Here is a 243,737-nt window from a genome sequence, read left to right on the forward strand (position 1 = left end):
AAAGATTGCTGCTCTAGCCAGTCATCCTCTCCTATCTGTAATTTAGATAATATTCAACAACTGCACAAACAAAGCCATGCGACTGCTAGAGGTTTTTATTTGCTGAGAGAATCATTAGCAAGTGTCTGTCTTTCCAAGGCCTCTCTTACCTGTAAAGCTGCTTTAGGATTGTGAGATGGGTGCATTTGTGGATATTCCTTAACAAAATGCCTCCCACACCCACCACTTGGGTGGTCCAGGGCACTAAACAGCCCCCAGGCTAGCAGTGCCTTAATTATCAGTTTCTGAAGGGCAAAGCAGATAGGAGAGGCTTTGATAAAGCCCATTCTCTTTTCCTCTAACCTTTGCAGGAGGGCATGCAGAATGATGGTAGGATTGTGTTTGGAGCATTGCTAAAAAACCAGGCTGGTTTTGTCAAGGTTTCATTCCATGACTGCTCCCTATTGCTTTGCTAATTCCCTTTTCAATTCCAAAGGCAGGAAAAGGAGTTTCCCCATCAGTGTTTCAGAAAAGAGCTGGGGTTACAGGCATTAATGAAAGCCATGACCAACATTGAACTGCTTTGTTTGTGTGGCATCAGATAGTTAATATGAAATAGAACTCTATTTTCTTTAAAACCCACATTATTTCATATGTGTATATGATACAATTTAAATTCCAGTTTATAAGTAACATACAAAACCCTTCTTAAACTAGAAACAAACCATAAAACATTGTCCAAGAGACTAAAGTTCTCCTGGAGTTCTTTATCCACACAGTTCTTATAGCTCAGGATGTCCCCTGGATTTTCACCCAACTGGGTGTTTCTTTTTCTTTCACTCAACAAATGTCAAGTATTAAAGCCACCAGAGCCATGACTTAGTTCACATTTCATTGCCTGCACTGGAACAAAGGTTTCTGTGTAGTCTGTGATCAAAGCAAGCTGCAAGTTCTGTCCAATAATTACAGTCACAATGTTCAGGAGGATTTTCCAAGCTGTATTAAAAACTATTTATGATAGCACAGTTAGAAAGCTGCAGCAAAATAAAACCCTAGGAAAATGAATGATTTCTAGGAAACTTCATCAAGAGGCAGTCCAAACATATTTGTGCAACAGGCAAGGACTGCCTTACTTCCTTTTTGTATATGAATGATTCCATCCTTTTTAATGCATGAATAGGCAATTAAAGTTCTAAACTAATTCTGCACAGACAAAAAAAAAAAAAAAAAAGCATGTAGCTGAAACAAGGCTCTCCTCCTATTTAACATATCCATCCCAATTAGTTGTAGAACAGGACTTTCACTCTGTTAATTATATATGCAATAACAATTCAGGTTATGGACAGGAAAGAGCATATAATAATGCACAGGAAACTCAAATGGGTGCTTTCCAATCTTCTCTCTAAAAAGTTACAGATTTCTAAATATCATAGATCTTGACTGTGAAAATTACACACTTTCATCATGAAACATGACTGGGGTTTTTATTCACTTTAGTCACCTGATGTGTCTTGGTATGGAAATCTTACATTTCTTGCCAAAGTTTGCATAACACAAGTACTGCTCCCAAATAACAGCACAGTTCTTCTTTTTAACTCAGATACTTGATACCATCAGGTGAGAAAAGAAATCCTCAGATATTCTACCAAAGTGCTGCTCTTTGATTCTGCACAGCACCAGAGCACAAAACCAGATATTGGAATTAGCATCCACAGCTGTTTCAGTGGAACATTTTTTTCAAAGACAGGAATCTAACTTGTGGAGCTGCTGTCATCCCAGCTTCTGCTGTACCATTGCACACCCCTACAAAGCAGAATTAAAATTTGAGGTTCATTTCCCATGATTGGGCCTGAAGTTAGCTCTAATTTGAAATAACCACACCTCACACAGCAACAAAGCTGAAGGGGAAGCTGCTAAAGGTTAACCTTTCCTCTGGTACTTCTACCCCAGCTTTGCTTGGCTGGAGTTGTCCTTGGGCTGAATTGGACAGAACAATGAGACTATTAAGCAGTTTGGCTTTGTTTTGCACTGTGGAAATCCTAATTCCCTCCTGGGAGAGGATCTCTGTAAGAGGAGAAGCTGCTATTAGCATCAGTAAGAGAAAGAAGCCGCCTCTCCAGGGCTAAGGAGCCTTGTTTCACACTGCTCAGCTCTGGCAGCTCCTCACCAGTGATGCTGGAGAAGCTGGAGTCTTTAAGTTTGCTTGGGTTAAAATGAGTGAATTTGTCTTCATCTGTGTGCACACAAAGTATTTTACCTACTAAATATTTAACCAAAATCAGTCATACTTTCCATGTTCTCTTCCCCCCAACTTTCCTGTCCTGTATTTAAACTACCAAAAACTGTCATGAAGTACATTTTAACTGAAACGCGATTCAAAAAGGCTACAATATGAAATCCCTCATGCCTGATGTGAACTCAAAGGACATTCCTTGCAGTGTGTCTAACAAATGTTTTTGAAAAGAGCTAAGTTGGGCTTAGTGGCCAGATGCAACCAAGGTCTGAGCAATACACCCAGCATTGCTCCATCTGGCATTCAAACCCCAAGCTGTTCCCAGCCCAGCTGTGACTTCAGGCTGAGTACCAACCCACTGCCTGCCAGGGACTAGCAAAAAATATTCCTCTCCAAAATGTCTGGCCTCAATGGTTTCTTTCCTGATTTTTTTTTCCCCACTTTGTAACATCAAACTTTTTCTACTAAGGGATGCTGGACAACAGCCTGGCTGGAATAACGCAATTTAAAGGGTCATATCTTTCTGTAGAGGAGAAGGAGGATTCCTGCACTTTTGCATAAGCACATGGAGCCCCCATGGAAACAGAGATGCTGTGAAGAAGGAGAGCCCTGACAGACAAAGCACATTCAAGCCACAGCAACAGGTCATCAATATCACCCCCTGATGAGGGAACTTTTCATCCATCCCCAGGTACAGTAACATCTCTGGGGCTTGTCTTGCATCGTCTTGTTTAGGGTCCCCTCCTTTGGACAAATGCTGGCTCCCAACCCAATACTCCTTCTGTGTTAAATGTGGGTGTCATACAGATGATGCCAGGATTTTTCCTCCTGGGAAGTTTTCTGGCTCTGGCTCATGAGCTGCTCTGCATGTGGGTCAGAGCAGAGGTGTGGCTGTGCCCGGGGCAGGTCTGCAGAGCCAAAGGAGCACAAGGGCTTTGCTGAGCTCATCTCCATCAAGCCCAGACCCTGTCAGGTGCACAGCCCTGCCTTACACAGCACCTGCTCCCAGAACAAGCCCAGTTATCACTGCAGAGCCATCCAGCTTCAGAGGCTGTGGAGAGGAAACTGAGGGAGGGCATCAGCACCATCCACACCTCACATGTGTCCTCAGTCCACAGATCAAGGTAAAACATTCTGGCTGGCCACACCAGAATCCCACATGTGGAATCCCAGCTCCCCACTTGGTACTGCCCACATCTGAACCTGCAGCTTTGCCACTTATCTCAGCCCACATCTGCCTATGAAACAGGCTCTCCCTCATTCTCCTGGCACGGGTGCTGCTTCCAGGTCAGTGTCTAAAATCACCTCTCCTCGTGGCAGGAAGATTCCTAATGGTGTTCTATGGAATGCACACCTGTGGCTGCTGTGATGAAAACCGGGTTGCTATGGTGCTGATCCTCCCAATTATTTTTGTACCCTTGGCAGGCCTCACCATCCACCTGCAACTGGCACAGCTACATCAAAATCTAATGGAGTAAAGATAAAGCCTCAAGTGGCAAATATAAATTACTAACAAGTTTTTCAATGCCAGCGTGTGCCAGCCAGACATATTAAAGAAAAAGCTCAGGTTGCTTCTGCTCCTTCCTCCCCTCTGCCATTTAAGGATTTCCTCCACCAGAGGCAATCATGGATATGATTTCACCTCACCATGTCCAAGGGCAGCTATTTTTTTTCAATTTACTTCTGAAAGCCAATCCATCTTAGAGCTGCATGATGGATAGAAAATCTGTTTATCCAGTGCACACAGATGGCACAGCGGAGTAAAAACCTGAGTCAAGGATGCTGGTCAGAATTCACCTTGCTAAATATATGTTCATGCTGGAGGCCCTCACACTCAGGCTCAAGTCCATCAGGCACTCCAGCTGTTCTGGCATCCTGACCTCCTAAATATGACTAGGGGCTTTAAACATTAAAAAGTGCCCCAGGTGTTTTCTTGTCCATGCAGAAACTGCAGGGTACTGCAAGCTTGAGTTCTCCATACCTGTCACAGCCCAGGGTTACAGTAATGTGAGCACCTCTGCATCCATACCTGCAAATACACGGCCTGCATGGATAAAAACAGCTGTCACAGGAGCCACAGGCTGGGAGAAAGTCTGACATTGCTGCTGTCACTGTGCTTGTGCTGCAAGGGACTTGGTCCTGGCTCCTCAGACAACTCCAGATGTGTCCCCCAGCACGGTCCTCGGCACAGCCCTTCCTCGAACCCTGACAAAAAAAATGCCTCAGAGGGCCCACTGAAATGCAAATGTAGCTGGTTCAAAAAGAAAATGAAATTTTGAGGGTTTGCACAGGAAACAGCCTGGGGGCAGAGAAAGGGCTGAATGCCTTTCATTGAAATGCAGAGAGGAAATTTTCTTTCTCAGGAAGAGCAAAAACCCCCCTCGGGGTGATAATTTTGTGAAGGTAGTAGGAGAGTAACTGGTAGCAAAACCTATTCTAGACTGGTCCTGAGAAACCGTGCGAGTTAAATCATCTCCAGTGTTTTCCACTGCAGGACACTTTCTACATTTTCATCACCGCTGTTCTTGAAATACATGTGAGGAGAAAAATTTAAATGCATAGGGGGAAAAAAAGTCTATCAAGACTTAATGAGAGCAGAAATGATGCAAACAGAAACTCCTCCAACGTGTCCCAAGCACATTGAGTAAATTACCATCTTCCCATGTTCCCTCTTAGCTGGAGTCATTCATCTCTTCAGCTGCCTGTGCTGCGCTCCTTCTTGGTGGCTGAACCTCTTGCATACAAAACCATCCGACTGCAGAGCTGCTTCACAGACAAACATTTTGCCATTCTTAGAAGCTTTTTTAGCTTTGCCAGGCTATGCTTGAGTGTATTCATCATACTCAGGACATGAGAGGGAAAATGGGAATGGGTTTGGTAGGCAGAAACAAAAGATTTGGCTTGGTCTGAAAAAGAGAAGGCTGATCCAACCCGTGGGAGCAGCCAAGAGGAATGTCTTGGAGGGAGCCCTCAGTTCAGCAGGGACCAATGCCAGGGAGCAATGGGCTATCCTGGCACATGGGGTGTCCTGGCACATGAGGTGTCCTGGCACGTGTGCCAGCGGTGCACCCCAGCTCTTTCGGCGTCTCTTGGCACAGGGCACTCCGCACTTCTCTTTCAGACTCACTCGGTCTCCATGCCCCGCTGCTGGTGTGCTAATAGGTGACACATCCTCACATATCAGTCCCACCTCCTGCTCTCATCCTCCAGGTTTTGTTTTACCCCTACCCGACCACCCTGACATTACACATCCGCCTGTTCCCGTGCCACCAGAGCCCTGTCCCGGTGGAAGAATAGACAAGCTGTGTCTGCAATGGTTTTTTAATAATCAACAGGCTAGTGAAATTTTTTCCCTATGTTTTTTTTCCTCCTTTGTACTTCCCAGACAGGCAGTTTATACCATATGCTTCTGCCTGTGCATGTCCCAAACCTTCCCTGTCCCCTCCCTGCAATGTCTCCTTTGCTGTTCTGTGATGACAGGAGTGACAAATTCTGCCTATTCTTTCATTCAAGTTTGTTCTGAGCACCATGCATGCTGAGAAACGCTACAGAAGGAATGGAGTCTGTTTTATGAAATATCTCTATCATATGGACTCTTTGATGGCTGTGAAGAAAGCAAACTCATAACTTTACACAGAGGAAGAAAGGATGAAAAAAATCCTGTATCTTCTGGTGCTTTTTCATTGAGTGTGTAAACAGCCAGTGGTTTTGAGACCCCAACTCTTCCTTCATCTGCTACTGAACTGCCCAGGAGTTAACTGGTAGTACTCAGTACTCCAGAGATAACAGAGTGACAGTCACCCACAGGCAGGGCCTGTAAAAATTATCATATTTGGAGCTGTGATATCTTTTAGGAGGCAGGGTAGAAAATAAAACAAGCAGCCTTGAAGAGGGGGATGAAAGTACTGGAGCTTTTTTTCTCCCCAGCTCTAGTCCAGAGTGCTGAAGGAGGAGGTTGGTTCCCAGCTCTGTTTACTGGAGGAGACAGGGCTTGGGGCAAACAATTATGCTGGTTTTCTGTTGACTCCAACAAGCAAAGCAATTACAACCATCCTCTGAAGTGCAGGAGATAAAGGTTATCTCCAGTAAAAAGAATGCTGATATTTCTGGGTAGCCCTTGTTCACAGAGAGGAATAGTTAAGCAAACTCCCCATGGACTTTGGGAAACACAAAGGCTCTTCTGAGTTTTTGTGCTGAGATAAGGCTCCTTATCTCAGCTTCCTTAAAGGGAAAATTTTAACCTAACCTTGCTCCAGCTCTATGCTTTCACAGAAAAATCTATGTGTATCTATATGAAGAAATCTCAAGAAGAAAAATTAAAATACATACATACATATACATATACATATACATATATATATATATATATATATATAATTTTTTTACCCAAGTTTCACTTTCTACATTGAAAGAAACAGATCCAACTCCAGCAGGTCTAACTGGGAGATGACTTGAGTGATTGGGGAAATTAAAATATGATGACATGCCATTTTCTTTTTGGTTTTTTTTTTTTTTTAATCTGCTGTATTTTATGTGTATTTTAGGCTCTCATTCTACCCTGTAGATGATGCAGTTACAAAAGACTGAGTCTAATCACAGTTCCCATGTGGTTGTGCATGTGGAACCACCTGTTGAAAAGAGAAGTCAGCTGTAAGTACTTAGTAATTGGATTTACATATTTTTGGATTACTACTACTTTTGGATACTCTACTTTACTAACACAATACATGAGTAGACAGTGCTGTCTTCTAAACACTGTTGATAATTTCTATTCCTTTTTGAGATGCTGCTTTGAAATCCTTCCCTGGATTCATTGAATCCAGGCTCTGAAGGGGAAGTGCACTGCTTTCTGCAGTTAGTTTTTCCTCTTGAATTTCCTGGTTTGAATTCCTTGGAACATATTTCTGACTGACTGGCAGAATATCTAAATTAATAGCTCCTGGCAAATCTAAACTCCTGACATGTTAGGGGACAAGTTACTTTATTTGTGAAAACAAGCAGATATTTGTCTAAACAACACTATAACTGTTTTAAGGAAGTAAATACAAGAGTGACTAGCTATGAAATGCTTTTCATCTGCGAAAGGAATTTTTTGTATTCATTTCAGGCAAAGACTACATAAAATATTTCCACTGAGGTAAATAACCTAAATAAGGGTAAGTGCTACCCAAGGAAAAGAAGTTTACACTCCCCTGAGGTTTTTTCAGGCAGAGAAGTGATGAGCTTGAAGGGTGGACCAAAGGGAACTTAAATCTGGAGTCTATAGGAATCATTAAAGATGGCAGGCCTTTCATATACATTACTGACACTGTGAGTGAAATAAAAATCTGCTCCATGGTCAAAAGAGTAACTGGATGGCAGAAAAGAAATCATCAGTTGAGTTGTGATCATTACAAATACTTTGGAGTTGTGTGCACACAGCACACAAATATTACCCTGACACAGAATTCAGGACAGGGTAGATTTCTCTGAGATCAGGGCAAAGCCTAAATTAGGAGGAGGATAAGATAGGCAGTGTCCAGATGGATGTAACATGTGAGACACCATGACATAAGATTGCTTGTGCCCTGATTGTGCCTGGAAACCTGAGTCAGATCCTGTGATCCCACAGCATAAAATGCCATTTCGATTTCTCAGAGACATTCCCCCTAAAAAACTTTAAACCTTCATCAGTAATAACACTTCCAGTTCCAGTTTGAGCTTCCACTGGCTTTTAGGTTGAAGCTACAGTACAGCAAAGAGTAAAAAATACTAGTTGAGAGAATAAACATTACCCTGGCACACTCTCAGCTGGCCAGCTAAAGAATTTATCATACCAGAGCATAAATATAAGGATGAAAGTTCTCAAAAAAACAGATTCCAAGAAAGCCATCCAACTGCATGGCTCTGATCTTCATTTTCTACCTGAAGGAAACCATAGATAAGTGCAAGCTGGGCATCTCCACTGTGGTTTTCAATCTTCATACCAGCTGGAAAGGGATAAGAATAATCAGGAGGTTCTGCATGCTCTGAGGAGGAGTGGCAGCAAAGAAGGGCTTACATAAAACTCAATTGGAAAGCACTCTTTATTTCCCAACCCAGATACCTGCAATAGGTGTGGGCTATCCCAGAGTGAGGGCAGCACAATGTAAACATCAGAGACACAGACATAATTAGTTACATAATTGAACAGCCTCAGTGGTTTATGTACTTCACAATTACTTTTATAAGGGATGGTGCTGTTATTTCCTGCTTAAGATAGAAATATCCATAACCTTTTGCACCACCAAATCACAAACAGTAAGACATTTCACCAGTGAAGAAGCACACTGGCCTAAATAAAAACTCTAAGGCCCTGAACAGCCAGAAGTACTTAGAATTTCTCTTTTCCTATTTCTAGTGTCATTTTGTATCCTAAGGTGCCATCAGTTCCTTAAGCACTGGCCAACCTCAGCATTGCAGAGCAGTCTTTGCAAGGATCCACTGAGTCCCATTCATATGGCAACCTGACCTGATTCCACTTTTCACATCTGCTGAGGAGACCATGACAGAATTCATCACAGCTGCAGACCAGACGTGCAGCAGAGGGAACCTGAGCTGGAGGTGGCACTGCTAGACCTGCTCCCTTTCCTTTGTTAGCCTGGGCACTCAGTGCTGCTATAAATACACAGCAGTCACTTGACCCTGGCGGTTGTTTTGGCTGCAATAATTCTCCTTTGCAGCTGGCAGGGGTTCAAGAGGAGCACATGCCCTGCTGCCCCTGCTGCTTAGCTGGAAGGAATGACCTTCCTCTTGCTCTGAAGGTTCAGCTTTTGGGCTGCCTTATGCTCAGCTAAGAAGGACTAATCCCAAGATAGTGACCCCCACCTCCTTTTTCCCCTGCTACACATTCCTATTCACTTTTTTGACTGAATCAGACTGAAAATCAGTTGGAGTGAAGGGATAGAAAATGCACTTTCTCGTGGCAGGCATGTGGATTAGAACAGATGACTCGAAATAACTTGTCTTTTTTCTTTCACTTAAGATGACTAGACAACTGTAAACGTATGCTTTGTTTATCTAAAGGTAGATGAGAAAAACCCCATCATCAACCCCATAATTTCTTTTCATAATTCCCCATTGAAAGGTTTTCTAAGCCAGTTGACCAGAACCCTCTAAAATTCTACTGGGAGGTGAGCAGCCCTGCAGGCACTTCGTCCTCTCAGCCTGTATTTTAGGATTCATCATTTTGCCCTCAGGATCAGGTCAGGTGCTGATATTCTGCCACTGAATGGCAGATATCTGTGAGGTGCTGTGTTTTCTCCAGCTAAATTCCTGGATCAACAGTTCACTGCTGAGCAAGCCCTGGATGGCTTCTGTGACATCAAATTTCATAATCATGGCCTCATGCCTGGTAGATCTTTCAATGAAGTGTTTTCCTTTGCCAAGGAACCATCCATGGGAGCAAAGGTTGCCCAAGGCCAGTGCCCACAGGCATTTTTCATGGCAAAAATAAGCAGAAGAGGGCAGGGTCCTTTCTGCATTCCTTTAATAGCCAATACCCTTATAATGGGTATTTAGATAATATTACAGTTCACAAATGCTACAGTAAAAGGCAACTGAGACGTTGCCCAGAAGTCACAACTGTATTTTTTTGTCATTTACAAAAAAATGAAGCAGAGCCCTAGCTGATTCTTAGAAGTGCTGCTGCTACAGCTAAAATCAATTTGAATTTTGCCGGAATACCACACTGTTACCAGTGGCACTTACTATATGGAGCAATGTAATGATACCATAGTGGAACAGCTCCCTTAGACACATGTCAGGTGCCCAAGGTGGCTGGGCTGATCTCAGCAGGTTTTCTATGCAGAGGTGACATAAACTGTCCCAGAAACAGGAGCTTGCTCTAAAAGACAAGCTTCCCTGGTTGAAACTCTTTTCAAAGTCTATCTGCACTGCCAAATCCTTTCTAGCACTGATGGAGTTTTAGCATGGGCAGAATTAGAAGGGAGAATGCAAAGAGAACAGGAATAAGCACTTGATGAGGATAAATTATCCATGCTCATCCAGCTCGTTCAGGTGCTCTCTGGAAGTCAGGAGAGCAGAAGGTTGTTTATTTGATTAAAGGTTATTAAAATTACCTTGTACAAACAGGGACAGATGTCAAGTTCCTTCATTCTATGAAGGATGTGGGGCTGTAGATGCCCTCTAAGTGTACTTTCTATCATAGGGCAAGAAAATTTAATGATGTTTTGTGCAAAAATGAAACAACTGGAGAGAGAGTGGAATGTAATTACTTTTGTGGGTTTATTTGATTTGAAAGGTGAGCACCATGTCCCCAAGCAGTTCCAACAGCTGCAATGGTATTGAACGTCACTTGTGACATAATGTAGGCAGGCACAATATAATTTGAAATGCATTAAGCAGCATCACACTTCCAATATTTTTTTTGAGGAATAAGTTTGCAGAAACAGGGTGCATCAGGAAAAGTAAACAATAAGTTTAGGAAATCACATAATTTTAAAGGGTTTTTAATCTATTCATTGATGAAGAAGTACATGAGTGTGATGATCACTGAAGGCAGCAGTGAGAAGAGCACCAATCTTTAACTAGAGGGATGACTTGGGAAAAAATGGGGGGGGGGGGGCTTTGACACCTATCCCATAATGTTCGTTAATCGTTTGTCTTCAGTTCTTTGAACTTTTCCAAATAGCTTGGATAAGGGCCTCCTTTTCTCAGGCATAGATCTAGTCCAGACAGACAGACCAGTCACAGTGAAATTATAAGGGAATAAGACAATTCATGATCATACAAAATGCAGTTTTTATCTGTTTAGAATATAGTTTTAATGCAAAATGCTTTACTATTTTTTAAAACTTTTTAAATTAACCACTTCTAGTTTCACTTTTGGAAGCTGGAAACCCCTGCCAACATGCATCCTTTTAAATGTATTAATTTTAATTACTAGTCCAAGTACCGATCAATAAAACTAAAATCCAGGCAGGATAAATTTCTACCCTTAATGTGCTAAAAAGCAAATCAGCAAACTGCAGGAAGCCTGTGATTTTCTGAATGTGTCTCAGCATTAGCCTGCAAGTTTACAATGACCTGGAGGTTTTGGGAGTACAATTTACACAGTAAATCTCTGGCACATGTCAAGGAAAAAAACTGTAGTGCTTATCTAGCCAGTGTAGCTCATATCAGTGCTGGGGCTGATTCAAGACAATTTACAACAGGGTTGCTATTAATAAGAAGTGTTGGAATTACAACATCGAGCACAGGAAGAGGCATTCACGGACACTAAATCGAGCTGAGTGAAGCCAATTCACACCCCCAGCTCCTTCTGTAGTCTGTGGAAATGTAAGCTTCTCTATAAGGCAGCTCAGAGCACGAGATTAATTTAGACTCAAGTTACAGGAGAGGCAGAGAACTGATTTAGTGTTTCCCAGCCATGACACAGGGAAGGAACTCTCCCTGTGCTTCTTCATTCTGGGCCTTCCTGAGCTGTGTCTGGTATTTGCTGGGCACTTCACCAAGCCCAGTCAGTTGGCTAATGAACAAAAAACTGCTTCAAGGAAATAAAAGTGATAGTTTCCTGCTGATTTAATGAGCTGAAATGGCTCAGGAAAAGCTTAGAGAATCTTGCAGGTCTGAGGGATAAACAGGGGTGGAGGGCAGCCCTTTGAGGCTTGCCCGATCCTGCAGAGCTCAGCTTTGGACTCAGCTCTGCTGGGAAATATCACCCTTGGTTGTTCTCTTCGTGGGGAGAAATTTTAAGTGGGCACCTGTTAGATTCAAATCAAAGATATTTGTTGCAGTCATCCTAGATTCTTGTCTCAGTTGGCTTTGCCTACAGCATTATACACCAAAGTGGAAGCTTGATTGGTTGAAGAACTGAGCTATGTTTTATAGTTTGAAGGAGGAGATTCAAAATGTGTCCGCAGATATATTCCCTCACCTTTTGTGCATTACCCTCTAGAACTGCTGCTGGAAAATGTAACTCTCATTACTTCACAGGGAACTTGCACCTCTCCCTGCTTCCAGCAATGATTTCCCCCCTTTAAGTCCCTCTAACCAGAGGAACAGATTTGCAGGGTCAGGTGAAACAAGCTGTGACTGAGGACATTCCAGGAGCCTCCTCAACATCTGGATGGAGATTGGCAATGCGTTTGCCAGGAGTTCTCTTCCCCCACCCCAGGAATCCAACACCATCAAGGGCAGAATGTTCCCTCACACCACCTGATTAAAGGAATTCTGCCAAATTCCATCAGGAAATCCCTGCCAGGATGAGTCCCTTCTATGTACAGTGCAAAGCTTGTCTCTAGACACAGGACTCAGATGCATCAATGAAGACAAACCTCCCTCATTACTGGGAAATGTTAAATAATGCTTTCTGGAAGCTCAGCTGTGTCCACAGCTTTTTCCACAGAGCTTGTGCTCTGTGAATGGCAGTGCTAAGGGTCCAGAGTGCAATATGGCAAAGGTTTTTCAGATATCCTGGATGCTTCCCAAACAGGAGGGCAGCCAGTCAGCCGTGACCCTTAACATCAGCAATCTGCTTCAAAGGCAGTGACTGCAAGCCTGTGACTGCTCTGGAGAGGTTTATGTAAACCACAGACAGAGGTTTCTGTGTAACAGGCAAAAATGTATTCCATCTGTCTCCAGAATTACTTTTAACAAGGTAAATTGTGGGATCATGTAAGTGAAAGTCTAGGTGGGAGTGGGAGCAGTGAATCTGTTCTCCAGCAAAATTCACTGTGAGTAATATCCAGACATGGGGGTTCAAATAACATAACTTGGTAGTTCCTTCTCCCAGTACAACACACATACAAGGAAACCTGGATTCAGCTCCTGAAGAGGTAGTAAGTCCTATAGCTGTGGAACTACTTCAGAAGTCATTAAAGACACAAGATGTGTTTCTATGTGAAGCACTACTGAAAAATCTACTGTAACACAATGTATAATTGTATCACAGGAGGCAATTCTTACCTACTACCTCACTGCTATTACAATAGTGCTGTAAGGACTACTACCAAAATCTTTGTACAAAGATCAGTTGAGATGCTACATACCAGATATGCTACACTCTGTGTGTGATCACAGGGGGGTGATTGCACTGATGTAAAAAACTCTCCAGTATGAACATGGCCTTGTATCTGTGTCTGGAGTGGTGTTAGTCTGACAAGGCCAAATTCACTCCTTCAGACGTACAAATAAAACCACAGAATCCATACATAAAAATCTTAGGACTACTAAGTTTTCTGAAGAGTTAACCAGTTCAGAGGAAAGAAAAAAAAAAAAAAAAACAAAAAACAACCATCCTTATTGTATGGAAATTCATCTATTGATAAAAAAAGGAATTGTCTGCCTGTAATTTCAGTTTCATATCTTTTTGTTTTCATATGCACTGTTTGCCCCATTTCTGTCTTTGTTTAGCAGCTGTAGTTTCTCCTGAACTTTTTAATGAGCCAGAGCTCATTAAATCAATGCAGTTTAGTTCTTACAAACTGAGTGCTATTACTTACCTAATTGTAAAACTTATCACCATTTGTTTCCTCTGGCATCAAAGATATTCATTAAATGAGATCATCGCATTTCACTCCTTTTGTACTATAACCCCCAAGCTCATGATATGTTTGTTTGGGATATTTTTTTATTAACTCCATTACAGAGCACTTAACTTATTATGAGTGTGTTATCTGTTTGCACTGTCTAATCTTTAAACAAAAATTAAACAGAAAGTCGGCTCACTGCCAAAAATAAGGAACCATTCCTTCAAACAAAACCAGGGAAAAAGAAGCTTCCAAAGCTGCCACTCCAAGATAATTTTTCTTTATTGTGTAATGTATTTTTCATCCAAATGGCAAATCCAGGTGAAGAAGCACAGAATTAACATAGGTGGACTAGAATTTTAATTCAGCGTCTGCTAGCATTGCGTGTGACAGCACTTAATTATTTCCAGCAGATTAAATAAGTTCTCTGTGTTTTGCAAAACTGAACATCTAGTGCTTTTCCCTCCATTACATCCACATGCAATAATGCTTAGAACAAATCCATCCTGCAGGGCAAGGACCTGATCCACCAGGTGTACCACAGTGAGAGAGAATCTCTACATTGCCATCAGCCCTACATCCCACCCTGTGGTGTAATGGGTTCCTTCCCTTCCTAGGCTAAACTCTTCATGGTTTAGGATTACAGCCTTCATCAGACCATGGACATCAGAACATCAGCATCTTGCTGTGTGAAACAGTGCCATGAATAGAGTTTTTCAACTGAGATCTCTCTTTTTAAAAATCAGGTTTAAGGGTAGTTTGGAAAAAAAAAAAAAAACAGCAGGGAAATCCTATCTACTTTCATTTTGAGAAGATGATGGGACAGGTGGAAGTAGTGAAGTATCTCAGACTTATCTAATGACACACTTTGTATACAACCCAAAAGTTGAAGTGATTAAAATATATGTTGTAACTGTATGAAGGTTATGAGGCAAATTTATTTACACTGTGTTCCTTAACATTAGGGTTTGTTTTTCTGGAGAACTGCACTGCATCAAAAATGCCAATGTTGCCAAACTGGAGCTGAACTTTGAAACGGTGACCTGTCACCAGGAGACTTTCCATGTGACTTTAGAGAGATCTTTTCACCTCTCTGTGCCTCAATTCTCCATCATCTGGAACAATAAGTAAGTAAATAATTAAGAGCAGAAAAGAAAGAATAAGCTTCTTTCTTCTATCCACTGGCTTGCTCCTACCTTTTCTATTTAAATTAAAAGGACTTCAGGTAGGGGATTAAATACCCTGTTCTTTTAGAAAGCAAGCAAAATGAAGCATGATCTAAAGAAGAGCTATTGTAACCTGTGATAAATGGTCCAGTCTGCCTGTTAAAGCTTTAATATCTTGCAAATAGGAATGTGGTATTTCCTTCTCTAACTCCAAATGCTACTGTGGTAATAGATTGTTGAAAGTTCATAAGGAGAGAGAAGGATTCTGTCCAAAGAAGACACAATGCAGCGGTGAATGTTCCTCACAACAGGCACTGGCAGGACAAAGACCCTTGGTTATGATTCAGGAATTAAAATACCTTCCTCTTGTCCTTTCCTAATCTCTCCAGAATCTTTTTATCTCCCTTCCTCCCTATTTCCTTAAATTTCAGCTGTGCATGTTCCTGTTGTGATTATAGAAGATAGATTTTCTGACCCTTACATTTCATTGTATAATTATTATTTACCTCCAGTTCCCATTGCAGCCATAATTTCAAAGTCTTGAATTGATTTTCTTAAAGCAAGCTGCTACCTGAAGTGTCATGTGGATGGCTTAACTAATTTATATCCCTGCAGGGGACCTTTTGCAAAGTCAAAAAATGTGTAGAAGCAAAGTCGGCCACAGTTAGACAGTGTTTTAAAGTCAGCATGGATCAGTACTGATCTGCTGCACAGAGAAGCAGGTTTCATCCTTTGCACACCACCATGCTCACACCATCATTTGTTTGGCTGCTTGGTGAGCCACAGGGAATTAATCTAGTTATGAATAAACCTGACAAAAAAAAAAAAAAAAATCAGTACAACTTTAAAATAGCTGCAACAACAGAATAAAAAAAAAAAAAAAAAAAAAAGGCAGCAATAATCATAGGCAGGCAGAGCTAGGCTCTCTGCCTAGTCCCATTTAACCCAGTGACTTATTTGGGAGGACTCTGGAATCCACTCTTCTGTTTTCCCTCTTGTGAGAGAGACTAAATCATCTATGCTGAGGAACCTAAAGCTTTCTAGTTTATTCCCCACTGGAACTAATTGCATACCATTCAGTGTTGTGCTTCTACTTTCTTCCTTTACAGCTAGAAAGATGTAATGTTACAGCACTAGATGAAACAAACCCTGTTTGCTGTTATCCTGTATTTCGCTCGCTTTGGTCCTGGAGGAATTCCAAGAAATCCCTTCCTTCTCTGCTCAGCAGCAGTGGCCGATCGTACACTCAGATTTTCAGTTTGTGTGTTCCGTGGGTCTGGGGAAAAGGAAAATACCACCTGACTCTCATTGCTACTTACAGTGCCGGATGCGTTTATTACTTTAACAAGGCGATAAACTACATTCACGCTTATCATCATCTTTAAGGGATGCCCTACTGGGGTACCGCGAGAGAGAGTGAGCGTGCTGTGGGTCTGGCCGAGACCGAGGGATAGGGAGGAGCGCTGGTGGTGGCGCTGCTCAGGTTACATTCTTTGTTGGCCTGCCTCAGGTTACATCCCTTATTGCTGCCGAGACATCGCTCTGTGCCTCCAGAAGGGATTTGTCCAACCACCAAAAATCCAGCCCGAGTCAGGCCCAGGGGAGAAATCAGCGAGCGCAAAAATCAGACACTCCCGACTGAAGAGATACCCGCAATTTGAGCAAGTTCTCCCCGAAAGATCAGGTAAAATGCTTTAATTCCGCCACATTTTAAATCGATTGCAGCGATTCTGGCCAAGCCTGTGGCTCTGTGCCACCAGGGACCAACAGCCCCGTTGTCCTCCGTGGAGGTGAAGCTGCCGAGGTCGCACGGCCACCACCAGCCTCGGCAGCATCGCTGCTCCCGGCCGCGCACCCAGCGATGTCCCCGGGACGCAACTCCAGGCCCTGCGCCACTGCGGGACCGGGGCGGAGCAGCGACATCCTTGAGGCTCCGTCCTTGGCGGGGATTGAGCGCGGCCGCCGCCTCCCCCAGCCGCGCCGCCGGGCCCGCCCCTTCCGTTGCGGAGCTGTCGCTGCCCCAGCCCCGCGCCCCGAGCCCCGCTCGCCGCTCCCGCTCCCCTTCGGTTGCGGAGCGCTCGTTGCCCGAGCCCCGCGCCCCTTCTGAGCCCCGCACACCGCGCTGTTCCCGCTGCCCGGTGCGTACGGGGACACCCCGCTCGGGGACAGGGGGTGCTGGGTGGCCGGCCCGTCGCTTCTCCCCCGGCGGCTTGATCCCGCCGGGGTTCGGCTGCTGCCGCGGGCAGAGCATCCCTGCGTGGCTAGCGGGTGATGCCTGGGGTGGCCGGAGCCGGGCCGGGCTCCCGCGGGTTCGGGTTGGGGTCTGGAATGGACGGAGCCGAGCTGCGGTTCCCGGAGGTTTGGGTTTGGGGTGGCCGGAGCCGGGCGGTGGCTCCGGGCTGGTCCCCGGCCGTGCTCAGGGTGCCGCCGCGGCCCCTGACTGCCCTGGCGCGGCCGCGGGCCCCGGGGAGCCTCGGGGGAGCCGTGGAAAGGAGCTGGGTAAATCGCAGCCCGCTCCCTGCGGCCCGGCTGGCTCGTGGAGCGCCGTCCTGGAGCGCCGCTGTGCCCAGAGTCCGCAGCTGATGGAATTTCACCATGGGCGGGCGGCTCTGGGAGCGGCGTTCGCGGGGAGTGCTGCCAGCGCCTGGCCGGGCACAGCGAGGGCAGGGACCCAGAGCCCCGAGAGTGTGCGGGAGGTGGGTGCTGGCTCTGGGCTGGGAGGGAGCCCTGCGAGCAAGGGCAGCGTGCCCGGAGCTGCCTTACGTCGCCCCGGCTGTGGCAGGTGACTCCTCCATTCAGAACACGCCTTTCAGCTCCTTCTGGCCTGCTCTGATCCACATCTTTCCGTCTCCTCACAGAACACCATGGCCACTCTCAAGGACAAGCTGATCAGCCCCATTGCGGAGGAAGCCAAGCTCCCCAACAGCAAGATTACGATTGTGGGGGTCGGCCAGGTTGGGATGGCCGCTGCTATCAGCGTCCTTGCAAAGGTACGGCTCAAGGACACTGTGCTCTCCAAGCCCCCACGCTGTCGTGCTCTGCGCTGCCTCTCTTAGCAAAAGGTGGGACATTTGGGAGGTTGGCACAGGAATGAATCATTAGCAGCTCGGGTAAGCAAGCAATGACCTACAAGCCTGACCTCCACATTCAGCTGCTCCTTGTTCTCTCACCTTTCTATCTGTGCTTAGCAGTAAATGTCTCATTAGGCAGAATGATTTTCCAGGCTGCTGGGAAAATGTAGGTAGGAATGACTCTGCAGCCCCTGCCAAACTTCTTGTTCTCTTAATATTTTTATTCTTCCACAACAAAGCTGGAGTTTGCTTGGTGAGGGAGCTCTGCTGGGCAAAGAATGGGGACAGAGCAAAAACCTGGGTGAAATATAGGATAGCAATCAAGAGAGTGTTTGCTTTTTATTCTTTTAAAGAATATGTGTCCTAGTAGCTGAAAATACTGCTCTCCCCTTCAGCAGCTTCTTGATTTCTCTTAAGCCCTTTTTGCTTGTTTATATTACTTTATTTTTTTCCAGAGAGGTGTTAGCTAGTTTTTAGATAACTAAAAACAGAGGGCTGGACTTGGAGGTTATTATGACTTTTCCTGCTACTGGTTTGTGGGATATGTTTATCAAATCTCATGGTGCAGTCTTTGAGCAAAGAAAAGGCTTATTAATCAATGAGGATGTCGTGTACTTTGCACTTTGTTTTTGGAGAATATTCTAAATATATTAAATTTGAAAAGAGACAGAAACTGCAGATTTTTTTTGTTTTTAAAAGAAGGCATCAACAGATATGCAATGCTCCCTTGCAGGGGCAGATTTTAAATCAGGTAGCTCCTAATCAGATGGAAAATCTTGCTTGTAAGAACAAACCAGCTGTAGTTTGTTTGTAGATGACCCTCCAATGTATTACCCTGAGGATGCATGTTTTAATGCATGTTTAATTATATTAAAAAAAGTAAGGCCTTTCACTTGCTGATATTCATGAGCCCTGTGAGCAAGGAAAAACTGACAGTAGGAACAGGCCACAGTGAAACTAAGTGTGAAACTGATGCGAAAGTAGCAAATAGTTTTTAAAACAAATAAGTGAAGAAGAAATTTAATGGAAAACCAGTGATAGTTCATTGTGGGTTTTTATATTTATACTTTCAAGCACATGGTTGCCTCTCAGGATCTGAAAACAGTTGTTTTTGATGTAACCTGTGAGGGAGCTAGGTGATATTACCACAAATTGAACCACAATTCAGCATTCATTTAATGCACTTCTCTAAGCAGGATCAAACTGCATTGTCAGATAGCTAAGCACAAAGTTTTACTGTCAGTATGCCCCAAACCCAGAATAAAAACTGGTTTTAAATTCTTCAAGCATAGATGGAGACATGGAGTTTATTTCAGTCAGGCTTCTGCTTCTACTCTCTCACAACTATAAGCTGCAGTATAAAATGTTTTCATAATAAAACCATCTGGTTCTTGAAAATGAATTACAATAAAATGCAGTAGAATCATTTGGGCTGGAAAAGATCTCTTATGATCATTGAGACCCACCATTAACCCAGCACTACCAAGTCCAGCATGTCCCCAAGTGCAACATCTAAAAGTTTATAAACGCATCAAGGGATTGTGACCCAACAGCTTCTCTGGGCAGCCTGACCAGCCTTCTGGTGATGAATTTTTTCCTCCTATCCAGTCTAAACTTCCCCTGACACAGTGTGTATCCTGTTCCTTGTTCCCTGGGAGCAGAACCTGACCCTACCTGTCAGGAGCTGTACAGAGCCAGAAGGGCCCCCCTGAGCCTTCTTTTCTCCAGGCTGAGCCCCCCCAGTTCCCTCAGCCCCTCCTGGGGCTCCAGCTCCTTCCCCAGCTCCGTTCCCTTGTCTGGACACGCTCCAGCCCCTCAATACATTTGTAGTGAGGGAACACAGGCTCTGAGGTGTGGCCTCACCAGTGCCAGGCCCAGGGGGATGGTCACTGCTCTGGTCCTGCTGGCCACTTTGTTCCTGATACAGCTGGAATGCTTTTGGCCTTTTTGGTCAGCTGGGCTGGCTCATGTTCAGCCACTGCCAACCAATAGGATGTGGGTTTGACTTGTGCAAGATGCTTGGCTCTAATACTGATTTCAGTTTGTTAGTGTGGTATTAAATGTATAAATTTGCATGACTGTAAAACTTCCATGTTGGTTATTTAGTTCCTGCTCAGTTAGAGACAAATCATTGATGTAACTGATTTAGAAATGGAAGCTAAATCTGTTCTGCAATGTAAATATCACGCAGTAGCTCCTGTAGAGAAAAATAGCGAAAGAATCCTTTTTCTCTCAATTTTAGTGCTGAGGAAGTCTGTTCCAATTGCATATTTTTGTGAAATGAATTGACTGATGGCTTGTTGAAAGAGAATGCTTAATTGATAATTATACAATGTGTTATTTCAGATATTTAAATATTTAAAACAGGCCTATTTGCTGGATAGATTTAGAGGGTTTGCCACAACTCTGAAAGATGCAACCTTTTTCCAAAGGTAATAACTAAGTTAAGAAGTGCTTTCCTAGCAAAGAGTTGGCTGTGCACTGAACTCCCCACAAATGATACCTTTTTTGGGAAGTCTGAGTTTCATGAGCCTGTGCTGTAGTAGCCTCTGACTTTGTGAGATGCATCAGAACACCAAAATAGTCCTGATTTATTTGGAGAAGAGATGCTTTCAGAGGGATGAAATGTGTTACTTTAAAATGTAATTTAGCTCTGCTCTGGGTTAATTTTAAAATGCATGTGAACTGCATCATTGACTCCAAATTTTGTTATTTTCAGGGTCTTTGTGATGAGCTTGCTCTGGTTGATGTTATGGAAGACAAACTAAAAGGAGAAATGATGGACCTGCAGCACGGGAGCTTGTTCCTTCACACTCACAAGATCGTGGCAGACAAAGGTGCACCTCAGTTTCTTTGATTTAACACTGATACTCTGTGACTTTGAATAGTGTGGAGAATTAGTTGTGCAGCCCTAAAGAGCTCTTAGGATTTGGCATTGAAAAGGTGAAGTGTGTGAGTTGGGGCGAGTTCAGACGACCACCATAAAGGGAATGGCTCTTAAGCTGGGCTGTCTTTTGCATCTCTTTACAATTTGGGGCTTGTATCAATTAGTAAAATTGATTTTAGTGAAACTGTATGTAACAGAAATAGTATTATTTTCATATTGGAAATAAGAGTCAGAATGACCAAATGGACTCTGAGCACCCACATATTGATATATCACGTCAGTGTTAGGAGATGGTGCTGGTTTTCAAACTGTTGTCTTGGGTTTTGAATGCAACGCATAATGCAGAAGCTCCCTGTGACTCCTGTATTAACATAATTCTACTGGAATTAGTGGAATTATTTTAAACACACTCTGTATCTTCTCCCCTGTGCTCTGGTTAGACTATGCTGTCACTGCCAACTCCAAGATCGTGGTGGTGACTGCAGGAGTCCGTCAGCAGGAGGGGGAGAGTCGGCTCAACCTGGTGCAGAGGAATGTGAATGTCTTCAAATTCATCATTCCTCAGGTTGTCAAGTACAGTCCCAACTGCATCATCCTGGTGGTTTCCAACCCAGGTAAGGCAGTCTTTTCCTAAACACTTACAGATTTGGTTTGACAAGATAAAACATTAGTTAGTTCTCAGAATGTTTCTTCAAATACAAATTGTTGAAACTTAATAGCTTTTTGTGGACATCTGAGAGTGCAGACAAATACTCTGCTTTCTGATGCTCTCTTCATTCAGAACTTGCTATGGTGTCCATATTTTAAAAGAATGCTTAGTGATAAATACTTAAAGTTCTTTGCATACTTTGGCTTAAGCAGTAGGAAGTTTAAATTTTTTATCTCTAGTGGATAACTTCTGTGTCTGGATAGGATAGGGCTGTTTTCAGCATGAAGAACTTCCCCTAGAGTCATGGCTATATTTTCAGAAAAAAGAATTTGCATGCTGAAGCTTATGGTGAAACAAGGGCTGACTGTACTCCACAGTTCAATTAAAACAGAAAAAGGAGTTATTTGTGCATGTTTGTGTGTTCACTTGCAAGTATCTCATTGCACTGAGACAGCTTGGATATTTGGATGTCTAAAGGTGACAGTAAATATTCTGATGTGCTTTGTAGGGTGTCCCTGTAGGGTTTGCTTAATTCAACTACTGAAACCAGTACTGAAGAACTGTGATGGTGAAGTGACACTGCTCTTAAAGAAAACCTGTCTGAGTGGAACCATTGCATGCTCTGTTGGGGGTTGAGTAATTAATTATCTGCTGTACAGTTAGCCAGTGTTCTCAGCAAATGCAGTAACTTGCAGCAGTTTTAAGCACTTCCCTGAAAACCAGACTGAGACAAAGATCAGGCTGTTCTTGTTCTAGCAAGGCTGATTTCAACCTGTCGACTTCTCTCCAGCAGAGCAGCTGCAGGAGGAGAATTGCATGTTGCTTTTTCAGAATTATTTTTATAATCCTTTGTTTTCTCAGTGTGTGGACTTTTGTCCACTAGTGTTACATAGTGAAGGTCATTGTGAGCCCATGGAAGGGACTTGATGCCCTTCCCTGCACTGGCTGAGGCTGTAGGGAACATGCCACTTGAGAGGTGTGAGCTGTGCTTTGGTGCCCGAGCAGAGCAAATGATGCATTTCAGATCTGTGTACACGAATGTGTTCCCTCCTGAGAACTGCTTGGCTCCTCAGAGTTGGAGTCAATTCCTGCAGCCTGGTTATTTGTTGTTTCTTTGGGCTGTGGATTAGAGGTTTTTTCTCTGCTCGAATCTTTGTCTGCCCTACCTAGTGTTGGTTTTTTTCCTAAAACTGTATTTTTAGAAACGTGCAGCTAAAGCATATTGCTTATCTGGCTCTTCATGCTGCAGAGGTGGTTGAAGTAGAAAGTGCTTAGTGCACAAATCAAATTAAACTGAAGGAATTACCAACTACAAAGAGTATGTAAATCTCAGACTTTTGATTGTAAATTGTTTAATCTGTTGTGATGGTGAACTGGAATGGAACATTATTCAAGAAATTACTGGAGTGTTTTAGCCACATGAGATCAGTCCCAGTTCTGAATGCCCTAGGGCTTTAACTGTGACCAAGAAAAGTGTGTCCAACTTTAGCTGGTAGGAATCTAACCTCTAAAGACCTTCCTCGAATCTTCTCAGCACCCATCAAGCTACTGTTCAAAATTTCAAGCACTGTATCCATTTTAATCCCCCAAACAACCAGATCCAATCTTCCTTGATCAGTGAGCAGTACTGTGTTTTGAGTCCTCCTGATTGCCCTGCTGCACTCAGTAAAGAAATTGTTGGGGCATTCTTGCTGTGAGTGGAGTTTCATTTGCCATGCATGCTTTTCCTTTCAGTGGATATATTAACCTATATCACGTGGAAGCTGAGTGGGCTGCCAAAAAACCGTGTGATTGGAAGTGGCTGCAATCTGGACACGGCCAGATTCCGTTATCTGATGTCCGAGAGACTTGGGATCCATCCAAGCAGCTGCCATGGCTGGATCTTGGGAGAGCACGGTGATTCCAGTGGTAAGAAGCAGTTCTAACCTCCCTGGGAATGAGCAATTCCATAGCAGAGGTTGAGGCTTGAGGTTTGTTACAGGATTCTGAAGGAACAGCTGCAGTTGAGCTCCAGTAACTGGTACTTTGCTATATTTTTATGAAGATTAGAGTTGAGAGAAGTATAGGAAAAATACCTACACATATTTAATAAATGTGATGGTGGCTGTATGATTAAAGCCTGAACTGAAAAGGATAGTTTTGTGAGGTTGTGTTTTGAAGGGTGCAGCTTGCTTCTTCTCTTTATCCTCAGTTTTTGGAGTACCATTCCACAGCCTGTAGCACAGTTCTCTGAAAGCAGTATCAGCACTTGCTAGGTCAATAGCAGAGTTTGTTATTCTAGCAGTCCAGATCCAGGCTAACAAAATTATCCCTTACCTTATTTTGTGACTTTTCTCCTTGCTGTTTAAAACAAAGCTATTTTTACAATGTAAAATCAAAGAAGTTTATCTGTCCTAATTCAGTTAATTTATTCCAAGTCTGAAATGCTGCAGCAGAACATTCATGTAGATTGTTACTTCTTTATACTTTCGTGCTATGTATTTCTAAGGGAGCCACCTCTTCATTGTCCCATTGCATTTGATCAAAGTACAGTGTCTGATCCACAGCAGCAGTTACTGTAGCCAGCCCTGTACCAATGAAAGCAGAGTTTGGCTGAGCACATGCAGAGCTTATCCTGTGTCATTGTTACAGCTACTTTTGCTTTGAACTAACTCCACATTCCGGCTGACTTCCCAGAAACAGAGACTGAGCTTGCTTCTGAGCCTCCAGGATTCAGGGAGAGGTGCAAATTCCTGTCTTGATATTATAAGTTTGCATATTGCAATGCTCTTATTTGTGTAAATAAGATTAGACTTCTTGAAGGCTAATTCTAATGCTGATTAATGAAACTGCAAATGCTGCAGTTTTGACTAAAATCAGTTCTAAAAGGCTGGGTAGCTAAAATACGCCTTTTTACTAGAATTTGATGTTTCTGACTTCAGAAACTTCCAGGCTCTGACTGCTGTCACATGTTACGAGTGACTTGTTCAAGTGCCAGTACTAAAACAGTCTCATGTTTGACTCCCTGAGTTCTCAGATTTAACTGTAGCTAAAAAAAAACTTAAAACCTGCCTCAGCCATTGCTGTGATTCTGGCTGCTCCTCCTTTGTTTCCAATTATTTTAGCTAGGAAAGGTGGGGGGGAGTTGCCAGGTGCTGTTGGCACTGATGTCCTGCCTCTGTTGCAGTGGCTGTTTGGAGCGGAGTGAACGTGGCAGGGGTTTGCCTCCAGGAGCTGAACCCTGCCATGGGAACTGACAAAGATCCTGAGAACTGGAAGGAGATCCACAAGCAAGTGGTTGCAAGGTATGATGACCTGAGGGATCATGTGGATGGATGCCATGCTGAGAACAGTTTGTCTGCACTCTGCCTCTGTTCTGGTGCAGCTTTCATGTCCTCTTAGGTAGAGCGTTTCTTGAGTGAGTGGGACTGCTTTTTTAAACATAGAAATGCATTACCCTAATTCTGAAGATTTTCTAAAGCCTTCTGAGTTTACATTCTTATAGAGAACTTTCTCACACAACTTTCTGTAAACAATCTATTATTTTACATTCCTCCATAGAGGCAGAAAAACTTAATATACTAGTAATTTACCCGATGTCATTGGAGAGGTAGAACATTCACCCTCCAATCCACTATCACATTTGAAAATGTATAAATGCTAGAATCAAAAACTGAACTTCCTGTTTTTCACCTTTACAATAGCGGCAGCTCACGTCATGCTTTCACATGTCCTATAACAACAGAAATGCAGGGTTTCAGCTGGTTAGATTTGTTATCCTGCAGGGAGACAGGTTACTGCATAACAAACCTAGTCAAGTGCTGGAGCACCCAGAGCTGGGGATGCTTGCTTTCCCACATGGAGATTCTTCAATGGGTAACTTTGTTCAAAGGGCACAAGCCCAGGAAAAGGTAGCATGTTTCTGTAAGCAGAGTGTTGGAACTGGGGACAATGCTGTTCATGGATGCAGGAGAGTTTGTGTACAGTTGACTACATGTTGCTAAGTCTTTTGTGAAATGAGTGTACACTCACTGGGATAAAATGTGTGCAGATGTTGGCTAAAACTCCAGGGTGTAGTGGTGCTTTGACTCTAAATGTTTGCCTATTCCACTGTGCCTCTGACTGAAACAGCTTTTCAGGTATAAGTGTGGTTTTCTACTTGACACTAGGATCTCTTCCTAGATAGGAGCTAATTTTGTTTTCAGCTAATCTGGTGAGAACAACAGGATTCTTTATTATGCATAGGGGATAATGTAGATTTTGTGCTTTATTCTCTAGTGTTGAAAAGCATAACTTGGATATTTTAATTCCAAACCTTACAGTGTGTTTCAGGAGTTCGAAAAATTTTAAATGGCTAACATTCACTGGTTTTAAGACTTGTAATTTGCAGTGACTTGCTTGAAGACATCTTAATGAAGTTGTATTTCAATGTCTCCTTAGTGCCTACGAGGTGATCAAACTAAAGGGATACACAAATTGGGCTATTGGCTTTAGTGTGGCTGACCTCTGTGAGACCATCCTGAAGAACCTCCACCGGGTTCATTCAGTTGCTACTCTGGTAAAGGTAAGTACTGGGGGCTGATTGGACTCTCTGGCTCATTTTATTGTTCTGGACAAGCTAAATAGCCTCTATTAGCAAGGTGCTGAACCAAGGAAGCTTTGTAAAATACTACTTTGAATTTCAAATGGTAGCTTACTATTGCTGTTTCTTCTAGGCTGACCTCTTAGCCTGCTCTTGCCACAAGTATAGAGCTGAAAATGAAGTTCTCTGTGCAGAACTACTATTGTGTGAAGCTTTGCCATGTGTAGCATATGCAGATTCCTTGAAAGGAAGTTTTCAGTGTCAAAGTGGAAGACTTCTTGGAGGCCCAGCTGTGATTCCAGGAGCCACTGTCCTTTTATAGCTGGTGTAACTGGTTACACGTGATCTGTGCCAGCTCCACAACCTCTGCTGCAGCAGGGCTCTGAGCAGGGGGAGCTGCTCCCTCTGTTGGCCTGTCCTAATTCTGTGTCTGAATCTTTTCAGCTCCCTGCTGTATAGAACTAAAAGTGGGGTTTGCCATCAGCTGTTTGGTATTGCCAAGCATTGGATCCAAAACAGCTATCTACTATTTATTTTCTTGAATTCATTGTGGCTGAAATTTTTCTGCAGGTTGTAAAATGATGGTTTTTGGAGCTCTGCTCTGAGGAGGTACCCTGCAACAGAAACCAGCCACAGATCTGTGCTGACAGGCCTGTCTGATCTCTTTTGTGACAGGGCATGTATGGCATTGAGAATGAAGTCTTCTTGAGCCTTCCTTCTGTCCTGTGTTCCTCTGGCCTGACGAGTGTCATCAACCAAAAGCTGAAGGACGAAGAGGTGACCCAGCTGAGGAAGAGTGCAGAAACACTGTGGAATGTCCAGAAGGATATCAAGGATCTGTAACTTGTGAATATTAGGTTCCAGCCATAGAAAAACAGCATGTTGTTTGCAGATGGGGGCTCTACTCACTATATCTCTCAATGGTCAACATGAAATGTTCTTCCAGAACTTTTGTCCATGGTAGCTAAAATTAGGCTTGCTGTAACGCACAAACCTTACAAACAAATAAAGCAATTTTCAGGCTCTTTGGTTGTCCTAGTGACTCTTTTTGAGTGTGTAAATTATCTGCCTTACTCTCTGGCATTTTCCTTTAGTGTTTGCCGTGGACTGCATGGAAGCATAAACTTGATGTGTCCTTCTAAAAGGTTGGAAACAAAGACGTAAGAGTGAATTGGTGGGATTTCACTAACACTACCTTGCTGTGAGGCTTTTCTCAGTCCAGGTGTTGAGTAGGTGGAGTTCATTCCCAGACCTGTTTCTGATAGAGAACTTCATAGTTTTACGGATGGGTAGAGGAAATGGAATGAGCATTTGGCTCAGTGCCACCAGCCAAAAATATACCAGCAACAAGGTTCTGTATGCCACTGGCATAGAAGGAGTCCCTGAGATCCTTCACCCTTTTGGATTAAATTCTTTGCTTGTTAATGGTGTCTAGTTCTTATAATGCAAAAAACATTATTTTCTGTTTGATTATCCAAAATTCAAGGGTTCTTTCTGGACCTAGACTGGAATGTTGTGGTTTATGTCTTGTTTATTAAACAAGCCAAGTTGGGTCTTAAATGTCTAAATTTCAGCATGATTATTAAAGGCTTTATATACTTGGAGGGGGAGCAGATTAAAAAAAATGATAAAGTTTATTTCTTAATCACTTACCATTATGGAGTAAATATTAACCATAAACTAGAAGTTCTCAACCTAAATGTCCAGGGGACAGACAGCATCAAATCCATCTGTCTTGTGGGGCCTGTAAGTTTTGTTTCATAACAAATGGTCTGAGACTATGCTGGAACAATGTAATGCTCTTTTCTATCTGCATTAAAATACTTTGATTATTGGACTAAAACACTTTCACAAGCAGGTAACAAGTTTTGTGGTTGCTTTTAAAAGGGAAGATCATCTAAGTGTTGTTCTATTGCAGGATCATGTAGTTACTGAAATATGCATGAGGTGCTGCTGGCAGCATTATTTATAAAGGGTATCCCAGGGCAACCTGGGGAGATGTTTTATTCTTAGTTACAGGCTAAGTTCCAGACTTCTTTGCCAACAGGAGGGAGAAAATTATATTCTCTGCTTTCCTAGCATGGTGAGGAGATCTTACTGGAAGGCTTTCCACACGTGGATAGATTAAAGTTCTTGCTAAGAACTGTTCATGATCAGCTGGATTTAGGAGGTAAATGGCACAAGGTGCTGCTCTCTTCAGGGCACACGCATTAGGAAATCACCTGAGCATATTTAATAGAGGAACCTTGCACAGTTCCTTCCTGGCTTTGTTCTTAGACTATTCTCTGCAATGAAGTAATTCAAAGTTGTGTTGTGGGATTCTTGAGTGATGTGCATGAAGAGGTATAGCTGTCTCAGAGAACAAGGAGTGAGCCCTTTCCCCTTCTGGTGGTGTTATATATTGATTTTTGAAGGTCACCTGGCTACAGTAAACAGGATTTTTCACTGACTGCCTCCTCACCCATTAAAATGTAGGGTCAGACCTTGTTCTATGGTTGGCAAACTGAGACCCAAAGGTACATTTTGAGTATATGTGGTCCTGGTGTTTGAGCTGAGGGGTTCTGTCACCTGCTGTCTGTCATCTACTTCAATCCCCTCGAGGTCCACAGGGGGAGGCTTTTTTTTGTTAGTGATCACAGATTTAACAAGATCTTTAGTGCTAGACATTAAGCAAGCAGAGTGTGAAGGAGGGAACTGAAGGAATAAAGAAAAAATTGGTTTAGCTGGTGAGAACTTTTCTTGTATATCACTGTACCACCCTTTTTTCCTTTTACTTTCCTTTTTTTCAACTTCTCTTTTGGGCTATGACATCATGAAGGAAAAGTCTAAAAAATTTAGGCAGCAGTTAGGATTAGTTCCAAATTGTTAAATAGGAATGAGTATCCGATGTTAGTGGATTTTAAGTTTTTATAAATAGGCTCTTCAGGTGTTAATTGCATCCACTGATGTTTGTAAGACCTATGCAAGTACATCAATGATATTGTGATAATTTTCTCTTGGGAATCTTACCACACACAATCTTTTTTCTTCATTGCAGCTGCATGGCTGTAGAATAGCTTCCCTGTGTGTTTTTATACAATACCAGCCTATCACTTCCTGTTATTTGGAGTCTATCCACAATTTAGTCTTATATCAACCATATAAATTGCTAAATAACAGTATTGCTATAGGACATTTGTGGGGTTTTAATGCAAATATAATAGGATTATGTTTATCTTCTGTATGGTTTGTTTGTCCAGGCCATTGATATACAAACTTTGCTTGTTTTGTTCCAAGAAAGGCAATATAGGCTTTTAGCCACATTCCTGTGTCTCAAGAGGTACCTTGATCACTCCTTGGCCCAACAGAGAACATTCTGGTGCTGTTGGACAGAGCAGTGCAGCCAGCAAGAAGAAACGCTTCAAAACACTTCAGAAAAGTGAGGACAACCTTCTCTGCTTGCTCACACAGGGTAAGATCAGTAATGTTATTTTAATTGCCTTCAGGCTCTGGACCCCCTTACATTTGCAGGTGCACAAACACTGTCTGCAGAGAAGAAAGTCAGGCTCACTGCCCTACAAATGTACATACTGACAACAGACACAAGGGATTTTACTGCCTTTTAGTGTTAAATGATGTACTTTTTTTATTTGTCAAAGGATAAAATTGGGACAGGGAATTGGAGGGACGTTTAAACAGTGAGTGTTAAAAAGAACACATAGCTGCAGAGGGATTAAAATATATTATAAATGTATTTTGAAGACTTGTAGTGCTTACATGACTTTCATACCAGCTAACTTAGAGCTGTGGTTTATGGTAATTAGGTACTTCAGTTGCTCACTGAAATGCTATTTCCCCTGATTCACAGGTATGAGTCAGACCAATTAAGCCACAAACTCTCAGTGGAGTGTGGATGCTGAACTCCTTGATGTCAGTGTGACAGGTAGCCCAGAAACATTTAGGGGTCAGATCCTTACATTGTGCTCTTGTGAGCTCCCAGGGCAATGTCCAATTTTGGGCATTTCTTTCTTCTATAAGCAATTCTCCCCTAATGCGTATGTGTGAATCCAGCCTTATGCAAGGCAAAATTTCCAAAGCCTTTCAGACTACAGTAGCCAGGGCCTTCCTAAAATCCACACCAGCCCCTGTGGTGTAGCACACTTTTGTAAACTGCTCCTGAGATACCATTGCTGTGTGAGTTGTTATTCTGTGCCACAAGGGAGTTGTGCAAATCATTAACTTAGAATGCTCTGTTGGAGAGGTCAGGCTCAGGAGGGCTGGATTTGCTCAATGTCTGAAATGAATAATTTACCTGCAAACATAGGAAACAAGGACCAGCCAGCTATGCCAAGTAAGATTTCTGAGTAAATAACGTTTTTCTTTATGGTATTCTCTTTAATAGCTCTTCAACTTTGTTAAGTATGTTTACATATTCAATGCCTGAGGTAGAAAATCCAGAAAACCTGTCAAAATAGCATGAAGGTGGATTCCTACCAACAATGATTTCTGGAAGGAAATACTGATATTTCTCCTTCTGTGAGATACACTAAATGAATATACAAGGGAAGCAAAAAAAACAGTTTTGCTTGAGATGCAGCTTTCTCTGTGATGCTAATTCTGTATCTTGGGCAATAAGACAGAAATGCAGTAATTTCCAAAGTCTCTGTTCACTCAGCAGTCTCCACCAGTACCAGATACTGGAATACTCTCCCAGTATCACTGGGAATCAGTCTAAGAACCACATCAAACTTGATTTTCCTACCCACAGTAGCAGAGTCCCTGATACTCTGACTGAAGATCAGTCTAGACGAGTATTTGTTGAACTTCTGTTCATTTTTCTGAGTTTGTTTCTCCCATAGCAAATTGTTGTGCAGAAGGAAATCATTTTCAGGTTACTCTGTACTGGTTTGATTCTGTGTGCTGCAGGGTTTTGTTTGTTTGGTTGAGTTTTTTAAAGAGAAAAGACAGAAGAATAAGCAGAAATATTTTTCTATATTTCAAGTGCATTCAAGTCAGTAGAGTGCCTCTCAAGGAGGCAGAAAAGATGTTAAGACTACACTGACCTCAGCTCAAATGCCTCTATTGCACAGAGTAGGATTTATGCTTAAGTGGTTTGTTGAATGGGGTTAATTTTCATTATGTCAAATTCTAATTTAAAGGTTTATCGTGGCATAACCTGTTTTTTATAAAGTCCTCACTATACTTCTACAGCTGAATGAATGGAAATGCCTCTTTCAGCACTGCAGCTCTATTTGCAGCATAGTCTTTCAAAGCATAGAAACCTTGGTTTGCAGCCAGAGAGGTAAAATAATGCAGTTGCTACTTGCTGCCAGCCCTGACAACAATTCTTCCAAGGTCACTCAAGATAATAGATGTAATAAGAATTCATGCCTAGTGTGAACCTTTTAACGTGAGAAAAAAGGCCAACCCAACAAAAATTATAATCCCAAAAATCACAATAAAAAACAAACCTGGGAAGAGTTGACTTTGATGTAACAGAAAGGAAAAAGAACTATTGTAAGCAAAGGAGTCAAGACAAAACCAGAAGCTTCCAGAACATATGTGTACAAGAGAAAATAGGACAAGGGGGAATGGCTTCACACCAACAGAGAAATTAGATATTTAGATTAGATATTGGGAAGAAATTGCTCCCTGTGAGGGTGCTGAGGCCCTGGCACAGGGTGCCCAGAGAAGCTGTGGCTGCCCCATCCCTGGAAGTGTCCAAGGCTAGGCTGGATGGGGTTTGGAGCACCCTGGCATAGTGGAAAGTGTCCCTGCCCATGGCAGTGGGGTTGGAGCTGGGTGATTGTTAAGGTCCCTTTCAACTCAAACCATTCTGTGATTTTATGATATTTAGTAAGTGGGGTTTCTGTCTCTCCGTGATTACAACTTTTAGTTAAGGAGAAAATACCACAAGTTACACCAGCATACTGACAAATTCCTATGCTCAATATGATACAAACACTGTGATGACCTCAGGAAATGAATCCTTATCAAAGCAAACACGAGTGTATATCTTTGAAAGTGTTTGTGTCTTTTTACATGATCTGAATTATAGGTGGGGGCTTGGCACTGAACAGTAGAAAAGAGGCTTACATTTTATTTTTCAAGTTACAGCATCTCAGACATCACACAGAAAGTCTTGGTATCTCTCAGAAATGGTTTGCATGTGCCTCTGCATTTATTTCCCAGTAGAATTACTGGGATTTTTTTAGTCTCTATTGCCTAGTGCCTGCCTGGAGATACAGACAGCGACACTTCTCCCTCTCCAAGAATGTGAGCTGTATGTCCTTCCTTTGTCAGAAGATCATTTCAGGTACCTGGGGTGAGGTGACTTCAAAAGGGAACATTCCCAAATCTCTGCTCACATGGGAAAATGGCACACATGAATTGTAGCATAGATTATGCATTGAGCAGTCCAGTCCCTCAGAGGGATACCTGCTCATCACAGCATTTATTTTAAACTTCAAATAGGATGGTGGCATTCTGATGCTTATCTGAGTTGCAGGATCCATCTGGGTGGCCAAGCTACTCTGGCATAATTTTCCAAAGCCAAGTCCAAAAAGATTAACCTTAAACTTGCCCATGGCAAGCTGTTATTTACAAGATGGTTCTCACTGTCATTCCTGGATGAAAGAGTAGAGGCCAAAATATTCTGCAGCACTGAGAATGTCAGCCTCTCCGACCAGCTGATAAGAATGTCTGGTTTGCTGTGTCCTGGAGTCCATGCACTCCCAAATTCCTAATTCTGGACAGCACATACCAGGTGTCACTGAGAAAAATCCTTTGTGTCCCATCAAATGTTTTGTATCTCCTTCTGCCTCCTGGCTGTTTCACAGGATTACTCGACATGCCTGTCCTCTAACTGGAAGAAAAATTCTCCACTTGTGGGAGATTTGGAGCATTTTTTGGCCTTGCACAGACAGGGCAGGAGCAAAGGCCATCACTTCTCAGCTGGAATGAGGTGAACTTGCTGCCAGGCAGGCAAGGAGGGCTGTCCCTAGAACGCTTTTGGGCCCCTCCCTGATCTCCCCTAAATTCTGCAATGACAAAATGACAGGGACACTGGAGAACTCATATGAATGCCATCAGTGCCACCTACTGCTCTGTGTCACAAGTGCAGTGTTGTGTGCATCAGTGACTGCTACAAAGCCCTGTCCTTTCCTCCTCTCAAATTTAACTCAATATCTATGCATTTTTAACATCTATGTCTAATTTTTTTCTCCCAAATTTAGGCAAACCTGAAAACCCTAGTTCTGTTCAGAGCAAACCAGCCCTAGACAATGGTCTTCTCTTAAACTTCAACACATGGACAGTGTCTCTTCCTTGACAGGCACCTTCTCACTTGCAGCCAGGAGGCTGAGGTTGATATTCCAAGAAAAAAAGGTCTGGAGTGGTTCTGGTGGAAGGACTGTGGTATGAAGACAACATCCACAACTCACTTCTTGGGATGATATTCTGAGTTAGTTGCTCTACCCAAACTGGAATTGGACCAAAGTGTGCAGACAAGACAACAGCCTAGAGGTAACAGTTTCAAAATGAGATTTGGGTAGGGCAGAATGTACAGCATCATCCCTGCATTGCTCCCTCTTAGAACTCTAGGGAACTTGGGGGAAAAAAAAAAAAACAACACTTTTTGTATGTTTCTCTTCAAAGACCTTGCAAACTCAGCCTTCACATTGTCCAGTATTCTTGCAAACAAAATTATTTCACTTCTGTCGGCTGAAAAAGAATTTGGTGGGGTAACAACTGGTGTCTGGCAGAATTGAAACACAATGAATATTGTATTATTCATGTGCACAATGTAGTTTATGATAAGAACAATATGAGAAGTTAGGCTGGACTCAAAACCAGTCCCACTGGTTTCCAGATTTCTGGGAAATATTTTAATCAATGTTACATTTTAAAAGCCAGTCTTTCTGGTATGTTTCCATCTCACTACTTCAGCAGCTGGCCTCTGTTTGGTGCAGAAGGAGCAAACTGCATGACTGAAGTCACAACCTTTCCCTGCCTCTGTGACAAAAATGACACATTGTTCTAGTGGCAGCAGAGGGTCCCTTTCAGCACTTGCACCTCACTGCACTTCCCATGGAGGACAGCTAGAGGCTGCCCTTCTTAAAAAAGCAGAATACAGTTTTTTTTCTGAAGAGCTTTTATTTTGTCTTATATGTGCACAGCAACACCCAACCTCCTTTATGGCCCTAAACCCAGATAACTCCAGCTGCACCCCAAATATCCCACAGTTAATCCTTACAGGCCATAAATATAATGAATAGGGTCCTTTGCCCTCTAGCAATTAAGAACATTTGCAGGGATGAAAGTTTCTGGATTATCTGTTGGAGCTTGCCTTTTCTGGGCACTTCAAATACTTTTCGCTTACTAATAACAGAAAAGCAGGAATTTGGGATGGCATTGTGTGAAAAAAACCCTCCTTCTTTAAGACATACAATTTGGATAAAATGAAGTGTACTCAGAATACAAAGGAGTGCTGATGTTCACTGTGCTACTGAGCACTTTTTATCAGATAAAAACTCCATTATCTCCAGACTGCCAAAGGTGAGTTACTCCCAGGTTCACTCAAGGATGGCATTGCCAGTGCTTGTGGAATTCTCATAGTATCTGAACATTCTTTATAACTAACTAAACCATTTACCAAGGTTTAAGGAATTATATCATCTTTGGTCAAAATCAAAGAATAAATGAATTATCATCTTATTACAAACAGAAGCTGGAAAAACGTGACACTCAAGAATCTGAAAACCACAGATTAGGTGAGGAGCTTGAAAAATTTGCTGCTACAACTTTTGTTCATGGTTGTAAAATTATTTGCATGTTTTTCCGGCTTTTGAATGCTTAGGGACATTGGTATGTCAGTGAACCAGTGCCACTGGTTATCTGGCATCACTAATAGGGGGTTTTTTAGAGGGATGGAACACCTGTCCTATGAGGAAAGGCTGGGAGAACTGGGAATGTTCAGCCTGGAGGAGGCTCTGCAGTGACTTTATTACAGATCGAAGGGACGGTACAAGGCAGCAGCAAAGGGACTTTTTACAATGGCCTGGAGTGACAGGAAAAGGGGTGATGGCTTTAAACTGAAAGGCCCTGGCACAGGGTGCCCAGAGCAGCAGTGCCTGCCCCATCCCCGGCAGTGCCCAAGGCCAGGCTGGACAGGGCTTGGAGCACCCTGGGCTAGTGGAAGGTGTCCCTGCCCTTGGCAGGGGGTGGAATTAAATCTTTAATCTCTTCCAACCCAGAACATTCTGTGGTCCCTGGAGAGGTAACTGATGTGACCAGTTTTAATCAAAATGGCTTGAGAGCTGTGTGAAGAGCTTCAGAGCCAGTGGTGCCCAGCCAGCAGTGGGGATGGGCCCCCCACACCCACAAATCCGTCAGGCTTCCCTCGGGGATGCTGCAGCTCCTGGGATTGACTCGCAGTGAGGGGGATTGTGGTCAGTGAGGGGTGCCAGGGGCTCACTGCGCCCCTGTCACCTTTAAAATGAGAAATTTGGCTGTGTATTCATTTGCACAGGGTGAGGAAAACATGTGGGATGGGGATGGAGCTGTCAGCTGCTTTGTTCTCTGCTCTCCGCTCCTCACCTGAGGTGGCCTTGGCACACCTGGCAGCCTTAGGCCTCGCCCTCGGCATGAATGTCCCAGCAAAGCTATGAAACTCTGACTTGGGCAGGTTGGTGTTCAGAAGTGAAGTGAGCCTTAATGTATTACTGTTTTTTCTTTTAAATAGCATGAGTTTTCAGCTATGGGGTGATCTGGTTTCCTACCTACTCCAGGTAGTAAAAGCCACAGCTGCTCCAAAAAGAATGATTCTCGGCCAGGTCTTTTTTTTAGAAACTGGTGCATAGGGCAACTCAAACCATTGAGACAAAATGACACTCAGCCAATAAACCCCTGAATCTTTCCCAGGCTTCTTACCAGGCTTTTTTCTGAGACAGCTCCATTTCTTAACCTGCAAAAAAATTTCTCTGCAGGTTTTTTCAGTGAGCTGTATCCACCAGCTCAGGGGTGGGTTGATTGCCATGAATGCAGAGAGGTCTCGGAATGTAGAAGTGGAAGAGCAAGTCTTTTGGGGGGTAAGTATTCTTTAAGGCAGGCTCAGCTGTGCCTTGCATTATATATTATGTCTAAGAGACTTCTGTGCTGATGGGCTGCCTGTCTCCTAAACCAATTGTCTTGGACTGGTTTTGCCTTAGGTGAGCTCAGAGCCTTTTCCCCTATGCCTGCTGGTGCAGTGGTATTCACAGTGCCAGAGATGTCCTGGAGCTCACTTGGAGATTTGCTCTCTGCTGAACTCTGGGTTTTGGGCAGATTGTGCTCTAAGCTGAGAATCAGATTCAACTTGCACAGCTGTCCCAGAAGCACTGGCTTTTCAACCAGACATGTAATATAAGCATCTAGCAAGCAGACAGCTGCTCTGGGGAGTTGTGACAATCTCAGGCTGTGAGTTAGGGACCAGCATCTCTGTAGATGTGTGTTCAGTGCTTACAGCATCCCAGCTCTGTGCTGGAGAAGACAGGGGCATGCTGTGCCCTGATTTAGTACTCACTAAGCTCCCTGGGTAGAGGACATGAGCCCAGAGGCCAGGAAAGACCTGTGGCATAGAAAAAAAAACTAAACAGGTGGAAAATCAGGGACAGGACTGCAAGCAGGGGCAGAGTGCATGCCAAAACAGGGGTAGAGCCTTTGTAGCTCTTTAAAAGCTGGCAGGGCTGCAGAGCTGCTAAAGCAGCCACCAGCTGATGCAGAGTCCTGGGAACAAAGCTGGAGATAATTGTGGAGGTCGGAGATGAGGTAAACTCCAGCTTACAGACTGCTGAACTGACAAAGAAGAGGTAACAGCATTTAACCTGGCAAGGAACCCAAGAGACATGGTGTAAAATGAGTCTAACTCCTGCAGGCAGCCAGCAGGTAGGAAAACTCCACGGGTGTAAGGGGAGGGTGTGTCTCGAGGGGAGGACTCAGGGGCTGGACTCGAATCAGGTGGTGAACTCAAAGTGTCCTCCCTGTTAGAGTTGGCTCAGGGTGGTGCTGACTTTACAACTCTCCAATGTCAACTGTTCCTGAGGTGGATACTGAATGCTGTGGTTCAGGAGCTCAAAATCATCTTTTACCTTCTTCTGAGAGAAGAAAAAGAAAGAGCTGTGGCCCCAAAACAGTCAAGACCTTTCTCAGGTCAGTGTTAAATTCTTACCTCTCCAAGCAGCTGCTTCTCAAGCCCTGAGGATTTCACTGAGCCAATTTAATGCTGGTGGTCAGACAGTTTAAACCCATTAGCTCCCAGCTATCTGAATAATTTTCTCCTGGGATACCAGCACACGAGCAGACTGCTCTAACCAGAACTGCAGAGCCTGCCACGGGACCTGGACCTTTGCTGACTGCTGTGGCCTGTGTGGTGAGCACTCAGGGGCTGAAGAAAATGCCACTGGCAAGATCCCTGTCCATGACATCTCTGAATGGGCTTCTGCAGTGTGAGGATGAAGACCTGCCCGTGGAGGATTTGTTGCTCTTTGAAATTTCTTGGGAAGTTACCAACAAAGGTTTGTACCACACTTGGGGTTAGTATTGCTGTTTTCTCAGAAGTGGAGGGAGAGGGTGAAGTGCTGGAGAAGAAAGGCATTAACAGGGAGGTTGGAGAGAGCTGTAGAGCTGCTGGATTGCAAGAAGTGCAGGTGTGTAATGGTGCATGCTGAGCGTGGGCTGCATCTGCCTGAACTTGTGTAGGATGGGCAGAGCCAGGATATCTCTGTGTCTTTTTGTGTTCCACCACCAGGGAGAGGGGGTTTGAACACCTAAGTGATAAGTCCGAGCGTGCAGATATATAAATTGCTTTGTGCATCCTTAGGTTTTGCCTTCCATGCAAATTCACTTGGGCATGTCATGCATGGAAATGAGCTGTACAACAGAGATCAGATGCACAGCAATTCAGCAGTGCCCCCTCAGCCTTCTAGAGCAGTGTGGAGAAGAGGCCAAGCCTGGAAGGGGTATAAACAAATAGAGCTGTGTTACAGCCACTGAACAAAGCCCCGGAGTCAATGACCAGCAGGCTTTGTGTGCCAGCTGAAACTCTTCTGGACTGCTCTTTGCAAACACAAATTTGTGTTTGCAAAGAGCAGGTGGTGCCAGACAGGGGCTTCATTTGTTCATTGGTTGCTGCTGGTCAGGCAAAGGGCATGCTGCTTGTTAGGCAAAAATCCTCCTGCTTCCATTTCTAATTCATTCATCAAACTGTCCCCTTTCAGGTACATGTAGTTCTGCAAGCTTCCATTTTCACTGCAAAAGTGAGTTAGTATGAGTAAATGATTGACCTCATCTGTGTTGCTGTCCTGGTAGATAATTGGAGATTAATCAGGAGAGAGGCTCTGTAAACTGTTAAGAATTTAACTTTAAAGAGGAAATATGTGTGAGAGGAACAGGCAGTGCTGGGGTTTATGCTCATGGGGAAACCGGAATTACTGTTTTGTGATAATTTCTGCTGTTTTACATTGCTCTTTTTAGGGTGATGAGCCCTATTAATACCCAGAGGCGAGACAGAGTAGATTTGGCAGTTTGAATCCCTGTAGGTTTATTTTTCAGTAGCTTCAGCCAAACTTTTAGAGTAATTTATTAAGGCCACAACTTGGAGCATGCAGCATTCATTTTTGTAGTGTGTGTGATAAGTAAGGCTCTGGCAAGCAGATGGCAGCAGAAATCTAGGAAATTCAAGAGTTCTCATTAACTTCTCTGAACTCCACAGCATACATATTTTCTGAATCATCTGGACCCAGTGGTTGTAGTTATCACACAAGATATTTAAGAGAAGATAACCCAATTAGATTTTCCCAGAGCATGTACAAAACATAGAGAAACATTAATCATCCACAGAGCTCTGGCTGACTTCACTGGAGCCAAATCAGCTGACACAGCTAAAATTTACTATTCACACATTTTATGAGAGAATAAATACTAATAAAGTCAAATTTATTCAGTGTGTTTAAAAATAAGGTTCCTTTGCTTACACCACTTTCCAAGCCCACACATTCAGACAGGGCTGAAGGAACATGGCATGGAAAACAATTTCTTCATTAGAATCTGATGTTGTGCAAAGTTTCTATTAACCAAGCTTGACTATAAACCTTTGTGCAAAACCCCTTTTATAATCCCTTTTCAGCCTATTTTTCTGGTAAATTCTTCATACTGAGGGTTTGGGGGTTTTTTTCTATATCTTCCAGGCAGTTGAATGTCTAAGTCACGTGGTGAGAACTGTTCCCTGGTGACCTAACTTTTGTAAATGGTTCTGGGAAAATGTTAGGGCACTGTGAGAGATGTGAGAGAGAGCAGACAGCAAAACACAGGGAGAGTCATCACAGAAGATTTATAAGTTTAGGAAATAATAATGGAAGCTTGCAGAACTACACCTACCTTGTACTGTATATTTCCTAGCTCTTTTAGCAGGAGAAATTGTTTATTTGATGAAATAAGCTGACCACACAGAGATTTAGTTCTGCTGCATGTTTGTAGTGTTTGTGCTGCTGCATATGTTCCTAACACAGAGGGCAAGATAAACATTAGCTGGACTTATTGCCTGATAAGCTAATTTTAAGCATTTAATATGAAGGTTTCTTTCTTCTTTTCTGGTAATGCAAAGGCATGTCAGAGGAGCTCAACTTGAAGTTGGTTTGCATTTCTGAGGTGTTGTAAAGCTGCTGCTGCCCACAGGAGCGAGTACCAGTCTTTGTGTTAATTTTGGTGTATCACCAGGTGCTTGGGTACATTTCCTCCTTGGCTAGTGCTGCTTCTTAGTAATCCCTCCATTTCTTTTGTGGCACTGGCAATCAGGCTGAATTGTCCTCTTTCCTGTGAGGAAGGTGATAGCAGAGCTCACAGGTGGATATCCATCCCTACACCCTGTAAGCAATGACCTTTGCAGGTGCTGAGCTGAGCATCTTCAGAGCCAGGGATGGCGAGGGGCTCCTAAAAATTGGAGAATACCTGATTGTGTAGAGGGGGAGCAAGCATTCCATGGCTTTTCCCTGATGGTGCTGGTTGTTACTGAGGCATGAGGTGCAGCTGTAGGGAAGAACAAGATGGTTGTATGAACTCAGGGCTCAGAGATCTACAAGTATCCATCATTTCCAGAGTCTCATCTCTTCTTTGTCAGCAGCTGGAACAGGGAAGTTGTCTCTCCTTTTGTTTTAAGAATGGATAATTTAATACATGCTCTAACAAGGCAGTTTCTACTTCTCCATGTTTCCTTTTTGCATTTGCTGTCCTGGCTGCAGCCTGTGCTAAGTTACAACCTCTGGAGACACAGAAAATATTGGCCTTTCAGTTACTGCTCTCACTATTCTCTGTCCTGGAGCAAGCAAAGATAAGGTAGCTGAAGGAGAAAATGGGAAATATAAAGGGCTCATCTGCCAGTGTTACTCTCTCCCTCACCCTTCCCCCAAGTCACATGAGAGGGAATTTGCCACCTAAACCACAGTATTGAAATCCTCTGGCATTGAAAGTCTTCTGCCAAAGAAATAAGAAATGTGTAGTTTGTTTTTTGAGATTTCCCTCACTTTAGTTGGCATTTCACTGATGGGCAAAACCCTGTGTGAAGTGAATCTACAGTGTTTCTGTGGCAGGAGAGGAAAAATTCAAGCAGTGAAGGGTCCCAGTCCACTGCAGTGCCACCAATCTGGTGGTAATCATGGGGGAGATCAGCATTTTTAACTCTTCCTTTCTCTCCTGGCCATCGTGCTCTAGTAAAGTGAGGCCTGACCATACAGCTATGGAAAAAAGGACTGGTTTCTTTCCTCCATAGCGTGAAGACCATTAAAAGGTTTAAGTACAGGAGCACAAAAGAAATAGCTACTGAGCTATGAAGATTTTGGACCTGGGTTGAGTTTGTCTGTAGTGGGATTTCTGACACATTGGTTAGAAGGGCTGACAATGTTCAAGATCTGCTCTTTCCTCTATAAAGATGTCTTGAAAATAATTCCAGTGATATTTAGATTAATATGCCTTGCTGTACCACTCACAGCTTTTAGACAGAAAGTAGAAGAATGCTTAAAAATGCTGGGCAAACATCCAGCTTGTGTCATCATTCAGCTGTGAACAGCTTAGCTCAAGAGTCAGTGGTAGATCAATCTCAAATATTTTTATTCCATCCCCATTGGAACGAAGACGGTGCTAAAAACAAAACTTGTTTCAGCTCTCCCTGGAGCAGAGATCTTGGTTCAGTTTCTCTGGTGAAAAACTGGATGTTTGGAAATTAAATCCTGAATCCACTGAAGTCATTAGGGCCAGCATTTTACCTCCTCTGTGTCTTCCCATGATGAAACTTCCTTGGAAGAAGGTGATTACTGTAATTTGTGACACAGCTGAAGTAACACCCTTTTGGGAGTGGGGATGTGCTGGCATAAACTTGGCATAAGCACAGCCTCAGAGCTCTGTGCATTTATAGAGTGGGGTGGAATATCAATGTCAAATCAATTCCAAATGAAATCCTGTGCACTGGGAATGATGCACACAGAAATAGCTTCTCAATTGTGGACATCTGTCATAAGTTTCAATGGTTCAGTATTATTTCAGAATATGTTTGGAATTGTCAGAATTTCAAAGAATGTGGAGTCCTGGCCACAAGCATAGCTCAAAAACCACAGGAAAGATATCTGCTGGCTGAAGATATTGGTTGTTTTTCACCTGACACATTTTACTACTTGATTTTGTTAATGGTACCTCAACAGACAGAATGATTTGACAGAATCAATCAGATTCCAGTCAAATGTTAGAAACAAGTTCAATCTGAATTTTTATCACACCTGTGCAGATCAAAGACTTATTCTGAGGAGAAGGGTGAAATAATTGATGTGAGAGTGATTGTGGCAGTTTGAATCCCGAGCCTGGGCTCATGCTGCTCCCATGGATCCTGTGCCTCTCGTGGTTCTTAGGAAGCTTTGATGCCTTCAGAGTGGCCTGGTCAGGACGTAGCAAAGAAGCTGCAGAGCCCTGGAATCATCCTGATGCTCTCTCTGTGTGGGAAAGGATCAGTGACAATATCCAATTACCTCTGTCTCACTTCCATAGTTCCCTTCCTATTTCTCTCCCTCATTTTTGGTTTCTGCTGCTCCTTCACTCCATCCGTCTGCAGTGTGGGGTGGGTAGGAGGACAAGCTCTGACTGCTGCTTGGATTTTAAATATACAGAAGAAATAATACAGCAGGACTTGAAACAAGGAAAAAAGAAAACACTGGAGTGATGCAGAACTCCTTTTGATAAATTATAGTAGTGTTAACACAGATAAAAAGGTTTAGACTTTAAAAATAATTCTGTGGAATTTTCTGAGATAATATTTTGGTTTCATCTTCTATTTTTTAGAGAGGTCAGTAAAAAGACATCAAACTTCCCTTAAATTAACATAATCCTTCTTTCCCAAATAACTGAGCTCCCCCTTCTTTGCCGGTTTATTTTTCCCTTAAAAAAAAAAAAAAGAGGAAAACCAGAAAGGAGATAAATAGGGGGAAAGATTTTTTTGTTGATTTCCTTTTAAAGTTGATTTAATTTATTGATAGAAAGGTTAAAAGCATGTTTTAAAAAGAAATAATAGAAATATATTTATTTCAAGGATGTTTTCAAATTACTAAAACTTAATATTTTGAATAAAGCATTTTGTTGAACATCAGAAAACTAAATTATTACTGTATCAACATTTTACTGCTAATTCCCCTTGTCTGTGATATTCCAAACAAGTTCTCTTGTTCTGATCTCTACTGACTCTCTATTGGTTTCTCGTTTTGTCATTTCTTGTTTGCTTTAACCCTGATTCAAAGTACAAAATTTCAGAGGCAGCACAGAGAAACTTGCAACATTTTGGTACATCCCTGTTGTTTGGAATGGTTTTCTGTTTATAGTACGACCTAAAACATCGTATTGGACAAGTAAAAGAAGGGTTACCAAATTGTTGAAGCAGTTTGAGAATTCTGTGAGCTGAACATGTAAGCCTCTACTCTGTTACTCAGTAGATATGTAATGTTTTGCTTACTGGCACAGATATTTCCAGGGAATTCAAAGCAACTGAGCATGTAGAAACAGTCTCTTAAAAGATATATAATGTGTTCCTTGAGTTTGCTATGGAGAAGTGTAATTTCAAAAATCAATACATTATTCTAGGCATTGCTCTGTTATTCTGAAGATGTCTTTTTTAAGTTATACCCAACACTTCCTACATACATAGTTTCATTTGCAGTTTCCCTCTGCTGTCAATTAAACCTTATGCACAGACATGCTTTGTGAGTCATATTTCCACAGTAACAGGGAAGACAAAAGCAAGTCTGAGGGCCAGGTAGCATTGCTTTTATCACAGTTACCTTCTGAGGAATTTTAACAATCTGTAAAATGTACTCCTTGGATTTTATCATAGGTACTTTTTATTGCATTTCAGCCAAATCTGTGCCCTGAAATGTTTTAAATGTTGTTTTACCTTGCTGTGCAACAGATTATGGCATACTCTCCTTTCTTTCCCCCATAAGAGGCCTTCTATACATCTTTGGCCCTTTAGGGCACACAGTTTCTTTCTTGTGGAAAGAAACACTCAGATGCTGGCTATGTGAAACAAAGATCCAGTTCTACCCAGCCCTTGAGCTGCAGCTTCTTCATTTCTCCTCAAATCCATGGTTGTGGAAAGTCAGCTGTGTTGCCAATCCCAGTGTTGAAGCCCTTGCAGTATGGAAGAGGCTTGTCCATGCTGCTGGGATGGGGGAAAGAGCTTTGCTTCACTCCAGGCATATACAGCTTTATCATGGTATTTAGTGTCTTTCATCTTGCAAGTCATGTTTTCTGTTTTTCCTGGATCACCAGGCTGCTCTGCACTAAAATCTTCCCTCATTCTAAGCTCTGTATCCCTGCCAATTCAAACCCAGCCAGTTTCATGACTAAGATTTCTACCAAGCCTCATAGTTATCCATTTTGGATTGAAGTCCTTTATGCTCCTATGATGAGTTTACAACCCCATAAAAACAGATGTATCATTATAACTATTGCTTTATAGGTTGAATGTTCTGATTTCTCTCATATAATTAAAATGTTATGTTTATCTGAATCTAAGCTATTCAAATAGACTCAGCTTGTGAGCAGAGAAACTTGGAGGGGAAATACAGGGTTATTTATCTGAGATTGCTCTAAATCCCTGTCAAAGCATAATTTATAGTCATCATATAATGACTATAAATTACTTTATTAAACTTTCTGGTCCTGCTGAAGGGGAGAATAATAGTCATAGGTATAGGCTTCCTTCTGCAATTCCATGGCTACATGATGGGAAACTCTTGAACTGACAGCTTGATTTAGGAACAGACATCTGCAAGATTCTTGTCTTCTCAGGTCTTGAATTAGTAAAGGTAATAATTTATTGTACTAGTTCTACTTAGCAAGCTGGTAGATTGGAACTGTTGTTGTTGTTGGTTTTTTTTTGTTGTTGTTGTTGTTTTGTTGTTTTTTTGTTTGTTTGTCTTTGCAAATACCTAGAATCCTGAGACATAAAAATATTAAGACCAGGGATCCTTCCAGCATTCAAAACAAATGGGACATTTGTAGAGAAGAGGCATTTAAGTGAACAATTTATTTTCTAGGAGTATAATTAAAACTGTAGCTGTGTCATTTGGCTGCTCAGGGCTGCAAGACTTTGCAGAAGGCTTTCTGTGCTTGTCAGGGGATACAGTTTAATTAATCTGGGAACTAATCTCCCAAAGCGCTGAGCAACTTCAGCTACCGTATTGTACATAGCAGTGGCAGATTTTTAAGGAGAATTAGGTAACTTCTCAAGGGTCTTAATTCTGTTGGATGAGGTGCACTGGCACCTCTGGATATCACAATAGCTTTAAAAGGGTGAGCCTAGAGTGCCAGATCTCAGTCCCTGGCAGCTTTCAGTGCTGACTCCATAGGTAACTTTGAACTTGCTGCTGGAAGCTGTAGCACCATCTCCTTCCCCAGAGTGCTGCCAAATATTTCCAAAGCTTCAACATTCAGTGGAGGGAAAAAATTTTATGTAGGTGCATCAATCCCTTCTGTAGTGCTTCTTTTGCTCTTTGTACCTGTTGAGCTCCTTCTCTCCCACCTTGCTGGAGTTATGCTCATTGTTTCTGGTGTTAGCAGCTGCTTGGCTTCAGGTTTTCTTTTCCCTTGCCATCCCACCCCCTTGCTGGATTCAAGCATACCTTATTGTTCTTCTGACTTGGTGGTGGTGCAGTATCCACTGTCTGGCGCCCTGGGCACTGTGGCTAAGGGAGGTTTGCCCTGCCAGTGTGTGTGAATTCCAGGGCTGGCTATGGCAAACTTTGAGCAGGAGCAGCTAAGGGACTCTTGCACACCATGTGCAAGACTGGATGGATCTGTATTGACTTGGCAGGGAATGCTGCTGGAGTCTCTTACACTTATGAATGCTACATTTGCTTTTAAAGCAGACAGTGTTTTGGTTAAAAATGCTACAGACATTTATATTTTAGGTGTAGGCTACATTTCCTCCAACTTTAACAACTCTTCCAGGCTGATAATGGAACAAGACTTCTTATGCTTTGAGGATATTGGGTTAAGTCCATTTTTATAGCCAGTAGTCAATGAAATCCATTGGTTCCTCAACTTCTCTTGGTGATTTGTGTCAAACAAGCTCAGTTCTTACCACGTGATGAAAAATAGGTTTGAAAATTACAACTGAGGCAATAAAGCAAAAGCAGAAGGCTGTGCTTGGGATGCAGCAGAATCAAGATCAGACATGGGAGAGTGGAAGTATGAGGCACAGGATTTTAATCCCCCAACTGAACACTGAAGCTCTGATACCATTTAGGAGACTGAACTTCTATTTATTTGATTGAGGCTGGATTTCACTTAAAGCCTACATATGTGAAGGGATTTAACTAGCAGTTTATCTGATCCACAGATGGGTTGGAGCTTAGTACAGAGATCTGTGGCCTGTGCCCCTTTCTAATTTTTTGTTCTTTATCTTCTTTTGCAGTGGGAGGCATTTACACTGTGATCCAGACAAAAGCCAAAACTACAGCAGATGAATGGGGCGAAAATTATTTCCTCATTGGCCCCTATTTTGAGCAGAATGTGAAAACTCAGGTGGAATTCTCTGAACCTCCAAATTCTGCAGTTAAGAAGGCAATGGACACCATGAAAAGCCAAGGGTGTCAGGTAAATCAGATGTGCTGCTGCTTCCCAGGGCAACAAATCTGACTCTGAGGAGATTAAAGTTTGGGTTAATGCTCTTGTCGTTCCACTTGACACAGCAGTCCTAGTCAATGTCACAATGGGAAAGGCTCGGAATCCACTGTTAGAACAGCAGAGTCAATTCATTAAAGGTTATTTTTGAGGAAGAACCAGTTCATCCAATTATGGGTTTTAACAGTCATTTATCTGCAAGGCTGCTTAATTGGATTAATTACTTATTTATCTGGTCTCTAAGTATGGTGAGATTTTAGTACATAAAATATGACCTTACTTTGAGCCCTTACATTTCATTTTTGCATGAGAGTGAGAAGTGTGTTCTATTAGCTCTCATTTTTTCTAATGTTGCATAATACTGAGCTGAAAACCAGAAAAGCACTGAGGTGACAAAGAATCCACTTCCTCACTTCAGTGCAACTAGGTGTCAGTTCCCTGGGAAGAGAGGTTAAACCACGACACCAGAAGTAGATTCAACTCCCTTTCCAACATGATTTTTAACCAGTGTTTTCTGTGTCATCTCATAGCCTTTCTGAGGCTTGGTTTCTCCAACAGTAAAATAGGAATAAACTTCTTCCTATAAAGACTATCTGCTAAAAGAAATAGATTAACTGCTGTGTTGATGGGCAGTTCTTAAGCTGCAAGCAGCTTTGGTTACCTGAAAATGGGTGGAAGGTAACTCATGCTAAATTTGACCTCCTTCCTTGAGGTCCTTATCAGAGATGTAGAACTTGCCTGCACTCTGACTCCGTGTTGAGTCCCCCAGGGATGGCAGTTTGCAGGAGGAAAAATTGTCTGCTCATACTGTGTGCTGAACAAATGTGGATTCTTACTGTTGCTGAGGGGATTGACACACTTCAGTGTAGAAATTCCTGAAGTTCCTGGGTTGCCACCAGCTGTGGCATTGGCAATGCATTGTCTCCCTTTGTAAGAGCAGTTGTGCTGTTCTTAGGATCCAGTGCCCTGTTATGCAGATGTCTTTTGTTGGATGAGTATGTGCCACAGCTTGGGAGGGTGTCTGTTGGGGACACTGACATGATGCTTGAATTGTACAGGCTCGAACTGAAAGGTCCAATCTGCCATTTCTTATCTTTATCAGGTTTTCATAGGTGATTGACTGAGTTTTCCATGTTGCCTCTGTAACACTCCTTTGTCTGGAAAACAGCTTAAGATTTCTGGGGCAGATAGATTACAATGCTTTATGTTTTTCCAGCAATTAAATTTTCCAATTTCATCAGCCACCTCTGCCAGCCCAACATGTGCATGGTGCTGCTGGACTATTCATATACAGCAGCAAATCTGTCCCCAGGGATGTCAAATATAGCTTTGATCTCCAATAATGACGCTCTCGTTTCCAGGAGCTGCACTTATCCTATTAACATTTATGTCTGGATTTTGCTTATGCATCACAATGGATGGTTTTAAACCAGGGGACCTAGGAATGCTTCCAAATGTCTCAGGTCAGGTGTGTTTCTTGCCACAACCTGACCGTGTATTTAGATGAAGTCTGGGTTCCCTGCTTTTTAACCTCATTTTCCTGAGTAGCAAATCTGGACAGTCTGAAATAAATACATGAGGAGTGAAAAAGAGCAAACCTGTCTTTGTTATGCCTTGTACTTTTTGTGAAAACAGGCCAAAAGCTTTTATCTTTTTTGTTTTCAAGACCTGACCTCTCTTCAGCTCATTGCAGCATCAGGGCTGGGTTCAACCCCTGAGGTCCCAGCCGTGTTGATGGCAGATTTAATGTGAAATAATTTAACTTTGCAGACTGTAGTGTGGGCCCAGCTGTGTTGGGCAGGCCAGTGCAGGTAGTGAAGTTGTGAATACTCTTAGAAATGTTTAATTATACCAATGGAGACAAAGCAGGAAAGCTGCATTTTAGCCTGATGTGATTTTAGGTATTGAGATACCTTCTGATTGATCCTTCCACTCTTCCAAGTGGAAGTGGAATCCTTCCCCTCTGTGCTGCTTGGGAAGAAGGAAGAAATGTCATGGTAGATACAGGCACCAAGCCTCAGTACTACAAAACCTCTCCCCAGTAATCTAGTGCAAATTGTAAAAGACTGGAGACAAATACGAGCAAAAGAAAAGAATAATTTAAATTAAGACCAGAACTGGCATAGATACTTCAATAAAAAGACCTCATTATTCAAGCAAATGTGGTCTTCCTAAACTTTTTTTTTTTTTCTTTCATGGAAAAGAAGTTACTACTGCAATGAAAATCTAAAATGAAAGAGTTAAAAGTAAAATGTTCCCAAAGATTATATTTTCCTTTGCTTCAGTATTATCCCATGTATTTTGTAAAGAAAACTGCAAGTCCTGGGTTATAGGCCTGTGACTTTGTATGAAATACATCAGAAATTTGATGGATGAAGATCATTGTGCTAACTGGCCTTTACATTCACTTTAACATTTTCTTTCTATCCTTCTTATCCTTGCCTCTTTTCCATAGGTCTTTTTTGGAAGATGGCTGATAGAGGGCAGCCCGTATGTCTTACTCTTTGATATAGGATCAGCAGCTTGGAACCTGGACAAGTGGAAAGGTGGATTTTGGGAGGTCAGCAACATAGGGATCCCTTTTCATGACCGAGAAGCCAACGACGCTGTGATTTTTGGATCATTAACAGCCTGGTTTTTGAAAGAGGTACAGTTTTTAAATCTAGATATTTACAGACCAAAACCACCTTGGGATGTGGTAACTATTCTCCAGTTTGAAAACCAAGATTTTTAGGAAGTCGATCTCAGTGTAGATCAAATTTGTATTTAAAACTGAAATGTTTAGTGGTAATTCAACTATATTTTTCCAGAAGAAGGGCAGTGGGGCTGCCCAGTGTGGCGTCTGAGTGACTGTGCTTGCCAAAACCCTCTGACACTCTAGAAAGTTCTGTTCTGAGGCACTAGAGAGGCACAGGTTTTTCTTGGGCTGAGGATTAGGGCTGATGGAAATCAAGGCCCATGTCCTCTTAAAATTGCACTGTTTTGTCACAAGAAGGAAAGCAAGCATACAGAAGGCTTCACAAAAAAAACCCAAAAAACAACAAAAAAAAAAACCAACAAAAAAAAAACCAACAAAAAACACCAAAAGAAAAGTTCTCTGGGGCTGGGATGGTGGACAGGACAATGTATGTTTAATGTATTTCTTTCTATTTTCAGCTTTCCTGTCAGTTTGATGACAAGCCCAATATAATTGCCCACTTCCACGAGTGGCAGGCAGGAGTGGGTTTAATCCTGTCTCGATCACAGAAACTTCCTGTCGCCACAATTTTTACAACCCATGCAACTCTGCTTGGGAGATACTTGTGTGCAGCCAGTATTGACTTTTACAACAATCTGGACCAGGTAAGAAACGTTTTTCTTATTCTTCTCTGTTTTATTTAGCTAATCATCTCCTGGCTCCCTTTCTGTTTACTGTGTTAAACCATTTATTGAATTTTCTGTCTTGTGTGATTGCTTATGACTGACCCACAGCTGGTTGTTGATTCCCGAGCATGAGAAATGGTATTTGTAAGATCATGAAGTGTCTAGGCATGAGTGCCTTTGTCTCATCTGACAGGTCTGAAAGCTCTGTGGAAGCTGGAAAAACCTATTCAGCTCTAGACAACATCTGACCCTTCAGGTGCAGCCTCACAACACTCTTAATGTAGCACAGTAGAAAAAATAACCAATAGCCCTCCTCTTGTGAAAAATACCCCAGAACTGCGGTGGATGATGGTTGCTTTGAGTTTTTTTTTTTTTTTTTTTTTCCCAGCCTGCTTCTTAATTTTTACAAACCATAGTGAGTCCTAAATTCAAGCATTTCAGGTTAGGCCTAATTTGTAACTGGCAAGTGTAGGAAGTATTTTCTGAGTTCAGAAGACTCTATGTGTTTCTTGGAATGTGTTTAAACTGTCTATTGGTTTTGACTTCCACTGTTCTCTTTCCACTCAAAGCAGAGCACAAACCAATGTTTCAAGGACCCAAATGTTTTCAGCACTGCCCTCATCGGGATACTTTGCATGATCTGGGATTTCTTATATGGTCACAGACAAACCCAAATTCAAGAGGTTTTTCCATTCCAGCACTTAGTGAAAGTAGAGGTAGATAAAAGAACCACATTCTTCATGCACTTCCTTGTCAGAAATCAGTGAAGAAAATTACATGGTTGGTAATTTTCAGTTGGATGTTTGAAATTTGGAGCTGTGTCTTCCAAAGACAAGGCCTAAGCAATTGTGTGCTGCTGGCCTGACTCAGAAACATAAAATCATGGAATCATGGAATGGTTTGGGGTTTTTTTTGTAAACATCATCTCGTTCCGACCCCTGCCATGGACAGGGACACCTTTGACTATCCCAGCTTGCTCAGAGCCCCATCCAACCTGTCCTTGGACAATTCCAGGGATCCAGGGGCAGCCACAGCTGCTCTGGGCACCCTGTCCCAGGACCTCAGCGCCCTCACAGGGAAGAATTTCTTCATCATATCCCATCTAAACCTGCTCTCTGTCAGTGTGAAGCCATTCTCCCTTGTCCTCTCACTCCAAGCCCTTGTAAATCATCTCTCCTAGACTCCTAAGTTAGTTATGGTTGTTAGGTGCATTAATAAGGCAGCATGAACATCACAGTCCTGCTGTGCAGGAGTCCAGACATCCCTGCTCACTCATAGTCTCTCTGTGTGTATAATATAGAATGGTTTGTTTTGATTCTGGTTAATTGAGTGAGCTGCAAGCAGTCTGGAAAGTAGTTTTTTTTCTCAAAGCAACTGGGTTTTTTTCTCTTCATTAATACTTTTGGGGGCCTCACCCTTGTACTCAAAAGGAAAGCTAATGAACTCACATCTGACTAAACCTGCAGACTTTAATATATTTATAAACTAGCCACAGTATTAATATAGTATTTTCTGTCCACACGTGACATGGACACCTTTATGTGTGAAAGCACTGTCCATCCTGTAAAGCCTCACAAATCCCATTGGTAACCATCAGCTATGTCACAAACACAGAAATGTCTAGTCAGATTTTATTCTAAGAATATGTGGAATGAAACATAAGTATCAATTTCAAATATCATTTCAAATGGCCGTTAATAATATTTAAGGGAAGGAAATTGTGGATTTCTAGGCTGTAATATGGGCCTAATTTATACCCTCTGTGGGCTGACATTTACAGGTACTAATAAAGGAAATTATGTTAAGCTGTTATACCATTGTTTAATATTTCTATAGGATGCTAAAACTCTTCCTGGGAAAGTTAGCTATCTTAGTGAGGGCTTCTTTGGCTGTGAAAAGGTCACCTTGGTGCAAAAGTCAGCTGAGACACAAGAGCTTGATCCTGAATACCATAATTAAATAACAGCTAGATCTTCAGTCATATTCTTGTTGTTGCCTTCTAGCAGCAAACTATTTAGGTCAAGCAAGCAATTTTCTTAGTGAAAAAGATCCTTTTGTGCTTCCTAATGTTTAATCTTTAGAGGGAGCGATATTTTTTTTTTAGAGCATTTCACTCTCTCCCACCCCAAAAATAGCTGGGTTTCCTGTTTCTGTGCTATTGCATAAATGTTTTCCTTTGCAGTATGATTAAGTTCTCATGTTTGACCAGGGTTTCACAGCTAGAACACAGTTCCCAGCAGGCAGCAGCTGAGATGGGGGGAAGGATGCAGCTGCAGGATGTGTTGTGCCAGACGTCACAGAAAAATGGCTGCAGCACAGGATGAAAGTGTGTGGCCTTATTGTGCCTGACACAATATGTACAACTCATACAGAAAGAAGAGGAAACCTCATGTCTTTGTTTTGAGTCCTCAACACAGTCCACAAAATGCTGAGTTAGGAGCCCTGGTACACAGTTCTACGCTGCCCACACAGTGCAGGACTCTCCCACTGCACTGTCAAAACATCCCCATAGATAAGCAGGGCTAGAGGATGCAAGATCAGTAGAGTCCTGAGCTGTAGGCTACCAGAACTCCCTGTTCCATGAGCTGAGGGCACAAGTCAGCCTGTAATCTGTAAGAGGATATTTTCTGGGGGGTTACAAGCCCAGTCAGCCTAGTAGAGGAGAGCTGTAGAGGATGGCTGGAAGATGGGAGGGTGCATTGTGGATGTAAGACTGCAGTGTTGTGAGAGTCCTGACCTCTTCCTGAGCCATCTGCTGTTTGCCTCAGTCAGAGATGGGATCCTGGATCTTAGGCAGCATTACAGCTTAGCAACTGGACATGGCACTCAGGGCCATGCTTTAATTGACAAGGTGGTTCTGCTGCATTGGTCTGTGTCTCACAAAACGGGATGGGACCCTGACTGGTTGCAGACTTAGGATTTATTATCTGTCTGTATCATACAGGCAAAAAGCAAGAGACACAAAGAAACAAACATCCATGCAAATCCAGATCAAAGACAAGATGGCAGCTTATGCAAAGGCTTTTTCTACATATTCTTTGAACCAATACCATAAAAGAAAAGGTGCAAAGGCATTATACTCTAACCAATAAGAAAAGGACCCACGTGAGTTTAACATTAACAAAAGGACTTCTATGAATCTCAAACAATACACAATAATTCATTATATAAGATTGAAACTTCTTCTACCTTTGCAAAGCATATATCTAGGAATTTTCACATCCCGAACTATCAATAAGTTCTTGTTCTTTCTTGTTCCTTATGATAAATATGAATGTATTCACTTGGTTCTTACTTTCCTAGCTTCCCATGAGAAGGTTTTGAAATTTCCCAGCCTTTCTCAGCTTTATGTCTATTTTCTGGGGCCTTTTTGCACTTTCTAAATTCTTTTACCTTTTTATATTCCTACAGTGGTAATTAGCCAAAGGTTGGACTCAGTGATCTTGGAGGTCTTTTCCAACCTTAATGATTTTGTGGTTAAGGTTTGAGCTTATACAATTCTTATATTCTTACAGTTTTAACTCAGTTCATCCGGGCTGGCTGGAATTTATCTGCCTCTGCTCCAGTGAGAATTTGGGTGTTAAACTCTTAGCAGGTGTTCAGGAGCACAGTGGCCACCAGAAATAGCACTGCCATGTTACTATTTAGTGCATATTTTAGTATCTAGATCCACATTTAATTTGCTCTCGTCCTGGAGAAAGGAAGAGAGGGAAAACCAAAGGAACAAAATCGGGTGACATGTACAGTAACTGGCAGTATCTTTATTTTTATTTACTTTAAATTATTTGAAGAACCCTGGGTAGATGGGCCAGGGACTGCTCACTAAACCTATCTTTTAGGTTACTGTCTTGAACTCTTCCAAACTCAACACTTCCTAATTTCAATATCAAGCAGGGTTTTTTATGAGTTGCATTCCAATAGAAGTTTAAGAACTTTTGTATGTCTAAATAGTCCAGCTAACAGGACATTTTCCTATTTTCTCCAAGTCCAGTGTAGCTTTTACACTGGTGTGTGAAATTATGTTTGCTGCTAAGATAAACTGAAGCAAAATTGCTAAAAGTTAGGAATTTCTGTGAAAAAAATCTGAGTCTGTGGAGGCTTTCTCTCTTCAGGAGGAATTGGCTTCCCAGTTGAAGATTAAGAATGTTAATCTGTTATTGTTTTCCCCATTGTTTGAGGGGACTGATTCAGTTTTTTTTTTTTTGTTTTGCATGGGGATTTTTTTGTATCCTTTCATGCCTCTTGAGTTTTAAATAGACCAGCACCTTTCATAAATGGACTGAGACATGATCCAAACAAGTTCCTAGGTAAATAGACAGCTCATTTTGGAAAATGATTTAACCTGGAATTTCATCTGAGAGGTCATAATCTGAAATTATTTTTGGGACCACTGGCCTGACATCATGGAGAAGTTGTGTGGTTCAGTCTCTGATGCTTCTTACTAGAAAAACACTTTGAGTTTAATGAGAAAAGGAGAAGGAAAAAAAGGTTAGTTGTAGTCTTCATTGCCTTTTTCCTTAGGTTGCCCTGCTGATGTGTAAACACTTCTGTTTAGAACTTGGAACATTTTCATTCAGCTCATGCACGTGCAGCTGAATCCCACTTGCAAGGTGATAGAAAATCCTGTCCCAAGAATTCTAAAAGGAAAAGTACTAAAAATCCCAATGAAAATGAATAGTCAAGAGCTTTTTGCTGACAATATCTCATTCCACTTAGTGCTGCACCATCCAGTTTGTCACCGAGCTCACTGTTACACACAGCTAATCCACTTTGGCAGCAGAGCAGCTGATGGAAATCTGATTTAAGCCAGGAAGTGTAAATTTCATTCTCTTTTGACCTGGCAGAGCTATACCAGAAAGTTCTCTTTACACAAGGCAGCAGTCAATTGGAGGTAAATTTGATGTAAACTGGATTTTAAGGGGGTGCTTCTTACCTAATTCAGACAGAGGCAGCCAGTGAGATTATGCTGAAAGCAAAAATGTTTCCATTCTACCTTTTAGTCAGTAAGGAATTTAAATTTCAAACCAGTCTCTGACTGTTCCTTGGCCCTGCAGAATCACTTTGAACTTGAGTGTACCACTGTTTTAAAAGAAGAAAGATTATTTCATTCTATGTTTAAAATTCTCATGCATCAAAACCTGTACCTTTTATTTGAATTACAAAATATTTACAGTGATATTATCCATTCCTGAGGTAAGGTTTAAATGGTGAGGGTAGTCTGTATTATTTCTGCAAAAGTGTCATAATATTTTATTTAGGAAAATTACATATATTAATTCCAGTTTGAATTTGTATTGGTTTAACTTCTGTTGGTTTTCACCATACTTTTTTTTTTCTTTTCATTAGGAGAGTACAACCTAATATCAGTATCTAGAGATTCTTTGCAGACTGTGAGAAATAATTTGTCTTTTCTCAGACAAGAATTTAGATAGCTAACATAGTCCTTCCTCCTTTTTCGTTCTCAAATGATACTTTTGTTTTCGAATACTTTGCAATTTATCTTTACAATTTTGAAGTAGGAATGGCTGATTTGAATTTACTACTTCAGTAATTTTGCCAGAAGAAACATAACTGCTTAATATTCTCTTCTTTTTCATTCAAAGTTCAGAATGTCATGCTAGGAGGCTCAATGATTACCTGCTGTGCTCCCTAACGTTGAATTTTAAGAGATCAATGAGATGTTATGCTCATTACATGGATCCACAGAAAAGACAAACAACCCAAAATTTTCCCTCAAAATTGCACTGCAGCAAATGCAAATTTTACTCCAAAGCATTACACCTGTGGAACATCTTCCTCTTTTGCTTTGAAATCTTATGGCCATATAAAGGAGTAATTTCCCCTTCTAATTCTTGCCATCTTGTAAATGGCTTGGTTTCTACAAGTTAGGGAAGGAGAGGAGCCTCCAATACATTTACAGGGAAGTGGATACTGAAGTTGTTGGTTTTTAAATACCACTGAAATGGTTGGACTAAAGGATCTTAAGAGCCTGTTCTACCCTAAAGGGTTCTGTAAACAGTTCATCTGACTTTTTCTCTTGATGCAGCTGTGATCTGTGGCTTAGCTAGTGTTCCAATTTGCTGATAACAGCAAACAAACAAAAGCAGACATGATGCATTTGACGGGAATTTGGCTTTCCTCTGGCTGAACACAAAGGTTATGGAACAGAGTTCACAGGTGCCTGGGCTGGGCTGGACAGAGAGCAGGGCTCAGTGTTGAGCAGGAACATTGGGTTGGGGGTGAGGAGCTGCCCTGGTGTCCTGCTGGTTTCAGCATGTTGTCCCATGCCCCACAGTGCCTCTAGCTCTGGAGATTGTCAGAGCAGGCTCAGCTGTCTTTTCACAGGACTAGGTGGGTTAAATTTGTCACCTGCACTGTCTCATCAATTAATTTTCATTTATCCTGCCCTTCAACTTGGCTAAGGCTCTTTTCTGAAGTCGCTTGTCTAGCCTGCTCAGTAATGCACAGTTCTTACTCCACACTGAGGTCAAAAGTCAAGGTCTTGCTTTACTGATTGGTGCTGGAAGCTGCTGGAGAGTGAGAGCAAATGAAATGTGAGAACCCCGTGACCTCTGTTTGTACTTTCTAATAGATGTGGAATTGCGTACCTTTGCAAAAACATGCCAAAAGTCCCACAAGCATATGCAAAATAAAATGCTTCCTGTTTATAAAAGATGGAAAAATGAATAGCAATGAAGAAATAAGCACCAGTATATGTTAAATATGTAAAGTCTTTTCATGAAACCAAAAAAATAAAAGTTAACTAGAAATAAGTCATAGTGCTTAACAATCTCTTCATGAACCTTTGTCCCAGCAGTGTTATAGGGAGTCTTTATCAACAGTTGGTGAGCATGTCCCAAATTTAATTTTTAATCACATTTTGTAATTTAAACCCATTCTTGCTTGGAAAGGGAAAAGAGAACAAAAGGCCTTTGAAGTTTGACCAGCTATTTGTTTGCTAGCAATTTCAAAAGTATTTTTAATACCAGATGTGTTTGAAAAGACTTGCATGGTTCTGACTGTGTAGTTGTGCCCATCCCATTCATGTGTTTGTCTAGCATGCTAAAGAACTGTCCCATTTTGTACCTTTTTTGCACAGAATGTTTAGACAATCAAATATGCAGTTAAGAGCTGCTTGTGAATCAGCTTAGTGTAAGCCAAGGATGATGCTGAGATGTGTGGCACTATAAGGAGCCAAATTAATCCCCCTTTATTTTTCTCCTCTTTGTACTCTTTCTACCACTTGATTTCTGTGGCAAATGAGATGAATGCCCTAGAGAAAATATCATCCATTGTATTTCATGCTGTAAAATTCTCATGAGGAATGTGGAAAAGACAATATAGGAGGATACAACTGAGAAATGGTATCATAATATTTAGCACATTATGTGGTAAATTGTATTTGGCAAATGTAGAAAAGCTCTTGATATGAAGGGTCATCAATACCAGAATAAAGCATCTAGTTTGTTTGGAAGTTTTCAGCTGAGATTTTTTGAGAGTCCTTTTTTTTGGTCACTAGAGTGGTTAGATTGGCACTTTCAACTAACACAGTGGAAGCCACTTTCCCACAAGTAGTGTAGCACTGCTGCAGAATTAAAGCCACTAAAGCAATTAATTTTCTCAGCAAAGCAGTTATAAGATTTCTATATCTACATCTGTGTCTATACCTATCTAAAGGAAAATAAGAACTTGTTTGCTTCACTGTAGTTCCCTGAAATGGTTCACATTGCATCAACTTTCTCACACTGTGTTCTGTACCAGCATTAAGCTTTGCAGGACAGGCCACAGTCTAAATAGTTTTACTTCTGTCCAAGTTCTGAAGTGCTAAAAGCAGCTGGCCATGGCAGGGGTCACACAGTCCTAACTATAGAAAGTGTTGTCTGCCCTGCCTGTGATAAGGGTTAAATCTATTATGGTCAGTGAAGTTACACAGTCAAATGCAATCAAAATCAGGCTGTGCAGCCAGCATTAGGCAGCGACCACGACAGAGCTCACTGAGAGTCATTGTCACCCTCTGGGAAACACACAGGCCATTGGGTGCCCATGCTGTTGACCCTTAGGGGCTCAAGATTTCTGTTTCCAGAAGTGAAACATCAGACTAAGAGGATTGTGATTTAATTGAAAGCATTGACACCTTTTTTAGACTGCGTTGTAGTGATTTTGCAGTGGACACTGTTAGTGAACATTTGAACCTTTAAGCGTGGACTCAAGAGAATTGTGCATTTTCTTTGTATCAGGATAACATAAGCTCAGTTAAAAAAGGTAGCTGCAAGATTTGAAGGTGATTTAGAAATACTTGGGTGTTGGGAATGTCTTATCTAGCAGTTTAACTTGCATCAGCCTCTAAAAATTAAGGGAGTTCAAACTGAAATATAAGAAACAGCAAATAATGTGGCAGATTTGGAGGAAGAACATCTCTGAGGGTCAGAAAATATTTTATTGTCTATTTTCTTTTTTCCCTTAGGATTTGTGACTCTTTATATCCTGTCTCTCCACTTCTCTCTTGCCTACCTGTGATTCCCACCATACTACCAAGTCCCCAGGTTCTGTCCTCATCCCCATTCCTTTTTTCTTCTCTCTCCTTCAGCTACCAGCAACCTCCCTGCTCTCGCAAGTTTTCCAACAAGCCCATGGAAGCTGCAACATGATACATTGCCAGCCAGCAGGCCAAATTCCATACATCCTTACCTTTCATGAGATCATTAATCTAGCTTTCCTCCCATGGCAGAGCTGCCATTTTTTCAGGAACAAGCAGGATCTGAGAATTCTTGTGCTCTTTCAGATTCCTTGAAGTTGATAAAATACAAACACCAGGACAACAAAACAGCACCACAATCACGTAGTTCTCTTTCCCTGGGGAAATGAAGCCTAGCAGGAGAAACCTTCCCTGAAGGGAGACAGTTTGATGGTCATGTCACACAGGTGTCTTTTTTGTTTGTTTCATTGTTTAACAGTTTGACATTGACAAGGAGGCTGGAGAGAGGCAGATTTACCATCGGTACTGTATGGAACGGGCATCTGTGCATTGTGCCCATGTGTTCACCACAGTCTCCCAGATCACAGCTACAGAAGCAGAACATATGCTTAAAAAATGCCCTGGTAAGACCTGAATTTTTTTTTTTTTTCTGTATTTCCTTTGAATGCCCACATTTCCTTAGTCTGAATGAATACAATAGAGACAGGTATGCAAACATGAAGAGAAAGAAAACATACAGAGGTGTGTTTGGCTCTGCTACAGGGATTAACCAATTTTCCATGGATGTCAGGCTTCTTTTTTGCCAGGACGCCTCAATTTCAGGAATTTTATCTGTGGCAGGGTTTCCATGCTTTTAGAACTGAACCATTATAAGCTTCATATAGATAGAATATTTTCTATTAGACCCACAAGTAGAGTTTGAAAAATAGTTGTGTGCCCAGTGATTTGTCTGGTTTCCCCCTTGATATTGGTCTCATAAAATATGAAGCTTAGAAACCTTGTCCTGTTCCATACATGGATTTTTAAGTAAGGTCATGATCCCAGTTTGATGTGTCATCAAAGTTCTCTTTAAATCATCTCAGTGGTTTATAGGGATAAACCCCAGTACTCCATCTGCAGGTAAGCAGCATGAGGGAAAAACTGCACGACAGTTTTGGAGACTATTTAGCAGGTGTGTTGGTATCTTGGTTATTTTACATAAAACATGCTCAAATTATTGGTTTTGTATGGGCTTGGTGTTTTGTTTTGGTTGGGGTTTTTTGTTTCTTTCTTAGTTAATTTGGGGGATTTTTTGCTTTCTCTTTATAGAGTTATTGGTTGATTTGCAGTGCTGGTTATAGTTTGGGATTTTTATCCTGGTTAACTTCAAATGCTTCAAGCCACATTGTGGTTCCTGAACCTGAACTAAAGAACTGTTTGTGGAATCCTTTGCCTCATTCCTGACTAGCTGTCAATAGGATGGTGGACTTAGATTATCTTTTTGATTTTATTTTAAGCACAAAAGGCGTGTCTTAAAAGTCACTGAAGTTCAGTCATTTAAACTGGAATATCTCTGAAAGATCTTGATTTTTACAAAGTGCAGAGCACTCTGAAAATCAGACTTTTGAAGCTTTTGTTATATAGGCATGAGGCTTCTCCCCACCACAGCTACCTTTGAAAATCATAGTCTGTGTTTTGGGATTTTAGGAGACTGAAATGAGTCTGAATCCAGTTTAATTTGGGGAAGAAAATCTCCAGACTGCTCACAGATAAAACATCAGTTGAAGCTGAAGAGAATTCCATGCACAAAGATTCACTGGCCTGAGCTTTTTGTGATTATTCTTGCAACTTTGAAGAAACCAAGTAAATATATTTCATGTTTGGGTTAAAAAACTACTGACACATGCCATGCTTCATGTTGACATAGCTAGAAAGAAATTCAGTAGAAATTGTCACCCCAAATCCTAAGAAATGACTCTAAGTGGAAAACATGTTGTGATGGGAATAACTACTTTAATAGATTCTCTGAATCCAAGACCACAAATCAACTGTCCAGGAACCTATTCTCACACTATTTATTCTCTCTGAAGTTGTGAAATCTGCATAGTCATTGATTTTTTGGAAAGTCCAGCAGTCCTTCAGTAGGTCATTGAGCTTGTATTCTGCAAAGGAACATGAATACTGAAAGCATGTGTACATTTCTCCATCCACTTTAAAAATAAAGGTTTAAAAGGAGGATGCTGAATTGGCACAATTAAATTTTATTTGCATTTATTGAGACATAGATTTTACAACCAAATTGCTAGCTAAAAATAACTTAGAAATGTGCTAAATTGCACTGTCTCTGCTACTTCCCTTTAATATCAAACTTAGATTATAATTTAAATTATAAATCTCATCACCTGGAAAAGTATTTTTTAAATTTTATGGATCTGATTGCAAAGAGAACTTTTGCAGCAGGACAAAGGCAAATTTGCCAGTCTAAACCTGGCAGAATGACTGCTTGCATTATGCTGATCCCATTTGCTACAGTTGTTATGTGATCAACAATTTATCAAACCATATTTGTCAAAAGCTTGAGTATCTTTGACATACCCGGCAGGATTCTGTCAGTGATCATAAGTTATGGTCTTGTGATTTGGAAACTGGTGATATGGGATTTCTAGTGTTTTCACTCAGATATGGAACATATTTCTCAAAAAACTCTTGACTTTTCATTTTCATTGGGATTTTTAGTACTTTTCCTTTTAGAATTAGAAGTAGAGAAGGCTTTGAATCAAAATTCCAAGAAACTCACGTATCAATTGAGTTTTAAATCTAGACTTCCTATCTCTATATATTTTATCAAAATCATAGATCAGAACTCTGAAAAAGTACAAGTCAACTCTAAATGTTAGTGATATATCAAGAGAAAACTTCATTCTGTGCTAATATTACTTAAATCAGTGCCAGTTTCCTTCCTATAAATACAGAAGTTAAAACATTCTGATTTGACCTACTTGGGACAAATTTTCAAACAAAATAGGGACCAAGGTCTCTTTTGTCACTTCATCCCTCACACATGTTCAAAATATTCCTGTATGCTGAGCAGAAATAGTGAAGTGGGTTCTTTGGGCCACCATGTCGTGTATCTCAAAGCTTTAAACAAGAGATGGATTGAGCCCCAGGCCTCATGAAAAGGATGAATGAAGCTGTAGTTAAACCAAAGCACATGAGAGTAGGTTATACACAGGCTGCTGCTGGTGGGTGAGACTCTCCAAAACCCCCTGATAAATGAATGTGAGAGTGGAAGGAAACCAGCCAGAAATACCTGGGGAAAGGATTCTTCTTGTATTGGGAAGACTCTGAATGGTTGGAGTCTCAAAGCATGAACTGCATGAGCTAGTTTTTCCACACAGAACAAGAAACAGGACAGAGAAGGGAGAAGATGAGTTGTCAGTAAAGACAGTGGAGGATGGTTCTGCTCTGTTACCTCCCCCAGTGGTCTTTGTTCAGAGAATTCTTAAGTGCTGGGCAGGAGAAGGTAAAAGCACAAGTTTTCTCCTCATGTCCACCAACACTGTTTGGTCATTGAAAACCAAATCTTATGTACCTAACAAGTAAAGATTTCCAAAAGTGGTATTCCAGAAACAGATCCATTAAGACTTTACTATTTCATGGTTACTACTAAAGGTTATATTTTTATTTGTTGTAGTTTAACCTAGAGTGTTTCAGGACATTTTACTGATGAAAGTTTAACCAGATATCACTTACATGGCAGGGGAACACATATATTGCTGAAGCAGGCTGTAATTTTCAAGGAAATAATTTTAAATGGCTGTGCCAGTTGCATAATGTCAGGCAAGTATCATAAATTAGTATAGATCTGTTTCAGTCAGTTGTGTTGCCATGAAATACATCTGCTGAGGAACTGGCCTTCCCTTTCATGTCCATTCATAACCCAGCTCAAAGGACAGAAAATGGCATTCTTTCCATTTACTTGGACTGGATTTGGAGCAAGCCTTTGTATAGCTACTCTGATCTACCAGGTAGGCTAAGAGTGACTGAATTTCAGTGCCTGTCCTCTGTGTATATTCTAAATCTCTGCCTTTAAAATGCTGGAAGTGAACAAATTTCAATTGTAAGATCCTTTAGAATTTTGGAGGAGGGCTGGAAATGAACAAATTTCAATTGTAAGATCCTTTAGAGGAGAGCAGCAGTAAAAATGTAAAGTGTACTAGTCTGTGGATGTTTTTAGGGGAAATACAACCAATTACTGGAAAGAGGCTGTTTTATAAAGCTTTCTTATATGCTCCCTTTTTTGATAAATCCTCAGAAGTTTTGATAGAATGGGTATCTCTTGTGCCATGCACTAGGCAAGGACATAGCACAGTTTCTGCTTCCAAGGGCTCTCAATCGAGCAGGCAGCAGTGATATCAAGGATAAAGAGGTAAAGGGCAAGTTGCACAACAAATATTTGGCTCAAAGGAGACATTACTGGGGTCTTGACAGGACAAAAGGGCAGGGTCTACCCAGTGCTGAGGACGGGTGAAAGCTGCTTTGATGTTGCAGACAGTGGAGAAGCCACGTGCAAGAGCTTTGTGGAGGCAGTGCTGTTCCCTCCCCCTGAGTAACATAAAGACATAACCTGTTGACATAAACCTTGAGAGACACATCGGTTCTTTCCTTAAAGATTTCTCTGACTCTGAAGATGTCTACCTCTGCCTTTTCTCTGCTTTTCCAGATGTTGTCACCCCAAATGGCTTGAACATTAAGAAATTTTCAGCAATGCATGAGTTTCAGAATTTGCATTCCATGTACAAGGCTAGGATCCAAGAGTTCATTCGAGGTCATTTCTATGGGTATGCTTTTACTTTTCAAAAATTAGCAACGCTTGTCCAACACTATTTAAAGCAAGAACCAAAGCAGGAGGACTAACAAGTACTTCATAGAGGAGTGGAAATGTTGAAACCAGCTTATTCAAATATCTGTCTGGGATTTCTCAGTCAGAAGCTAAGGGAATCTTAGACACCAGATCTGACTCTGCTTAACAGATTGTGATATCAGACATCAGATCTTGATCTGTGTGTTATTTACCCAAGATGCAGTTTGTCAGATTAAGATAGTCAATTTAAAGCCCAGCAGAAAAGCCTCACTTTCATTTTTTTCTGGGGTTAGTAAATTCCTCCAGAATAGAGAGCTGTTGTGTATTTTGTTTGATTGTATCTTGAGAAATGCTTTGTTCTTGTCTGTTTTCTTGCTTTCAGCCACCTTGACTTCGATCTTGACAAGACTTTGTTTTTCTTCATTGCTGGGAGATATGAGTTTTCCAACAAAGGAGCTGATATGTTTCTAGAAGCCTTATCAAGATTAAACTTTTTGCTGAGGGTAAGAAAGTTTACACAGCTTTTGAAAGCATAGAGCTTATGCTCAAACTGACCATACTGTGGAAGTCACCTACAAGAATTCCCTTTCAATACTCTAGTTTATAGTAAAGTAATTACAGGATATTCACAGTTTTCATAGGGCTCTCCTCCTGAGCCATCAGAATATATGATGATTTCACACAGTTTAATTGATAGATTGATCGTATAATTGAAAATAATTTATTACATAGTTCAAGAAGTTAATTCATGGTTGCCTCCCTGGTTTTTAGAGAGAAGTAATGACAATAGTATTCTAAGTTTACCCTGATGGCTTACATATTATAATGGAAATAAAAGTAAGCCCTTAAAGCTGCATTTTAAAAATATCCTTTTCAGCAAATAGCTTAATTCGGTAGGACCTGTTTATGATCTTCTAAATCTCTGCTGCCCCATTGGATGGGAATGTTGCATTAAAATTCACAGAGTGCCAGTGGTATGGTGCAAAGCAATGGGAAGCCACTCAGTTCTCTGTGGTTCTGTTTCCTAAATGCCTTTATGAAGTACTTCAATGAAGACAAGAACAAGGCCTTGTTAAAAATCACAGAGCAGAGCCCTTACCACCTACAGTGAGGGCATTGAAAATGTCTCCAGCTGTGTCCCAAAGACTAATCTATTGAAAATAAAACCCAGAAAAAATGTTAATGATGCTAATAGGTTTTCAATCATCTGGCAAGGATCAATTAGCTGTTGTCCTAGACTCTGTCATTTGTACTCTTATCAGTGGAATGATATGGAAAATCTAGATAAAAATTATGATACCACTCTGTCAGCAGAGATGAAAGAATCAGTAATGTTCAAAGCCCTAAGTACAATTGTTCTACCACCACCTTCTATTAATATGCCATTTTGAGCATTTTCTTGATTTTCTGGAAATTCTTAATCCCTTCATTCACACAGGTCACCTTGCAGACCTGAAGTATTTCTTCCACAGCACAGTCAGTTGTTTGGCAGTGCTGTGCAGCAGCAGCTGCCTGTTAATGGCATTTACATAGCTTTTATCTGTGAATGCTGCTAATATGGAAGGTTTTGTGTGATAAGAGGGAAAGAATTGCCTGAGCAATTATTGCGGCAATCTCTAATTGCAGCTAATGATTAATATCACAGAATCATAAAATCTGTAGAGTTGCAAAAGATTTCCAAGATCATTGAGTCCAGCCTTTGGCCCATCACCAGTTTTTCAATAAGACCATGGTGCTAAGAGCCATGTCCAGTTGTTTATTGAACACTACCAGGGAGGGTGACTCCCCCACCTCATTGAGCAGCCCCTTCCACTGCCTGATCCCATTTTCTGTAAAGAAATTCTTCCTGATGACATCCATGACAAACAAGGCTGATGGAAATTAAAGGAAACTGAGGCTCTATAGGACACTGTACTGTTGCTTCTCCCATAAACTGAGCCTGGATTTATTGCATTATTCTTCCAGTGTAGATGCCAGCATCCGATTAGCTGTTCTAACAACACTTGCTCTGTAATTAATTCCAGAGGTAATTCCATTGGGAGTAGCAGTCTATCTTACTAATTACAAATCTGTAAATGGACTGTACTAATTACAAATCTGGGACTTCCTAAATAAGTCCTGGTAGTGGGCCTGAACCTAAAAAGTACATACCATTGCATGGAATTGTTTTATTTTATAGAGACGTTTTCCTCTGCTGCTTGAAAATCTTACTAAAATTTTGGAAATAAAATATGGATGTTGGGAGAAATTGTTAATGCTCACTGGGAGCGTGGCATTATGGACTTGGAACCCACTTTGAAGAGAGGGAGGGGAAGAACATTAATTAACATTAACATGATAGATGACTCCCATAGATTATTTTACCCTGTACATTTCCCTCTATGCCAGCCTGAGAAAAGGCACACTATTGTACAGTTTTGTATCTAAAATTTGAAATGGAGGCAGTTCAAAGTAATTAAATTTTTAAGCTCTGAACAGAGTTCACCCTTAGCTTTTCATTAAAGAGTTGCTGAGAGGAGTAAAACCTCATTCATGCATGGACCTGAAACCACCTAGAAATAAAGGGTCAGAATTTACAGCAAGTGCTTTCTGCTTCTGAAGTAGCTGGATGGGAGAGATGGGCAAGAAGTTACTTGTGGCTTTTTGTGTGTCCAGCAGGTTCTTTTCCAGAGTTTCAGGTAGAAAATAGTTGTTTTCTCTCTGCTGTATCATACCTACGTATACCTCAGCTAGTAAACCAATTACTTACTCCTTTAAGCCAGCACAGTTTGTGTCTGGTGAGAAAGTGTTTAGGGCTTTTATTTTTCTGCAATTTATGTGCTCAGCTAAAGCCATGTTCTCTAAACCATGAGAGCTCAGGAAGCCCAAATTGAAACTGGGTGGCATCTCTGTCTTGATCTCTGATTTGACAAAACTTCATTTGTAACAAGAGCTAAAAGAGCTGAGCATTCCTGGAAAACCAGAGTGCATTTGGCTTTTGCTGTAACTAATTCTTAGAGTTGGCTGTGACAGCCTGTATCAGATGTTTTTATTTTAAATTCCTCTCCATTTCTTGTCATGTAGGTTCACAAGACTGACATTACAGTTATCGTGTTCTTCATCATGCCAGCAAAGACCAACAATTTCAACGTGGAAACCTTGAAAGGACAAGCAGTCAGGAAGCAGCTCTGGTAATTGCCATTCCCACCCTGGTATAGTCTGATGTGGACTCATTCAAAAGTCTCAGCTGGAGAATAATGCTCCTTTTTTTTTGCTAAAACTGAGGATTGTGGGTAACTAGAATGTATTGCAGGAATGAAAGAGAAATATAAATAAGGTCAAATATTCCTTCTTTTAGTTTTTGTTTATTTGTTTTGTCCAAAATTATTTTTAGTTAACTTGTGTTGCCATTGTATCAGTGAGTAGTACTTGTTTTGTAGGAACAAAGTCAAATGCTCTAGAAAATTCAGTGTTCTGAATGTCTCCTGGCTGTTTCTGGTACTCCCTTTGGATGTGCCATAGAGCTCCCACAAAATAAGGACTGCTCATTTTTCACAGTGAGCTTCTCTGTGGGAAAAAGAAATCAAATACACATCTTCCTTTATTTAGAAATGTGGAAATTGCACTGTATGATCCAGCAGATCAGCAGTGGATAACAAATGTCTGTAATTTTCTATATGGGCTACAACAAGCAGTGGCCATAACCAAGGAGTGAAACTTACAGCTATAAAGGTAAAATTGTAACAGCCCTACTAATTTTGCAACTTTTCAAACAAAAAAAAAGCAAAGGAGGAGCAGGATTAACCTTCACCTCACTTTAACTGCTGTGTGATTCTGTATAGGAAAAGACTGCTTTCAGCTGTTCTTCTCTGTGAAAAGCAGAAGACCCTCTGCATCTCTGTATGCAGCATTATCATGGTCATAATCTGAACTCCAGGATAAACCCACCTGCTAGCAGTATTTCATAATAATATTCTTAGGATGCCACAGAAATTAAGGACAAGAAGAGGTTGGCACTTATAAAGGAATACAGCACTTAGAAATTAATATGTGATGGCTGACTTGGGGTATAGAATCCTTCTTTTTCTCTGCTTCTGAAAAAGCAGTCTATCCCATCTGGGTTAAATTTTAGATATTGTGCATGGCAATCTATGAAGGCACAACTCAGGTGGGAGCTATCCTGCTGGGGTTTGGATCAGTGTGGCTTAACATTTGTCTGCTTTACAACTCACCCAAAATTGACTTATCCTCTCTTGTGTCAATGTGAGCTGGGAAAGAGCAACTAAAAACAGGTATGTGGATTCCCAGCTTGATGAAGTTTAAGATTTCACTTAACAAGTTTCATCTTTGCCTAAAGGATAATTAGAAATTATAAAGGCAGGGAAGATTCTGTGAAATTGAACTTAACTCAGAGTAGATTTACTCAGATTTAGAGTGCACTTGCTGTTTTGACAACAGAAATTTCTGCCAAGGGCAGAATAATAGAAATTACTCTTTGCATGCAGAACAGTGGTTCACTGGAGTTTTTCCTTACCTAAAATATAGCATTTGTCTGATACAGGCCTCATTAATGCCTTAAAACTTGGCCAGAGCTTTCCAGGAAGTTTTTTGTTTTGCAAACTAAGATAAACTGCTTTTAGTCCTAACACTTGTTTCCAAAAGTCTGTGAGTTGGGAAATAGGGCAGAAAGTGAAGGGGGAAGCCTGCTTTGAAAATCTCTATTTGTTCAATTCTTGCATCTCTCTTCTAGGTCAAGAGTAGTTGGAGCTCTCTCTGTCCATTATTAATGATCATGTTACAGTACCTAAGGTCATAGGTAGCTCTTTTTTTCACAGCTGACATGTGGTCTGCTGATCATAGAAGAGGGTTAGAAGGAATCCCTCGTAAAGCCTGCCCCTGGCTTTCCCAGTGCACTCATCTGTAGGTGCAGGTCAAATCCTCAGCTCTGTTGGAATCCACCAGCATAACTGCTGGCTGGAGAAAAGAGCTTTGAGAACCAGACTTCTGTCTGCCTCTGCATCCTGGGTTCCATCAGTATATCAGTTTAATTTCCAGCAGTAGGAATTTCTTTTATACTGTCCTTGTCCTGGATTCTCCTGTTTTATACATTTATTTATTTATCATCCTAGGGACACTGCACAATCTGTGAAAGAAAAGTTTGGAAGGAAACTCTACAATGCCTTGCTGAAGTGAGTGAATAAGTTGCTTTGCTCAGCCTTGCACAGCTTCATGTTCAGGTGGCTTTACTTGTGCTGTTTTTGTGCTTTTCCTCTTTGTGTGGGGGATTCTGACATCCAGAGGAGGGCATGGTACAAAGATATGGGACCATAAACAAGATACTTGTTTAACAGGCAAATCACAGAGAAAAAAAAAAGGTTCCAATAGCCTGTGGTGGAAAGAGTCATAAGAGACACAGGGATGTCTAAGTAACACAAAGGCATATCCACTGTCAAAAACAAGCTACTTCAGCTTAAAAAAGCACCAGAGACAAAGTAAAATGTGTTAGTGATTCAGTCATATAATTTCAGAAGACAGTTGTACCCAAAGCACAGATGAGATGCCTCAAACTTCAGTAAAAATAAGCTGTGTCCAAAAAAAACCAGAAGAAACCAATTCTTTAGCTCTTTTTTGAAAGCTAATTAGCAGATCAGCAAGTATATGGGAGAACACAATATAAAGAATATAGAAGGGCCATGAAAACAAAGGAAAGGTTCATGTTGATACCAGCAAACTTCAGATCAGACCTTGTTAGGCATATCTTTATTTTCCTTACAAAAGAACAATGAATCATTTGGTAAAATTGGTTGTGTGTTTCCTTTGCAGAGGAGAAATCCCAGACTTGAACAAGATTCTTGACCGAGATGACATAAGCATTATGAAAAGAGCCATCTTTTCAACTCAGGTCAGAAAATATGTTATTTGTATAAACATCTAATCTAAATAATGAATGTGATGGTGTAACACGATTGTGTAGGGCATATAGCCATATGTGTGCATTGGGAAGAAATTTTCAGCAAACTTACTTCTCATGAGTGACACTTAAAATCAGCTCTGATTGTTTTTAATGAGAACATGACCCAAATTAACCTTCTGGGGAGTCTATGGATATTGCTTCAGTGACAAGCAGTTTTAATTCTTTTATTCTGAACTAAGTGTGAACTTTGAGTTGTTTCTGAGCCTGGATTTTTCTAGTTTTATTGACTATGTTAAAGGAGACACAACATTGACTAGGAGTCTTAAAAATTAAATGGTGGACCTGCCTTAATGGTAGAACAAATTAATTTATTTTGAGGTAAATTAATTAATCAATAACAAAATCTGCCAGTAGTCTTCCAGTAGCCTTAGGAAATGGCAACAAGAGTGTTTGCCAAGAGTTTGTCTGATTTATGGATTGCTTTTTCTGTGCTCAGAGACACTCTCTGCCTCCAGTGACCACCCACAACATGATTGATGACAGCAACGACCCAATCCTCAACACCATCCGGCGCATTGGGCTGTTCAACAACCGCACAGACCGCGTGAAGGTGCGTTCTGGCTGCTTGTTTTAGATCCAAAATGGGATTTCCCTGAACATTCTCAGTCTGTATCACCAGCATGGGAAGTGCACTGAAATTCTTCATAGGTGATGTTATACTGCTAGAGTACTTCTCTCTTCCTCCCTTTCCAGGAATAACAACTTGTCACTGCACAGAGATCCCCAGGTGCTGTTTAGCCAAGCTAATTTCGAGTTAGAAATATGAGGTTAGGGAGTTGTTTTCATTGCTGCTTCCTGCACTGAATGAGGAGCTGCCACTCCTGAAATCAAGAAGGTGCCATGGGTCATTTGTACCCAGGTAGAAAATTCTGACATAGATTCACTTGCTTAAAACTGGAGGTCCAAGCTTTGAGCACAGACATTCCTGGAGTATCTCTTAAGAGCAACACCCTCATACTCATCATTTTCTGTAAAACATTAACCAGGGCTTTGAGTAAAAAGAATTCCTGCTCATGCCATGCTCATATTTACGTCACCTGTTGAGACTAAATTTGTGCAAATAAATCCTTTTCATGTTTACTTTGTCAAACCACAGAAATTATAAGGTCCTGCTTTCCCAAGTCTGCCAAAGCTGATATTTTTCTGGCAATCTCTGATGTTCTAACTATGACTATCTCAACATCTATCTAGTAAAAGTTGAACCAAACATTGCAAATTCTTCCTCTTCCAAACCTTTTCTTTAAAGCCATATCCAAGGTATCTCTAACAATGACATATCACTTATTCTCAGCTTCTTTTTAAACCCATGGCTATGCCTGAGTAAATATTTTCTTACACTTCCTAGTTGCTTCTTCCTGGCTTAACATATGAACATTAACTCCAATGAATTCTGGGATTGTAATATGGTAATAATACATGAGATGTAACAAAAGTAGGGGGGAAGGATGCAGTGTGTACAGATGTAGTAAAAAATCCCTCAGAATTAACTGCTTGAAGGCATTACAGAACAGATAGATAGGATATAATACAGCAGGCATCATCTTCGGCTTCTCAGCAAATGTCAAGTTTGTAAAAATCATTACCACTGAAAAATTACCTCCTGCTTGAACAGGCTTAATACTTAGTGAGCTGAATACCACTGGAAAAAAAAAAAAACAAACTCTGTTAACTTCAAATTGAAAGTAATTTTGAGAGAAGTACTACATATTCAGGCAGACACAGCTGGCATGTGAAAAATACCCTTAGCAATTCCAGTGAAATCACTGGGATCAACTAAGCTTGAAAAATGAGTTTACAGCCCATTTACTGGTTGAGTACATTCATTTGTTTACTCAAGTGGCATGACAATTTTATTAAGAAGGGATAAAAGCATGCTCTGGGCATGGAATAATGGCAGGGAGATAAACCAGAGCAGTTTCAACCATTCCCTTATTCTTCCTCCCAAATCTGACTGGGCACCACATACAAGGCTCTTCTCAACTGAGCAGCAGATGTGGGGCAGTAACCCCAAGCCCTGCAGAGTCATGCAGATAAATTAAGTTTGGTTCTTAGAGGTGTCTTTCAGCAACATTAATTAAGCACAGGTTTGTGGTGGCAGGGCTGTAATGGTCTGCTTTCAAAATTCCCTCAGTTCTTGGGAGATCTGTGGAGTACAGTTAACATTCCTTTAGTTCAGGGATTGCTGTGAAACTTAGAAGTGCTGTGTCTGTCTGAGGCCTCCTCCTAGTGAGACATCCCAATAAAGTCATAGAATGGTTTGTGCTGGAAGGGACTTCAGAGAAAATTTCATTCCATCCCCCTGCCATGGGCAGGGACACCTTCAACTCTCCCAGATTGCTCAGAGCCCCATCCAGCCTGGCCTTGGACACTGCCAGGGATCCAGGGGCAGCCACAGCTTCTCTGGGCAACCTCTGCCAAGGTCTCACCACCCTCACAGGGGAGAATTTCTTCCTTATATCAAATCTAAACCTGCTCTCTGTCAGTGCAAAGCCATTCCCCCTTGTCCTGTCACTCCAGGCCTTTGTAAATCCTCTGTACTTTTGTACAACAGACCAAATCTTGCTAAATGCCATAGCCTTAGGCCTAATTCTCAGTGCATGTGGGCCTCCTTGGTGAAGAAGGATAAAGCTAAATACCTGTCCAGTGAAAAAGGGGCTCATCATCAGTCCTATTTCAGGACAAGAATGCACACAGGCAGGAGGCATTGGTAGAAAACAGATGGATGGCCAGAGGAGGAGCTGTCCAGATCCTTAGAAAAGGACCAGGGTGAATAAGGTGCCCAAACTTATCCACAATTGAAATATATCAATGATGGTTTTCTTTCATGTCTAATATAAGTTTTGAATATCCAGGTCATCCTACATCCAGAGTTTCTTTCTTCAACAAGTCCCTTGCTGCCCTTGGACTATGAGGAGTTTGTTAGAGGCTGCCACCTTGGTGTATTCCCATCTTACTATGAACCCTGGGGCTACACTCCAGGTAGGAATTCTGTACCCTTAACTAGTGTGAAAAAATGAACACCCATTCTGTTGATGCAGCCAGTTCCTTCTGAAGTGCTGCAATAACTCTTTGGACTCTGTTTCCTCTGCCATACAAAGGTCTTACTGCTGGCAAAATTGTCCCTGCAGTGTACTCTTTCCCATACTAATGTGTAATCTTTTGATTTTCTATGGCTTTAGAACAAGAAATAATTTTTAAAACTTAATTCTTGGTTGAAGGATTTTTAAAAAAGGCGTGCAGGAATTTAAATATTAAAAAAAACAGGGCAAGAAATCTGATGCAGCCAGTTGACATAGTTCAGTGGATTTAATTCAAGATAATAAGTTTGAGAGAATTATGTAATACCATATCTAAGTTATTTAATAGAAATACATGGAATGGTAGTGAATCTCATTGAATTAACTGGAAATTCCTAAAAATACAGAGAGCATATAGATTCTGACTTAAAATATTTTCTTTGTCAATACCCACTTATATCTCCCAGAAATAAAGGCTGTTTTTATAAGGTATATTTATAACTCTTTCATAGACACCAGGCTTATTGTCATATGAGTGAAGGCCATGTACATGTCTTTTCATTTTTCTAAGACTGGAGTCTGCATGCTGGTTTAGGTTAGGCTTAGGCTCCTTGGCAAAAACTCTTTAAGGAGGGTAAGCATTATCCTTACTCATGGCTGTGACAGCAAAAACTAAAAAAAAAAACCCATACATTTTCTGATTTTATAAAAGTAGCTCCACATCTACTGTGAACTCAGTCCTGAATTAATGATGAGGTTTGTTGTTTTGGGGTGGGGTTTTTATTTTGTTGAGGTTTTTTTTTTCCTGCTATAGAGACCTCTTGGCAAACCATCAAAATCCAAAGTTTGATATGCTCCTGCCCTTAAGAGATTCAGTTTTGTAAAGAGTTGTGAACAACTAATGAACATAGGTGTACATGGGGCTCCAAATCTAAAATCCAAATAGTCCTGACCATATGTTGGGGTTCTCTGTTTCAAAACTGCACTCCCAAAAAGTTTTCAGTTTAGCTGCTCTGAAACTCAAATGTATGTTTGCAAACACGGAGTGAATTTTGTTTTTAAAATTTCTTTTTATATTTTTTCCCATAATCCACAACAAAATATTATTATAGCTTTCACTTGACATTTTCAGAGCAGCTTTAGTGTTATGGGACTTTCTGTCTGCCTGTTTTGGCTTAGTTTTTTTTTTTTTTTTTCCCCTCTTGGGGTGAAACCATTGTAGGTGTATTGTCCTGAAACCCTTTTTGCCTGTTTCTTTCTGCAGCTGAGTGTACTGTGATGGGCATTCCCAGTGTAACCACAAACCTATCTGGATTCGGCTGTTTCATGCAGGAGCATGTTGCTGACCCAGAAGCTTATGGTAAAAACTTTAACAGCATATCAAAATATCACCTCTGAGTTAGGAAAGCAAAAAGCACAGCAACCATGCTGTTACTCCTCAAATTTATGTTTCTCTAGTACAAGGGAAACCATTGGAAGAATATTTTCAGAGCTCTGAATATCTTGTTAAGTTGGACAAGTGATTTCAGCTTTCATATTTATCCAAACCCTTTCCAAGATAGTTTTTTTGTCTCCCTTTAACCTTTTGTTTGCTGTATCCTTCCAAATTCATCACTATTTATATCAGTCTACGGTCTCCCAGCACTTCCCTTTAGTGCTTCTGGTTGCATTATAACACTCTGAGCCTTCCAACGAAGCAGGGAAATTCTGCTTCTCTTAATAGTCTGGGACTTGGAGACCAGTGGCATGACCCTCCCCAGACAAGCATTAAATTACCATGTACACTGGTGAAAAAAACAAAACAAAAAAAAACCCAAAAAATAAAACAAAAAAAATATTGAAATGGAAATGCAAGGAATCTACTTAAAATAATGATCTGCTCAGGAAGGTTTACAAATGGTTCATAACTGGAATGCCAATGCCTGGTATGCCAGGACATTCATGCCTCTTGAGTCATCCTCTGCCTCAGTAGCTCCTCCTTTTAGGGTTGATTTTCCCTGTTTTCCAACTGGTGCAATTGTCACTAAAGCTGTGGCCTCCCCAATGTACAGAGCAAGGCACAGTCCTTGTCCTCTCCTTCTTGCTTAGCAGGGGCTAACTGAATATCCCACCTCTGGAAGTGTTCAAGGCCAGGCTCTGAGCAACCTGGGATAGTGGGAGGTGTCCCTGCCCATGGCAGGGCTTGGAACTTTAATCTTTAAGGTCCCTTCCAACCCGAGCCATTCTATAATTCTGTGGTTCTGTGAATATTGAATATATTCCCAATCTAGGGCTTCTTTCCAAGTACCTGGGCTTGTTTCCACATTCAGGCAGTGACAGCCCCGCACTGGTGCCACCTTTGCCTGACCTAGGGGCAAGGGTTAGAGCCAGGTACAAAATCTAGATATGCCTGCCTGGGTGAACATGTCTTTGAGACCCTTCAGAAAGACCACAGAACACAAGTCACTTGCTGTTCTCTGCCAAAACATAGGTGTGAGGTGACATAAATTTCTGTGCTGGTCCCAGGCACTTCATTAAGGTAGTTTTGCATCTGTCACGTCCATTATAAGAGAGCTGCAAGGTCTGGCACCCTCTTCTTCCCAACACTCTGCTTTAAGGAAGGTGGCAAAAATAAAGTATTAATCTCAACAATGTAGAGGCAAAGTTTACCTCTGCCATCTCTCTGCCAGAATTGTCTGTTGAATGATGTATGTGAGTTAGCTGTCTCTATGGAAACACTTGTATTTCTACAGAAAACACAGCCTCTCTCCTACAGCCTGATTCTGGCCATCCACACTTGTGAATTCTACAGCAAGCTAGGAAAGCATTAGATTGATTGTTTTCTTTAAGAAGTCAGTATTTTAAAAATTATGGGAGATAAAAATGATATGTCTTTATCCAGAAACTTGAACCTTTTTGGACATACTTACACATCAACAACAAAGCCTCTGAGTTTTGAAGAATTTGCTGAATTTCAGCCTGAAAAGTAGAAAAAATTGGAGTTTTTAAAAAATAGTATATTTCTCTGTATCTCTCAATTTCATCAGAATGGTGACAAGTGTTCCAGTTGTAGCTGCCTTTTATTATTAGAAAGAATATACTGCATGTACCATTTGTAAGGCTACATGACAGCATGTAGATTGGAGGGGTAGGAGGTCAGATCCCATTTTCAGTCCCACTCACCTCAGCCTTTCTTGTGTCCCTCAGGGATCTACATCGTGGACAGGAGGTTCCGCTCACCGGACGAGTCGTGCAACCAGCTGACCCAGTTCCTGTACGGGTTCTGCCAGCAGAACCGGCGCCAGAGGATCATCCAGAGGAACCGCACCGAGCGCCTCTCCGACCTCCTGGACTGGAAGTACCTGGGCAGGGTGTGTGGGAAAGAGCAATTAAAAATTCCAAGCTCATAGGCCTGGCCAGAGCCTTCAGCCCTGTGCTGAAATTCCCCTCTCCAAGGGGCTAAAGGCAGAGCCTGCACATTTCAGTGTAATCCTTCCATGCTCCAGTGGCAAAGAGACCCTGAATAGGTTAGAGCAGAATCCAGTCACACCACCAAGCTCTTGCTGCTGCTGAACACAATGTAAAAATCTGGTGTTGTTGGCAACACCTTCGCTAAGGGGGATTTGTGTTCCAAAGTCATCTTTCAGAAATCCTTCCTGTCCTTCATGAAATGTTGCTGGGCCCTGTGGCTCCTCAACATTCCTTAACTACCTCTGCGCTTTAAATGGAAAGTAGTGTTTTTAATTTGACACAGAATGCACTACAGTACCACCTATTAAGAAGACAGTAACAAATTATTGTTCTCAATTCTGCAGGACTAAAGAAGTGGATGCACATATATGAGTTTTATAACTATTTTGGACTTCTTCCTGTGTGAGAACCTTTGATACCTGTGTGAGAACCTTAGTATTTATATGGTTCCCAACACTGCATAAGATATAACAAGCTATTTTTTAATGTGCATGTGCTGCAAACTCAGGAATACAGTGGATCTAAAAATATTTTTGTCAAATTCTTAAATACCAGGCATCAGTGAACTCATAAATGTTACTTCTCTGTCACTGTTACACATGCTTCAATGCAGTCCAAAGTAACTTTGAATGAGCCTAAAACTTACATGTAATTCATATGCACACTTAAAAATGTAAGTTTTCCTCATTAGAAAAAACTCTAATTCTTTCCTGAGAGATGAAGAATACCTGTCACTCAATAGGAACCACACTGACCAAGACAAGTCCTTAATACATCTTACAGACACCCTTTTCAGCTTCTGTTCCAGACTTCTTTGTTGTGCATCTGTCATGAATGGCTCATCACTTCACAGTACAAGCAGTGATATCAACTGGATTCTGTTTATCTGAAAACACGTTTAGCCTTTGTTCAGCACCCTTTTTTAGAAGATAACTCATTTTATGTTCCTTTTCCCCCCTTGCTTAAATCTACCCAAGATTTCTATGATTTTTAATGGCTTCTCTGTTCTGTTGCAGTATTACATGCATGCCAGACACTTGGCCCTCAGCAGAACATTCCCAGATAAATTTGAGATGGAACCAAGTGCTCCACCAAAGGTAAAATCTGCTTTTGGAGATGAGTTCATTTTACCTGCTTTACAAGGAGAAGAGAGGAAGACTGTGAGGGAGAAGAGAGTTAGCGTTTATGGGTTTAACTAACAGGAAGTAGGAACTCCTAATTAAAAGCTTAATAAGTTATAGACCCAGTCTCTAGTCAGGAGGATGCTGTTTTGGGCTAGGACAGAGTCAATTTTCCTCACAGTAGCTGGGCTATGTTTTGGATTTGTGCTGAAAGCAGTGCTGACAGCACAGGAATGGTTTCATTCTTGCTGCACAGGGCTCTCACAGAGTCAAAAACTTTTCTGTTCCTCACCCACCCTGCCAGCAAGGGGCTGGGGGTGCACTGGGAGTTGGGAGGGGACACAGAAGGACAGCTGACCCTACCTGGCCAAAGGGACACTCCAGACCTTATGGCCTCATGTTCAGTGTATAAAGCTCAGGGAGGATGTTCAGAGTGCTGCTGTTTGTCTTTTCAAGTCACTGCTACCTGTGATGGGGCCCTGGTCTCCTGGGGATGGCTGAACACCTCCTTGCCCATGGGAAGTGGGGAATGAATTCCTGGGTTTGCTTTGCTTGTGTGCACAGCTTTTGCTCTCCCTACCAAACTGTCTTAATCCAACCCATGAGATTTCCCACTCCCCCCTTTTGATTCTCTCCTGGACCCCTCCAGGAGGGAGCAAGCTGAGGCTGTGTGGGGCTGAGTTACTGACTGGGGTTAAACCACAACCTACTGGTATCAGATCCAAACACAGGGGTTACCTGGTGTGACACAGGAACAGGTCTTCAGATGACTTAGACTGAGCTGGATGGCACCATGACACTTTAGACCAGCTGAGGAACTGGCCCTTGAAATTCCTCTTGGAAGAGTGGCAGCTTCTAATTTTTGCTTCTGCTAAATGCCATGGAGATGTTCTGCACCAACCACATAGAGGGGAGTTGGGAAAGGATGTTCTAGGGAAAGCAAGGCAAGGTATTGCCTTCATCTGAATATGGTATGTTGGCTGGAGCTGTGAGGGGTCTCTTTAAAGGCTCACACTTCATACAGTTCTTGCCAAGTCCAGATTAGCACCAATTTGAGAAGAGAGGCTCCTCAGAACTGTGTTACTTGAAACCAAACCTCAAAGAGCAACTCTTTTTATTTATTTTAGTAACAAGAGAGGAGGTTCAGACCAAAACCCATTTCTGGGTTCTGGTTTTGCAGATGCTGACATTATAAATAGAAAACTGTTTTGAATGTTCAGATTGAACCCTAAATTTCAGTAAGCATATTCTGACTACAGAGTACAGAAGGAGTTTGTCTTCTGCTGATTGTTTTAAGCCTCATTAAAGAGGGCCATGTTTTGCAAAAGCAATTCTGGAAGGGCAGGATGTTGTTTATGGCACAGGGTAAGCATCTCTGGCATACAAGTGTGTACACATGCTTCAGTGCAGTCCAAACTTTGAATGAGCCTAAAACTTACATGTAAAGACAGAGTGTGCATAAGTGTGTATGACAGAGGAGGAATGAGGGGATCTGAGTTGAGGGAAGCTTAATTTTAGATTTAGGTCTAGCTTACATCTGACCACCAGCTTCCTCTGAAGTGGCGATAGCCTTAAATTGCTGTAAAAAAGCAGTGGAGGAGCTCAGCTGACACATTCCCAAAAGCCAGGGAATCTCAGGAAAACAGGAAACTGGACAGGACAAACGCAGATCTGAACCAATGTGGTTAATTGTGGGAACTCAAAATGCCTCTCAGACATTTTTAGAGGTTCCAGGCCGTGGTCAGACGCAGTCTGGACCCCAGCAGGCAGCTGGATTTAGCTGTGATTTCGAGTTTGAACCATGGAATGAATTACCAACTTTGAAGGTAAAACAAGCAGTCACAAAGTGCTAGATAGTATAGTAAATGTAGTCACAAAGTAGAGGGAAATATTTTTTGGTAGTGTACAGGGGGGTTTTAGTACATGTACAGGGGGGTTTTTACTTTGTACATGGGGGTCAGAAGTTCTAAGATGGAGGAAAGTGGGCTGAACCCATCCTTCTTCTTTCTTCTTCCTTACCTCCATGTTCTTGGTGATGTTGGCACTCACAAATTAGTTTAGAATAGAAAAACACTTGGTAACGTAGGTAATAGGTATTGGGGAATAATTGTAAACATGTTACACGTAATATATCTTATAAAAGATAGCAGCAGCCCTAGGCGGGGAGAGAAGAGAAGAAGACACCAGACAGTCAGGGTGTCAGGAGTGTGTGCTTCTCTGCCTGGGCCGCTGACCAAAGGGCCGCAGCCCGAGAACTTAATCTGTTAGATAACTAGCAATAAAACATCTTGAGACCAAACAAGAAGAGACTGCGGAGTTTTCCTTTAGAAACACGAGTTAGAAGAGAAGCTCTACCACCACACGAGAACCCCAGCCAAACCCGGGGTTCCCACAGTTAATCAAACGTTCTCCCCTTTATTAGTGAGAAGATGGCAGTTTATATACACTTCCATATAGTTTACAGCTTACAAAGGCACTCTGACTGGCAAGCTAACATTGTTTACCTTTGCCTTGAGGTGGTCAGGCTTTTCACACTGCAGCTCTACCCTAATTCATGCTTGGATAGCTGATTGCTTTGTAGTTACCTTAACATAATTTCTGACTGTGCCACTACTGAATTCTCACTGCATCAAAGGCTCAAGGCTGCTTACCAGGCCTAGTCTGGCTGTGTAGCTCAAACCTCATTCCAAACATAAATCGTGGCCTCTGTCTCTCAGAAATCCTGTAACAGTTCCCCTCGCTGCTCTCTCTGCAGACAGAAGGTTTCAGGTTCCCCAGACCCTCATCGGTGCCACCATCGCCCTCGGCCTCCCAGCATTCCAGCCCGCACCACAGCGAAGCCGAGGACGACGATGAGGATGAGAGATACGACGAGGACGAAGAGGCTGAAAGGGATAGGCAGAACATCAAGTCCCCCTTTTCCCTTGGAGCCTTGCCTCAAGGAAAAAAGAAGCAGCACGGAGAATACAGGAACTGAACTCGTTGCTCTCACCCTGGCGTCGCTCCCCATCTGCTCAACAGTTTCTCCTGTAGGCTTGGCAAGCTTTGTGTTAAGGACAGTGTGATGTAATTAGGGGAACCTTAAAGTTACTTGAGCTACACCTTTGGAAAGCCTAATGTTATTTCACCTTGAAAATAGTTTAAATGACAATTTTTCCGTGTCCCTTTGAGGTAGAAGAAATTTTTCAGGCTTAATAAAACTAGAGAATGAGACAATCCCCTCAGGCGCTTATAAAAACTGCAGATCATACCTTTGTCTGTGGAGTCATCTGTATTAATCATAGTCTAGACAAATAGCTACATTTTGGGTGTCTGTCACTATTGGACACAAAATGAGTACACAGAAACTTGGTAAGTTCAAAAGAGTAAAAGAGCCAATTTTATTTCTGACCTCGCAATATTAAGAATTCCAAAAGTGACAGTGGATTGGAGGATGAAATTGCCACCTCTCCAACCACACTGGTCAAACCAACAGTCCATCAATTCTCTCCTCCCACAAAGAAGAATGCAAAACAATCATTATTTACATGAACAGTGCATGAAAACTCCAGCAGAAGTATGTAAACATTATCAGAAGGCTAAAGAGGTTTTATGAGAACTTTAAAACTCTCAAAAGAACTATAAAAGAAAACTTAACACTTTTAGAAATCAGGGCAACAGGTATCCCAAAGGAATTTATGCTTAATTTGTTTCCCCTTTTCCCCTCCTAAACTAACATGAACTTTAAACCAGAGCTCAAAAAATTAGAGAAAAAAGTGTCACACTGGAGAAATATTGGAAGAGTTAAAAAGATACACTGAAAAGAAAATGGTCTTTCTTTTTCCTGATGCTGTTTATTGTAAGCTTACATAATTTAAAAGACTTTTTTACAGCACACAGAAGTGTCTTGATCCGGTGGTAAAACATGCTTCCTGTGGGACAATATAAGGTCTTATGCAGTGGGCATTTGAATTTTAGAGACAAATGAAGTCATCTTTCTGAGGTCATTTAGACCCACAATAAACAGCAGACCGTTTATTTTCTGATTCCTCTAGTATGTCTCTCTTATTTTCATCTTGTTGTAGATTGTAAGTTTGTTAACAAACTGGTTTGGGAGGAAATTAATGTAACTTGGCTAAAGGGAATGACAAAAGTCCTTGAGTAGCAGCTTCCCCTGCAGACAAGAAGCCACAGACCAAAGTGACAGCATTCAAGGATCAGTAATTTCCATTAGTCCATGCTCTGTTTCACTTCTTCTAGAAGAGACCTAATCCCAACAAATAATCCTAAAAATCTTTCAGATACTATTTTGAAAAGCACTTGAGACTTCAAAGCTCTTGGGAAATAACTGATCCTCACAAGAACTAAACATTTCATTTGCCTTACAGAAAACTTTTAGAAGTATTGCAACTGCTAGAGATGCAGAGTGCCCGAATAGGCTCTTCAGAAGCACATTTTATCATTAAGAGATTAGAGATCAATCTCTTGTTTTTTCAAGTTTGTGCATCAAAAATTTCTCATGCTGCTCAAGAAAAGACCCGTTCAGAACCTTGTTAAGCCAGTCCTTTAGCAGGTAGGACAATGTAAGCTCTGGAGGTATTTACCTTTCCTCTCAACCCTAGGGAGAGCCTAGATGTCAAGTTTTGGTTAGGCTCCTACCTTTCAAACACTTAAGCAGTGCTTGATGACATGGTTCTGACTATAGGCCACTTAGAATAAAAGTGATAATGTGCCTATTTGTATTTTTGGCCACCTAAAATCAGTTTAAAACCTGGATTTCCATTCTTGAGCTGATTCGGATACTTGAAAGAATATTCTCAGAAGTCCAGTTTTTATGGTAAAAACTTATTTGTAATTAAAAGGAGTCACTATTTCTTTAGCTATTTAAAAGGTAATTAAACACTGGGTAATTTCTCATATAAAAGTGGTGAAAGCAAAGATACTGCAAATCTTTTCCTTCACACAGTTTACTACATGGAGAAAACTGCATTTTGTGTTTCTTCCACAAATTGCTCCTAATCAGAGTTCCCTTACAGAGTCAAAAGATGTAATGGCTGAGAGTCCAAGAGAAAGAACATATCAAGGGCATACTGATTGCAAGTTGATGTTTTCATAAATAAATGGAGAGATCTGTATTTGTTGCTTGTATTTCACAGCTCTGCTGTAGAGCAGGAAGGCTGTGTGTGTGTTTCAGCACACTCACGTGCTTTGAGCACCCTCCTGGTGTTAGAAAGTGCTCAGCTTTCGAGATGGGACTGGTCTGAATTCTCAGATTCAGGTGCTGCAGTGGCCAAAGTGAACTTTGCCAATGCCTTGGGCTCATGTTAGTTCTGCCTTGATTCCAGGATTAACCATTAATAACAAGGCAATTTATCTACAGCAAAACACTTCTGTATGTTGAATTTAGAGTATCAGGGGAACAGCTTCTCATTCAGCCACAGCAGCAGATTGCCTAAATTAAATGGCACGCATTCCCAACAGTTACTGACACCTGACAAACTTGGTAGCTGCTATCTGTTCCATAAGGTGTTGTCTTCCAGATGGAAATCACTGAGGTTTCACAAACACCTCACCAGCAAGGCAGAAGGTTTATTCTGTTTCATGATATTTGTGGATAATTGTTTAAGCTTGAGACCTTAAATCAGGAACACACACAACAATCAGTCAGCTGGGAATAGGGTGGGTACCATTTCTGTATCACTGGGATAGGCAGAGGCATAAGAATTTCAAGGCACTGATAAAACAAAGGATGTATAACCCCTCTCCTTTTCACTTCGCTAGTGGAAGGTGTCCCAGCTCACATCAGGGCATTTAGAACTGGTTGATCTTTTAGGTCCCTTCCTAACTAGGCCATTCTAGTATTGTGTTCTTTGATTCCATGCTACTTTTTGTCTGAGCACTGACTGATGATCTTGTAAAACATGCTGGAAAATCACTCAGATGTGCCTGAGATATTCCAAATATGTTTGAAACAAAGGGCAGCTAAATTAATGAAAGGATTCAGGTGGATACCACTGATCTTGAGGTGAAGTTCATCATGAATGTTCTGTCATACAACAAACGCTGCCATTGGAAGATATATTAGTGCTTAAAAATGAACAAAACAGGACACTTTGATTTCACCAGTTCCTCCATGAAGTGATACAGATTATAAACAACTACTGAAAGTGCCTCCATGAAACAAATTAATTCCCCTGTTCCTTCAGCTGTGTTTCTTTGTGTTGAGGTAAAGCAACTTCATAGTCAGTGTGAGTTAGAATTAATCACAGTATTATGAGAAAGAAAGGGGAATTTAACATTAAAAGATAAAGAACATGACTAGAAGGTTAAAAAAATAAAACAGTTGCTTGGACACAGAAATCATGTGGCTATTTTTTAATTACATCAGAGCTACAGAGGACTTTCCAGTAAGACCACAGAACTACATAAATAATACATCCTTATCAGCACAGAATGATAATTAACAGATTTATGCATCATTCCAGTTCTGCAACTCAGAAAGAAAGAACAAAAAAGTACAATCACAATGCAGTTGTTAATGGTTGTTAATGAGGTCCTGATAATGCAAGGCCTGTCCCCAAACTGTCTTTATGTGCTGGGACTTGCTCAGTAGGATTATTCAGAGTATTTCTGCAGGAGTGGACTGGGTCAAAAAGTGCTGCTGCCTATTCTCTGTGCTGACTGATACCTGCCAAAAAAAAAAAAAAAAAATTAAAAAAATCACCAGTTTTGCAGTCACAGATAGCTGGAATGTGTTTATATCTCACTGAATTTATGGACCATCAGCAGCCTACAGGGCCACCAGTGACGTGGTAATGGAATATATCTTTATCAGAGTTCAAAAAGCTTCACTATTCAGCTGAGTGGAAGGTAGTAAAGGATTTCCCAATGACAATTGAAAATCTTTTTGATTAAGTTGACCAAAAAGACAGTTTTAATTATCTTTTCAGGTGAGATGGTGCCATGTATTTTAAATTTCAAATGGGACACAAAAAATGCTCTGAAGAAAGCAGGAACTTTACAGATGTTTTTTTTTAATCTGAACTAGTACCTTTTAATCCCTTTGCATTCAAAATTTTGCACTGTGAAAACACCTCACCCTTTGGGAACTTCAGTGTGAATGGATGAAACACTTTACTTACATAAGAGATGCTTTCAGGTTCAAAGCTGTACAAATGTTAGAGACATTTAAAATAATTTCACCAATTTAATAGACTGTCAAGTAGCCAGGGTATTCACTGTTTTCCTCTTCCACTGTAAGACAAGACACAATGGGGAAAAGTGAGTTGTAGATAAAGAAAAGTTCAGCCAGCCAAAGTTTTCAGCTTTCAGATATGCCTGAGGTACAGATTCAGTGCAGTGTGTCTGCTCAGCTAAGAGACAGCATTTCTAGAAACAATCATGTTTTCTCTCATTTTTAAATGTAGTAATTTTTCTGTTTGCTGAGGAACAAAAATACAAACCATGTCCAGAGGGGTAAGTTATTAGCACATGACAAAAAAAAATTCATGCTGAAGAAAATAATGAATTTGTTCTTCATTTGTGCATTACCATCAGTCAAGTCTAAAATCAGCTGATCTGAAAGTGCATGGCTTACCCAGGTTTGACTGGTTATTTCCTAACACAGTGATGGAAATGTTATTCCACCTAGATTTTTTCAAACAAGCTGCCAGTTCTCAGATATTACACTTTTTTTTCCTCTGTTGTTGTCCATCTCCCCTGCTACAGCAATAGCAGGCAGGAAAATACCACTAAAATTCAGGAAAATCCACCTTCAGAGGATTTTGTGGGCATGCAAATGAGACTTTCACTGATTTAACTTTAGAAGTGCTCATATATTTTGTCCAAAGCACTATGCTCATTTTTAATTCTGCCTTTCTCCAAAATGCCACTGTGTTGTTTTTTTTTTTTTTTTAATCCAAAGTTCTGCCACAGCAGGGAAGAGAGGGCTGAGCACAGAGCCCTAGCTCAATTAAAAAAAAAAAAAAAAAAGAAAAGAAAAAAAAAAGAAAAAAAAAAGTCTGTGGTAGCTGAAGAGGTGAGAGATTTAAGGACAGAGGGCATGGAGAGCAAAGATTTAGAGTCTCAGCCTGGTGATGTGAAGCCAACAGCTCCTCTCCTTATGGATTCTTTTAAACCTTTGAAACAAATCCAGTGGAGGAATAAAATTTTCACAAGTAAACAATATTCTATAGAAAAAGTTACCCCAGGAAATATTTGGGTTGGAAAATTCAATTTTAAAATAGCCATTCCCTTGAATCCAACCCAGTAAAACATCTGAAGAGAAAATTAAAAGCAGAATATACAAATATTTACCTGCTGTCATTATGTGGCTCATGTTGTAATCTGTCTAAATGTACACTCCAATACAGGGCTCTCTGTTAAACAATATCTCAGTTCAAAACAGACCTTCTAGATTAATTTGCTAGAAAATGAAATACTGAAAAACCGCTTTTAAAAAAGGCAGAGTAAGACAAAACGTGCATTCACCTTCTTGTGCTTTCTGTAAAGAAGTAAGGAACAGTGCAGCAGCTTCAGAAAGGGATAAAGGATTTGTGCTATGGCTGCGTGTTTCTAGAATGAAAAAATCAAAGATGCATGGTTAGTTAGTGCCCTATAGCATTTTTTTTACTTTGTTCTTTGCTTTTTTATTATTTCTAGAACTAGAGACTCAAAGACAAGAAAATATTGTCTCCTTCACTCTATAACATTGTCTGCTCAAAACCAGCCTGATAATCAACATGAGAGATTAGCACTCTTTTTAAAAGGGAGGTTATTACCAAGTCCCTCAGAAGGGAAAAAGAACATTTTCCTTCTTTGTAAGTTCCTAACTTTTTTACAACATTCTGTTCCCTCTAGAAACATTGCCTGGTGTGGATTGATGACGTCTCCTTGTGTTATTTGTTGCTTCAGCACAATTAATAGCTTGATCTGATTTTGTTTGTTTTTTTTTTCCAGTGCAAAAAGAAAGTCAAAAGCACTGATGAAAATCCCACTTAGCAGCCAGGTCAGTCTGAAAATTATGTAAATGAAATCACATAGGTGCACTAGAGAGGAAAGTCAGTCTTTGTCATGTGCTGGTTGGAATGAAGGGACTGAAAAAAGGGGGTTTCGTTGTTTCCTTGGCTGTGATTCCAGGAAAACAAATCCCTGCCCTTTTCCAGGGATTTTCCCCATAACCTGGGAAGGAGGATGGTGACTCACCCAGCTGCACTCTGTCATAAATGTCCTTCCTCTGGCTCTCATCTGCGATGAAGCGACGGCCCTCTACAAAAGCAGGTGGACAAGGGTGAAAAGAATCCCCAAACTTGTTGTAATTCCTACTTCAAAATCCCTAAAGGACTCTGTTAAACTTTGTATATGGTCAAGAGCCTTCAATCTCTTTGCTGAACTATAAAATATTGCCTTTTAAATTGTATTCTTATTTAAAAAGAAAAAAAAAATCCCAAATCCCAAACTAACAAAATAAAATAAAATCACATTGCTTCCTATGCATCAGTAAGAATGATAAAAGGCTCACTAGGGAAGTAACACAATGCATTATTCATTTGGAAGAATTAAAAAAAAATAACAAAGATATCAAAATCTTCACTTTAATGACTAGGAATAACTGTATTAATGTCACTAGAACTTTCAGTTATATTTACAGTTGTTTGGAGCTTATATTTATTTATATTGTCTCCCTTTTGCATTTCTTTCAGGATTATGACCTTCTTTTTTTTTCCCCTCATTTACAGGGAGTTTTTTTCTTTCTCTCTTAGTACCTGCACTCCCTGATATCTTTTAATTTTAAATCAACAATTCAGAATAAAATTTTTCATTATTAATATTTATGTTAAATTTGATGATTTGGATTGAAGGACAAAATCTCTAACTACAGAATAAGAGAATATTCCTGAGTGGCAAGGACCCACAAAGACCTTGAGTCTAACTGTGAAGGGACTGGCCTGTACAGGGACCAAAGGTGTGACCATGACATAATTAGCACCATGCAATTAGCACATTCTCCCTACAAGCCTCAAAACTTCTACCCCCACAGCATCCTCAGGACTCCTGCTTGCGTGGAACCAAGGAATAATCCAGAGGTGGAGAAAATTGTGGGAATCCAGGGCTTCCCTCTGGCTGCCCTGGCAGGTCTGGGACCCTGGCAGGGGTCAGGAACCCCCTGGACAGAGCCCCCAGAGACACTGTCTGTGATCTCTGTCCATAGAAAACAGTTTTCAATCTTACAGGATTAATTACCAGCTCTGAGGGTTTGATATGAGTAATAATTAAGTGTGGCACGGGTGCAAAAGTAAAATTTTAGGATTCTAGATTAGGGGTTCAAAGGGGACAAGATGGAGGAAATTGGGTGTGCCTTGTCCTTTTTCTCCTTCTTCATGCCCTCCATGTTTCACTGTGGTGTTGGCATTTTTCTGTTGGTTCACACTGGGGACACACTGTCCAACGTAGGTGACAGATATTGGCACGTTATTGTAAATCCAGCCCAGGGAGTTTCTGGTATTTAATGTTTGTAACATCCCACTGAGGGCAGAGCCCCACATGCTGCCTTGCAGGACAGAGCTGGGCAGGGCAGCAGAACATGTTAGAGCTAAACAGAATAAACAACCTGGAAACCAGCACAGACAAATTATGGATTCTGCTTTGGCAGCGGGGCTGACAGAGACCTTTTACAATCTCAGAATCATCAATACCACAGATTGCGACAGAAAATTTTCTTCTTGAAATGGAAAGAGCCTGGGACTTACGTGCACCCTTCAGATAGAGCATGGCCTGAGGAGTCCAGTTTCTCCTTTGGAAATGAGCCTTTATGCCAAAAAAAAAAAAAAAAAAAAAAAAAAAGAGGGAAAAGAGACACGTCAACATTCCAGGCCATCGCTAATTACTGCAAATACTTTATGGCACCAAGCTCTGAGCTTCATGAGCTCACCTGAGGGGCACTCCAGGAGAAGGCAATGAAGGACGCTGCCAGGAACAGGGCCAGGGCAGATGCTGGGAGTTTATGCAGCCCCTGTGCACAACAGAGAACCACAAGTTGCAGGAAAAGTCTTCCACATCTGCACATCCTCCCCACTTCCCATCGAAATGTGAGGGTGTCTCAACTCCTGCCTCATCCCCGCCTTGCTGCCAAACCTCCTCTTGCTCAGTGGATGTTTCACGCTGATCTGATCAGAGGATTAATATTAAATTGAACTTTATTCTTTTTACTCAAATCCATTCCGTCCTGGTGAGAGCTGCCATCAAGGCGAGCATCTTTTGTGGTCCTATTTACAAAGGACACCAGATCCTCCAGAAATGAGAATAATGTACAAACTAATGGGTAAAGATGGTATAAAAGCTACCTTGATTTTACCAAACCGTAGACAACAAGCAAATGTAGGTGGCTTGTCATTCCAAATAAACAAAGAGACAAAATCTCTACTTCCTCAGCTTAAAAAAAAAGGAAAAAATATTTTTAATTTAGCATCCTATCAATATCAACCATGATTAAAACAAATTACAAGTTTTTTTTTGGTTCTTGGAGCGAGTTCACTCATACAGCACATGCAAATGGAAACACTGAGCATGAATCCTCTGTGCACAAGTTGCACCTCTGCTCGTTCACACATGTTGTTATTCCTGTATTGGTAACAGTGATGGGCACCAGAGAATCTACCTGGATGTTTCACAGTGGTTCATTTCATCCTGGGTTTAGGAGGTTGTGCTATTGGTGTACTTTTAATGCAGTTGTTTGAAATACATATAATATATCTATGTGTGTGTTTCTTTCAGGCTATTTTTAAGGAAAATTTCTTAAGCCCCCCTGCAGCTCCTAAATATTGCAATCACATGAAAAAAAAAAAAAGTATTAATTGCAAACTAAATGTTTGCTACAGTCCAAAGAATTCTCACTTACCTTCATACTTATCTCGGTGACAAACCTTCACTCTTCTTTGCTTGGGATGATGTGTCACAAGCTCTCCTTCCTACATGGCCGGGGTCCCTTTTTAAATCTTTGGAGTGGAGGTGCCCTCCCCTTCCGTGACGGGGCAGAGGAGTCTGAAGGGATCTCCTGTCAGCCTTGTAGATGGAGAAGCAGAAGGTCTGATGACTCCTGAGGGAAACCTACAGCCTTGCAGGAAGTCCTGATTGAAATGATTGAAAGATGGATGCACTTGGAGATGCACCCCATTAAACAGGTGAACACCTCCTGAATACATCAGCATCAGCCCTGTGTGTTTGCTGGATGATCAATAATCACAGCCAGAGTGGGCATGAATATGGATAGTGAGAGTTTACCCAGGATAATCTACAATATATCAGATTAGCATCCCTTGTGGGAGCTGGAAAAGATGGTAAATTGCTCAGCAGCATCAAGACAAAAGTGATTTACCCAGTGTTACTAGCTTGAGGTTATTCATTGCATGCATGAAGAGGATGGAGTCTGTGGTTTGAGTCTCTAATCATTGTTTGCATCTAGTTTTTTTACACACAAGTAAAAGTACAAAGCTCAACAAGAGCAACAACAAAAAAGACCAAAAATACCCAATAAATCCTGACTTCCTAATAGTCAGAAACACTCTTCTGTCTCATGGATTGGCTGGAGTAAAATGGGCTTGAATAGGTCAAACAGTGGAGCAGTGAACAGAAAAAAAAGCAAAAAATCAGGGATTAGGGAGGTCATTTCCAAGAGCTACTTCTGGGTGATTGCTGGGCTCATTGCAGTCATGGAGAGTTGGTTTGGTCTTCAGGCAAAGAGTTAATCACACTTGATGCCTACCCTTGCTTGCTTTGTAGCCAGGGTTTTCATCTCTCCTCCTGTACCTTTTCCTTGGTAAACTCCATGGAAGCAGAAGGAGAAGCAAGGCAAAGAGGGAGGTAGAAACTTGCTGCCTGGGAGATTGGCCAGGAGGCAGGAAACCAGAGGGAACTTCAGGTTTTGGTCTCAAGCAGCTCCTGTGGAGGCTGGGAGCTGCTGTTAGAGCTCTACTCCTTTTAAAAGGCCATGCCCTGATGCATCCTAGCCAGCAGAAGGGATTCTACTTGCATCTACTTCGCTGTGAAGTTTATTCTCCCTGCTCTTTTCCCTGTGCTCTGACAGATCAGAGGCATTTCTTGATGTTGCTTAACCCTCAGCCTTAGAAGGGTGCTGTGCATTCCATCCAGGAGATATTTAACATGCAGAGGCTTGGAAAAGGTAAAGCTACTCCCTATTGCCTTGTGGAGTGACTTCAGAAATTCCTGTTATGCACAGACCACAGGGCTGGAATCAAAACATTCAGCTGAGCCTGTGAAAATTAGTCCCCTGCCTTTGGGACTGGCAGTGTGAAGTATGATCTCTTCAGGATGGTTCTCCTCGTGGCAGGAAAACTAGAATTTGTCTGGCACTGAAAAGAAACCCTGCTTTCCCTGCCACTGGAATGAGGCAAGATAAGACAAAGAAATAAGGGAGGAAACCAGCTCAGCCCATCCCATTGCAGCTGGGGAGAAGAGGAGGAGAATGGGAGGCAAGGAGAAAGATGTCACCACACTGTAGGAAAACAGCTTCAGTTTTTCTTGTCTTTTGACCATTTGGCAAAATCTGAGTGACTCTCATTTGGTGTTGCTGGAGTCTCTCTTCCAAACCTGGCTGTATTCTGAGTCCCACAGGAATCCTGGTAGATCCTTGGGGCTTGTTTTAAGCTGCCTGGAGGGAGGTTAAGCTGCCAGCAGGGAGCTGAACTGAGCAGAGCAAAATCTGAACTGCCTTGTTAGGGGGACAGGTGACCACTTGTTCAAGAACAAAAGCAGGCTCTTGACAGCATTATCTTAAATTAAATGGTTTTACTGCTGTGTCATCAGATGCCTCAGTGCCACCAGTGTGTCTAAAATTCAGGAGTTAGTTGCAACCTTTAGCAAGAAACAGTTGACCTGGCCTGACCTTTCACAACAGATTAAATAAATCCAGTCTCAAATTGAATTTCCATAATGGTTTGGGGATTTGTTGTTTTTTTTTTTTTTTTTTTTTTTTTTTAATTTTCAAACTGTTTTTATTTTTCCCTTAAATTATAACTCATAGTTCTAAATACATTTATTTTTACTAGGACCAGTGACTCCAAGTTGCTTCAATTTTCAAATAAAAGTGTATTTCACAACCTTCTCCTTGGAGATCTGTAGGGAGTCTGCCTGCAGAACAAATAACTCCAGGTTTGTAAATTCTACTTCAAGGATCAAAATTTTAAAAAAATCAGCTCCTCCCTTTATCTTACCATGATTCTGTGAAAATGTGGCCATCTCACCCTTCCCAGAACTCCAGCCACTTCTAGAATGATGCATTCTCAAAAGAACTGTGGCTGTGTGTGGGCACACGTGAGCTCGTCGTCTTGAAAAACGAAGCAGCCCATAACTGGGTTATGGATCATAACACACAAAAAAACTGTGGCACTTTGGGATGATGAGCTGTGCACCCAACACTCACTGTCAGCGCTGCCATTTCTCAGCTGATTCACCTGGAGGAGGAAGTAGCTCTGGCATGTAATCAATACCCTGAGAGAGAAAAGTAGAGGGAAGCTTGCTATAGCAGCAGGACCCCTTATTAGAAAGAACATAACCTATTCTTCTTTTTCGAGATGATCTAAAGGGCACAGCCTGCATATCCTGATGCTGTGAGTGATAAAAAGCTGATTTCTGGCGTTGAAGTTCAGCACTGAGGTGAGGGGAAAATGTTCTCCTGTTTGAACCAATGGGGTCAAACTTACCTCACTGACTTGCATCACAATTGTGCACTTTCCCAAATATTTCCCTGGAAATACAGGATACAGTCATCGTATCCTGGTAAGGGCAGCAGTGATCCATGGCTTGCTCCTGAGGGAAAGGTGCAGCTGGGGTGTGTGTAGGTGGTCAGTGGGTACATCAGCAAACACTGCTGCTGTCAAGGCATAAATCTCCCAGAATTTATGACCTTTGCTTTGTGCTTTTTCTTATTTCTTTTGGGTTTCTTTTTCCTCTTAGTTTGGTAACACTCTGGCAAATCAATCCCACTTCTGTCTGGCAGCACCTAGCACAGTGTCCCTCTGCCTCCTACATGCTACTACAGCATCATAAAAGGCTGTGGAATGTCCTGGCAGAGCCTGCAAGGTAGGAAATTACAAAGCATTTTGCATTTCATTTGCAGCAAACTGCATAAAAAGGCAAGCTTTCTACCAGTAGCTGTGGGAATCCAGGGCTTCCCTCTGGCTGCCCTGGCTGCCCTGGGACCCTGGCAGGGGTCAGGAACCCCCCTGGACAGAGCCCCCAGAGACACTGTCTGTGATCTCTGTCCATGGAAAAGAGTTTTAAATCTTACAGGATTAATTACCAGCTCTGAGTGTTTGATATAAGTAACAATTAAGTGTGACATGGGTGCAAAAGTAAAATTTTAGGATTCTAGATTAGGGGTCCAAAGGGGACAAGATGGAGGAAATTGGGTGTGTCTTGTCCTTTTTCTCCTTCTTCATGCCCTCCATGTTTCACTGTGGTGTTAGCATTTTTCTGTTGGTTCAGGCTGGGGACACACTGTTCAACGTAGGTGACAGATATTGGCACGTTATTGTAAATGCAGCCCAGGGAGTTTCTGGTATTTAATGTTTGTAACATCCCACTGAGGGCAGAGCCCCACACGCTGCCCTGCAGGACAGAGCTGTGGCAGGGCAGCAGAACATGTTAGAGCTAAACAGAATAAACAACCTTGAAACCAGCACAGACCAATTATGGCTTCTGCTTTGGCAGCAGGGCTGACGGACAGAGACTTTCTACAAACTTGGAATCATCAATACCACAGATTCTGACAAGTAGCAAAGTCAAATATAGATTACCCTGGAAGGTTGTTGATTTGTTATCACTAGAGAAAAGATTAGACAATCCTTTTTTGGGACTCATTGCCCAACTGATTCTGCCCAGACACATGGTTATGAACCGTATGACCTCTTCTTTTTGGGCTGGTTTTTTGTGTTTCTGTACTTTTTCAAAGCTGATTCTGGACTTGACCCCATATATCCCACTCAGACTAAGGGGAAATCTGTGTACAAGCTCCATATTTGCCCTGTAAATCCTGTTAACCAAAACAACTCAATCTGCAATCCATGAATACATTTTATGCCGTGCAAACATGTTTTTCAGTGTTATTTATTTTCATAATATACCTTAATTTACAGAACCATGGAATAGTTTGGGTTGGAAGACACCTTTAAATGCCATCTAGTCCACACCCTTACAATAAGTAGGGATGCCTTCAGCTTCTCTGGCAAGGTGAATTTTCATGGTACAGCTCTGAAGAGATGCTCTCTGGTGTGTGATTAGAGAGGCCATCAGTGTCTGGCTCAAATTTATTTAACTATTCTGTTGCACATTCAGCATCACAAATGTATTTCAGGCGTTGAAGATTTGCTGGAGAAGCTTTTTGATTTTTCTCTAGACTGTATGAGAAGAATTGTGCTAAAAACTGCTTGAGGTAGAGAACAGGGTGTGGAAAATCCATTCTGTCAGAGAAAATGTAAATTCCTCACTCAAGAGAGGTAACAGGGACTTGGCTGAGGATTAATGTGTGAGCAATGCCCAGGTTCTACTGCTCTCACAAGTGTGTTTATGAAAGAGACTCAGCACCAAGGGACAATTCTAAGTAGAATTTAACTATATTATGTGGGGTGAGGGGTGTTTGGAAGCATCAGGAAAGAACAGAAATCCACACATTTTTGAAAGGTGCAAGCACCTCAGAAAGAGGTGTTACTTCTGAAGTTCAGTGAAGCACAGGTTGGTACAATAATTTTTTTTTTTTCCAAGCAATGGACAAGTCTGAAGCAAACACCAGGTGAAAAGATCAGCTGAAAAAAACAGTTTTCTCCAGTCTGCAGGCTGAAAAGGAGACATGGCCATGTAAGAATGGGCATTTACAGGGTAATTTAGCAGGAGCCATACAGCTCTTGAGACAGGCAGGCTCTACTGCACACCTTGATAATTTAATACAAAAAAAGAGGAATTAGTTAAGGATCCTAATGACAATTTTTTTTTTTTCACAGAACCAAGGGCAGAGATGACAGCTAAAACAGAGAGACTATTTAATACACTATCAGCTCAAGAGACTTCAACACTTTCTTCCTTTCAAAAGTGGTGAGAGTGATGAAATTTATACAGCTCCCAAATTCCCTGTTCTAACTCTCAGAAATTAGGAGAGATCTGCTCCTGTTTGAAATTTTGCTGTAGGTGGAAAAAGCAGGTAAGAACTGCTAGTAGAAGTGAGAAACACCCCAGGAACCAGAATTTTGACACAGCAATAACCTGTATCACAATGTTCCTTGCTGTTTTAAACAATAATTAGAAGAGCAGGGAGACTTCAAGTTGCACTGAAATTACAATTAATTTAACAGCTGCAGGAGAGATGTGATGGGGGGAAAAAAGGAAAAAGGCCAGGCAGCAGGAGCCTGATGCTTGATTAGAAGCTGATTGCAGCTGGTGGTCCCTCGCTGCTGAGAGGCAGCAACTGTACCTTGTAAAGCTGATTTTCCTCAGAAAATCTCATTTAAACAGAAGTAGCTCATTTAAATGCTGAAGTTTACTCAGCTACTACTCCTCAGAGGAATAGCTGAAGTAGCTGTACTGGCTCCTTCAGAGAAGGAAGAGAAGATATTTTTCCATTTACTCAAGTAAGTATAAGGTCTTGGGCTGTGTTTTTTGTTGGTTGTTTTGGTGATTTTTTTTACTGGTAAATTTCAGGGGGAAAAAAATGAAATAACCTTTAATAGAGTGTTACTTATATCTGCTTGAAGGCTCTTGTGTGCTTCAAGAACAGCCCTAAACTAATTGTAAGGTATTTAAATTTTAATTTAAAGGTAATTAATCTATCTCTTTAGAGATAATATATCTGTAATAATGCATCTCTAACAAAGATGATTGCCTCCACTTCCTGGCATTTATTTGGGGAGTAAATTTTTTGAGTGAGACATAGTTAAAAAGTAGTCTCTTCTCTAAAATTGCTCTGAGCTTCTTTTTATTCTTATTTTTTGAAGTATCCCTGTGGCTAAGGACATGTTCATTAGAGTAAATATTACTACTTGTACAAATACTAGCAAAATAAACTTAGAGATCTTGCCTCTGCTTATATGAGCTAAGATGCTGCCATGCAGGCAGCCTGTAATAAACCAGCTTAAATTAAACACTTTGTATTTATGTTTATTTAAATTGAGGTTAATAAGGACTTACATATAATTTTATTCCTTGCTTCAAAAGATTATGTGAGTGTTAAGTGCTAGTGAAGACTGCTGCTCTTTTGGGGGAAAGGAATTAATTTTTCTACATTAAAAAATCACTTCAAATCTGATTCTTGGGAACTTCATTCAGGTTCACTGGGTATGCTATTGTTATTTAATAAAATAACTCTCAGATGATCAGTTCAGATGGTTGCAATGTGCAGGGTAGACATTGGAACCTCCCTGGAAATGAGGATTTATCCCTGCAAAATGAACCTCCCATGCCTTAGTCAAATGCAAACCTGCTTATCTTGTAGGAAATACCTTTTAAATGTTGCCTGGGAGACTAGATAATGAAAATACACACAGGATGAGGTGCTTCTGTAGGGCATGTTTCTTGTGTGATTCCCAGTGTGGCACTATGGCAGCTGTGGCTGATTAGTACAAGGAGCACTGGATTTAGGAGATTTTTTTGTTCTTGTAGGCTCACAGAAATGCTTAAAGTCTTGTTGGTCTCACTTTTTCTGCCTCATCCCTGCCACCCCCAGTGCAATTAAAGTGCTTTCTTTAATTTAAAAAGTCCTCTGCTAATTTGCAGGGTGTTCTTAAGTTTTTATTTTCATTCCCCCTCACCTCCTTGCCACGGTTATAGCATTTAAGAATAAGCAGTGAGATTTCAGGAAGTACTTGTGGTTTTTTTCCCCCAACTTGTCCCCATCAACTTCTACAAAAGAATGTCCTGGCTGAAAGTTTCTGTCACAGCTGATAAGTGGAACAAGGGTTTTCAAACCCCTGGATGCCAAAGCAGCCAAATGGAAGAATTGGCATGAGTATGTGTGTGTGCTAATCCCCCTGACTCTTGTGTCTTGTGCCTGTTCTTTCCAGATATTGGGCGAGAGAAGAGCAACTATGAAGTCTTTTGAGCGTGGAGCTAAGAAACGGCACCACAACCCAGTGGACAGCATCTGCAGGAAGATCAAATCCATCCAAATGATGGATCAAATCTCCAACCCAGCCTTACAGATCCCAAAATTTCAGTCCCAGAACTTCGACAGCCCACAGGGCAATCCTAAAAAAAACCTGGAGGAAATCCTGAAAAGAAGAACCCGCAGGAGTCGTGGGAGCTCTTGCTCACCCGTGGTCAGCCTTGACAGTGACAATGTTTTCTTTGCCAACTCGCCTGCTCTGGGGTCCAGCTCTGGCTCCCACACTGGAAACAGAACCTATTCCATCCTGGAAAGCTGTGGGAGACCCAGCAGCTCGTGGGTGCCTTCCTCTCCAGTGGAGAGCTCCTCTCCGTTCTGCTTTGGAGCCAGGGAGGCCAACGCCCAGCACAAGCCCTGTGCTCTGGCAAATGCTGAACGTAAAGATGCACGGCCCGAGCAGAAATACCTGACCTCAAGTCCGAATTTGTATGTCTTCACATCTGAAAAAAAGCCAGGAAGTTCTGGGATCCAGCCTCCTGTGCCAAAGACATTTCCTTCAAGTGAAGGAGGTAAAAATACTGAAGATAAAACACCCCCTAATTTGAAGTTCTAGACATCTCAAATTCAGCCTATGTAGATGACATTTATTTACCACTTAAACTGGTAAAACGTACTTTAGTGGCGCTCAAGTCTTAGGAGACTGCAAAAAGAGCCGAGTCAAATCTTAAATTTTCTCAAAAAAATATTAATATGAGTGTAAAAAGTGAGGCATTAATGAGGCAAAAATGTTTTTTAAATTTGCTAATTCATTTTTGGTTTGAGAGATAAATGTTTTTAACAACTTAAGAGACTGAGACTACTATTTGGTTAGCATTCTAGCATTTTTTTTGATAGCCAAATTTTATTTGGCTCTTAATTTAGCCTATGATTTGTCTATCAGACTGATTTTGAAGATACAGGAGTTTGGGTGTTGCTCTTAGTTTGGTGTTTTTGTTTATTTTAGGGATTGTTTTCTTAATCAGTTAACTCAAATGACTTCCCTACAATGTATGTGGAGGGTGAGGGAAGAAATACCTGGCTTCTTAAAATGTCCTGTTTCATATGTTTACTCCGTAGAAAGAATTAACTAGTTTTTCCAAAAATCCGTGTATAAAAGCCAACGCATGGACTACTTCCCAGCTCAGAGGCTCCAGCTATGACCAGTTCCTGTTGTTGTTTAGCGCTAAAAGCTGTTTTTATTGGAGAGGAGACTGGGTAGCTGTTTTTTTCAGTCATCTGGAGTGAAAGTTACCATGGGCAATAACAGATTTGTTCTTCACAGGAGGGGAGCAGACTGTGGGGTACAAAGCTGACAATATTTACGACGTGAGCTTGATCTGTGAAGAGAACCTGCTGACCACCATCTTCTGTGCATGTGACATCCACCACACAGGTTTGCTGGGGTTTTTTCATTGCTCTCTCTTGTTATCCTCTCAATGGATTTCCAAGGTTCAGATTGTGTTTTGGTCCCTGAGAGATGCCAGGCTCTGAGATGTGCGGGTGCCTGTGTTGTGGAAGATGTAGAATAAATGTCTAAATGCCTGTGCCTCTTTTGCATTGTCTGAACATTCCCCTGCTGATCTTTGCAGTGCGTTAGCACAGGGGAAAAGAGAGGAGTGACACATTTCTGGAGGTTACCTTATTGCAAATTACTGTTTCTTTTGTTCAGCCTCTATCCTGTTAGAAACTTGAGAAACTTCAGAGCAAGAGACAATTCCTCACAGTTCCACCTCAGACATGACTACAAGTTGTAGAATCATGGAATGGTTTGGGTTGGAAGGGACCTTAAAGATCATCTAATTCCAAGCCCCTGCCATGTGCAGGGACACCTTCCCCTGTTCCAGGTTGCTCAGAGCCCATCCAACCTGGCCCTGAGAGCAAGGATCAGTATCGTGTGTCAGCTTGTGTTCCTCTTAACCTGAAGTTCACAAAACCAGTAAACTGGATTTTTAGACAGAAAAAACAAAAAACCTACCACTGTGTAAAAAAAAAACAAAACAACAACAACAACAACAAAAAACTCAACCCAACAAAAAAGAGCTCTAAACTACTTCTTTTCCAGATCAGACTCTAGTTCAGGAATTAGTTGCTTGTCTGCAGCTCTTCAGGGCAGCTGGATACGATGCAGTTCAGTAGTGTGGCCCTGCTTGTACAGTTTTTCTTATGGTGCTTTGCCAGGCTTTGGCATCTGACCTCTGCTTCTGTTTTAGGAAAAGTGGCAGTGTCTAAGATAGTTGATTATTTGAGACATACAACCAGCCGGGAATCAGGGGACAGTGGTCTTGAAGAGTTGTGCAACAAGCTTGACCCAGAGCACAAAGATATCTCCATGGACCTGGAAACATATCATGCCATCATGGGAGAGTGGATTGAAGACTGTAAGATAAAATGGTAACTTATTTTAATAAATCCACTGTGGAAAAAGGTCTTTATAATCTTTTTCTGCGGCTCTAAAAAGAAAGTGGTATTGGGACACCATGTCTCCAACATCAGCTTTGGCTAAAGTTTTGGAAGAGTTGCAAAGCTGGTAAGCAGCTCAGTGTCCTGCTGATTTTGTGACCCTTGATGCTCCCTTCTTTCAGGGAAGAAGGTGCTACTGACAAATCATCATCTGACAAATCATCATCAAGCACAGAAGACCTGGAATCTCAAGTACCTAAAAACATCTCTGAAGGTGCAGAACGTTTTACTCTGTTTCTGTTCAGGAAAGCTCCACTTCCTTGCTCTATAACCAAAACCCCCACCTTTTTCAGCCAAGAAGACGCATGTCCAGATGAATGTTACATCAGGAAGCCTGGAGGCCTTTGGGGGTGATGTATCTAAAGGAGACATGTGAGTCCTTTTAAGTAGTTCTTTCTCAGAATATAGAACTCCTAGCTTTGAACAACTTGACAGAAATTCCAAGAATTTTTATTTCAGAACATTATCCTTGGAGGTTTTAATGCTCACATTGGCTTGCAGGAGCTCTCAATGCTGTCACCTTCCTCACAGCTTCTGCTCAGACTTAAAATACAACCAGTACTTCCTCCTACAGATATCTTGGTGCTTCTGTGTCCATTTGCCTTTTTAATCCATGGTCAGATGTTTGTTGTGTCTTTTCCTGTTTAAACTGGTTCCTTCCCTCCACCAAATTCTTATTGTCAGACAGCTACAACCTGAAAATCTCATCTTGCATTTTGTTTGTGGTTGTTTTTTCTTATGACATGGACTTTGTTGAGGTGGGTTTTTTTGGGTTTGTTGGTTTTTTGGTTTTTTTTGTAGTAGTAGCAATGTCGATGATTTGGACCGTTAATGGCCAAGTATTTAACAAAGAGCAGAAGTTTCATTTGCAGTTTATGCCAAGTCAGAAATCCAACATCTGCTCTCTAAAGCTTCCCTATAATTTCTCAGCATCTCAAAAAAAAAAAAAAAATCCTCATTCAAGTTTTGGTTGAAAGCATAATGTGGGGGATGGATTGGGGGAAAAGAAAGGACCCAGAAATTGCAGTGTGAGTACAGAAACATCATTAGTGGCTCAAGAGGTGATTAGCAAAATCTTGAAGCACTCCCATGTAGGCATCCAGCTGTGGCACTTCCTGACAGCAAACTCCAGTTATAGGGAGCAGAAAAATATTTAAAACCAGAAGTTCTTGGTGCCCATAAAACTGGAGAGCAGACTTAGAGCTGCTCCATTATCTCTATGCAGAGCAAATGGCTGCACACTGCAGCATCACAAGTCCTCTGTGGGCTCTCATCAGTGCAGTAGGATCTTCTAAAAGCCTGAAGGAGATAAAAATGACCTTTCTAACACTTTTCTGGCTTTGTTACTGGGACAGGGAGACCTCTGACTTGATAACCTGTGTTGCGGACCTGCAGTACAACAACCAGAAGCTTCAGGAGGAGAATAACAAGCTGAAGCTCACCCTGGAAACTTTGGATGAGACCAACAGCAAGCTCCTGGCAGATAATGAGCATCTCTGTCAACAATTAAAAAGGTGGGGGACCCTGATGGCAGCAGGCCTGCCATGGGCAGAGCTGTGATCTTCCAGCCTTGCTTTCATGCTTTTCTCCTCACCTTTGCTTTATCACAGTGGTTTTATTGACTTCATGCAATATCTGTAAGGTTTAGCCTTCTTGCCTGGTTGCTCTGCTCTATCCCTCCTGGTTCTCATAAAATCATTCATCTCAGAGCCAGGTTCCTGCAGCATGTGGTGGTGTGGGTGCACACAGGGAAACTCTCAGGCTAAAGCAAATAAACTATATCACAATAGTAACAATATATTTTAAAAAGGCATAATATTACCAAGATAAGAGCACTGGAAGACTTCCAATCCTAGACCACATTCTTGTTGCCAAGCAAAGGGGAAATGAGTGTCTAAAAACTATTTTGCTGCACTTTTAATGAACTGGGGTGAGTTGTGCCACTTGTTCAGCCTTTCTGTAGCCTGGGGATGTATCAGTGCCATGAGTATAAGCCCATTTTTCATTGTGTTCATCTGGCCTAATTAATTACACTGTGATATGGTTTGGTCACTGCCAAGCTGTTCCTAGGTTTTTCAGGGGAGAGTAAGGCGAGAGTTTCTCAGGGTAGCTGGCATGGGACATGTGCCCATATGTGGGACCACCTGCTCTGGGATGTTCTGCAGGACCAAGTTAGCTTGGAAAATGACCTTGCCTGTTGCTTTAATATATGGTTTAGTGTTTAGCAGATTAGGGTACAAAAATGGTGCAGAGCTCATCCTTGAATACTGAATTGAAATGGTTTCTCCAGCTGTAAACCATGAAGTGTTGTAAAGATGAATTTGTGCTCAGTTAACCTGATATGTTGAACTGTAACAAGCTATATTTTTAAGATATTCAACATAGATTTGTTTGCATCCACCTGTCTTGGAAGGGGTTTCATTCCTCACTGTAAGGCTGGAAGAGGGTGATAAATAGGAAGCAGAACCATGAGATTTGCTTCCTGGACAGAAATTATGGGCTTAAAGTTGATTGTTGCTCTTCTGTTAAGTGTCATGCCAAAAAATAAGTGCCTGGTGGCTTCTAAAAATATTCTGTTTCCAGCCTAGCTAAACAACCAACACTAACTGGCTGAAGTTTCTCTGGATTTGCTTCCCCCTATGCAGCATCCAGCAGTCTGTGTTGAGAGCCAAATCCCTGGAAGAAGAGCTACAGGAAGCAAGAAACAACCTGAACGTGTCAGAAGAGAAAAGGGAGCAGATTCTTTGGCAGAACAGACAGCTAGTAGGTGCTTTTCCTTCTTGTTGGCCCTGTACAGCACCTCACACCTTGCTGTAACAGTGGTGTGGCAGCTCAGGCTGTTAAAAATGAGAAATAAAACCTTCTCTGTGCCTTAGTGAAGCACCAGCCCCAGCTCTCCCCTTTTTGTGTGCTCTCTGAAGCAAAGGGATTCAACCCCACAGCTGTGGATGTGTTTGTGGTCTGTTGCTTACATGCTAAAAACCAACTCTTGTTTTTCTCTTTTTCTATTATTTCTTTTCTTTTTTTTTTTTTCCCCATAAACTTGATCAGGAAAAAGAAAATCAGTCTCTCAACATCAAAGTTACTTCTCTCCAGGAAGAGGTAAAATAAATCATGATTTGACATCTTCTTGCCTAGCTAAAATTTGCCATTAAGAAATGAAATGCTTGTCAGACTTTGAAGCCTTGCATGCTAATTAGTTTATCAAAATATCTAACACTTTAAAAGGCTTATTTGTCATAAATTTTATATCTTGAGGTTGCGCTGTGCTTTATATTTTCCACTTGCTGGGTAAGTAAGGGTATGTGGTTAGGGAAGCATAGGGACAGGATCAAACTACTTGTCCCCCTGCCACACCACTCTTTTTCCCAAGATTAATGGGCAAATTCCATCTATTTCTGGTTCCCACAGCTATAAATACAAACTCTATATTGAAATAATCTATATCCAACACTTCATCATTTCATATTCACTTCTATTTTTCCTCCTTTAAGATCCAAAGGAGGAATCTTGTATAGAGCTGTAACTAAAAAATAAGTAACCAAAATAATTTTAAAAAATGCTTTGGGTGGGATCTCCACTCACAGATGGATCCATTGACACTGGCCAAGGACCTGCATTTTAGGGATTGCAGCTCCATTAGCAAAGTTATCCCTAGGCTTGGTTTTTTTTTTTTTTTTTTTTTTAGAGAAGAGATGTTTATCCTTTTTTTTCTGCATCAGAGCAACAATTTCATAAACCAGTTCTTATCAGGTGATAGTTTTTTAATGCCTGCTTACAGACTGTATTTCAGCCTATTCAGGGAGAAATGGAGAAACAGGTTAAAGCAAACACAGTAAAGAAAAGCAACACCTTAAGATGATCTTTCTGCAAAGCTCCTTAGTCCAAATAGCAATTAAACCACATCTTTTTCTGAAAACAATTCTCATGCTGCAGGGCTGACTTTTCTTTAGCTTTCCAGGTCTGGCAGTGGTTATAAATCACGTTTTGAGGGGTTTTCTCTTTTACCAGTGCTCTGGGTGAGGAAAGGAGCAGAAGGAGTTTTGGTGGGGCAAACAGATGCAATGTATGTGCAAAAACGCTGGTAGTGCTTGAGAGTAGGCAGCAGCTTGGGGGTGGAGATGTCATTTTTGCCTGGTTTCTTCAAGGAGAAGCTGTCAATCCATTCAGCTGTGCCTAAACACTCTGTGTCTTGTTTAGATTATTAGGAATAGCATGGACACCAACGGGCTGCAAAAGAAGATTTTGGAGTTGTCGAAAAAAGCAGCACAGCTTCAAGTAAGCAATTTCAAAGCTGAGAGGAATAGAAAGTCAACCTGGATTTTACTTGGGTCTAGTGAAGGGGGAATTTCTGCTGCTGGAAGGCAATCAGTCCTGAACCTCTCTATGTTGAAGGACTGCAGTGAAATAGTAGTTTGGAGAGTGTGACAGCTTTCACCAAGTTGCTGTCTTGAAGCTAAAAACTAGGCTGATGGAAACAATATGCAGTTTCATTATTTCCTCCAAGTTAAACTTTTTTTGGATACCTTTTCCTCACAATTCAAGAAAATACGTTAAGGTCATGCTTTGAGAGATGTTGCTGAAAATATTGACCTGGACAGATGAGAGGAAACAAAAGTGACTAAAAGTTAAGAATGCTTTCACTCTTTGCTGGATACATGGTCTGTACTTTGAAACAAACACCACACAAGGTATTCAAAGAAGAGTTTGATTTTTCTAAGCAAGGAACGTGGATACTCTTTTTCCTTTTCTAGTAGGAAATAGGGACGGACTTTTATTCTGGTCTGTAATGATGGCTGGGTTTACTTTTGATCTTTTCATTCTTCAGATCCAAGCTCATATCTATGAGAGCACTGTGGTGAATAAAGAGGCAAGCCTAATCCAGGTTAGTTGCTTTTACTTCATTGCCGACTGAAAACCACACAATCACAAAAGAATTTGGGTTGGAAGGGACCTTAATGACACCTCGTTCCAATGCCCTGCCATAGGCAGGGACAGCTCCCAGTGGCTCAGGTTCTTGGTCTGTACTGATGGGATGATTTGTAAAAAGGCAAGGCAGTAGTATTCACTGTGGCACTTTGATTTTTACTCTTCTCACGCTGCAGAACCTGATCCTATAAATGGCTTCAAAGTAGGCGAGCTCTGCTTTAGGACCTGCCTATGAGTCAGCATAATTAAAGGTTTCAGGATTTGATTTTGCTTGCCTTTTTTTTTTTTTTTTGGTAAATCACAACCTATTAAAACAAACTTGCAAACTTCAGACAAAATGTCCAGAAACTTCTAAAGGCTACTTTGTTCAGCAGGGACCTACAGAAGGCCTTTCCTGTCGTGTCTTTTATTGAAATTGTTTGTGTCAATTTAGAAAAGGTGATTGGGAGTTAAATAGAAAAGGAAATTTGTCCTTTTATTGCTGAGGTGTAATTATCTAGGCTTTACTGAGGAGTGAATATTGCAGATGTTTCTAAACAAGCATTTTATTCTAGAAAATAAAGATAGACCCTACAAATGTGCTGGCATTATCTGGATTCATGAATTATGCAAAGAATTATTATATACCAGTGGAGTTTCTACTTAGCAGAACATGCTATAAATCTCCTGATAAAATATGTGATTATTGGAGTCCTGGAAAGTGACTGCAGCTGAATTCAAATAGCAAAAAAAAGAACTGAACTTTGGTGTGATCCAGCTGATAACTTTGTATTGAGTGTCTTAATAGTTTTTGTTTGGTTGGTTGTTTTTCCAGAAGCAGCTTAAGGGCACAAATTTACTAAATTCTTTTTTTAAAAAAGTAGCTTTCACTTTCTCCTACTTGAATGATCCAAAGCTTTTGTGAGCTCTGTAGTATCATTTTATTTCAACAAGATTCTTTTAATCTATTGACTAAATGGGAATTTTGAAAGTAGACTGCTAGTTTACATGTGGATAAATGTGAGTGGTTGGAATAATTTTGAAGAAACTGGTGTGGGAAACTGACTTTAGTTGTTTGCATTAGGATAATCTGGCTCTATAACCTCACTTTTCCTGCCTGGCTTTCTGTGCACTTCAGCTCTTTCAGAAACCTCCATGATTTTTTAAAGAAAGAGTAGGAAGAACTCATGAAAGTGTGAGAGGACAAGAGCTCCTACTCTAATTTCCTCTTTTCTTTTATAAATTCTCTGCTGTCTGTGCAATGTCTTTTATTGGAATGGCATAACCTGACAGGAGCTCACTGCTAGTTGCTAAGAAAGGTGGTTCTTCTACCAATTCCCCACCCCTACCATGAGGGCTGACTCTTTTTCAGCCTTTTTCTTAGGTTGTGTGTAATCTACAGAGTGCTGCACTCTAATAATGAAAAATATAAATAAACTTGAAACCTTGTAATTTGCTTGAAGGGTCAGTTGGGATTAAAACTCATGCTGGCCTATAATATAGACCATATTTTAAGTTAAAACTAGAGTGCTTTTGTCTAGTTTAATATGTTGAACCTGAAACCAGGTGAGTACTAAATTAAAGCACAACACCTGGAAAAGAGGGTTTGTCTCCTTAATTTCAGAATTTAGGTAGAAAAGGTCATCTGAGTGCTTTCCATTAGTTAACGTGCAAGGTAACCCACTGTATTCTTTTAAATTCACAACAATTTTTATGTCATAATCAGGTTGCTGCTCAAGCTAAAAACCATACATCTCATTGCTGTGATGGACGATGGAATGTAATTTTTTTGTTGTTCTTTTCTCAACAATCTCTGCAGAAGGAGCAGGACATCAAGGAACTCAAGTTAACCATTGTGGAGTGCTCCTCGATCATAGAGGTATGGGTTGGGTTGGGTTTGGCTGATTGTGCGTGGCAAAGTCAGCCTCTCACCAAACCCCATGGATGTTCCAGACACTGCGGGATGAGAAGAACAAACTGCTGGAGAGCATCCAGCACATGCAGCAAGAGCTGATCTCGTGAGTACTGGGGCCAAGTCAGAAAAGGCAATTAATCAGAAATCCAAAATAGACTGATCCATAACTTCTTTCCTGCTTCTCTTAGGAATGGGTTGAGTTTCCCGTTGTTGGGTAAATTTAACAGCGATATTCCTGAAGGGATGAGTACACTGCACTGTGAACTGGAGCTTGCAGAGTCTTCTGAGGTATGAATTAAACCTTAAATTAAATCTCTTCCCAGTTGTCTTGCATCAGCAGAGTCAGAACAAAGCTCATTGCCTGCATATGATTAGATAACTCTGGAATTTGAAGGCATTAATCCTAGTGTGTTAGCACAGAATGAGAAGGTTGCAATATTGTTCCATGCAGCTTGGAGGAAGTCCAAAGAAGAGCAAATAAAACACTTGTAGATACAAAATATTAGCTCATAGTATCCTAAAGCAGCCTGGGTTAGAAGGAAGCTTAAAGATCATCCAGTTCTAACCCCCCTCTTCTCTACCAAGTAAATCTGGAGGAGCTTGGGTCATGCATTTAGCTGGCAGAAGAACAGACTGGTGGGAGAAGATATCAGTTTTCCAATATATAAATGCTTTTATGCTGCAGAAAGTAACTCACAGTCTGCTTCTTGTGCTGCCTACACCAGACATGAACAATGATTTGTTTTTTGGTTTTTTTTGTTGTTTTTTTTTTTTTCAGTTGTGAAAGAGGAGACTTTTTTCTTTGAAGTCAGCTGTAGTGGGAAAGGAAATTGAGCATTAGAGTGAGCATCTTGATAAAGTTGTTGGGTCCTAATTTGATGTACTGTTAAGAAACTCTGATAAGCATCTGATAGCAAACCAAATATATTTAATTGAATAAGTTATTTATCTAAATAGACGATAATGATTAGGTTAAAATACTTTAATGAGAATTACTTATAACTACTTGTACAGTGCACTAGCTATTAAACCAATAATTTCCAAATGAATAATTGTTAAATAGAGTTTATTACTCACCCATGTTGATGACCATGGGCAAATCTTTTGTTCAACTTTGAGGGGCCTCCCTATTTGAGGGAAGGACACCCTGCTAGAAGGAGTATGTCAGAAACCCAGACTTTAAAAAGTGGGACTGGGTTTTTATGGTATAGAGTGATTGACTGTCAGATCTTTCCAGGCCAGCTGTGCCAGCTCAGTGGGGTCCTTTGTCAGGAGCTTCTCCTGCCACTTCCTCACTGGTGCCGGTTTCTGCCAGGAAACATTGTTCTTCACATCCTCAGAATTTTTCATTTTGGGATCAAGGAATCAGGCTGGTCTTTGCATTCTCCAACAGCAGCCTGATTTCCACACACCACACACCCCCCCCCCCTTATAAATCCATCACTGATAATTTTTGTGAGTGGGGTATTGCTGAAGTTGTTTTACACCCAGTTTAGGCAGAGTATCCTGCTACAGTTATGTTTTTGGTTTTAAGGTGAGCTATTCTGTTCCCATTTCCTTAGACAATCCATGGAGTCCCATCCTTCCCTGTGTGCTGTTTTCCCTTCAGATGCAAGCCGTGCAGCACAGCAGAGAGATGCTGCTGAGTGATTTCTGCTTATTTTTGTACAAGGTGCATTTGCAAAGAGCAAGTATAGCAAAAACAACAAAAATGTACAAATAGATGAAAACTTCAGTCACAGAAAGGAGAGGTAGGCTTGGCTAGGCAGCTTTGGAGAGTTGAGCTATCATTCCATATTGCAGCTCCCCAGAGCTCCAGTGAGTCACTGTGTTTGCCCTTCAAATGCTGCAGAGAGACATGACTCCAGAGCCACCTGTAAGGAAGGGCTCTGCTTATTCATCACTTGGTAAAGACTCCTCTGAATAAAGACAACTAATTACTGATTTCCTCTTGCCAACCCTGACATGAGTATTTGCACTGGATCACTCAGCAGTTTGGTTGGCTTGGGGTTTGGTTTTTTTGGGGGTTTTTTGGGGGTTTTTTGTGTGGGTTTTTTATTTTTTAAGTCCTCATTGTTGTGGTTTTGAAAAAGCTTTTCCAAGCCTCGAGTTTGGGTAGCTTATTCCAGTTAATACAGAGCAGGGGTACTTCAGGAAAGTCTAAATGTCACTGCTGCTGGTTTCTAATAAGGGGATGTCAAAACAAACTAGCTGGCTCTTCCATCTCTTCAAAGATTATCAGGACTGAACGGACATCCCTGGATGAAACACTGGACCGTGAAGTGCTGCTTTTGCTTCAGGGGTCTGAATATGCAGGAGAAAAGTTCAAGACTATCATGAAAAACCTGGTCAGTAGCAAAGCTTACGTGGATAAGGGTGCTGTCTTTGATCAGCAATTTAATTAGGAATTCCCCAGGCATTGATAATCAGATGGTTTTCATCTTTTGGAAAATTAAGAATAGTTTGAGATTGGAGGGGGTCATAGTTTAACAAGCTCATTTGGCATCTAGTCTAACACTAATTTACATCCTGGGTAATTCTGGGCAGCCTTGTAGATGAGCACTAAAAATTATGGAGTTTGGCGAGGTTGTTTTGGCATTTATATTGTTTTTCAGCAAGAGGAAGTCTCTGAAGCAGAGGAGCTTGTCATGGCTTTATTAGAATGGGTAAAAGATCCTGATGAGGACATGCAACAAGCCTGGGAAAGAAAACTTGTGGTGAGTAACTGTTTCTCTGAAGCATTTAGTGAGATGGTGGGGCTGTGCACAAACTTCAGGTGGGTATTTTGCTGCTGCATGCTGTGTGTGTTTGTTACTGGAGATCAGAGCCCATCTGTGGGGCAATGATGGCTGCATGAAGAGAAATACTTCCTTTTACTGAGGTTTTTTGAGGAAGGAAAGGGTGATGGCTGTCCACTTGCATGCTGTGCTCTTGCTGGCTTGTTTTGTGCAAGAGCTCCCTTAGTTAAAACTCTGCTTGAAGGAAAGGGAAGATGAACCAGGCCAACTAGCCTTATAACCAAATTTCTGAATCAAAACCTCCATAGAGTTTTTTTTGTTGTGCAAGGTGAAGAGTTCTGCTTTGACTGGGTATATTCCACAGGAAAAAAATCAACAAAACCTTGTTTTAGGACTTAATCTTGCATAATATATTTCTCCTACTCCTCATTCCTCTACTGAGGTTTGCAAGCACAGACTTTTCTCAAGGTACTGGTAAAAATATCTTCCCTGTGTAGTAGCAAGTGCCTGTGGACACAACTAAACACTTTTGCTCCTTCCTCCTCTCCCCTGTAACAGCACAACTTCTGAAATTTCCATCCATCTTATTGGATGTGGCTTTTTCTCTAACCTGCTCCTTTCTGCTGATCTGTTGACAGAAATGCTCCCACAACCCCAAGCTGTGCATTAATGCTGTTTTCCAGCTCCCTAATGGATGTCAAACCCCACAGTCCCTCTCCCTTGGGAGAGCAGTGGATGTGCTGCATGAGGTTGTTGGCTCTTTGGGGAGAGAACTGCCCTTCTTTTCTCCCCTAGTGCTACAGAATGCTCTAGCTGGGCCTTTTAATGTTTCCTGGGCAGGGCTGGAGCAATCACTGGGAGCCATCCAGTCCTGGAGCCAGGTTTTTTATCATTTTTCTTCAGCTAAATCCTGAAACCTTCTCCTTAGAGAAGGTGCAATTGTCTCACTCTCTTCACCCAGATGTGACTTTGGGTAGACTCTGGCAAACTGCTGGCTCATGAATTGCTACAGCTTTTTGATCTTGACTGAAAACCTCCTCCTTCAAAGCTGTCAGAGCTGAAAAATGCTTGTGAAGTTGCATTCACATTGGGATCATATTCCTGTTAAACATGTGAAGCTAAAAAACTTTTGGTGTGGGGGTTGGAGTTGATTGTGGCAAATGAATCTTATTCTGGCTCCTAGAGTGTCGTATTTGGAAACTGAGCTAACAGAGGATCAAGAAAGAACAAAATCCTTTAAAAATAAAAGGTCCCATCCTTTATGGTCCCAGGGGGGATGGGAAGTGACTTCATGTCAAAAATTCTCTTCACCTTGACAGAATAAACCAGATATGTGTGAGATTGTGCATGTAGCTCAACACCAGTAGATCAAAAAAAAGGGAGAGAGATTCAAAGTAGCTTCTTCCAGCCTCAGAGAAAGCACATGGTCCAAGATTTAATTAGCTTATTAACAAAAGTTGTCACTAGAAGCCTTGCCCACCATTTCCTGTGAAATTTATTATGGACGTGTTTTGCTGGGGTTTCATATTTTCAAAAGCATTTTAAAGGATATTAGGCATAAAGACAACTTAGTGTGCTTGTAATTTTGTGCCTATATATGTATATCTAAGTATATATTGTGACAGCAAAATCTTTTTCACCCTTCTTCTGGGAGATAAGACTGGTACACGTGCTCTGATGAGCCTATACCACTTAAATGTCAAAATCAGGGTATTTCTATGAGTGTGTGCTGCCTGCCTTGGCTGAGGAACTGACCCTCAGGATGTGGGCAGTTGAACATGGTCACATCCCATGTCATCCTAGGAACCCTACCAGCAAAACCTGCTTTTTTTCCTTTTTTTAAGCATGATACTTGATGTGCTATTTTTTTTTTTTAAGCTCATGAGCATCGGACTCCAACTTGCAAGATAACATGGCCCATATTTGTAAGACTGATGTTTTCCCCTTAGAATTGCTGCAAAATCCCAGGAATATAAACTTCATTCTTTCCTGACCTCTGACTCTCATTAAGCATTCTTTAAGAGCTGAAGACACTCTTTCATGTCTTCAGTTGAGGAGGGTCAGAGAGAGAGAACACTGGATTCTTCTTCTCAGGGCTTTATACTGCAAGTCATTGTTCAGAGAAATAGAATTCAGTGTTACCTAACACTTAATTTTTACCCTTTTCCTTTCTGCAAACCAGAGGTTAATCTAAAAGCCTTTTGTGGTAGGGGTCATCCCTGGCACAGATCATCTGCTAAGCATATATGACAAACAGGTTTTATTGCTTCTTGGATATTTCTTTAATTTTGCTGTAATGCAAACTCAATTTGGTACCAGGGGACTCAGTTGTACTCTGAGGAAAGGGCTGCAGAACCCTAAATTATCAATTTTAGGGCTTCTTGCAAGATGATCTTTATTAAAACTTTCTCTAATGGTTTTTGTTGCTGTATCTGGGCACCTTGCTGGCAGAGTTTTATCTTTACTCTGATAGTGTGGGATGTAGGTGGTGATATTAATTGGTGGAGCAGGGAACTCAAGTCTCGCCGTGTAAATTGAGGCTCTGGATCTGCTCCTCCTCTAACCACATGGCAACTTCAAAATTCCACAGGCCCTCAAGCGAGAACTAGGAGAAAAAAGACATCTTTGGACCCAGAAACTCCAGCTTTTGGAAAAATGCAATGAGTCCTTAGACAAGGATTTTATTCGAGTGGCAGGCAACCTGAGGAGAACCAAGACAGAACAGCTTCACCTAAGGAAAGAGCTCTCTGCTAGGTACTCCTTCAAAGCATGTGTGTCTTTTTTTAGGGGGAGGAGGTTGGGTTTTGGTTTGGTGTTGTTTGGTTTTGGTTTGTTTTCTTCTGGTTGCTTAGCTGTTTAGTATCTTATTTTGGGGTGAGTTTTTTAGTGGAACAAAGACTATTGAATTCTCAAGAATTTTTTTTCACAGAGGAAATGATCTTCTGTTTTGGAGAGTGGATCTGGTTTTAGCCCAAGGTTTACACTGTGTAGGAGTTAAGGTTTGTGTCTGAACTGATGTAGAGTCTTGAAGATGTCTTTGAAAACACCAGGGAGACCACAAATGGAGAAGTCAAAGCAGGAGGGCACTGCCTATTGAGCAGGTGCAGCAATTAAAAAAACTGTTTGGTTTGTGTGAAGCAGGAGAGCTGTTCAATATCTATGTGCAGGTATTTTTGCTTTGGGATACAGTTGCTAGGCTCAGGGAAGATGTCTCAATTTGCCAAGGGTGTAGCTTCAATGAGTTGTCATTAAATATGCAAGTGTAACTTTTTTGGCATATGGTTCTTTCTATGAGTTGTGATCTTAGAAACAGGATCAAAAAGTGGCCTGGGCTGGAAAAGACTTTAAAGATCATCCAATTCCAAGCCCCTTCTATGGGCAGGGACACCTTCTGCTATTCCAGGTTGCTCCAAACCCTGTCCCTAGGTTTGGGATGTTCCCAGGGCTTGGCAGCCCTGAGAGCTGATGCAGAGCAGTTGTACCATACTTTTGCCGGACTTAGCTTCCCTGAACCACCTACTACATGCTCTCCCTCCACCTGGAAAAGAGCTGATAAAAATACTGATGGCTTGGTTTCTTAAAGCTGTCTCTATCAAAATTGTTTCTGATGAAAGCAATAACAACAACAACAAAAAAAAACCCTGAAGTGAGGTAGAGAGGAAATGGGCAAGGGCTTCTGCAGTGGAAAAGAAGGGTTTCATTGAAAGCCATCCTCTTTAGCACCAGTTCTGATGGCATCTGCTTGCTGTCAAATGTGAAGAAATCAATCCAGTGAAGCAGTAATAGCTCTTGGGTATCTTTTTCTAGTATGACTGCCTCTATATCCATCCAACCACTATTTCTCCCAAACCCTGAGTAGACATTCTGTCGTCCAAATTGCAAAAGCTTGCCTCACAGAGCTCTTGCTTCTGGACACTTCTCTGCTGATTCCCGCGTGGTACCCAGAAACATTACAGAAAGCCTTCATTCCCTTCTTGCTGTGAAAAAAACCCTTTTTGATTCCCTGGTGCTGGATTCTGGGGAGCTGCAGTGTGTCACAGCTGACTTTTGGTGCATGTCCCAGCAGCCAGAGCGTGTCACCTCCCAGGCCAGCCTGCTCTGAAAATGTCACTTACGGGCTGTGGTTTCTGCTGTCTCTCGCTCCGCAGGCAGCACAAGATAGAAACTGCCAAACAGCTACAAGAAGAAGCTGCTGGCCAGGCAGAAGCCCTGTGTTTAGAGCTGCAAAAAGCCACCAAGCAGCTGGAGGATGCCAGCAAGCACGTAAGGGGCAGCCCAGTTCCCTCTGTGCGGGGAAGCAGGGGATGCGAAGGGTTGCGCGCGGCTGCCCTCGGGGAAGGCAATAGCGTGTTCCGAATGCTGTGCCTCCTGAGAAAGTGGAACCAGCAGAGGAAGTAAAATTTGAGGGGGTGGTGACAACAGTTTGCTGATGAAAGAGGCAGCATTGCATATTTGTGGTGGCTTAAAAAAAAAAAAAGAGAAAAGAGGGGAAAAAAAAAACGCACCCAAAAATAGCTTCCATGCACAGTCCACCCCAACGTAAAAATGCAGAAGTTCACAGGGAGCTTTATCACTTCCTGAGAAAGAACAGATGCAGTTTGGTTTCATTTACATGAACTGTTGAGGCTCCTTGTGCTAGCCAGGCTGCTTTATTTTATTTTTTTTTTTTATTCCTTTTTTCCCTAAATATTGTTTTGTGCTTAGGCGGAGGATCAAGTTGAAGCATTTCACTCTGCTCGTGAAGAAGCAGCATCCTTGAAGAGCAAGTTGGAGGAAGCCATTTCTGAGCAGCAGAAGCTCAGGGATGTGAATGCAGCTTTAGCAAGCACTTGCCAGGTGCTTCAGGAGAAGGTGGAAGACCACAAAAGTGAGTAACTTCTGGCAATGTGCCAGCGTTCACTTTTTGCATGGGCAAACATTCCAGGGTTTAGTTACATCAAGGGGAAATAGGATTGATCTGCAGGTCATCCAGTAAAATGCTCTGTGGAGTCTTGCTTGTTGTTTAGGGATTTTTTTTTCCCCCTTTTTCTCCTACTTTTCTTTCTGCTTGAAGAGATCTGCCATCATCTGAGCTGAGAAGTGGGTGGGATCCACCAAAGCTTCAGAAGCTCCCAACAAAACCCCCAGTCCTAGGGGGGGAATAGTAATGCCACAGATGGCACAGGTACTCCTTTACCAAAAGTGCTGTTTCCCACCTTATTCCTAGCAAAGACATCCCTCTTTCTTAAGCTTCCTGAACAGATAGACTTGATATTTGTACATTCTGTGTTCTGTTTGCTGGTTGTTGCTTGCTCTGTGTTTTTGACTGGCTGTGTGGTGTTAGGCTGCTCTCTTTAGTGGCAAGCAATCCTGTCACTGCCTTGTACACGTGCAACTTCTGCCATGAAAACTTCATATTGCCTCTTTCTTACTCACTTCCTGACACCAGCACCTCAATAATAGTTAAATAGTGCAGAGGTCTGAATCCAGAACATGTGGCTGTTTCTTTTCCAACCCTGAAGTCTGATCGCTTTCTTACAGAAAAGGGATTTTACTGATTTGAGCCTTCTGTTTTGCCCTCAGGCACGCAGTTGCCATATATGCTCAACAAATATGTGTGCATTGCAAACAACTCCACATGAACCACTGTTTGTCTTGCCAGAAAAACTCCTTGGGACCCTTTGCTTTAGCTCTGAGGCACAACTTTTCACTAATATGGCAGAAATGGCCCCAAACTGTGCTTGCCCCCCTCTGACCAGTGTTTTGGTGTTGTTCATGTGTGTGTTCTCATGTTGCTTTCCTGCTTCCCACAAACAGTGCAGCTGCTTTATTTTGCTCTTAGCAAGAGCATGACAGTGGAAACAGTTTGTCATTTTCCAACACTCCTGCAAAGTGAGTAGATCAAGAGAGAGAACCCCAGATATGTAAAAGTGGTGCCACTGTGACTAAACCTCCTTCCCCCCCAAAAAAAAAATAGTCAACCCCCAAAGAAACACCACCACCCTGAAAATAGCTAGGACCTTGGCTTTAAATTACTCCTGTGACTTTACAGAAATCTTTCTGTAGATAAACTGTCAGATGTGTGGAAAATTTGAAAAGTGTTATGAAGAACAGGGCTGACAAACAAAGCTGGCACTGAAGGAAAGAATTAAAGCACTTTATGTTGGTTCCTGTAGAAAGGCAGACAGGTCTGGTGCCCCTTCTGAGTGAAGGGCTGAGCTGTGGTCTCCTTCTCACCTGCCCATTCCAACCCCCTACCTGCATGGGAAGAGAGGAAAAATGCTTCTTAATACAAAGCCCATGGACTTTACAACTTCTGTACAGGATGTCAGGTGGAAAGGCCAAATATTCCTCTTCCCCTAATCTGCAAATGAAGGATCTGTTTCCACAGGGAGCTGTGGCATCCTATCACTAACAATGTGGGGAAGCATTGCCCTTGATCTGCAGGTGAAGATGTCCAGTGTTTTCTCTTTCCTTTGAAAAAGCTGCTTCAGGCTTAACCAGACTAATGCAAACTACAATAAGTTCTGACAAGGAGTAGCTAGAGATGCTGTGACATCGGGTTGCTTGCTACCAAGTTGTTAGGAGCCCTCTTAGACTTGTAAATGTCTCTTCATAGCAACTGCTAATGCCCTGAGATGGGAACTGCTGCAGAGGCGACTCTGTGAATTGCTGTGCCAGGTATGGTGCTGGGAGCAGGAAAGGTGGATTTGCACAGGAAGGGCTCTGGTGGAAGGACAGCACAGCTGAGACCAGCTGCAAACAATTTGGCAGCCCCTGGTATCTTTTCTAGCACGTGCCTAAGCTGCATGTACAAATCTGCACGTAATTTTCCTTATTCAGCATTCTGGGAAAATGTGTCGGGACTTAAAGGTGTGGTGTTGGTCTGCGCTGTGAGAATTCTTGGTGATCCTGTCAAAAGGAACTGAAGGAAGCCTTCCCTGATCCACTGGTGTGATTTTTTTTTTTTTTTTTTTTTTTTTTTTTTTTTTTTGTCCCACAGCCAGCCCTCACTTCTGCAGACAGGCTTGAAAACAAATGTTTAAAATCTCCTAATTTTTCCAGTATCCAGACATGGGAATAGGCAGTGAAACAGTTATTAATTTTGTGGCTCTCTGTGGAGAAATACATTGGAAATTACATAACTGTGGAGTCTTTGCTTTGAATACAATTACTTACTTCAACTTTGAGAGGGGGTGGAGGAAGAAACACTGTGGAGACACTTTTTTCCTAACTGGTTCTAGTAAGGAATGCTACAGCTCAGGATCTGAGTGCTCTGGATTCAACACAGACCAACAAGGTGTTTAAAAGGCTGAAGGTCCTGAAATGTCCCCTAGGCTGTGACAGGGGCATCAGAGAGTCAAACCTGGGCTGTCTGCATGTGAATAAAACTTATGTTTGTACATAAGGGTCTGCAGAATTAAAGGCTGGAAGCAGCAAGGGGAAACAGCTGCAGAGTTTTGCAGTTGCAGTTTTGCAATTGTGAGCTGCAAGTAGTTCACTTGGAAAGATAAAGTTGTGTTTTGCTTACAATCAGTGGTGTAGTGCTCCTTCTCCTTTTTTTTTTTTTCTTTTGTTATTTTTCTTTCCTTACCTGCCTGCCTTAAACTCTCTCTATTACAACAGTGCTGTGCAGAGTTAGAATCTGACTACGCTCTGCTGCCCACATTAGCTGAGCATGTAAAAGGGAAGGTAAGTGTGCTTGCTGGGATCATTGCTGAGCCTGTTCAAATGGGATGCTGGCTTTATTTGGGTGGGGGTTTTTCCCTTCATCACCTCAGAGAAATACATAATGTTTCTAATGAGAAACTTCGATGGGTTAAACATTCAGTAAAAGTAATCTAAGATCAATATCTGTGTATAGGCATGCAGGTGTTTACATGTGTACAAAAGCCTATTCCAAACCTTTTTGTGAAGCCAGGGTTCCACTGCCTCTGAAGCACAACCCAGATATGTGATAAAGGGCTTTTTGAGAAAGATCAGAGTCTGAAGATGGCACTACTTCCAATTTCTTTTCCATTTTTCATTGTTTAAGCAACATTAGGTCAAAATTAGCTGTGCACATGTTGCTTCAGAAGTTGTCTCAGATGCCATCTTCAGATGACACCTCTTGGCTTGGCTGAAATAGTGTGATTAGGATTTTTTGCTTTTTACCCCCTTCACAGGGTTTGAGTGGCTGCTTTGGTTCTCCTCTCAGGCTCATCTTGCCTGGTTTTAGAGGATTTTTTTCCAGACCTAGCTTGAGCCAACACATTTTGTTGCAAGCTTAAAGTTTCATTATCCTGCCTCTTCCTGTAACTGTTCTGCTCATTAAAGATATGAGCTCTTCTGCTTTTCTAGACAAAAAAGCCACAGAAGATGTATTTGTGTAACTGTTGGTGTTACATTATGCAGATGCCTGTGTGTGGGGGGAGTTGGTGGCATTAATGTATTCAGTGTGGTGGAACAGCAGCACTTGTTATTTTTTCAATTAGCAGCTCCATTGCTCCAAAAGACCATGGAATGAAGGACCTACCTGGTACTCCAACCTTCCCTGGGCACTGCCCTTGGGTGTTTCACACTGGCACAGCTCCCCTCTGCTAGGTAAGACCTGGTAGTGTTGGACATTTGTCTTTCACCTGAAATACAGAAAGAGTCAGCAGAATAGTCTCAGTAGTGCGGAGTGTGCTGTTAGGGTGTGGAAAATCTGTTGTGGGCTTTAACCTATTTCTGCAGGTAATCCAGAAATCTGAACCATGATTACCGTGCTTGCAATGAAGGGCCTGAAGAGGTGACTGTCTGTCAACCTGACAGACAATTCCCAAAATCTTCAGGAACTATTGGTATAAATCATAGATCCAAGTATATACCTGTGAGGATGCTTGTCAGTCTGGACCCAGAGGGTGTGAGTGCTGTTCTTTCCATTCCCTCTGGCTGGCACATCTGACATGTCCTGCTCCTTGATTGCTGAGCTGAGGGCAGTCCTGGTTTAACAACCTGAGCAGTAACAGAGCTACTGAGAATAAAATAAAAGTGAGAGAATGGTTTGGGGAGGGAGTTTAAAGATCAGCTAATTCCATCCCCCTGTCATGGGCAGGGACATCTTCCACTATCCCAGCTTGCTCTGAGCCACATCCAACCTGGCCTTGGACACTGCCAGGGATCCAGGGGCAGCCACAGCTGCTCTGGGCAACCTGTGCCAGTGTCCACTCAGCCTTCTCAAATGCAGGGTGCTGCATTTGGGATCTCACATGCAAGCATTTCTCCCGGCAGTGAACTGGTACCACACAGAGCCTCTCATCACACAGACTATAAATGTTCAGGTGTAATTCCAGGCCTTATTGATGGGAATGGAAGCAAATCTATCTTGGCTGCACATACTCTTATTCAGAGCATTCTGCTGCTCTGAGAGGGTTGTTTCAGTTGGCCAAACTCTCCATCTACACAACAAGTTGAGGCCACACAACCGAACCCATTCTTACCAAGATAGAAGTTGCCTTATTATAAATCTGCTTGGTTGGTCTGCCTTTTGATTATTTTAGAGTTAGCCAAAAAACTGACTTGTAACTAACTCTGACTTGGCCAAGGACCACCTCTCTTCATGCGTGTCCTTTTTAACAGATGCTCTGACCTTGGAGACCTCCTGCCCAAGTAACCCTTCTGGGCACAGCTGGAACCAGCCTTGCAGGAACAGCTCTGGCAGCTGCACCTTGGAGAGGTATGATGTGGGACTCATGTCCAGGTCAGATGTGACATCGGGAGGATGCAGGTAAGATGGCATAATAACCTTTTTGGGGTGAAAGGGGGAAGAGTCAACCCAGCAGATTCCATGTGCTGGGTTCAGCTGCAGGGCTGTCCCTTAGAGGGAGTGCTGGATACCCGGTGATCAGCCCATGAGGATCCAGGGCAGCACTTTGCTTCTATTCACAGGTACCAGAGTTCTTTACTGGAACTGCTGGTAACCAGCCAAATACAGTGATGGGGTTTCCATTTCATGCTGGAGAACTGAGACATAATTTAGGCATTCTTTTATATTGTCCATGTTTAACTCACAATTGACATTCTCATTATCCATTATTCCCAAAATCCTCTTGGCTTTGAGGAGTCACTTTTCTTTTACCAGAGCTTAGAGCAGGAATTCTGGGGTCCTTTCCCATCAAGCTGCCTCCTTAGATCTTTAAGATAGAGATTGAACTGCTTGAGATTATGAAAGCTGAAGTGAATTGCAGTGAATATTTTAAAAGATGAGGATGTTCCTGAAGGTGCAGAAGCAGGCAGTCTGCAGCAAGAGACTCAGCAGCTCTCAAAGCTTTTGTCACTGGTTTTCTGTAGAATAGTGCAGTGTGGAGGAGGTTGGGAAAAGGACTGGTGGTGGTTCTTCTGCTCGGGGGAGGAGGGATTGATGTTGATGAATTTGTCTCTCCCTGAGACACCAGCTGACTGACTGCACAGAGTGTGGTGACTTCAGTTATGTGCTTCAGGAAAATGGGCACTCTATCTCTCTGTTGTTTGGGCAATATGCAAATAAAGCCTGTGTTGCCAGGTGGAAAATATGCTCTGCTGATGACTACACTGATGCAGACCTTCCTGTTTCCATTACAATGATGGACTCTTCACTTGCTGAGGTGAGTGCTGGCTCTGATGCCTGAAACGTGGTTTCGAACAGGCTTGAGCATTTTGTGCCTTGCTCAGACCCAGGTGCAGATGGCTCAGCTAGAAATCAGCACTGCTCCACAGTAGATGGAGCTGGCACCAGTCAACAGGGTGCTGTGGGGGGTGTTCCCTTCTGTTTGGACATGTTTCTGCAATACCTTGGTTATAAAACTAAGTGTCTTGATGTTTATGTGCAACTGGGTCATGCTTTTAGCAGTGGAGTGTTTTAAATGTGGTTTCAAGGCTGGAGACAGTGCTGGTTCTGCAGTAACAATTGGTTCTGCCAGGGAAGAACTGAGTGTTTTCACTCTTACTCCACTTGCAAGGAGCCACAGGATGCTTCAGCTGGGAGTACTGCCTTTCTTTGCACTTTCTCCCACGGGCACCATGTAACAGCTGAAAAATGCCATCTTTGCTGTAGGAGAGCTTTCCTTCAGCTGCTGTACTCAGCAACGCCTTCACTGCTGCCCTGAATCCTGCACCTACCGCTTGAGCTGCAGTTTCCTTGGGGCAGCAGCAAGAGAAGCTGCAGCTCAGCACACCTGAGCTGTGCCTCAGTCCTCACTATTGAAATCTAGACCTCAGCTCCACCACACAGGGCTCCCAATGAGCTTTATGAACTCCTCTGTTGGTGGGGATGGTGGAAGAATATTGTTCACAGGTTTCTGTGAACCTGGAAATAACGTTTTGGGACTAAAGTGCAGCCAGCCTCAGGGTGACCCTGTCTGGTGTATGGTACCTGTGAGTACAACGTGGTCTGGTTGTAGTGGTAAATCAAAGCAGAAAGTGTAGTGTGGGTAGAAAAGTAAGAGTGCTGGGGACACTGTGGTTTCAGCACAGTGGGGTAGAGCAGGTGAAGAACTCCCAGTTTGTGCTGCTACTACTTAAGTGTCCTTAAAAAGGATCATCTCAAGGGTTCCTACTTCATCCAGTCCTTCTGGAAAGTCAGAGCTGTGCAAAGGTCTGTGCAACCCATGTGCTTTGCTGCCCTGGGGCTCTCTGTAGTTTCAGCTGGGCTCAAAAATGTCATTTTCCATTCTTGTTTCCACTTTGTAGTATAAGCCTTGTACATGAACGTTCTAAAGGGGGAAATGAAAATGTTAAAGCTTGCCCCAGAGAAAAGGCAAAGGGACTGTGCCCAGTATCTGTTCTAAACACTGGCACGTAGGGAATTTTAATATCCTTGTTCAATACAAAAAGTCTCCCTAGTTTTCTTTGGAGTTTTATTACTCTGCAGTTGCAGATATATTTGAGAGCCAAGTGAAGCTCGGGCTTTTTGTTCAGCTTTATAAATGTGGAAGTCATACCAGAGTTTGAAAACCAAACAGGTCTTCCAAATGTTAGTGATTGTTTGGGAGGAGTTATATCAGACTGTGGCCAGAATTCATGGGCTGAGATAGAGAACCCTTGCATTATTATGCTAATCAGAGGGATGGAGGTGGGAAAAGTGATTAGAGATGGGCTTCAGGATCTTCTTTGGCTTTTCTTCCTCATTCAAGGACTGTGCCATTCTCCAGTGCCCTGTGTAAACAGATTTTACTGTGAGGGTGCTGAGGCTCTGGCACTGGCTGCCCCATCCCTGGAAGTGTCCAAGGCCAGGTTGCATATTGGTCTGAGCAGCCTGAGATAGTGGAAGATGTCCCTTCCAGTGGTTGGAACTTTGATCTTTCAAGTCCCTTCCAACCCAAACCATTGTGTGATTATAGTTTACTAAGAAATCTAGAATGTGGTGCTTCTCTTTAATTGGGTTTTTTTTTTTCCCCTTTATGTGGACTCCATTGGAGTGTACAATCCTGGTATCCAGCTTAGGGTTCTAAAAAACTGAATTGAGTGTTTTCTTTCGTTGCAAACAGAAACCACTGACCATGTGCCCATCTGGGCAGGGACAGGTAATGTAGCATAATGTATCATTTCAATCAGATCTAGGTGGTTCAAGGGCTTTTCTGTGCACTTGGGTGCTGTGTGTTAGTTTTAAAAGCCCTTTAGATTTCTTTTCTTTCCAACACGATGGTATTCTCCTGCCCCAGTAGTTCTGCAGACCCAATGTCCTGAACAAGGCAAATGCTTTGCTGAACTTCCTCTGACTTCTGAGAGAATTCAAATAACAATAATAAAAATAGCCTGAATTTGCATTAGGGGAAGCATCCACCTGGCTGGGCCAGGGCTGTGCAAGAGCAGCCCAGCTCTGACAGGGCAGGGAGGGAAAAGGCATTTGCTGATGCTGGGAGCAGCTGGCCGCTCTTAAGAGTGACCAGGGCCCTTGGATGCCTCCTGTTCTCATTTGCTGGGTTTCCTCTGAGGGCATTTAAGGGGGAAGGAAAGATACCAGAACACAGGCAATCACTTGCTGATGTGGTTTTTCTGCTGTTTCTCCACACACACACTTCAGTTGTGTTCTTGGGTGCTTGCTGTGTAGGGAGCTATCTGGCCTTGTTCCTCCTCCTCTTGGAGAGAGGAGTGGGTTTGGGCTGGTTTTGTTTTCTATTCAGCAATTTTCTTCAACAGTGGGTGTAATTCAGCACAAGTCAATACCAAGTTAACCCTTTAAACCTCATCATTTCACCCATAAAGAGAGACCAGCCCAACAACTGAATGAGCAAGATGGAGCTTTCCAGGGTGAAATGCAGAAGAGGGATATTGCATATATAGAACTTCCCTCTAAATTAAAAGCCTCAAGAGGATATTGGTTTTGTCTGTGATGTGATAAGACTCGGGTCCAAAACCACACTGTGGCAGCTAGAGGAACATGAGCAAAACTGCCAGCTTTTAATTGCTTTGTTCCTCTGCTGTTTGCACTCCAGGGAGGCTTGAGGCCTCTGAAGGGGCTGGGTAATTGTTATGTATTGTTTATTGTAAAACTAGATCACTTCAGAGGCGGTCACTAAGACACACAACACAGCACACAAGTTTGCTGTGATCTGGACCACCTGCTTGCTCATGCTGTGACTATTGGCACTTTTATTTACCCAATGAATCTGATCCCTACAGCCAAGTGAAGATCTGTGCACCTCGTTTGTAGGTTTTGAGCTCCAGGCCTTGAAAATGGATCTCTCCTGAGGCACAGAGTTAAGATGGAGCAGTGGTGGTGCACTAACACGTTTGTTGGTCATTGAAGATGTGAGCTAGGAGCAAACCATGGAGTCAGGAACCAAAACACATCTCTGAGTTTGGCATTCCTGAGATGGCTTTAGACTAGTGGGTGAATCTGTGAACTTGCCAGCTAGCTCTTCACTGCTGGAATAGTTTAGGCACAGCTGGGAAAATTAAAGTTTTGACATACTAGTTTTATACTGGCAGTTATCATTCTGGTGCTAACTCTTTTCTCTCTTTCTGAAGATTGACTGTGAGGAGTCAACACCACCAGCCACGCTGATCCCATCCAGGTCAGGGCTTGTGCAAGATTTAAAAGCCTTTATCGAGGTCTGTGTCATGTGATGAGTATCTGAAAGGGTTTTGTTTTGGCAGTGATCACTTAACATCAGCCCCAGAAGCTCTTGCATCCTCAGTGGCAAGCACAGCACCCGTACCAGGTGAGTCCTTAACCTGGGGCTCTGGAAATCCTGGATGTGCCCAGGTCTGTGTGTTTACTGAACAATAAAAGCTGTGTTTTCTGCTGTCTGGTGTTGCAGGTTGCCTTGTTATGGAGGAAAGATCATCCAAGGGCTTACATGAGCGAGGGGAAGATGTGCCAACTTCCATGACAAAAGAGACAAACAGCAATAAGGACCCAGCTGCTCCTGTGTCAGGTACTGTGGCTGCTGCACTGCCTGCCACTCACCCACTGAGGAAATTGTTTGCTTCCAGCACATCTTTGAAGTGAGGAAGCTGAGTAAGAGCAACAATGTGAGAATTTAGGTTTTTGCAAGTGTTTTCACCTGCCAGCGCTCTCAAGCCTCCCTGAAGTGGAGTAGGAATAAAGTTTTTTTACCCCCCCTTACCACAGCACTGCAGGCAAGGGAGCATGAAACAACTTGGTGAGATCTTGGGGCTTGCTCAGCTGGCAAAACAGTGAGTGGATACAAAATCCCAAACCATTTTGACAGGAGAAAAGATGTTTTTATGCATTTAAACAGTTATTTAGTTTGAGAGTGGCACTAAGCACTTTCCTCTCTTTCAAGGCTGTTGCACAAGAAGCTGGGATGGGTCAAGAGGAGAGATGAGGGTAGAGAGATTTGAGTATTGTTCTGTCTATGCTAGAGCCACCAGATTCTTACCAGCTCTGATGGCTTTCTTCCACTGAACAACTATAAAACCAAAACTGGAGCATGTATATACACTGTATTTAGGCTGTTTTTGTGAAGTTGAGCTGAATAAGCAGCACAGAATACCTGTGCATGCTTGTTTGGAATATTTTTTTAATCTTTACCTCAATATAAGACTACAGTTCTTGTTTGGTTTTGTTTCTTTCCTCAGTACTATCTTCCTGAAATCTAATTCTGTCCCTTCATTTAAAAGTATTTTCTTTCCACTAATTTCCCTCTACTATTAATTTTCATGCATGGTCCAGGTGCCTTTGGCTAAGAGGAAGCAGATATGCAGAACAAATTTAAAGATATTTCAGTAGCTTTAAAGTCTGAGAATTCAGCTACCTGTGCACATGTCTGAAAAAACTGTTCCTAATATTAGAACTGATACATCTCCCCTTGCAGGCTTCAGACTTAAAGCTGGAGTTTTTCTGGTTTTGTTTTTTTTTTTTTTTTCCCTGTGCCATTTCTTTGGCTCACAGCTGTGTGTGACTGCATAAACAGGAGAAAACAAAATATTCTAGATATTTTTAAAGGTATAAATACTAATTAAAAGCTGCCTCTTTAAACAGCAAACATACCAACAACAAAAAAAAACCCCTCCATGCTGGTAGGAAAATAATAAAATTTATTTATCCAAGGGAATATTACTGTAACTCTTGCATCTTCAACTACATGAAGTACATTGTGTTCTCAGCTGTAGACATATAACGCTTCTTATGGGGATTTTTTCCAATCATAGTTATCATCACACTACTTCCTCTGTGTCTTTATAGTGTTCTCTGCTGCCTCTTTTTCTCAGTGGTCTTTCATGGCATTTGGTGCAGTTTTTTAGCTCAGTTAGCCCGTGGCTAAAATGGTGGGTGTTGGAAGCTGGGTGTATTTTCTTAATCGTTACATTTGGATTTGGGAATGATTCTCCACAGGACCAAGTCAGATGAAGAAGGAATCCAGCCTGGCCATGGAAGAACACAAGCCTGTGTTGGAAAATGTTTCCAAGCAAGACCCGGTAAGAGTGCTGGTGACAGTGACAAGCCCAGCTGGCTTGGCTGAGCAGTGACAAAGGAGGGGACATCCCCTCCAGGGCTGGTGTGGCTGCTCCCTCGCTGTACCTCCTCTGCTGTGCTTTTAGGAAGTGGACCAGGAAAAGAAAAATAATAAAGAGTGGAGTGAGGAAGCTCCAGCTGTGGTTCCCAGCAGGAAAGGTAAGGGGGTTTTGTTGAACACCTTCATATTACTGGACCACAAGCTGAGTCCAGAGTTGTGTGGAGAGGTGCAGGGAGCTGCCTGTCCCACACCAAGCATGATCAGGGGGGCTTTCATTTAAGGGCTTGGTACCTGCAGTTGAAGATCAAAATGAAGAGAAGAGCAGTGGTGTCATGAAAATTCTACTCTTATTTCTGCAGATACTAATCTAACCAGTTCCACATTCTTAGCTGCAAAGGAGTTGGAGTATTTGAAACAGTTCTGGCACTCCTGTTCTCCCCAGAGATTTGTAAAAGAAGCATCTCTGTGCTATCCATGATATGGATGAGCAGGATGTTGTTTCTCCTTAGACACACTCTTCAAATCACCCCCTCTTTTGCCTTTGGAGATCATTAAATGCTGGTGAGGTAGTATAATATACAAATTGCATACCATCCTAAAGCAAAAACCTGCCATTGACCATTTCTGTGCTAATAAGATGACAGCTGAAGTGCCCTGAACATCTGACTTTTGAGGCTTTGTACAAGTGGTAGTGCTGTGGTGCCTCACAACAAATAGAACCTGAGGCACACAAGTTCTTTTCAGTGGTGAAAGCTTAACACTGGAAATCTTGACGGGGGGCTTCTGTGGAAGCTTAAAAGACTCTGATAGGTTGGTTTGGGGAGGCTATATTTTCACTTTGGTCTGAAAATTGGGTTTTTTGTCTCTGTTCTCAGGGAGTTCACCAACTGCAGGTGGCATTAAAGGAGATAAAACCAAGCAAAATGAGCTGTAAGTGCTTTGACTTAGTGATCACCTGCAGGTGTAAATTTAAAGCCACAGTCTTACCCATGGTTCTTTTTTCTTCTCTTACAGTGACTCCCAAAATGAGAAGGAAGTGGAGGTAAGTCTCAACTGCTTGTATCCTGAAGTATTTCAGATATCAGATCTTGTAGATAAACTCTGATTAATATCTTCTCCTATGTAAAAGAATGATCCAGCTTCAACTGGATGTATTTCTGTAGGCTAACTTCTGAACTCTCTTTCCAAGCCTAATGGAAATTTTTGCAAGAGATGGGATGGAGAAAGGTAGAAATCTGTAAAATTGAACAAAGACCTGTCACTACTGTGACATTTGTTTGCAAGCTTGAAGGAGCATAGCTGTGACCTCCTCCCAGGCAGAATGTACTGATTTAAGACAGTTTTGTCAAAAGGCACAGATGGCACAGTGTGCTGCCAGGATGTCACCTCTCCTGGCTGCAGAGCATTCCCACCATCACTACAGATGGGAAGACCTGCTTTAAGGAAGTGGGTCATGTGCACTTATTCTCCTGTATCTCTCCTAAACTTTGGTCACAGGGTATAGCCCCAAATATCATATCAGTGTCCAAATCTACTTAAACTTCTGCATTATTTGGATTCCTCAGAATTTTTTTCTTCTCCCACAACAGGCTGAATTTCTGAGGCTGTCTTTAGGTTTTAAGTGTGACTTGTTTACCTTGGACAAAAGAGTGAAGCTTGAAGAGAGGTCCCGAGACCTGGCTGAAGAAAACTTGAAAAAGGAGATCACAAATGCTGTGAATATGTTAGAGGTCAGTATTGGCCAGGGCTGGTAGGGTGGATGGCATAAGTAGATGTGAGAGTCTCTCTTAAAACAGGGGGAATGTGTGCATGGGATACATGCTGAGCAAATATGAATGAAGTTCTGGAGCAATGCAATTGAAATACAAAAGATTACAAGGGATAACCTTGATCCAAATGCATTGTGTGCTCAGGTAGTGGAAAGTTTTTCTGTTGCACAAACATCTGATCTCTGCTTCAGCTGCTTTTATGCTCCAGTCTCTGCCCACTGGAGCTCTCTATCCAAGTTACACTGATTAAGGATGTTGATGTGGGCCTGAATGCAGCTCCTCAGTGTCATTGGCTCAACCCTTCATTCTCTGTTAGTAATTCACACCAGTTTTCTTACCAATGTGTGCTCTTAGGCATTAGTTCCTTTGTGTGAAGAAGATAACCAGGCACAGGAGATCATTAAGAAGCTGCAGAAAAGCCTGCAGTTCCTTAGCCAATACGCAGCTCGAGTTGCCAGCAGAGCAGAGATGTTGGGAGCTATTAATCAGGTAACACTTTCCATCTAAAAGTACTTTGTATAAACCTAAAACCTTCCAGTTGTGTCAGGATAGCCACATTTTCTTTCTGGGCTTATGCTTCCAGGACTGGATTTGGGAATCTGGTGTGTGTAACTGGTCAGGACAGCTTAGTCCTGGTCTTCTCTTCTCACTCTGTGTCCTTATAAGGAATCCCAGGCACTGAGAGCAGCTATGCTTCAGTAGTTATTGCACAAAAACCCACAGTAGAAATTAGGTACTGGTTGAAAAAAAAAAAAAACCATAATAAAGGCTTTTCAGCAGTGAGATGTACAAAAGGTGTGGTAACAATAGCCTTGATGCTGCAAAGGTTGTTCTGTGCCTTATGGAAAGGGCAGCTTATCAGCGAAATCTATGGAAAGTCACAAAGCCCTGCTCAAATGTTAGGTGTAGTTGTGTATAACACCCCAGAGCAGCACAAAAATTTGACTTGGTAATACCAGCAAATGCATCGTGGCAGCTGAGACTGTAGATCAGAGGAGATGATGATGGTGAGTTGTAAGTGCTTGTAAAGCTAAAGACTGATTTATTTAGTTTACGACAAGGGTGATCCCCAGAGAAATGAAACCTGTGTAGCATGTGCCAGGACAGGGGCTGTAGTGAAGCTTTGAAAGGGAGGATAAAAGTGAGATTAGCAGAGGAGAGCAGATGCTTAAGGGGGAAATCTCCAAAGATGAGGCAGTTCCTGAGAGCTGCTGCTTTCCCTGTTCCCTCAGGAGAGCCGGGTGAGCAAAGCTGTGGAGGTGATGATCCAGCACGTGGAGAACCTGAAGCGCATGTACGCCAAAGAACACGCCGAGCTCGAGGAGCTCAAGCAGGTCCTGCTCCAGAACGAGAGGTCCTTCAGCTCCCTTGGAGATAGAGGTAATCAAAAAAAGCCTCTTTCCCCTTGCTAGCACCTGCTTGACAAACTCTTATAGCTGCAGAATAGTTGTATAATCCCTCCACATCTTAGGTGATAGAATTATATGGTTGTTTTATCTCCCCTTCTAAAAAGCAGGGGGAGAAAATAGCCAACTATTAACACTATTCATATTATTATCAATATTAATAACTAACACTATTATTAAACACTATTAATATTAACACTATTCAGCTTTCTGAAGTTAAATTTGTACTTAAGCTGTCGTGGATCTTGGGGTGGGTGTGTGGGACCACTGCAAGTACACAGGAATGTCCTGGCTTGCAGCAAAGTGCATGGAGTGTGCTGGTGGCAATCTTATTCCTTGTGAGCAGTAGGTTTGGGTGCTTGTTCACAGTAGCTGTTTCTAATTAGCTGAGCTTTGGCTGCTTTCTACGGCTGCACCCTGCCCTTTTTTACATAGGAATTACAAACCCCTTGAGTGCAGGGGGCCTCTATTTTCCCTTCTACAAGCAGCCAGGTTTGCAGGCAGTGCTGTGCACTTGTACCTTTGTCAGAAGTATTAAATTCTTCTGAGAAATAGCATGTGTTTTTTAAATGCCAAAAAGGAAGTCTTCCACACCATAAAATCCTTGCAGGAGCCTTTTGAATTACAGTCCTGACTGTGAAAGACAGTTCTGTAACAGGACACTACCTCAATAATAGCATATATTTTATCATGGTGACAGAAGTTGATGCTTAGAGAGGATGGGTAATGTGTGAATATTACAACTTATTTAATGAAATAGGAAGCTTTTCCCTGAGACCTCATTTCTGATTTCTGAGAGTGCTTTGCTTAAATAAACACTGCAGAAAGTCAGACCTTAGGCTGCAAATTAGACTCACTGCACTCCTGTAAGCAGCAAGTTCCTCCTGCAAAGCTCTGATGTTTGATCTCTTCACAGATGAATCCATGAATAAGAAGCTACCAGGTCCTTTTAATTTTAAGGTAATGATCCTTACATGAAATTTCAAAATATAAGCATGTGTGTGTTTTTCTTTATGTGCTGGTGCTGTGCTTCATGCTTGACTTAGTGTTTTTCTGTCACAAATATGGGCTGGTGTCATCAAACATAAGAATCTACTTTTCAGGCACCCCACCAACCTTCTCAGAGGTCCCCCTTAGAAGATAAAGGTGAAATGGTTGGGCTCTCATTCACTGGTTAAGAAATATTGTTCATTTGTGGTTCTCTTAGAATTAAAGGAGGATTTAGCACAAAAATATGGGAGCAGCTCAAACTGAGTGTAGGAATTCCTCTGAGCAAGGTTAGGGGAATTTAGTTACCTTCAATGTTGGTGTTTTGCTGGAAGCTGTGCAGCCAGCCTCACTCAGGTGGGCAGAAATCACTTACTATGGAAAGAGGCTGCTTGAAAATCTGACTTGATTTGCACTTGAGATTGGATTCTTTGTGTGTCACTTCACACTAAGTGTCAGTGTCTTTTTTTAATACAGTTTGCACAAAACAGATGGTATTTTGTGTGCTCAGTGGGTAACCCAGTTGTGCCTTTGCTAAGAGCCAGTAATGCCTCTTATTTGTGTAGCCCTCGTCAGCCCTGCGGAGAGTTAGCATTGCAGCAGTGCCCAGGAGTGCTGGGAATGCAGGGATTGGGGTACCACTGGTAAGTGGGGACTGCTGGAGGGATGCTGAGGTGCTTCACCTCCCCAAATCTGGCAGGGATGAAGCATCAGAATGCCAGTGCAGTAAATGTGGCAAGTTTCTCCTCCAGGCCCAGTTCCATGAACCCGATGGGGATGAACGGAGTGACCGATTCAGCAGGAGATCAAGCAGTTGGTAAAGTCACCTGAGATTGTCTTTGAATGGGGGAAATATTTTTCAACTCTAACCATGCCTGTAGTAAGCAGTTTATGGAGCATCTTGGTGTATAATAATATTTAGGCTACACCTTTCAGATGAGTTTTATGTGCTATAATAGGTAAATGAGCCTTATGAGCTCACCTTTATTTATTGAGCATTGAGAGCTTTTAAAAAAAAAAATCCCTCAACTTTCTTGCTTTAGAACTAAAATCTAAAAAGTCTAAATATCTACAGTGCATGGGATGTGTAGTTTTGTTTGGGTCTTTTTTTTTTTTTTAATGATCCTAACTTCAAGCAATTAAATTTGTAAGTTATTTGTCTGAGGTCAACCAAATTATTAGGCTGCTGCTAAATTTCTGATTTTCTGCTCTCTATCTGCTGGGGTAAATCAGAAAAATTTGTTTAACACATGGCAGGGGCAGGCTAGGTGTGAAACAGAATGAGAAGCGTCCTTCGCTGCAGAGGTTCCTCAGCACCTATTCCTGGGCAGAGTATGAAGAGGAGCCTTTTGAAACCAAGTAAGTTCAGCAGCAGCCTCCTCCCAGGTGCACTGGTTTGGTTTTTAATGAGCTTTTAATTCACCACCGGGTCAGGGCTATAAAGCCAAGCTGTTGTGAATTTGGCAAAGCTTTGGAGCTGTTGATTCTTGTTTACAGGAACGAGCAGTTGGAATCACCTGCTGAAGTACAGGAACAACCAACTAGGAAGGAAAGTGTCTCTGAGAAAGGAAAATACCCACCCAAATGGACCCTGGAGTCAATGTAAGTTTCTTTCACAAGTTAAAGCCATGTTTGGGAGGTGCACATGGGAAGAGGGTTCAAACAAAAGGCCAGGACTTTCAGTGCTTTCTACGAGCAAGATTTCTTGCTGCTCTTGCAAGGCAGCTGTTGTGAATTCTCTTTAGAAGCAGTGTGAAGTACAGGGAGCATGGGTGGATGGGTGAGCTTATCAAGAATTTGCTTCCTTGTCTGTGTTTTAAGCACAGAACAGAAGCTCCCAAAAGAGTAACAACCTACCACTTTCAATGTTTGTGGGATTGTAGTTGGCTTTAAGGCCTTTTAGGGTGGGGTGGGAAGAGTTGCACTTTTTGGGGAGATACTGAAGGGCTCTGTGCTTTCCTGCCCAGGAGCAACTCGATGTCAGCGTGGGCATCCCACTTGAAGGCTTCCTTCTGCAACGCTAACAAAACCCTCTGGGTGTCTGTGTCCATCCTGGTCCTGCTGGCTGCTCTCACCAGCTTCCTGACGGGGCTGTCCCTGCAGAGGCCGGCGGATGCAGCCCCCGTGGGCACTGGGGACTCGTGGAGGTCTCTGCAGCAGCTGCTGTGGCCCTACACACGACTGCAACACAATGGCCCTCCCCCAGTATAACCCTGGCTCTGCTGCCAGGGCTCTGCAGGACAGGAGCTGAAGCATTATTTAAGGTTACGCGTCTGGATTTGTTTTGTTGGATTCTGGGTATTTTTCGGGGTGGGGGGGGAAGATGAGTTTTTTTTCTTTAAAGCATGACTTGAAATAAAAAAAATATATATATTTTTCCCATTTTGACAAAAGTCATCTTTAAAAGTAGCTAAAAGTCTCAGTTCTATAGAGGTTTACAATAGAACAGCAATTTTGAACATAGCTAACAATAAATGTGTCTAGGTGGTCTAGCCACAATTGAATAAGAGTTTATTTTGCTCGAACAAAGATAATATGTTTGCATTCCAGAACCTGTTTCAATGTTTTGAATATAAAAGGATTTAAGACTTGAAATGTAACTTTACTGAAAGCTTTTGATAATAAAGTTGTAAAAGAAAGCACGCAGTATTTAGAGTATGCTAAAACTCTGGTAGCAAGGAGCAGCTGATACACTGAATCAATAAACAGGAAGCCAGCTCTTTCCACCTTATCCATGGCTTCACTGCCAGCAGAAGCCTTGAGCATATGGTAGAGTGTGGAGTGGAATTCAGACTCTTCTTCCAGCTCTTCTGAAAAAGCATCACTGGTCTCAGCGAGCTTGAGGTTTTGTACTTTCTCACCGTTGAACATAAAAAGAGACCAGTCATTGTCTTCGGCAGAGCCTGCTGTGAGATGTTCCCTTGCCTGTTGCGGGAAGAAATGCACGGTGAGGTGAAGCCCGTGCCGTGCTCAGAGTACGAATTCTAATATTTGTGTGTCACATGCCTTTAACCTGAGAGCGAGGAAGCCACTGCAGCCTTCAGCAGTGGGGTGTGTCAGCTTTCTCCAGCCACACCTGGGAGCGTTTGTCTGGCTGGGAGAAGTTTTAAGCATGTGTTTTAGTTCTCAGGTGGAGGCAGACCAACACTGAGGCTGCTTATTCCTCCTTTGCAGCAGGGAGCAAACGAAACCCTGCAGGCAGTCAGGCAGTCCCAGGTGTTCTTCAGAAAGCTGGCAGAGCAGAGTGCTGATTCTCAAGGGGCCTCTGAAGAGCATGAAGCTCTGTCACCACAGCTCTGGCTAAAGCCTCCCTCGGTGACTCACCAGCTCCATTTTCCTGAGCAAGTGTCTTTGTGGCTGTGCCCTGTGACCCCCGAGAGCTCCCGGGGCAGTCTGTGACACTGAGCTGAGGCAGGGGCTGAAGCCAGCACGGGTCAGTGAATTGTTCCTGTCTAACTGGGCAAGGGTCAGTGCTGCTCTGCTCCGGGCCTTTGCTGGGGCTGCACAAACCTTGAACACGACTCGCTCCGGCCCTGCTTCTCCATTCCACTTGCTGTGAGCAAAAGCAAAAGCGGCTGCAAGCAGAGCCATCTGTTCATAGGCCTTCAGTTCTGCCAGGGCAGCCTGCAGTGCACAAGTGCACGTCAGACACACAGATCTGTGTCCCTGTGCTACAGCAGTGCCAGGGCCTGCCCTACTCGGCCCCTGGCTCAGCTGGCAGCACAGCAGCTCCCAGAGCAGGAAAGGGTGACTCGAGGGAAAAACAGAAAAACCACCAGGAACCTCCGGCACTCACCTTCCTGGGCACAGGGACATACTTGGGAGAGTACCCTGCTGGGAAAATGTTCACTCCAGCTCTTTTCAAAGCTGCTCTGAGGGCAAAAGGACTCACCCATTTTCCTGTGATGTGGGAAAGCACCTCCTCTTCTTCCACCACTACTGAAGACAACATACACTGATTATCCTGTTGTACAAACCAGTGAAAGCAACTTACTGGTCATGGAAGCTCCTTTCTGGTTTAGGCTTCAAATATTGATATTTTTGCTATGCTGGGTATTACCCACATCATCTGCTACTCTGGGCTGTGACCTCTCATTTACAGTTCCTAAGCAAGCCAGCTTTGTTAGGAATCAGAAATGACACTGGTGTACTGATGTATGCACTAATCAACAGATGGATAATCACAAGTAGCTTTGAACTTGGAGAAGAAACAAGGAGTAGGCTTCTAGAAATCCCTGTATTTCTCTTGGTAGAGCTGAGAGGAGAGAGGAACCCTTTTCAGCTCTCTAACAGGTGCCACAGGCTTCAATGCAGCAAGACAAAAGCAGTAGCAAAGCTCTGACTGAAACTTAGCAGAGCAAATGCACAGGTGCTGTCTCATAGTAAAGAAGTGAAATTAAAACCAGTGCATTGCTTGGAAAGGATTCTAATTGCTCCTGTGGAAGCATCCCAAACTCTTAATCAGGGACACTGTAATAATAATGGGTTTTTTTAACTGCAAATGTATGATTAGGAGATTATTGACAGTACCTTAATTTGTATCTGAATGGTTGCAAAGACTGCAGTAACTGTGAAGAGTCCTTCATCCACACCGGCAGGGTGCAATTCCCAGGCCTGATAGGGCAGGTTCAGGTGAGCATCCTGGAGGAGGGCTACTGTGTAAAAGGCACCCATGCCAAAGGTTTCTTCTGCTTCATAGGTTATCTTTCTGATGCCATCAGTTCTCAACTTCTGGCCTGCACAAAGAGGCTGGAAAGATGTACATGGAAGGCTTCTGCTAGTAATGTTGAAGTAAAACAAAACCAAAAAAAGTAATAATAAAAAAACCTTAAAATCCCCAAATCAATTAACATTCGAGTTCCAAAACTATTTTTGGGTTCCAAGTTGGCCCTTATCTTTGCAGCTGGATTATAACAACTGTCCAACTCAGGTATAAATTCCACTATTGAAATTTAAAATAAATTTATGTCCTAAGTTCATACCTGCAGGATCCCATTGGGATACCACAGGCACTTTAAAATAAATCACATTATGAGGGAGCCTCAGGGTTATCTGTACTGCTTCCTCTGTGCCATCTTCAGCTTCTCCTGGGGAATATGGATACACCTCCAATCCAACATCCAGCAGCTTTGGCAAGAGAGGAAAGCACAGATACGGGGTACATCAGAAAGTGCAGGTTTTTTTCTTTGAGTTCGCCTAACCACTGCAAAGCTTTTAATGCCCCATTTAAAATGGTTTGCTAATGTTGCACATTTCCCAGTACAGCTTTGAAGGCAGCAGAGGAGTGGCTACCACGAGGCCTTGAAGCCCTTCCTGTGCTGCTGAAGGCACCCTCAGGGCAGGGCCAAGGGTGGGCACAGCCATTCCTCACAGAGCCACAGCCTGGGGAAGCAGGAGCAGGGAGGCACAGGCGGGTGTGATTCCACTCTGTCCCCACCCTGGCAGGGGAAGGAGAGGCTGGGAATGAACAGCCTGGGCCTCTCCCCCTGCCCACAGTCCTGCCCTCTGAGTCTGGCTTTTTGGGAACTTTGCTTATTGAAGGTTTCCAGCTTCAGAGTGCATCTCTGGGGTAGGTCAGTGCTAGGGGAAACCAGAACCCAGCGACCAGAGTCCTCCACCAGCCTGCAGAGCCTGGTGTGAACCAGCAGGGATTTTTGGCACCACTCTGCTTTTACCCTTCACAAATGAAAGATTACATTCCCGCTCCCAAGTCTCTCTCGCAGTGTTCCAGCCCCATCTGCTGGTGCTCCTCAGCAGCACCCAAAGGTGCGGGCAGCAGGAGCTGGGCCATAGAAACGCCTCTGCCTTTGGGGATGAGCTTCTGCCTTTGTAGTGCTTTCTATGGGAACAGGGTTTCACTGACAAAATTAGTCCATTATTACCCACAGACGCATTTCACAAGCACAGCAATACAGTAGATTCTGGACAGGTTTAGTAAGATTGTATTGATATGAAAAGAAATGAGGCAAATAATATAACAAAATAAATAAAAATAAGGCACCAAAAGGACATGGACTGAACGTGAAAAACATATGAAAATTATGAGGAGGGATTGAACATGAAATATAATTATCAGATAACAAAGATTATACATAGAAAAAAATACATATGTATAATATAAAAGAATAAATTTAAGGTTTAATTAATTGGAAATTGTTAGTAAAAGGCAAAAACACTGTGGACAAAAATGGCCATAAATATTTTCTTTAAAAAAGCCAAACCAGCCCACATAAACCATCACAAGGGTTGGTACAGGTGGAGAGAAGTAACTGTTGACAGGAATGAAGAAAAAAGTGTTCAACACTGTAAAACATCTACTGTAATTGTTATGAACTTTGCTCTGAGAGAATGAGACCATATCAAAAAATGACAACTCTAAAACGCTGTAAAGTGGAGCTTTATGCCAGTATTTTGCAGTTGTTTTATGTAAGTCAGTAGCGCAAGAAAACTCACTCTTATTAAACCAAAGGACAACAACACAACACTGGAGATATTTGTAACTTATGTGGGACAGACAAACAGTTTCATTTCCTAGATTTAGGCCCTCTCACTTAAAGCATCCATTTAGGTAATACTCAGTAACACCCCACACTATACCAATGCCTAACATGATATGCATTGGAATCATCATTTCTCTCTCTGTCCTTGCTTCCCTCTTTGTATCCTTCTGTCCTTCCTGTGTGTTTACCACTCTTTTTATTTGTCCTTCTTATGTTCCTTTTTATTCCCTCTTGTTCTGTCCTGCTCCCTGTGCCATTGAGGAATTAAATCTCCCCAGAGCCTGGCAGATTCATAAAGACTGTGTGTCTCACCCATAAACATATGTAAAATAATACACATATCTATATAAACATGATAAACATGTACATGAGCATAAATAAAGAAAGAAAAACAAGCGTGGGGGACAAACTGCATTTTCCTATCTGTCCTGTTATCTCCCCACATGATTTAACAATCATTAATAGATACGTCAACAAAACTCAAGTGTTATCAAACTTTCCTATATTTATAAACTTTGTTCGTTCACATGGCGATATTGCAGTTTTTCCATGGATCCTGGAATGGCCTGAGTTGGAAGGGACCTTGAAGCGCAGGGGTCACTGTCACAGGCTGGTGGCTGTCCCATGGCTTGGGGGCAGGGTGCAGGATGGAGATGAAATAAAAACAACTGGAATGGGCAGCACGACAGAGAGGAATTAAAAAGGAATACAGACGGGGAACGGGACAGAAGGATCCAGTGAGAAACAATGGCACAGGGAGCAGGACAGAGCAACAGGGGATAAAAAGAAACAGGAGAAGGACAAATAAAAAGAGTGATAAACACACAGGAAAGACAGAAGGATACAAAGAGAGAAGCAAGGACAGAGAGAGAAAATGACCACAGCAGGTGGGTGTGGGGGGAAGGTGTAGCAGAGGAATGGAGAAAGAGAGGGGTGGGCAGCAGGACAGAGGGTTATGAAGAGAAGAATACAGCGAGGGAGAAGGATGAGCAGCAGATGCAGACAGGTACAGGCAAAAGGACAGTGAGATGGTGTCCCAGATGGCAAGGCAAGATGTATTCCATGGCAGTTATCTTCTGTTAAGTGGGCAGTTTTCCTTATCTCTTTCATAACCAGTTCTCCCTCTGGGGAGATATCTGCTGTTAATGGGCTATTGAATGTCACTGCATGACTGATAAAAGTTACAGCATCCTATTGTGAGATGCTGCGTCCAGAGGGTGAAGCCGAGCATTCCTACCTGATATAATCTGGGTTTTTGGGACACCAGACTCAGCTTTTCCCCTGGAGGACTATAGCCATTCCAATATGGACTGCTACCAACACCCTGACCAAAAAGGCTGTCAGGTTGTATTCTGACTCTGTCAGTAGTTTTTCTTTTGTATTATTGCATGCATTTTGTTTTCTTTTTCAGTTTTCCTAATAAATTGTATTTCTGGAGTGTCTCACTGGTTTTGTTTTCAAACCAGAACAGATGGACAAAGAAATACCGTCACAGTGCAGGACAAAGGAAAAAGAAGAGGAAGGGAGGAAGGAAGAAGGAAAGAAAGATGTGAGCCTCTCCCTGCTCCAGATGTGAAACACACCCTGGTGATTCCCATGTATAATGGCTGTCCTGTGAACTGCAGCCTGGTGTCTCACTCTGGGCTAATCCAGCTTCACAAGACAGCATTTAATTTTTTTTTTTTTTTTGAGCAATTCAGAAAGAAAATTTACTCTGCATCATTCAAGTAAATCCATGTGATCTTGAGGCAAAAGCTGGATCTTTTCTTCTGTAGAAATTGACACACTTCTACAACTCTGATAACATGGATACATTCTAAATGTGCCCCATAGGAAATGCAGTTTTGCCTGCTGTTTGTTTGTTTGTTTGTTTGTTTAAAAAATAATTACCTGGAATGAAAGACTAAAATGCAGTAAGATACAAGAAGGTGGAAAAAATTACAGTGAAAAAGAGTTGTTTATTGACTGAGCTGGTACCTATGGTTCATATGCTGAACAAATTAAGCATGCCAAATCCCAGTTGTAGAAGTTTAGATTTCATAGAAACAAGCTGTTAAAAGCTAGGACTGAGAAGAACATTCCAATGACTGAAGTTCCAAAGAACACTCCTGTCTAATGAAGTATTTATTGATACCATGCAGCCTGAAACAGTGCGGCTCTGCAACAGGATTTTTAAAATCGCACTGAACCTGACTGAATAGAACTAAACCACTTTTGTTACCTGGTTTGAAGAACTTGTGGGGAAAAAAAAACAAAACAAAACAAAACAAAACAGGCTACATAAGGCAGAACACACTGGTTTTAATTTTTTATGTAGCTACCACACAGAAGACCTGTTTTTAAATGCACCTGCTTTCAGATGGATAGGATTGCTGGAAAGAAAGTCTGAAGTTTTTTAGAAATGCCTGTAACTCATAGGCTAAGAATCAAAATTATTTACATAGTATCAGAAAGCTGTGTTTAATCATCATCAATTTTGAGTTTTTGCTTTTCCATCCGTTTAGGGAATGTGGAAAGAGCCTCCAGGGCCTAAAATCTGGCAAGGCAGTGAGACTGCAGCACACAAATGCCATGGCCACACCCTGGTTCCCTAGGAGAAAGGTGACTGAGCTACAGGTGTGTTCCATGCTGGTTGTGGGGAAGGTGCTCCATTTCAGGACTGCAAGCTTCAGAGAGAGAAGAGAGAAAATTGGCATTCTGAGCAGACAGCAAAAGGTTTGTATGTGTGCCAAGCACATCCTGGAAGTGCTTGGGATCTGATCTGAGGCTCTCTTTTTAAGGAGACTGATGGAATTTAGGCTTGGTTTAGGGGTTTTGTGTGGTGGAAAAGTTGGGGTTTTTTTTTAACTTGTGTTTTTAAATAAAAACTTAGTAGTTTTTTGTTGTTTGGTTTTAAGATAGTTTATTATAAATTATTTGAAAATTTTTTTTGTTGTTATTGTGGTTTGGTTAGTAGTTTAGGTAGAGGTATACACACTTTTGACACTTTTTTTTGTGTTTTTTTTTTATTTTTTTCTTGCTTTTTGTTGTTTTTATTTTATATGGTATATTATGTGATAAATGTTTATAGTTTTTCTTTAATACTTATTATTTATATTAAATGGTGTTTTTTTATTTTAAACTAATTTGTAAGTGTTAACATTACTAAAAACATGGAGGTAAGGAAGAAGAAAGAGAAAGGACAGGACTAGCTAAAAATTTCTTTCTTTTAAAACTTTTGACTCTTATGTATAAAGTAAAAACCCTCCTGTATAGGTGTTAAAACTTCTTTGTATAATACTAAAAAATCCTTTCTTCTACTTTGTAACAATTTTTATTATAATATTTAAACTTTTGTGACTTTCTGTTCTTCTTCTAAAGTTGGTAAATCATTCTATGGCTTAAACTTAAAATTACAGCTGTTTTCAGCTGCCTGCCAGGGTCTTAAAAGCTTTTGACTGGGGCCTGGAACTTCTAAAAATGTCTGAGGGACATTTTGAGTTCCAACAGGAGACAACAGCAGGACAAGCACTGACACACTTAGTGCCAGCTCTTCCCTGCTCCCCTGCATCTTCCTGCATCCATACATTGAGCCTGAACCAAGATAATTTGCAGAGAAAAAGATGGAACTTCATACAAGATCCTGCAGAAAGAATTTTCTGTCATTTTGTCACCCAGCAGAAATACAAGATGCTGGATGGAAAGTCCAGTGTTTTGCCAAAAAGAACAAAGACTCCAGCTTTTTGAATCTGACACCTAACTACAGCAGAACAGAATGTGGATCCCAGGAGGATGGACTGGCTCTGTGCACTGTCAGGCACTGGAATTGTTCATAATTGCTTCTCCTCTCCCAAACTGCGGACAACTGAACACCAAGGAGTAAATCCTTTCTTCTCGATTCCAACATCCTCCTTCTTTCAGTCCACAAACTGCTGCATCTGAACACAGCCCAAAGCACATGAAAGATGTAGTCCTGGTTTTAGAAGATGAAGTAATAACAACTGTTTTGTTATTCTCCAGCTGAAGATACTGCCCTGCTCTGGAAGAGCAGTACAGAATACAGGGCACAAAAAACCCAAACTGAAACACAAACATGAGGGCATCCATATTATAGAACTCTGATGCCTGCTTAAACTCCAAAACTGTCAGGGAACATTTCTCCCACCTCTCCTCTCTGCTACCTGCTTTATGTCCCCCAGCATGGGGTTCATCACTGTTTCTCTGCCATTTGCAAAGGGCCACATCCCAAGGGTCCCAAACCCAAAACTTCCCTCCCTCAACTGGACTTGATGATCCATATGGGTCCCTTCCAGCTGGGAATATTCTGTTCTGTGATTCCAGCACAGGTCCAGTGGACAAGAAGAGGCTGTGTTGAAACAGAATTTCCTACACTCCTGGGAATGATGAGATAAACCTCCAATGGGAAGGAAATACAGGATAAACCAGGTGGTTTGTATTCTACATATTTCCTTTGGGAAGACAGACCTGAGCTGGGAAAGGTCAGCCACGTGCTTTTCATTTTGTTTCCATGACCATAATAACATCACAGCCTGGAGCCACGCTGGGTAGTGCTGCAAAGGGAATTATATCCATTAGTTTACAAACGGAGAGACTGAAACTACTTTGGTGACACAGATATGTACCTATTTGCCTATCTAAAGAGAATATTTAATTTTCCATGAATAAATTTTGGAAGCCTGTCATGAGAGCTGGCCTGAACTTGCTCGATGAATTTTCCTTTTAAAGGCAAAGGCAGTATTTTGTTCAGTGGGTTAGATCCAGCTGAGGAGAAGCTAAACAAGTTTCTCTTGTGAGAAACTCCTTTGAAATGAGCCTATTTTGATTCAAAAATATACAGCCTTTTGAGCATTACATGGTTTTGTGGAGCAGATTTGGGCAAGGAGCTTAGAGGGACTCTGGTCCTGTGAGGGACTGGTTGGACTGTTCCCACCTGCTCTCCAAAACTGTCTGAATTTGGAAGGATCATGGAATCATAGAATGGTTTGGGTTGGAAGGGACTTAAAAGATCCCAGCTGGCCCCTCCTGGGGCAAAGCCAAGCACAGAGATGGGGAGGAGACACACCACTACCTTGCAGCCTCTCCTTATTTGAATAATATATTTTGGATAATGTTGTCACAATCCTTATTTGTTTGAACTGTGACAACATTATTTACTTTATCTATAAATATCCCTCTGGCATGGGGAATAATGCACTGGATGATGTTTTCCAGATGGTTTCATATTCCTGGGTGAGGTGATCCCCTGGCATCATTAGGAGAGGGAAGAAAATGGCATATGCAGGCCCACACATCATTGTGCAAGTGGCCTTAAAATAATTCCACGTCTCTCTCTGCTCTCAGGACAAAGCAAGAAGAGCCAATTCCCTGTATATTGTTGTGATTCCCAGCTTGAGACACAGCACCCCTCAAAATCCATATCCTGAAAAAAAACTCTCAGGCACACAGGAATCAGTGGCTTTTCTTTTCTACTTTTTTGCCCCTCGGCCTTTCCTTAATTTTTCTTCACAAAAAAATGCTTTTTCTTTTAAATGAGGGAGGGATTTGAGGATTAGGAAATCGAAAACTTTGCTGCTGCTCCTTATTTTGTTGGGTTCTTTTTGTTGGTTTTTTTTTTTTTTTTTATTTCTCACACTTGTTTCACCAGGAAGAGCTGTGCAAGGCAGGCATTTGTAGTCATCACCGCTGTTCCAAACACCCAGTGTTTTTCCAAGGCCTTTGGAAGGGGCAGCCTGACCAGGCAGCCAGTGGACCATGCCATGATTAGCTGCCATTAGGTTGTGCAGGTGAAGTGATTTGCCTCCTGGGGCAGGACAGGCGGGATCACCTGGGGCGTGCCATGGAGCTCCTTGGCTGCGTTCCCCAGGAGCCTCGTTGACAGAACCCAGGCTTGGTTCAGGAGTTCCATGTGGTGGAACAGTCTCTCCTCCAACCCGTGCTTCCAAAGAAAACTCAGCAGCCTCTTGTTGTTCGGTCTCAAGGCAGTTTATTGTAAGCTGTTTAAAAGATTTTCTTCTCAGGCTGCTGTGAGCTCAGGCAGAGGCACACACACACCCTGACATCCTCTCTTACTCCCAACTTCTTCTTCTCTCCCCTGCCCAGGGCTGCTGCTGTCTTTTATATGGTACATTACGTGTTACATGGTTACAGTTTTTCCCCAATACCTACTATCTGTAATAAATGGTGCTTTTTTACTAAGCCAATCTGTGAGTGCCAACATCACCAAGAACATGGAGGTAAGGAAGAAGAAAGAGGAAGGACAAGACCAGCCAAGAATTCCTCCATCTTAAAACATCTGACCCCCATGTACAAAGTAAACCCCCCCCCCATACAGGTGTTAAAACCACCCTGTACAGCACTAAAAAATTCTTCCCTCTACTTTGTAACTACTTCTACTATAATATCTAAACTTTTGTGACTTCTTGTTCTTCCTGCAAAGTTGGTAAATCATTCCATGGCTCAAACTCAAAATCACAGCTGTTTCCAGCTGCCTGCCAGGGTCTCAAATGCTTCTGACCAGGGCCTGGAACCTCCAAAAATGTCAGAGAGAAGTTTTGAGTTCCAACACCCCGTGACATTCCTGCAGGGTGGGACAGAGGGGACAGCTGGAGCTGCAGAGCTGGGAGCTGTAGGAAGGCCTGAGGGGCAGTGTCCTGTGCAGGACCAAGATGTGTGCAATGAGATGTTCTGTCCCTGCATCTGGGATACCCTCTGGACACACAGGGATGCTGAGGAGGTGCTCTTGCAGGGGTCAGCGGGGTACAGAGCAGCTGGATCAACCCACTGAGGAGACTCCTGTGGGTGGTGTTATCCCAGAGAATCCTGTTGGAGCAGGGAGGAGAGCTGGGCTCTGGAGTGGAAAAGAACAAGCAGAATTAGCCAGGTGCACTGTGCAGGTGTGCAGCAGCTTTGTGCTAACTACAGGAACTCAGGGCACACAAGCCAAACCCTGGCCAGATTATCCAAATATGTTGTGCAAATCCAAGCACATATTCTTTTGTACTGTAATAATCGTGTTGATTCGTTGATTTATTGGGGGAAAACCATAAGGTCAGCCAATAAGGGGAAACAAGCAGATGCCTCTGGGTGGCTGAGATCACACTCTAGACCTCCAGCTGGGACACAAACCTGCATCCAGCACTGAGCCATCGGTGCCTGAGAGAAATCCTCAATGTCCAAAATTTGGAAGCTAAGAGCTGGGAACTGAAGATGCTCCTGTGCCTGATTTGTCTCAGGTGTCCTCAAGGCCCCAGGAGGGAAGGAGGGGTCTCCACTGTTATTTTTACAGATTAGTGAGCATGTAAGGGCACCTCTGGATGCAATGACCATGACAGCTGAGAGCACGGGCTCCTTCTCCTGATGTGCTGGCAGCCACTTCAGGGAGAGCACTGGAAAGCCCCTTTGGAGCTGTCATGGTTCCCAGCCTGGCATGCTGAGAGGCTGCCCCAGGTCAGTTCCTGTTTGATTTAATTCCCTGCAATTTTGGGAGCTGCTTCCCAGGGGTCTGCAGCTCCCTGCAGGGTGAACAGAAGGGACTGGCAGTAGGTAACCTGTGTGTGAGGGCAGCTGCTGGGAGCAGCTCCCAGCCCTTGTGCCCCGTCCTCGGCAAAGCCTCTCTTCCCTGCAGGTCTCTGTGCCATTTTTTATTCCAGTTCTCTCATGGTTTTTGGATGGTTCTCCCTCCCCAGGGGTGCTGGCAGGGCCATTTCCAGCTGTGGGGGCAGTGGGGTGGCTGTGCCCTGGGCAGGAGCACCAGCCCTGGGCAGCAAGTAGTGCCTGGCCACAGCGCTGGCCATGGAGCTGAGCAGAGCAGAAGGGCTGTAAAACACAGGAGAGGCTTTGTCCATGCCCGTGGTGTTTCTGGTTGGAGAAGAGCAGCCCTGGAAGTGTTTAGGGAACAGGGAGGACAAGGGGAGGATTCACCAAGAGAGACCAGCCTGGCCATGCTGCAGCTGCCTGCTAGCCACACTGGGAGTATTCCCACTCAGCCACTCTGGAAGGAGCTGGAGCTGCCTTTTTTAGGTGCCTCTACTCACAGAGTACCAGGGCTGGAAAGAGGCTGGCGCAGGGGCTCTGTCCTCAGCAAGGGATGGCTCCAGGGGGGAGATCTGGGCTGGCAGTGCTGATGCATTGCAGGGAAGTCCCCACTGTTGCTGCTCCCAGGGCAGGGAGGGGGTTTTGGGGATGAAAACACCCCTAAATTGAAGACTGGGCACAGTGGAGGGGGCTGGATGGGTGTGCTGGTTGGGGAAAAGGGAACCCCATCCCTCGTCTGTGTTTGACCTGTCACCATAACCTGCAGAGGACCAGACTGGACTGGGCTGTGGGAAGCAGGAGCAAAGGATACACACTTCCTGGTGTTGCCAGGAGGGAAGGAGAGGGATAGCTGCTGCTGGATTTTGGCAGCAGCCTCTGCACATTCCCTCACCTTTCGGCTACCAGTGTCCCAGGAGGACAGGAGAGAGGACAGGAGAGAGGACAGGAGAGAGGACTGTCTGCTGGGGCTTCAGATACAGACTGCACACCTCTTCACCTCCAGCTACCAATGTGCCACGGAGACTCCAGGGACAGACGCTGCACGCATCCTCCCGCTTCGGCTACCGGGACAGCTACAACAGCAGGGGAGAGCTCCGTGTCGAGCCCCCTGCAAAGCTGGGGCTGAACACTAATAAAGGCATAGACCCTCTTTATTTCAGCAGTGTGATTGATCCCTACTCCTACCCTGCTGCTGTAGCAAGGGTGTTTTCTCTCCTCCTGTGGCTTTAGGGCAGTCCTGCCTGCTGGCAGGTGAGCACACACCTCAGCACGGCTCAGGACTAAGAGCCCTGCCGTGTTTACCGACTCCATGGCTACTACAGAAAACCGCTCCGGTTTTCCTGCCCGCTCCTCCTTCCTTATCAGTCCCGGGGTGGCTAAGGATGAATGATTATAGGTAACAGGCAAATATTGCACCCCCGCTACTAATTCTGCTTTTCAAATGGAGATCAAACAACATTTCACCTGACACAATGGCCAGGAAGGACGCTGGGGATGTTTGAAAGACCATTAAGCTTTAAGGAGAGGATGAGCTGCAGAAAATGTTCCGTAATCAACTCAGCCACCCACAGCCTGGTGGAAACCCGAGAAACCTCAGTAAACACCGGCAGTTCTGAATGTGAACAACAGGACTCTATTTCACCGGTTAAACACTCACTCTAAACTCGGCAAGTGCTGTGTGCTGGCATTGGTTGTCTCAGGGGGAGTGAAAATCTTCCGTGGATCTGTTTTTCCCTGGTGTTTTGGTGAGTTTGTTGATCCTGCTCTCGTGCCCCATCCCATAGTGAAATAAATTTCTCTGGGGATGAGTAGTTTCTGCTTTACATAAGTGTTGTGGGATTTTTGGCTCATAGGGCAACCTCTAGCACCTGGCAAAGTCAGTGCTTAAGCATCTGCTGATACCTGAGATTTGGACTCTGGTCTCTGGCTCAGGAGTCTGGAGCTCTGCCCAGGCAGAGCAGAGTGGACCTAAGTGGGACTAAGGAGGGATGCTACCAACAAGAAAACCAGACAGGTCTGCTGGAATTCAGCCAGACAAACACGAAACCCCTTGCACCACACAAAGGAAGAAAAAACCTCTGTTAAATTATTGTTGTGATCCGGCTGATGAGCACGCAATGTACCCATGCCTATTCCTCTACCTGAAGATTTGTTTGTTTGTTTGTTTCACAGGCTAGTTTGGTGACTCCGAAATCTCAGTCACATGCTGCTTTCAGACTGGTACAGGTTTCATATCAAAATGATTCACCTTTTTCAAGAGGAAACATTTAAATGAAAATGTCCAACTCCGCAAAGCTCCAGCACTCAGACTAGACCATCTTCTTTCTTGCATTAGCACCTTGGAGGAGCAGCCCTGCATCAATAATGAGCCAGGCATGTTTTCTGGAAATGGACTTTCGCATCTGTTTATAGTCCTAAATGTATTTTACTTCCAAATAGCCTCTGAGTAGAGTGATTCACATCTGATGAGCCATGAACTGCTGCAATACAGCAAATATCCTTAAGGACCAAGGAGGAACAAAAGGCTTACAAAGACCTTTATTTATGTAAGAACACAGTCGCCAGTTGGATTTAGGGTGTTCTCGCTGCCTTATTTACCTCCACACCCCACGGTGGGTTAAGTATGAAGCACAAAGCATTTTGTCTCACATGCTGCAGTTACTTCCCTGCCTTCAGGAAAACTCCACTTTATGGCGTGAATGGTAACATCAGTCTGACAAGAAACAAATGTTTACAAATAAATGTAAACAGAGAGGTGGGGGCAGTCAAACACTGGGCTTTTGTAACTTGATCTCAGTACCCGAATCAGAACCACCTGATTTATGGGAACTGGCAGTGCTTACTGACCACAGCGTTACAGGTCTGGGCTCTTATTTGTAGCTATGAAATTCATCCATTGCTGTAATTGGTGGAGTTACTTTGGGATTTTCCAGTGATTCAGGGCTTTCTGGCATTTCTTTCAAACTGGGGTTCTGGCAGGAAGAAATGACTTTTAATGAGTATTGAAACTAAAAGGAAATATGGTGAGGTGAATTAAAAATACACAAAAATGTTACAAATTTGACACTTTCTACACAAACATTTTCCCTCCAACTCAAAACAAATACTCCTTTTGAAATGGCATTTGAATATGGTTAAATCTATTTAAATGTGATAGAAATTAAAATTATTTGATACAATCAGCATGACACTTTACAATATGATCCAACCAATTTAGTGGTAATGATTAATTCAGTACTCTAACTTTGGGCTTGGGCCAGGGAAAGCTTTTGCAATCTCAGGCTCCTGCAGAAAGGGACAAACAAGTACTTAATTTCCATATACTCAAATGTTTCCAGGTCTCCCTGCTGCCAGCTGTAGTTACAGGGGAGTTGCTCTTAGGGATTCTTGGAATGGGGAGAAAGCTGCAGCTAGGCCATTATTGTGCAGAGCAGGGGTCTGCTGGCCTTTTGTCCGTGGTAGAACACCTCACTTTGGGTTTAAATTATGTAACAGCCATCCTGCCTTCTCTCTGAAGGTACCACACTGTTCCAATTTCCCTCAGTGCTCCAATTTCTCTCACATCACATCTCCATTATTAATCCACTTGCTGGACATGATGTTTATTATCATGCCTGACTCAACTGGCAAAATGTATCAGAGTGCATACACCAGGGTTGGTGCACACTGAACAATAAATATTATAATGTCCTAATGCCTCTAAAAGGATTTCTCTGTTTCTGCCAACTTCATTTTTTAAAAAGAAAAGCTCTTATTAGAGGCTTGGGAAATTCAAGGTGTGAGTGTCTGCAAGCAAAGCTACTTACTGGTTTTATTCTTCTTTCCTCTCACAGAAACTTGATTAAAAAAAAAAAAAAAAAAAAAACTGGAAATGGGAACATACCCCAGTGTCCATCCCATTGAGACTGATAGGGAATACCATGGCACAAAAAAATGCAGGGTTTTATGGGTCTCACTCTGCAATCTGGCTCCTGGCAGGAGAACATCAGAGAAGGGCTGCTGGCAGCATCACAAGAGGGTTTGATCTCCTTTTCCAAAGGGAGGAAAAAATTCTGTTTGGCTAAAAGCAAAGTCAGAAGAGACAGCAAGACAACAGCTGAGGCCGAAAAGCATGAGAGAGGAGAGGAGGTGTGAGTGTCCTTCAGCCCAGCCAGAGTCACCACCTGCAGCACCCCAGGACGAGCCGCTCCCTGACATGATCCAGAAAGAGCTGCTGGATGGAAAGGCAGGAGCACCAGACCTGCTGTGCCTGCAGGAGACTGCCCTCGGTTATTTATACCCATTTACCACACTGGTAAAATGTGCAGCTCCGTGAACAACTGGGCTGAACCTGTCCTCCAAGGAAATGGTACATAAAGCACCTGGGAGGCTGATCCTGCGAGGGCTCAGGATATATCTATATCTGGGATATATAATATCTGTGAGATCTGCTGGCTGGCTGCAGGGCTCAGCCTGCTCGCTGCCTTATTTGAAGCAGGGACGAGGACGAGCCACCTGTATTGTCACAGCAACCCCTCCCCAGCATATTTCCCCTCCCAGGTCACACGGGAGTCGCCTCACCGGGTGACAGACCACATAGGAAACTGCTCATCAAACAAAATCCGGACCAAAAGATTGAAAACTATTTTATGCAGCCGATTAGCAGCTGTCAAACTAGCTCAGAGGTGATGATGCCACTGCTGTGCCGGATGCTTTGGAGAGTGATTTACACCTTGTTACGCTCTCCACGGGGACTTGGGGTAGATTATTTGCTTCCCAGACCCCGACTTGGCTCGCTGAGACCCCGCATACCTCAGCCCAGACCTGTGAGTACTGCCCCCGCTTCAAGTTGCAGGAACTGATGGTAAAACAGCCCGGAGGCACACGTGTGATCTGAATCCTGCTGGTTGGCTACATCTCCATGTCCAGAAACTAAGATTTTACCATCCCTGCTGTAGTAACCCCAGGGGACATAAATGCTGGCTCTGGAACTCTTATGGAGAGAGATGTGAGCTCCAGACCCTCCTTCTCCACCTTGTCACCTCCCCACGGGGTGTCTGCGTGTGGCGGTGGTGCAGGTACTGCGCTTGCCCTACGAGCCCCCACGATCCAGCTGCTGACTTCTGAATGCTCCCATGGGTTTCACAAACCCCATCCTGCCTCTCCCTGCATCCGAGGGCTGCTCCCACCCAGGGACCAGGCAAGGAATGGCATCTAAGCAGGATGCTCCAAGGTGGATGAGCACTGACACCTTCAGCAGTTGCAACTCTCTCATTAATTTAAATTCTGCTCAGCTGCACAGACAGAAATATCTTGAAATCTCTTTTAACTTAAAATTTGATTAAGACCTGCTCTGATAAAAGAACTAACGCATTATTGGTGGGGACAGATTACTTGATTGCGGGGAAAGCGTTTTTGTTTGCAGCAATGTCAGTATTTCTGTGGTGGAAAGGTTTGTCACAGGTACAACATTTGTAACACCTTAGTAACACATAAATGTCGTGGGAAACAAAACACGGAGCTGGAAGGCATCTCTAAAGAACCCATGTTTAACACTTGCTCCAGGTAGGAATATCTAAACCATTCTTAGTTGTATCACCTAAACTGCTTCGCAAAATCTCTGGTGAATTCCAATGCAATTTACTCCACCCTACAGCAGCCTAGCAGTCAGTGGTGCTTTTCTAAATGAAAGCCCAAATTTTCCTTCTTTGTTCATACTCATTAAGAACTTGTTAAGCAATCATTGTCAGGAATTTAACAGAAAAGTTCCTCCTGCTTGAGGGAATATTTGAAACTTGCTTTGCTACACGTCAGCAGTTCAGAAGTTCAGATACGGGCTGCATTTTTTTTTTTTTTTTTTTTTTTTTTTTTTTTTTTTTTTTTTTTTTTTTTTACTACAAATTTCAGTTCCCCATCTTTAGTGTAAGATCTCCCCTGGCGTCAACAGGTGTGGGAAGCTTCCGCCTTCCCCTCCTCCTCCTGCCCGTAATTGGCGGCTCCTGATGTCGGGATGTCTCTGGCCAGGGTGGGTCACGCTGCCACGCATCGCTACTCGAGCGAGACAACACAGGTACAACTGCGAGGGGTCGGCTCGGGTTACCTGGCCGCGGGGTAGAGCACAAACTCCTGCAATTAGAAAGGAGAGAGCGAGACGGGGGGGACAAAAAAAAAAAATCCTTGGGACAATTTTAAGTGGCACAGTGGGAATTAAAAACCCCAGAGCGCCCGGCCGAAAGCGGCAGTGCCGGGGGTTGCGGTCATTCCGCGGAGCGCCGCCGGGGCTCAGGGAGGGGACGGGTCCTTCCCGGGAGTCTCCCCGACCCGACCCGACCTGAGGGGCGGCCCCGGGAGGGGCATCTCGGTCCGGTCCGGCGGTGGGAGCGGCGGGGGCGGCGCCGGGGCTGCGGGACGGAGCTGCGCTCTCGGCCGAGGTGAGCCCGGGGATGCGGGGGGATGCGGGGCTCGGCTGGAGCAGGGCTGGAGCAGGGCTAGGCGGCTTGGCTCTCATAGCCCGCTCGGGCAAAGGGTTTTTTTTGTACGGGGGAGGTGCGGATCGGAGCGGCAGCGGGACCCCGGCAGCGCCGGGCCGGCTCCGTGCGGCCGCCGGGGCTCTGGGGCAGCTCTCAGCGCTCCCTCCCGGAGGGGCGGCGGCTTTCCGGCCGTGGGTGTGGAGGGCAGCTCCTCTGGGGTCTCCCGCAGCCCTGTGAGGTTTGCGTGGCGCGGGCAGCGCTGTCGGGGGCAGTGGCGAAGGGGCGAGTGAGGGCGGCAGCTCGCACGCCGTGCCCGCCTGCGCTGCAGGGGCTCCATCCTGCCCCAGGAGCACCGGTGGGACGCTGGAAGCTCCGGGAGGATGGCAGCAGTGGGAGGACGAAGAGGAAGGGGTCAGCTGGGAGAAAGGCGGAATTCCGCTCTGCCAGCGGTGACTAAGAGGTCTGGCTTGGCTGGGATGGTGGAAAGACATCAGAACTGGTGAGCGGGGAGGGTGCAGCTGGCTGCCGTGCTCCTGGGCAGACGTGCTCTGAAAAACGTCGGAGTCTGGACAGGGCTAAGGTCTGAGGAAGAAAGATGGAGATTCACAATAGAACTGTGGGAGAGAGAGAAGAGAGCACCTACTCAAGAGGTACAAAAAAAAAAAAAAAATATATATATATATATATACAGAACTCTTGTAACTGTAGTAACCTAAAACTATTAATGCTGTTGAAAGAAGACAAGTTTAGAAGCTCTGGCTAAAAATGAACCATCCTGGTTAAGTGAACATGTTGCCTTCTAATGCGTGAGAGGTTTCTCAGAATAGGCTGGATGTTTCTTAACTCTGAAGAGTTTCTGTGTGGGATTCATGTTGTTCCCCTATTATCCATAGGGCTTGTTGCAAGGGAAGCCAGAAGAGGAAATCTCAAGAAACTCAAAAACCTCTGCATTTCGACTTTGTAGCAATCCCAGCAGCGTCTCGAGTCAGTGGCTCTGTAGGAGGAAACACTGACTGGTGAATGCCCTTCTCTTGTTCATGTGCCCTGTTTGGCAACACACAAATGGCCATTACCCTCCAGAGGGCAGGAGTGTATGGAGTTGAGTAAAAAGCAGTCTGCCTGCCAGGGTCAGCTTTGGGTGTGCAGTTCAGGGAGCAGCTCTCCCTGTGCCTCAAGGCTTCCTTCCTATGGGATTTCTACTGACTCGCAGGGCATTTGCTCTCTCCATCCAAGCTCTATGGCTCTAATGAAGTTTTTCCTGTTCAGGGGCATCACTGTGCCAAGTTACCATGCACTGAAGTTCAGTGGCACCAGAAGGATGCAGCTTCCTGGATGCCTGCTGTAGAACTTTTTTGTGCTGATATTTGTGTCTATCTAACTGGTGTCTGTGCCACAAGGAAGAACATTCAAACCTTCAGCAGAAGCAGCCTTTTGCTGCTTTAGCTTTAGCAAGGCTGGTCAAGGCAGGTTCAGAGGAGCACAAAGGAAGAGCCTGAGGACAGAGGGAGTGGGGCCACTTCCTTTAGCAACAATCAGCTCTCACCTTGACTTTGTCATCAGCAGATATTTTGGCACAAGGTGCTTATGAGGGATTCTTCCATCTTGCTTTCATTTCATTTGGTCTCTAGAATAGAGAGAAACATTTGTGCCAGTCACAGTCACCATGAGAAACCATGCTTGTTGCCTGTGTAGAGGTGAGACCAGGGGAGCAGGATATCCATGTGCTGGATGTGCCTTGTTGTCCGTGCCCTGGTGGTTTGGATCAAGTTACAGTATGTGATGGCAGGAGAGACTGGGGACAACCCTCTTGTTGTCTCTACTGGCAGCCCCCCAGTAAATCAGCATAGCTGTGCTGTTATTCAGCTCCCTAAGGGTTCTGCTTCCCAGGTTTGTCAAAAACTCAGACTGTGTCTTCTGGATTTGTGGTTCCTTTCTCTGCTCTCAATAGGGGGGTGTGTTTTACTCCTAATCACAATAACACTAAAACACCTCAAGTTGCTGAGTTGTTCAGGTTCCAGAACATATTCACAGATCTTCTTTTGGGTGGTGTTTTCACTGGGAAACAGGTGACGCTACCACCTCACTTCTTGTAACTCGTTTTTTCCTGTCTTCACTGACTTTAATGACTATCTTAAACGGTGGCTGGAAACTCCGCCCGACAGTTTAAATGAGGTCTGCTGGAACTTCAGATTATGGCATTGTGAGCCAACCACTCCCCTGTCAGCAAAGGATTAAGTCATGTTTATTTCAGTTTTTCTCCTAGAAAGGAAAATATTCACACTCTGTTTTGTATAATTTCACAACACATCCTGTCTATGTAAGGTTAACGTCTCTCAATATTTAATAAGTTCAACCTTGCAGTTGCACTGTCAGATAGGAAAGTACTTTGTCAAGACTCATAGGAGGTAGGTTGTGAGACAGAAAAACAACCCCTGATATCCTTGAAGAAATTTAGACATTGACTTCAGTATAGTTTCAAATCAGAGATGACACTTTCTGCTTCAGTTCTAAGTGACCTGCTCCTTGGTCTGTAAGAAACCTCTTCCAGAGCAGCAAAATAAACAGAGGTCCCCTAAATCCACTGTAGTTTGCTGTTAGACCATCTTTCCTTGTAGTTAATAGTGATACAGTGAAATAACAGAGTTTCCTCACTTCCTGATCAGGTGGTTTTGCCTTCTGTGTTCTCATGGTCTCCTCAGATGTGCCACCAAAGGGCAACTCCTTTTCTAGCCATGTGCCAGTATTCTCTTGAGCTTTGAGGGTTAGAACAGTGTTTTTATACCCCAGCACACAAGAGCCTGCATGGCTTCCTGCAGAAACGCAGTAACAGGAAACTACTGTTTGGAAGCTGTTGGTGGCATGGAGCTGTATCAGTTTCCCTGCTTGCCCACTGCTCACATCTGTCCTTTTGTCTCTTTGCCCTTTCCAGAAGCTTTACACAGCCAAATTCTGCCATCCCTTTCATTTTAAGTATTGATGAGGGCTTTATGTAACTGCTTTCTGAAAACTAAAAGCTATGAAGTACAAAGTGCTCCTTTGAGTTAAAGAAGACCTAAAAGATGGTCTACAAAAACAGGGTGTTGGGAAACTTTTCTTGACAGGGTGCTGAGAATGATTCTTTTGGAAAGCGAGATACCAGAGCTTTCTTCTCTGTTGTGGAATTCCATCTTCTGTCCTGCCTCAGAGCTCAGGGGTTGTGGGTTGGTGGTCACCTCTCATTCCTGAAGCCATCCTTCAATAGCTGCTGCTCCCCAGCATCTCCTGTGCTGGGCTCAAGGGCTGTGGCAGAGTGGGGAGGAAGGCGTGGAGCAGAACAGTGTTGGGGAATTATGCAACTGCCATGACAAGTAAGGGGGCCACAGCCCATCCTGAAGGGTGTGGATGAAGATTCAGAAAAGACAAAAAAAAAAAGAAGAATGGGCTTCAGATTGCTGCAGGCCTTTTTGAGCTGGGAGGCAGGTTACAGCTCCCACATGCCTGGCATGCTATGCTCTGCAGCAGGGAGTGCTGGCTGGCTGTGCAGTTCCTGCTGCTGTGGCTTTGCTGCTTTGCTGTCTGGTGCAAGTAATTCTTATCTCTCCATTCATTACAGAAGCACTGAAATATAAGGAAGACATCAAGCCATGGTGTTTTGTTTGTTTTTTTGAACCTTTACTTGAGAGACAGTCAAGATCAGATGAGATCCCTGCAAGGACATGCAGAATCTTGAATTTCAACAAGTGGTTTTAAGACTGGCAACACCATTTTGTAAAGTTAAGAAAATTAGTCTTCCGGGGGCTTTTTGGGTAATCCCAGGTACCCCTGAATAGTGAGGAGCAGATGTCACCAGAGCGTCCTGCTGCCCCACACCTCGGTGGCCTAGCCCCAGGGCAGGCAGCTTATACCGGCACAGCTCCCTGGAGGGCTTTGGGAAAGCTGCAGGGCAGAAATGACACTTCTCTGCCAGCCCTCTTTTTGAGTAGAATCAGCTGAATTGGCAGGAACCCACAAGGATCATTGAGTCCTACCCCTGGGCCTGCACAGGACACCCCAACAATCCTACTCTGGGCTGAGAGCATTGTCCAAATGCTCCTGGAGCTCTCTCAGGCTTGTGCTGTGACCAACTCCCTGTTGAGAAGCCTGTTCAGTGCCCCAGCACTCTCTGGGTGAAGAACCTTTTCCCAAAACCCACCCTAACCTTGCCCTGGTACAGCTCCAGCTGTTCCCTCCAGTAGTTTAGCCCCATGTTCATTTGAACAGGCAATCACAATTTCAGTGTTAGAAATCTTTGCTCTTGATCAGGCAGGTGGATTCTCTGTGTAAGTGTCGTGTGGTGCATGAACAGTATGGAATTTTAAAAGGATGCATTTGGGGAGGCCACCAGTGATCCTGATATGCCCTGTTTGAGCTAAGTGGGATATTCTTATGGAGTGTGCAGAAGTGAACAGAACCGATTGCATTAGCTCTTGGTATTGGTATTATTCTTGGGATATTCTTAAGGAGTGTGCAGAAGTGAACAGAACCAATTGCACTTGCTGTTCCATGTGTATTGGTATCAGACTATCAGTATTGGAATTAGGTAACAATATTGATATTGCATGTTCCATATGTTTGGGTGTTCCTCAATGAACAGGAAGCTATAGCTTAGGTGCTGGCTGTGTAAAAAGTCAAGGCATTTGAAATGTGGTAAGAACAGTAGTTGGTGCAGCCTTGGGAAAGGCTCCATGACGCCCTGCTAGGCTGTGATTGTGGCAGTGGTTTCACACACACTGACCTGCAGCTGCTCCCTGGCAGTCTGTAGCACTGGGACAGGAGCAGAAAAACACAGATCCAAACATGAGTCCTGAGCCCATCACTGTGCTGCAGACGCCTCACCCAAGTATTCCTAGAGAACAGTCTTGACCACAGCTCTCCACAGCACATGGATGCAATTCAGAGTATCAGTTCCTATTTCTGCTTGTGGCAAATGTGGTGGACTGGAAAGAGCAAGGGGGTAAATGCAGAAGGTGCAGTGCAGGGCAGTTTTGTCTGTGGTCTTTGTTAGGAAAGAACTCACATGCTTTTCTTTGACAATTTGTGCAGTCCGTAGCTCTAGGAGGGTTTTTTCTAATTTGTTCTTGATGAAAGCTTTGCAGTCTTGAATTTTCCATTGTGCTCAAAAGGCAGAAAATGCCTGTCTGTAGCTGCTCTGAAACACAGTATCTGGGAGCTGATTTTTGTAAACTTTCAGCAGCCTTTTTTTTTTTTTTTTTTTTTTTTTCCTTTCACTTAAGGGTGCCTTAACACCAAATGTATTTGTTGGGGATTACACCCACTGGTTATTTCCAAATTGCCTTAGCTCTAGATCCAAGATTAGTATGTTTAATTTTGGTGTACCAAATGTTATTTAAAAGTCTGCCTTGACAATTGTGATTTGATCCTAGTTTGAGATTTTAAGATTTTGTGAATTTTCTTGTGATTTAATGTTTCCATTGGCTTTTAAAGGAAAAGCTTACAAAAGAAAAAATCTTGGCCTTCTGGGAAAAACAAAAGCAAGGGCGAAACCTGTTGGCAGGTAGGAATGGAAGCATGGATTTCACCTTCTCCATGAAGCAGCAGCAAAGACTCTGTTGTCCCAGCACAGTCCTAAAGCGCCTCTTTCTGACAGGACCAGGAAATGTATTAATGTTTGCTTTACTTTTTAGGCAGTCACAAAGCACCTCTAAGGTAAGAACAGGAGCGCATTTCAGGCAAACACAGCTGCATGTTTGCACTGGCGTGGCAGTCATTCCTGGGCTTGTGATCTTTCCTATGGCTTTGTTTCCTCCACTGAAACTGCTGGGTGGAAGTTCAGGGGTACGTCACCATCGACTTTTGTGTAGCTTCGGAATAAACTTGATCAGACATGATGGGAAGAAACTGAGCTTTTTCTGTGGCTTTGGGGGTGTTTGCAGTGCCCCAGAGGACCCTGCAGTTTCCCTGCTGCTGTTGCTGAAACAGCTGTTGGAACCTGCTGTGCCTATCTACTGCCTGAGATACTTCTATAGTTCTCTCCTGTCAAGCTGTGGAGTATTTTTTTAAAAAAACCAAACCAGATCATCACTATTTCCTTGCTGTTTGTGAGGGAGAAGTGCTGAGGGAGAAGTAGTGCTCTTTATTCTCCCTTACAGCTGTGCTTCAGTCAAGCTGTTCTGTGGAAACCAAACGTTCAGGGAAGTTTCACATTTATTTTGTAGGCAAAGTCTTCTGCCTCAGATTACTGCCCCTTTTGTTGAGGACAACTCCTTAGGCTGGTGTAGTTGCAACACAAAGCCTCACTTTCTGGGAAGCCTTCACAGGTGTATGGCAGTGCTGGGGTGTCCCTATCTTCCTGTTTAACTGGTAGAGAGCCCTTTGGTACATGCTAAGGAGCTGCTTGGGCTAAGCTCTTGACAGGTTTAAGCACATAATAAAACATGGGATGGAAAGCCATCAATAAATTTTTGGCAAGTCCTTTGAATTCAAGTCAGTAAATTATGACATGGCACTTGTGATCATTCATCTTCCTTCTTTAAAGAATTTCTAAAGAATTGGATGGGTAATTTTTGGAAATTTATGTTACCACAAAGGGAAGGGAAACAAATATAGGAATAATTCAGGAAGTCAGTAACCCTCATCACCTAATTTCTTTTATAACCAATTTTGTTTGCACTAGGTAGTGAAGAGCAACTCGCTAGCTGGTAATCCAACATTCAAACCTAAGTTTCAGCCTTACAGGAAGAATAAAAGTCCCTAGGGAATTCTCTGTATTTAAACACTTCAAAGTGCTCTGTATGGGGCAGAACCAGTATATCTGGGGGGGGGCAGGGGCTGCAGGGCTCACCTGTGTGGACAGGGGCTGTAATTCCAGCTGGTTCCAACCAGCTCCAAACTAGACAAACCCAGCCCATTGCGTGCCAAAACCACAGCTGGTCAGAGCAGCACACTCTGCCTCTGCTTGAATGTTCCTAAGAAAGGGTGGAAACTGTTAGGGACAGGCTGCTGGGGTCTTGCTGTTTCTTGCAGCTGTATGGACAGAAAGTGTGTGTTACCCTTTCAGAGTCCCAAGGAAAGCAGAGGGGCCAGAGGGAAGGGCAGCTGACAGGGAGGTGGCTGCTCCCAGGGCTGCTGGCCAGGTGATGTGTCAGGTAGTGTAGAAACATTCCCAAATGGCCAGTCTGAGACACTGAAGGTGTCTTGGAAAAGTCACAGAACAACAAGGCTTTTGTTCAATAGAGGGGGAAAGAAAATGAGAGAGAGAGAAAAAAAAAAATCTCAGCAGAGTTTTCTTCTTGTTTTCAACTGTAAAGCAATTAATCTGAAATGGAAAATTCTGTTATCAAGCTGACCCATAGCTTACTTTAGGAAGCATAATATAGTTCCCTGTTACATTTTGCACATTTCTGGTTTGTCTGACAGAACTTCTGCTTTTACTGTTGAATTGTATTGATTTTATTTTTTTAAATTATGCAAAATTTTGCCAAAAGACAAACAGGGATTAAAGCAGAGGAGACACTAAAATGTTCTGCATCTTTCAGACAACTTTATCTTTTTCTTCAAAGAATATATTCCTTGTGAAATGTTTCTGGGTTTTTAACTTTATTAAAAGCCAGGCACTTCTGAGAAAAGCGTTGCCACACTGATCACGGTGCCCTTCATTTAAACTGTGTGTTTATACAGCTTATTTCATGCCATGTCTCCTGTCCTTGGGCTCATGAAGGTTAGCTGGTACAAGGGTGCTGTACCTCAGGGGGGAAGCCAGAGGTGAGGCTGGAGATGCAGAACTGGCCAGTGCAGCAGAAGAGGAGCATGGAAGGATCAGGAAGGTAATCCTGATCACTACCCACTTCCTGGGAAGTGACTGAAGGATGATTATTTTCTCTGTGCTGCCTGAGAGCTCTCCTGTGCCAAGAGCTCTCATGCTGGGGGCATCCAGGACACATAGTGAAGAGTAATGCTCTGTAGGGCTCTTTTCCCCCTTTTTATTTTCCTTATTGTTTTATCTCCCTCCTCCCAAAATGTGTAGTCTTGGAAGGCCATGGTTCAAAGTAGATTCTTGTGGGAAAGTGCCATTAACTGTCTTAATCTGATATGTGTTGGGTGTGAAAAATGCCAATCACTTGGTTTCTAAAAATTTTAAAAATTTAATAATAATAAAATGTTTATAAAAATAGTAATACAATTAGAATAATACAATTTAGAGCTAGGACAATTACAAGACAATAAAAAAGCAAAGAATTGTGGATGTCCAGATGCTCTCAGACACTAAGTCACGAAAAGCATCCCTTGTGAACATAGGAATCACCCTTAAAACAATACACTTGTTGCATATTCATATATCCTTCACGGTTATGCATACATTCTATTTAAACAAGAAACTCTGTCTGTTGTATGTCAATTGTTTCCTTTAATCCCCTGGCGTCTTCGAGTCTGAGCAAGGCCTGAAGAAATTAGCTTCTTCTGATAAGGAACCATAAATTCCTCTCCTCTGGAAGATTTAGGTGTTCCTCGAAGTGAGTAGCTCATTCCTAAAAAAAACTCTCCCCCCATACATAGTCTCTATTTTAACTAAAATCTTCATTTTAACTACAAAAGCACAACTAATCATATACATATACTATATACATAATACATATAGTAACTATCTGCTTAGAGTCATATAATATGCATTTTTCACACTGGGGATTGAGCTCTGCCTAGGGCTGGTATGTCCTCAGCAGGAGAGAAGAGGGGGAGCCAAACTCTCCCCATGCTCTGTATGGATATGCCATTTATGAACATCACCTTTATTTTTTTACCTCTTTTTTTTTTACCTTTTTTTTTTACCTCTTTTTTTTTTTACCTCTTTTACCCTTTATTCTTTTACATGTGCTTCAGGTTTATCTCTCTCAAGTGATTGTGACCCATTCCCTTGTTCACTTGGCTCTTGGTCTCTGTTTTGTTTTGTTTTGTTTTATAACCATTCCTGGAAATCAGATGAACAGGCAGAGTCCAGGAAAGAGAACTGCAGGAAGAAGTCATTCAGCTGCACCCTGCCATTACCTCTCAAGCTGAGATCTTGACAATTAGATTTGGGTATAATGATGAAGCCAAACAGCATCCTGTAATATGCTGGCAGAGGTAGGAGAAGTATAAAGCACTCTTCAGAATGGTACCTATCACCAGAGGGAAAATGAAGCAGGCACATGAAGTCTGGCATGTTAAATATGGCAACACCATGAGACTATAGAAAACACTGTTTGAAAACAATTTCCAAAATATAGTAAAGCTACCAATATTATTAATCCATTTTTTTTCTCCAGTTGTAGAAGGAACATGAAGCCTGCTAGAGAGGCAGAAGGTTGGTAGGGAATGAGATTGGAAGGGAGTTCAGAGATCATTTTGAAACAACCCAGAATTAATTTCTGCATCTGGCTACAGGTAAGAGGAACTTGGGGGTGCTGGGCCCTGTTGGTTGTTAACAGAGAAGGGCTGGTGGGAGATGTGGTGGTTGGAGTCTGTCTTGGGCACAGTGGTCTTGAAATGAGAGTTTTCAATTCTTGAAGTATGGAATGGAGTCACAAAACTTCTCCCTTGGACTTGCAGACTTTGGCCTGTTCAGGGTTGAGGCAGTCCCCTGGGAGGCAGTCTTGAGGGACACTGGACATTCTCCAAGAACAACACCTGAAAGGCACAGGAACAGGCCAGCCCAATGTGCCATAAGACAAGCCAGCAGGGAAGAAAACCAGCCAGGATGAACAGGGAGCTTTTGATTGAACTCAAGGGGGGAAAAATAATATTTACCAGCTTGGAAGAAGGGACAAGTGGCTCAAGAGGATTACAAGGGTGTCATTAGGTTATGCAGGGAGAAAGTCAGAAAGGCCAAAGGCCCAGCTAGAATTTAATCTGGCAAGTTCCACAAGAGATAACATGATTTTTTTTCTTCCCCTAAATGCATTGATAACAGAGACCCAAGGAGGCTGTTCATCCTTTATTACATGTGAGAGGAAACATTGCTACCAAGGATGAGGAAAAGGCTGAGGTACTTGATGCCTTCTTTGCTTCAGTCTTTAACTAACTGAAAGACCAGTTATTATGTAGATGTCAGGCCCCCTGAGCTGGGAGATAGGGACAGGATAACACCCCTGTAATCCAGGAGGAAATAGTGATTTACTGTTCCACTTAAACTTGCACAATCTGTGGGGCTGAGTGGGATCCACTCAAGGGCACTGAGGGAGCTGGTGGCCAAGCTCACAGAGCTGCTCTCCATCACTTACTGGCAGCCCTGTTGAACTGGGGACATCCTAAAAGACTGAGGGTTAGCTAGAAGGCTGAAAGAACAATCTGGGGAGCCACAAGCCCTTGAGCCTGACCTCCATACCAAGGAAGGTTCTGGAACAGATCGTACTGAGTGTCACCAACCAGGGCCAGGCCCAGCCAGCACATGTTCATGAGAGGCAGGTCCTGCCTAACAAACCTGACCCTACAAATTTCTGACTAAGTGTAACAGCAGTACTGACCATTTTCCCTTCATCTTGGGCTACTGCTTATTGTATTCAGGGAGGCTGATTGAAATGTAATGATGTTGTCATGTCTGGCTATCTGATTTTCTGTTTGTGGCCATTGCTTAGGTACATCATTGATGCTCTCTGTTGCAAATAACAGAGCCTGTAGATAGTTTTTCTGGACAGCATCAGTGAGATGCCATCACATCTGTGGCTGCTTTGTGTACAGTGATCTGGGAATCAGCAGCTATCAAAATGCCATATCATTTCTTCCCACAATCTGCTTATTTTTTGGTAGAAACTTGGTAATCTCATTCTCTGACTCTTTGCTGTGGCTTGCTTTTAATGCATCTTTTCCCACAGAGTGTCTATCCAGCATTTCATTACAGCTGTACAAGGGGGTGTATATACTTCTTTATTTCAAGAGAAAACATAGTTCTAAGCCCACTTTAAATGAATTGGATATTGCAGGGTTCATTCTGGAAAGGTGAAGTCATGATAAATACAGAAGATGCAGTTAGGAGATAGGTGCCTTAAATGTCCTCTGCCTTCAGCTGCAGTATTTTATTGGTCTAATATACTACATTGCAATATTTGCTCTCCTCTTTCCTCAAAGACTCACACATGCCATCCTCTCTGACTTCAGGAGGAGGAGCTCTAAAGTTGTTGGTAGAATGCTAAGAATTCATTCCCCTAAATACTAGGGCAATTTGCCAGTGTATGCATCCCTGTTGGACACCATTCTGTGTTTCTATGCCTAGTAGACTGATTAGTTACCTACTGAACGCTGTTATTGTCAAATCTCTTCTATTCTACTCTCATTAGTAATGTAAATCTGGAGAAAATTTAGATCTTCAGCTGTTTTCTGGTGGGTCCCCAAAATACTTCTGTCAGGTTGCTTGTGATGGGTAATACTCATTGTTCCAGACCCTTAGCAGCTGTCTAGGTATGCAAAGGTTTGCTGGACCTTTTCCCCTCATCTCTGTTTTTTGCTACCAAATTTGTAGTAAATTTACAAACACCCCCCCAGGTGTTTGCAGTTCCTGTGTCCACACATTTGCTTGAAATGGTATCACTAATCTCAAGGGTACTTGGTTCGTTCCCCTGAAGACAGCAGGGGTTGGTACAAACATTTTTTCCAAGGCTAACCAAAGCTATTGTTGCTGTGTTTGTGCTGGATGTACATTCAAACATAGCTTTTATAGTTTAATGCCATAAAGTAGATGAAGTCTTGATAAAAATACACAACAAAGACAAGGAGTAATAAAACAAAGAAAGAAATGAAGCTATACCACAATGTACTTTCATTCAGCCTGTGAAGACTGGATGTTCATGACAAATTCTGGCTGACCTCTACCAGATCCTCCAGCCAGCCCCAGGCTAGACTCCTCCAGGACTGGGTCCCTTGCTGCAAGAGCTGCCACTCTCTGCTTTGCTACCCCTGCAGTACTTTCCCTAAACCCAGAAGGATATTTTTAGTGCCCAGAACTGCAGGAATGACAGTTGAATTGGCCAAAAGAGGGCCCAGCTATTGCTTGAAAATGTTGGGATCAAGCAAAGCATCTTGCTCAAGATGCAAAACCATCTCTAACCAGTTTCTCTGCATGTTCTAAGGGGCAACAAAGAATTACTGCAAATCCATTTTAGTTAAAAACTAAACGAACAAAAGGTCACCTATCTCTCACAATTCTATATAATATATCAATAGATACACATATATTTGCTAATAGTTAGATCATCCCCTTGCACCCTCTTTCCTATAATTTTCTGCTAATTTGCAGGCCCATCCAGCTTCATAGGCTAACTCTCCTAATTACCTAGGTATAAGCTGTATCAATTAAATCCTAGGAGGGAAACAATAGTGAAGTCCTTATTGAGATCCTTCATTTACATTCTGGTTTTGAAAAAACACTTGCACTTCTGTGATATGGACAACTGCAGTTTTCCTGTAATCATCTGATCACCTCTGGCTAAAACACTTGGTTTTACTTGGTATGGTAAGATTTAGGCTTGGAGGTTTTGAGACGTTCTGCAAAACTCATACTCTGAGAATTACACAGTTCTAATGTAATTATGTAAAAACAATCCTAATTGCTTTCATTGCAAAGTGAGAATGTAACATTTTGTTGTCTGACATCACAAATGCATACTCTTAAAGAATTTTTACAGTTAATTTGTTCCATTTGTTATCACTATTTCTACATGACATCATATGTCATGTAGACCATATGATGTTTTATAAGAATATCACTCAGTAATCAAGGTTTTTTCTTATTAGGAATTATTTGCCAGGTTTGAGGGACTTCTGAATATCTGCTGTTAAAATTTGAAAAGTTAAGGATTGCAGGAGTGCAAGATGCTTTTTTGGCTTCATGTAAGTTGGCTTCATGCACAATTCATGTTGTACCCTCAGTCAATCATTCAATTTCCATCTAGTTTGTTGTTTCCCTTTTTTGCTGTCTGTGATTTTGCTACCAAGGAAAATGTCATGTTAGTCATGTAAGGCAGGAAATCACTTTCCTCAGAGACTAAAAGTAGGCGTGAGCATGTGCAGATCTATCAGCAGCAGGCTGGTGGCAGTCTTTGCATGGTGGAGTTAAAAGATCGTCTGTGATGGCAGCCCTATGTCTTTTTTCTTTGTTTTATCCATTTGTGCTTGGAACAAGAGATCCTTGATGATATTTCTATATCAGGGTTTACATTGTACTGTGAGGTGTCTCTTTGCATTTCACAATTTTTGTTTGGACACATTTTTTGTTCACATATTTCAAACCATGTATTGGTTAATGTGGCTTTTAAATCTAATAAGCAAGACCATGAAAATTATAGACAGCATTTTGATGGAAGGCCCTGACCAGAAAAGGGCATGGTGGTCCCCTGGATCATTAGCTGACCAGGAGCCAGCAGATATCCTCACAGCCTGTGGAACGTGTCTTGCAAGGTCATGGGGGGTGATCCTTGCCCACCACTCCTTGTGGACCACTCACAACTGGTGAGACACACCTGGAAGCTGGTTCTGGAATCCCAGGATGAGGGAGGCGCGTCCGTACTGGAGTGAGTCCGGCAAAGGGCGGCTAAGGTGAGAAGGGGACTGGAGCACACGGTGCATGATGAGAGGCTGGGAAGGCTCTGCTGACTTTTCTTGCACTGGAGCAGGCTGGGCTGTCTGCTCAGGCTGTGAAACACCTGGCTGAAGGTGGGTGAATAGGTGGTGCCAGGAAGCAGAATGGTGCTCTTATTATCCAAGAAGAGGCAGTCAGAGAACTGCTGGGATGCTTGGATATTTATAAATCAATGAGACCAGATGGGATCCACCCTAGGGTGATGAGGGAGCTGGCAGATGAGCTTGAAAAGCCACTCTGCATCATTGATCAAGAGTCATGGCTCACTGGCAAGGTTCTAGACAATTGGAAACTGGCCAATGTGACACCTGTTTATAAAAAAGGTAGGAAGGAAGATCCTGATAATTACGGGCTAGTTAGCATTGACCTCAATATCCAGTAAGGTAATGGAACAGTTCATACTGAAGGCTATCATACAGCACTTAGAGGATGGCCAGGGTATCAGACCCAGCCAGCAGGGGTTTATGAAGGGTAGGTCATGTCTGACCAACCTGGTCTCCTTCCATGACCAGGTGACCCATCTGGTGGATGCAGGAAAGGCTGTGGATGTTGTCTATTTAGACTTCAGCAAGGCCTTTGACATTTGAATATCCCACAGAATACTCCTAGAAAAGCTGACAGCCCACACTTTGGGCAAGACTCTTCGCTGGGTCAGGAACTGTCTGGATGGCTGGGCCAAGAGAGTGGTGGTGAATGTTGCTACATCCAGCTGGGGACAGTCACCAGTGAGGTACCTCAGGGCTCTGTACTGGGACCAGTTCTATTTAATATTTTTATAGACAACATGGATGAGGGCATCGAGTCCTTCATTAGTAAATTTGCAGACGACACTAAACTGGGAGCTTGTGTTGATCTATTGGAAGGAAGGAGGGCTCTGCAGAGAGACTTAGATCGGTTGGATAGATGGGCAGAGTCCAACAGCATGAAGTTTAATAAGTCTAAGTGCCAAGTTCTACATTTTGGCCACAAAAATCCCCTACAACATTACAAGCTGGGGACGGTGTGGCTGAACAGTGTTCAGGTGGAAAGGGAGCTGGGGGTGCTGGTCGACAGCCGGCTGAACATGAGCCAGCAGTGTGCCTTGGTGGCCAAGAAGCCAGCAGCATCCTGGCCTACATTAGGAATTATGTGGCCAGCAGGAGCAGGGAGGTCATTCTTCCCCTCTGCTTGGCACTGGTGAGGGCACACCTGGAGTGCTGTGCCCAGTTCTGGCCCCTCAATTTGGGAAGGATGCTGAGATGCTTGAGCGTGTCCAGAGGAGGCAATGAGGCTGGTGAGGGGCTTGGAACACAATTCCTGTGAGGAACGTTTGAAGGAACTGGGGTTGTTTAGCCTGGAGAAGAGCAGGCTTAGAGGTGACCCTATTTCTCTCTACAACTTCCTGAAGGGAGGCTGTAGACAGGTGGGGTTGGTCTCTTCCACTGGGCAGCAACTGACAGAACAAGAGGACACAGTCTCAAACTACATCAGAGAAGGTATAGGTTGGATATTAGGAAAAAATTTTTCACTGAAAGAAAAAATAACATATTGGAACTGTCTTCCCAGAGACGTGGTGGAATCATTTCTGGATGTGTTTAAAAAAACACTAGATGTAGCACTTGGTGATATAGACTAGTTGAGGTGTTAGGGCAGAAGTTGGACTTGATGATCTTAGAGGTCTCTTCCAACCTCATTATTCTGTGATTCTGTGGCTGAAGGACACAAATGACACTCGACTCTGTCCAACGCAGAGATGGCAGGAGACACAATGGGCACACATTGAAGTGTGGCAAGTTAGAATGAAAGGAAGAAACACTGGATCAGGTAGCCCAGAGTGGTTGTGGAGTCCCTTTGCTGGGAGAAGGGTTGTCATGAGTCCATCCATGGTGCTGCTGTGCATGGAAGGATTTGGGAAGAGAAGAGAGGTCTGGGGCACTACAGGGAGACATTTGTTTCACGCAACTGAGGAGGAACTGCAGTAATCCCTGAATTGAGTGGCTGTTCTGATAAAGGAGGGATTTTATGAATGTGCCAGCATGTCTCATGCTAGGGAAGGTCAGCCACCCCTGATCACACGGGCAAGGGGGAACTGTCATAGAATGAGAGACACCTGAATGTGGCAAAGTCCTTCAGTGAGGTCCCTGGTGTATGAGGGAGTATTCCCTAATGAAGGAGTAAAGCATTTGGTTAAAAGTGTGTGTTTCCAAGGAGGCGTTCTGTACTTAGGGCTTGGGGTGGGAGCAGGCAGCTCTATGGAAGGCTCAACGCAGTTATCACAGCAGCCCCAGAAGCAGTGTGAGCACTGGGAAATTTTAGCAAAGGAGGAGAAAACAAATCGAGCCATTTTCCTGCCAGTCTCAAGCTCAAAGTGTAGCAACAGTTGGGTTTCAATTTCCTCCCCTTTTTTTTTTTTTTTTTGATTACTTTTTAACTAACTGGTTTGTTCACGTTGCATCTTTGTGACCTTTGTATCATTATGGATGTATGATTCACATCCTTCCATTTTTTTTTCTTCCATATGCTCGCAATTCCTTTTCATAAAAAGCAAGTGTCAGACTATAGACTTGTAGTCATCCTCATAGACTTTAATTTCTTAAATATCCTTTCAGCTGAGCAGGGAGTTCTGTGGTGTCTTGAAAGCAGGAGCAGGTGAGTTTTGTGCCTTCTCTACATCACCGGCTCTGTCCCACCAAGTCTGTGCCTCTTTGTCTTTTGCAGTTCAAAAAATGACTTACAGGGTTAACCCAGCTGTGGTGTGTGGAGGGTGGGGAATGTAAAGGGGTCTGTAAAAGGCAGGGTGAGCTGGGTTTTGCTGCCTGTAGCACTGGCAGCGCATGCTGGCATTTCTCTGCCGGACGAGAAAACTTGCTGACAATCCAAAGCTGATAATTTGAATAGAGGCTGCCTCTCCTCTGTCCCTGAAGTCACAGTGACTTGCATTAAGACACCTCCCACTGCCTCTAAGAAGCCATTTTTTGGCCACATAAGAAGTTCAATATGTGACCCAGGTGCAGTGATCAAGGGAGAAATGACAAACGGAACTGTGTCAGCGGAGTTCTCTGTCCTGTTAGCGACTTGTTTGGTTTCCTCCTCCCAGAGTTTTCTGCATATATGTCTCATGTTCAAAATGACTGGAAGTCCTAGAGGATGAGAGATGAGTTATCTAATGGCATTCTCAAAGTTTGTTGTGCACTGCTATGGAGCTGGGACACACCTGTGAAGAAAGGCTCTTAATCCACTGCCTCCTCTGTCAGGTTTTTTTCTTTCCTTCCCTTCAGGCTATCTTGGGAGAGCATACTCTGGCTGGAGAAAGAATGCTCAGGACGCCCAGCTGCCTCCTAAAGCTGACCAGGGTGGTGCTCAGCCACAAGCCCTGGGCCCTGTTTCTCCTCATCATTGGGTTTCTAACCTTTGCCTACGACAAGTTGTACTGGGGCGTCTGGGAGGACCCAAAGAGCAGAGCCCCCACCCACAGCTTGTCTGCTGAGAACAGCTGTGCTCACTATGTGCCTTCTGCCCTCAACATTGCTGCTGGGCCCTCTCCTCCCACAGGAAATGTGTTTTTTGTGGAGACCTCAGAGCAAACTTCCCCAGGTTACCTGTTCTCGTGCTCTGTGGAGTCAGCGGCCAGGACACACCCCACATCAAGAGTTGTGGTGCTCATGAAAGGCTTGGCCAAAGGGAAAGCCTCCTTACCCAAGCACTGGGCTTTCTCCTTGCTGAGCTGCTTCCCCAACGTGGAAATCCGGCCCCTGGACTTGATGGAGCTCTTTTCTGGAACGCCTCTGAAAAGGTGGTACTTATGGCCACTGCGGCACTGGGAGCCTTATTTTTTGCCTGTCCTCTCTGATGCCTGCAGAATCGTCCTCATGTGGAAATTTGGAGGCATCTACCTGGATACAGACTTCATTGTGCTGAAGAATTTGGAGAATCTCACCAATGCCCTTGGGATTCAGGATGACTATGAACTGAATGGGGCCTTTCTTTCCTTTAAAGCCAAGCACAAATTCATGGAGCTTTGTATGCAGGACTTTGTGCAGAATTACAATGGCTGGGTCTGGGGGCACCAGGGCCCAGAGCTCCTAACTCGTGTCTTCAAGAAATGGTGCTCCCTCGGGACTATCAAGAGCATGAACTGCAAAGGTGTGAGTGCTCTTGCCCAAGAAGTTGTTTATCCTATTCCCTGGCAGAACTGGAAGAAGTTGTTTGAGGCAGTCAGTGCCTTGGAGTTTCAGAAACTCCTTAAGAACACCTATGCAGTGCACATTTGGAACAAACTGAGCCACGGGACCAAGTTGGAGATCCCCTCCCAGGCTCTGCTGGCTCAGCTCTATGCCCAGTTCTGCCCTGCCACCTATGCAAAGATGAAGCAGGACTCTGAAGTGTTGTCCAGGCGTGCAGTGTGATCTGGGGCCTTTGGCTGCGGGGATGTTCCCCAGGCTGAAGGAAACTGAGTGCCTTTGACCTACCCCAGAATTGGATTTTAGTCCCCAGACCCGGTGTTCTGTGTGACAGCTCCATGGTTTTCTACCTGATATTCCTGATATCAGAATCCTTTGTGTTTCAAATTTACAGCAGAACCTGGCTTCAGACTCTCTTGCTCTCCTTCAGGGCCAGGGCAATGTTGAACTCATTCATCGCATCCCTCAGCTGGTGCTCTCCTGCTGTTCTCCAGTGGTTCCTCCTGCAAATCCCAGCCTGAGCAGCCCCTTGTGATGATTCAACAGCTGTAGGGACCCTTGGCTTGCTCTCTGTGGCATTTCTGAGTTTGTGAAGTAAAACCAGGCACTGCCAAAGGGCACAGATTGCTGGGGCTCAGAGCAGAATTCCATGGCTGGCAATGATCCTTAACACGTGGGGAAACACATGAAGCGTATATGAAATTTGCTTTAAGAAGCAGAAAACAGTTGCGATCCCTGCGTGGCTCAGTGTGAAGTTGTTCTAAACTTCTGAAGTGAGAAAAGTTCAAATGCTGCTTCCTACTGTTTCTGATTCCTCAGCAGTGGGATGACTTGTCTGGGACTCCTCAGGACAAGAAATAGACAAAAGCAGTTCCTTGGGGAGCGGAAATTATGGAGTTCCTTGCTCTGCTGAAGTATTTCTTGTGGGTACCAACATGTAAGCAGCCATTGTCACACTCTGAAGGGGCTCAGCATTGCCTGTTTCTGCCGTGCTGTGAGGAGGATTACATCCCTTTCATTGGGACATTGAGCCCATGGTGGAAGTCCAGAGGACAACATGTCCACATCAACAGGAGGACCAGGTGCAGGACTCCAAGCAGTGTCCCCAGGGACAAAAATAAAAACTCAGAAGCACATGAAGGTTTGAAAAGGCCTCCAAGATCAGAGAGTCCAGCCGTCAATTCTGTATCACCATACGCACTGGCCTTTATCCCAAAGTGCCACATGTACTCATTTTTTGGAGCGCTTCCAGGGATGCTGACTCCACCTCTTCAGTTGAGAGCCTGTGGCACACAGTGCTTAAGCACGCTGGAACCTTTCCATATTCAAGCTGAACCTGCCATGGTGCTGGGAGTGCTGCATCCAGCCCTGGGATCCCAGCACAGCAAGGACAGGGAGCTGCTGGAGCCAGGCCAGAGCAGGGACACCAAGGGGAGCAGAGGGATGGAGCAGCTCTGCTGGGAAGAAGGGCTGAGGGAAGTGGGAGTGTTCTGCCTGGAGAAGAGAAGGCTTTGAGGTGATATAATCATGGCCATCCACTGCCTTAAGGGAGCTTAAAGGAATGGTGCAGGGAGACTCTTTGCAAGGGCCTGCAGTGACAGGACAGGAGGGAATGGCTTCCCACTGACAGAGAGCAGGTTTGGATTGGATATGAGGAACAAATTCTTCCCAGTGAAGGTGGTGAGGCCCTGACACAGGTTGCCCAGAGAAGCTTCCTATCCTTGGAAGTGTCCAAGGCCAGGGTGGATGGGGCTCGGAGCTGCCTGGGATAGTGGAAGGTGTCCCTGTCCATGGCAGGAGGGGTGGTGCAAGACAAGATGATCTTTAGCTTCCCTTCCAACCCAGACCATTCCATTGTTTTCCCCTCATCCTGCCCTTGGTTCCCTGGGAGCAGAGCCTCTTCCCCACCTGGCTGCACCCTCCTGTCAGGGAGGTGTGAGAGCAATAAGGTCCCCCCTGAGCCTCCTTGTCCTCCAGGTTCAACAGCCCCAGCTCCCTCAGCCGCTCCTCATCAGACTGGTGCTCCAGCCCCTTGCCCAGCTCCGTTCCCTCCTCTGGACATGCTCCAGCCCCTCCGTGTCCATCTTGCAGTGCCGGGCCCAGAACTGGACACGGCACTTGGGCTGAGGCCTCCCCAGTGCCCACGGCAGGGGACAGTCACTGCCCTGGTCCTGCTGGCCACACCATTGCTGACCTGGCCAGCAGCCTTTGGCCTTCTCGCCCACCTGGCCATGCACTGTGCCCCAGCAGGGCCGGGCCCTTTCCTGCTGGGCTCTTCCCAGCCACTCTTTCCCAGCCTGGAGCTGCTGGGGGTTGTGACCCAGGGGCAGGACCCGGCACTTCAGGTCTTGTTGAACCTCAAGGACATGAACCGGGGCTGGCTCTGACAGCGGGCCCTGTGGCACAGCACCAGTGACCCGCTGCCAGCTGGATTAATTCCACCACCATTCTCTGGGCCCAGCCATCCAGGCAGTTTATTCCCAGCAAACAGGGAAGCTGTTAAATCCGTGGGCTGCAAGGACAATGCTCTCCAGGAGAGCGCTGTGGGAGCCGTGAGCAAAGGCTTTACTGCAGGCCCAGGTACACAACATCCACAGCCTTTCCCCATCTATTGGAGTTCACAGAAGGAGGCTGGGTCGGTCAAGCAGGACCTGCTGGAAGACGTGCCGGCTGGCCCTGATGCCCCAGTGGTGCAGCACACCTCTGTCATTGCACTCCAGCTAATCTGTTCCATACCCTTCCCTGGCACCGAGGCCAGACCAACAGGCCTCTGGTTCCCCCAGTTGTTCTTCCAAGGCTTCTCATGGAGGGGTGTCGCATTGGCCAATTTCCTGTCACCCTAGAGCTCTCCAGTTCACCAGGACTGCTGATGAATGATGGCGAGAGGACCTTTGTGAGCTGCTTCAGCAGCTCCCAGCAGAGGGATGGCATCTCCCTAGACCTGTGCATGTCTGGGCAGCACAGCAGCTCACTGACAACTTCCTCCTGCAGTGTGGGGACTTTGTTCTGCTCCCTGTGTTTGTCTTCTGGCTCAGGGGGCTGGATATGCAGTGGGTGACTGGGCTTTTGGTTAAAGGCTGAGGTCCAGAAGGCATTGAGTACCTCAACCTATTCCTCATCCCTGGAGGTTCACACCCCAGCATGCAATAAAGGATGGAGAATCTCCTTGGCCTCTTTTTGTCATTAATGCATTTGGAAATGCTTTTTTCTCCTAACTTTTATGCTGGTGGCCGGATTGACTTCTAGCTGGACTTTTACCTTTGTAGTTTTCTCTCTGATTAACTTCATGGCATCCTTGTAGTTTTCCTGAGTTGCCTGACCCTTCTTCCAGCACTGCTAAACTCTCTGTTCTTCCCTGAGTCCCAGTGGAAGCTCGCTCTTCATCCAGGCCAGCCTTCCCTGAACCATCTTACGGCACATTGCAATGGGCTTCTGCTCCGCCTCTATAACCTCCTTCCTGAGGAACGTCCACCTTCCTGGCCTCCTTGGGACTGCCTCCCAAGGGATTCTCTCCACCTGTGCTCCAAACTGACCAAAGCCTGTCCTTCACAAACCTGAGCTGTGATTTTGCTGCCTCCCTTCCTCCCTTCACTGAGAACTGAAATCAAACTGTGTCATGGTCACTATACCCAAGATGGCCCCTGGCATCCTCCTCTCCCACCAGTGCTCCTCTGCTTGCAAACAGCAGATCCCCTGGGACACCAGCCCTGGTGGGCCTTGCCCGCCAGCTGTGTCAGCAAGTTCTCTTCCACATGCTCCTGGCACCTCCTGGAGGGTCTTATGTCTGCTAGGTGGGATTCCAGCAGACACCTGGTAAGATGAAAATGTCACTGAGGATGTAGGCAGTGGATGCTGTGGGGTCATCCACCTATCCCTAATGCAAATCCATCACTCAGCAATGGTGAGACACACCTGGAGGCTGGTTCTGGAATCCCAGGATGAGGGAGGCGCATCCGTACTGGAGTGAGTCCGGCAAAGGGCGGCTAAGGTGAGAAGGGGACTGGAGCACACGGTGCATGATGAGAGGCTGGGAGGGCTCTGCTGACTTTTCTTGCACTGGAGCAGGCTGGGCTGTCTGCTCAGGCTGTGAAACACCTGGCTGAAGGTGGGTGGTGAAGGACACAAGTGAGACTCTGCTGTGCTCAATGCAGAGATGGCAGGAGACACAATGGGCACACATTGAAGTGTGGCAAGTTAGAATGAAAGGAAGGGTGGTGAAGCACTGGATCAGGTAGCCCAGAGTGGTTGTGGAGTCCCTTTGCTGGGAGAAGGGTTGTCATGAGTCCATCCATGGTGCTGCTGTGCATGGAAGGATCTGGCGAGAGGAGAGAGGTCTGGGGCACTACAGGGAGACATTTGTTTCACGCAACTGAGGAGGAACTGCAGTAATCCCTGAATTGAGTGGCTGTTCTAATAAAGGAGGGATTTTATGAATGTGCCAGCATGTCTCATGCTAGGGAAGGTCAGCCACCCCTGATCATGTGGGCAAGGGGGAGCTGTCATAGAATGAGAGACACCTGAATGTGGCAAAGTCCTTCAGTGAGGTCCCTGGAGTAAAGCATTTGGTTAAAAGTGTGTGTTTCCAAGGGGGCGTTCTGTACTTAGTGCTTGGGGTGGGAGCAGGTAGCTCTATGGAAGGCTCAGCTCAGCTGTCACAGCAGTCCCCGAAGCAGTGTGATCACTGAGAAATTTTAGCAAAGAAAGAGAAAACAAAACCTAAAATTTTCCTTCCACAGACTAAAGTTTAAAGCATAGTTACTGTGACATCTGAATTTCATCCTTTTTTTTTCATGACTACTTTATATTTGGATGGGTTCTTTGCTGCACTAGGTACATCCTTTTTATTAACTGCTCATTGGATAAATGTGTAATGTCACATCCTTTATCTATTGTGTTTTTCCACGTATTCAGACGTTTTCCCTTGTAATTTCTTTTGAGAAAGAGGAAGTGCCCAAACATAGACTTGTAGGCGCTCTCTGGGACACCTACCTCTTAAAACTCTTCTGCAGCTGAGCTGTGAATTCTGTGGTGTCTTGAAAGCTCGGAGAGGTGAGTAGTTTGCTGTTTCTTTGCTATGGCCCTTGTGTTTTCAGAGGAAGAAAGGGTGCCAGGCTTCCTGTGTTTGTTTTGTAAAAGACTTGCACTGGCTAATGCAATGACTAAAGCGTTGCACTGTCCACTCCAAAAGCAGAAATGTATTTCTAACTTTATAGGGGTGTGACAGTAGTCAAGTCCTGTCCTTTGCTCAAAATGCAACAACAGCCTCAAGCCTTGATTGTGGTTAGATTAATGTGGCGCTTTCGTGCCCCTCTACTGCATAGGAACTTCCTGGCAAGCCTCTACTGCTTTCTCTTCTTGTGCTTGCAAAGCAAAGCATTATTTACAGGGTTAACCCAGCTGTGGTGTGTGGAGGGTGGGGAATGTAAAGGGGTCTGTAAAAGGCAGGGTTTGTGCAGAGGCAGCACAAGTTGACATTTCTGTGCGGGAGGAGAAAACTTTGTGTAGATCCAGAGCTGATCATTTGTCCTTTGGCTGCCCCTCCTCTGTCCCCCAGTGCCTGGTGCAGAGTGGTGGCTCCATGCTCTGACATTTGGGTGCCTCCCAGTGCAGCCAACAAGGCATTTTTGGCCACGGGGGAAGCTCCGTATGTGACTCAGGCACAGTGCTCAAGGAGCAATGACAAATGGGACTGTGCCAGCTGGGTGCTTTGTCGCGTTCCCTGCCACTTTGGTTACAGCTGCTGGATTAAAGCTTTCCCCCTTTCCTGAGCCGTTCTGTCCTGGAGGGTGGGCCTTTGCATACGGTGCTCAGGGAGGCAGGAGAAATGATGGAGTCCCTTAGGATGTAAGAGACCTTTGAGTGCCTGGGCACAACCAGCCAAGTTCACCACTAAACCACGTTCCTAAGTGCCACACTTCCATGTCTGTTAAATGCCTCCAGGGACAGTGGCTCCACTGCTTTCTTGGGCAGCCTGTGCCAATGCCTGCTAACCCTTCCAGGAAGTAAAATTCTGAGTAATGTCCACTCTAACGTCCCTTGGCACAACTTAAGAACATTTCCTGTGGTCCTAAAAGCAACAGCCTTCCTCACTGCTTCTTCATGTGCCCTTCCCCGTTGGCCTTTGGGGCCCAGTGGTGGGCACAGGAGGTGCTGATTCTGCTGCCCCTCGCTATAAGCAAATGATTTATTAAAAAATATGGATATTGATCTAGTACCAGTATCCAACTGTGACGGACAAAAACTCTCTAACAATTTAAAGTTAGAAAGTGTATGTTGATTGTGACACCGGGTAGTGTGCGGGATAGCTCCCTAAGACACACCTCACCTTCCAGGTGATTACAGACTCTTTTTATCCATACAAATATTGAATACCCAAAATACAAATACATATTCATAATTTTGGTACATCCCATTCCCCGCTTTGTATGCTAATCACTCCAAAAGTTATTAAGCATGCGTAGTTTGTTCCTTGAAATGGGTCGGTGGCCCCTTTCATGGGGAGGGGTCCCAAAACTAGGAAGTAAATGAAGTTTTCCTCGTTCTGACCTTTCTACCTTTTCAATGCAAATATGACAAATGAGCTCTTGGTAGAACTCCCTTTCCTTGTCTTCAGTTGGTTTCAGAACATAGGAGGCCCACAATTGTCTTTAGTTCCTAAAAGCTATTTGTCAGTTTCTATATCCTTCATTATAAACCCAGATAACTAAACGTTGTGCTGACAAGCAATCAATTATTAATTAACTACTAACGCTTAACTTCATCAAGGCCCACTCATTTATTTTAATTAACACTAGTAAGGCTTATTTCTAACTAAAATCTTAGCTCCCCTAAAATCTCTAAATTCCTTAAAATTTATGTTTCACAGAGAAAAGGGCAGCAATGCTGATGTTAATGCTGGGGATGGAGCTAGACTGACTCATCTGTTTGTTGCTGCCTTGTTAAGAATCTCTTCCACTTCATCCCTGCCTTTTGCCAGAAGAAGAGAGGAAGTAAGGGCAGGAGAGTGGAGGGATTGCCTGTCCACCAGCAGGATCCACTGGGAGAACTGAGCAGGGCAGAGCCAGTGTCACCTGTGCAGGTTTGGGAAGCAGCCTTGGAACTCCCTTTCCAAGGCAGTTCATGATGCTGTGGTCTGCATCTGCCTCCTGAGCTGCCCTGCATCCATTCCTTTCCCAGCCTCCATCCATCCTGCTGGCTCCACTGCCATCAGTAATGGGCCAGGCTCTCTGCAGGGGCAGGTGGCTGGTTTGGAAAGGCAGCAACTGCTGGCACAACAACTGGGAGGCTGAGCTTGTGTTTGGTTTGAGGGAAGGACACGTTGTGTACTGGGAGAGAAAAGCTCCTCTCATGATAACCAGCTGTCAGTGGGTAGCAGGTCCACATAGACTCTCTTCATAGGGCTCCAGGATTGGTCATAAAAATGGTCATATTTCCTCCTGCCAGCGACTTTGTGTACGTGTCTCATGTCTCGTGTTGCCTGTGACCTGAAGTTCTAGAGGGTGACAGATGAGTTCCATAATGGTGTTCCCAGAGTTTGTTGTGCACTGCTCTGAAGCTGGGACACACCTGTGAAGGAAGGCTCATACTCCACTGCCTCCTCTGTCAGGTTATTTCTCTTCTTTCCCTTTCTTCAGATCATGATGGCTGTCTCGGGAGAGCATACTCTGGCTGGAGAAAGAATGCTCAGGATGCCCAGCTGCCTCCTAAAGCTGACCAGGGTGGTGCTCAACCACAAGCCCTGGGCCCTGTTTCTCCTCATCGTTGGGTTTCTATCCTTTGCCTACACCAAGTTGTACTGGGGCGTCTGGGAGGACCCAAAGAGCAGAGCCCCCACCTACAGCTTGTCTGCTGAGAACAGCTGTGCTCACTATGTGCCTTCTGCCCTCAACATTGCTGCTGGGCCCTCTCCTCCCACAGGAAATGTGTTTTTTGTGGAGACCTCAGAGCAAACTTCCCCAGGTTACCTGTTCTCGTGCTCTGTGGAGTCAGCAGCCAGGACACACCCCACATCAAGAGTTGTGGTGCTCATGAAAGGCTTGGCCAAAGGGAACACCTCCTTACCCAAGCACTGGGCTTTCTCCTTGCTGAGCTGCTTCCCCAACGTGGAAATCCGGCCCCTGGACTTGACAGAGCTCTTTTCTGGAACACCTCTAGAACTGTGGTTTTCACAGCCTCAGAGGCAACAGGAGCCTCATTTTTTGCCTGTCCTCTCTGATGCCTGCAGAATCGTCCTCATGTGGAAATTTGGAGGCATCTACCTGGATACAGACTTCATTGTGCTGAAGAACTTGGAGAATCTCACCAATGCCCTTGGGATTCAGGGTGACAATGTGTTGAATGGGGCCTTTCTTTCCTTTAAGGCCAAGCACAAATTCATGGAGCTTTGTATGCAGGACTTTGTGCAGAATTACAATGGCCAGGTCTGGGGGCAACAGGGCCCAGGGCTCCTAACACGTGTCTTCAAGAAATGGTGCTCCCTCGGGACTATCAAGAGCATGAACTGCAAAGGTGTGAGTGCTCTTGCCCAAGAAGTTGTTTATCCTATTCCCTGGCAGGACTGGAAGAAGTTGTTTGAGGCAGTCAGTGCCTTGGAGTTTCAGAAATTCCTTAAGAACACCTATGCAGTGCACATTTGGAACAAACTGAGCCACGGGACCAAGTTAGAGATCCCCTCCCAGGCTCTGCTGGCTCAGCTCTATGCCCAGTTCTGCCCTGCCACCTATGCAAAGATGAAGCAGGATTCTGAAGAGCTGTCCAGGCGTGCAGTGTGATCTGGGGCCTTTGGCTGCAGGAATGTTCCCCAGGCTGAAGGAAACCGAGTGCCTACGCCAGAATTGGATTTTAGTCCCCAGACCCGGTGTTCTGTGTGACAGCTCCTTGGTTTTCTACCTGATATTCCTGATATCAGAATCCTTTGTGTTTCAAATTTACAGCAGAACCTGGCTTCAGACTCTCTTGCTCTCCTTCAGGGCCAGGGCAATGTTGAACTCATTCATCGCATCCCTCAGCTGGTGCTCTCCTGCTGTTCTCCAGTGGTTCCTCTTCAAATCCCAGCCTGAGCAGCCCCTTGTGATGATTCAACAGCTGTAGGGACCCTTGGCTTGCTCTCTGTGGCATTTCTGAGTTTGTGAAGTAAAACCAGGCACTGCCAAAGGGCACAGATTGCTGGGGCTCAGAGCAGAATTCCATGGCTGGCAATGATCCTTAACACGTGGGGAAACACATGAAGCGTATATGAAATTTGCTTTAAGAAGCAGAAAACAGTTGCGATCCCTGCGTGGCTCAGTGTGAAGTTGTTCTAAACTTCTTAAGTGAGAAAAGTTCAAATGCTGCTTCCTACTGTTTCTGATTCCTCAGCAGTGGGATGACTTGTCTGGGACTCCTCAGGACAACAAATAGACAAAAGCAGTTCCTTGGGGAGCAGAAATTATGGAGTTCCTTGCTCTGCTGAAGTATTTCTTGTGGGTACCAACATGTAAGCAGCCATTGTCACACTCTGAAGGGGCTCAGCATTGCCTGTTTCTGCCGTGCTGTGAGGAGGATTACATCCCTTTCATTGGGACATTGAGCCCATGGTGGAAGTCCAGAGGACAACATGTCCACATCAACAGGAGGACCAGGTGCAGGACTCCAAGCAGTGTCCCCAGGGACAAAAATAAAAACTCAGAAGCACATGAAGGCTTGAAAAGGCCTCCAAGATCAGAGAGTCCAGCCGTCAATTCTGTATCACCATACGCACTGGCCTTTATCCCAAAGTGCCACGTGTACTCATTTTTTGGAGCGCTTCCAGGGATGCTGACTCCACCTCTTCAGTTGAGAGCCTGTGGCACACAGTGCTTAAGCACGCTGGAACTTTTCCATATTCAAGCTGAACCTGCCATGGTGCTGGGAGTGCTGCATCCAGCCCTGGGATCCCAGCACAGCAAGGACAGGGAGCTGCTGGAGCCAGGCCAGAGCAGGGACACCAAGGGGAGCAGAGGGATGGAGCAGCTCTGCTGGGAAGAAGGGCTGAGGGAAGTGGGAGTGTTCTGCCTGGAGAAGAGAAGGCTTTGAGGTGATATAATCATGGCCATCCACTGCCTTAAGGGAGCTTAAAGGAATGGTGCAGGGAGACTCTTTGCAAGGGCCTGCAGTGACAGGAGAAGAGGGAATGGCTTCCCACTGACAGAGAGCAGGTTTGGATTGGATATGAGGAACAAATTCTTCCCAGTGAAGGTGGTGAGGCCCTGACACAGGTTGCCCAGAGAAGCTTCCTATCCTTGGAAGTGTCCAAGGCCAGGGTGGATGGGGCTCGGAGCTGCCTGGGATAGTGGAAGGTGTCCCTGTCCATGGCAGGAGGGGTGGTGCAAGACAAGATGATTTTTAGCTTCCCTTCCAACCCAGACCATTCCATTGTTTTCCCCTCATCCTGCCCTTGGTTCCCTGGGAGCAGAGCCTCTTCCCCACCTGGCTGCACCCTCCTGTCAGGGAGGTGTGGAGAGCAATAAGGTCCCCCCTGAGCCTCCTTTTTCCCCAGGTTCAACAGCCCCAGCTCCCTCAGCCGCTCCTCATCAGACTGGTGCTCCAGCCCCTTGCCCAGCTCCGTTCCCTCCTCTGGACACGCTCCAGCCCCTCCGTGTCCATCTTGCAGTGCCGGGCCCAGAACTGGACACGGCACTTGGGCTGAGGCCTCCCCAGTGCCCACGGCAGGGGACAGTCACTGCCCTGGTCCTGCTGGCCACACCATTGCTGACCTGGCCAGCAGCCTTTGGCCTTCTCGCCCACCTGGCCATGCACTGTGCCTCAGCAGGGCCGGGCCCTTTCCTGCTGGGCTCTTCCCAGCCACTCTTTCCCAGCCTGGAGCTGCTGGGGGTTGTGACCCAGGGGCAGGACCCGGCACTTCAGGTCTTGTTGAACCTCAAGGACATGAACCGGGGCTGGCTCTGACAGCGGGCCCTGGGGCACAGCACCAGTGACCCGCTGCCAGCTGGATTAATTCCACCACCATTCTCTGGGCCCAGCCATCCAGGCAGTTTATTCCCAGCAAACAGGGAAGCTGTTAAATCTGTGGGCTGCAAGGACAATGCTCTCCAGGAGAGCGCTGTGGGAGCCGTGAGCAAAGGCTTTACTGCAGGCCCAGGTACACAACATCCACAGCCTTTCCCCATCCATTGGAGTTCACAGAAGGAGGCTGGGTCGGTCAAGCAGGACCTGCTGGAAGTCGTGCCGGCTGGCCCTGATGCCCCAGTGGTGCAGCACACCTCTGTCATTGCACTCCAGCTAATCTGTTCCATACCCTTCCCTGGCACCGAGGCCAGACCAACAGGCCTCTGGTTCCCCCAGTTGTTCTTCCAAGGCTTCTCATGGAGGGGTGTCACATTGGCCAATTTCCTGTCACCCCAGAGCTCTCCAGTTCACCAGGACTGCTGATGAATGATGGCGAGAGGACCTTTGTGAGCTGCTTCAGCAGCTCCCAGCAGAGGGATGGCATCTCCCTAGACGTGTGCATGTCTGGGCAGCACAGCAGCTCACTGACAACTTCCTCCTGCAGTGTGGGGACTTTGTTCTGCTCCCTGTGTTTGTCTTCTGGCTCAGGGGGCTGGATATGCAGTGGGTGACTGGGCTTTTGGTTAAAGGCTGAGGTCCAGAAGGCATTGAGTACCTCAACCTATTCCTCATCCCTGGAGGTTCACACCCCAGCATGCAATAAAGGATGGAGAATCTCCTTGGCCTCTTTTTGTCATTAATGCATTTGGAAATGCTTTTTTCTCCTAACTTTTATGCTGGTGGCCGGATTGACTTCTAGCTGGACTTTTACCTTTGTAGTTTTCTCTCTGATTAACTTCATGGCATCCTTGTAGTTTTCCTGAGTTGCCTGACCCTTCTTCCAGCACTGCTAAACTCTCTGTTCTTCCCTGAGTCCCAGTGGAAGCTCGCTCTTCATCCAGGCCAGCCTTCCCCGAACCATCTTACGGCACATTGCAATGGGCTTCTGCTTCACCTCTATGGCCTCCTTCCTGAGGAATGTCCACCTTCCTGGCCTCCTTGGGACTGCCTCCCAAGGGATTCTCTCCACCTGTGCTCCAAACTGACCAAAGCCTGTCCTTCACAAACCTGAGCTGTGGTTTGGCTGCCTCCCTTCCTCCCTTCACTGAGAACTGAAATCAAACTGTGTCATGGTCACTGTACCCAAGATGGCCCCTGGCATCCTCCTCTCCCACCAGTGCTCCTCTGCTTGCAAACAGCAGATCCCCTGGGACACCAGCCCTGGTGGGCCTTGCCCGCCAGCTGTGTCAGCAAGTTCTCTTCCACATGCTCCTGGCACCTCCTGGAGGGTCTTATGTCTGCTAGGTGGGATTCCAGCAGACACCTGGTAAGATGAAAATGTCACTGAGGATGTAGGCAGTGGATGCTGTGGGGTCATCCACCTATCCCTAATGCAAATCCATCACTCAGCAATGGTGAGACACACCTGGAGGCTGGTTCTGGAATCCCAGGATGAGGGAGGCGCTTCCATACTGGAGTGAGTCCGGCAAAGGGCGGCTAAGGTGAGAAGGGGACTGGAGCACACGGTGCATGATGAGAGGCTGGGAGGGCTCTGCTGACTTTTCTTGCACTGGAGCAGGCTGGGCTGTCTGCTCAGGCTGTGAAACACCTGGCTGAAGGTGGGTGGTGAAGGACACAAGTGAGACTCTGCTGTGCTCAATGCAGAGATGGCAGGAGACACAATGGGCACACATTGAAGTGTGGCAAGTTAGAATGAAAGGGAAGGGTGGTGAAGCACTGGATCAGGTAGCCCAGAGTGGTTGTGGAGTCCCTTTGCTGGGAGAAGGGTTGTCATGAGTCCATCCATGGTGCTGCTGTGCATGGAAGGATCTGGCGAGAGGAGAGAGGTCTGGGGCACTACAGGACGACATTTGTTTCACGCAGCTGAGAAGGAACTGCAGTAATCCCTGAATTGACTGGCTATAGTGATAAAGGAGGGATTTTATTAATATGCCTGCACGTCTCATGCTAGGAAAAGTCAGCCACCCCTGATCATGTGGGCAAGGGGGTGCTGTCATAGAATGAGAGACACCTGGATGTTGAAAATCCTTCAGTGAGGTCCCTGGTGGATGAGGGAGTATTCCCTAATTAAGGAGTAAAGCATTTGGTTAAAAGTGTGTGTTTCCAAGGAGGCGTTCTGTACTTAGGGCTTGGGGTGGGAGCAGGCAGCTCTATGGAAGGCTCAACACAGTTATCACAGCAGTCCCAGAAGCAGTGTGAGCACTGGGAAATTTTAGCAAAAGAGGAGAAAACAAAGCAAGCCATTTTCCCATCAGTCTAAAGCTTAAAGTGTAGCAACAGTAGGTCTTCAGTTTCTTCCTTTTTGTTTAGTTACTTTTTAAGTAACTGGGTGTGTGTTCACTGTGAATTTGTGTGACCTTTGTATCTCTTTCTGGTTATATAAATGGTGTTGTCCTCTGTCCTTTCTCCTGCCCACTTCTGTTTGGACTCAGTCTGTCATCGTTCCTTTTCCGAAGGAGATTGCGGTGTCTGACCATAGAGTTGTTGTCATCCTTTCAGATTTTGATTTTGTAAATATATTTTGATTTTGTAAATATATTTTCCAGCTGAACAGGGAATTCTGTGGTGTCTTCTAAGTGCGGATAGGTGAGTTTTTTGCCTCTTCTACAGCCCCGGCGCTGTTCTGCCTGGTCTGTGCCGTTTGCCTTCTATCGTGTAAAAAAATTATTTACAGGGTTAACCCAGCTCTTGTGTTTGGAGGGTGGGGAATGTAAAGGGGTCTGTAAAAGGCAGGGTTCAGCTGGGTTTTGCTGCCTGTAGCAGTGGCAGCACAAATTGACATTTCTGTGCGGGAGGAGAAAACTTTGTGTAGATCCAGAGCTGATCATTTGTCCTTTGGCTGCCCCTCCTCTGTCCCCCAGTGCCTGGTGCAGAGTGGTGGCTCCATGCTCTGACATTTGGGTGCCTCCCAGTGCAGCCAACAAGGCATTTTTGGCCACGGGGGAAGCTCCGTATGTGACTCAGGCACAGTGCTCAAGGAGCAATGACAAATGGGACTGTGCCAGCTGGGTGCTTTGTCGCGTTCCCTGCCACTTTGGTTACAGCTGCTGGATTAAAGCTTTCCCCCTTTCCTGAGCCGTTCTGTCCTGGAGGGTGGGCCTTTGCATACGGTGCTCAGGGAGGCAGGAGAAATGATGGAGTGTCTTAGGATGTAAGAGACCTTTGAGTGCCTGGGCACAACCAGCCAAGTTCACCACTAAACCACGTTCCTAAGTGCCACAATTCCATGTCTGTTAAATGCCTCCAGGGACAGTGGCTCCACTGCTTTCTTGGGCAGCCTGTGCCAATGCCTGCTAACCCTTCCAGGAAGTAAAATTCTGAGTAATGTCCACTCGAACTTCCCTTGGCACAACTTGAGAACATTTCCTGTGGTCCTAAAAGCAACAGCCTTCCTCACTGCTTCTTCATGTGCCCTTCCCCGTTGGCCTTTACAGGGGGCCAGTGGTGGGCACAGGAGGTGCTGATTCTGCTGCCCCTCGCTATAAGCAAATGATTTATTAAAAAATATGGATATTGATCTAGTACCAGTATCCAACTGTGACGGACAAAAACTCTCTAACAATTTAAAGTTAGAAAGTGTATGTTGATTGTGACACCGGGTAGTGTGCGGGATAGCTCCCTAAGACACACCTCACCTTCCAGGTGATTACAGACTCTTTTTATCCATACAAATATTGAATACCCAAAATACAAATACATATTCATAATTTTGGTACATCCCATTCCCCGCTTTGTATGCTAATCACTCCAAAAGCTATTAAGCATACGTAGTTTGTTCCTTGAAATGGGTCGGTGGTCCCTTTCATGGGGAGGGGTCCCAAAACTAGGAAGTAAATGAAGTTTTCCTCGTTCTGACCTTTCTAGCTTTTCAATGCAAATATGACAAATGAGCTCTTGGTAGAACTCCCTTTCCTTGTCTTCAGTTGGTTTCAGAACATAGGAGGCCCACAATTGTCTTATGTTCCTAAAAGCTATTTGTCAGTTTCTATATCCTTCATTATAAACCCAGATAACTAAACGTTGTGCTGACAAGCAATCAATTATTAATTAACTACTAACGCTTAACTTCATCAAGGCCCACTCATTTATTTTAATTAACACTAGTAAGGCTTATTTCTAACTAAAATCTTAGCTCCCCTAAAATCTCTAAATTCCTTAAAATTTATGTTTCACAGAGAAAAGGGCAGCAATGCTGATGTTAATGCTGGGGATGGAGCTAGACTGACTCATCTGTTTGTTGCTGCCTTGTTAAGAATCTCTTCCACTTCATCCCTGCCTTTTGCCAGAAGAAGAGAGGAAGTAAGGGCAGGAGAGTGGAGGGATTGCCTGTCCACCAGCAGGATCCACTGGGAGAACTGAGCAGGGCAGAGCCAGTGTCACCTGTGCAGGTTTGGGAAGCAGCCTTGGAACTCCCTTTCCAAGGCAGTTCATGATGCTGTGGTCTGCATCTGCCTCCTGAGCTGCCCTGCTTCCATTCCTTTCCCAGCCTCCATCCATCCTGCTGGCTCCACTGCCATCAGTAATGGGCCAGGCTCTCTGCAGGGGCAGGTGGCTGGTTTGGAAAGGCAGCAACTGCTGGCACAACAACTGGGAGGCTGAGCTTGTGTTTGGTTTGAGGGAAGGACACGTTGTGTACTGGGAGAGAAAAGCTCCTCTCATGATAACCAGCTGTCAGTGGGTAGCAGGTCCACATAGACTCTCTTCATAGGGCTCCAGGATTGGTCATAAAAATGGTCATATTTCCTCCTGCCAGCGACTTTGTGTACGTGTCTCATGTCTCGTGTTGCCTGTGACCTGAAGTCCTAGATGAGTTCCATAATGGTGTTCCCAGAGTTTGTTGTGCACTGCTCTGAAGCTGGGACACACCTGTGAAGGAAGGCTCATACTCCACTGCCTCCTCTGTCAGGTTATTTCTCTTCTTTCCCTTTCTTCAGATCATGATGGCTGTCTCGGGAGAGCATACTCTGGCTGGAGAAAGAATGCTCAGGATGCCCAGCTGCCTCCTAAAGCTGACCAGGGTGGTGCTCAGCCACAAGCCCTGGGCCCTGTTTCTCCTCATCGTTGGGTTTCTATCCTTTGCCTACACCAAGTTGTACTGGGGCGTCTGGGAGGACCCAAAGAGCAGAGCCCCCACCTACAGCTTGTCTGCTGAGAACAGCTGTGCTCACTATGTGCCTTCTGCCCTCAACATTGCTGCTGGGCCCTCTCCTCCCACAGGAAATGTGTTTTTTGTGGAGACCTCAGAGCAAACTTCCCCAGGTTACCTGTTCTCGTGCTCTGTGGAGTCAGCAGCCAGGACACACCCCATGTCAAGAGTTGTGGTGCTCATGAAAGGCTTGGCCAAAGGGAACACCTCCTTACCCAAGCACTGGGCTTTCTCCTTGCTGAGCTGCTTCCCCAACGTGGAAATCCGGCCCCTGGACTTGACAGAGCTCTTTTCTGGAACGCCTCTAGCACTGTGGTTTTCACAGCCTCAGAGGCAACAGGAGCCTCATTTTTTACATGTTCTCTCTGATGCCTGCAGAATCGTTCTCATGTGGAAATTTGGAGGCATCTACCTGGATACAGACTTCATTGTGCTGAAGAACTTGGAGAATCTCACCAATGCCCTTGGGATTCAGGATGACTATGAACTGAATGGGGCCTTTCTTTCCTTTAAGGCCAAGCACAAATTCATGGAGCTTTGTATGCAGGACTTTGTGCAGAATTACAATGGTTGGGTTTGGGGACACCAGGGCCCAGGGCTCCTAACACGTGTCTTCAAGAAATGGTGCTCCCTCGGGACTATCAAGAGCATGAACTGCAAAGGTGTGAGTGCTCTTGCCCAAGAAGTTGTTTATCCTATTCCCTGGCAGAACTGGAAGAAGTTGTTTGAGGCAGTCAGTGCCTTGGAGTTTCAGAAACTCCTTAAGAACACCTATGCAGTGCACATTTGGAACAAACTGAGCCACGGGACCAAGTTAGAGATCCCCTCCCAGGCTCTGCTGGCTCAGCTCTATGCCCAGTTCTGCCCTGCCACCTATGCAAAGATGAAGCAGGACTCTGAAGTGTTGTCCAGGCGTGCAGTGTGATCTGGGGCCTTTGGCTGCAGGGATGTTCCCCAGGCTGAAGGAAACTGAGTGCCTTTGACCTACCCCAGAATTGGATTTTAGTCCCCAGACCCGGTGGTGTTCTGTGTGACAGCTCCATGGTTTTCTACCTGATATTCCTGATATCAGAATCCTTTGTGTTTCAAATTTACAGCAGAACCTGGCTTCAGACTCTCTTGCTCTCCTTCAGGGCCAGGGCAATGTTGAACTCATTCATCGCATCCCTCAGCTGGTGCTCTCCTGCTGTTCTCCAGTGGTTCCTCTTCAAATCCCAGCCTGAGCAGCCCCTTGTGATGATTCAACAGCTGTAGGGACCCTTGGCTTGCTCTCTGTGGCATTTCTGAGTTTGTGAAGTAAAACCAGGCACTGCCAAAGGGCACAGATTGCTGGGGCTCAGAGCAGAATTCCATGGCTGGCAATGATCCTTAACACGTGGGGAAACACATGAAGCGTATATGAAATTTGCTTTAAGAAGCAGAAAACAGTTGCGATCCCTGCGTGGCTCAGTGTGAAGTTGTTCTAAACTTCTTAAGTGAGAAAAGTTCAAATGCTGCTTCCTACTGTTTCTGATTCCTCAGCAGTGGGATGACTTGTCTGGGACTCCTCAGGACAAGAAATAGACAAAAGCAGTTCCTTGGGGAGCGGAAATTATGGAGTTCCTTGCTCTGCTGAAGTATTTCTTGTGGGTACCAACATGTAAGCAGCCATTGTCACACTCTGAAGGGGCTCAACATTGCCTGTTTCTGCCGTGCTGTGAGGAGGATTACATCCCTTTCATTGGGACATTGAGCCCATGGTGGAAGTCCAGAGGACAACATGTCCACATCAACAGGAGGACCAGGTGCAGGACTCCAAGCAGTGTCCCCAGGGACAAAAATAAAAACTCAGAAGCACATGAAGGTTTGAAAAGGCCTCCAAGATCAGAGAGTCCAGCCGTCAATTCTGTATCACCATACGCACTGGCCTTTATCCCAAAGTGCCACGTGTACTCATTTTTTGGAGCGCTTCCAGGGATGCTGACTCCACCTCTTCAGTTGAGAGCCTGTGGCACACAGTGCTTAAGCACGCTGGAACTTTTCCATATTCAAGCTGAACCTGCCATGGTGCTGGGAGTGCTGCATCCAGCCCTGGGATCCCAGCACAGCAAGGACAGGGAGCTGCTGGAGCCAGGCCAGAGCAGGGACACCAAGGGGAGCAGAGGGATGGAGCAGCTCTGCTGGGAAGAAGGGCTGAGGGAAGTGGGAGTGTTCTGCCTGGAGAAGAGAAGGCTTTGAGGTGATATAATCATGACCATCCACTGCCTTAAGGGAGCTTAAAGGAATGGTGCAGGGAGACTCTTTGCAAGGGCCTGCAGTGACAGGAGAAGAGGGAATGGCTTCCCACTGACAGAGAGCAGGTTTGGATTGGATATGAGGAACAAATTCTTCCCAGTGAAGGTGGTGAGGCCCTGACACAGGTTGCCCAGAGAAGCTTCCTATCCTTGGAAGTGTCCAAGGCCAGGGTGGATGGGGCTCGGAGCTGCCTGGGATAGTGGAAGGTGTCCCTGTCCATGGCAGGAGGGGTGGTGCAAGACAAGATGATCTTTAGCATCCCTTCCAACCCAGACCATTCCATTGTTTTCCCCTCATCCTGCCCTTGGTTCCCTGGGAGCAGAGCCTCTTCCCCACCTGGCTGCACCCTCCTGTCAGGGAGGTGTGGAGAGCAATAAGGTCCCCCCTGAGCCTCCTTTTTCCCCAGGTTCAACAGCCCCAGCTCCCTCAGCCGCTCCTCATCAGACTGGTGCTCCAGCCCCTTGCCCAGCTCCGTTCCCTCCTCTGGACACGCTCCAGCCCCTCCGTGTCCATCTTGCAGTGCCGGGCCCAGAACTGGACACGGCACTTGGGCTGAGGCCTCCCCAGTGCCCACGGCAGGGGACAGTCACTGCCCTGGTCCTGCTGGCCACACCATTGCTGACCTGGCCAGCAGCCTTTGGCCTTCTCGCCCACCTGGCCATGCACTGTGCCTCAGCAGGGCTGGGCCCTTTCCTGCTGGGCTCTTCCCAGCCACTCTTTCCCAGCCTGGAGCTGCTGGGGGTTGTGACCCAGGGGCAAGACCCGGCACTTCAGGTCTTGTTGAACCTCAAGGACATGAACCGGGGCTGGCTCTGACAGCGGGCCCTGGGGCACAGCACCAGTGACCCGCTGCCAGCTGGATTAATTCCACCACCATTCTCTGGGCCCAGCCATCCAGGCAGTTTATTCCCAGCAAACAGGGAAGCTGTTAAATCTGTGGGCTGCAAGGACAATGCTCTCCAGGAGAGCGCTGTGGGAGCCGTGAGCAAAGGCTTTACTGCAGGCCCAGGTACACAACATCCACAGCCTTTCCCCATCCATTGGAGTTCACAGAAGGAGGCTGGGTCGGTCAAGCAGGACCTGCTGGAAGTCGTGCCGGCTGGCCCTGATGCCCCAGTGGTGCAGCACACCTCTGTCATTGCACTCCAGCTAATCTGTTCCATACCCTTCCCTGGCACCGAGGCCAGACCAACAGGCCTCTGGTTCCCCCAGTTGTTCTTCCAAGGCTTCTCATGGAGGGGTGTCACATTGGCCAATTTCCTGTCACCCCAGAGCTCTCCAGTTCACCAGGACTGCTGATGAATGATGGCGAGAGGACCTTTGTGAGCTGCTTCAGCAGCTCCCAGCAGAGGGATGGCATCTCCCTAGACCTGTGCATGTCTGGGCAGCACAGCAGCTCACTGACAACTTCCTCCTGCAGTGTGGGGACTTTGTTCTGCTCCCTGTGTTTGTCTTCTGGCTCAGGGGGCTGGATATGCAGTGGGTGACTGGGCTTTTGGTTAAAGGCTGAGGTCCAGAAGGCATTGAGTACCTCAACCTATTCCTCATCCCTGGAGGTTCACACCCCAGCATGCAATAAAGGATGGAGAATCTCCTTGGCCTCTTTTTGTCATTAATGCATTTGGAAATGCTTTTTTTTCCTAACTTTTATGCTGGTGGCCGGATTGACTTCTAGCTGGACTTTTACCTTTGTAGTTTTCTCTCTGATTAACTTCATGGCATCCTTGTAGTTTTCCTGAGTTGCCTGACCCTTCTTCCAGCACTGCTAAACTCTCTGTTCTTCCCTGAGTCCCAGTGGAAGCTCGCTCTTCATCCAGGCCAGCCTTCCCCGAACCATCTTACGGCACATTGCAATGGGCTTCTGCTCCGCCTCTATGACCTCCTTCCTGAGGAACGTCCACCTTCCTGGCCTCCTTGGGACTGCCTCCCAAGGGATTCTCTCCACCTGTGCTCCAAACTGACCAAAGCCTGTCCTTCACAAACCTGAGCTGTGGTTTGGCTGCCTCCCTTCCTCCCTTCACTGAGAACTGAAATCAAACTGTGTCATGGTCACTGTACCCAAGATGGCCCCTGGCATCCTCCTCTCCCACCAGTGCTCCTCTGCTTGCAAACAGCAGATCCCCTGGGACACCAGCCCTGGTGGGCCTTGCCCGCCAGCTGTGTCAGCAAGTTCTCTTCCACATGCTCCTGGCACCTCCTGGAGGGTCTTATGTCTGCTAGGTGGGATTCCAGCAGACACCTGGTAAGATGAAAATGTCACTGAGGATGTAGGCAGTGGATGCTGTGGGGTCATCCACCTATCCCTAATGCAAATCCATCACTCAGCAATGGTGAGACACACCTGGAGGCTGGTTCTGGAATCCCAGGATGAGGGAGGCGCTTCCATACTGGAGTGAGTCCGGCAAAGGGCGGCTAAGGTGAGAAGGGGACTGGAGCACACGGTGCATGATGAGAGGCTGGGAGGGCTCTGCTGACTTTTCTTGCACTGGAGCAGGCTGGGCTGTCTGCTCAGGCTGTGAAACACCTGGCTGAAGGTGGGTGGTGAAGGACACAAGTGAAACTCTGCTGTGCTCAATGCAGAGATGGCAGGAGACACAATGGGCACACATTGAAGTGTGGCAAGTTAGAATGAAAGGAAGGGTGGTGAAGCACTGGATCAGGTAGCCCAGAGTGGTTGTGGAGTCCCTTTGCTGGGAGAAGGGTTGTCATGAGTCCATCCATGGTGCTGCTGTGCATGGAAGGATCTGGCGAGAGGAGAGAGGTCTGGGGCACTACAGGGAGACATTTGTTTCACGCAACTGAGGAGGAACTGCAGTAATCCCTGAATTGAGTGGCTGTTCTAATAAAGGAGGGATTTTATGAATGTGCCAGCATGTCTCATGCTAGGGAAGGTCAGCCACCCCTGATCATGTGGGCAAGGGGGAGCTGTCATAGAATGAGAGACACCTGAATGTGGCAAAGTCCTTCAGTGAGGTCCCTGGAGTAAAGCATTTGGTTAAAAGTGTGTGTTTCCAAGGGGGCGTTCTGTACTTAGTGCTTGGGGTGGGAGCAGGTAGCTCTATGGAAGGCTCAGCTCAGCTGTCACAGCAGTCCCCGAAGCAGTGTGATCACTGAGAAATTTTAGCAAAGAAAGAGAAAACAAAACCTAAAGTTTTCCTTCCACAGACTAAAGTTTAAAGCATAGTTACTGTGACATCTGAATTTCATCCTTTTTTTTCTATGACTACTTTATATTTGGACGGGTTCTTTGCTGCACTAGGTACATCCTTTTTATTAACTGCTCATTGGATAAATGTGTGATGTCACATCCTTTATCCATTGTGTTTTTCCACGTATTCAGACGTTTTCCCTTGTAATTTCTTTTGAGAAAGAGGAAGTGCACAAACATAGACTTGTAGGCGCTCTCTGGGACACCTACCTCTTAAAACTCTTCTGCAGCTGAGCTGTGAATTCTGTGGTGTCTTGAAAGCTCGGAGAGGTGAGTAGTTTGCTGTTTCTTTGCTATGGCCCTTGTGTTTTCAGAGGAAGAATGTGTGCCAGGCTTCCTGTGTTTGTTTTGTAAAAGAATTGCACTGGCTAATGCAATGACTAAAGCGTTGCACTGTCCACTCCAAAAGCAGAAATGTATTTCTAACTTTATAGGGGTGTGATAGTAGTCAAGTCCTCTCCTTTGCTCAAAATGCGACAACAGCCTCAAGCCTTGATCGTGGTTAGATTAATGTGGCGCTTTCGTGCCCCTCTACTGCATAGGAACTTCCTGGCAAGCCTCTACTGCTTTCTCTTCTTGTGCTTGCAAAGCAAAGAATTATTTACAGGGTTAACCCAGCTGTGGTGTGTGGAGGGTGGGGAATGTAAAGGGGTCTGTAAAAGGCAGGGTTTGTGCAGTGGCAGCACAAATTGGCATTTCTGTGCGGGAGGAGAAAACTTTGTGTAGATCCAGAGCTGATCATTTGTCCTTTGGCTGCCCCTCCTCTGTCCCCCAGTGCCTGGTGCAGAGTGGTGGCTCCATGCTCTGAAATTTGGGTGCCTCCCAGTGCAGCCAACAAGGCATTTTTGGCCACGGGGGAAACTCTGTATGTGACCCAGGCACAGCATTCAAGGAGCAATGACAAATGGGACTGTGCCAGCTGGGTGCTTTGTCGCGTTCCCTGCCACTTTGGTTACAGCTGCTGGATTAAAGCTTTCCCCCTTTCCTGAGCCGTTCTGTCCTGGAGGGTGGGCCTTTGCATATGGAGCTCAGGGAGGCAGGAGAAATGATGGAGTGTCTTAGGATGTAAGAGACCTTTGAGTGCCTGGGCACAACCAGCCAAGTTCACCACTAAACCACGTTCCTAAGTGCCACAATTCCATGTCTGTTAAATGCCTCCAGGGACAGTGGCTCCACTGCTTTCTTGGGCAGCCTGTGCCAATGCCTGCTAACCCTTCCAGGAAGTAAAATTCTGAGTAATGTCCACTCGAACTTCCCTTGGCACAACTTGAGAACATTTCCTGTGGTCCTAAAAGCAACAGCCTTCCTCACTGCTTCTTCATGTGCCCTTCCCCGTTGGCCTTTGGGGCCCAGTGGTGGGCACAGGAGGTGCTGATTCTGCTGCCCCTCAATATAAGGAGAGGCAAGGGCAGCAATGCTGATATTAACACTGGAGATGGAGCTGGACCGACTCATCTGTTTGTTGCTGCCTTGTTAAGAATGTTTTCCACTCCATCCCTGCCTTTTGCCAGAAGAAGAGAGGAAGTAAGGGCAGGAGAGCGGAGGGATTGCCTGTCCACCAGCAGGATCCACTGGGAGAACTGAGCAGGGCAGAGCCAGTGTCGCCTGTGCAGGTTTGGGAAGCAGCCTTGGAACTCCCTTTCCAAGGCAGTTCATGATGCTGTGGTCTGCATCTGCCTCCTGAGCTGCCCTGCATCCATTCCTTTCCCAGCCTCCATCCATCCTGCTGGCTCCACTGCCATCAGTAATGGGCCAGGCTCTCTGCAGGGGCAGGTGGCTGGTTTGGAAAGGCAGCAACTGCTGGCACAACAACTGGGAGGCTGAGCTTGTGTTTGGTTTGAGGGAAGGACACGTTGTGTACTGGGAGAGAAAAGCTCCTCTCATGATAACCAGCTGTCAGTGGGTAGCAGGTCCACATAGACTCTCTTCATAGGGCTCCAGGATTGGTCATAAAAATGGTCATATTTCCTCCTGCCAGCGACTTTGTGTACGTGTCTCATGTCTCGTGTTGCCTGTGACCTGAAGTCCTAGATGAGTTCTGTAATGGTGTTCCCAGAGTTTGTTGTGCACTGCTCTGAAGCTGGGACACACCTGTGAAGGAAGGCTCATACTCCACTGCCTCCTCTGTCAAGTTATTTCTCTTCTTTCCCTTTCTTCAGATCATGATGGCTGTCTCGGGAGAGCATACTCTGGCTGGAGAAAGAATGCTCAGGACGCCCAGCTGCCTCCTAAAGCTGACCAGGGTGGTGCTCAACCACAAGCCCTGGGCCCTGTTTCTCCTCATCATTGGGTTTCTAACCTTTGCCTACACCAAGTTGTACTGGGGCGTCTGGGAGGACCCAAAGAGCAGAGCCCCCACCTACAGCTTGTCTGCTGAGAACAGCTGTGCTCACTATGTGCCTTCTGCCCTCAACATTGCTGCTGGGCCCTCTCCTCCCACAGGAAATGTGTTTTTTGTGGAGACCTCAGAGCAAACTTCCCCAGGTTACCTGTTCTCATGCTCTGTGGAGTCAGCGGCCAGGACACACCCCACATCAAGAGTTGTGGTGCTCATGAAAGGCTTGGCCAAAGGGAACACCTCCTTACCCAAGCACTGGGCTTTCTCCTTGCTGAGCTGCTTCCCCAACGTGGAAATCCGGCCCCTGGACTTGATGGAGCTCTTTTCTGGAACGCCTCTGGCACTGTGGTTTTCGCAGCCTCAGCGGCTACAGGAGCCTCATTTTTTACATGTTCTCTCTGATGCCTGCAGAATCATCCTCATGTGGAAATTTGGAGGCATCTACCTGGATACAGACTTCATTGTGCTGAAGAACTTGGAGAATCTCACCAATGCCCTTGGGATTCAGGATGACTATGAACTGAATGGGGCCTTTCTTTCCTTTAAAGCCAAGCACAAATTCATGGAGCTTTGTATGCAGGACTTTGTGCAGAATTACAATGGCTGGGTCTGGGGGCACCAGGGCCCAGGGCTCCTAACACGTGTCTTCAAGAAATGGTGCTCCCTCGGGACTATCAAGAGCATGAACTGCAAAGGTGTGAGTGCTCTTGCCCAAGAAGTTGTTTATCCTATTCCCTGGCAGGACTGGAAGAAGTTGTTTGAGGCAGTCAGTGCCTTGGAGTTTCAGAAACTCCTTAAGAACACCTATGCAGTGCACATTTGGAACAAACTGAGCCACGGGACCAAGTTAGAGATCCCCTCCCAGGCTCTGCTGGCTCAGCTCTATGCCCAGTTCTGCCCTGCCACCTATGCAAAGATGAAGCAGGACTCTGAAGTGTTGTCCAGGCGTGCAGTGTGATCTGGGGCCTTTGGCTGCAGGGATGTTCCCCAGGCTGAAGGAAACTGAGTGCCTACGCCAGAATTGGATTTTAGTCCCCAGACCCGGTGTTCTGTGTGACAGGTCTGTGGTTTTCTACCTGATATTCCTGATATCAGAATCCTTTGTGTTTCAAATTTACAGCAGAACCTGGCTTCAAACTCTCTTGCTGTCCTTCAGGGCCAGGGCAATGTTGAACTCATTCATCACATCTCTCAGCTGGTGCTCTCCTGCTGTTCTCCAATGGTTCCTCCTGTGAATCCCAGCCTGAGCAGCCCCTTGTGATGATTCAACCACTGTAGGAGCCTCTGTTTTGCTCTCCGTGGCATTTGAAATTTTCACAGAATATTCTGTGTTTGAAGGGACCCACAGCTATCCTGGGTCTTACCCCTGGCCCTGCCTGGCAACAGGACACTCCAACAATCATGCCCTGAGCATGCGAGCGTCATCCTTGGTGCCATGACTATTCCCTGGGGAGCCTGTTCAGTGTCCAGCACCCTCTGGGGGAAGAACCTTTTCCTGATACCCACCCTAACCCTGTCCTGACACAGCTCCAGCCGTGCCCTGGGTCCTGTTCCTGGTCTCAGATCAGAGCTGCCCCTCCTCTTCCCCTCGTGAGGAAGCTGCAGAACTGCTGTGAGCTCTGACCTCAGTCTGCTCTCCTCCAGCTGAACACACCAAGTGCCCTCAGCTGCTCCTCGTGTGGCTTCACCTCCAGGCCCTTCACCATCTCCAAAATCCTACTTTGGACACTCTCTAACAGCTTTAGATCTTCCTTATACTGTGGCACCCAAAATATTCAATATTGAAGATGAGGCCGCCCCAGCCCAGAGCAGAGCGGGACAATCCCCTGTCTGGCCATGCTGGGCCCAGTGCCCCAGGACAGGGCTGTCCCTCCTGGCTCCAGGGCACTGCTGGCCCCTGTCCAGCTGGCCACTTACCAGGACCCCCAAGTCCCTTTCCACAGCACTGCTCTCCGGCCTCTCATTCCCACTCTGCCTGTACATCCCGGGCTGTCCTGTCCCAGGTGCAGAATCCAGGCCTTGCCTTTGTTAACTTCACCCAGTTGGTGATTGCCCAGCCCTGTCATTTATCCAGAACTCTCTGCAGGGTCTCTTCGCCCTTGAGGGAGTCAACAGCTCCTCCCAGTTTTGTATTTGTATCTGCAAGCTTACGTATTATCCCTTCCTGTCCTGCATTCAAGCTTTTTATGAGGATTTTTGAGAGCATGGGGCCTAAGAGGCGCCCTGTGGAACCCCACAAGTAATAGGCTGCCAGTCTGCTGTCACCCAGGTACTGTCATTCTGTGTGCTTGACCTGTAAGCAAGTTGCTCAGCCATCACACAATGTGTTTATCCAGCTGTGGGCTGCACGCTGAGATAGACGATATCCAGAGCTTTACTGAAATCCAAAAAGATTACATCTACTGATGTTTTTTGATCAACTGGGTGGGTTGCCTTAGCATAAAAGGAAATTATTTTTTAAAAGCAGGACTTTCCTCTCATGAAGATGTGCTGGCTGCGACCAATGACTGTGTTGTCCTTCAGGTGTTTTTCAATACATCCCAGAATAATCATAATAATTTCCATAATTTCACCAGGCACTGGAGTGAGACTGACAGGCCTGTAGCTTTCAGGGTTATCCTTCTTGCCCTCTTTGAAAACTGGGATCTCTCCAGATTCTCAAGACTGTTAGAAAATTATCAAGAGATGCTTCACGATGATATGAGCAGCTCTTTATGGATTCTCAGATTAATCCTGTCATACCCCATAGACCTATAGGGATCCAGCTGGAGCAGCAGATCCCTCACACCTTCAGGGTTAACTCAGAGTTTATCATTGTCATAGCCACAGTCCTCTAGCTCAGGGTGCTGAGACTTCTCTAGTCCATCATCAGTACTGAAGACAGAGGCAAAGAAAGCATTAAACATCTCTGCCTTGTCCATGGCCCAGTTTGTGAGATGACCATCCTCATCCTGTAATGGGCCGATGTAATTTCAGCACTGCCTTTTGCCATTAATGTATTTTTAAAACTGTCTTTTTATTGTCCCCAACACTTCTGGTGGCTTCAAATGTAATGGAGCTTTGGCTACACAAATTCTCCCCCTGCAGTGGTGAGCAGGATCTCTGTATTCCTTCCACATCACCTGGCCTTGCTTACACTGGGCATATACCTTCCTTTTTTATCTTATCTCCAAAAGAAGATTCCTGTTCAGCCAAGGTGGCCTTCTACTTCATCTGCTTGATTTCCAATTTTTAGGAATTGCCTGTTCCTGTGCCCTCGGGAACAGGTGCTTAAAAACGACCAGCATTGATGGACCCCAGAACCTTTAAAACCATTTTTCCAGGTGTGTTGGTTCTCAAATCAAATCTCAAATCTCAAATTTTGAGGAAAAAAAAAATCTCTTTTTTTTTTCCCTCAAAATCTCAAATTCAAGATCTCAAAAATCTCAAACTGGTGAACCAAAACCACTACACCAGGGGACTTTACTTACTGCTTCCCTGAGCAGCTGAAGTCCCTCTTCCCATGCCCAGGGTTGAAGTTTTGTTGGCACTTTTCCTCCTGTCACAGGAGATCTTAAACTTGATGGCTTCATGGTCGCTGTGGCCAAGACAGCCATCAATCTCCACTCAAGAGGATCACAAGCTCCACTGTATTGACAGGCAATAAATCAAGGAGGGAGAGTATCTTTCTGAGTCAGCCCTCTTAGTACCTGTAGCATGAAGTTGTCATCCAGGTGTTTCAGGAATGCAAAGGGAGTATATGAAAATTGTGTAAAAGAAACAGAAAATATTTTAAGGCTTGCTGTGGATCTGATGACCATCTCCCCACCTAAATGTGTTCCCTGTGTGTCCAGGCCATTGTATTGTAATAATGCATTTGAAATTAACCTCTTATGAAATAAGAAGAGGAGACTAAAACATCCTGGGATTCTGCCTGTGCCAATTCAAAGCTTCTATCTGGAAGTTAAAGTGTAAGCAATGTGTGGTTATTGCTCTTTTAGATATGCAGTGACTAACAAATAAGAGAAAGATGTATATCAATTTTAATAGAATCTTTTCCTAAATGCCATATTTTGCTGAAAAGTACAGTGCAGGGAAGACTGATGTAATTTAGATGTAAATTTAATGTTAGCAGGAGTATGCTTCATGGTTTCTCAGACAGTGTCACAGCACTCTACTGATTAAACACTCCATTGCAGACCAAAAGAGACAGAGTCATCAATTTTTACTTTAAATGAGTTGTATAAAACAACATATTAACTTTGCTGTCTGGTCCTGTCCACCCCCCATTCATTCCTCTTCTCTCCACCACTTCGTCTTTCCCTCAATTTTAAAAAAAAGAAGTTTCCTTCTCACTCCACTAATCTTCGCTAGTGGTGCTGAGCAGTACTGGATATGCTGTTCCAATGTGGTGCCCATGGCGCCAGACAACCACCTGTAGCTCGTACTCATCTATCTTCACTGTTTCGCGTGTGACTCTTTCTTCAGACAGCAGGAAAATGACTGTGTAAAGGGCAAATTCAAACTCCGGGCTGACACCAATAAAGGTGCTTCCAACTGGCTTGACTGAGCCCTTCCAGCTGAACTGGATGCTCAAAACTTGGTCATCTTTATCAGGCTGAAAGCATAAATGAAACAACAGAATAATAGCCAACACAGCTGTGACTAGACAGATAGAATTTCTGATTCCAGATTTTTGAGAGCTTTGTAAGCTTTAGTCATCCTTGGTGTGCTTCAACACTATAGATGGAGCACAACCTTTTCCCTGACCTCTGAAGCATACATGACCATTTATCCCAGCTAAGCCTTAGCAGTGTTGCAATTCTGTAAACACCAGCACTACTTTTTAAAATAGTTTTTGCAACAAAAGAAGCTGGAAGACATGTTATTATTCATTCTTCTTATATACAGTTATGTACTGTATATACTTAGTGCTGTTCAAAACACTGAGCCTATGATTGCATTATTACACTTGTTTCATTACAACTTTTATCTCTGGATCAATTTATTTTACTTGCAAAGGCCCCCAGAGCCTTGTTCTTACCCTGGTTTTGTTCTTCCGAGCCACATATCCCTTGTAATCAATCTGATTGCGCTTTTCCTGAAGGTAAAATTGCACCCAGTTGTGCAAACCTAAGATCTCTTTACCATGCCTTGTTTCTCCAACAAAAACGTGTTCAAAACCACAAGAATCAGGTCTGTAATGAAGAAGAAAAAAGAATATACAGGTCTTTTTTATGTTTCATTGAGCCACAGAATGGTTTGGTTTGGAAGGTATGTTAAAGCCCATCTCATTCCAACCCACTGCCATGGGCAGAGACACCTTCCCCTATCCCAGCTTGCTCAGAGCCCCATCCAGCCTGGCCTTGGACACTACCAGGGATGGGGCAGCCACAGCTGCGCTGGGCAACCTGTGCCAGGGCCTCAGCACCCTCACAGGGAAGAATTTCTTCCTCATATCCAATCTAAACCTGCTCGCTGTCATTCTGAAGCCATTCTGAAGCTGTTTTCCACTTGTGTGTAGGAGAAGGCACTTCGGCTTGTATTTACCTTAATCAGAATAGCACAGAGATTATCAGTTCCCACACCCATCAAACATACCTGTCTCCTTCTTTCCTGGCATAGAGCTGGAACCAGATGTCATAAAGCTGATGTTTGAAATCAGCAAGGTTGGGCTTTGCTAGCCTTTTTTTCAGCAGATAGTCATGAGCTAGCTGAAGGGTAGAAAATGAATATACATACACAGTTTACTTTTTTAATCAGTGTTTTCAGTGACAAAAAATATTTCTGTTACTCACTCTTATGACTTCTGTTGCTAAGATAGCATCAAGGAAAGAATTGTTTTCAACTATTTCTTCTGGAGTCACTACTTCTGCTACACCAGTTGATGTCTCATAGTTGTCCAATAAGGAAATAAAGGCTGCAGAAAAAGTGAAACTTTCAGTCTGCTCATATCCAGAGATTAGAATGCCATCATAAAAAGTCACCATAGAATATGCCTTGACAGCCCTTAGAGAAAGTAATTCCTTTACATATCAGATTCTACTCTCAGATATAGTGTTAAGTGTAGGCTTCAAGGTGACTCAAAGCCAGATCATTGCTGTACTTTTTATAGACCTTTAAAAAGATAAACAGCTACTGAGCTTCCTTATGGAGCCAAGCGCTGAAGTAATAATGACCTTTTACCAAAAGGCGTGATTTACGCCTGCCCACCACAATTTTAGGCACAGGCTTAGGACCTTGAGCTATGCTGGCACAAGGTTTTGTGGGCATTATTTCAGTAGAGGAATAGCAGAGCATGAAGCTGTATCAGATGTCTTGAGCTTGAGCAAAATTAGGGAAGGAAACATGTATTCATAGACATGGTTGAAGTATAGCCTCCGACAGAAATGCAAGAGCTAGCTGTGGGTTTGGTACTATTTCAAAGGGCTTGGAAGTTGTGAGTAAAGGAGCAAATATTAATTTGGTATCTTTGTCAATGCATAGAATCATAGAATGGTTTGAGTTGGAAGAGATCTTAAAGATCATCCAGTTCAAACTCCTTGCCATGGTCAGAGACACCATCCACTATCCCAGGTTGCTCAGAGCCCCATCCAGCCTGGCCTTGGACACTGCCAGGGATGGCGCAGTGCTCTGGACAAACTGTTCACCCTTATGTCTCAACTGCCCTCATAGGAAATAATTTCTTTCTAAATTCTAATCTTAACCTGCTCTCTGTCAGTGTGAAGCCATTCTCCCTTGTCCTGTTACTCCAGGCCCCTGTCAAGAGTCTCTCTCTCTCTCTCTCTCTCTCTTTCCTGTGGGTTCCCTTCAGGCACTGCAAGGCCACAATGAGGTCACCCCAAAGCCTTCTCCTCTCCAGGCTGAACAATCCCAGTTCCCTCAGCCTTTCCTCCCAGCAGAGCTGCTCCATCCCTCTGCTCCCCTTGGTGTCCCTGCTCTGGCCTGGCTCCAGCAGCTCCCTGTCCTTGCTGTGCTGGGATCCCAGGCTGGATGCAGCCCTGCAGGGGTGTCTCAGCAGAGCGGGGCAGAGGGGCAGAATCCCCCCTGCCCTGCTGCCCTGGGGCTCTGGGTGCAGCCCAGCACAGGGGGGCTCTGGGTTGGGGCAGGGCCAGCTCTCACCCACAGCACCCCCAAGTCCTTCTGCCAGGGCTGCTCCCTCTGCTCATCCCCAGCCTGGATTGATCCCAGAGGCTGTTCCCAGGTGCAGCACCAACACTTGGTCTTGTTGAACCCTGTGTGTGCCCTTGGGCCACTTCTTGACCTGGTAAGTGTCTCTTCCCTTTTACTTTGTAGTGGAAGAGCCAGAGAATTCAGATTTTGCCTGGGGCACAAAAAGATGTTCCTCCTGTGGCTCAGGTACACAATCTCTAAGCAACTGTTACGAAAACTCCCTTCAAACAACCTGCAGTCTGATGATCCTCACCATCATCCAAATTTAATATAATGTTATATTTTAAGCAAACACGTCAAAAACGGCACAGATTTTTTTAATATTATAGCCACCATTTAGAAAAGAACAGGTCTCACTTGCAAAAGTTTTTATGCTCCTCAGGCGTTCTTCGCTTACATTGTGAAACAGATGTCGGGCTGCATTATCCTGGACAGCACTGTCACCTGGCTGTGCTGGACCTGCTTTTCCCTAGGAAAAACAGAGGAAAACAATGTAAGGAGTAAGATGTCCTTTGAGGAGACAGTTCCTTCCTTTGTGATAGTCAAACAAACCCCATAACACTATCAGGATTATTTGCTAGGAATTGTCTTCCTGTGAAACGACAGACAATATTACAGAACTGCCAGCATCAAGAAAAAAGACAATCTCTGACATCTGGAAGAGCCTGAAATTTCTGTTTACTCAGAGATTATTGTAATGGCCCATGTGATAGTTCAGTTCTGCTCAGTAACCAGCTGTGTCATTACACTATATAAATCACAAATGGTAACCAGAAGTTATGTAGAGCAAGGGCTCCCTCCCACCACAAATAAATAAACAGGAGATTTGGGTACCTTCTGTCTCTGCAGTTTTAAGGAGACTTTCCTGAAAATTTTCAAATTTCTATTTCATAAAGGGCATTCTCAAGGAAAGAAGATAGAAGATGAGTAGCAGCTTGTTAACACAGGCAAGAGGTACCTAGAGCCTTGTTCTGACAAATGGAGAAACCATATGGGAGAAGTTTTCCCCACACACATTTTGGCTTGAGGTAGGTACCACTATTTTGAGTTTATCAGCAACAGGAAATTATTTGTTATAATAAGAAGCAATATTGGAATAAAGCATTTGAGTAACATCAGAATAAAGTGGGTTCTTGTGTGAGTACAAAACTGGATTGTGAATATTCTGGCCTGTTGCAATTTGTGGCCAAAACACATGGTCATGTTTGCAATGCACTAAGCTAGCAAGGAGTGAAATGGTTGCTTATGAAATCTCTCACTCCTCCCTCACATTTCCCTGGGACTGGAAGCAACAGTCCTGAAATCTTCACCCACCCCTCTCTGCTACTCCCTGCTCTCACAGAGAAACCCAGGAATTTCTCAAATTCCTCCCTTATTCCCCTAAGAATGATTTGGGGCCTATCTCCCTTTCTCCCTTGCTGCAAGTCACCCAGAGCACATGCACAAGCTGTCATTCACACATTGAAACACACAGGGTGGAGAAGGACATCTCTAGTGCTGCTCAAAGTGTGGTTAACACTGAATTCAGATTATTTCTCGGGGTATCATCTTTTTGGGTCTTGAAAACCTCCAAATATGGAGATTTCACAGCTTCTCTGGGCATCCTGTTCCTTTGTCTTTGTTGAATTTCATTATGTTCTTAGCATATTCCTCCAGCCTGCCTATGTCCAGTGGAGGAGAAGCCCTGTATCTGATCATACCAATTTCATCACTACAATTTGCTGTCATCTGCAAAACTGGAAGGGTTGCAGGCTAGTTCCTCCTCCAGCTCACAGAGATGAAGTATTACAGGACCCAAGACAGACATCTGAGAGACTCCACTTGTAACCAAAGTCCAGGTAAGTGTGAACCATTTGTGTTCTCTGTACCATCCCCTCTCCGAAGGGATGCTTTCCCCACTGGACATGACAAAGCACAGGCAACTTTTTAAGCAAAAATTTTTTTCCTGCAGCACCACACTGTGCCCTTAATCCTGACTTAGCAATTGGTTACCTGCACATCAATTGTATAGTCTTTCCCAGGCCTCAGGCGGTGAACATCTGCATCCCACATCTCATTGAAAAGCTTAGAAAGTTCACGATTAAAGGCCCTCCTGCCAAGAAATACAGAGGAATACATGTAAGGCACAAAAAAAGGTTATTTAATAATGTGCTATTATTTCTGCAAGTCACTTCTAGAGTCTTCTAATGCCACTCCATATTTTGGATATCAGCCTGGCATCAAGTTTCTCTTTCTCCCCACATCTTCCTGTCAGTACTGATGTAAAAACTAAAATACTTATGGTTCACTTTTTAATGAATGCAGGTAAACTGTAAGAAAACCTGAGTCTTCCCTTAGATTGTCAGACAACAAAGTCTGTGTTGATAAGTGTTCCTGTGGTTTTTCATGTGATGAAATAAAAAAGACCATGGTGGTGTTTCATTCCCAAGGATTCTGTGCACAAACCAGAGGCAAGCAGGAGATTGTTCCCAGCATGCAACAACACTGCCAACATAACAGGAAGCAAAAAAATTCTCCCTTATGATGCTTTTCTCGCAGCAATCTTAAAAACTCTTCCCTTCTTCCTTCAAGCAAGATTCCGCACAGAATGTTTTCCTTTGCCATGTGATTATCCCAGCATAAAGGTAGTGGTGACAAAGGGTAAGTAAGTCTCTAAATGCTGTGTTTGCATGCAATAAAAATCCCTCATGCACTGATCTCTCATGCACATACCTACCCAAGCTTCTCCTTCCCTAAATTTTAATGGAGTCTTGTCCTGCATAATAGTGTACAGTTTTCAGAATTCTGTCCATTTGTCTATCAACAAAACTTAGATAGGGTTGTGTGTTGGTTTTGCATGGCCTGATTTTTGGTAGCTGGTGGGGACACAGAGGTGGCTTCTGCGAGAAGCTGCTGGGAGCTTCTGCTGTGTCCAGCAGAGCCAGTCCCTGGTGGCTCTGAAGATGGACATGCTGCTGACCAAGGCTGGGTCAGTTAGAGGTGATGGTGATGAGGCCTCTGTGATAACAGATTTAAGAAGAAAATCAACAACACAAATTTGGCAGTTTTATTCCCAGCCAGAGAAGAGGAAGAAGTGAGAATATGTGAGGGAAACAACATGGAGACACTGAAGTCAGTGCGGAAGTTGGGGAGGAGGTGCTCCAGGCACCAGAGCCCAGGTTCCTCTGCAGACTGTGGTGAGAGCATGGTGGAGCAGCTGTGCCCCTGCAGCCCCTGGGGATCCATGGGGGATGCAGAGATCCACCCACAGCCCATGGGAGAGGTGCCCACACTGGAGCAGGTGGATGCCTGGAGGAAGCTGTGATCCAGTGGAAGACCTGGTGGAGAGAGAGAGCCTTTGCTTCCAGGCTGGAGCAGCCTGGCCTTGGAGGACTGCACTCCATGGAAAGAGAGACTCATGTTAGAGCAGTTTTGGGAGGACTGCTGCTCATGAGATTTGGACCCAGAAGTTCATTGAGAACTGTCTCCCATGGGAAGGAACCCCACAGTCCCACAGAGGAAGGACTCCTCTTCCTGAGCAGTGGAAGAAGATCTTGGGTGATAAACTAACCAAAAATCCCCATGCCCTGTCTCCCTGCACTTTTGGTGGGAAGGAGGGAGGGGCTTGGGGGAAAAATGTGTTTTAATGGCTTATTTTGCTTCTCATTATCTTCCTCTGACTCTGTTAGTAATAAATTAACTTTGTACTTCTAAGTTGAGCCTGTTTTGGCCTTGGAGTGTTTTCTCCTGGTCCTTATCTCAACTCATAAACCCTTTGTTCATTTTTTTTTCTCTCCTCTGTGGTAGGAGAGGGTGAGGGAATGATTCTTGTGGATGCCTGATATTCGGCCAGTGTCAAACCAAGAGAGGTTGTTATTGTGATGAAGTGCCCAGAGGTAGCTCCAGTTTCAAGTACATTATGTCCACACTAAGAGGGGATCAGGACAACTGAGTGGAGAAAAAGAGAGGTGGATTAATCTTTAATTAACTGACAGTGGAATCAATCAGTTACAAACCAGCACATGCATCAAAGCCCAGAGAAGGACCACTTGATAATTTTGAATTCTCCTCCAAAAAAGATGTTTTGCAGAAAAGAAGAAAAGTACAGAAATCTGTCAACAATTGCCATTTCTTTCAGAAAGCTCTTGGGGCAACCTGCCATGATTTTAACAACTGGTTTTCCCAGACTGAACCAAGGCACATTCAAGCCCAGCTCTGATTAGTGTTATGTCTTCTCCTTCTGTTCTGCCCAGGATAGAGATAACTTGCTGCATCTTCCTGCCAGTGGCAAATTCCATGCTTTCTAGGAGGAAGAGCAAACAAAGACGGTAAAGGCTCACTGGCAGGGTAGATAACCACAACTACAGCAGCTGCCACGCCCCAGCCTGCCTGCAGCTGTGGATCTGAGCCACTGCGTTCCTAGGCAACGCTGGAGGCACTGATGGTCCATTTTCCCTCAGGTTCTCTGGTACTTTGGGATAGCTGTGGATGGGAAATCTAAAAGATCACTTGGATTTTTAACTGGGCTTTAATAGGTGTCAGTATCTGATTATTAGAAATTCCAGTGTATGTGAGACAAAGGATATGTTTGTTGCCGGGGTTAAACAGGAATGTGAAGGAAGATTTGTGCTTGGAACAGGTACTTGCATGGATCTCACAGTGGAGAAGAAGGAGGCTGTCACAGAGGAGCTTCATTCAGCCCCTGCCCAAACCCCAGGCTCTGCTTGTACAGTAAGTGGGGCTCGTGGGGCATTGTCAACACTGGCTGGGCAGCCCAAACGAGGCCCTTGCTCAATGTCCCCAGGAGCTCCCACAGAAGCCACCAGCAGCAGCAGTTTTACCAGCCGTGCTTCCATATTCTTTCGGGAGTCTAACAAAGAGTAAGCTCTTCTCAAAAGAGCTTACAAACCAACACCAAACAGAAAACTGCTCACTTCAGCAGCTCAAATGAAGGCCAAATGACAGGACTGGTGAGCTCATAGAACAGTACTGGAGATGTTTCTCAAACTTCATGCCTTTACTGTGGACTGCCCAAATTTTATTGGATCACTTTTGTTCTGCGTTCTGGACCGTCCTGCTGTCTGCTCCTCTGTATCAGCTTATCTTGTCTGTTTGAGAACCATCATACTATGTTTAATAGAGTTTTTACTTTGGAAGAAACTACTGCTGGTGAAGAGGAGTCTGCTGGCTGCTGAACATCCAAGGTATGTGTAACATTAGGGAGGGTGTCACTCGGGTTTTATTATAATATTTTGTTTCACAGATACAGTAGTTTATGTACATATCTTTTAGTATGTGTATATTTTGGTTTCAGTCACCTATCTAGGAGAGATCTATCATCTCTTTAATATTCACTTGCTCTCAGTCTGCTCTTAGCAGATTTGTCACTGTTTATAAAAGCACTGTAGGGCACTGCTTTAGAAATATGAAATATCACATGAGCTAAAGGTGTCTACTCAGGAGAGGGTTACAATAAGAGTGTATGTACAGATTTCAATCCTCATTTTTGTTCAATAAATATACTTCTACTAATTGTATTTCTCTGTTCAGAAAACTTGTCCCAAAACTGAAATCACTAAATTTTATGAAGTAAAAGCCTTTACTGTCCTTTATCTCTGCTAGGTGCTACCACAATATCATCATGGACTTTTCCTCTCCTTTTTTGTTGTACCTTTAGTTTCCAAACAGAGAGAGCACCTGTTTATGCTGCAACTGAGGAAAAAAAAAAAAAAAAAAAAAAATACCCTTGCCAAAGCGAAAAACTTGTCTAGCAACTTATACAGTCATCTTGTAAAAACTCTTTCTGGATAGTATCTCTTTAAAAAGGGCCATAAACTTAGCTTACACATACCAGGTGAGACAACTTCAATGAGAAGATGCCAAACAACTTCATGGAAATCCATGACACACCAGCATGTAGGTAAGATTGTCCTGGAAAATGGTATTGTGTATTTTCTCCCTGGTTTGCAACACAATGACATGGGTGACTCAAAACAGATTTTTATCATCAATTCTCAGTCCCTTCCCTATGGTGAAAGCTCTGAGTTGTTAGATTTATGCCTTCACATAGAATTAATTATTTCTGTGTGAGAAGTCTGGCCAATTGGATTTTGTCCATTTGGAGCCTTGCTTGGATGTGCTTACGTGAGCAAAGCACCACCCCAGTAACAACACTCAGTCTGCACTGTAAGAGCTGAGAAAACCTGGGAGAGGTTCTTTGCAATAGCAACTGATGCACTAGCAGTGTGTTTAGAGTCAAAGAATCTCAGTTTTATTCTTCATTCCACCCAAAACAATGCTCCAAGCAGAAGACTTTATTACTATAAATCAGAAATTATTCAAGACATGAAAAGAATTAAAGGTCAGTGACAAATAATGTGAGCAAGTCAAGAGTGTTAGAGCAAGAAGAACAGGTATTGTGAATGGGTCACATGAAGCCCTGCAAATAAGGTCTGATTGAACACCTTCTCCAAAGTAAATTTACTTTCAAAGATCCTTTCAATGGCATGCAATTTTATAAAGCCTTTAACATTTACATAGAGAAGAAAAGAATTTGGAACACCTGATGAGCAGCCATTTACAAGAAGTTTCCAATAATTTAAAAAACTTGGTTCAAATGTTGTGAAATACATGTTACAGCTTTTATGGCTAACAGAAGATAGAAACAATTCTCTAGATTTTCATCTTATGCTAGTGTCTATGTCTTCTATTTAAGTCCAGTGATTTGTTTTTTCCATTTAAAGCTGGTATTTGAAATACCAAAAGATACATAAGGCAGGTTTTGTATGTGGAAAGGAAAAGGCAACGTCAAGGGGCAAACATGAGAGTGAAACAATCTGTCAAGGTCCTGGGCAGGCAGCTGATGTTTGAAGAACTGATTCTGAGTTACCAACTATATTTAAGCACAATCTCATTTTGGCATCACCTTTATTTTAAGCTAGAGATTCAGTAGCCTCACCGATTTACAGTGAGTCACTAAAACAGAACAGAAAGAGGAAGAAGGTTCTTGCTGTGCTGCATGTCATGTAATGTTCACCCTTTTTACAGAAAAATATATCTCATCCCCCCTACCCTGCCTGTTAGAGGAGAATTAGTATGATTATCTCTTACCCACTTGCCATGCCAGGAAGAAGTTTTTCTCTTGGGAAATACTCTGAGCAGGGAGAAGGCAGAAGCCAGAAGCTCAGCAATCCTCCCGTAGTCCAAGGCACGAGCTGTGCTCCCCTTATGCTCCTCCTGCCCACTGAGGACTGTCACTCAGCCTGGCAGGAAGGCACAGGAGAGGCAGGAGGTGCCAATTCCCACAAGAGTCTGAGGACAGCGCCACAACTCACAGCGCTCTCAGTGCAGGAACACTCACACCAGGAAGTCAGAGGCACCTGTAGCAGGCTCCTGCCTCACTTTGTCTTGCATCATGGATTATTTGCCAAATGGATTTTTATGTCTCTGGATGAAGTTTTAGCCCAGAAACAAGCACTGCAAGTCTGAAAGCTTTGAAGTGGACAGGACATTCTAGTCCTGTTTATTCTGTATCGAGTTTTTATTTGACAGTAGAAGGGAAGACGATAATTAATCTGAGATCAAAAAAAAAAAAAAATCAAAGGTGGTGAAGGGAAAAAACCCAACAAATGCATCTCTATTTAGAGCTGAAACTGCTACGTGTGATCCTGTGAATATTAGAAGGTGTTATAAACGAGAAATGTTCTAGAAAGGGAGAACTTTCCATGTGCCACTGGAAACAAGTGGTGGCAGGTGCTGGTGCCTATCCTGGGAATCTTGCATTCATTTTGTGGCTAAATCAACCCTCAGATGGTTTAAAGCTTATTGTTGTTTGGTTGGTACTTGTGACATCTTCTTCTTCATCATAATTAATTTCTGAAAAGCACAGCTTTAGGTCTAAACTAGATATATGTATGTAGAGAAGCCAGAATGGCTTGATGCTAGATACCAGTCTTACAAGTGCTTTTGCACCTCTGGTCCATGAACCCCTTCAAAGAACCAATTTAGGGCTAAATAAAGCCCCTGGTGATGAAGACACACAAAATTGCACAGGGAACAAGATATGCAGCCCACTTAAAACACTTAAAAGTGAAGCTTCCTTCTGACACTAGTAGGAGAAATTAAACCATCTCAAAACTGAATATCCTTAATTTTAACAGAAATCTTCTTTACCATCTGGTTAGTATTTATTGCACTTCAGGGTAAACAAGGTAAATAATGAAAATCCAGTGCCTTGGATTTGTCAACTGTCCCAGTTTATCAACTGAATGCAGGAACTCTTATGCTTTCATTTAAAATACAAAAGCTAGTGGGCATATTCTGTCTATTAAAAAATTGCAACTTCTTTACTCACATTAGCAGAAAGAGCCCAGATGGGAGCCTAGGGAATTTTCACTTACAAGCAGCATCATCACTGAAGTCAATGAATTTAAGTTCATCTTTAATAAGATTACAGCTCAGTAGCATCACCAGCAATTTCACAACCAACCGTGTACTTGTATGTCTTTTACAATTTCTGTCTTTTGATTTGGACACTGTTATAAGAAAAACGCAGAGATCCTGAGGAGAGTGAAAGAGTGTGTTTGCTGACAGAAACTAAACACTAATCGAAGGCAAATTAGATCAGTACAGACTCTGGGTCATTCACAGGTCTAACACAGAAAAAGAGAATGTGCCAAGAGCAGACTTGGTATCCATGGGTGCTATTACAAATATTGGCTTCCTCTGCAGCAGAGCCCAGCCAGAGCTTTGTCAAACCCATTGCACAGAGCAGCGGACGTGGTTTTTGTGCAAGAGCTGGGGCCAGGCTGCCTCTGTGCTCTGTTCCTCTTTTTCTGTCCCAAGGGAATGGGAGGAGTGTTTGGTGCTCACTCACACGTACCCAGCATTTCCAAAGGAGTAGGGCAAAAAACTTCTAGAAGTTCTGCCTGACAAAACCAGCACCTCAAGCATCAGATGCTGACCTTTGCCAACGTAAAGGACCAAGGAGATCCTGGGAATTAAACATGTTTCTAAAGCATGTAGGCATCTCTGTGCATTTTTGGCCTAAATATTTTGCTTTTCCAGTCAAGGTGGCCAACGAGTAAGTGTTGGTTTGTCACTTCAAGTCTGGTGCTTACACTTCCTTGAGGGGAGAAAGAGTTATTTAAACCTCTTTGGTCAATCTAGAGAGGCGTGAGTGAGAACACTGAGTTTTACAGGCTTCCAGACCAAAGCGGGCAGGGCTCACACCAGCACAAAGAGCAGGTTTGGGCTGGACAGGCTCATTCAGGGAGACTGAGTGAAAGCTGCCAGCTGGAACAAACACCCTGCAGATCTACAGCACACTCAGTCCTTTCCCAGGAAAAGGCAGAGCAGGTCTTTGGGTTACATTCTGCACAGAAAGAGGAAAGTTTATGAGACACTGAGGATGCTGGACATTCCCATGGGAGTTTTGACTATTGCTGCCAAGTCTCCACAAGCTGACACACACTGAAAAGCAGTGGAGACACATCCTGGGCTGGTCACTTGAAAGCCAGCCAGGTCAGAGCATAGTGAAAGCAGAACATGGGTACACCGAGGTCTCCACCCTTCCTTAAATATTAATATTCAAGTTGGAGCCTCTCCTGCCAGATTTTTTGGCACCAAACTCCAGGATCCCTGTGCCTGTCTCAGTTATCTCCCTTTGCCTTAGCCTCCCAGACTCCCCCTGGAGTCCTTCTCTGTAGCCAGTGGTATTTACAATCCCTGCACTTACTGGGGAGCTTCAGATGCAGCAGCTTTCATCCTGAAAGAGAAAACCATGAGGATTACAGAGCCAGGCATGCTCTTGTCATAGGAAAAAAGAGGCATAAATAACTCCATCCCTGCAGCTAAATGTGCATACCTGGACTGAGGCACAACCTTCTTAGCATTAGGTTAGTCTGTTAGTATTCTTTCACTTCCTAGTGCTAATTCCCAGGTTTAATAAGTAAATCATGATGGACTTATGATATGTTCTCACAGCCAGATGAGCCAGGTTCCCACTCAGCAAATCATGAGGATGAAAGGAAATATTTGCTTGGGCTCACCGGGGCTCAGCACCTCTGTGTGGGCCTAAGGGATAAGGGAAGACTTTTTTTTATTATTTTATTTTTAGGACTGCCAGGCATATTTTGTGAGAAACTGTCGAGGAATCATTGAAGGCATATTGCGAAGACATAATATGTGAAGACAAAGTAATTAAAGAGATTTGAAGTGTTTCATGTTTTGCACAGACACAAAGACACATGTGGTTATTAGTCACTGATTTTCACACATTGGTGTAAGCAAAATTTAAGGGAGCCTGGCTGAAACTATATCTTATTGCACAGCTCAGTTCTGGTGCTTTTTGGATAAACATTGCTGCTAATTAATTCTTAAGGCCGTGAGAACTGGGATTGCTCAGCCTGGAGAGGAGAAGGCTTTGGGGTAACCTCACTGTGGCCTTGCAGTGCCTGAAGGGGACCCACAGGAAAAATGGAGACTTGGCGAGGGCCTGGAGTGAGTGTTACGTGTAGTAGATCTAATTTGTGCCATTTTTAGTATGATATATGTGATATTGAATATTTGTTGGAGTATACACATTTGTATTAGGAGTCCCCCCAACCCTCACAGGCAAAACCTGGTGTATGTTGAAATCTGATTTACAAGTAAAAGGATGTGACTTGGCCAGGCCAGGAGATGGGCCATGTCTGGAGGGATACAGGATTCCCAGAGATGAGTATCATGGAAATCCTTGGGCAGATACATATGAATGCAGGTTCCCGTAAACTTCATCAAGGGATCCAACAACTCCAGACACTGAATTGTTCTTCTTCATCACCAAAAAAGAAAATCTTATTAACCTATGGACTCTGAATGGAAGAAAAGACTGATTGCAAAAATCTTGGCCTCAGGGAATTTTCCCTATGAAAACTGCTTGTACCGGGATGGAGGCGTGTGGGCACAGAGGAAAACCTCTGCTGAGGCTGACTCCTTGTGGCACACCCAGGGCCAGCCCCGGGCTCGGCTCTGTTCTTTCCTTGTGGCTGGATAGATAGAATTGGATTGCAAAATAAATATTTTATTTTTTCATTTTAATGTGGCTGGACAAATTTTCGTTTATAACAACAGGACAAGGGGGAAATGATTTCACACTGACAAAGAGCAGGGCTAGATTGGGTATAAGGAAAAATTGTTCTCTGGTGCTGAGGCCCTGGCACAGGGTGTCCAGAGCAGCTGTGGCTGCCCCTGGATCCCCGGCAGTGCCCAAGGCCAGGCTGGATGTGGCTCAGAGCCAGCTAGGCAAGGGGAAGGTGTCCGTGCCCGTGGCGGGGGTGGCACTGGGTGGTGTGGCAAATGCTTAAAGCCGGCAGCAGGCCGCGCCATTCCCGCAGCGGACAAAGCGCAGGAGGGCGCTCGGGGCGCTGCCCTCACACAGCGCGGCCGTGACGTCACGGGGCGGGGCGGGCAGGCGCAGTTCGCCGCGCGTGACGTCACGGGGGCGGGGCTGTGCGTGACGTCGCGGGGCGGGCCCGGCGCGGTTCTTCGCGGCGCGGGACGGCCCCGGGCGCGGCGGGGCGCGGCCCGCGGTGTGCCGGGGCAGCCATGGGGGCGCAGCTCAGCGTGGTGAGTGCCGGGGGGCGGCCGGGAGCGGGGTCCCTTCCTGCGCAGCCCCGGCTCCGCCCGCAGCGCTCCGGGGCGGGGCGGTGTCCCGGTGTCCCCGCTGCCCGGGGCCGCGCGGTGCTCCGGAGGCTCCGGGGCCGTCCCGCGGTGCGCGGTGGTGGTGCCTGTGCTGGCTGCCCTGCCGGGGCGTTCTGCCCTCCCAGCTCCGCGGGTGTCTGTTCTTGTTGTTGTTAGTGTTTGGGGCTCTGAAGGCTTGTGGTGTTTTCCGCCGCCGGAATAATTTCAGGCTGTAGGAGCGGAGGTTTGGAGTGGCTCTGAGGAAGAATTTGTTCCCTGTGAGGGTGGTGAGGTCCTGGCACGCATTACGCGGAGTTGTGGCTGCCCCATCCCCGGCAGTGTCCAAGGCCAGGCTGGATGGGGCTCAGAGCAGCTGGAATAGTGTCCCTATTAGCAGGTGTCCGTGCCCACGGTGTTGGAACGAGAAGATCTTTAAGGTCGCTTCCAACACAAACCATCCCACGATTCTGCCTGTGACCGTGCTGGCTGGGCCGTGGGACTGCAGCTGTCACCTCTGCCAGGCATCCTTACCCTCTTTTCTCAGCTGCCTGTCACGGTTCTCTGCTCCTCTGCTCAAACACTTTTCTTCGGGTTTCTGAGGAGGCAGGATGGAGCTGGATTCAACATGCTCTCCTTTGGGAACAGCTGCTCCTAAGTGCTTTGAACAGGGGAGATGTGGCTAAAGCTGCCGAGGTGAAGAAATCCCGTTATCCTCTGGCTGGTTTCTGAAACACATGCAAATAATCTGTGAGCTGCGATTACTTCAAAAGCAGGGTGTTTGAAGCTGAGGGTACAATGCTTCTCATGCCGAAGCAGGGTTCGGTTTGTGTGTTTGCAGGGCAGGGCAGTGCTGGGGTGTCGAGCTCTGAGCCTGTGTGTTGGACTGTGTTGTGCTCACCACGCCCTGGCAGTGCAGTCTCCCTGGCTTTTCTGCCTGTTATCACACAGAGGCCTCTTTCCATTAATAAAAATTCCTGCTCAGTTACTAATTCTGCCTTGTCTGTTTGTAAAGATTTGTGAAGCTGGAAATGATGAGTCACAGGGTCCCCATTTGGTGATTCCCAGGCCTTGTGGTCAGCCTGTTGCTCTCTGCTGCTGGAGATCTGATGCTGTGCAGTTATCTTCATTTATATCTTGGTTTGGCCTGTGGTGAGAGTATATAGGCTACTTTTAACCCAGAGAATGCTTTTCCTAGCAAGCATGACTTTTTGTAATCATTCAGCCTTCAATTCTTCCCCATTTTTCTGCCCACCTGGTAATAGATATGAGTAAGGGACTAAAATAGTTTTCTGAACTGGGGGTGTGCTGTGTTTTTCCAGACCAAATCCCATGAGACTTACTAATTGACCATGAGTAACAAATGTCTTTCCACAAGGTTAACACCATGTTAAAATTATTGCCTAACAGCAGCAGCTCTATTTTTTTGTTCACTTGAGATAGCCACATTTGGAAATGAAACTGTTTTAACTTATTAGTGTCTTGTTTGAAACACCTGCTGCAGAGTCAGGTTGCTATTGCCTCCAGACCTCACTCACTTGTTAATTTCTCATTAAGGAGTTTACTTGCTGCTCTGTCACCTTGAACAACCTCCCTCCCTCTGCCCCTTTTTGTGACTCAATACCAAAATTTCTTCCCAGAGCTGCAGTAATTTGGTGGATCTATGAGAGTTAAGGAATAAGTTTCCTGTAAACTTTAGCTTCTTCAGAAACAACATGTATGGAGCTATTTCAGTATTCCCAAATAGACGTTAAAAAGTGTGTGTAAGGCATGGTGTGCCCTCAGGCTATACATAGTGATGATACATTTTAAACCTTTAAAGCAGCACTTTAAGAGAGAATTTGTGCTGTCCCACAGTTTTATCATTAATAGCGTGGGAAGTTTTTATAGCCTCTTGAGGGACTGTTATAGTTGCACAAATGCCATTCTAAAATACTGTTCACGTCCTTTTAAAATAAAAGGAAGGTAAAGGCTAAGCAGGTAAAATGTTGAGCTCATTTTTTATTTTTGCTATGGTAATGCTTTTCCTCTCTCCTCTGTTCAAGTGTTGATTAATAAATTACTGAGTTAGAGAAGATTTTTATAAGTAGTTGTGCAGTTTATTCTCCTGCCCCAGTGTGGAGAGGGTGGTGTGGTGTCGGAGCATAATCTGTTCCTGTCTTACTTCAGAGGTGGGGAAAATGATGGTAAAGGCACAAGAAGGGCTGTCCCTGGCTGTGTCCTGCAACTTAGCTGCTTTCCCAGGGAAGGGGTGCTGCTCTGCATGCAGGGCTCTGTGTGGTGGTGGAAGTGCCAGTGCCTGCACCCAAACTCTGAGCTGGAGGGTGTGGGCATGCTGCCAGCACCAGCATGGCGTGGCTGGCAAAGCCCTGCTCAGCTGCCAGGGGGAGAACAGGGTCTGTGCTCAAGTGTGGGACCCCAAATTACGGGGTGTCTGCAGCACGTGGGGTGGCCTGTGAAGGGGTGTGGGCAACAGTGGCCCTTGTGTCCAGATGGCAGCAGCTGGGGAGCCTGGAGAGGGGGCACACTCTGCCAGGGCAAAGCCAGCTGCCAGGGGATCCACCTCATACAGGTATGTGTGTATGGAGTTGCCACTCATGGACCTTCATCCCGATCATGGGGAGGGGAGCAGGATGAGCCCCTGTTTGTGTGTGTCTGGCTGTGTTGATCAGTGTGGTCTGCCACAGGCTGGGTACGAGGAAAAGGTTCTCCCCCCAAAGGATGGTTGGGCACTGGAACTCCCCAGGGACTCATCACAGCCCCAAGGCTGACAGAGTGCAAGGAACATTTGTACAGTGTTCTCAGGGATTGTAGGGGTGTCCTGTGTGGGGTTGGACTGGATGATCCTGATGGGCCCCTCTCAACTCAGGATATTCTGTGATACGTGTGTCTGTCTGCCTGCTGGAGATGGGGATTCAGCCTCCCTGTCAGGGCACCTGGGGATATGGAGCTGTGACAGCCTCACTTTGTATCCAGCTGCCAGCATGGCAACCCTGTGCTGGTGTGCAGTTGCCTCAAAACAGGAGTGATGCCAGGTCTTCATAAAGCAAATCTGTGGCTTTGGGATTTTTTTCTTTTTATAATGCTTCATTTTCCTTCTCAAATAAACACATTCTTTCTGGTGGTTAGAGTGCAATGGCATAGGCCCCTATTCCTTGTCACACTCTCTCATTCTGCACGTGTCTAATGCTGTTTCTGTGCTGCTGCAGTTGCGTCAGGTTGTGACATACCCAATATGGTTCATCTACACCACCTTCATGAGGCTCTTCAGGAATCCCCAGCCTGCAATTACCCTCAAGGACCCAGAAGTGAAGTATGCACTGAGGCTGATTGATAAGGAGGTAAGTGCACGTGCAGTGCTGAGCACGACCTCTCAGTGGGCGCTGTGAAATGCTTACAGCTTCCCAAGTCTTGGGTGATGTCCCAACAGGGTGGATACTTTTGTCTTGAGGAAAGGACTTCTTTATAAAAGCTCTTTGTGTGGTGTAACTTGCAGTTGTGCAAGCAGCTTGTTTCCAAACAGTTTAGAGTGGAGAATGCTGCTTGGAAATGATCAAAGGCACAGTCACGTGTGCCTCATATTGTGGAGCGCATCAGCAGAAATTCTCAAACTCTGCACCTCTGACTGGGCTAAGGGACACAAGTCAGGCAGAGCAAGCAGCTTTTTCATGGTCAGTGGCATTCAACAGCAGCTGCCAGAACTATGTTGATGCTGGTTCCTATCACTGGATTGAAGTACTGTAATGTTTTACAGGAAGAAAGGTGTTTAAGTCATGCAGTCCTGACAGCACCCGAACTGTCTCAGCTTCTCTATTCTCTGTTAAAAGTGAAGCCTCCTGGTACAAACTTAAATGCTTGATCAAGTGGGATACCAGAGGAAGGTCATGATGCTTTCAAGGGCAGATCTTGCCATCAGAAATTGGTAACTAAGCTTGTGGGAAGTGAGCCAAAGCCACCAAAGTTGAAAAGTCTAGGTTTCCATTGGATAAACCCACCATCAAAAGTATGAGAGAGAAATCTTGGCTTCTCAGGTGTAAAGCACACCCGAGGATATTTTTAGTGTTGATTTTTTAAAGCTATGAGCTATTCAGAAATTTATCAGAAGATTTTGGACACGAACAGAACTTTATTTGAGGTTTAGAGGGTGCACTGATAGCTTAGCTTTCACTGGTTCTGTTAAAGGAAACAAAAAAAAAATACTGTCATTTTGAATCCTGGGTTTGTGGGAACTGAGAGCTTCCCTGTGGCTTGGGCTGGGCTGCATTGCTGAGTTTATTTCCCAGGTGTACTGCAACCACACTGTTATTACAGACTCCCTACTTCTCATGAGGTCAGGAAAGGCTGAGGGAATTGGGATTGTTCAGCCTGGAGAGGAGAAGGCTTTGGGGTGACCTCATTGTGGCCTTGCAGTGCCTGAAGGGAACCCACAGGGAAGATGGAGAGACTCTTGATAGGGGCCTGGAGTGACAGAACAAGGGGGGATGGGTTCCTAGTGACAGAGAACAAGTTTAGATTATATATAAGGAAGAAATTGTTCCCTGTGAGGGTGCTGAAGCTCTAGCACAGGTTGCCCAGAGAAGCTGTGACTGCCGCATCCCTGGCAGTGTCCAAGGCCAGGCTGGATGGGGCTCTGAGCAAGCTGGGATAGTGGGAGGTGTCCCTGCTGATGGCAGGGGAATGGAACTGTCTGATTTTAATGTCCCTTCCACCTAAATCCTTCTATGATTCTATGCTGTGTCCAAATTGAGTCTGCCACACCTGTCTTTGGAACAGGGAAAGAGGAGTTTCAAGGCTGCTTCCTAGTGCATAGCATAGGAAAAAAGTTCTATAATATGGTTAGATGTGCTAATTTAGGTCATGCCATAAAAAAGCCAACTACTTCAGTTTGGGTGGTTTTATAGTGGTGTGCATAATTAATTTGTTGCCTTTCAGTGGCTTCTGAAAAAACTGTTCTCCAGCTTTGCATTTGGCAAGGGTGGAAGACTCCTTGGCACTGCAGCTTGAGACAGAAGTGTGTGGCCAAGGGCTTGCAGGTGCTTGGGGCAGTCCGGAGGGGAGTGACCTCGTGCTGGAAGTGCATCCTGATCCAAGGCTATCTGTAATCCAGCCTTGATGACACCTTGCAGAGTGGCAGGCTCTGTGTCCTCGTTATGTGACAGAGAGAGGCACAGGCATGCTGGTCTTGGTGTTGGGGATTCCCTGAGCCTCTTCGTTTCTCACAACTGCCTCATGGTTTACCAGAGTACTTGTGTTATTCACCTTCAACTAAACTCTCTCCACTTTAATTGGTGAGGTGATTAAGTGGGAATTCAGAACTTTGTTTTTTTCTGCATGCTGTTGAAGATAACATAATAAAAATGCAACATTATTGGCAAAATCCAGTGATTTCCATACAGTGTTGAAATTTCAGTACAGAAAACAGCAGCAGTGTTAAGTCCACATTAGTTGTCTTTCTAAAGGAATTTTCAGTGGCAGTTACTGCTCCTGAATAGACATAAGTACAGAGAAGCCCTTTTGAGACTGCCAATCATTTCCCTTCTTTCTTCAGCATTTGCCTTAAAATGAGCTACTGTGAGGAAAATATGACTGTAGTAAGGGAAGATGAGACAAACCGTGAGGAAGAAATTTGTCTCCGTTGGTTACTTTAAAAATAGTTAGGCAAACAAAATAATGGTTACAGAACCCTTAAAAACAGAAAGTCACTGGATGAGGCATTAAGCTGTATGATGTTTCTTTCTGTGGTTTTCATTTTTTTGCCGTGTTTTCCATTCCTATGACTATGACCTGATTTTTGAAACATAAAATTTACATAATATAAGAAATAATGTTCACTTACTTATTGCCAAAATTTTATTCAAGGTGTGACTAGTAAAGATTAGAATAACTATCCCAGCAGGACTGGATTTATTGTCATAATTTTGTTCATATCTAAGCACAGTGCTTTTTTAAAATTTCATTTATGGATTAATTCAGTTTTTACTGGGAAAATACTTTAAGGACCTTACCATAGCAAAAGGAACCAGGTTGCTGCTTTCACTGAAGTGGTTAATTCATCTCATTTTAAGAGATGAAAATCAGAATACTTGGCCTTAAACTGCTGCATATTTAAACTTGAAAAGAGAATTAAGAAACTAATTAATTTATATTTGTGACCTCACAGAAGGCAGTGTAAATGTCCATAATATTAGAGAAAGTTATCACTTAGTCTTAATCTGCACACAAGTATCATTAAGTTTCATTAATTTTTAATCCTACAGGACACCAGACTTGTCTTGTCTTAAAAGTGAAATCACAAACATTAAATCCCAACAACAGAGGTGACTGTTCTGATTTTCCTCTTTCAGGAAGTTAGTCATGACACAAGGAGATTCCGATTTGCTCTCCCTTCCATGGAGCACATTCTGGGTCTCCCTCTAGGTAAGTTCCTTATGAAGAGTCCAAGTGTTGCTTGCATTAATTACACTGTAAGATATTTTTTGGAGTTTTTTCCCCCTCTGTTTTGTATTTGGAGTACTGCTCATGTGGCTGGAGCTGTTACTGAGAGCTCCAAAATATTATCCTCGTGCTGTGAGTAATCTGCAGGCTCTGAAATGCAGTGTATGTGAGTGAACATCCAGCTTGTTTCTGTGGAGAGAGGAGGAACACACTCAGGTCTTCACTTGTACTTTTCCAGGCTTAGCTTTCCAGCATGTGTTATTCCTGTGGGGCTAAATCCCTGCAGTCCCATTCCATGCCCTGAGGCATCACTCTCATCCACTTCTCCTCCAACACATGTGGTTTACTAGATCTACTCACTTCTGAATTTCATGGAACTTTTGAATCACCCAGGGGTAGCTGTTTCCAAAGGCTCTGCCACGTGGTGTGGTGCCTTTTATAGCAGCTTAGTGCCATTGTCTCCTCATGCTTGTATAAAGAGCATTTAATTGTGACTTGTGTTTAATAGGACTTCTGTTTTAACAAGCTGCTGCAGTGTTCCATGGATCCTGTGCTTTGTGGTTGTTATCAGCACCTTTTCCAGGTGTTCTATTTCCAGAAGTTCCATCTTTTTTGGAGTGTTAAAAATCTCTTGATCCTTTTAGTAACCATGAAAGCAAAACTCTTTTCCCTGGCTTGCCCCAAATGGGCATTGAGGAGTGGTTTGCAGGGTGTGACTTGGAAAGCAGAGAGAACTGAAAGCTGCAGAGGATGGAAAAGCAGCTGGGAGCAGCAGAGCTGCAGTTGGGTGACAGATGCTGTCTAGTCCAGCACCAGCATTTGCCTTTTGTCACCAAAAACACAGAAAGCTTCATTCTGAGCGAGAGGGTTGGATGTGGCCCCATGCAGAGGCTGCCAAGGTATGTCCTGCCAGGGTGGAGTAAAGCTCTGACTGGTGAGGACATAAGGCATGTTTTCCCTGTGGGAGGGGTACCTTTTCTGCTTTGTACCAGTTCTTGTGAGATATGTCCCAGCAGCAGCCCCACTGTCCAGGCTGACAGTCTGCAGGGGCCACCAGGGGTCTGTGGGTCTGTGCCTGCAGCCACTTCTGCCCTAGAGAAGGAACAGGAGCTCCCTGCTGCAGCTCCTTCCAGGTCTGTCCTAGCAGGATGGCTGTAGGCTTTGCTGGAAGGGTTACTGGAATATCATGTCCATGTACAGCTTCAGGTGAGTTATGGTTGCTGCTTCCCCAAGGCACCAGGTAGCAGATCTTCCTTCACCTAGCACTTTGTAATCCTTTTGAAGTAAAGAATAACCATGCCTGAAGGATCAGCTGCTTCTGGAGCTAATGTAATATGGTCATTATGATTATTTGCAAATCAGCACCAGGTAAAATCCCCTCTTTGTGTTCCCATAACAGGCAGAGGGGCTGTGCCTCATCGGAGATGCTTAGTTCTGTTGATCTAATAGTGAAAAAAAAAATAGAACTCAAAATCTCTCCCTCCCCTCCTGGGTAATCTTCATTTAGGTATCTTCAGAATGCTGGAAATTTATAGGAAAATCTTCCATAGAAGTTAGTTCTTTCCTTGTTCTTTTCAAAAAAAAAAATATGTAGACATTGAGGAGAGAAACTGTTGTAGAGAGCTCAGAGGATGTGTGACAGATGAAAACATGGTTGCTGCATTCATGTGTTAGGCTGGAGGAATAGCAGGGTTAGAAAAGTGCTTTGTGTCTAGGCAGCCTTAGCAAAGGCAGCTGGAGAGCTCCTGGAGACATGAAGGATTTGTGGTCAAAGCAAGAGCAGTCACAAACTCAGTTTTAACTCAACTGTGGCAGTTTACAGCTAATACATTAATGAAGATGTGTGAACAGCATTGGACAGTTTTCCCCTCGTGTGTCCCTTTTATTTGTCTGAACAGGAGAGACAAATCCCATCTTTTGAAAGATCTCAGGTACAGTTCAGGCTTTGGTAAATGTAAATGCTTGAAGTTATGATTGACATACAGAATTAGCCATGGAGTTGTCTGTCCTTCCAGGTAGATCTGTGCATGGCTAACAACTCTGGCAAGGTGTGGCAGTGTCAGGAAAATAAGAAAAAAATAATTGATGCCCCAAAATAAGGTAGTTAGAGCTTTGAGCCTGCATTTCAGCACATCCAATGAAAGATAAATCTCTTGAAATAAAATGAGTTCTTCGTGGTTTTTTCCCCTCCAACAGGGCAGCACATCTACCTGTCTGCACGGATTGATGGAGCTCTGGTTGTCAGACCTTACACTCCAGTTTCCAGTGATGATGACAAGGGCTTTGTGGATCTTGTTGTCAAGGTGAGAATGAGTTGTCCCAGGCTGGGCAACTTCTGAGCCACCTTTACATTGCCTTTATGTGAAGTTTGGTGTGCTGGTTTCTCTTCAGGAATGTGCCATTACCTACAGTCCGCATGGCATTCTGCAGGCACTTCTTTCGTGAGGGTGTCTCATGAGATGCTGCATCATTTTCCACACTCTGTGTAGACCTGCAGATGCTCATATGCTTTTTAATCCTTCTGGAATAAGGAATTAACCTTTCCTGAATGGGCAGCTGCTTTTGAAGCTAATGGAATTTGGTCATTATGATCACTGAGCATGATGATCATTATCATTACTGATCCAGGCAGTGGAATGATTGATTTAGTTGGTAAGAATGTGATTTTAACTTTTGTGATAATGTATTTTCACTTTGCTTCTTGAAGGCTGGACTACCTATCATTTAAAGCTGTTAGGAATTTAAAATAGTAATATCTGCACTGGATTTCCTCTTAGAATTTTGCTCTTTGGAATCACAGTTTTGGGTTTTTTCTTTATTTTCCTAGCCCTTTTTAAACTTGTATGCAAATTATGTTGATTATTATCAACATTTTCAGTGTTGCAGAACTACAGTGGAGAAATCACTGGTCTCTGTCCAAAAATTCGGGCAGGAGGGGCATTTTGATCTTTTGTCAGTCAGACATTGCATTTCTTTATGGAGTAATTGTTGTTCTTTGCATGAGGAGTATTTAAACCTAAAAATGTGAAGGGCAAATGTTCATCTCTGAGCTGTGAGACTGAATTGCTTTGTTACTGTTTTTAACAGGTCTACTTCAGAGGTGTCCATCCCAAGTTTCCTGATGGAGGGAAGATGTCTCAATACTTGGACAGCCTGAAAATAGGGGACACCATTGACTTCAGAGGACCAAGTGGCCTCCTTGTGTACAAAGGAAAAGGCAAGGCTGGTTTGGAAGATAGAATTTATCCAGAGTAAACAGTACAGGAAAAATGTCTTAAAACTATGGAAGTGCTTTTTATTGATGCTGTTCTCAAGTAAGGGATGGGTTTTTTCCATGCTTATACGGGCACAGTTTATACACTGACAAAAACACTGGATATTTGCACTGTCCACTGCTTATTTCCCAAGTGAAAATGAACTTTGAGTAGGCATTGCTTTTGTGTCAATGTAAAATATCTCATGGTACTATAATGCAGCCACAAATGTGTCACAAAAGCCTTCTGGTAGTTTTGTGTGAAGCAGAACTCTGACACGTGGTTTTCCAGAGCTTTGTATGTAGCATTCATGTTATCCTGGATGAAGAGAGCTGTGAATACAGCTCAACACTTTGGGGAGTTTCATACTCTCTTGTGTTTGGCTGAAATGGGCAAATTGGCTCAAAAAGAGAAAAATAAAAAAAACATACATGGTGGTTTTTTATGTTTTTCCTTAAAATAATCTGCTCAGGGGAGAGAAACTCTTTGAGCAGATCAATTCCTTAGTGTAGAACTGTTTCCAGAATCTGGGTTTGTGAATGTCACTGGGGGTATGGGATGTGAGCAAATTGAAATACAAGTGGTGTGTATGTAGGCTGTGGTCAGGGATAAGTTATGACCCATGTCAGTGTCTGATGTTCCCACCTCATGTCTTAACATCATCTTTCAGGATTGAAAGGCTCTACTTCAGGACTTGTTCACCTTTTCTGTTCTCTGGGAGGGAAGGGTGGCAGGGCTGAAATGAAGTCCATTTAGCAGGATGTGCTGGAAAGGGATAACAGGAGGTGTTTCCTGCTTGCTTCAGTGTTTTCCGTCTCTTTCTCTCTTCAGGCAAGTTTGATATTCGGCCAGAAAAGAAAGCTGAACCAGTTACCAAGACAGTGAAATACGTGGGGATGATTGCAGGGGGGACTGGTAGGTGTCTGTAAGGATTCAGCTGTGGTTTCTGACAGCTGGTAGATGCATTTGCTCACGTTTTCCCACTGGTCCTTTCTTTTATTTCCCATCCTCACATCACTGACCTGCCTCTCTCCTCCAGGGATAACACCTATGCTGCAGATCATTCGAGCAATCATAAAGGACAAAGATGACCCCACCATTTGCCAGCTGCTGTTTGCTAATCAGGTAATTCTGTCCTTTTTTTCTGTTCATAGTGTTTTATGTACCTAGCAGGACTCCACTCAGCAAGGGAAATCACAGACATACACACCCTGAGGGGAGAAGTGAACTGAACTCCCATATAAAAGTACTGTGATAAATTGAGGGTTTAGCATTACTACATAAAGATTTGCTAATATTTGCCTTCCTGTGACTCACTGCTCTGTTTCTAATCCCGTTAAAGCCCTGCATTCCTTTGTGAAAGTTGTTAATGTTTTGGGCAGGCTTTCAGAGCTGTCTTTCTTAGTGGAAACATGAAAGGGGTGGACTCCTTTGTCTCCTCCAGCAATTTCAACTCCCCAGCTTTGCAGCAATGTTTGTCTGTGGAATCTTTCTGCCTGAGGACATCTTGGGGGAGGCTAAAATTGTGGTCTCCAGCAGCTCCCTCAGTTACAGAGCTATGATTCCTCTTGGCTGTTTTTATTTCCAACCCTTCTATCAGTTTTTCACTGCTTCTCTTGCTCCATGAAGTGTGGTATCTTGCATGCTGGCCAGAGGGAAGCTCTCATCCATGGAATCCTTACAAGAGAGATTTCTTGGATAACCCAAATGATCATGTGCTGCTGGGCAGTACCCCTTCTTGGCCTGATGTTCTTCTGCTGTAAATCTGCTTTTTAATTTCTCCCTCTAATGAATATTTGTGTCTGGATTATGAGTGATTATGATTATTTGTGGTGAGCTTCACTTCATGCTTGTGGTTTTTAGCTTCTTTAGGCTCTCCTCTATTTTTTTCTTGTCATATTCACTGTGTGCTCATTCATTTGTGCCATATCTACACCTACAAGAGAGATGGAAGAGAGACTCTTGACAAGGGCCTGGAATGACAGGACAAGGGGGAATGGCTTCACACTGACAGAGGAGGTTTAGAATGGATATGAGGAAGAAATTCTTCCCTGTGAGACCCTGGCACAGGTTGCTCAGAGAAGCTGTGGCTGCCCCTGGATCCCTGGCAGTGTCCAAGGCCAGGCTGGATTGGACTCTGGACAAGCTTGGAGGTGGAACTGGATGGGCCTCAAGGTCCCTTCTAACCCAGGCAGTTCTGTGATAGCTGAGTTATAACCTGAGGTTTTTCTGCCCAGGAACTATGATCCAAGTGCTGAGATTGGCATAAAGTGCAGTGGTATCAGGGCAGGAGGGCCAGGATTTGCTAAGAATGATTCAGAATGGCTAACACAGGGCTGGAGCTGCCTTAGTAGCATGGGAAGCCCACTGCAGCTGTGGGGGAGAGCCTGGAACAGTTCCCTGCCTGTTAGCAACAGCCTGTGGAAACATCAGTCCCTGGCTTTAAAGAGTCCTTGCACCCAGTAACTCCACAAATAGAAAGCAGTTTTTAAAAATATTTTAAACAGTTTAAAACAATATACATGGGCTCCTACTGTGCTTTTGGCTGGCACACTTTGAGCGGGCCAGAGCCAGTAAGTGCTTTTCTGGAGCACCCACAGCTGCAGATCCAGGAATAGCACCTTCTCTGGAATAGCTGCTGCACATTCCTCCTTATTCGCCGCAGTTGCAGACTTACTGGTGACCTCTGTGCCAATTACTATGGCTGCAGCACTTTCAGTCCCTGCCCTTTTCCTTCCTGCCCACACTGCAGCTGCTCCTAGGGAAATAAGGCTTTCCTTCAGCCTTCAGTGATGCTGTACCAGGGAGGAGCCAAACTTGATACCCTGAGTAGTGTTTATTGTTGCAACCAGAACTTGATACTCTTTTGGTTTTCATTCCACATGCTTTTTAAAAGCCAAGCAGTCTCCATATGGCAGTGCTGATGTTTGAATTGGCAAAGGTGAAAAAACTGGCATTTCCCTGTCTGGATGGCACAGTATCAAGGGGTAGGGAGAAATTTCTGTGCAGTCACGATTAGTTTTTTGATGTACTAGTGCTAAAACAGGCTTTATTCTTCTGATTCCCTGATTAAGTGATGGTTCTGCTTTATTTTATTTTTAGAGGGAAGGCATTGCATGGGCAGGATTTGGAAAAGTTATGAGCTTTCTATTAGCTCTGCCACAGGCTAGGTGTGGAAATAACTTGGGTTTGACCTCTTCAGCCTTTAAAATGGAGTGGAATCATCTCTTCCATCTCTCAGGGGTGTGCAGTACCTGCTGCTCTGTGGCCATCTGTGGGCTGCACTGGGATGCAGGGTGTGATCACTGTTCTCCTTGTCCTGCAGACTGAGAAGGATATCCTGTTACGTTCTGAGCTCGATGAGATCCAGGCTCAGAATCCCGGCCGCTTCAAGTGTTGGTACACGGTGGACACAGCACCTGAAAGTAAGACCTGGAGTGCCACTTGATGTGAAACTCAGGAGTGTTAATGTGCTTTACAGGAGACATGCTGTGTCAGGGGTGTCTTTCTGGGCTTCATGATTCACTTCTTGATTAGTGAATGTCTGAGTGGCATCATTCTCCACGCAGGGATGCACACAGGCTCCGGTGTAAGCAGAGAAGTGTTTCCAAAGCTCACCTCAGGCTGGTGGCAGTGCAGTGTTACTCCCATGGCTACACCTGCATATTGCATTGTCCCCTGTGGAGGGTGACCTTTTCTCCTTCTCCACAGACATAAATACAACTATCCTGTGCTATCCTGTGTTTGGAGCATGCCCCGAGGCAGCTGCAGTGCCAGAGGCACTTTATAGTTCATGGGCACAGATATGTGCCTGAGCTTGCTGAACAAGCTTGAGGAAGAGAAGGCTAAACAGTGTCATTCCTTGTGGTTTTCCTTTCTTCCTATTCTTTGCATGTCCACCCATGTGAGGATAGATTCACACTCACATTCAGCGGGAGTTTGAGGCAGAGAAGGAAAAGCCATGTGCCTCCTCTTCCTTGTGGCCTAGAATACACCTCTGCTACATTGAGGGAAGGCTCTATTTCTGTTGTGTCATCCACTGCAATTAGTGTTCTCCTGGAATTTCTGATTGCCATTCCTTCTTTGGGGAAGTCATGAACTGATCTTAGCAGTTGGGATAGAAGTTGCTCCTTGGACCTCCTCAAGACTGTTCTGCAGGCTTTCACTGTCATATGTGAAAACTGACCAAAACTAGGATAAAAAAATGTCAGTCTTATGGTGCCCAGTAGTTTGGGTCAGCAGCAGCAGCACAAGTTTGTTCTGCATCCAGGGCTGGGGATGTGATGGTTAACCTGAATCCCAGTAAAACTGACTGTCACTGTAAGTGTTCCAACTGGGAGCAACCTCATCAGCAGGATTTCTCCTTTCTAAAGTGACTTGTATCTCTCTTTTCCTCCTTTTTACCTCATTCCCCTTCTCCTATTTTAATTTTCTTTTAACAGATTGGGATTACAGCCAAGGATTTGTGAACCAAGAGATGATCAGAGACCACCTGCCCCCACCTCAGAGCGATGTTCTGATCCTCATGTGTGGACCTCCTCCAATGATCCAGTATGCTTGCATTCCCAACCTGGACAAACTGGGCTATGCCAAGGACATGAGGTTCTCCTTCTAAACATGAGTTATTCAGGGATCTTGTATAGAAGGGAAGAAAAAAAAAGTTACATGGGGAACAGGACAAAGTTACAGAGGTGGCTGATGCACAGTGCTGGGAAAATACATTTACATTAAAAATGCTTCATATTTTCAGACTCTCTAGCAAGTAAGACACATAACTGTGCTAAACCTGTGTGTGGAGAGGTGGTGATGCCTCGTGCTCTGTGTTTTGTGCTCCATGTCCAGGGAGGACAGTGCAGCTGCTCAGGGCAGCACACACTCACTTAAGCTTTTTCTTAGTGCTGTAATCAAGTGGCAGTAATATCTTACTTCCTAACACTGTGCATACCCAGGATTTTATTCAGTATGAACTATGAAAACGATGACAAGTGTTGGATTATTCACCTTTCTTCTGCCAAATTGTAATCCTTACAGAGCTCTGAGGGCCAGGAGTGTTTGCCTTGTATCCATAACCTTTGCAACATCAGTTTAAAGATGTTTGTTGAGTTGAAGGGTGCCAGTGAACCATTTATGGCTGAAGGTGTTGCAGCTGCCTAGTCAAAACAGAGAGGTAGGCAGTGATAAAAAAATTGGTTTCCTTAGTATTTTGGAATAGCCTCTCTTAAGTGCAAACACTTTTACCTCTGTTCACAGTTCCCATCCCTGGGCAATGAAAGAAACTATAGAAGGTGACTTTGGGTACAGTTCCACAACTACCTTGGATTTTTTGCTTGATAATGTGTGGAATACTGAAAAAAAAAAATCTTAATTTTATATTTACTCCTAAGCACTGGGCGATGGCATTGGAATACAAAAGCAATTATTCTGCATGCCCTGTGCAGTGAAAGAAAATGCTGGGTGAAAACTGGATGAGATTTTCTTGGTAACTGTTTCCCAGAGGTGGATTTGGGCTGAAGGAAGCCCAGGTTTCCTTGCCAGGGGGTTTTGGCAGGCAGCCCTGCATGGGTGCAGTAGCACCCGATCACCTCCGTGTCTTGATCAGGCAAAGCTCCCCAGGGTTTGCTTGGGAAGGATGCACAGGGACAGCCTTAAATCACCAAACTGACAGCAAGTTCAAGTGTCTCACTGAGTCTAAAACTGTTTCCTAGAAGCTGTTTACTACAGCTTCAATTCTTATTTTTTTAATATCCTTTTTTTACAGTAGCCTTTTACCTAATTTTTAGAACACTGCAGGCATCTTGTGTGCCCAACCTTCTGCCTCTGACCAGCAGGGATGCTGCTGAGGTTAGAGGTATCCTGCAGGGGTCTAGGAAACTAAAATCCTTGTTCTGGTGATGACATCAGAGTGAGTGGAAGGATATTTAGTCATGTATGAAGTACTGTGGGTGCTGAGGTAGCTACAGGTGTCAGTGTACAATAGCAATTTTTAAGGATTGGGTAGGGATTTGAGATTATAGCTCACTGTGTTTCCTTTTGTGCCCTACAGCAGGTGGGTACTGTGTATTTAAAAGGTTCATTTTTCAGCAAGAATTAAAAAGCAAAGATACTAGATTTAATTTAAGGAACCTCAACTAGATAATACTGTTATTAATTTTATTAATTTGACATTTGCCTCAAGTCTTGAATTTTTGATGTGTGCTTTAATACTATGCTCCAAAGTTGAAATACTACTCAGTTTTTCAAGTTTTAGTCCCTTTCTCGGAAGGCAAAAAGCAGAAATATGAGAGAAGTGGTGTTGCTGCTGGTCTATATCACTGTGGGATATGCATAGATTTTTTTTCTTTATTGTATTTGCCAAGGTCATTCTCATCCTTTTATATCCTGAATAAAGTTTTGAAAAGCTGAGTTTCATGAGAACTGGTTCATATTTTGATTATTCTTAACTTGGAGTTTCCCTTGGCACCAAAATCAGTGGGTAAATCTAACATGTCTTTGAAGGGCCATAAGATCCAAGATATCCAATCCCCAGTTCCCTCAGGATTGGTTAATTTAAAATGTTCAGGTTTAATTTACCAATTTTAAGGTTTGGCGTTTTCATGATCAAAACAACAAGAAATCTGTGAAACTTAACTAAAGCTGGCTAGAAGTGGTCCCTGCTGATGACTAATTGATACAACTCATTAAAAAGGAAGTAGGATAATAAAGTAATTCCTGGCTTTTCAACACTAAAAATGCAGTACCAGAGGGTTCTCTTATCCCAAGGGCTTGGGAGATATTTGGCAAAAAATTATGGTGGCCCAGGTTGGACTAAGCTTTTAACATTCCTTGGAGTCACAGAATTGGGCATTCCAGTGTGCACTGCACAGGTTTTTGCAGGGAACTCCCTTGATCCCAAATCCATGGGAACTCAAAGCAAAACCCCCTGGGAGTTGAAGGCAACAGGATGTTTCTTGGGCATTTTGAAGTATTTGATGTGTCCTAAATGTGAGGTTGGAATTAATGCAAATTTCCCAGGATTGTGTGTTTGGAGTTGCTGCTTTAGGGGTGGCAAAGTCTGGATTTGGATTTGTTGGCACTGAGTGCTCCTTGTGTCAGCTTTAGGTCTGGATTGCTGGGAATTGTTGGAGGAAAGAGAAGGGAATTGAAATGCACAGATCCATTCCTGGAGAAACGATCAGGATGGGAGAAAAGAGGGTGTGGGACTGCTGGGAGCTCCTGGAGAGAGGGAAAGGACCCAAGGATTGGAAGCAAAAGCTGTGGAACAAAGCCTGAAAAAGGGCAGGGGAAAGAGAGAAAGAATTCTTGCTCCAGGAATCCAGCAGGGGCCAGGAGAGGATCATTTTCCACCCACCAGCTCTTGGTGAAATCCTAATAATGAAGGTCAGAGGAAATTACTTGTTTGCTGTTAGGTTTGGAATGAAAGCTGCTGTTTCAGAGGGGAATATTCGCCTGTTAAAATTCTGTTGGATAAAGGCAAACAGGGAGGAAGCAGCTGGGGAATGAACAGGTGGATTTTTGGATTCAGAGGAAGATGTGGCAAGGGCTTCTTAGGTAAAATACACCTCACAGGTACCACCAGGAAAAGCCCCAACTGCCCTTCTTTCCAAGCTGTGACATTCCAGAGGTGTAACCAGTGGTTATCACACCCATTTCTATAGTCTGTGGATGCCCAGTGCTTTGTTGGGAAGAGAAAATATTTGGAAATTAACAAATCCAAATCAAGGATGTAATTCCTGCTTAGTAAATCTCTGGAGGCCCAGGTTTTTATATTCTTCCAGCAACCAAACCCAACAGAGGGAATCCTGGAGGAGGTGGAAAACACTGTCACTCCGTTGGAGGAATTCCTGGGAAATGGAAAGCAGCAGAAGCAGGAAGAGCAAAGCTGGAACCAGACTCCAGCTGGGTAAGGCAGACACCAAATCCTTTGGAATTGGAACTGGGCACAGGTGAGAAGAATTAACTGCTACATTTGTACCCAATGGGCTACTCCATGAGATGGTCCATACTGGGGACTGTTCCCAAATGGGAGCCTTGGAATTGTCTGAAGGGAAGAAAGAGGGATCCTTTCAGCACAAGGATCAGCTGTCAGACATGGAGATGTTGCCAGAAAATTACTCAGGAGCGTTTAGTTCCCAAGCCAGGTCAATCTCCTGCTTCACGAGGCTCGGAAATCTGCCTACTAAAGCTGGCTAACACTGGTCCCTGCTGCTGACTAATTAAAACAACTGATTAAAAAGGAGGTAGGATTGATTGAATACTCCCAAACCCATCTTGCCAAGATCAGAGCTCTGTGCCCACCAAGGCAACCAGCAGGGACATTTCTCCCACTCTCCAGCAGAGACCTCCCTCCACATCCAGGGAGCTGCAGCCACTCAGGGAACACCAGGGAACTTTAGTCCTGGGCTGGGAACTAGAAAGGTAAAAAGAATATTTTTAAGTCATTCCAACCTCAGCAGTGTACAGACCTGGGAGAAAGCACTTCCCACAGCACTCTTGGAATTTTCTTCCCTCTCCTTTCCAGCTTTGGAAGGTTTCTGTGGGAGCCTGACTTACTTGTGCAGTTCAGAAGCTGTACATCCCTGAAGCATTCCCTTGGGAAAATGAAGCTTCCCTTGTGCACATCATTTCTTTATCCCAAATACTTTCCCTAATTATCCACAGTAAAAAGAAAATATTCCTCTACTTTTCCACCACTGATTCCCTCATTCATACTTCAAAGTATTTATGGAGCTTTTCTCAAGATTTACCCCCACAACTTTCCCTACATGACCACTACTCATCACCTCATCTTTCCCTGGGAATGTTCGTTCTCTGTTTTTAGAGTCAGGTTTTGCCTCCAAATTTTTCCCTACCTGTCCACTACAGAGTTCCTCATTTTTCTCCCAAAATATTTGTTCTGTCCCCTACAGATACATGCACAGCTCCATTTTCCTGGGTCTTGTCTCTCGTTACCAGAGAGGAAAGATCAGTGTCTGCCCCCCTCTTCCCCTGTGCTTTATATACATTTGATTTGCCAGGTCTTCAAGAATTTCAAGAATACTTTTTTTTTAATCTGCAAATGCAGTTCCAGTATCAGATGCTGTTTTCAGTGTCATTGAAGAGATGATGAACCCCTCATCAAACACAAAGCCAGGTGAGCTCAGTGTTGTTTCAGCAAGCTACACTCAGCTTCTAAAGCTTTGCTGTGGACAGCTGTGGGCTGGCCACACTTCATTCTCCATGGAATTTGTGTTCCAGCCCCTCTGGTGGTCAGGATGCCCATTCTGCTGGGGGCAGCAGTGCACACAGGCTGACTCCTAGGAAAATTGTTGCAGGAAGAGCTGCTTCTCCTCTTTTGGGCTCCTGCTAGTTTCATCTGCAGATTTCTGTTTGATGTGTGGATTGCTGCTTGTGGAGCTGGAGGAGCCAGCAAAGAGTTGTTCTGTCTCTCTGTTACTCATGACCACTTAGGTCTTTGTGACAGTGCTCCTTTATGAACCCCCAGCTTTGGAACTTTTTAAATCACAGCAGTTTTCAGGGCTGCCTTGCTTGTGGTTTATTTCAGTAATTTACTGCCTGCTCCTCAATTGTCTTTAAAAAGCCCAAAGCAATTCCTTTAGTCTCCTGTGGTAATTTTTATATATTTTGTATCCAAGTTCTGTTGAAGTTTCCAATATAAATACACGTGTTGTGTATGTCAGAGATCAAAGGTCATTATTGCAGGATTCTTACAGTTGTTTTGGTAAATAGCCATGGGAAACACTCCCATGTTGTGGGAGCTTGCAGATAAACAGAAAGATTAAATAGAATGAAACTCGAGATCCAGCTGGAAGAAACATAAAGTTTTCACCAAAAAAAAAAAAAAAATTGGGGGAGGGGGGTAGGTGACAGAATGTCAGGACAACTACTTATATAAATAATCTAAAATACAATTCTACCCCATGCTGCAAGCAAGATACTTGTATGAGTGTGTGGCATGCTGCTCCCTCAGCTCCTTTGGGATAAAGCAAAAGGGGATGGATTGTTTGCTCTTCTCTCTCCATCTTTGCTGCATTTAAACCAAGTATTTACTCATTCTGGTCAACTTTCTCATCATGGGCACCTTTCTGGTTTTCCAGATTTGGTGGTAAGGGTTGGTAACTTTTTAAACGGTGAAAAAAATCCTGACAGCAGCTGGAGGGAAAGATATTTCCAAGGGGATTATTTTCCCACTTAGTCTATTACACAAGTGCTGTGGCTGCCCCATCCCTGGCAGTGTCCAAGGCCAGGCTCAATGTGGCTCTGAGCAGCCTGGGATAGTGGGAGGTGTCCCTGCCCATGGCAGTGGGGTGGAACTGGATGGGCTTTAAGATCCTGTCCAACTCGAGCCATTCTGTGATTCTCATTGGAGTGTCTTTAAAAATTCAGAGTTCAGGCATTTCAGTCTCATGGCAGGATGCTTTTCATAGGACAGAACTCCTAACCTGTTCCAGTAGTCCTAAATCTGTCCATCAGATGTATCTGTGGCACTTAATCACATGGTGGACTTGGCAGAGTTAGGTTTACAGTTTGACTGAACAATCTTGAAAGTCTTTTCTAACCTAAATGATTCTCTAAATCTAAGAATAGGTTACAGATATGGGTGTGGGATGGCCAGATTGTCTTTTTCCCCCAAGTGATCAGGCCTTCATAGGTAATTTCATTTGGTCACTGATTGACAAAGAATTTCGTGGCACTGTCATCTGTAATTCTCTGAAATGCCCAGTTTAATCTTGTGTACAGCAATGAATGATTGCACTTCCTTGTCATTAAAATACCTGGGAAATATCTCCCAACCCTTTAAATTCGAATGGAGGATGAGCTTTTGTTTCTTCTGAAAGCTGGGTTTCACTGAGAAAGCACACCAGAATTTACAAGATTTTTAGTATGTCCCAAGTGACTTTTCACAGTGTAATTGATTTATACTAACAAAAACTGAGTGCAAACTTGACCCCACTGCACTTGGAAAGTCTTTGCCTTCAGTGTGGCCAAGATCAATACTAAGAATAATTGGAAGGTAGCTGTTAAAACTGAAGTTCAAGGTAGAAAAACGGGATAGGTATAAATCCTCTCAGCAGACAAGCTGTATTTTTTCCCTTGTTCTTCCTCTGCAGTTATCATTGCACAGATTTGTGGGCATTTAGACATATAAATCAATATCTATTTATAATATATATTTAATTCACACAGGCTGCAGATGAGATCATTGTAACAGAACTTGCTTTGTCACTTGTAGGCACAATAATGCATCTCTTAATAATCTAAACTTTCTAAATGTTAAGCTTCTTAGGAACTGAGAGCTTAAAGTCACGTACAGCTTTTAATAAGGAAGGAACAAAAAAAACCACAGCAATGCTCATATGCTGCACTCAAAGTCAGTGCCACAGGTAATGGCTCAGAGAAAAATCAAATTCAAAGCCAGCATTTGGACAAGAAGTTTGTGTCAAAACAATGAAATTAGTTCACATTTCACATGGTTTATTTCATAGAGCTGGAAATGGTATAACCAATATATTTTATAAACAAGTGCTTAAAAATTACCTACTGTGAATGGAAGGATGTTTGTTTATTTTTTAAATGATGAAGCATTTTCTTGCAGAAAGATCCCTACTTTCCTGATGCCACTAATGATGTGATAATGCCATGCAGCACTGTCTTGAGAAAGGCCAGGGCTGGTTCAAAACAGGCTTTTTATGTCTGGCCCAGTACAGCACCATCAGCACACCAGTGAATCCCAGGAATAATCCAGTTACAGGAGCAAAGCCCACCAGACCAACATAACTGGCTTCTCTCCCACCACCTACCTCCAGATCCAGCTTGGGATTCTCCACACAGCACTCAGGATGGTGCCAACATTGCCTAGAAGCTTAATCTGGCAGGTATTTTAACGTAAGTAGCTTTTTTTCTGGACTGGTTCTGTTTAGAGTTATCCCTATGTTTAAATAAATATTTACACTTGGAGTGTACATGGTAAAATTAAACTTCACAATTAAATTGCTGCATTAGTTGGTGGTTAAGTGGAAACTCGTGGCAGGACAGTAATTCTGCACTGAAAGTAAGAAAAGAGACAAAGTAAGAAAAATGGGTGGAGCCACAGGCAAAAAAAAAAGATCACTTTTTAGCAAATGTTTACAGCATCTTAACTATATTGAGATATTTGTAAAATTATAGAAAACTTAAATATAAGTAATCTATTAAAATTTAAATAGAAGTCATCTGCACCTCAACTTCAAACCTACTTTGATTTTTAACGCAACAATTTTAGCTGAAATATTTCTCCAAGAAATACACAGGATCATTAACATTAGGAAAATATTAGTAACATTTCCTTAAGAATGTGTAAACACTAATGAATTGCTGAGTTCTTTCTGCATCATAGACAGCATTTGGGAGTTCAAGGGCCTTTTGCTGAAATTCCAGGACAAATATTAATGGTGAGCTGAGCAGAGCTTCTCCTATGGAAATAGGAAACTTGGCTGCAGAGCAAAGCCAGGATAAACATGTGGATTCAGCCATCATTTAGCTTAAGCAAAGGCACACAAAAATAGCTGCAAACTTTACTGGGCAGATGTGCCTCCCCTTCTGTCAACTTGGGATACTGCTTCCAGATTTTTAACTTTGCCTACTGGTTCTCATTGTTACAGCCATTCTTATTCTTGCTGGGCATTTTTAGTGATGAATTTACTTTCCCAAAGCCCACAGACCGAAACAAAAACGTCTTCTAGTCTTGCCTGTTGGAAGTGTCACCCTGTGGAGGAATAAGGGAAAGATTCCTGGGGCTAGAAGAGACTGAGGAAGGCAGCACACTCCTGGCATAAGAAGGAATGAGGCTCCCCACAGAATAGAAACTGATCACTGATATGGCTTTTTCCAAATTGGTGACATCTCTATGTACATGTGAATTGTGAGGAAAATTCAGATTAACGGTGGGTTGGGATTTGAGTTGCTGGGATTGCTCAAGCCTTTCTGTGGGAAAGGATTAGTACTCTCCCTTGGCTTGTGTTTTCAGTGTTTAATGGAGGGAGGTGCTGCCTCTGGCCACAATTCCATGAGAATTGAGGATCTGACCCTCTCACACTTGAGAAATGTGTCTCCAACCACTTGCACATACCTGTGTTATTCCATATGAAGCAAGTCTTGGTGTAATGATGAGTCCAAAAGAAAACAGAGACAAACTCAACAAGAGTGACACTTTAGTGTCTGAGTGTTGTCCTGCTCCCAGCCTTCCTGAGTGGTGTAGCAGTGGTAACTCAGTGTCTCACCTCATCTGCCTTCTGAAATAAGGGTCCCAATGGGTTTCTACTTAGTCTTTATAATGAGAAACCTGGACTTAATCTGCAAAAATCTCATTATCTGGGGTGATTTGTCAGTGCTGGGGCAGAATGACATCACTTAAATGAGTGTAATGCTGAGAATAGGAATTAGGCCATCAAATCTGAAACTCTGCTAAGATAGCATGGATGTCACTGCTGTTTGGAGCTCACCAAATCCTGGTGATGTGGGGTTTGCCTAGAGTTTGAGGAAAGGAAGTCTTTACTTCTTAATCTGCTACTAATGCTGAAATAATATATTAAATAATAGATAATGTATTAAATATATATGTATTAATATATTATATATTAATATATTAATATATAATATATTAAATAATAATAAGTAATAATGCTGGTTTGGATCCTCACTTACGTAGCAAGTTGGTAGTCAATGGGTGCTGTGCAGAGGAGTAATTTGTAATTTTTGGTTCTGAGACTCTCCAGGTAAAGGGTAATCCCTTCCACTGGTGCTTCTGAGAGCAGGCAGGAAGGAAAAATGCTGAGTTGAGACAAAACAAGGTAGTAAAACTCTTGGGACTGGGATTCCACAGATTTTTTGTTTGAAAACGAGGATCCTGGAGCTAATATCAAGAAACTATTTGCTATTTTCATTGGCATGATAAGGTTGAAGCCACCAACCATGCAAAGCTCTATTTCTCATAAAGTCCCATGATTTTGCGTATGGGGCATGAGTGAACTGTTCTGACTGCAGCAGCTTTGCTTCTTGGCAGGGGCTAGGGAGATGGATGAACTTCAGTGCTTTAACATCAGTGTCTACAATATCATTTGCCTCACCATGGCTACTTGAGAGCTGTTCCTCAGCCTCACAAGGAGCTGGAGAAGGCTCCTTTGGCACACTTTGCATTATTATCATTATTATTATTCTTACATGGTTATCTGTGTTGGTGCAGATGCTGTTGTAAACCCATGAAAGGAAAGGAAAATAGGAGGGAGCTCTTTCCACTGCTATTTTTATTCTGCCTTACATCCCACATACAAGGATACTGAGTTCAGCCATTGTGCATTTTGAACAACGAGCCTGGTGTTGGGATCTCTGTGTTTAGTCCTTCAGCTTTGCATCCTGGGTGACCTTTGGACTTCATACGTTGTCTCTGTTTCCCACCTGTGAAAACACAGCCTAAAGCACTCCACACTTCAAAGGCCTTTCCTTGAGAAAAATCAATTCACTGTTACAGTAAGAACAATCATAAAGTGCTCAAAGCTGAGGGAAGGCTTCTTCTACCTGGGAAGGCTGCACAGATGGAGAGTTAATAATTGCCAGGTGTAATTACTGTCAAGCTGAGGTTTCCTTTCTGAGCAATGTACAGGGCAGACAGTTAATGCCATAAGGAAATCAGCATCACAGCTTGTGCTGTAGCTCAGGTATGGGATGGAAAGTTCTTGCCAATTTGTTAATGAATTGGTGTACATTAGGATAAAACAATAACGAGAAGTTTCAGAGAACAGTGGAGTGGCTGGACTTCAACGCATGGAGAAGTCACTTGTTTCCTGCTGCTGGCTCTCCTTGCCTTACAAGGAATGCTGCTGCAGCCTCACAGTGCTGATTTTGTTGGTAGCTCTTCCTGAAAAGCGAAATAAGCATGATGAACCAAACTTGAGTCTGAGAAGCTGAACTTGCAAGCAGCGACACCATTTTTCAGCTTGATTAATTAAAATTTAATCAATAGCCGGGACACAGCTGCTGACTAGAAAACCAGCATATGGAACTGATCTGTGATCATCTGAAGAAAATAAGAACTTCTGCACACATTGGCCCTGCACTGCTGTTACATCAATTGCTGTTTATATTTAAAACTCATCAGATTGACAGTGAGTCTAAGTCCTTACTGTAACTTGACTTCTGAAGGTTTTTGGAGAAAATGGCATGTGGAGATGAGCTCTGTGCTATCTATAGGATTTCCTGTCTCACAATAGCCCACCCAGCTGTCTCCTCTATAGCTGAATATTCATCCCCAAGTAATGATGCACAGAAGATGTAATTCTGCAATGCAGCAGAGTGCCAATGGCAGCTGTAGATTTGCTGTCCCCCCATGGTAGTACAGAACACAGAAGCTTCAGTGTCCCACTACAAAGAATTGTGTAGCCAAAGCACCCTTCTTGCAGGTGCACCTGGGTTGTTGCTGGGCTTGTCCTTGTAATTGTTCCCTCGAGTGATTTTAGCATGTTCCCTGTGGTGTGCAAAGTGTAAATTTATGTAACAATTCAAGCCCCTCTCAGGCTGAGAGAGGCTTGAAATCTCTTGCAGAAGGTTGTATATAGAAATACCTGATTCTGCACATTTCTCTCAGGGGGATGGAGCTAACTTCTGTTTTGCTCCTGGCCTTGATCACAGAACAGATGGAGCTGGAAGGGATTGCTGGAGATCACCCAGTCCAAGCCCCCTGCTCAAGCAGGTTCACTTGGAGCAGGTTGACAGGATCACATCCAGGTGAGTTTTGAATGTCTCTAGAGAAAGAGATTCCACACCCTCTCTGGGCAGCTTTTTCCAGTGCTCTGTCACCCGCACAGTAAAAAATTTTTCTTGTTCAAATGAACTTTCTGTGTTCCAGTTTGTGCCTATTGCCTTTTGTCTTCTCACTGGGCACCACTGAAAAGATCCTGTTCCCCTCTTCTTGACACACACCCTTAAAATATTTGGATGTATTAGTAATAGCCTGTCTCATTTGTCTCTTCTCCATTCTTCCTCATCAGCTATTACTGTCGAGACAGCTACTGTGAGGTGTATCTCAGACTAATGGATTCCTTTAAAAATTCCAGCTTTTATTAAAGGAGATCACTGAAGCCAGGACTTACAGTGTCCTGTTTACAGCCACTCACTGAGCTGAGCAGTGCTGCCCCTGAAGAGAGTCCTGCAGAACATTTCCACCAGGCAGAGCTCAGATTAGACCAGATGGTGGTCCTGATTACCAGAAAGTAAGTGGGAACAGAAGTTTCACCATGGTGTGTGTGACAGAAGCTGGGAATATGCAAGGAACCCAAATGTCTCAGAGGGAGATAGATCCTCCCTGGTGCTGCACCTGCTCCCCAGCTCGCAGAGCCAGAGAAACCACACAGTGGCATTGTCTTCCTCAGCATCTGGGCTGCTGTTGTCACCATGGGGAATCTCTGGTTGAACTGACAGGCAGAGATGGCCACAGAGACAGGTAAATCCCCAGCGAGGACACCGTTGTACATGTAGGGAAATGTTATTCCAGAGTTTGTCCTAGCTCCAGGTCAGAAAGATCCCCTGCAGATCTGCCTGCTCTGCCGGGTAATGATTCTCTTTAAATATCATTCTGTGCTAGTTTGACATTTCCCCCTCCTGCCAGCTACAGAGCTGGTCTAGAAAGCTGGAGGGGCTTTTTTTTTGTGTGTAGTGGGAGCATTCGAGCAGAGAGGCAGATCTACTGCAGGGCTGCAGGGCATCAACAAATAAATCGTACCAGCCCTCGCCAAACAGAGTGCAGATGGAAATTTCAGCCATCACAGAGATGTTCTCATTCCTCCTGTACCAACACAGTATTTACCTCACCAAGACAGAGGCACTCTGCTGTCCTGTAGCTGTAGGTTCTTGCCTTCAGAAGCTACTTGTGTAGGTTTCAAAGATAAATACCTAGAACAGTTGCAACAAGGGATGGAGGGGAAAGACAAGTATAATATGACTGGAGGTTGCCATTTTGTCTCTTGGCATCTCCTCTTGCTGTGATTTGTTTATGGGTTTTATTCAAAGTTATATTATCCTTGTGTGCTCAATCCCCCTGCTTATCCTGCCCTGCTGGAGGAGCTGCTGACCCTGGCCCAGGCCTTGTGAGGGACATCAGGACATGTAAACCAACTTTTCCACAGTGCTGGAGTCCCTGGAAAGGGTGTGTGTCCATCTGAGGTGCACGTGAGCACAACCCCTCCCAGTCTGGAAGTGTGCTATACTTGCCCCCCTGCTGGCTTCCTCCCAGGCTCCTTCCTCTCATTCTCATCCTCCCCCAGCAATAGCCTGTGGAGTTTCATTTAGCCATTTCACAATAACGCTGTATTGATGCTGGAAGTTCAGTTCATGATTTACAGAGATTACTTCCCCCTGTGACACTCCAAAAGCTGCTGGCAGGCCTGCATGGCACTTGTGCCAGTTGCCTTCCCAAGGAAAGCAAATTCCAGGTTCATCAGTCTTGAGAGCTGGGGCCGAGAAGGGGATGTGAGCTCTGAGCAGAGCAAGAGCTCACTTCTGACACCCCCTTCTTGGGAATGCCATGGCTGCCTTTGGGTTGGATGAGACAAATGTTTTGAAACTGCCTGAAATGTGCTGGTTGAAGTCACTTGGGGCCCATGTCAGTCTCCCAGCTCTTCTTTGATGTGTGTCTCCAGCTTGTTAATGCAGGAGCAATCAGCTGCATAATTTTCATGGGAAGCAGGAGGGCAGCTTGCCTTAATGTCTTCCTACATGCCAAATATGATGCATTGAATTTAAAGGTGCCCCCACACTCTTAATGCAGCTTTGGTAGCTCACCGTGGGGGCCCACACTGCTGCAGCCCATGGGGATTCTGTGGGCTGAGTGACAATGGAGGACAGGAAAGGCCTATGATTTTAAAGTCCTTTTTCCATCATACTTTATCATAAGAAAAGCAAAATAGTTTGTCCCATGTTACTGGAACATTCCCATGATCTCCTGTGTTTGCAGGAGAGGAAGAGCTCAGTTTGTCCCCTGCAGGATCATGTCCATGTATCAATGTTTATTTATTAATTATATCTCACTAACCTGGCAGACCATTACAGGTGTGCTGTCCACAGAAGAACCCATGCAAAGCTCATCACCCTATATTTTTCATAAAATGGAGCTGATTTAGACAGAGAATTGACAGGTGGCAAATCAAAGTGCTTGCTGCTGGTCAGTATCTCTCAAAACGTAATCGTGAAGAGAGGTGCCACTTCCATTCCTTGCTTTTATTCACGGTTCAGCCAGGAACACAAGCTTTTGGTGGGTAATCCCCAATTAGTTTCTTAACTTTCAACTTACTACTATTTCTGTTTCAGATTATTCAGCTTGTTCAGCTCCAATATCCTTTCTGTACTTGTAGAAAAATCCCTTTTATCAAAAGCTGGTTCACTTCAGCCAATTCTTGTTCCAGATGTTCAGATGGTAATTCCATCAGCTAGGCTGATTTTATATTCTTTAAAATTTTAGTAGCAAATGTTCATGCTTTTCACCTTGAATTTTATCTAATTTTTAAAAATATATATTAAACTTATGTTATTAATAATCAGTGTAAGAATTTCACACTTTAAATAGGCTTATATCTTAAGTATGCTATAGAATTATTAATGAATCCAGCTTAAGTGTTTACTTCTGTATATATTATAGACACATACTTTAAAATAAGACAAGATTTTTAAAAATCATCCAGTCTAATGCCCTGATTCCCAAACACTAAGGGATACTTTTGTGTTTGAAAAACACTTGTGAGAAGATAATGATTACTTCTGACTTGTTTTATCTTAAATGGGAAAATATAATTCCTCAGATGCCTGAGATGGACTGAAATATCTTTTAATGTCCCCTGCAGGTGATTTGTTTATAAATTGAAGGCCTTATATCCTAATTCCCTGGGTTTTTTTTGTTTGTTTTTTTTTTTTTTTAATTTTCAGGTGGTTTGTGCGCATATATAGCAGTGCTGTATGAAAGTACACAATAAGTAATCTGAGTAAGGGGCAGTGGAGAGACTAAATTATTTGGAAATGCTGAAATAGTTCTTTCCAGAACCCAGGATTAGAAAAAATACCCACTGGAATGACTTGGATCACTTACATTTGAAACTTCTTTAATGAACCTTTGTAAGAGAAAACGATTCTTTTAGGAACCAAGGCTGCTTTTCTAGAAGATGGACACAGCCTTTCCCTGAAATTGAAGCAGCCCTTCTGCTCTCGGAGGCCTTGGTGAAACCTGCTTGGTGCACTCTTACCACTGTCTCTTTTAAAGAAGTTCTCAGGAGCTTTTGGCAGGAAGACAAAACAGGACAGAACTGCTCATGCAGGATCCCTGTGCATGTGCATTAGCAAATTGGGCATTAATGAGCTGATAGGGTTTGTAAAGTTCATCAGGAGGCATTTAGCCAAGTGACTGCCACAGGTATTGCCATGAGAGCTCCCAGAGGAGGTGTGGCTCCCATCCTCAGCAAGGTCAGACTCATAAATCTCATTTGGATGCATGTGTGCTTATCTGCCCTTATGTTGTGCTCACCTGTTTTCTGTGCCTTCCTTTTTCTGCTGTGTGTGTTTAACCTTTTATCACTCACAATGTGTCTTGCATCCAGGCTGTTCTTCTTGTCCCTGTGCAGGAGCTGCAGTGGCAACAGGACACATTAAGTGGATGCAGAAGGTACAGCTGAACAAGACAGAGGGACCCTGCAGCCTGGCAGAACTCCTGTGTCCTTTGTCCCAGCCTTCACCTTCTCACTTGGTCTGTACCACCTTTTCCAGGCTAATCCATGGATGAACACATGTAAGTACGTTCCCATGAAATAGCTTGATGTTTACGTTGTGATATTCATATTATATTGCTTAGCTGCTGTTCTTGGAATATTTACTTTCATGAAAATCCTAAATATCCATCTCTTCATCCCAAATGCATTGCTCTGTTTCTCTCAAAATGTTAAAATCAACGCTTTGTTGGGTAGAAGTTAAAATGTTTGACCAGCTTTAAGAGGGGCATTGTTGAATAAGTGCAACCTGAAAAAGCAGAAGAAAATCTTCCCTGTGAGGGTGGTGAGGCCCTGGCACAGGTTGCCCGGAGAAGTTGTGGATGCTCCATCCCTGGGAATGTTCCAGGCCAGGTTGGATGTGGCTCTGAGCAACCTGGGATAGGGGAAGGTGTCCCTGCCTATGGCAGGGGGATGGAACTGCATGGGCTTTAAGGTCTCTTCCAACACAAACCATCCAGATTTTCAATTGTGTAATAACTTCAGTGAGATATACATTTTTGCAATCGGAAGAGGCAACTATTTCTCCAATTCCCAGGCAGACAACTGAAATTCAGTTCATCCTGCACAGGCAGGAATGGCAGGAATGCTGAAGGGTGATTTTAGATTTTACCCCATTGTTTGTCTCATGGATGCTTCTCAAATCATTTGTTTTAGGTATAGACTTAGTGAAGTTCTAGTTATAAACTATTCCTATCAGTCATACTCACTCAGACATGACTTACTTCCCACTTAAACAAAATCCCTTTATTTCTTATTCTACTTATCCTTAACACAAAAAGACAGGGCTCACAACTGAAGTGGAGAATAAAGATCATTTTGACATCTTTTCTAACCTAAAAAATAAGTATCTTCCATGAATGAGAGCTTTATTCTCCACATCTGTGGAGAGGGGGGGAGAGAGATAGGGGGAGATCAAAACCAGTAGTACCTAAATTGATGATCACCATTTCTTTGTGCTCCTTTGAAGCTGTCTTTTCCATGTTAGTCTCTTCTTTCAGGACAAAATAATCCCTGTTTTCTGGCTGTCTGTCACTTTGCTTGGAGCATGGCAAACACTGTGCTGACTGATACAGTGAGACAGCTCAGTGACTACTCCACTCAGCCCCTAAGACTTTCCTTATCACTTTTGTCTCTCCAGAGGAGAAGATCCCAGTAATCTCAAGTGATTAACTTGCTTGGGTCCTGCCACCTGATTGACTCAGCCGGGGAGCCTGGTTTGGCTTCCCACCTCAGTGAGTCACCAGCAAAAGGCATTTCCAGAGAGGTCAGTCCAGGAACAAACGATGTGAATGCATCTTTTGGAGATGGGAAGCAAATGCAGTTCCTGCTCCCGTCTGGGCAGGATGCTGTCGCCTTCCTCCTCGGCCTCTCTGCCCGAATATGTCAGGAATGTCTGAAGCGAGTTGTTTTCCACTCCCCAAGGCCACTTAAAGCCTGAGGCCAGGCCCGGCTGGCCGAGCCGGCTCTGACACTGCCTCTTGTTGTCGCAGCGTGCCAGGCAGCGCCATCACTGCTCAGCACAGCTGCTCCTGCAGGGAATGTTCAGGGCAACGAGCCCTTCGGCTGCTCTGCAGCATCACAGCCCTGCCGTGGTACCTACACTATTTGAGATTCTCCTCAGAAAGGAGCTCCATGGCTGTCCCAGTGCTGGAGGGATTTGGGAAGTGTCTGTCAGCCTGGTTCTGTCAGGACTGTGGGAAGACTGCCTTGAGCAGCACTTCAGGTGATTCTTCATTACCAGCTCGAAGTTGATGCCAAGAACAAACGAAGGGATGTGCTTGAGTATCTGGAAAACTTCAGGAAAATATTCACACAATTCCCCAGGCAATGGGGATTTGCAAAGATATTTTGAAAGGAATGAAAGCAATATGTGCTCTAAACTAGTGGGAACTGATATGTGAGAATTATCCTGGTGGCTGAAGAGCAAAGCTTAGATGTAGGATGTCATCAGCATCCAGGCATGGATGAAGGGTGGCAACGAGGTCAGCTGTGATTAACAGTGTGCGTTGTGCAAGGGATGAGTTTGGCTGTGGCTAGAAGAAGGTCTCCTCCAGATTAGGCAGATGCTACAAAGAGAGTTTCTGGAAGGGCTGTTATGTCCTGCTGCATCCAGCACGCCTGCTTTGCTCTGATAACACTTTGCTGTGCTTCACAGACTCGGGTATGTGCCTTGCTGTACCAGCCACGTGTATGCATTTCAGTGGAGAGGTGCTTATCTGGGACATTCCAGTGTGGGGGCTACCAGGAAAAGTTATTGCTGGCACCTCTATGCCAGTTCCTGACTCCTCTGCTGAACATTTTTTCCTGTGTTTGAAGTTAAACACTTTGAGTACTCAAAGGGCTTCTCTTCAGCTCTATCGAGTGCTGAGTATACCAGAAATCCTCTCCTGTGTGTAAGCAACAATTATCTGCTGATACTGAAATTGAGAGAATGCTGTAACAAGTACATGTGAACCTCATGAGGATTTCAGCCCAGTTAAGGTGCACTTATACCTAAATTAGTGAGATTTCCAGGGAGAAGAAAAAAAAATGTTTGGTAGGCCTGCAGAAATTTAAGAATGTAAAACTTTCTCGAAGTGTAACCTTTCCTGTCCTGCTTTTGATGACAGCAATGATTCACAGTAATGGGAGGACAATGGTCTGGAACACCCAATCTTTTCAAGCAGTTGTGCTATTGCCATGGTATGCATTCCTCCACCTGAGCCTGATGTGATTCCTGCTCATGTCAGGAGGTTTTCTCTTGCTTGCATTTTACATAACATATGCAGCATCTTCTGATTTGTAACACTGCTCTTTGTGATTTCCAGATCCACACTGACACATCTCTGAGGTTCATGCTGGAGAGGTTCCTGCAGCTAAATACAATCCTCACAGGTATGTGAAATTTTATGGAAAGCTTCCTTGTCCACTGGAAATGGAACTGGAGTTTGCTTTTTCTTGATTTTCAGGGGATAACTGGGGATAATTACACAACATTCCAGATCAATACACAAGACTGATCACCTGAAACTGGGCACCTGAAATGCTCCCAAGCGCTGGGGCGGGTTGGTCACTTCTCAACCGACCTTCTGCTTTTTGGGGGGTTGAAACCAGAAACTTCAGGACACAGAAACTTTAGACCAGAAACTTTGCAGCAGAGCCAAGACAGGGCAGGATCTCTTCCATCAGTTCAGCAGCAGGTTCAGTGTGCAGGGCTTTTCCTCGTGTTTTCAAACACTGTGGGAAGAACCAGGGATGGGACAGCCGAGGTCAGAAGTTTGACTGTTTAGGGGGTACAGTTTGGCAGCATTTTGTACTTCAGGTGCCCTGGATTAGGAATCCTTTGGGCACTGATTCTCTCCTGTCCTTTTTAGGAAGGGATTGGAGGGGAATTTAAACATGAGGATTTGACAGCTAGAAGGTATGGATTTGACAGCTAGAAATTGTTTGTGCAGCGCTTTGTCCCAGGACTGAACATGGTGTCACACCGAAGTTCACGGCCAAAACAGTTTTGCTCTGTTGAGTATTTAACAATCAGGATACTTCAGGTGGCTGTCAAAGCTGTCTTGGCTTTCAGCTCAGCTACAATAGTTGGTCAGAAGAGCAAACATTTCCAAGGTAATGGCTTCTAACATTAAAACTCTGCTGCTGCTGCTGAGAGAGTGAATTTCAGCTTCCTCCTGTGAAAGAAGCTGCCAGGACAAAAGCACCATTTTCTCTGCTTATACCTCTATCTGCACAAGGTGCTTTTGCTGGCACAGTTCTGCCTTCAGAGGATCTTATCACAGCCCTGACTGACACAACTGTGCCAGGAGAGTCAGTGATGGAGCCCTGACCTAAAAACACCCTGGCTCAGCTGCAGGGTTAACACCCAGCTGGGAATAAAAAGAGTGACTCGCTGAGTCCACTTTCTCAGCTGTCCTGAAAGCCATGCACAGCCTGGGTGGGAAACCATTGTTCTTTGGGAAGGAGATCCCTCAGCTCTTTCAGCTGTTGTATTTTGGGGAATGAGTTTGGTCTAAAGGAAAACCTTTGAGGCCCAATGAAGTGCTGCATTTATTTACAAAAAAAAATTTGTTAAAAACTGGCTGTGATGGACATGGCTTGTTATTGTGCTTCAGTACCTTCCTCGTGAGCTAGCACTGATAGAATCATAGAATTATAGCATGAGTTAGGTTGGAAGGGACCTCAAGGATTATCCAGTTCCCAAACCCTGCCATGGGCAGGGACACCTTCCACTATCCCAGGTTGTTCCAAGCCCCATCCAGCCTGGTCTTGGATGCTTTCAGGGATGGGGCAGCCACAGCTGCTATGAGAAACCTGTGCCAGGGCCTCAGCACCCTGAATAGGGAAGATTTTTTTCTTAAAATCACCTGCTTTGTGACAGGGATCTTGGAGCTTGTGTGCTCACCCCAGTGACCCAGCTGAAAATTAACTACACTAGGACACTACTCCTGGCTGTACCATGCCGTGTGTGTGTGAGATGGGATGTACTGCCCAAAGAAAATCCTTTTAGAAAGTGCACACTGCTCCTTCAAAATGCCTCTGACAGCTCTTGAAATACTGGGCTTAATGCCATTTATTGATTTGTAACCACGGAGATGGTGCTTGTTCCCAGTGCATAGTGAGGGAAAAGCTCTTTTCCTTCACCTCCTCATGGAGTGAACAATGCTGGAAAATGCTCTTACTCCTTGTAACTTCCCCGAGCCTTCACAGGAGGGACCAACAACTTGTTCGCCTTCTTAGAGGCTGCTGCATTTCCACAAAGGTGGAGAAAAGCAACCAACCATTCCTTGCAAACCAGCCTGGAGCAAAAAGGGCTAAGTTACTTGGGGAGATGAGAGATCAGCACACCAGAAAGCCTTATCAGAGATTTGTCTTAACTTGCAAAGGTATTTTCTTGGACGAAAGAATCCAAACAGTTGTTCGAAATGTTCTGTCTGCTAAGATTTGTTTTCAGAGATCTCCCTCGTGCCATCCTGACAAATGAAGGTTTGCATTAGGTTTTTTAAAAGATCTTTACTTTCTTAATTGAAAATTCAAAAAACACAATCAACAGAATATTCAATTAAAAAAAAAAACAAAAACAAAAAAACAAAGGCTGAAGAACAGTAGATCCATATTTGTTCTGAGTGCTTGTTATTGGGCAAGTCCAAGCCCAGCCATTTCAGGAAGGATGGAGTGCTGGAGTGGGATCCCTGTGATTCAGCCTGGTGTGACCTGGAGTGTGATCAGCACTCACCCATCAGCTGCCAGCAAACTGGTAACATTTGCTGGAGAACTGATAAAAATTTGAGGAAAATGAGCAAAAAGACCAACTGCAGAGCATCAGAACCATAGGTAGGCACCAAAGTTTTGAAACAGATGTACTAGAAGACACTAAAAACCCAGGTATTTTTAAATTGCCTTTCTTTTCTCATAGTCTAAAATTCAGTCCTGCTGTTTAACCTGAGACACACTGGAGCTTGTGTGGCCAAAAAAAAAGTGGTTTGGATTGACTTGTCCTTCGCAAACTGTGCTTAAAAAGCAAATTATACCTTCCCACTTTTGCTGGGAATTCAAAACGTTTGCTTTCAACACATCACCAAAACTTTTCCATTTTGACTG

The 243,737-nt window shown here is 43.9% G+C and overlaps 9 protein-coding genes and 2 long non-coding RNA genes across 48 annotated transcripts in view; 6 read left to right on the forward strand and 5 right to left on the reverse strand.

Annotated features, from left to right (window-relative positions):
• Positions 1-6,420, reverse strand: part of LOC116183171 (uncharacterized) — a 10,997-nt gene extending 4,577 nt beyond the window's left edge. Inside the window, exons 1-2 of one of the 2 annotated variants that reach the window (XR_014952180.1) lie at positions 4,242-6,420; positions 1-1,782 (exon numbers count right to left, since the gene is read on the reverse strand). The exon at positions 1-1,782 is cut by the window's left edge and continues 1,445 nt beyond it. This is a non-coding gene — a long non-coding RNA (uncharacterized LOC116183171). The remainder of the gene's footprint in view (positions 1,783-4,241) is intronic. The other variant, XR_004147718.3, reaches the window with a different exon arrangement.
• Positions 6,421-16,440: 10,020 nt separating this feature from the next.
• On the forward strand, positions 16,441-27,081 carry LDHB (lactate dehydrogenase B). Of its 2 annotated transcripts, none has more exons than XM_021539182.3 (8): positions 16,441-17,026; positions 17,747-17,878; positions 20,679-20,796; positions 21,287-21,460; positions 23,230-23,403; positions 24,662-24,779; positions 25,915-26,038; positions 26,732-27,081. In XM_021539182.3, the coding sequence occupies exons 2-8, from the start codon at positions 17,753-17,755 to the stop codon at positions 26,897-26,899; spliced, it is 1,002 nt and encodes a 333-aa protein (XP_021394857.2). In that variant the 5' UTR covers positions 16,441-17,026; positions 17,747-17,752; the 3' UTR covers positions 26,900-27,081. The 2 variants fall into 2 exon arrangements, with proteins under 2 accessions (XP_021394857.2, XP_021394856.2); XM_021539181.4 differs by having other exon boundaries at positions 16,441-16,572.
• Positions 27,082-35,508: 8,427 nt separating this feature from the next.
• Positions 35,509-80,476, forward strand: GYS2 (glycogen synthase 2). Of its 2 annotated transcripts, none has more exons than XM_021539179.3 (16): positions 35,509-37,587; positions 46,020-46,201; positions 48,684-48,875; positions 49,385-49,570; positions 58,546-58,690; positions 62,770-62,887; positions 63,293-63,413; positions 65,974-66,080; positions 68,019-68,078; positions 68,713-68,791; positions 69,300-69,413; positions 71,716-71,842; positions 73,145-73,240; positions 75,067-75,230; positions 76,347-76,427; positions 79,207-80,476. In XM_021539179.3, the coding sequence occupies exons 1-16, from the start codon at positions 37,467-37,469 to the stop codon at positions 79,426-79,428; spliced, it is 2,115 nt and encodes a 704-aa protein (XP_021394854.1). In that variant the 5' UTR covers positions 35,509-37,466; the 3' UTR covers positions 79,429-80,476. The 2 variants fall into 2 exon arrangements, with proteins under 2 accessions (XP_021394854.1, XP_021394853.3); XM_021539178.3 differs by having other exon boundaries at positions 75,067-75,217.
• Positions 80,477-81,951: 1,475 nt separating this feature from the next.
• On the reverse strand, positions 81,952-91,641 carry SPX (spexin hormone). 4 transcript variants are annotated; one of them, XR_014952179.1, is made up of 6 exons: positions 87,361-91,641; positions 87,179-87,236; positions 85,635-85,697; positions 84,921-85,004; positions 83,573-83,684; positions 81,952-83,118 (listed from the first exon to the last, which is right to left on the reverse strand). XR_014952179.1 is itself a non-coding variant. In XM_085569652.1 (5 exons), exons 1-5 carry the CDS (start codon positions 88,330-88,332, stop codon positions 84,856-84,858), a joined length of 357 nt encoding a protein of 118 aa, XP_085425778.1. In that variant the 5' UTR covers positions 88,333-91,641; the 3' UTR covers positions 81,952-84,855. The 4 variants fall into 4 exon arrangements, 3 of the variants coding, with proteins under 3 accessions (XP_085425778.1, XP_085425777.1, XP_085425776.1); XM_085569652.1 differs by having other exon boundaries at positions 81,952-85,004; positions 87,361-87,441; positions 88,327-91,641; XM_085569651.1 differs by having other exon boundaries at positions 81,952-83,684.
• A 2,280-nt stretch (positions 91,642-93,921) lies between these two features.
• On the forward strand, positions 93,922-130,301 carry IRAG2 (inositol 1,4,5-triphosphate receptor associated 2). 3 transcript variants are annotated; one of them, XM_085568855.1, is made up of 40 exons: positions 93,922-94,066; positions 95,495-96,104; positions 96,857-96,967; positions 97,785-97,965; positions 98,157-98,248; positions 98,328-98,406; positions 99,390-99,548; positions 100,680-100,797; positions 101,086-101,136; positions 102,235-102,312; positions 102,863-102,919; positions 104,762-104,821; positions 104,896-104,960; positions 105,046-105,145; positions 107,092-107,205; positions 107,473-107,574; positions 110,186-110,349; positions 111,744-111,858; positions 112,300-112,462; positions 114,194-114,255; positions 115,201-115,266; positions 116,049-116,157; positions 117,175-117,322; positions 118,097-118,178; positions 121,543-121,589; positions 121,672-121,736; positions 121,836-121,952; positions 123,377-123,459; positions 123,583-123,655; positions 124,373-124,427; positions 124,512-124,539; positions 125,087-125,227; positions 125,621-125,755; positions 126,499-126,646; positions 127,589-127,632; positions 128,226-128,303; positions 128,412-128,476; positions 128,917-129,018; positions 129,157-129,261; positions 129,627-130,301. In XM_085568855.1, exons 2-40 carry the CDS (start codon positions 95,519-95,521, stop codon positions 129,868-129,870), a joined length of 4,392 nt encoding a protein of 1,463 aa, XP_085424981.1. In that variant the 5' UTR covers positions 93,922-94,066; positions 95,495-95,518; the 3' UTR covers positions 129,871-130,301. The 3 variants fall into 3 exon arrangements, with proteins under 3 accessions (XP_085424981.1, XP_077639313.2, XP_085424980.1); XM_077783187.2 differs by lacking the exons at positions 93,922-94,066; positions 95,495-96,104; positions 96,857-96,967; ... (14 more) ...; positions 111,744-111,858; positions 114,194-114,255 and having other exon boundaries at positions 112,100-112,462; XM_085568854.1 differs by lacking the exons at positions 93,922-94,066; positions 95,495-96,104; positions 96,857-96,967; ... (14 more) ...; positions 111,744-111,858; positions 114,194-114,255 and having other exon boundaries at positions 112,100-112,462; positions 116,052-116,157; positions 117,175-117,271.
• LOC146763357 (dynein axonemal intermediate chain 7-like) lies at positions 130,171-143,003 on the reverse strand. Its single transcript, XM_085569106.1, has 6 exons — positions 142,995-143,003; positions 132,642-132,786; positions 132,190-132,395; positions 131,456-131,623; positions 131,170-131,283; positions 130,171-130,584 (listed from the first exon to the last, which is right to left on the reverse strand). The coding sequence occupies exons 1-6, from the start codon at positions 143,001-143,003 to the stop codon at positions 130,171-130,173; spliced, it is 1,056 nt and encodes a 351-aa protein (XP_085425232.1).
• Positions 141,686-204,317, forward strand: LOC110475200 (alpha 1,4-galactosyltransferase (P1PK blood group)). Of its 27 annotated transcripts, none has more exons than XM_085568857.1 (4): positions 147,596-147,741; positions 157,420-157,537; positions 158,064-158,138; positions 164,981-169,048. In XM_085568857.1, exons 2-4 carry the CDS (start codon positions 157,469-157,471, stop codon positions 166,106-166,108), a joined length of 1,272 nt encoding a protein of 423 aa, XP_085424983.1. In that variant the 5' UTR covers positions 147,596-147,741; positions 157,420-157,468; the 3' UTR covers positions 166,109-169,048. The 27 variants fall into 27 exon arrangements, 21 of the variants coding, with proteins under 21 accessions (XP_085424992.1, XP_085424993.1, XP_085424994.1 ...); XR_014951934.1 differs by lacking the exons at positions 158,064-158,138; positions 164,981-169,048 and adding exons at positions 197,944-198,075; positions 198,691-204,317 and having other exon boundaries at positions 147,723-147,741; XR_014951933.1 differs by lacking the exons at positions 147,596-147,741; positions 158,064-158,138; positions 164,981-169,048 and adding exons at positions 147,748-148,102; positions 197,944-198,075; positions 198,691-204,317.
• On the forward strand, positions 177,727-185,943 carry LOC144246250 (lactosylceramide 4-alpha-galactosyltransferase-like). The gene has a single exon (XM_085568876.1). The coding sequence runs from the start codon at positions 181,867-181,869 to the stop codon at positions 182,998-183,000; it is 1,134 nt and encodes a 377-aa protein (XP_085425002.1). The 5' UTR covers positions 177,727-181,866; the 3' UTR covers positions 183,001-185,943.
• LOC110475199 (poly(U)-specific endoribonuclease) lies at positions 194,083-204,384 on the reverse strand. 4 transcript variants are annotated; one of them, XM_085568880.1, is made up of 8 exons: positions 204,137-204,317; positions 202,878-202,985; positions 199,040-199,139; positions 197,405-197,516; positions 195,673-195,794; positions 195,476-195,588; positions 194,919-195,072; positions 194,083-194,492 (listed from the first exon to the last, which is right to left on the reverse strand). In XM_085568880.1, exons 3-8 carry the CDS (start codon positions 199,097-199,099, stop codon positions 194,235-194,237), a joined length of 819 nt encoding a protein of 272 aa, XP_085425006.1. In that variant the 5' UTR covers positions 199,100-199,139; positions 202,878-202,985; positions 204,137-204,317; the 3' UTR covers positions 194,083-194,234. The 4 variants fall into 4 exon arrangements, with proteins under 4 accessions (XP_085425006.1, XP_085425004.1, XP_085425005.1 ...); XM_085568878.1 differs by lacking the exon at positions 202,878-202,985 and having other exon boundaries at positions 204,137-204,384; XM_085568879.1 differs by lacking the exon at positions 202,878-202,985 and having other exon boundaries at positions 204,141-204,317.
• Positions 204,385-208,105: 3,721 nt separating this feature from the next.
• On the reverse strand, positions 208,106-231,989 carry LOC146763358 (uncharacterized). Its single transcript, XR_014951936.1, has 2 exons — positions 226,924-231,989; positions 208,106-226,780 (listed from the first exon to the last, which is right to left on the reverse strand). It is a non-coding gene; the product is annotated as an uncharacterized LOC146763358 (long non-coding RNA).
• On the forward strand, positions 208,536-224,775 carry LOC110475212 (NADH-cytochrome b5 reductase 3). Its single transcript, XM_085568877.1, has 9 exons — positions 208,536-208,633; positions 211,894-212,025; positions 215,029-215,101; positions 217,316-217,422; positions 218,207-218,336; positions 219,205-219,288; positions 219,413-219,498; positions 221,699-221,798; positions 222,816-224,775. Exons 1-9 carry the CDS (start codon positions 208,613-208,615, stop codon positions 222,986-222,988), a joined length of 906 nt encoding a protein of 301 aa, XP_085425003.1. The 5' UTR covers positions 208,536-208,612; the 3' UTR covers positions 222,989-224,775.
• Positions 231,990-243,737: the final 11,748 nt, after the last annotated feature.

Source organism: Lonchura striata, chromosome 1A, assembly GCF_050655825.1.
Source record: "Lonchura striata isolate lonStrDom1 chromosome 1A, ASM5065582v1, whole genome shotgun sequence".
NCBI classification, from domain to species: domain Eukaryota; kingdom Metazoa; phylum Chordata; class Aves; order Passeriformes; family Estrildidae; genus Lonchura; species Lonchura striata.

Excerpts from the sequence above, each read along its gene's own strand:
- LDHB (XM_021539182.3), top strand. The coding sequence starts at position 17,753 with ATGGCCACTCTCAAGGACAAGCTGATCAGCCCCATTGCGGAGGAAGCC. Across the intron at positions 20,797-21,286 it reads CAAGATCGTGGCAGACAAAG|ACTATGCTGTCACTGCCAAC; the intron begins GTGCACCTCAGT and ends TGCTCTGGTTAG. Across the intron at positions 21,461-23,229 it reads CCTGGTGGTTTCCAACCCAG|TGGATATATTAACCTATATC; the intron begins GTAAGGCAGTCT and ends TTTTCCTTTCAG.
- GYS2 (XM_021539178.3), top strand. The coding sequence starts at position 37,467 with ATGCCACTGGCAAGATCCCTGTCCATGACATCTCTGAATGGGCTTCTG. Across the intron at positions 48,876-49,384 it reads CAGCCTGGTTTTTGAAAGAG|CTTTCCTGTCAGTTTGATGA; the intron begins GTACAGTTTTTA and ends TTCTATTTTCAG. Across the intron at positions 49,571-58,545 it reads TTTACAACAATCTGGACCAG|TTTGACATTGACAAGGAGGC; the intron begins GTAAGAAACGTT and ends ATTGTTTAACAG.
- SPX (XM_085569650.1), bottom strand. The coding sequence starts at position 87,495 with ATGTGCAGATGTGGAAGACTTTTCCTGCAACTTGTGGTTCTCTGTTGT. Across the intron at positions 85,698-87,178 it reads GCTCTATCTGAAGGGTGCAC|AGGGCCGTCGCTTCATCGCA; the intron begins GTAAGTCCCAGG and ends CTGCTTTTGTAG. Across the intron at positions 85,005-85,634 it reads TTATGACAGAGTGCAGCTGG|AAACACGCAGCCATAGCACA; the intron begins GTGAGTCACCAT and ends TTTTCATTCTAG.
- IRAG2 (XM_085568855.1), top strand. The coding sequence starts at position 95,519 with ATGAAGTCTTTTGAGCGTGGAGCTAAGAAACGGCACCACAACCCAGTG. Across the intron at positions 99,549-100,679 it reads CTCTGTCAACAATTAAAAAG|CATCCAGCAGTCTGTGTTGA; the intron begins GTGGGGGACCCT and ends CCCCCTATGCAG. Across the intron at positions 123,656-124,372 it reads TGTGGTTCCCAGCAGGAAAG|GGAGTTCACCAACTGCAGGT; the intron begins GTAAGGGGGTTT and ends CTCTGTTCTCAG.
- LOC146763357 (XM_085569106.1), bottom strand. Across the intron at positions 132,396-132,641 it reads ATCCCAATGGGATCCTGCAG|GCCAGAAGTTGAGAACTGAT; the intron begins GTATGAACTTAG and ends CTCTTTGTGCAG. Across the intron at positions 131,624-132,189 it reads CCATTCAGATACAAATTAAG|GATAATCAGTGTATGTTGTC; the intron begins GTACTGTCAATA and ends TTTGTACAACAG.
- LOC110475200 (XM_085568857.1), top strand. The coding sequence starts at position 157,469 with ATGAGATTGGAAGGGAGTTCAGAGATCATTTTGAAACAACCCAGAATT. Across the intron at positions 157,538-158,063 it reads ATTTCTGCATCTGGCTACAG|AGACCCAAGGAGGCTGTTCA; the intron begins GTAAGAGGAACT and ends CATTGATAACAG. Across the intron at positions 158,139-164,980 it reads AGGATGAGGAAAAGGCTGAG|GCTATCTTGGGAGAGCATAC; the intron begins GTACTTGATGCC and ends CCTTCCCTTCAG.
- LOC144246250 (XM_085568876.1), top strand. The coding sequence starts at position 181,867 with ATGATGGCTGTCTCGGGAGAGCATACTCTGGCTGGAGAAAGAATGCTC.
- LOC110475199 (XM_085568878.1), bottom strand. Across the intron at positions 195,795-197,404 it reads GAGCATAAAAACTTTTGCAA|CCTTTATTTCCTTATTGGAC; the intron begins GTGAGACCTGTT and ends CTTTTTCTGCAG. Across the intron at positions 195,589-195,672 it reads TAGCAACAGAAGTCATAAGA|CTAGCTCATGACTATCTGCT; the intron begins GTGAGTAACAGA and ends TCTACCCTTCAG.
- LOC110475212 (XM_085568877.1), top strand. The coding sequence starts at position 208,613 with ATGGGGGCGCAGCTCAGCGTG. Across the intron at positions 208,634-211,893 it reads TGGGGGCGCAGCTCAGCGTG|TTGCGTCAGGTTGTGACATA; the intron begins GTGAGTGCCGGG and ends GTGCTGCTGCAG. Across the intron at positions 218,337-219,204 it reads CCTTGTGTACAAAGGAAAAG|GCAAGTTTGATATTCGGCCA; the intron begins GCAAGGCTGGTT and ends TTCTCTCTTCAG.